General features: G+C 52.8%; 6 protein-coding genes and 1 long non-coding RNA gene across 31 annotated transcripts; 4 read left to right on the top strand and 3 right to left on the bottom strand.

The window, feature by feature from the left end:
* The first annotated feature begins 34,894 nt into the window (after window positions 1-34,894).
* COL2A1 (collagen type II alpha 1 chain) lies at window positions 34,895-66,018 on the top strand. 3 transcript variants are annotated; one of them, XM_032492701.1, is made up of 54 exons: window positions 34,895-35,240; window positions 39,405-39,614; window positions 41,126-41,142; window positions 41,352-41,384; window positions 41,482-41,514; window positions 41,618-41,671; window positions 41,834-41,935; window positions 42,928-43,005; window positions 43,633-43,677; window positions 43,782-43,835; window positions 44,245-44,298; window positions 45,068-45,121; window positions 45,500-45,553; window positions 45,681-45,734; window positions 46,014-46,058; window positions 46,548-46,601; window positions 49,145-49,189; window positions 49,656-49,709; window positions 51,163-51,261; window positions 51,567-51,611; window positions 51,703-51,801; window positions 51,966-52,019; window positions 52,415-52,522; window positions 52,911-52,964; window positions 53,046-53,144; window positions 53,295-53,348; window positions 53,786-53,884; window positions 54,266-54,319; window positions 54,697-54,750; window positions 55,093-55,146; window positions 55,359-55,412; window positions 55,634-55,678; window positions 55,893-55,991; window positions 56,224-56,331; window positions 56,662-56,715; window positions 57,021-57,074; window positions 57,481-57,534; window positions 57,890-57,943; window positions 58,224-58,331; window positions 58,945-58,998; window positions 59,473-59,526; window positions 60,297-60,458; window positions 60,675-60,782; window positions 60,994-61,101; window positions 61,386-61,439; window positions 61,612-61,719; window positions 61,934-61,987; window positions 62,136-62,243; window positions 62,521-62,574; window positions 63,022-63,129; window positions 63,477-63,765; window positions 64,234-64,421; window positions 64,734-64,976; window positions 65,437-66,015. In XM_032492701.1, the coding sequence occupies exons 1-54, from the start codon at window positions 35,156-35,158 to the stop codon at window positions 65,581-65,583; spliced, it is 4,467 nt and encodes a 1,488-aa protein (XP_032348592.1). In that variant the 5' UTR covers window positions 34,895-35,155; the 3' UTR covers window positions 65,584-66,015. The 3 variants fall into 3 exon arrangements, with proteins under 3 accessions (XP_032348592.1, XP_006177715.1, XP_032348593.1); XM_006177653.3 differs by having other exon boundaries at window positions 35,130-35,240; window positions 39,405-39,611; window positions 65,437-66,018; XM_032492702.1 differs by lacking the exon at window positions 39,405-39,614 and having other exon boundaries at window positions 35,130-35,240; window positions 65,437-66,018.
* A 4,825-nt stretch (window positions 66,019-70,843) lies between these two features.
* On the bottom strand, window positions 70,844-76,090 carry TMEM106C (transmembrane protein 106C). Of its 5 annotated transcripts, none has more exons than XM_032492699.1 (8): window positions 76,025-76,090; window positions 75,278-75,489; window positions 74,335-74,398; window positions 73,691-73,850; window positions 73,460-73,600; window positions 72,958-73,007; window positions 72,426-72,479; window positions 70,844-71,561 (listed from the first exon to the last, which is right to left on the bottom strand). In XM_032492699.1, the coding sequence occupies exons 2-8, from the start codon at window positions 75,459-75,461 to the stop codon at window positions 71,465-71,467; spliced, it is 750 nt and encodes a 249-aa protein (XP_032348590.1). In that variant the 5' UTR covers window positions 75,462-75,489; window positions 76,025-76,090; the 3' UTR covers window positions 70,844-71,464. The 5 variants fall into 5 exon arrangements, with proteins under 5 accessions (XP_032348590.1, XP_014408709.1, XP_006177713.1 ...); XM_014553223.2 differs by having other exon boundaries at window positions 76,029-76,062; XM_006177651.3 differs by having other exon boundaries at window positions 75,965-76,025.
* Window positions 76,091-121,611: 45,521 nt separating this feature from the next.
* VDR (vitamin D receptor) lies at window positions 121,612-177,082 on the top strand. The gene is given in 11 exon segments (XM_006177649.3): window positions 121,612-121,718; window positions 141,245-141,327; window positions 144,224-144,336; window positions 144,338-144,372; window positions 155,880-156,010; window positions 162,821-163,005; window positions 163,266-163,386; window positions 165,964-166,135; window positions 172,034-172,185; window positions 172,376-172,492; window positions 173,791-177,082. Coding segments are annotated over 9 exon segments (1,284 nt in total). The 5' UTR covers window positions 121,612-121,718; window positions 141,245-141,327; window positions 144,224-144,225; the 3' UTR covers window positions 174,051-177,082.
* A 19,457-nt stretch (window positions 177,083-196,539) lies between these two features.
* On the top strand, window positions 196,540-231,622 carry HDAC7 (histone deacetylase 7). 19 transcript variants are annotated; one of them, XM_032492690.1, is made up of 27 exons: window positions 196,540-196,955; window positions 204,997-205,052; window positions 212,328-212,378; window positions 215,641-215,828; window positions 215,964-216,054; window positions 216,357-216,468; window positions 217,072-217,187; window positions 217,420-217,560; window positions 217,898-217,989; window positions 218,180-218,275; window positions 218,414-218,594; window positions 218,812-219,008; window positions 219,253-219,426; window positions 220,588-220,807; window positions 221,879-222,012; window positions 222,178-222,298; window positions 222,508-222,557; window positions 223,833-223,940; window positions 224,809-224,864; window positions 225,005-225,092; window positions 225,936-226,055; window positions 226,274-226,371; window positions 227,579-227,697; window positions 228,370-228,503; window positions 228,802-228,886; window positions 230,108-230,246; window positions 230,418-231,622. In XM_032492690.1, the coding sequence occupies exons 4-27, from the start codon at window positions 215,688-215,690 to the stop codon at window positions 230,461-230,463; spliced, it is 2,859 nt and encodes a 952-aa protein (XP_032348581.1). In that variant the 5' UTR covers window positions 196,540-196,955; window positions 204,997-205,052; window positions 212,328-212,378; window positions 215,641-215,687; the 3' UTR covers window positions 230,464-231,622. The 19 variants fall into 19 exon arrangements, with proteins under 19 accessions (XP_032348581.1, XP_032348567.1, XP_032348571.1 ...); XM_032492676.1 differs by having other exon boundaries at window positions 196,777-196,941; XM_032492678.1 differs by having other exon boundaries at window positions 196,780-196,941; window positions 217,420-217,545.
* Window positions 201,722-203,414, bottom strand: LOC116667575. Its single transcript, XR_004324451.1, has 3 exons — window positions 203,333-203,414; window positions 202,293-202,345; window positions 201,722-202,000 (listed from the first exon to the last, which is right to left on the bottom strand). It is a non-coding gene; the product is annotated as an uncharacterized LOC116667575 (long non-coding RNA).
* Window positions 231,623-232,500: 878 nt separating the features above from the next.
* Window positions 232,501-240,126, bottom strand: SLC48A1 (solute carrier family 48 member 1). The gene is made up of 3 exons (XM_032492698.1): window positions 239,839-240,126; window positions 234,330-234,497; window positions 232,501-233,725 (listed from the first exon to the last, which is right to left on the bottom strand). Exons 1-3 carry the CDS (start codon window positions 239,972-239,974, stop codon window positions 233,589-233,591), a joined length of 441 nt encoding a protein of 146 aa, XP_032348589.1. The 5' UTR covers window positions 239,975-240,126; the 3' UTR covers window positions 232,501-233,588.
* Window positions 240,127-252,947: 12,821 nt separating this feature from the next.
* On the top strand, window positions 252,948-274,392 carry RAPGEF3 (Rap guanine nucleotide exchange factor 3). Its single transcript, XM_006190318.3, is given in 30 exon segments — window positions 252,948-253,340; window positions 253,817-254,029; window positions 259,412-259,465; window positions 259,553-259,624; window positions 259,626-259,660; window positions 259,853-259,974; window positions 260,124-260,292; window positions 260,917-261,001; window positions 261,332-261,392; window positions 261,487-261,563; window positions 261,755-261,901; window positions 262,409-262,521; window positions 262,810-262,898; window positions 263,172-263,250; window positions 263,451-263,601; window positions 263,680-263,762; window positions 264,510-264,549; window positions 267,144-267,225; window positions 267,502-267,648; window positions 269,569-269,666; window positions 270,143-270,187; window positions 270,189-270,269; window positions 270,362-270,543; window positions 270,809-270,899; window positions 271,040-271,090; window positions 272,010-272,097; window positions 272,438-272,502; window positions 272,941-272,995; window positions 273,097-273,168; window positions 273,974-274,392. Coding segments are annotated over 30 exon segments (2,772 nt in total). The 5' UTR covers window positions 252,948-253,334; the 3' UTR covers window positions 274,093-274,392.
* Window positions 274,393-275,396: the final 1,004 nt, after the last annotated feature.

Below are 275,396 nucleotides of genomic sequence, written 5' to 3'. Positions count from 1 at the left end.
CTCTTTACATGAGGGGCTTCCTACTTCTCTGTGGTATTTACGTCTCTTCTTTAGCCCCTGTAAGTGTGCTAACATCTAACGCTAGCTGCAAGTTTTAGTGTTTCTGGGTAGTCACAGGTGACCTGGAAAAGCACTGCCAGCAACCATATTCCATAGTCTGTCCATCACCACCTGGCTTTACGTGGCCCATAAAAGGCTCCAGTGGGTAGAGAGGGAGGGTTCACTTAAGAGCCCCAGTGTTTTTAATGTTTCAGCCCCTGGTCCTCCTGTGCCATCCCTCCGGCTCTCAAATATGTCTTGTCCCCGAGTAAGAGAGATGACTGACACTTGGGCTTTGTCATCTCCTGCTCCACCTGGATGGGCCAAGGTGAGGTGCAGTATGATGTCTTCATCCTGGGAGTTCACACATCCAAGAGAGTCAGAAAAAGGCGCATAGGACAGCAGGCCCTGTGGTTGACTCAGGCTACATACTGAGCTCCCAGGAAAGTGGCCCTATTTCCCTGCCAAGGAGCACACTGTCCACAGCTTCAAATTCATCCTAAAATTTGGGAAGGGACAAGTAAGGCTCAGCCCAGCATCTCCCCTTATAGCCCAAGGCCTTATTTCACCTACATTGAATCCTAACATCTCTGCCTTTTAAGAGCCCATAGGTCCCATTCCCAGTTTTGGAGGTGGGGAGGGACATACCATAAGGGTAAGTGGGTTCATGCTGGTCACCACTGGCACACGCATCCCCTGTGGGAGAGAAAAGAGAAACTAGGAGACTCTGAGCTACAAGATATACCTTGAGGAAGCGTTAATGCAGGCTGCCTCTCTGGCCTGTCAGGGAGAGGGTGGGGGTAATTCCAGCTGGGAGTGGTTGGACCAGATGTCCAGGGTCTTGTCAGAGTCTAAGATTCTGCAGTGTTACTGAGGGCCATCGTGCTGCTTGGAATAGAAATCGGTCAAGGTAGAGATTCAAAGTCAAGTTTAAGGCCAGTGTTAATTAACACTGGCTTGATCTTAGAGTTAAGGCCCAGGTCAGTTTTTCCTAATGGAACAGACCATAGTTGCTGACTTCTGCATTCTAAGCTGAGGAGTCACCATCAACTGCTTGACTTGTGGAGGTTGTCCTTCCATCCTTCACAGAACTTGGGTGCTGGGAAGGGGGAGTGTGTGGAGAGAGGAGTGCAAGGAGCCCGGGGTTTTCAGTTTGCTGGGCACCCCTCATCCGATGATTCTTATTCCTTTCACAAATAACACAGAACACACACCCCCTAAGTCTCACCTCCTTGAAGCCTTCCCTATCACATTATCGTAAAATCTCTTATCTGGACATCTGCAGCCCTTAGAATCAGAAAATAATAGAACTCCACATGGCATATGTATCATAATCTGTCCCTCACACCAGGAATGGACCAAGACCTATGTTGCCACTGAGGGCAGGTGAGTAGTTTGGTGCTTTTTTTCCCCAAGCCAGGAGTGCCAGCTGCTTCTCTCTGGCCTGCTGGGGAGGAGGAGGGGTAACTGATGTGAACATTTATTTAGAGAGCCAATGTTGCAGGGGTTGGGGGAAGAAGGTCCACTCACAGCAGTCTGCAGTGAGGCTGCAGCCCCTTTGTGGCCCCACACCTAAAGCCCCAGCCTGCACTCAACAAAAACCCCTTCCTCTGCAGCCCAGCATGTCCTCCAGGGCTCTTCAGTCTCTATCCCAATGAGCTAATTAAGGTATGTTTTTCCAAACCACACATCTTTCTGTGATGTACAGTTGTGTACATCTTCTTTATTTCCAGTGAAATTGTACATCCCTTACAGATTGTGGTTCCCTTCTGTCTGCCTTGTCCTTTAAATGGACTTTCACATGCTGCCTGTGTCTTGTCTGTTGGCCAGAGCTAAGTCCCTGGGGGGCATTCGCCTCATCTAATATTTCTGGGGAGCCCCTTAAGTTAGGTGTTTAATAAGCCTGTGTTTAAGCACTGGGCTTGGGGGCCCTGGAGGGTAGAGTAAAGAGATAGTGTGACCAAGGAAATAAAAGCCACCCATTCTCAAGGACCTTAGAGTTTAACTAATTTAAGAAGCTAGGCAGATACCAAGCAATGGACATTATCAAGAAGGTAGACTCAGGCCTGTGGTCCAGTTTGAAGCTGGGTGTGGATGATGGAGGCGCAGAGGTGGAGATGTCAGGGATGATGTTGCCTTCATCTGACCACGTGTGACTCTCTCCCTGGTGTTTAAAGGTTGATTTATTTAAAATAAATTCTGTGGATTTTGCTTTCTTGCTTTGACTGGAAACTCCCTGGTAAAAAGGACTTGATGGTGTTTGTCCCTCTGACTGTCTCTCTGTCTCTTTGACTGTTTGCTCTGTCTCTGTCTGTGTCTATGTCTCCTGATCCAAGCTGGACCAGTGATTAGATCCTCAGTGTGGTCTGGATTCCTGTGTCCACCCCTTAACCAGGAGTCTGAATACTGTTCATTCATTCATTTCATTCCACATACCTGGAATTGAAGCCTGAAACACAAATAACATGCAAATCCGTGGCTCTCTGGCACTTTTTAAGACCAGACCATGTCTCTGGAGCCGGCCAGAGAAACCTCCAGAGCCAAACACACCAGTCGGGACTTCCAAGCCACTCTGCTAACAGCATCCCTTGTCTCCTAGCCTCTCCCACACCCCTTTCTCCTCAATCTAACCTCAAGGGAGTGATCCCACTGCTCTACCTGTAAAGCTCACACTCCAAAGAATCAAACAAGAGAGCACCAACTTCTGGAAAATCTTCCACTATACTGGTGACATAGTTTTATCTGTGCTGAGTTAGAAGAACCCCTTGTAGTCTCCAGGACATGCTTGTGTGCTAACGTTTCTCTCACATGGTTAAGATTTTTAGCCATTTGAACATGATTGGAGTGAAGAGGGAAATCTTCAAGCTGCTCTTATTTTCTGATTCCCCAGTGTGGTTAAAGACAGCTGACCGTTGCCTGGGTCTGCATGTCTGTCCCCAGGTGCGGAAAAGACTCCCTCAAAGTGGGGTCCTGATTGTGAGTCAGACTCAGCCTCTGCCCGCAGCCCACTGGGTTGGTCTTGGGCACTGCAGAAAGTTACAAAGGGAAGGGGGTGGGGTTCATGTTCCTTAAGGAACTCGTGTTCCAGATGCTCTTCTGAACCCCAGGAAAAGATGTGTTGCTTCTTTGTATCCCTGTGCCCCATTTCCCATCAGCCCATCCCTGGCCAACTCTGCCTACAGGGGCCCGTGAGGCCCTGCAGGGGTGGCTCACCGTCTCTCTGACAGCGTCCCCACCGCTCGGCCTGGGCTCCTGCTCTCGGCCGGCAGCACAGGCCTCCTTGGTGTCTGACAAACCAATCTTGCTTCTGCCTCATGGCCGTTCCACCTGCTGCTTCCTATGTCTGTAGGGCTTTTCCCCAGATGTTGTCCTGACTCACTCCCTCACTTCCTCCGTCATCCCCACGTCCCAGTTCTCATGGTCTCTAACTCCCTTCGTGTTTTCCCCATATCATTTCATATTTGACTATATTATTTACTCATCTGTCTCTCACTAACATGTCTATTCTGTTCTTGCTGCGTCCCAGGTGCCTAAAAGAGTTGAAGGAGAGAATTGCTAAAGGAGTGAACAGCATCTCTGAGCAGTGCTTCCCTCCCGTGTTGACAGCCTCCACCCTACTCAAGGCCTCACTCACTTCCTCGTGTCGGGTCACAGTGCCTCCTCCCCCAGGGTCTCTGGCCTTAAATTCATCATCCACTTAGCACTTAGAGCTATCTTCTTCCAATAATAATGAGTGACCATTTATTGAGGCCCTGGCCCCAGCCTTATGTATCAAATCTTTGCATGCATTATCTCATTTAATCCTCCCAAGTGTATGATGTAGGTACTACTGTCCCCATTTCTCAGACGAGAAAACAAGGCACATGGAGATTGAATAACTGGCCCAAAGTCTCACCACGGATTGTCAGGGATAGAAATAGGAACTCCAAGCCACGGGTGTGTGTCTCTGAAGCCCGCAGCCTGCCACTTCACACAGCCAGCACTGCTCTGTCTCAGCAGGGAAAACACCTGACCTAGACATTGTGGGGCTCCACCAGCGTGAAGCCAAAAAGAGCCTCCCATGAGGTCGGCAAGGGCCAGCCCGCCCCCTTTTCTCTCGTGAGCAGGGTTGAGGCCCTTGCTTGTCTCTTCACCTTAATTTGGAAGGTCAAGGAGAATGGCAGGGTCTCCCTCCTTTTGGAGTCACTTCCTCTTGGCTTGTCTAGAAAGGGGTACTAAGGAATTCCCTCCCTCCTCCTTTGAGAGCCCTTCCTCCAACTACTCTTTTTCTTTTGCTTCCTCTCTTGTCCCCAACCCTAGGTCACCCATATTAGCAACAATTTTCCTTTGAGGCCTCTGGTTCTAACCCCAAAAGGGGAAGGGCTAAGGAAAGGAATGGGGTGAGGAGGGAGACATGAAGCAGACCCGGCGCATCCCCACAGGGTCTGGGGAATTGGGGGTGTGCGTGGAGGGACATTTCGAGAACTTGGGGTGCTCCAGGGTGCTCCATTTCATCTTTTCCTTTCTGTCTGTGTCTCAGGCTCTGTCCCCTCGGTATGGGGTTTCTTCTGCCATTCCGTTCTGACTGGTTTGAGAATCTCAGGAATGCAGAGCCCGGTGCCCTCCTGCTCCCCCTCCCACCTCCGGACACAGAGCCCCTGCAGAGGCCGCCAGGGAGGGGCCCTGCTCCCTTAACTGGAGGAGAAAGGCAACACACTCTCAACCCTCCCTGCCACCCTCTGTCTCCGATTTTTTCCCCAAAATCAGCCTGCCACCTTCAGCTTCCTCTTAAACAGACGGCCTTTCCCACTCTCACCCTCGCCAGGGCCTCTCTTGATGGTAATTACTCCTAATTGTTTTCCCTTGGCTCAGGAGGCCTTGCCTGGCCTGAGCCAACAGTTCTCCTGTGTCTGCTCAGAAAATGGGCTCAGCACAGGCCAGAAGCAGGCCCCCTCGGGCCTCAAAACCCGGGCTTTCTAGGTCTAATGCAGAAGGCAGCTTCGACCATGGATAAATTTGAAGGGAAGGCCCCCACTTGGACTCTCCCAAGGCAAAGTGCGGCAAAGAATAGTGATTAAATTTCAGGAGCGCGTCCCAGCAGCAAGGCCCCCTGAGGAGCTCCTGAGCACTTCCTTCCCTGAAGATCTCAGCACCAGAGAAGGTCTGGTTTGGAGACAGGACCCCTGGATGGGGGTCTCCGAGTCCCACAGCTGTGGCCTTGGTGGTGTGAAGCTGCCTATCTCATCAATCAAGCCCCCTTCCTGCCAGAAGATCAGCCGCCCCCTCCTAAACCCTCAGCCCCAAACACCATCCTTGTGCCCCAGCCAGTGAGGTAAGGAGGACTTTTGCTGGAGCTTGAGATCATCGCAGCCACTCCTGTACGCACACGTGCATGCGTGTGCACACGTGCATGCGTGTGCACACGGCAGCTTTGTGTTCCTCCCTCCTGGTGCCCCCAGCCTCCGGATCAGCACCATGGTAACCAGTGGTGGGGCTGGAGGAGGAGGATGAGGGAGGGGGACCCTGGGTAGTGCAGGTGAGTGAAAAGAGTTTGGATGGGGCTGGAGGTGACACTGTCCCTCTTCCTTCAACAGGGCTGCTGACCCTGATTCATTCTACCCACAGAGGAAGGTCCTCAGTGGTCCAGAGCTCTTGAGAGTTCTATATACCCTTGGAAAAGGATTTGGGGATGTTATCTAGAGAGAAGATGACATAGAAATATTTTATTCATTCATTCATTCAATAAATACTAAGTGCCCACTATGTCACGCCCCAGTTTTAGGTATGGAATTGTTCTCCATCTCCTGGTCCAAGCACGTAACACTTTGCTCTAGCCCCAGACTAACGCATTTTGTCTCCAGCGTCCTATTCCATGGCACCCCCATCAGCCTGAGCCGCTTCCCTTCCCACCCACCTCCTCCCTGCTCAGAGCTACCCTGCCCCGCTGCAGGACACCTTTTCCAATGGGCAGAGAAGCCTGAAGGAAAACATGAGGATGGAGAAAAGGCCGGTTTCACCCAACCCCAGACTCCCAGGGGAGGCTCAAAGACCTACTGCAAAGGGCCCAGGAGAAGAGATTTCCTTTAAACTCAGGGATAAGTTGGATGCACCTGCTAGGCCTCGGTTTCCCCTTCCTTCTTTCCCATGTTTGGACCAAGAAATCAGATTAGGTTTATCAGAATGTCTACTTGAGTCTTTATTTACCCTTCCACTCATTCCCATCTACCCATCTGCTTATCCATCCATCCATCCATCATCCATTCAACCATTATTATTCTTTTAGGACCTACTCTGTGCCCAGCACTGGGGAACGGGATGAATATGGTGTGGTCATTGGTGTCTGTGGGCCTATTTTCTGGTCCCCAGGGTGTCTCTCTCAGCCTCAGCTACCTCCTCAGAGCCCAGATCGTCCTTCTCCCCCCACATAAGAGGCCAGACTCCTACTGAGGAGGTCTCCCAATGGGTAACTAGAAGTCCTGAACCAGAGGCCATTGGGAATCAGGGCCGGTGAGGGGAATGGAGGCCAGGCTAGTGGTTGGAGGGATGAGGGAGGCACCCAGCCAGGCCAACGAGCCCATCACTGTGGTTTGGCTCTTTCGGTGAAAAAATAGCAAGTGTGGACAAGTGTCTCCCTGTGTCCTGAGCTCTGAGTTGCTCCCAGACAGGAGTCACTCCATTAAACAAACCACAGCCAAGGGCAACAGGGGCCCAGAGAGGATCAGAAGTGGGAGCAGGAACATGGGGATCAGGACAGGACTCCGGCTAAGCCGTTCCATCACAGGCATAATGGTGCAAGTGAGGCCTGCTGGCCGGGCTGGAAGTATGAGCGCCCATCGCGGAAGCTGCAGGTGAGGCAGGGGAAAGAGAAGCTGCACCCAGACTCAAAGGCAAGAGGACAGACACACACAGGACAAAACTGAAACAGCCGCAGAAGCAAATAGGGCCAGCTCTCTAGAATCTGTTTTGGGATATTAGCCAAAGATTCTTCCCTCAAAATACCCAGATGGGTAACAGGAGGTTGGCAATAGGGTTGAAAGAGGTTATGATGGCACCAGAGCGCATGCGTGCTCTTTTATTATATGAATTTGGGTTGGTGTAAGTTTCTTCTTTCTGTGTCTTCTACTTCATTCTAAAATCAGAAGGACTCAGTGGCTGGGGCTTCTCCAGGTCTCTCCTCCCCTTTCCACATGTGGCCGTGGGTGAGTTAACGGGACCTGCACACACAGAGGCTCACACAGCCTTGAAGACAGAGGTCCATTCATCCCAGGACACTGTGGCACCTCTCTCCCAGGCTGGCCTGCGGTCCTGGTCCTGCAGCTCCACATGCGCGAGAGAGAGACGTGCGCCTTTGCACACGCTGCCTCGCCCCTGAGCACACGCACAAAGCCACCCTCAGGGCCAGTTAACCCTTCACCATCACGTGCACGGGGCTCCCGGCTCCTTGCCTGGGCTCTGGCTTTGTCTTCCTCCATCCCTTTTACCGAAGCCTGTGCCCACCTGAGTTACCCTCAGGATCCCCAGGGAGCCCCCCATGGGCCTGAAGAGCCCCTGTGTACCCAGGAGGGGAAGTGAACACAGTCTAAGCCAAAGACCTGCACAGAGGCCTTATTCCCACAGAGGAAGGGAGAGGACTGTTAAAGTCTAGGTTCACGTCACAGCTGTGCCTCCTGCAAGCTGCGGGTCCTCAGACAAGTCATTTAACCTCTCTGGGCTTCCGTCTCTGAACGGTGAGCTGAATAGAGGTAAACCTGAGGTCCATAGATAAACCTACTGAAATTGTAGCAAAACATGTAGAATTCTATCTTTTGCTGGAAAAAGGTTTCATAAGTTTAGCCAGCTTCTCACAGGGCCCTTGAACTCCCTCAAAACCTAAGAACCAGTGAATTTCTTGAACACCCAGAACTCTACGGCTATGAGTTATGTGCTTTGTAAGTGATGCAAACGTGGCCATTGAGTCCACTCAATCATCTAAGGTCAGTGGCAAACTCACCTGGCACCTAGTGCCTGAAGTTCTCCCACATGACCCCAATTCCTGTACCCCCCAGCTTGGGGAACTGTACAACCAACATATACCCAGGAAGAGTCCAGCTCAGGCTCAGGCTGAGGTGCTCTCATCTGATGGACCCATTTGCTGGGATGGGGTCAGACAGGTCAAGCTGCAGGGCCAAGCCCAGTAGGTGTGAAGGGCCAAGAGAGAATGGAGGACGAGGTGGATATTAGGAATAATAACTATGGTACTGATGTCTACTGAGTGCTTTCTATGTGCCAGGCATGGTGGAACCAACCAGTGCCATTGTTCCCATTTTACAGGTGAGGAAACTGAGGCTCAGGGAGATTGTCAGTTTCCTGGGATCACTTGACCAGTAAGTCACTGAAAGCAGGCCTGTCTGACTCCAAAGTCTTGACACTTAAAAGAGAAGGACATTGAGGGGATGAGCCCATCCCTGGTGACATTTTAGGTGAACTGGGCACAGCACTGCAGCATTTGGGGTGCAAACCTGCTTAAGGAGTCACCTTCTGGAGAGAAGGGCCAGAGCCAGAAGGCTGCCTGAGCCAGTCCTTGGGTGTGTGAGGCTGCAAGAAGGCTGGGCCAAAGGCACTGGCTCTTCAGACTTTCGCCAAGGCCTGGCTCAAAGGCCTCTTTGTTCACTGCTCTGACTTCTACAGGGTCCTCCATCTCCATCCTCAGGGACCTTGGGCAGCTTCACCAACGTACGGGGGTCTCCAGTGCATCCCACCCTCAGCCAGGGAATAGTCCGCCCCCATTGTGCCACAGGGCCCCTAAGAGGGTGGATGGGGCGGGACTGCTAGGGAGATGGGGTGGTCAGGAGAGAAACAGAGCAGAGGGGCCGTACACCCACTGCTCCCCAAACAAACACGTTTTACTTCTTTTGAGGCAGAGAATCAAAGACGTATTAGCTGTCTATTTTTATATTACTTAAAAGAGTTTTGCAAATTCTTATTAATTTGCTGTTATTAAAGGGCTCAGAATTCCCCCAAACACTTAATACTGCTCCCCTATCCTCTTCTCCCTGTAATCCTTCCTGTTGCCCCCTTCAGCCTCTGCAATAACAAAAAGAGAAGGGAAGATGGGAGAATATGCCAGTTGGATTCTTGACAGATTTCCCAGAACTTAATTCCAGCCTCTTCATCCCCAGACTGGCGTCTAAAAGGAACCAGAGATTGTAGGAAGGAGCTCTAGCCCCAAGGAGTTCTGGAGGATGAGGTCCTCTCCCCTAGGGATGGGAGTCAGGGACTCGCCAGCTCCTCTCCTGGTCCCTTACTGTACATTCCTAAGACTCCATTCTTCTCCCACTTCTGCCTTGGCCCTTCTGGATTCCTGAGGGTAGAGATGGTAGTCATGGTTGAATTTCCCAAGCCTGGGAAGAACATGACTTACAGCTCTGCAGGAGCCTTCATTTCTATGGTCTCATTTCCTTGCCCCCTTTGCCAGGGAGGGCACGAGGCTGTTCCCAGACAGGCTTTGCTCCTCCTGCTTACCTGGCTCCTTCCCTCACAGAGCACCTCCTTCAGGCACCCCTGGTCTCAGCTTAGCCATCATCTCCTGCTCTGGCACAGGCATCTTCCTGCCCTGACAGCCTGGCCCAATTTCACAGACAATTCTAGAGATTTCCTTTTAATGCAGAGCAGTGTGTGGCCTGGGCGACTAGGGACTTGTGACGGTGGGACATCCTCTGGCCTGGTGCTCCAAAGGCGGGCTAGAAGGTGCTTGGGACACCAGTAGGGCAGGGTCACTAAATAAAAAATTAATCATTTAATTTCTGATTTTTTATTTTTTTTAAGCATAAAGTAGTCATGAGGGTAAAGAGCCAAACTTTAATGGACTTCTTTACACTCAGTTAGAATTGCTTCCGTTTTGAATATCAACATTTTCAAAGCTGCCACTTGCGAAGGTTTTAATCCAGCACCAAGAGATCTGCCCTGTCCCTAAGCAAGAGGAAGAGCAGCCTGGGAAAGCCAGCCCTCTGTGGCCCCCAAAAGTGGGGACAGAGGGATGGCAGTGTGCCAGAGAAAGGAGCATGGGATTTGGGGCCAAGGGGCTCAGGGTCAGGTTCCATCATGTGCTGTTTGAGGGACCTTCAGCTTACCCTCTTTGAGCCTGCACTCTCTCCTCTCTGGATGGGCATGGTATTATCTGACTCTACTTCAGTGGATTGTAGAAGGTCAAATCGGATGGCAGATGTTCAAGCGTGTTGAAAATAGTCACTATATCAATATCAGTCATCATTGGAGCCAAGGGTGGAGGGAATGTTCCAGAGAGACCATCAGAAGCTTTATGGGGGCATCTGGTCCACCTCTGGGCCTCTAGTCCAACCCAAAGACACTCAGGGAAGGAGAACCCAGGTCTTCTTGGTCTAATTCTGGCCTCACCGCTTTGTGGTCTCTCTATTGCTGAAACAAACATATGTGCACAAGTTTAATTCAAGGCAGATTTCTAAAAAGACTCCCTTTGCTAATTACGAACACAACCCCACCACGCCTCGAGGGGAAGTAGAACCCGCTTTAAGGAGCCCTGTCCAGGTAGGGCTTCTTGGTCCCTGTGGTGTTGGTGGGGACTGTCAGCTCCAAGCGCACCGTCTTCCTTCCGGCCAGGGCAGAATGCAGCCCCGTGTGCTGTTTCTAAAGTTTGAGCACATTGTCAGAGCCCACTAGTTGAAAATTGGCTCTCCTTGGATGGCCCTCAAGCACTACATTTTTTTCAGCAACTCTCACCAGACCCACAGATGAATTTATCTTCCCTGCGTGCGCCGCTCGGCTGTTTCTGTTTCAGGGAACCGCTAGCTCAATGAACCCCACTGTTCTACCGAGCTGGCCGAACAGCCGTGTCTCTGTTCTCCCAGCCAGATCCTGGAGCCTGAGTCCTGCCTCCGGGAATTCCAGAACTTAAGAATGTTAGAGCTGGAAGACACCTCAGCCCTCACCTAGTCCTGCCCCAACCTCTGTACCAATGGGGTAACTGAGGCCCAGGGCGGGGAAGGCTTTAAGGAGTACAGAACATCAGCCTTTCCTGTAAGCTCAGGGGCTGCCTCGCGCAGATGCCACGTGCTGCTGGGCGGCTGGCCTCTGGGCCATGGAGGCTCGGGCTCTCCCAGGCAGCCCACGCCATGGCTGGCACAATAGGAACGTTCTTCCTAGTACTAGGCTAAACCTGACCTCCTGCCTCCCTCTGTGGCTCAACTTTCTGTGCAGTCTCCATGGAGGCAGAATTCATCCTCAAAGGGAGTGGAGCAGACCGTCCGGGTCTTTTCCAGGCAGCCTCTTCCCACCAGATTGGGCAGAAAGCCTAGCATCCTCATCACTGGCATTTGGATTCAAATCATACTCTATTGCTTGAGAGCCATGTGATGGTGAGCATGTTAACCTCCATCCTCTCACCTATAAAAACAGAGATCTTAGTAGTTTCCACCTCCAAAGGCTGTTGTGAAGATGCAATGAGATAACATGAACAGTGATTAAGCACAGAACAGGCACATGGTCAGAATGCAACCAACACGGTTCTGTTGATGCGGTTGGAAGAGTGTCGGCTCTGGGTTTGTAATGCTCTCGTTTAAGTCCCAGCACCTTCACTTGTGTATATTACTTGACTTTGGACAAGTTACTTAACTTCCCTGGGCCTCATATTCTGCATCAGTCTGAATACTTGCAAGTTACAAAAAAAAAAAAAAAATCCAACTCAACTATCTTAAACAATAATGGCCTTCATTAATTCACATAACTGAAAATCGTACGGTCATGAGGGGTTCAGGAATAGTCTGATCAGGGCTTCAGCTTCTTTGTGATTCTCTTGGCTTTGCTTTCCTGACAGTTGGTTCATCCTCAATGTGGCTCACCTATGATCCTAAGGTGGCTACCAGCAGTTCCAGGCCTCACACCTGCACATATCACAGTCTAACACAAAAAGGAGACATCTTTTCTTTCCTCATCATTATCATGTTTTGCCCTACACTTTTATTTGGGCCAACCTGAAGGAGCCCTCTGGCACAGGTGATAAGATTACCCTGATTGGCTCAGATCTACCAGGTTCTACCCTTGGAACTAGGCCTGGTGTTGACCCTACCAAACTGCAAGTCTGCTCCACAGTGGGGGTGGGGGGTGAGGCATGCTGGGGGAGTAACCCCATGTCCTCTTCAGAGGCCTGTGTAAGGGCTAGAGGAGATTATGCAGGCAGCGAGTTCAGAGCAGCACCTGATGCACAGTGAGTGCCGACCATCTTTTCTGAACTATTACTGTTATTAGCACCCTGGGCACATGCCATGAAACAGTTTTCAGATGCACAGCTGAGGGCCAGTTTGGGCACAGACCCAGCGGCATCCCCAAGCCTACTTCTCTCTATTTCACGGCAGCCATGTGGCCGCTGCCCTACTCTCCCTGCAGTGTCAACAGCCTGCTTTCCATTGTGGCTTCTGTAGCTCCCTAGCCCTCTCCTAGCTTTCGTGGGCAGCTGTGCTATGCAGCTCTTTGTTCCCAAAGTAGAGCTTCCTTTATAGTCCTTCCACGTTTTCATTTCCAACGAAACTCTCTCCAAAAGTTGCTTTAACGCATCCTGGACCCCAGCTCCTTTCTCCCTTTTGATCTGGGTGACTCAGAGCACACCAGCTCCAAGTCCCAGGGAGATAATATGTCTCCTCTGCTGGCCTCAGAGATTATCCCAGAAGAGAGGAACCTTCCCTGCCAGACAAAAATTTCAAGGTGTCTTCAATGGCATGTGTCCTACCAACTTCTGATTCTGAGTGGATCAGTCCCAAGTTTTGGTGATGAAAAACTATGGGAGGTTTCTCTCAGCAAAGGACTTCATGAACATGGTTAAAATTGAAAACCCTTCTCCAAATGGCTGCTGCTGGGGTTCCTCTTTGACCTTCTTGCTGCAGCAGAGAGAGCCTCTCCTGCAGCTTTAGGGGTCATGAGTGGTCTGGTTCCTAAGATTCTGGTGGCTTCTAGGTTCACACCAACCCATTGCCAGTGCCTGGAGAAGTGTCCCAGTGGGTCATCCCCTCTGGTGGTCTTGCTGGTGCTGTACAACTTGGCGAGTCCATCTGGAGACCCTTCTGTGGATCCGCCCAGTGGACCTGGGAGGTGGGGGGAAACTAATTATTATTCTAGTTTACAGATGTGAGGATCAAGCTGGAAGACCACCCAGCTAAAAAGTCAGAGAGCTGGGACTTGAATCTAGGCCTCCTGAATCCAATGCCAGGGCTCTTTTACTCCTGTAGATTCATGTCTTGCGCTTGGACCCGGCTCTTGGGAAGGAACCCCTGAGAAACTTGAATGAGGCTTGTCTGCACGCCTAGCCCAGCCGGAGCCAGAGCAGAAGCCGGCCGTGCAGCTAAGCAGTAATGGGCCCTAGCGCCCAGCTCTGCACCTGCCTGTCCTCCCTGCTAGTGGGGTGGCGGGTAGGAGGCACACACAGGTCCCAGGAACTGGACCAAGTCCTCAGCAGCATCCTTGAATGCGGCCGCCGTCTCTTCTGATCCCTTGAGCTCTGCATCTCTCTGGGTGAACGTTGCTCACTGTTGTCTTTCTCTTTTGACTTCACTCTCCTCCCCATGTCTCTCCTCTCTACTGGACTTGATTTTCTTCTTTGTTTCTTGATATCCAGCATATCTCTGTTGGCTTTCATCTCTGGTTGCTTTCTTCTTTGTCCCCTCTCTTTCTCTCCCTTCTTCTGCAGAACTTCCTGGGTTAAGCAGGCAAGGAGATGCTTCAGCAGTGCTAGGGGAGGGAGGCTGCTGAGCTGCCTTCCCCTCCCCCTCCTCCCTCCTCTCCCCCCCCCCGCCCCCTCCTCCCACCCCCCATGCCCTCCTTGGGCAGCCGCCCATCCGCCCTGCACCCCTCTCACTTGGGCCCTGGCCCTCGTCACCTTAGCCAGCTCCTCCTTGAGGCGGGGGTTGAGACGACGGTACAGGGAGGCTGTCAGAGCCACTTCTCTGGATACAAAAGCCTCTTTCTCCCCCTCGGAGATGAGGTTTCCAGGCAGGTTATTTTTATAGTAGGGCTCAGGCAGGATCCTTCAGAGAAAATAAACAAAGTCACACACACCAGTGCTTCACACCCCTCAGCCCCTTCCCTGGAGAGGGGCCCAGCCTGGCTGTGCCGACACAGGGACGCCCACCGCCCCAGAGAGGTGGCAGAAGCTCTGCCTGGATGGAGAGAGGGTGGGAGGTCCATGCTGGGGGAGGGGTCCTGCGAGGGAGACAAAGGTCCTCTGCGGCTGGTCCCTGAGGGACCAGGAAGGGGGTCTGGGAGGAGAGGGTTGAAACCCTGGGGCCCTGTCTCACCATGTGGGCCAGGGTCTCAGGCTCTGCATCTACAGGGGAGAGTCGGATTCAAATTCAGATTTAACCCAACTTTTCTAAATGAGCTTTCATGTACATTTCATTTACTCCTTGTCATTGTATCCAGTAGAATTCAGTTGGGCAAATTGCTATTTTTGTATCCACTGCTATGCACCCTGTGTCAGCTGCTGGAGAGACAAGACCACACAAGACACACAGAGGGCTGTCCTCAGAGCTCTCTCCTTAACAGTGGTGGCTGTGATGGCCCTACCAAAGCCTGGGGTAAGTATGCCACACTCACTCTGCAGATGAGAAAACCAAGGCTCAGATGAGGGCAAGTGGCTTGTCCAAGGGAAGCCTGGGCCTTGGAAGTCAAGGGCATCAGGGATCTCTCAGGGCAGGTTTCTGCTAAGAGGACGAGGAGGGCAAGAAGCCTGAGCAGGGATGGGGATAAGGTACTGTTCCACATCCAGTTTTCCTGGGGTCCCTGATCCCCACCACTCTAGACCGAGGCAGGGCATGCACAGTTCCCAACACTTGAGGGCAGGCAGGCGGGCAGCCTTGTCTAACAGATCCAGAGAAAGGAAGGCCTTTCATAACTAGGTTCCCTGTAGTCTCCTCAAAGCTCCTTTATGAGGACACCTCAGGTTAAAAAGGCTTCGTAAATCATGCACATTCCACATTGGGCAGGACAGAAATACACAGCCCGAGCATCCCTGCCCAGCGAAGCAAACAGCTCATGACAGCGGCCGCTGTCCTCACCCTCCTGCCACAGAGCCTGCCCCTGCGACAAGGGGCAGCCCTCTCCCCCGCCTTCCCCGGGAACAGAGAATTCCAAATCCCAGCGTTCACACGAATGACCCTTCAGGAGGAGCGAGTTTCAGTGCTGCCTCAGCCACAGTACTCATTCAGCCTTTTCATGACTAACTGTGGAGTGAAGGAATGTGTCCCTGGTGCAGAAGTTTCAAGTATTAGGAGGTAGAGTTCCAGTGAGTTCCTGAAGGGCCGGAGGAGCCCCACATAACACATTCTGGTATCCGTCCTCCCTTATCTCTGCAATGGAGCTAATAGGACGCAGGTGGTGGCGATACTAAGAGCTTCTAGATACGCAGTGTTCAGCACCGTGCCTGCGCAGTGCGCACGCAGGACGCAGGAGGTGGGTGCCTGGGGCCCAGGCTAGATTCATCAGATGGTTGTTGAACTTGTGATGAGAAGGTGCCGGCGCCGGGCACTGGGGATTCAGTGTCCCCTGAGGCCCGGCCTCCATCCTCCAGGCGTTCACGCAATGGAGGCTGCTCAGACCTCGCCTCTGGGACTCCCAGGATCAGGCAAGAGGGGCTGGCGGCCCTCCCAGGGCCCAGGGCCTTCCCTTCCTGGCTTGAGCTCAGGGCATCCCCTTTAAACCCCCTAGTTCGCTCTCCACCCCTCTCCCCGGTGGCAGTTTTTTTATTTTTGTTCGACTAGGGGCTGACCTCAGTACGGTTTAATGGCCTTTTCCTCCTGCGGCCCCTCTCATCTGACACCTGGAATGCCGCTCCGAGCTGCCTTGAGCCTTTCTGTCCCTGCTAATGAGGTTTTCTAACAAAGCCATGTGTCACTGGAGTCTGCTCACAGAGGGACCGCTGGACAGCCGCCTGGGGACCCAGGCTCTGTGGGAGGAAGGGGATGGGGGGAGGGCTGAGGGAACACAGCATTTCTTTCAGAAAAGTCTGACGGCTGGGTGGGGGAGGGAAGGCAGGCTGCTACCTCCAGGCCTACTCCAGGGTGGCCCTGGAGCAGGGCAGGAAAATTCGTCCTAACCCCTGGGCTCTGGAGCTGTCTCTGCAGACAACCTGAGCAAGGGCTGAGGGCACAGACCAAGGAGCAGGGAGTGCACCTGTAGGGCTCCCAGCACAGGGCCTGGCAGGAGGAACCTCTCTCCCCTGTCCACGCAGGTGGGCTTCAGAGATGGCCTTGCGTGTGCCCAGGCGCCATCCTGTCTCCACCCATCTGCTCTGGGGAAGCTTCACGTGACACCTGCACTGGCCTCGCGGGCTCCTGAGAACACTCCTGGCTATTCCGCCACATTTGAAGGATAAGAGGTAGGTAGTTCCACAAAGAGCCATGGAGACTAAAGATAACTCAGTCCAGAGAAGAGAAGGCTATGAGATGGCCTGGGAAAAACGCTCTTCCAGGCTCCAGAGGGTCCTTAGACCCAGGAAGGGAACCTGGCTCTCAGACTCCATGGAGCCTACCATCCAGAGACTGTATGTAGAAAACACATCCCAGCACAGCCATGATCAATCAACAAATATCTATCAAACATCTAGTCCCTGGAAAAGGAGTGCCCAGGGGCTACTCTTGGCAAGAACTAAACCTCAAATCAAGGAAGGTGCAGACACCACAGTTTACTTGCCGTTACTGTGTATTGGGTGCTATGCCAGGAGCATCTCATTCACTTCTCCCAACAAACCTGGGAGGAGGTAGATGTTGCTGTCATTACCGACTCATTAGAGATGAATGGCAGTTGAGGAACAGAGAGGTTTAGTATCTGGCTCAAGGACACACAGCTAGTAAGCAGTAGTGCCAGGATCAGAACTCAAAGTCTGCCCATACGCATTATGCTGTACTAGCTGTCCCACCACAGAGAGGGGAGGTTTGGGGCCTGGGAGAAGGCTGAGGAGGAGCAGGACAGATCAGAGGTGAGTGAGCAGGACACCTCAGTGGATCAGTATGAGCAGAGGGGAGGCCAAAGCAGGAGACCAGCTGTCTGGCATTGAGTACATTGAGCCTGGGGCAGAGACTGGAAAGATGGATTAAGGGCCTCGAGTACCAGGCTGAGGAGTTGGCTTCTATCCTGCAGGCGATGGGGACTGACGGGGCTTCTGAGCAGTTTGAGTGAGACATGGTCAGAGTAGCATTTGAGGACAGCAGGTCAGGCCAGGTGCAGACCACAGGGGACAGACAGAACCACGATCCAGGGAGCTGCGACATGTCCCTGGAGCTCTTTGCACATGGGGCAGTCCCTCTCTCAGCCCAGCCCAGGGTAGGATCCTCCTGTTTAGATCAAAACCTTGTCCATCAAACTGCCACATCCAGGAAGCTTTAGGTGAGGGTTGAGATCAAGCGGGCAGTGTTCCCAGATTGTTTTGTCTGATGTAACGGCCACCTGGACTACTGTTGACTTAATCATTTCCTAAAGTCAACTCTCTCTCTCTCTTTTGCTTTACTCAAACTCACTTGAACAGAAAACTCTCTTTCATGAGATTCTACCTTTTCCTCCAATGCACACTAAAATAAATACATTACAAAAATCTACAGCTATTTTTAAAATGTATAACTATTAAAACGAAACACGTTTACCCATGTTCCACCTAAAATCACCCCTGGTACCTCTGCACTTGGGAAATACTGGTGACCGTCCCCTTGCCACTCCACTTGGGGTGACCTCATTCAAAGATTTCACATTTGGAAAAAGCAAGTCAGAAATCACTCAGAGCCAAGGGAGGGGAGGAGACCAGGCCTGGGGTGGGGGTGGGGCTCTGTAAACCAGGCCCAGCAGGGGATGCTGGTGGGTGTGAGACTGCGGGGCTGGGGGCAGTGGAGCGAGCTGGAGCTGCCCAGAGAAGTGAATGAGGCCTTGTTGAGAGCCCTGGCAGCCAGGCAATGTGCAGAGGCTGTGCTGCAAATGTAAAGTTTCCAATAACTTTTACGGATGGTTTCTTAATAAACATTTGAGCCATCTGTCTGGACTGGGACATGTGCTGTCCCAGATGCCCGGAGATGGCGCTGGTGAGGGGCTGCTGTCCGCAGCATCCGGCCCCTGCACCCCTCCAAGGATGTCCCCCTCTCCCCGCCCTTGTTCTCTTTTCTCCTAATTAGAATAGTTTTCATTTGCTGAGCGCTGGCCGAGCCCAGCACCGTCCATTTTGCTGTGCATTTTGTCTTCTTTAATCCTCACAGCTGCTTTATAAGGCAGGTGTGAGGATCGTGCCACTTTTACATGTCAGGGAGCACGGAAACCCATCAGGTGGCAGAGCTGTGAAGTGGCAGAGCCCGGTGAGCCCTTTGGGGCCAGATCTGTGTGACCCCAAAGCCCACGCTCTGAGCCACCTGCACCCTGGTAACTTCTGCTCTTACTCTTCCCCGCCCACGTCAGCACCCGCCTTCCCTTTCCTCCTCTACGTCTCCTTTCAGAGCCAGTCTCCGTGGTGCCCCTCCTCTCAGACAGCACTAGGGAAATGCCTCCTCCCTGGGTCACCCGCGTGAGAACTGGCACCACTCATGAACACAGCAGGCCGGTCCGTAGGTCAGTTGGCCTTTCCGTGACAGGCTGATTAATCTAGTGCTGAGAAACCGTCTTAGCCATTGAAAGTTACTTGGATTGTTGGCTCTGGCTTCAAATAAGGATAAATAAACTTCAGCCAAAAAGGAAATGGTTTCTGGGGTCTTCCTCTGAGTTTGGTACACCTAAGCCAACCAAGTGCTAGTCGGAAGGCAGGAACTTCTTATAAGCACCTTCCAACGGTGTCCCTTGCTTTGTTTCATTGACTTGTCACAAGACCACATGAAGTGATAACACTTTACAAAAATCGCAGATGTTCAATGGCCTTGTTGGGTCTATCCAAAGATAGAATGTTACAGAAGAGGAAAACATCTCAAGAAGAAAGGTTCTCAGATGTCCAGAGGCAGAAGCGCTGGCCGTGAGGCATTCCTTTAGCCTGAGTAAACCCTCATCAATCAGCATGCTGCATCTAGTCCACTAAAACTAGCCAAACTGACTTTAACTCTGTGTGTCTTGGGTCTGGAGCTTTTATAGGGCCCGTTTGAACTGCAAATATATAGTTTTCCAAAACCCCCATCATCCAGCTGGTAGTTATAACCCATGAATAGGAGGTACTCTGATTCTCAGTGCAGAGAAAGGTCAATTTAGGTTATTCAAAACCCTGGATCGACTGAAGCATATATGTTTGCACACAAACGCTGCCTTATGACCTCTCTTATTTTGTGTTTGCATGCAGATTATTAGCTCCTTCAGGGAAGAGACCAGGGGCCAGGATGGAGACCAGGGCAGAGAGGGTCTCAGGACCCATGGGATGCCGTGTCCACGCTTCATGCTCTGATTTAGCATCTGGCTCGCAAGGCTGTGGGCCTGTGGGATTGGAGCACCCATGTTTGTTCTCCTCTAACACAATCAAGAAAGATGAAAGAGAGAAAGATTATGTGTTAGCTATGGAATCGTCACAGCTGACGCGCCCAAGCACCGGCCACCCACGTGGTGAGGGCGAAGACCTGGCCGGGAGGCGGGCCCGAGAACTGGTCCAGCTCCTCCCTTTGCCCCATCTGCGAAGGCTGCTCAGGGGGAAGAAACGTGGTCCCCAGCTCTGGACAGCTTCACTGCAGGACAGAGAGGGCTTGTTACAAGCAGTTCCTCGGAGTTGAAATTCCACTTCAGGTCTCAGCACCTAAAGTCATTTTTCTTCCTTATTTATGTTTCCTGTGGAAAGTCTGAAGAAAAACCCGTGGAGCATCTTTTGAGTTTGCATTTGGAAGGGAGAAAATATGCTCCCTCTCTGCTGGGCAAACACAGCAAACATTGGTGCTTTCACGACTCAGACACAAGCTGGTTTTCAAAGCCTCCCGCTTGGCGGCCCCATGGAGCTCGTTGGAGGGGTGAGGGGTGCAGCACCTGGGCAGAGGAGGTTTGCTTTGGGAGCAGAGCTTGGAATTTGTGAATTTGCTATTCCAAGAACATCCAAATGGAGCAGCCGAGGCCCATTTCTGCACAAACTCACTCAGGCAACAGGGGCTCCATGTGCCTGGGATAAGGCTGGAGGGCCTCGGGCCTCGGGCCTCGGATGGCCGGCTCCCTGCCCTGAGGAAGCCTGTGCTGGGATGCTGGAGGCTTAGCAAGAGGATGCAGATGAACAGAGATGGCCTCAGGGACTCTGCTCCCTGGCTTGGGTGATGCTGAGGGTAGAGGGTGGAGGTGAGAGGGAAAGGGATGTGCTTCTGCACCCACAGATGTTTCCAGGCTTCCAGATGCTAATCAGGGAAACCACTGGGCAGAAGTTGTTCCTGTAAAGCTGGAACTGGGAGAAGGCAGTTACACAGTGTGGGCTGTCTGGTTCTTTCCATTTGGTCTGTAGCAAGACCTTTCCTTTCCTTCCTCCCTCCCTCCCTTCTTTCCTTCCTTCCTTTCTTCCTTCCTTCCTTCCTTCCTTCCTCCCGCCCTCCTTCCTTCCTTCTCACCCAGCGACAGCACTAACAATTATCAACTCCTGGCCAATCTTTCATCTCTAACTACACCTACCCCACCCACTCCAAGCCCTTCAACCAGAACATTTTGAAGCAAATTCCAAACATCATCTTCTCCACAGATACCTAGTTTTGGGGGGGGGGGTGTTATTTGTTTGTTTTGTTTTGTTTTGCTTGTTTGGTTTTTAAAGTATTGGACTCTGAACACCAAGGACCCCTCCTACCTACGTATACATTTTGCAAATCACTGCAGGGATTCAGGGGACCTCTGAAGCACATTCAAAGGTCTTACATTTAAAACCTCTGTTATAGACAATAGTCTGTATCTCCAAAGGAGAACTTTCCTTTTGATACCTTGGAACTTTCAGCTGTTCCTTCTTTCTTGTTTTACTTGCAGTAGCTGCTTATTGAGTGCACAGGACAGCGCTGGGTGATTGTCAGGGGAGGGGAAAGGAGCCAGAGGCAGGCGGCTGTCATCCCTCATCCCTGAGGTTTCAGTCCAGTTTGGGAGCAGTGGGAAGGAGCCCTCAGGCTGAGGGAGCAAGAACCCAGCCTGGAGAAGAGGAGGAAACTCTTCCACATAATCTCTCCTGGGGGTTGTTTATTGACCGGCATTAGTTAGGCCTCTTAGTGGCTGTTAATGTGTTTGCTTGGGGTCTATAGTAAAGTCTCTAACATAAGGACCAGCTCAGTTTACACTCTACCGTCAAGTACTGGGCTTGGGGTGCAGGGAGCCTGTGAGGGAAGCAAGGCAATGATCAAAGGGCTGCTTCAAGGCCTCCCCGGGCTCCTGAGATTGGAAGGGCAACACCGGAGTGAGGGTCAGCCTAGTGCACTGGGAGAGGGGCTTCCCTCCAGGCTGGACAAGTGGTCAGGTTTTTTAATGAGGAAATGAACTTTTTTGTTCTCCTTTTTGTTTTCTTTTGAGAGGGGGTATGGGAGCAAAGCCATTTTTGATGCAAAGTTCTTTGGAGAGAGCTTAGACATTTTCTGACCTTAACAGCCGAGCCTTTTGCTATTCCCACCCCATCCCACCCCAGTGTCTGCAAACCCAGAGACCTGCAGTCAAGTCCAAGTGGCACCTAAAGAGGAAGAGAGTGCTGGTACTCAGTACCTCGGCCAGTGGGGCAGCAGGGGGAAGAGCTGAGGTGGGCACAGACAGGCCCTGGAGAGATTTCTAAATAAATGTTCTGGAACAATGGGGTAGATGCTTACAGGGATAAACAAACAAACAAACAAACAAAACACGTCAGATTCACACCCCACACCTTAAAAATGAAATAAATTGCGTGTGGATCAAAAATTTTAATGTAAAAATTAAACTCTAAAAGAACTCAAAGAAACCATGAGAAAAAAATTTAAATCTGTAAATTAAGCCAGAAGTCAAAAAATAAAATAATGATAAATTTGACCATAAAAAATAAAAATTTTTGCATGGCAAAAACCAAAAAAAATCACCATATGCGAAAACCAAAAAAATCAGCATAGGCAAAAACCAAAAAAATCTGCATAGGCAAAAACCAAAAAAAATCACCACAGGGAAAGTCAGACAAAATGTCAAACCATGAAGAAGTACTTGCAACTATCACTACAACGTTATTTCAGCAAAAGACTAGGCGTAGTCCCAATGTCCATCAAAAAGGAACTGGTTAAATAAATCGTGGTATATCCACACAATAGAACCCTGAGCAGCCATTAAATAATGAGAACGCTTTTAATGTGCTGATATGGAATCATCTCCAAGATACAAAGAATGAAGTTGCACGTAGACCAATGTGTGGAGCATGTTACCATACGAGCTAAGAGAGAGGAGGGATGATATTTACCATTTGTAAAGGGAGGGGAGCACAGTTGCTTAGCTATGCCTGCAATCTCTCTGGAAAGATACCTGAGAACTAGTCACATTGGTCCCCGCTGGGAGGGGAAGAAGGCGGCTGGGAGGGAGACTTCACTTTTTGCATCCTTGGAACTTTGAATGATGTGAATGAATTAGCTAGTAAAAATAATATTAAAGTTATGATTATTTTCTATTAAAAAGGACAAGAAAAGAAAAAAGGGGGAGAAATGACACAAGAATGGAAGAAGAGAAAGACCAAATGTACTTTTATTTCTTCATAGCCGATGCAAAGCTCGGGTCATGGTAAGATGGTGCCCCACCCACCACCCTCTCCTTCTTCACTGGCTATCCCAGCAGCCATGCTCACAGAGCATTTTAGGGAACAGTTGTCCTGTAAAAGCTCACCACCAAACCACGATTTTCACAAATTTGAGTTTCTAAGCCTTTGCTTTGAGCCGGGCACCGTGGATGTTATGGCTGGGATAAGCAGCCCTGATTCTGGGCAGGGAACGTGTACTCTGAGAAAACTGTGCGTTACATGATTGTGCAATGGAGCACCCTGGAGAAAAAAAAGAGGGGCTTATCCCCAGCCAAAACGTTAGAGGGGAGAGAGAAAGAGAGACTGAGAGAGGCAAGGAGAGAGGAGGGAAAGAGAGAAACAAAAGGAAGCAACTGAGTGTCCATCAACATGTGGCTGGAGTGCCACGGTGCTTGCATACAGGGGAACGCCATGTCACACAGCCATATGACAAAAGAAGAGGTGATTCTTGGTGCCCGGTTGTTGAATATTTTTCACCTCCTCTATGCCTAAGGCTGTGCTGTATGCCATAAGCATGAGGTGAGGAACCTGAGGTGTGGTGAAGCTTGATCAAAGGAAAACTCTTTTGAGAAAGGCCAGCTTGCAAGGAGTTTCCTCACTTCCGAAGTAGAGCAGGTGAGAGAGGGCTGGGCAGGGGAACTGGCCCACATTTTAGCCTATGTTCCTGTACTCTTGTCACTGCAGTATCACTATTTTGATACTGTCATCAACAGCAATCTCTTATCTAGGGAATCACTTTACAGTTTATCAGATTTTCAAGTATCACATCTCTGGCTGGGCAATAACCAACTGAGTGTTATTATCCCATGAGTTCAGCTCCCTACCTGCTGGAACTCTCTACTTATATGGAGAAACAGGATTTTGCACTTGAAGTTGACAGAGAAGAAGGAGGTAGATACAGTCGGAAGCCGCAAGCTCTCCTTTTGCCTCGGGTCAAAACTACTGCTGCCTTGGGCAAGTCCCCACCCTTCCTGCAGGGGCCAGCCGGGCCTCAGGTGAGAGGCAAGTGAGACACTTGCCTTGGGTGCAGACTTTTAGGGACACATGCCAAAAACTCAGCGATCAAGATCAAAAGTATTTTAAGGCAATTTTTAAAAAATGCAAAAAATCCATGATGAACAGAATGTCAACATTTTAAATAAAGATGAGAGCAGCACCGCTGATTTCTCCTTTAGCTTTAGGCTCCGTTACAGCTCACAGCTCTGCTCCCTAGGCCTCATTTCTCCATCTCTAAGTCAAGGGGTTTGGACCATTTGACCTCCCCGTAGCCTGCTGGGCCTTGATGCTTTATGGCTTGGTAATGAAGTGCTGCTGAAGAATTAGGGAGCGTTTAGCAAAGTGCTAATTGTACTGCTCAGACACAGTATGGGTGGGAGACAGGGAGACTTCATCCAGACAGTGGGACAGCAACGGAGCTGAGACAGCTGGAGGAGACAACATCTGGCCAGCTTTCTCTCTTTCCCCGGGGCTCAACCTCACCTATGCCGCCATGGATGGGAGAAAAATCCTCTCCCTGCCTCTTTCTTGATTTTCCCCTGGAAACGGGCTCATATCCAGTCAGAACTGAGAGAGAGCTTCATTCAGACGTGGCTTGTGGCCAGGGGCCTGCTGGCTAACAAAGCCTCCTGAGGATGCCTGGTAACCTACAGGTGAGACGGACGTCAGGGAGACAGACGTGCCTGCTCTGTCTGGCCTGGGACACCCCCAGCGCTGGCCCTCACTCCTCCCTCCCTTGCCCCTAGATGGGCAAAGCATCATAGCTTGTTCTCTTGTAACCTGTCTGAGGGCATCCTTGTGTTGATGGAATCTTCTAAGGTCAGCATGGAATGTGTGAGACGGCCTAATGGACACAAGGCTTGAGAAACTCTATGAACGTGTCAAGACAAAGGAGCTAATAATCATATAGTTGCGGATCCCATTTCCACGGTGAATCACTTGCATCGCTGTATCACCCAAGTCAAGGATGATATTCCTCAGGGAGATGTGAAATTGACAATCCACACAAGGGCTGCATCTCCATCCCCTGGGACAGCCGTACTGTTCGCAGGACCCAGTTTTCTCAGAGCCTGACTTCAGATGTGCTTTCCCCAAGCTGGGAGATGAAGACTCATCTCTGAACATGTCATTCATCACTAGAAAGTGGCCGGGGCCTTTGAGGTCCTGTTCAGATCAACACGATGAGAGAATCCAGCTCTTCAGGAAAACCCACCTTTTCTCTTTGGCCCCAGTGACCCTCGGACGTTTGCTGAGCTGCAGGGAAGGGCAGCTGGAGACAAATGGCATTGGAAAAACCAGCCACCTCTGCCCTGGATGGGAAGAATAGCTCCCTTCATGGAGCTGCTCTGGGGTGCCAGGGTTATCCAGGTCCTAGAGTGAGGAAGTGAATCAGCCCTTCCCAGCCCTTCAGTCATCAGGCATGTTCAGTACCCTCTGGTGGTGTGGCATTTGGATGTGTTTTGTCAAAAACTAATGAACATCTCACTGAGGCGCTGGAAACAAACATACACCGCGGCCAGTTCTTACACTCGCTGAGGGTGAAAAACAACTCCCTTTGGCTTCCCAGCCAGCCGGGCCCAGCAAATGAATTTAGAGGCTGAGAAGTGAATCTCTGGCTCTCACATGGACTCATCCATCAAGAGTTTGACCCCGGCTGGCTGCATGGCCCGGGAGCAGCTGTTCTCAACTTTGGGTGCACACTGGAATCATCTGAGGAGGGGACTTAAAAAAGCACTGATGCCTGGGTTTCACAGCGCACCCCCCCACCAGAAATTCTGATTTAACTTGTCTGGGGTTCCATCACAGCAATGGGAGTTCTTCAAGCTCCCCATATTAAGAGTTCTAATATGCAGTCAAATTTGGGAAACACTGCCCTGGACTAGTGCTTCTCAAACTTAACGTGCAAACACAAGACCTTGGGATTTTGCTAAAAATGCAGATTCTGGCTCAGTTGGTCTGGACGGGGTGGGGGGGCCTGCAATTCTGCATTTCTAACAGGCTCTCTGGCCACGTGATGGTGATTTGCAGACCACACTTTGAGTAGCAAGGATGTGATGGTACAAGATGATAGCTACTAGCCACATATAGCTAATTAATTAAAATTAAAGCCAGTTAAAATTAATTAAACTTAAAAAGTCAGTTCCTCAATTGCATTAGCCATGTTTCAAGTGCTCAGTCATCACGTGGGGCTAGTGGCTTCTGTGGCTAACTGAACCTTCTCCCACCCCAGTGCGTATCTCAGCAACAAAGAGCATCTTTAATGAGTAATTCACTATGTGTAAAGAAAGGTGAAGCGAGGAGCACCATAACCACAGGAAATGTTTCCAAGCTGGTAGAGTAAGTACGGCCACTCCTTTTGTGTGTCTGCAGACACACCACCCTGCACCTTTGCAAGCCGTGCAACCCAAGGCACCAAAGTGGTAAAAAAAAAAAAAAATCTCTTAATTAGTGCATGAACTTAGCCACTGTTTCTCAAAATCTCTCTGCCTCTTCCCTACCCTAGCCCTGATCATACTATTTACCAGCTCTCAGGCTAGAAAACTATCCTAGAGTTATTATTTGTATTAGTGCCACTGAGAATCAGTGAAGACAAAAGCAATCGCTGCCTTTTAGTTTACTGTCAAGGGCAGATACACAAATACACTCACAGGCATTCATATTAGGGGAAACTAACATTTGCTAAGTGCTCTCGTTTTATTAACATCAGTAGGTACAGTCTCACCAAGAGATAGCATATTAACTAAATTCAAGTAGAATGTAGTATTTACAACTCATCTAGAAAAGGGAGTGATGTGACACACTATTAGGCTGCAGTCCTCGAGCCTTTAGCTCCTGGGCACTTTGCCTGCAATTGCCACCCTCTGCCACCAGGTGGATGCTCTGTCTTGTCTGTGGGCAGTAACCTGACATAAGATTTCTATTTGAATACATTGTCCCTGACAAACTGGAACCGTTTATTAATCGAGTTAATTATAAAGATCACAGAGGATCAGTAATTTATAAGTGAAGTTACATGATTCCAAGCCAGATTTAAAGAGACAGAAATGCCTATATACAATCAGGTATCTTTTCCACTCATGAACTATTTCCTGACTGGGAAATACAGTTAAACCTTGAACAATGGTGAGTTTGAACTGTGCGGGTCCACTTATGCATGGATTTTTTTTCAGTAGAAAACATTACATACTACACAATCCACAGTTATTGAATTCGTGGATGCAGAACCAACCGGGTATGTGGAGGAACTGCAGATACCCAGGGCCAACAGTAAATTATACACAGATTTGGATTTTCGACTGCAGGAGGGTCGGCGCCCCTAAAACCCCTTCCCTTCAGGGAAAGGTCAACCGCATAGCGTTGGTGCTGTTGTGACCTGAGCAGAATCAGCTTCTCTCATGTCCTAGAGTTAGATCCTCTGGAGCCTCTCATGCAACTGGATCAAAAAGCCTTGTAGACTACTGTTTAGCACAGGGCTGTATTCAATTTCTTGGAGCTGTAGTGGAAAAGAATCTGGAAAAAAAAAAGATATGTGTATGTATAACCAAATTGCTTTACTTTACACATGAAACTAACATTGTAAATTGACTACACATGAATATAAAAAAGAATTTTTTAAAAAAGCCTTGTAGATAATTTCCCCCCAAATATCACTCTTCCCACAGTTATATCAAAAGTCTTTTTGTGTAAACTGAGGTTAACCACTATCTTAATCTTCCTAGCTTTCATGATAAACTTAGAAGTTCCTGTTCTCCATCCTAGGGAGAAGTTGTGCCCAAGTTTTGTGTCCACTTATCCCCAGTACCAAGGTTCCTTTTCAGGTCATATTGAAGTTTGTGAATCCTGAGTTTGTGTTGCTGATTTCAAAACAATTCAGACACCTTCAATTCTACACTTCAAATCCCAGGATATACATCAATCAACCTAGATCTGTCAGCTGTGATCCAAACTCACGGAAACATAACTAGCAAGGCAACAATGTTAATGGGCCTCACCTACATTAAACACAGAGAAATGAGATTGTTTCTTTGTGGTGTGGTATGGTAGGTCGGTGGGGCAAGGTAAATGAACACGTTGGAGACCACGGAAAGCATACCGAAGATAGTAAGTGACTTTCAGCCTCCCCTGGAAAGCGCGGTGCTGAGGCTCCACAGCTGAAGCTCATTAATCCTCACAGCCTGTGAGTAAATCGCTGTTATCCCTGTTTTATGGATGAAGTTCAGAGAAGCTGAGTAACTCGCCCGAGGGGACAGAGCTGGGAAGTGCAGTTGCCAGATCTCACCTGGGCAACTTCAAGGGCAACAGTAAGGATTTGTGCATTTCTGGGAACTTTTAGGATGAAACCGTACAGGCATCTTGATGGGCTGGCATAGGAGGATATTGTGGGGACCTCGCTGGTACCTGAGTTAATCCACCAGAGGGAAAAACTTACAATCAGGGATGGAGGTGGTGGAGAGAGGGGGATAATGGCAGATCTCTGGGAAGTCTAATGATTAGTAAGTAACACCATGGCACAGATGGGACCAAGCTGCTTTCACTGCCCAAGCTGCGTGTAAAGGGCTGTTCTCAGTGAAACGCTGGAGCGGCGCACTCAGGCGGATGGCCTTTGCACTGTGCTGCATCATACACACCACGTCCCGATACGTCATACTGCAACTGGTTTCCCTTGTATTTTGGCTTTTTATGTGGCTGTCTTCCTTGAGGCGGTGGTGATCTCCTTAAAGACACGATCTATGTCAAATAGACCTTTATTTGTGTCCCCGACACCTACCAAATGCCTGATGCAGAGCTGATGCTCAACCCAGCGCAGTGGATGGAATGCCAGCCGAGGGGTGGGAGGGGGAGAGAACAAGAAGGGAGACAGTCAAAGAGGACACCCTGGCTCTGAGCCCAGGAGTCTGGGGTGGGGTGGTTTCAAGGGCAGTGGCTGGGTGTCAGCGGAGGAGCTGGCCTGCGGGCCAGAGCAGGGTGCGGGCGTGCGGAGTCGGGGTGGTGCCCTGTCTGGCCCTGGACAGGTGCCTTGCTCCACAGGGCAGATGAGGTACCTTCACTGGATTTGCGGATGGGGAAGGGCGCACACACGTCTTTCTGCTCCTTCCCGAGGTTGTTTTTGGCAGAGGAGCCCACTAGAAGTTTACCACAGGTTCCCTTGAGCTTTTCAAGGACTTCCTGGAGGGCAGGTCCACCCCACCCACTGGGGTAGAATAAACTTGGTTTCCAGGCGCCTGGCTTTATAGGGGACGAGTGTGTGTGGCGGGGAGGTTGTACCCTGCTAGGCCCAGAGGCTCCCAGTCTAGCTCCTTGCTTTCCATTAATACATCCCACCCAGGAAGAATTCATGGGTCACGAGTCCCCAAGAGGCAGAGCTGGTGGAAAAAGGTAAGACGTCATTCCCATCCGTGGAGTTCCAGACTCAAGCTCAGAATGGGTCAGTTTCTTCCTAGCACCAATCCCACTTCCTGTCAGAGAAATGGAACGTAAGAAAAGTGACCTCCCACCTATTGCAGAAGGAGGTGGCCTTTGAGAGTTAACACACTCCCACCCCTGGCAGCAGGCTTTCCGAAGTCATGCGTCTGTCCCCTCCTCTGCAACCCTCAGTCCATCCTTCTCCCTCTGCTCACTTTTCCTTTCTGCCCCCGCCCCTTACCTTGGGCCCCTCCTTGCCATGCCTGCCCATGCAGGGCATGTATCATCCCACCGCCTGGAACTGCAGAGGACACCTGCTCTATCAGCTGGGGCCACAAATAACTATCCCCAATCCAATCTTCAGACCAGCACTTCTCCACCCTTAATGGGCACATGAGTTATCTGGAGATCCGGTAAAATGCCAACTCTGATTGAATGGATTCCAGGGACCACTTTTCCAGTAGCAAGAATTTAGAACACTTCCTCTGTAACAGCACTGTGCTAGGTAGATTTTGTGGGGAAAACTGGAAACGTAAAAACTATGGCCCCTGCTCTCAAGGAGGTATGGAAATAGACACGTGGATTTTTCTGCATGGTTGAGGGACAGGTGAATGAATGGATGAATGAATGGGGGCACAACTCCATGATACGGGCTACATATGCGTGCAAAGAGTTCAAGGGAGGGAGAGAGATGAGAGGTACAAGCCAGCCACTTTCACACATCTGGCGGGTTGGCGGCCCCTTGAAGGGTGGCCCCTGGAGCCACCGTCGTGCTGTGTCATTGCCTGGCGAGTGCCCAGAGCACATGCTCCCTGGCTCTTGGAGACAGCTGTGGCTGGACAACCACAGCTGCTTCACGTGTAACCTCTGCTGGGAGGGCTCCAACATCTCTGCCTCGAGGCGCTGGTGTTTTTCCCTTCACCCCAAGAACTGATGAGAGAGACATATGTTCCTTAAAGCCAGAAAACCATGCCCTTCAAGAAAATGCAAGATTTTGCATGAAAGGGTTTTGTTTGGGAAAAAAAAAAAAAAAAAGAGTGAAATGGGAAGGTCATTTCTTTATAAAAATACAGCTATGTCTTCAGAAAGTAAGCCTTTAGAAAACCCAGACATCATTCTCTTTTGCCCCAAAGGCCTATCTAGTAGGAGATAGGGAGAAGAGAGAAAAACGAGAGGTAAGAAAGGCAGGTCTGAGCCAGACCCAGTGACAACCAGTGGCATTCATGGGGTCCTGTCCCTAGTGCTACATCTTATTCCCACTGGCCCCCATGGCTGACTCCACACTGTGCTGGGACCCCTGCCATGTCTTCTGGTTCATCTGCTCTTCTTACTTTCTTATAGATGCCATCCTGTCCTCTCACTATACCTCCACATTTCAAAACCCCACCCATCCTGGGAGACTCACTTCTCCTAGGAAACCTCTCCCAGCTTGCTCTATGCCTTCCAGAATGCTGATCTTTCTGTTTTCATTTGCTCTGATTTTTAGGAGGGAAGATGGTACCTTGCTTGCAGCATTTGTAACAGTCTTTTTTTCTTATTCCCCTGCAGACTAATAGATAGTCTCTTAATCCTCTCTGTATCCCCAATTTATACAGAAACGAGTGTTCAGGATGAGCGCTAAACTGGATTTGTATGGCCCTGGGACAGGACAGAAGAGACGGGGTGGGATTCTTAATGCCGTTTGGGTTGAGAATACATAGTAACACATTTATGCTCCTATGAACCAGAAAGTACACCATAAATCTGGAAACCCTATCCTGGACAGTCCTGATCCTGTTACTCTGCCCCAAAAATGCCAAAGGAAAACATAAACACATCTTGAAAGGATGTCTGAACTGAGCCCAACAGAAACTGAGTGTCACTGAGCGAGCTGGCCCTGCTGTGCCTCCACCGTGGCCATCTGTGTGAAGTGTATGCATTCACCACCTGCCATATTTGGAGAGGGCTCACCTCTGTGGAATGTGACTCCTTCCTCACTTTATCACTATTTTTAAATGCGATTTGTGTAGAGGGAGAGAAAGAGATCTTTTCTTTACAGTCTGCCTACAAATATCTTTCCCAATAAGGCTATGTTTACATTGAGTCTAAATTTAATAACCCCGTAAAAGAGAGAAAAATAGGGAAAGTTATTTTGTCTACACAATGCAAAATGACTGGTTTAATCCACCTGTCTCACTGAGTTGGTCTGGTTTGGGGTAGATGCACTGATTGTGTCTGTTTAATTTCTCCCTGTTCTACCCCCTTTTAGGTCTGCTGTGAACGATGGGACCTTCACCCTCAGCCATCAATGCTCTTCTTCCACTAAGCGGAGGAAACAGCAGTTCTTTAACTCCATTTCTACAGTTCTAGACACCGCAGTGCTTCTTTACCGAGCTAGCACCACTAGGATATAAGATTTTTCACATTAAGGAATGAACATTTATTTTCATCATGTTTAATGGAGACCTTTCTAAAATGGAACACAGATTTCTTTGTTTCCCCCAAGAGATCATCTTAAACTTGAGTTAACACTTTACTGGACACTTAAGTTCATCACTGTGAACCACAGAGACAGCAGCAGATGCCAAAAACCAGAATGGATACTCCCTGGAGCCATCGAAGACTGTAGGGCTACTGACCCCTACCCTATTGGCCCCAGGCTACCGTGTTTTTATTGATTGTTCTTCTGTCTCCTCTCTTATGGTTCCCTCTTGCTGTTCTTACTGTGTTTCATCAACTGCTTTCCTGTCTCACCTCATTTTTCTCCATCTAATTGATGAGGTCAGATGACTGTCAGTTAATATAATATCTAAACTGTGAATTAATAGACACAGAATAAGAGGGACTCGCATATGCATAAAATGCATATGCTTTACTCCATAACACAAATTCTTGCTGTTCAGAATTCTGAATGGTGCTTCTTCCCCAGCTCACCGGTTTATTTTCCCTTCTTTTCAGTTTCTTGGCTATGTTCTGGATAGTGAGATTCCTGGGTAAGTCATCTCCAAATCAGTGATTTTTTTTTCCTCCCACATATGGGTTCAATTCCACTCAGAGTCAAAAATTAGAGGTTTTTAAGCTGTAGTTGTTTGGATTCATGAGTGGGTTGAATATTAATATTGGTATTTAGTTGACTTTAGAATTTAAATAATTTCCATAGTTTATTTTGGCTTTGTTAATTTAAATTTTAAATTTTATTTGGCTTTTGTCAATTCTTATCTCTGATGAAAAAACCTTTTCCCCCATGTGGAGTAAAGAACTAAATTTTGTATTCACAAATGAACCATGATTACTGGAAAGAATCCAGAGTTCTTATATGGCAATATAGTTCACTGGCAAAGATGACTCCTAGCTGCGGGGAAGGTACAGCTCAAGTGGTAGAATGTGGGCTTAGCATGCATGAGGTCCTGGGTTCAATCCCCAGTACCTCCTCTAAAAATCAATAAACCTAGTTACCTCCCCTCCAAAATAAAAAATAAGTAATACAATAATAAATAAGTAAAACATTTTTTAAAAAAAGATGAATCTCAGAATTAGAGGATGAAATCAAGAGCGACTTAGCAACAGAAGTATGTATCATTTTGTTGCCCGTTGATCTAGAGCACTTTGAAATTGGCTTCCATTTTTTCACATATTTTAATGTTTTCACCCCAAATTTTTTTTGGTTGACTTTTTATAGCCACTCGTATTTGAGGTCAATTGTGTGAATGCCTAGCTTTATAGCTGCCTATGTATTGTTTGTATCATAAAATAAATTATATTTTGCATCTAAATGCAATAGTCCACAGGGGTCTACCTACATCCTTCTATGTGCCAAAATTGTGCTAGGCACTGATCTTGTACCCCAGGGAGCTTCTAGGCTCATTGGTAAGATATGACAAATGACTACGGGGGTCGAGGGGGATGAAAATTACACAAGAAAGTATGTAGTTTTCAGTATAGTTGTGGATACAGGCTTCAAATACCAGAGGGATTCAGAAAGGCAGAGAGACATTGCGTTCTAGAGAAATCAGAGAAGGCTTCTCAGAGGGGCTTTAACGTAGACGGTCTTGAGAAATGTGTGTAATTTGACCATTCTACCCTCGGGGTGGAGAAGGAAGGACCCATGGCTCTAAGGAGGATGTGGGACACTGTGGGAGTCAGACCAGTTTTCTCCTCACAGGCTGGGGCTGGGGAAAGGCTCAGAACTTAATGCAAGGCCTTGAACAGAAAGAAGGTTGGGAAAAGAGCCAAAGAAGGCCCACGGCAGGTAGAGGAAAAGTTGGAACTCGTGCTTTAATCCTTCACCCGCCTCCCTCCAGACTGGACACAGCATGGAGGTATTTTTTAAACAATGAAAGTTCCTCGGCTTCCTGACCAGCATGCTTGTACTGAAGTTAAATTCTGCACACTTGGAATTCAGGGGTCTACTCTGAGAAACTTCAAAGCCCGCGGGGATGGAGAGAGGGAGGAGAAGCCCAGAGTCCCCTGTGAAGGCCGAGGCCTGAGCAGCTTCTCCCAAGTGCCTTCTGCTTCAAGGAGGCAAGTGCTGCAGAAACCCCAATGCTGGGAGTTCCAGTTAATCAAATTCCAAAGTCTAAGCTTCATGGAAATTTGCATTTTGCCTAAAGTTCTTTGGGGGACCTGACAATCCTCAGGGACAGAAACCATTTACTCAAGAGGAAGAAGGCCTGTTTGGGGGCTTTTCCTCCCTGATGTAAATGGAGACACTGGGAGCCAAGAGACAGCACAGCTGAGCCCACAGGAGAGAAGGCAGCGTTAGGCCAAGATGCCAGAGAGTGCTTACTGGGGAAGGTGAGGTGAGGTGGGAAGTGAGGGCCAGGGGGCCAACTAGGAAGTTCTGGCTTCTCCCCTGGCTCACAGAACTCCGTCCAGCTGGAGCGGCCTCCTCCCTCCTTGGCCAGGGCTGCAGCAGTGGCCGACCGTCCCTGGCCAGAACGGCTCAACCCGGCCGACAGCGCCCACTCCCCCCGGCGGCTCCCGGACCCCGGCCAGGAAGAGCAGACACCAGGTCTGAGCCTGGACCTAGACATTCCCCCACCTGGGCAGTGTGCACGGTTCAGTCTCCCCTCCTTCCGTCGTCCTCTGTGTCTCCTCGAACCCCCTCCCCAGGGCCTGCCCCGCCCCCCGCACCTTCACACAGGTCTCTCTCTGTGCTCTAACACACCGGCCCCTTTCCTGGCGCTTGGCTCCGGTCAACGTCTGCTGAGGTTCCAGAGGAGGCTCATTCATCGCATAGCTGAATGGGGGAAGGGCTGGGGGGCTGTCGTTCTGAACCTCCAGGTAGGAGCCCAGGGGCCAGGTGCTCCACAAAGGGGCTAGAAGATAGGTCGGGACGACCCACCAAATTTGGCTCTGCCGGCCATTCTCCAGGACTTAGGACTCCAGATACTTCGTGGGCTCTCCCTGCGCCCTTCCCCTCGCCCCCGGCCCATGGTCCCAACGCAGTGCCCCTCTCTCCCTCCCTCGCCGCTCCTTTCTACCGCTTCCCTTCCTCCCTCCCGAGTCTTTTCCGTCCACGGTCTAGGGCTCGCGGCCTGAGCCTCTGCAAACACCCCCCGCCCCTCCAATCCGGGCAGAACTCCGAGGGGAGGGGCCGGAGGCCCCCCTTCCCGCCTGTGGTCGGAGAGGGCAACGCCGCAGCCCCGGGTGGGGGGAGAACAGGGGCCGTCTCTGCGCCCCGCCTGATCAGGCCACTCGGCACACTAGGGGTGGGGGGCGGGAAGCAGGGCTAGCGGAGAGGGGGGGGGGTCTCGCCTGGGCAGGTGCGGGCTCTGGCTGGGCCCAGGCGGGCTCCGGGGGCGGGGTCTCAGGTTACAACCCCGCGGGGGGCCAGGGGCGGCCCGCGGTTTGGGCGAGTTCGCCAGCCTCGAGAGGGGCCGGGCGCATATAACGGACTCCTCCGCGGCGAGAAGACGCAGAGCGCTGCTGGGCTGCCGGGTCTCCTGCCTCCTCCTCCTGCTCCAAGGGCCTCCTGCATGAGGGCGCGGTAGAGACCCGGACCCACGCCGTGCTCCTGCCGCCTCGCTGCGCTCCGCCCGGGCCCGGCTCCGCCAGGCCCCGCGGTGAGCCATGATCCGCCTCGGGGCTCCCCAGACGCTGGTGCTGCTGACGCTGCTGGTCGCCGCTGTCCTTCGGTGTCATGGCCAGGATGTCCGTAAGTCGCCCACCCGCTCCCGCCTGCCACCCTTCTGTGCAGTCCCTCCGCATCCTCTTCCCTGGCCCCCTCCCGCCTGGAATCTGCGGGTCCAGGTTAGAACAGCTCCCGGGGTCAAGGCGCGCCGAGAGGTGGGCGCAGGATGCGCAGAAGCTCACCGAGCGGAGTTCTGAAAGTCAGGGGCTCTGTCCCAGGGTCCTCCGTGCGGGTGGCGGTTGGAGGCATTTGCAGGTCCCTACGTTGCTCAGGAATATTAAACAAGCAAAGTGTTGGGTCGGAGATTTGCGCACGGATTTAAGCGCGCTCTTTTCCACCAGCTTTGATAATTAGGCGTACACGCCACAACTCTTCTCTCCAAAGTACTCAGAATTCCACACAACAGGTTGTGGCCCATCAGTCTTACGAGAAGTAGGAGAGAAAGTGGACGAGCGAAGGAGAGAGCAAACGCCAAGGGACTGACTTCGCAGTCATGTCCAGGAGTTGGTGTCTGGGGGTTCAATGGGGAGTTAGACAAAGGAGATGCTCTGAAACTGGTAAGCTGAAATCCAAGGCCACAAAGAAAGGCTTTGGAGAGACGCTCTGAGACATCAGCGCCTCTAGAAGGAAGATTCCCTCTCCTAACGGCTGGCAAGGTGCAGCCCTCTTCGAATCTCGGCTTTCCCTTTGCCTCTAAGGGGTACATAAACTTCCCGTAGGAGAGGCCATCTGAAAGGCGATAACATTCCAATTAGACCCTGCTTTTCAAACGCCTTGGAAAACAGCTCCCCCTCCACGCCAAATAGCGCCCCCTCCCTGCCGTCTTCCCCTCTAACCACCCCCCTCAAGGTACTACAATGAGTTACTTTTCTAAAAGTTTCTGGAACTAACCCAGCCAGGCTCTGCAAGGGGTGTGTGTGTATGTGTGTGTGTAGCAGAGGAGGCGGACACAGTTGGTCGATTGTTATAACAAATTTCAACAGAATATAGTTAGAGATGGCAGTTTTACAGTCTGGTGCAAAGGCGATTCGAACTGTACCTTTCCATCGCCTCCTTTGGTAGTCCTACTGTCTGGGATTATATTTAGGACAAATGAAGCCTGGAAAGTGTATTAGGTAGAAAAGTTTTTCTTTTTTTCTTCTCTTTTTTCCACGTGTTTGGGCACGTTTCCGACTGCTGGGATTCCAGCCCTGTCTTTGTATGTTACAGATTGTAAATCAATCGCAGGGGAACTTTTTTTTTTTTTTTTTTTTTTTTTGAGGTGGGATATGGGAATCAAAGTTCCTCTGCCGACGAGGTTCTATGCCGTCTAGCCTGCCACCAGGCTATCTCCAGAGACAGTTTGGAAGCCTGCGGGCCCAGAAGGACTTTCCGTTCATTAGAGTGGCTGACCTGGGCAAGACTGGAGCCGGAGGCACAGCCGCAAGGAGCCCCGGGCTTGTGATTTTGGCAGGGGAGGGGGTGGACAGGGGCGGGGTCGAGTCGGATGATGAATTAAATTAGAGGCGCGTTCGCCGGCACTTGTTGGAATACAGTGTGTCTATTAAGTGGTCCTGGCTAGGGCTGGCTATGTATTTGTCCTAAATTTGCATGTACAACTCACAAAGCTGTTTTCTTGGCTGATGTCTGCCTTAGTGTACAGTGGAATTAGCTAGGTGACTCTAAAATAATTCCCAAATTCTCCATCTGGTAATAGAGGAGCTCACTGAAGTGACAAAGCACTCTCAGCGCCTCAACTTTCCTGGGAGGGAGTGAATTCCACAGTTTCTTGGGCCCAGTTCTTCCAGTCGCTCCTCCTCCTCCCCAGGGGGAGTGCACTGGAGCGGCTGATTTTGCGCTCTGGCGCATCCCAGCTCCGTAACCCCCTCCTCTGGGTCAGCGGACCCAAAGACGTGACGTGGAGAAAGACGTAGTCGTCTGCGTGGACGTCAGGAATGTCAGAAACCTAGAGCCCGGGCACGCCCCTCCTCCCCATCTTTCCACGAGTTTGAGAAACTTATTGGCGGTGGCGGCGGCTTTGACCCACATCTGCATTTCACAGCCCTCTCCTCCGAAAGTGCCTCTCGGCTCAGGGGAGAGACCTCAATCCTCCTTTGTGAGGCTTGTTTGCGTTGGGAGATTGGCAGCGATGGCTTCCAGATGGGGCTGAAACGCTGCCCGTATTTATTTAAACTGGTTCCTTGCGGAGACCTGTGAATCGGGCTCTGTGTGCGCTCGAGAAAAGCCCCATTCATGAGAGGAGAGGTCCGGTGGGTTCCCCCGGACTCCCCGACCCCCTCTCCCACAATGCCCCCCTGTGCCCGCCCGCAGCCACCTCCCGGGCTCCAGCCCTGCGCAAAGCCGGGGAAGCAAAACAGTTCTCCGAAAGAGGTGACTTTTTAATTGGTCTGCTACAAAGAATCAGTTATACCGCGCTGCGGTAATGAGGGGAACCCGATCAGGCGCGCCGGGATGCTATCGGCCACCGTTTCGAACAGCAATTATGGTGGTGCTGGGCTCCTCTGTCCACACCTAGAGGATCCGGTTACGGTGCTGGCTCCCTTCTGGGGCAGTCATTTAATCCCACTTTTCACCCTCCCAGTGTCTGTGGGCGAGCTGTATCCAGAGCCGCAGGCACAAAGAGTCACCCAAACGGCTCTCACACCCAGCTCAGCCGGCCCCGCCCCTGCTCCCGCGCATCCCAGGGCCTCCCTTCCGAGGGAAATTCGATCCGCATTCGGGGTGCACCCCCCTCTCTTGGCACTTTCTTCTCTTCCCCCCGGCCCCTTTTGGGTGAGGGTGGGTTCTTCCTTAGTCCGGACGGGAGACCAATAACCTCTCCTCCTTCCCCACCTCTGGCTTTCTACAGCTCCACCTTTTTTGGCGGTGGGTGTGTCCGAGCAGCTTCTGTGTGTACCCTCCGACCCCCCCCCCCACCCCTTGATTATCTTTCCTAAAGGCTGAGTGGATTTTTTCTAGTGGAAAAGAAAAAAGAAAGATTTATCTTTCAGAGTCACCTTAAAGAGCAGGGGGCAGGCCCATTCCTTTCTCCGCCCACCTGGTTTGTGGCCCTTTCCTATTATTCATCCCCTGCATCCTCCAATGCTTTGGGGATTTTGATGAGAAAAACAGCACCGGGCGCTCCCTAGCACGTGGTGCGGGCTCTGCGGCGCTTGGCGCTCTCTGGAGCGCTCTTGTCAGCACAGGTTTCGTCTGCAGGGAGAATTCCAGACGGCAGGGCGCTTGTGGAGAGGGACCAGTCCCTGCCCTTCTTGGGCTGCATTCTTGGAGGAGGCCAGGCCTGGGCTGGCTAATCTTAGCCCAGACCAGGCATTCAAAGCCCCGGTCCCCGCAGTGCCCCCTCCTCAAATTGGGCTGTTGTCTTCAGACAGAAGCAGGGTCTCTCCAGAGAGGGCTACACCCGGAGGTCAGCACCCGCAGCCAGGAGGGGTTCTTTGGCCCTGCTTGTCTCCCAGGGCCTTTTATTAGCACTGCTGATAAGGCGTGTAATGTTTGACTGGGCCTGCCCCCCTCCCCAAATTGGTCCTAATCCTAATATGCTTTAAAGAATGGGGCAAGATCCTAATTCTAACAGCTCCTCCTTTCACACACCCCTCACCCCCATGTGTGCACTTTTGGAGCCTGGTTCTTATAGAGTCTAATTTTTGTGGGCAGAATTTTCTACATGCCTTCTGAATTTTAGCTGTCAGTTGTATTTAGCAAATTCCATAATTCCCAGAGGAAGGCAGAAAAAAGAAGGTCTCTGTTCTTGTGCTGGGGAGGCGGGGCATCTCTCCATTTCCCTCTCCTCTATCTCTACAGTCCCCAAGGTCCCATTCAGAGGCTCATCCCCTCCTGCTACCAGTCAGCTTGCCCCTGACCCCAACATCATCAGGTCTCCCCTGCACTAGATGCATGAAGAGCATACAGCACAGTCTGCTGCCCTTACCTTCACTGCTGGGTCAGGATTTTCACTGGTGAATAGTGGAGTGCAGGGTGCACGGTAAATACTCTTCGACTACATGGAAGAATGAATGATGTCTTAGGAAAATAATGTTCAAGTTCTCTTTGTTCGGGTGGCCTGAGCCCGCATTCTTCAGCATTTGAATTATGTCAAGTTGACTACAACCTCTTTCTCTTTTTCTCTTCTGGCTCCTCACCCCCTCCTTCTCTTGGCTCTCTGCTTCCCCTGCCCCACCCCTGGTGCAGAGAAGGCTGGCAGCTGTGTGCAGGACGGGCAGAGGTATAATGATAAGGATGTGTGGAAGCCCGAGCCCTGCCGGATCTGTGTCTGTGACACTGGGACTGTCCTCTGCGACGACATAATCTGTGAAGACATGAAAGACTGCCTCAGCCCCGAGACCCCCTTCGGAGAATGCTGCCCCATCTGCTCAACTGACCTCCCCACTGCCAGTGGTCGTAATTTATTTATTTCCTGTTCCACATAAATAAATTACTTGCGGGGGCAGCAAATGCCCTGCCACAGATGCTGGTCCTCTCTGAGAAGCAGAGGGGCTGGTTATCCGTGGGACCCCAGCAGCAGCTGAGGCTGGAAGGAAAGGCTGCTTCTCGCTCGCAGGTTGAAACTGAGTGAGCCCGACACGCTAGAGGGGTCCTTCCTCACCTAACACCTCCAGAATATATGCTCCCCAGACGTGGAGGACAGATGTGATTCCACACATGTAGCCTCTCTGGAATCACCTGTGCAAATTACTAAGCGCCACAGTGGAGACTCGATGTTCCTTCCGGCTGAACCGCAGATGAATTCTCCTTCTATTACCCATGCCTGGTCTTCTCTGTCCAAGGCCTCCGAATACACGGTCTTCAGTGTGGAGAAAGCTCTGCTGGCCGGCAGGGAGACAGAGAGGGCAGGCCCCATTTTGGAAAGTGGAATATTGGGGGCAGTTTCCTTTTGTTTTTGCCTCTGTTGGAATTGACTGCCAATCAGGAAGCAAGTTATGGGGAGAAGGAGGAGCTGGGTTCTGGGAGTTCTGGCGGCAAAGATGGGGATGGGCCTGGAATAGAGCCCCGTGTGCTTACACGTTGCTGGGTTGCTATTAACTCCCAGCTAGTCACAGGGCTGGTGGAGGTGCGGGCGCACAGCAGGCCCCTCGCCTGCACTCGAACACGTGCCCTGTCTCCCTGGAGGAGGTGTGGGAACACGCGTCTAGGCCTCTAGGGTGGCCCTCACTGTTCCCTTCCTGCTCAAGCAGAGAAGACAGTGGAAAATGAAGCGAGCAGTTGCCTTTCCTTAACACTTCACTCACCCTGGAAAGCTGTTTGGGGAAGCTGCTTTTATGTCCAGATTCTCAGATCATTTCTGAGGGGCCCTATGGGAGTGAAGTGTTGATTGCCTTTTCAATTTTGCTGCTACAAAGGGGGAAGGGGTTATTGATTTGGGATGGCATTGGCTGCAATGCCCTCTGTAACTCCTCTGCTCTGCTGGTTTTTTTGTTTGTTTGTTTGTTTGGTGCTTGCTTCACGGAGACCCAGCTTGAATGTAAGACCTTTCTAACTACCTAACTCTTCTTCTGGGGTGGTGGTGGGGCGGTGCTTGGGCTACAGGAAGAGAAGAGACTGACTCTCGCAGTTTCTCAGTTTCGGGTGCTTTCTTTCTTGTGGCTGATTAGATCTCCAGTTCATCATTTTCTCTTTGTACGGCCCCTGCTCCATTATTTTGCATGCTGACTCCTTTCTGAATAACAAAATCTGGGTCATCTCTGTTCCTCACGGGACCTCAGCAACTCCAGGACCCCAGTGCCCTTAGCATCCCAACAGAGGGGTTCATGGGAGTAACAGGAAGTCGCCTCCTTCTCTGGTTGTGCCGCTTTCTCTGTTTGATCCCTTAAAGAGTGTTGGAATGACAAGAAGTTGTTCTCATCCACCTCATGAATCTTATATTTTCCTTCTCTATTTTTTCCCATTTGCAGGGCAACCAGGACCAAAGGTGAGGATTTTTGTTGTTTGCTTTTTCTTCCACCTTTACATTTCCTTTTCCGGAAGCAATGCTATGCTTATGCAGCCTGTGGTTCTTAGACACCAGCACTTATCTGTTTCAGAGGCCCCCCCAAGGCACGGGCTATCGGGCAGGGTTTTGTGATTGGGGCTTGGAGGGCTTGCTTGGCTCAATTCTGACAAACTTGTTTTGCGTTTCAGGGACAGAAAGGAGAACCTGGAGACATCAAGGATGTAAGTACAAATTATGTTGCATCTCCTGCTCTCACTGGGTCATTTCCTTGTGGTCCCCTCTAACTTGCCATCCTGTGGATCTCTCTCTCTCTCACAGATTGTAGGACCTAAAGGACCTCCAGGGCCTCAGGTAAGAAAAGGAGAACTCCCTTCCTCCATGCCTTCCTTGAGATCTGATACAGATCTGCAGGCCCCTGGTCTTGCTGTCATCTCAACACTTTCTTCATTTTCAGGGACCTGCAGGTGAACAAGGACCCCGAGGTGATCGTGGTGACAAAGGTGAAAAAGTGAGTAGAGAAACAATGCTGCCTGACCCTTGTGGACTCCCCAGGTTCTCTAAGCCCCCCTGCGCCCAAAATGCCTGACCGCCTCCTCAAGGGCAGCCTGCGGACAGATAGTTCTTGTATAAACACCACTTCACGCTGGGGCCTTTTTCTCTTTCTGCCAAGGGTGCTCCTGGACCTCGTGGCAGAGATGGAGAGCCTGGGACTCCTGGAAATCCTGGCCCCCCCGGTCCTCCTGGCCCCCCTGGCCCCCCTGGCCTTGGTGGAGTAAGTATCCTTATGTCCCCTTCCTTCAGGCTGTCCCTCCAGAAGAATGGCTTCTAAATTGCTATTTGCACTCACCTCACCTGGCTGGCTCCCAGGGCCGCCAGCAGTGTGTACACAGCTTGTCCATGGGCTTCTCCCCCAGGCCTATAATTTAGTGGAATCACATAGTAAGCATGAGACTGTGAAACTAAGGGATGACTTCTCTGGCTCACCGGGCTTCTGCAAAGAAAGTCTTCAATTACCTGACTTCCTGGCATCTGTGCTGTGTGGCTGATTCTTGGGAGTGGGTGGGGGGCTGGAGGAGAGGATGACTGGGCACTTGTAGTTCCCTGGAAGGAGAGTGACCACTGTCCTTGGAAGACATTTAATCCTCGTCTTTGCCAAGTACATTCCAAGCAACTATTTATTCTCATGAAAGAGCCCCACTGATTGAAGGTGTGTGGCTTGAGTCATTTTTGGAATCAAACCAATCAACAAATTATGTTATTGCCCGGTTTTTACAGGTTTGCCATTTTGATGTTTGTTATGTTTAAAATTTTTCAACTTGAAGGCCTCATAGATGCCCGCTACATCCCCTGCTAAAATATTTCAAGTCTGTTGATTTTAGTCTTTTGCTGGGCATTAAAATCTTGGAAAAGGAAAAAAAAACTTTAAGAGTGATATTTTTAGTTATATTTCTCAATTTATGTTAAATAACATATTTAATATTTTAGAATTAAAAAAAACCTGTAAAATGAAGTGTAAGTAACTGATACTCTTCCAAATGATACTTCATCTCCCAGGGAAATTATTATGGTGCTGTCATCTAATAACACATTTCCAAAACTATTTTTCAGGGATCATTCGTAATTCTGATCAATGCTGGTTTAGTCTCCAGACAATTAAGAGTTTATCTAAATAGAATTTTTTTTCTCTCCAGATGTAGCTTACCTAGCCAAGTAGGAAAAACACAGGGCCTCTCAAGCTTTTAATGTTGTTGGGTGTATTTGCAGAACTTTGCTGCCCAAATGGCTGGAGGATTTGATGAGAAGGCTGGTGGTGCCCAGATGGGAGTAATGCAGGGACCAATGGTAAGAAAAGACGCCAATTCTTTGCAGCTGAAATGGCAGGAGGTGGCCCATAGCAAAGCCAGGGACTCTGACAACCTCACTTTACAGATAATTGCTAAGAGCAGCTCTTCCCCGTCAGTTACGTAACCCCCAGTTTAGCTAGCCCAAAGTATTTGGTCTTCAATGGCGATGGATGCCAGTTTTAATGATGTGCTGGAGTGACTGAGAAGAATGAGGATGGAGAGAGGTATATAGGCTGGTCTGTTAGAAGGCCAGTCGTGTTGCTCTTGGAATGAGAACTGAAGAATGCAGACAGCAGCCACTGTTCTCCAGCATCCACAAGACTTCCAGCAGGAAATCTCAGTCCTGCAGCTCCGACTTGGCACATGCTAAATGAAACTCAGACTTTAGTAAACATGGCTGCTGTCCAGGAGAAAGCAAGGCCAGCTACTCTGTCCAAATGGTACCTATAAATAAAAATAGGTTGTGTGGGGAGGGGGAAATGAGAGGGAGCAGCCACTGCAGGCCCCCTGCCCACAGAGTAACTCCTTGTCCTTTGTCTGGGCTGTTGGCTGGGAGGAGGTGGCTCCCTGGAGGCCGTGGGCGAAGCCTTTCCAGTAAATCTCCTTGTGTTCTGTTCCAATGCAGGGCCCCATGGGACCTCGCGGACCTCCAGGCCCTGCTGGTGCTCCCGTAAGTACTGGGTCTTTCCTCTTGGAAACTGGAGATGCAGATGCTTTCACGTTCTCTGATATTAGTTTGTGGGATCAACCTGGTGTCATCACCTTACATTTTAGGGACCTCAAGGATTTCAAGGCAACCCTGGTGAACCTGGGGAACCTGGCGTGTCTGTGAGTACCGGCACGGGCCCTGCCCTCCTCCGGGGGAGCCTCCAATGATGTACCACTCAGACCCCAGTCCTGTCACCTCCTGGGCTCTGCCCAGTGCTTTCCCACAATGGAGGGCCCAAAGGACACCTGCATTTCCCCTCTGAGCTCTGGAGGAACTCTGACAGAGAACCAGATGTGGCAGGGACCACCCGGAACTCTGTTGTGTCAGTCCTGTTTCTGGGTCACCCCTCATCCGCTGTGTCCCACTATGATCTGCTCTGTGCCTCTGCTCAGATGCCAAGTGGGTTCTTCCATCTTTTTTTCCTTACAAGGGAACTAGCTTCCAAAAATTACAGTTTCAAAGTTTTGCCCACTGATGAGGTGTGTTCCCCTTCCAACCATTTCTTAAACTCTCTGATTTTGTTTGTAGGGTCCCATGGGTCCCCGTGGTCCTCCTGGCCCCCCTGGAAAACCTGGTGATGATGTGAGTACACTTGAGTAGTCAAACGAGTGGTCACCTCACTTGAAGGGGTCTGGAAAGGGGCTGCTGGCCTGGGTGGGGCTGCAGACACCGCTCGGCTTGGCCCAGGGTGGGAGTGTGCTGAGGGGCAGAGCTGGTGGAGGGAGACTTACTGCTACATTTCCACTGGCAACTCAGCTTGCAAGTGCCCTGGGGACTGCTTTGGACCCAGTGGGAAGGGAACTAATTAAATTACCATTAGCTCCAGGAAGAGAAATTGAGAAATGAGAGATGGGAAAGGGAAAACACAGGGGAAAGATGTAGAGAAGGAAAAACAAAGAAATGCTCAACAGCCTGCCATTATCTTAATTGCAAATGAGTTGGGAGAAGCTCGGCCTGAGGCAGGATGTCTGCAAGGGATGCCAAGGAAGGGAAGAGACAAGAGGCAGCCCCCCGGGCTATTCTTGGGGATGCAATTAGTTGGTGAAAGTCTCTTGAGGTTAGGGAGCGCTAGGCTGGTCAGCAGGGCCTGAGAGGGGAGAGGACACCCGCTAGGGGAGGCTGGGGGCCGTGGGGACGGAGGAGCTTGCCCAGGCCACAGGCTGCTGTCTGAGAGAATACGTGGTGACCCAGGAAAGGCCTGCAGGGGCGTCTGGGATCTGAAGGAGGCGGGGGAGATGAGGGAGCCCCTGGGCAGCGGCATGCGGGCCAGGAGGGGAGGCACCGCTCCGGACTGTGCCATCTGTGCTAACGTATCTTCTGAGGAAGCTGAGGTCTGTCTGTCTCCCTTCAGGGTGAAGCTGGAAAGCCTGGAAAAGCCGGTGAGAGAGGCCCTCCTGGCCCTCAGGTAAAACCCCACCTTGCCCAGCCTGAAACCTCGTTCCCATAGACCCCCTCCTTGCAGCCAAGGCAGTGGCCGCCCACCCAACTCCTCTAGTCCCATTAGCTCACTCCTAAAATGAAATTCCAACAGTCCCTATGTGCATCATGTCTTCATGCTGATGACCACGTCTCTGATCCTAATGTGGGCCCCGGAGGCTGGCAGTTTATACCCACTTTGCACAAGATGGGGTGAAGCACAGTGAGGGGGATTCTGGGACTGACTGAGAGACTGTCCCAGTGCTGAGCTTCCACTGCTCCCTGGCGGCCTGGGGAGCTGGGTCTGAAGGCTCTCGAGCATCCTGGGGCAGCCTTTACCCAGTTCTGAACATCTCCTCTTTTACAGGGTGCTCGCGGCTTCCCAGGAACCCCAGGCCTTCCTGGTGTCAAAGGTCACCGAGTAAGTATCGTAGGTGAGGGTGCTGGAAAGAAGGGATTGCTCAAGCGAGAGAAAAGCTTTTGGGGACATGAATGTCCCTATTCGGCTTCCCCAGAAGCATGATTGAATGTCTTCTCTTGTCGCATAGGGTTACCCAGGTCTAGATGGTGCTAAGGGAGAAGCTGGTGCTCCAGGTGTAAAGGTAAGAACCAAGAAGCGCACGGGGATGGGGAGCGGATGACAGGGAGGTGCTAGTGAGCTTGCTTAGTGTAGTTAGGACGTCCAAACAGCTTGGGTTGGGAACAACCAACCCTACATCCTAATGGACAAACAGCAGGTCTGGGGAGCTCTCTCCTTCACAGAACTAAAGTTTGGGGGTGTCAGTGCTAGCTGAAACCAGAGCTTTTGGCTTCTTCCCTGGGAGTTATCTGGGGGCTGGCAATGGGGTCCCAGTCACTGACCCTGTGCATCTTTTTTCCAGGGTGAGAGTGGTTCACCAGGAGAGAATGGTTCTCCAGGCCCAATGGTGAGTATGAGCAACACCCCTGGGGCCTCCAGACGCTCCTCAGACACCCTCTAAAGCCTGGTAGATGGCTCTGTTGTAAATGCCACTGCTCCCTTTATGCAAAGTAGATATTCAATTCTGTAGATTTGATCCAATTATGAGCAAAGAGCAAACTGTATCAAATAGATGATTTGTTCAAGGTTTCACCAACATTTCATCGAAAGAGCTTAACAAACTTAAGGTGTGCTTCAATTTTTTAAAAATTCTGTTTATTTTTAACATTTTGGGGAGCTCATTCATTGAAAGAAACAAGATGTACTTGTAACAAAGCTCCCACTACACAGCAGGAGGTTGCGTCAGGAGGGCGGGATCAGGGGTACCCAGAGCTTCGCCTCCTGGGCACTGCTTGCTCCCTCCCCTCCGGTGTCCCAGGAGGGCCTGCAGGTTAAGTGATGCCACAGAGTGTCAGTGAGTCAACTCATGCTTGTGCTGTCCTGGTGTGTGTTCCAGGGTCCCCGCGGCCTTCCTGGTGAGAGAGGACGGACTGGCCCTGCTGGCGCTGCGGTGAGTTAATTGACAAAACCCAGAGCCACCATTTGCCCAGCACTTCAGAGTTTACAAGGCACTTGCCTTTAGGTTTATTTCACTTGACCCTCAGCACAACCCTGCGGGCTGGAGAGAGTAGCATCACCCCGTGGAGATTCATGCTGAGTCACAGGTTCCCAGGCTGGGTCTGCACAGTTGAAGGATGGCGGGTGGGTGGTGGGAGGGCTCATTGGTGAGGGCAGGAGTCTCCTTAACTAGTCTGAATTATTCTGCTAATCCCCGCAGCACCACCCACTCCCCAGTCAATCCCATTTGAATTTATGGACAGACTTCAATTGGCTATAGTACTGTGCCCCTTTTTGTTCTTTCTGGTTGCTCAGATTATGCCCTGGAAAAGTATAACAGTTTAGCATCAACTCACTGACTTGACATTGCCACACTGCTGGTGATACCCCGGTGGCCACCACTTCACGGGCACTTCCTCTGTTTAATACCCGAGGTGCTATGTCTCATCCAATTTTCCCTCAAATCCTGTGAGGTAGATTCTATTGTTCTCCCCATTTTAGGGAAGAAGAAACTAAGGCACGGAAAGGTTAAATAGCTTAAGGCAAACAATGCTTTGCAGCCTCAGACTCTGGTGGCCTCTCGTTAGTGGGGGAAGATAAGAGCAGGAGGATTTGCAGCGATGGAGGGTGCAGGGGTTTAGCTCTGATCCCTTAGCAATAGAGAGCCCCGTGGGCGCCTGGTCAGGCGAGTGATGCGATGAAATCTGCATTTAAGAGAGATTACGCTCTCTGCTGATTTCACACCCAACCACCCAAGCTCTGCAGCCCCTCCTCGTGGGTCCCGGCAGGGCCGGCCAAAGTAAATTAGCTTCACTCAGTTGTACTGCTTTCCAGATAATGTATCTGTTTTGGCAGAGATTTCCCTCAAAAGCAGATCAGTGAAATAACAAGCAGCCTCGACCCCCATTTGTCAGCCAGAGCTGCTGGAGTGGCTTGTCCCAGGGTCACTTTGTGTGAGGGGATTAGAGAGTGCTGGGCTTGCCAAGAAACACCGCGATTTCTGCAGATTATCAAGACCTGGCTTGTGGCTTTTTGGCCAGGTTTGGAGCCACGGTGGCTGCGCCCTGTGAGGGGCGGAGATGAGCTGCATCCCTCATCCCTGTTCTCCTTCCTTCCTGGGCACGGGAGGCCCTGCTTCTGGCTTCTCCTCACTGGTCCCTGTCCTCACAGTAGTCAGGCTAGCAGGGGCTGCACAGGATTTGGCGGAGAACATTGACAACGTCATGTAGTTCCAAGTGCAGGCCTGGTGTCGAGGCCAGCCCGGAAGCTGAGCTGGGTTGGCCTCACCCTGCTGTGGTCATGTGTTCCCACCTCCTCAGGCCAGACCAGATGGTGCCCACTCTCCAGCCTTGCTGCAGGGGGAGCCCCGGATGCCCGCCCAGCTCTGGCCTCTCAGAGCAGCAGCACAGCTCCCCCTCGCTCACCGCAGCCCGGCCTCTCCGCCGGCCAGCTCCTGCAGGGAGGGTGCTCCAGAGCTTCTCCAAGGGGCCAGGCCAGCCCAGAAGGGGCTCTGGCCAATGCTGAGGCTTTATGCTCCCTGTGACTTTTCTTCTGTTATGTCTTCTCTTGCTGCCTTGTTTAATGCCAACCAGGAGAGTCTCAGTCAGGAGAAATGGATCATAGCCAGGAGGAAGATTTAGTCTTATTTAAAACAGGAGCTCCCCCTAAAGCATCCATCTTCAGCTTCAGAGGAGAGGCAGAGGCCGGCAGGCGGGACTCCGCTGAGGGAAAGTCGCCCTCTGGCCTGTTCCAGTTCCCTCCAAGGACCAGGTGGCAGGCCCAGCTCTGCCTACCCTAATGGTTCCCTGGGCCCTGAGGGGCCTTGAGAGAGAGACCAGACAAGCTCAGCACAAACCTGGGGGGAGCCCTCAAAGGGCTTCCTATAGAGGAGGAGCCGGCAGCCTCGCCTTTCTGTGAAAGGAGTCTCGGGATAACGAGCTCAGATGTGGTCCTCGGGCTGTGCCCAGTGCCCTGTCCCCATCACAGAGCTTCTTCCTGGGCTGGTGGCAGAAGTCCTGCAGCTTCTCTGTTTTCCTTAGAAGCAGGTTGTCTTGTGGGTTGGGAGTCGGGGTGCAGATCCTAGAGTTAGCCAAGCCCTAACCAAGGAGGTTAATCGAGCCCTAAAGTGCTTTCCACTGTGACAGGCAGGAGCGACTGAGTCAGGGCCACTGATTGGCTGTTTTATTTTGTTTGGCCCAATCCATCGAGTCTTTAAATGATAACTCAGCCTTGAAGTTGGAGATATTTGGGGTCTAAATGGAAGTTTAAGAAATGATGGAATAGCTGGGAAATTACTCAAGCATATTTAAGCTGAGAAGCAGCCCACTGCTTGCCCAGCCACTGTGGAGAGTTCTGGGGCCTCTTTGTGGATATTTAGCAGCTCACACCTCACCAGCCTCACTCTCAGCCCTGGGGCACCGGCTGGGTGGGCCAGGGCAGGAGGGGGACTGGTTGGGTGGGAGCCTCTCACAATGGCTGCTTCCTTCTCGCTCACAGGGTGCCCGTGGCAACGACGGTCAACCAGGCCCCGCAGGGCCTCCGGTAAGTTCGTTCATCCCCGGCAGGTCTACCTGAGTCCCAGTCAGAAGGCCAGTGAAGTTGGCAGTGTTTACTCAGTACCCACACAGTGCTCTGGCTTCTGCCGAAGGAAGGAGGACTAAATTTTCATTCTGCGCGAGCATGTCGATAACAAGCTTTTGAAGCAATAGTTTATTTTTCTCAGTCACCCTTTTGGCACTTTTTTTGAGGAGGGATAGGGAGGGAGGTGAAAGAATCACCTGCTTCTTGGCGTGTATATAGTCAGAAACTTGCTTTGCCTTGTGAAGCCAGGCTTGGGGACACTAGCAGTGGGGACCCTTTTCATCCAGGGACTTGCAGCCACAGTGGATGCAGAGCAGTATCAGTGCAGAGGTGGGAAGGAGCGTGTGGTGTAGAGGTGGCTCACCTGGGAGGCTGGAGAGATGCTGCCGAGTCAGCCTTCACCTCTCCACCCGTGTCCTTCCTCCAGGGTCCCGTGGGTCCTGCTGGCGGTCCTGGCTTCCCTGGAGCTCCCGGTGCCAAGGTGCGTGCCCTGCTCGTCGAGTCCGGAGACCCCCTTTCCCCATAACCCTTGCTGATTGCCCCCTGGGTGATCCCCCTTCCCTTCGGAGGAGTGTCCCACCCGCTCCCGCCCCCTCACCGCTGCTCTCCGTGGAGGCAAGGAAAAAGTCAGGCATTTCTCAGAGTCACCAGCTGGAAGGGAAAGTAAGATGGAATGATAAAAAGCTGGAGGTAGAGTTACAGCTTCAGAATGGGGAAAGGCAGAAAAAGATGGGGAGACACCCGAGAAGTGGGAGGGACCAGAAGACCAGGAACCGGAGGAAGGAAGGTAAAGCTCATCTGACTTTAGACCTGAAAGGGAGTTGGAAGGAAGTGGGCTGGGAGACGGTTCCATGCTTTCTTCTCACCCCTGCTTCATCTGAGGGGCTTGGCTCTTCCAAGCCATGTTAATAGGGTTCTTCCGAGGATTAGCAGAGGCCAGTGGGAGGCCAGCCAGTTCAGGGAAAGGCCCCCGTGGCCCAGGAGGGATTCCAATGCGCGTGAGTCCCTGGGAATTCTCTCCTGTTGCCGCCAGGACATGAATAAGGAGCCTCCATGTGGTCACTGGCATCAGGTTGCTTTTCCCCTCCTGGGGGTTTCCACGGCAACCAGACAGTGTCTGAGGCCCTGGGAGCCGGGTGAAGGAGACCCATTGTGGAGAGGGACAGCAGAAGGTGAGGGGGCCTGACCTTTAGAAAATAATAATTACAAAAGTGAAGCGAGAATGTTCTGAGAAGAAACCTGAGGAGGCTCTGCCCTCCCTCCAGGTCAGCAGTCCTCCCCAGGGACTCCGCGGTCCAGAGAGCCCAGACCGCAGCCAGTTGTAACTTTCAGGAAAAAAATGAATGTAAAAGCAGAGGCCATTTTGGGAAAAGTAGGGTCAGGGCGCTAGTCCCAGCTTGCTTTTGCCCTGGCTTTCTGGCTCCCTCCAAACAGGCTTGGCCCAGAGCCTGGTTCACACATCAGCCAGATACAGGCTGAGTGGTGCCCTGAGCTGAGATGTTCGAGAGCTTCAATGAAAGAAAAAATAGGTGGGGAGTGGGGGTAGAGGTGCCTGCCCATCTCAGCCATCCTTCCGTCGTCCCAGGTCACTGGGCTGGCAGGATCCTCCGGCTCGGGCTTTTCTGATGGGTGCTGGCAGGACCAGCATGATGTCTAGGCAGTGGCACGAATCCGTGTGTTTGCTTGTGGTGGTCACAGTAGAGAGGGGAGATGGAGAGTGGAGCGGTCGGGTAGGAAGTCATCAGGGCGGCGAGCTCAGCCAGGTGGCCCGTGTGGGAACACGTGTGGGAACCGGAGTGCCACATGCAGGGGGTGCACGTGCATGACTCAGGGTTTTGGTGCGTTCAAACAGCTTGTCCTGAACTGTTGCTGCCCCATGAGAGGTCTCTGTCCCCCTGACTTGTCCTCACACATCCCTCCCTGTCTCTTTCCAGGGTGAAGCTGGTCCTACTGGTGCTAGAGGTCCTGAAGGTGCCCAGGGTCCTCGCGGTGAACCTGGCACTCCTGGGTCCCCCGGGCCGGCTGGTGCCTCTGTAAGTGCAGCTTCTCTTTGGCCTGAAGGGTCTGGGGTCTGTGGCCTTGACACACTTGACTTGTGCTTAAATATGAAGGAAGTAGAGCCCCAGTCATCAAACCTCCATTCTGGCTCAGAGCCTGCCACCCCCCCATGTCTAGAGACCTTTTCCTCTATTGCTCACTCTCACCTTGAGATGTCCAGCAGGGCCATGCCTGGAATGGGCATCTGGTGGCCCAGCCCCTGGTCCTTGGGGGGGAGGGCTGGGACGTGGCTGGGGTTTATTCTTTGCTGCGTATTATATGACACTGTCTCCTTTTTCAGGGTAACCCCGGAGCTGATGGAATTCCTGGAGCTAAAGGATCTGCTGTGAGTGCTGCCCTTGGACTTGGCTCCTCCGGGTGGGGTCACTCTCTTTTTAACCCCGTCCTGATTCCCTTCTCTCTGCTCATGCTGACAGGGTGCTCCTGGCATTGCTGGTGCTCCCGGCTTCCCTGGGCCCCGTGGTCCACCCGGCCCTCAAGGTGCAACTGGTCCTCTGGGCCCAAAAGGTCAAACGGTAAGACCCAGAGTGATCCCCAAGTCCCACCCACGGCCTCGGAGTCAAACTCTTTCCTGTGCTCACACTGTGTCCTTCGGTGGGAGCCTTTAAGGGTTTCGGGAGGTGGAGGCAGGGCCATGGAGAGAACCAAGTGTGAGAAACTGCTTTTCTCTTTTGTCAAGGGTGAGCCCGGTATTGCTGGCTTCAAAGGTGAACAAGGCCCCAAGGGAGAACCGGTGAGTATCTGCTTACAGCCCTTGTCTTTCCAGGCGGCTGCTCCACAAAGTCCAGGGCACCCCTGGCCCACTGCCCACCTCCGCCGTAGCCCCGGCCCCTCATCTGGGCCCTCTCAGGCTGTGCCCAGAGAGAGCTGTGACAGGGCTGAGAAGCTGATGCAGCTTCAGCTCCCATCTTTGGCTTGATCGGCTTGACCAGTTGGAACTTTATACTCTCTCTCTTCCCACTGGGCCACTTCTGCTCCCCCCAGGCTGGTCCTTTGTGACTCCCCTTTCCCAGATGATCCCCCAGCCCTGAAACAATAGCCACAGCCACTTCCTCCACAGGCTGGGCCCGTGCTTGCCCCAGGGCCAGGCCAAGGCTCACCGTGTTTCTCTTTTGTGCTGGTTCTCAGGGCCCTGCTGGTCCCCAAGGAGCCCCCGGTCCTGCTGGTGAAGAAGGCAAAAGAGGTGCCCGTGGAGAGCCTGGTGGTGCTGGGCCCGCTGGTCCCCCTGGAGAAAGAGTAAGTGGGTGGGGAGTCCCATGTTCACTGGGGCGTGGCCTGGGGATGCAAGGCAAGTCCCTGTGGCTCTGGGTCTGTGCCAAGCATGTGGCCTTCTGGACACCATGCTCCTCTCTTCCCCACCTGCACCATAGGGGTAGGGAACCTTCTCCTTCTTCGTGTCCCTCACCCCCTGGGGATGACACGAAATAGAGCTCCTTCCCAAAAAGGTGGGGACAGGCCCCAAAAGTTAATCTCTCAGAATCTTGCAGGCCGTATCTTCTGCTCCACAGAAACTAGTTGGGGGTCTGGTGGGATGGACCCCCTGGGGCCTGGCTAGGCTTTCTGCAGCCACAGTTGGGTGAAGGGCAACTCTAACTCACTGCCTCTCTTCTCCACTTCTGCCTAGGGTGCTCCTGGCAACCGTGGTTTCCCAGGTCAAGATGGTCTGGCAGGTCCCAAGGTGAGTGGAGGGACAGGGACTGGGGTCCCCGCATCACTGGTCAGATGGCTTTCTGCTGACACCCTGCCTCCTCTTGTGTAGGGAGCCCCTGGAGAGCGAGGACCCAGTGGCCTTGCTGGTCCGAAGGGAGCCAATGGTGACCCTGGCCGTCCCGGAGAGCCTGGCCTTCCTGGAGCCAGAGTAAGTACGGAGCTGCTTTAGTTCTTGGCTTCTGACTCTGAACAGACCCCTCCTGCACCGCCCCACCTGGTCCCTCCAACCCTGTGCTGCCAGGATTGGACAGTCCTGGGGCTGCCCTGACACCCATCCTCTTCTCTCCCCTGAACAAAGGGTCTCACTGGTCGCCCTGGTGATGCTGGTCCTCAAGGCAAAGTTGGTCCTTCTGTAAGTCCATCATCTGGGGATGTTGGGAGGGGTTGGGGGATATGCTTGGGGAGGCAGATGGGAAAAGAGACCGGAGTTGGGTGGGGGCGGACTGTGAATTTGAAGTACTGTGGAGGGGGACAGATGGTAGGTCCTGGGGCCAGGTGTGGCCTGTGCAGTGGCTGTGAGTTCTGAAAATGCCACCCTCTTGTGCATTTGGGCTTTTCCTTGTGGGAAGACAAAGCCTGATACACACTTTCAGCAGCAAAACTTCTAAGCTAAGCAGTGCCTTGTCACTGATGGGGCCGGTGTGTGATATGGGCTGCTGGTTGCAACCCTGGCTGTATGTCTGGCCAGTGTCTAGCCCTGTCCCTGCTACACAGTAGGCACTTAGCGGATATTGGATGGATGAATGTGGTCGAGTGTCCATGTCCTGAGAATGGTTTTCTTTTTTTCAGGGAGCCCCTGGTGAAGACGGTCGCCCTGGACCTCCAGGTCCTCAGGGGGCTCGTGGGCAGCCTGGTGTCATGGGTTTCCCTGGTCCCAAAGGTGCCAATGTAAGTAAACACCTGTCCTTGTATTTCCTTCCACATGGTGCTACTGCCTCCCTGCCCCTGGGGAAAGGGCTGGCTCCTGAATAGAGTTAACCCAAGGGCCCTGATGAGCGGGCCCCACTGTGCCCTGGGCAGCTGGGGCCTCCATGCCCCGCAGGAGTGCATGTGATCTGGGGAACCCCAGGGCTCTTTAAAGCCCTCAGGACATCTCAGCTGTGACAGTGTTCCCTGGGGCAGGGCTCTGAGCTTAAGAGAGGTGCTGATAGTCGGCTTTAGCCTTTGCTGTTCATCAGGTCGTGGCCCCAAGCTCATCTCCCCAGCCTAGCGACCTACCCTACTCCCACCAAAACCTTCTGCCTCATGGCCCTGCACTCTTTCTTCCAGGGTGAGCCTGGCAAAGCTGGTGAGAAGGGACTGCCTGGTGCTCCTGGTCTGAGAGTAAGTACCCTCCCTACTGCCATGCCTTGGTGTTTGCTGGGTATCTGCAAAGAGAGGGAAATCTCTGGCCTGCCCCTGGGACCCCTAGTTGACCCTGTGGATTCCTGTGGCTGAGCCCATGCTGGGCCCTTTGGGAGTCCACAGGGGAGACATCTGGCTGCTGACAGCAGCCCAGGGAGATGGAGAAGGCTCCCATGCTGAGAAAGACTGAGGGAGAAGGAGGGGGCTGGGGAAGGATGGGAAGGGAAGGTGTGGAAATGGAGTTCAGGTGGGGGATCATCTGGAAACTCTGGGCCACACAGTGCACCTGCCCCGTCCTGGGGTTTGTAGAACTGAAGAAAAGTGGATCATTACATCACCCCTTTCTCTCTGTCTAGGGTCTTCCTGGCAAAGATGGTGAGACAGGTGCTGCAGGCCCCCCTGGACCCGCTGTAAGTACCTGCCCAGCCTCTCCAGGTGGCCCATGGGCAGGGGCTTGGTGGGCGGAGTAGTGGGGCTGACAGGTGTGGATCTGGGCTGATCTAGGACACCTGACCTAGACTGAGGACGGCAGAATGTCCCTGGGGGCAGTGTGGACCCCACCCTGGTTGTCAGGGATGTGAGTGTCCTCCCAGGGTGGGAGGACAGTGAGGCACACATGCACGCCTTGCTTGGGCAGTGCGGGACGGTGTCTGCCTGCCCTCCTGCAGGCCGCCCCAGACCCTTCTGGGCCCAGCTGAGGCTCCTAGCTTCTCTGGAACACTGGCTCAGCTCACCTTCATCTTCCTCTGCAGGGACCTGCTGGTGAACGAGGCGAGCAGGGTGCTCCTGGGCCATCTGGGTTCCAGGTAGGTGGCTGGACCAGCTTCCTGTTCAGTCCCTGTCCACGCCCAGGGCTCTGGGGGCAGCAGCAGGCACCGCGGGCGGAAGGCCCGCCCTCTAGAGGGGGCCCCGGGGATAAGTCTTCCCTGCACCCCCGGCTGTCGCCCTGTGCCAGCCTCCCTGGAGGGTGGGGCAGCAAACTCATTCCTTTCCTAACCAAAACCACTTTGATTTCTAGGGACTTCCTGGCCCTCCTGGTCCCCCAGGTGAAGGTGGAAAACCAGGTGACCAGGTGAGCATGGGATTCTTTGAACCTGCAGCCTGTTTAGGTGGGAAGTCTATTCTCAGGCCCAGGAGGCAAGGGCAGGAGGGCCCCAGGAGCCCCAGGAGGCCAGCCACCCCTCCCTCTACAGATGACAGTCTGAGCTCAGCCTCCAGCAGGGAGGGACACTCGGCCAAGGCTCTGGGACAGAAAAGCCTCTGCTCTCTCACACGTCCTTCTTTGTTCTTCAGGGTGTTCCTGGTGAAGCTGGAGCTCCCGGCCTCGTGGGCCCCAGGGTGAGTGTCCTGTCGGCCATTTCTGGGTGGCCTCCTTGGGCCTGCTCTCTCGTTCGTTGTGCGGCTCTGCCTGCCGGCGCCTCCTGGCAGCACCGCCCCTGGCGTCCTGGGGCCCGGCCCTGCTCCCCACCTCCCTGCTTCTCCCCGGGTCTCCTCTCTTTGGGCCTCCACCCCATCTCTCTTGACTAACTGCTCCTTGGTGTCTCCATGACAGGGTGAACGAGGCTTCCCAGGGGAACGTGGCTCTCCCGGGTCCCAGGGCCTCCAGGGGCCCCGCGGCCTCCCCGGCACTCCTGGCACTGATGGTCCCAAAGTAAGTGAGGTGGTCCTGCCAGCAGGGCTCCTCTGGGCCCGCCTGGGAGGCCCTGCTGAGGGATGAAGGGGAAGGGGAGGGGGCTCCGGAGGAATGAAGATGGAAGGAGGGAGGGGTGGAGGATAAGACAGAAAAGGGTCTGGGCAGAGGAAGAAAGGAAGGAAAGGGGGCTTGGGGCACGAGAGTCCTGGGGGAGGAGCTGCCCACCACAGGCTCCCTCTCCCCACAACAGGGTGCATCTGGCCCAGCCGGCCCCCCTGGGGCTCAGGGCCCTCCAGGTCTGCAGGGGATGCCCGGTGAGAGGGGAGCAGCTGGCATTGCCGGGCCCAAGGGAGACAGGGTGAGTACCTGGCTGACCATGCCTCCCCCGCAGTGTGCTTCCTCATACTCCCTCAAGCTCCTCACAACCCCTGGGGGTGAGGTTCCCAGTTACCCTCCGAAGGAACTTGGAGACCCGCCTCCAAGGCTCTCTGTCTGACCTGACATTCTCTCCTAACCCTTCCCTCCGTCTCACTCATGTTATTCCTCATCACTCACCCTGAGACCACAACAAATCCCCCCTGCAGGCTCTGAGCTCTGCCCAGAGCCCCATTCTGGGGGAGCTGAGCTGAGCTGACAAAGGGGGTCTTGGAGAGCATGCCTGAGGTGGCCTGTTTTCTCTATCCCACAGGGTGACGTTGGTGAGAAAGGCCCTGAGGGAGCCCCCGGGAAGGACGGCGGACGAGTAAGTGAATGCTGGTTGCAGATTTCCTGGGGTTGGGTGGGGACAGATGCAGGAGACCTCACGGGTCCCCAGCCCTGCACTCAGGGGACAGGGGGGCAGTGTGTGAGTGTGGTCTCCTGTCCTTTTTCAGTTCTGTGGGCTGGACAACCACATGGAGTTGCCTATCAAAACGGGGGCCCAGGATGAGAGGGAGTTCTGGGGGCCATGGGAGGGTGCACCAAGGTCCAGTGGGTGTGGGGTCCCCTCTGGGCTCCCCGTTGCTAGCTGCCTCTCCCCTGCCTCTCACTTCCGCCTTCTCTCCCCAGGGTCTGACTGGCCCCATCGGCCCCCCTGGCCCAGCTGGTGCCAATGGTGAGAAGGTGAGTTTGAGTCGTGGGTCCCTTTTCTTGCTCTGCTTCGCCTCCTCTATCAAGCCTCCTTCGTCTCCTGCCAAAGACTGCCAGTTCTTGCCCTCGCTTAACAACTGTTACCCTCCTGCCCACCAGCGGCTGCAGGGCATTGAGGGTGGGGGTCTTCTTAGGAGCAAACTCATGGCTGTGTGTGCCATTCAGGGGAGCAGTTGGACAGGGGTACAGGTGCCTTCAGCAAAGGCCCCGAGGAGGGTGCAGGTGTGGCTGAAGCAACAAGGAGAAAATAGGCTGCGGGTCGGTGGGGGGACCAGAGCCCCCGTTCACCATCGGGGCTTCCTGGGTGCACTGTGCTCTCGAAAGGCCCACTCAGGCCCCACACCGCTCATCCACGGCTCATCTCCCCTCCCCACCTTAGGGAGAAGTTGGACCTCCTGGTCCTGCAGGAACTGCTGGTGCTCGTGGTGCCCCGGTGAGTATCTGCCCCTGAGCCTGGCCCTGCAAGCCCCCGGCACGCGTTCCCTCCCTGCCCTTTGGGTCTGGGTCTGGGTCTGGGTCTGGGGGTGGAGAGGAGAGATGAGAAAGGAAGGGAGAAGGCACATCACCCCCACGATGTGATCTAGGTGGAGGGTCTTTGGGTCCTCAGCTCCTCTGACCAAGGGAGGCTTTCTGACCTGGGTCCCTCTACGAGGGAGCTTCCTGACCCCTTCTCTCTGGGGTTACTGTGCAGGAGGCCAGGCTGGGCCTGAGGGGGATCTGGGCTCACAGGAGGGAACAGAGCAGGCAGGCAGCTGAGCCTCACTCCTCTTGGGCCTCTTCTCTCACAGGGCGAACGTGGAGAGACTGGACCCCCCGGGCCCGCTGGATTCGCTGGTCCTCCTGTGAGTATCTCTGTCCACCCTCCCTCCTGGGCCCTTCCTCTTCCCAGCTCTGCGTCAGTACCCGAGGGCACCTTCCACCTGCGGGGCAGCGAAGGACAGAGTTTAAAGAAGAGGAATGGGCTCCTCTCATCCCACATTGCCACACTGATGTAACAGTCCTACCTCAGACCCAGTGTTCAGGCCCAGGGTGGACACACACAGTCACACTCAGAGTCTCTGGCCCTTTGGGAAGGACTTTGAATATTTGCCCCCACTCACCGGCTTCCACTTTCCCCGACAGGGTGCTGATGGCCAGCCTGGTGCCAAAGGCGAGCAAGGAGAGGCCGGCCAGAAAGGTGATGCCGGTGCCCCAGGTCCTCAGGGCCCCTCTGGAGCTCCTGGGCCTCAGGTGGGTAATGCTGAGCTCCCCCGGAACTGTCCCCACAGGGCGGGGAGTGCTGGGTGCAGGGTGAGGGGCCTGGGCAGGCGGAGGGTGGCTGGGGGATGCCCGCCTGCATTTAGGGCTCTCCACCTGCAGACTCGGAGCCTGCTGCTGCCGCTGCTGCCATAGGAGGGGGAGGCTGCTGGGAGGAGGCATTTGTATTCAGGGATAAAGGCTCTAGTAGCTGAACTGGCTTTCATTGTCTTGGGTGTGGGTGTGGGCGTGTGGTGGGGGTGCTGGGGGATGACATAGGGTCCCGGCTGTGTCTCCCTGAGGACAGACAGCTGGGGACAGAGCAGCCGGTCTCTTGTGAGCAGCGGGGAGATCTTGGACTGGCTCTGCAGAGCCTGAAAGGCTTCTCCTCCCCGAGGTCTCCTAGAACACGAGTCTCCTGTTGGCCAGGATGGGAGGCCCGCCTGTGACAGCTTCTCCACGCTGGGATTTTAGTGCCGAGAGAGCTGCATCTTTGAGAGCCTAGCCCTTAGGAGTCCTTGTTGGGGCTCAGCCAGGCCCTGTGCCCAGAAGCCCACAGCCCTCCCGGGGAGAACCAGGCCTCACTGTCTCCCTCCTTCCTCCCCAGGGTCCTACTGGCGTGACTGGTCCTAAAGGAGCCCGAGGCGCTCAGGGCCCCCCGGTGAGTGAGGCCCGCATTCCCACTGTCGCCCAGGTGGGGTGGAGGGTACTGTTGGGGCAGCAGCTTTTTCCATGCCCCACCCCCGCTCTCATGAAGAAGGCCTGGCCCCAGAGACTCCACCCCACCTCCCTCCTTCTCAGCCCGGCTTTTGCCCCCAGTCCAAGCCCATCCCAATCCAGGAGGAAAGAGGGCGCCCCTCTCTGCCGGTGTGCAGTGATCCTGGGAGTTCCCTGGCCCCAGGCTCGCCCCTGCTCGGCTCCCTGAGTCTGCCCCCCTGCAGGAGCTGGAGGCAGAGAGCTGCAGCTGCACGAGGTCATGGCCAGACCCCACGGGGCCCTTTCTCCCTCTCTAGCTCCCCTTGCTGCTATGCAGTCCCCGCCCCTTCCCACACCAGCCTCTGAGACCCCCCCAACACTTGGTTCTTGGGCCTCCTGAGGGCCCAAGGTACTCAGGGTCTCTCCTCTCCTCACATAGGGAGCCACCGGATTCCCCGGAGCTGCTGGCCGCGTTGGACCACCCGGCTCTAATGTAAGTGTCACTCCTGGCTAGGTCCCGCCTTACTCCTGGTGTGCGAGGCACAGGCAGGGGCTGAAGAGTCTGGTCCGGTCTCCTGAACCCCTTTGGGCCCATTCCTGCTCCTGGGAGGAGTGATTAATTGACCATGGGGACCTGCTCTCCTTGTAGACAGCTAGGAGCAGGGGTCTTGGTGACCATAGGCTTCTGGCTCGGGGGCAGGATGGGCTGGTACAATTGCTTTCATCATGGACACACATTTCTTGAGCACGCTGCGTGTACCTGGCCCTGTGCTTTATAAGAAAGTCCACGACTTGCCCTTGGGGAGTTTGCAGTAGAGGGAGGAGGGATGCTGAGAAGTCACCCAGCTCAACACCGCCAAGCACAAAGGAAGCAAGTACAGAGGCTTAGGGGTCAGAGGAGCAAGGCTGGAGATGTTCCTTGAGGATCAGTGGTAGGAGTGAGGCCAAAAGGAAGGAGGCAGGAGGGATTCCAAGCAGATCAGAAAAAGGAAAGTGTGCTGGGATTTTCGTGCAAGAAAGCTGCATCTTTGAGAGCCTAACCTTTAGGAGTCCTTGGGGCTGGAGAAGCCAGGCTGGCTGCCCAGAGCTCACATGGGAGAGAAGATGGAAGAGGCAGACTGGGGTCAGGGGTCAAGCTGCCCTTACTGTGAAGGAGGCCCCTAGAAGGGCGCTCGCTGTCCCTGGGGCCACACTGGCTCTGGCAGCCTGGATGGATGGGGAAGGATGTGATGACTTCTCATTACCTGCATTTGCTCCTTCTAGGGCAACCCTGGGCCCCCCGGTCCCCCTGGTCCTTCTGGAAAAGATGGTCCCAAAGGTGCTCGAGGAGACAGCGGTCCCCCTGGCCGAGCTGGTGACCCTGGCCTCCAAGGTCCTGCTGGACCCCCTGGCGAGAAGGGAGAGCCTGGAGATGATGGTCCCTCTGTAAGTCCTGCCCCAGGCTTGTGAGTGCACAGAGCCTGGAGTTGGGGGAGCAGGGCTGTGGGGCTGCCAGGGTGGGAAGCACCTTGGAGAGAAGTGCCCTGCCTGGGCAGGAGGAGCGCTGACTCTGACCCCAGCAGTGCACAGCCGGTTGCTGTGTGGATGGGGGCGGCTCCGTGTCAGTTCTCAAGTTCTTTCCCCCTACCTCTCCTCTCTCAGGGTCCCGATGGTCCTCCAGGTCCTCAGGGTCTGGCAGGTCAGAGGGGCATCGTTGGCCTGCCTGGGCAGCGTGGTGAGCGAGGATTCCCTGGCCTGCCTGGCCCATCGGTGAGTGGGGACGCCCCTTCCTCCAGGACAGCTGGGCCCAGCCTGGCTCAGTGCTGGCTCTTCATCCGGTGCTGTTGGTGGTGGCCTACTCACCCCCTGAGCCTGCTACCCGCCCCACATCCTCAGAACTGACCCCTGGTCAGCCCTCTCCCCAGAAAGGCTCAGAGGGGCCTCGGAGCACACACTTACTCTCCTTGTCACTGTCTCCCAGGGTGAGCCTGGCAAGCAAGGAGCTCCTGGTGCATCTGGAGACCGAGGTCCCCCTGGCCCTGTGGGTCCTCCTGGCCTGACTGGTCCTGCTGGTGAACCTGGACGTGAGGTGAGCAGTGGGACCCACTGTGGGGTGGCTGTTCCTGGGGAGAGGGGAGCCCTGGAGAAGGAGGTGACAGGATGGGCCAAGTCTAAGCCTCTGGGTATGAAGGGAAGGTCATGATAGGGGAGAGAAGGGCACACGGGAGGGAGGCTGGAACCATCTTGGTGAGAAGGCTTTGGCTCCAAAGCTTCAACTGGCCAGAGGGAACAAACCTGAGCTCCCGAGGGGAGGATGGGGTGCAGAGGGGGTTTGGTGGGCAGCTCTGATGGCATCTGTTTCCCTTTGCCCAGGGAAGCCCTGGCGCTGATGGCCCCCCTGGCAGAGATGGTGCGGCTGGAGTCAAGGTGAGTATCTGGGGCTCTACAGGTGGTGGGGCAGGCAGGACATTCCATCCGCCTAACAGGCTGGCCTGGGGTGGTGAGTCAGGGCCCAAGTCGTATCTCAGTCTGGAAGGACCTTCTCTCCTTGCCTCTTCTGGAACACTCCTCTCTGAGCCTAAGACCTCTCTCCTAACAGGGTGATCGTGGTGAGGCTGGCCCCGTGGGTGCTCCCGGAACCCCTGGACCCCCTGGCTCTCCTGGCCCCGCCGGCCCAACTGGCAAGCAGGGAGACCGAGGAGAAGCTGTGAGTATCTTCACGTCAGTAAAAGCTGGAGGTGGAGGGTGAGCAGGGAGCTCTTCCACCACCCCCCTTCCCCCGACCAGGCCCTGGAGGCGTCCCTGGGTCCAGGCGTCTCTGGCCATGGGTGCAGCAGCCTCAGTGCCCAGGCTGGGGGCAGATGCAGAGAGGCCGTCCCTGCCCTGACTGTGCTCTGACGCTTCTCCCACTCTCCTCACAGGGTGCACAAGGCCCCATGGGACCCGCAGGACCGGCTGGAGCCCGAGGAATGCCAGTGAGTATCTCAGCATCCTGTGCTGGGTCCCCAGCAGGCAGGTTGGGGGCTGCAGGGACCCCGGGGCTCCTGTCTTGGGTGAGGCCAGCAGAGGGCTCTTGCTCCAGCCCGAGCTGACCCAACCTGTGTCTGTGTGTCTTGTTCCCAGGGCCCTCAAGGCCCCCGAGGTGACAAAGGAGAAGCTGGAGAGGCTGGCGAGAGGGGACTGAAGGGACACCGTGGCTTCACCGGTCTGCAGGGTCTGCCAGGCCCCCCTGTAAGTGCTGCTGCCTGTGCTTGGCTCCCCAAGGCCTCCCACTGCGCAGAGCCCACCTGAGCTTCCCATGCCCCTAAAATGACTTGGGACCATCCTAAGAAATGTCCAGGACTTCCTCAGGGTCGGAGGGAGGAGCGAGTGGAAGGGACGTGGGGGTGGGACAGGCGTCTGCTCCCCCAACTCCCAGTATCTACACATATTCAAGAAGGCCTCCCAGCCTGGAAGATGGGGCCCTATCTGTGCTGAACTCTGACCTCCGCCTCTTCCTTCTGTACAGGGTCCTTCTGGAGACCAAGGTGCTTCTGGTCCTGCTGGTCCTTCTGGCCCTAGAGTAAGTGAGATGGAGTGAGCCCTTCCTCCGGGGTGGGCCCAGGCCGCTGGCCAGGTGTTTGATGAGGAGGGAAATGTTGCTGCTTCTGGGGAAGCCTTGGGCTCAGCGGCCCTCACTCAGCAGTGGAGGTGGGACTGACTTAGTGAGACCACGGCCAGAAAAGTACCTGAGATCTCAGGACGAACACGAGCAGCTCTTGGCTGTCAGACAGACGTGCAGGAACAGGATTTTACAAAGAGGAGCTTAGGAGGGTAGGCGAGCCGTGAAGCCATGCTGCTGGCTCTTGGCCACACAGACCAGCGTGGGGTTCTACGGCTGAGAAGTGGGAAGAACTGGGAACGGGGCGGCGAGTGCTACCAGGATGGCCACCTAACCAGCCCCGGCTCCTCCCGGACCTGCCCTTTGTTGATGGCTCTTTCCTCACCACTTCTCTCTCTCTGCCTGCAGGGTCCTCCTGGCCCTGTCGGTCCCTCTGGCAAAGATGGTGCTAATGGAATCCCTGGCCCCATCGGACCTCCTGGTCCCCGTGGACGTTCAGGCGAAACCGGCCCCGCTGTAAGTGTCCTGACTCCTTCCTGCTGCCTGGGGTGTCCCCAGCACTGGGAGGCTGGCGCTCTCTGGTGCTGTAAGGGCTTGTTTCGGGGCATCAGCCTGCAGCTAATGTGATGGCATCTCTTTTATCCTGGGATCTCCCTGGAGGTTCAGAGAGTCCATAAGAAACAGAAGAGAGGGGCTGATGAAAGAACGAGGAGTGTACTATGGTTTTCTTGGTCTTGACCTGTGGTGCACCCCCACCCCTCAATGGCACTGGGAAGAAGATACTCTATACATTCTAGCAGGTGGGGATGGACACAGGAGGGGTGTCTCTAATTCCTGGCTGATTTCTCTGTTTCCTGCCACAGGGTCCTCCTGGAAATCCTGGCCCCCCTGGCCCCCCAGGTCCCCCCGGCCCCGGCATCGACATGTCCGCTTTTGCTGGCCTAGGCCAGAGAGAGAAGGGCCCTGACCCCCTGCAGTACATGCGGGCCGACGAGGCAGCCGGCAACCTGAGACAGCATGACGCCGAGGTGGACGCCACACTCAAGTCCCTCAACAACCAGATTGAGAGCCTCCGCAGCCCCGAGGGCTCCCGCAAGAACCCCGCTCGCACCTGCCGGGACCTGAAACTCTGCCACCCTGAATGGAAGAGCGGTGAGCCTGGAGGGCAGGACACCTGGCCCAGGGAGTGGGAAGGCAGCCCACTGGGCACGGCCCCCTCATGCTGAGGGAGCAGATGCCTCTTAGCACAGGGCAGAGCCAGGCCTGGAAGGTTCTGGAATGTGGTGCTTCCCCGTTTCACAGCAGAGAGACTGCAGCCCTGGCCTCGTCCTGCCATGGCTACATGGTGGAAGTGACTTCAGGGTAGAGCTCCAGCCACTGGGCAGCCCTGCCCTTTTGCTTGCACCCCTGTTTAGCCCTGGACATTCCCATCCAGGTCCTCCTACCCTAGATCCCTCCCTCTGCCCTCCCTTTGGCCGCATGTGGCCCTCACACCCTGCTCTTCTTCCCCTGGTGTCCCCGAGGGCCTTTACTGCCTCTCCCAGGCAGGCCTGGCCCTCTCAGGAGCAGGTGTCTGTGCCCGTCTGAGCCCCGATGGGGTGTTGCCTCCCCCCCCGGCAGGAGACTACTGGATCGACCCCAACCAGGGCTGCACCTTGGACGCCATGAAGGTTTTCTGCAACATGGAGACTGGTGAGACCTGCGTCTACCCCAACCCAGCCAGCGTTCCCAAGAAGAACTGGTGGAGCAGCAAGAGCAAGGACAGAAAGCACATCTGGTTCGGAGAAACCATCAACGGCGGCTTCCACGTGAGTCCCTGCTCGCTCCAGGCCAGAGACGGCGCCTCAGAATCTCCCTCTGCTCTCTCCCTGCAAGTTGAGAGCTCGTTGCCCACATTCTCACCAGTTTTCTTTGGGGCTTTAAGAAGAAGGAAAGAGGAGGAATAGTATTTTTTTTCCAATTTAGGGGTGGAGGGAGAGGTCCTTGGAGGGCTTGCTTCACTCCCTAGAAGCAAAAAGTGCTTGCTCCCAGTGACCTGCTGCCCCAGCCCCACTGCACTTTGGTTGGTGGCCCTTGTGGCCCCTGTCCCCGGCCTCATGGCACTGCTCTCTGCCCTGCAGTTCAGCTATGGAGATGACAACCTGGCCCCCAACACTGCCAACGTCCAGATGACCTTCCTACGCCTGCTGTCCACCGAGGGCTCCCAGAACATCACCTACCACTGCAAGAACAGCATCGCCTACCTGGACGAAGCAGCCGGCAACCTCAAGAAGGCCCTGCTCATCCAGGGCTCCAACGACGTGGAGATCCGGGCTGAGGGCAACAGCAGGTTCACGTACACTGTCCTGAAGGATGGCTGCACGGTGAGTCAGGCCGGCTGGGCCGCCAGAGAGATCAGCTTCCTGGGACCCGGGGCTCAGGCTGGAGCAGGCAGAGGGTTGGTCCACAGCAGGTGTCGTCGTCCTAAAGGGGTGTGAGTGTGAGGGGCTATGTGGGGATGGCACACAGAGCGACAGGTGAGGGCGAGGTGTGTGTCCTTCTGTCTCCTCCACTCTACAGTGACTCCTGTAGGAACATCACTCCATGCGTGTGGGTCTGCCCACCCGCCCTGGGCCCGCTGCTGTCTGGGGGGAGTAGGGAAGAAGCAGGGCAGGGCGGAGGAGGCCCTGCTGCTGGGGACTGGAATCGAGGTAGAGGTCAACTCCAAAAGAAGTCGAGGGGGCCCTCAGGGGTGTTCTGCACTGGGATGCTCAGTTTTGGGGTCCTGGGCAGCTGGCACTGGATTGCAAGGCACCCACTGACTCTCCTCTTCTTTTCCCCTAGAAACACACCGGTAAGTGGGGCCAGACTCTGATCGAGTACCGGTCACAGAAGACCTCGCGCCTCCCCATCATTGACATTGCACCCATGGACATAGGAGGGCCTGAGCAGGAATTTGGTGTGGACATAGGGCCTGTCTGCTTCTTGTAAAAACCTGAACCCAGAAACAACACAATCCATTGCGAATCCAAAGGACCCAAGTACTTTCCAATCCCAGTCACTCTAGGACTCTGCACTGAATGGCTGACCTGACCTGATGTCCATTCATCTCACCCTCTCACAGTTTGGACTTTTCTCCCCTCTCTAAGAGACCTGAACTGGGCAGACTGCAAAAATAAAATCTCGGTGTTCTATTTATTTATTGTCTTCCTGTAAGACCTTTGGGTCAAGGCAGAGACAGGAAACTAACTGGTGTGAGTCAAACGCCCCCTGAGTGACTGCCCCCCAGCCCAGGCAAGAGGACCCCTTCAGGTGCCGGGCGCAGGAACTGTGTGTCCTACACAATGGTGCTATTCTGTGTCAAACACCTCTGTATTTTTTAAGACGTCAATTGATATTAAAAACAAAAAAAATTATTGGAAAGTACCTATTGGCTTGTCCTTTGTTCTTTATTTTCCTTTCTGTGGGTTCTGTGGGCACGACCAAACCGCCATCCTCAGGCCTTCCTCTCTTGACTGAAGCCACACTGCCTGGATGAGCAACCTCACATAAACACAAACTGGCCTCTTTTTGTAAACCTTGGCATGGCGTGGAACCCAGGGGTGAACTAGGTTCACCTAAAGATCAAGGTTTGGGAAGGGAGGGGCCAAAGTGGAGTGGCCTTATTCCCGAGAGCAAACCCAGACACAAAGCTCCGATGGGGATGCGTGGGCTGCATCCTGCTACCTGGGGGGATCGGAGTTGCTCCGAGAGAGGACGGGGTGCACGGTGCAGCCGGGGGGGGGGGGCAGGGGAGCACGTCCACAGGGGCCGGGATCAGTGCACACAATCAGACAAGCTTGGTGACCCATTTATCTGGGCCTTTCTCTAAGACTTCAGTTCAGGGAGAAGAGTTAGCGTAAACACTTACCCCAGTCCTTATTCCTTTTTCCTGCCTCCCCTCCCTCTGGCCCCCCTTCCTCACTTCCTGGGCTGGCACTTAAAGCTTCCACGGGAAGTCTTCTCAACACCAGGCTTATGAATGGACAGTCTCCCACCTCTTGCTTTGCAATGTTTCGTGTGACAAAAATAAGGAAGCAGTTGCCTTTTCCCTAGAAGGGGCTAGTTCACAACAAACTAAAAGAATAAAATGCAAACGTGATTAAGAACACATCTTTAGCACAGCTATCTCATAATTCAAAATAAACGACCCTTCCATATACCAAGAGAGCTAATGAGGGCACCGGGGGAGGTACACAGGGGCTTATGAACACTTCCTCAGACCACAGGTGGAGCTGAAGAGTTGAGTTTGGTTCCAACCTGCCAGCCACACTGAGGGAGCCCAGCCTGCCCCCCACCCCGTACACTTCTCGGCCCACAGTGGCATCAGAGCGACTTACTCAAAGGCAGCTCAGCAGATGGCGACCATCAGCTCACACCTTGGTAAGAGGAGTCCCACTTGCACTAGGATATCAAGCTGATCCTTCACAGCCCACTCGTTTCCCGCGTTCCCAGTAAAACCTAGAAATACCAGCAGCTGCTGCGTAGGTAACTGATGGGTGAACCAGAAGGTGGAGCTCGGGGGACGAGAACAGCGGGACAAAAGCCCTGCATGTGCGGTCAGACCACAAAGCTCCGCCCCGGGCGGCAGTGCTGCCCCTCCGCACCGCTGCTGCCCCTTGTCCCGACCTGGCCCAGAGGCTCGTGACTGACTGCTGTGATCCCTGACGCCCCGGGAAAGGCAGAGTAACCTCTCAGATAACATTCTGACCCACCTGGCTTACTAATTATAGGCCTCAGTCCAGTTACTTTTCCTCTCATGAGCTGCCTGGTCTCTACGAGAGCATCCGGTCTCCAAGGGCTTTAGCTTGGAGTCAGTTTGCTGGGTCTGAGCTCCAGCAAAGACTTACTCAAGTCCCTGGATCCCGGGTAAATCGCAGAACAACTTCTGAAATAGTTGCCCCTTCTAAACAAGAGAAGAAACACAGAATGAATCTTTGAAGAGTACATAAGGGGATGAAGACTTTTACTTACAAAGGCAGAGTAAGGAATATTTTGCCCAGAGAAGTACTTGGGACCTCTGAGATTTCTGTAGAGCTTTTACAAATAGGCTGATTCTTTTAATAATTTGTTTCACATTTGGGGCTAAAATCCTTGGAAGGGCAGTTGAGTCAGACCTCAGGGATCCTGCTTTTGGGGTAGATAAATTGTGGCCTGTATAGGGCCTGGTAAGTATCAAAGGCTTGTGATGGAGTTTGAAACTTCTAGCTATGACTCTGGACAAAATGCATAGAAAATGCAATCCTTAGCATATAGCAGGTGCTCAGTAGACACTTCTGGAATGAGTGAATGAACAAGAGAAGGTAAGTACATTGAGAATAAGAGTTCACAAAGGGGAGGGAAATAGCTCAGTGACAGAGCATATGCTTAGAATGCATGAGGTCCTGCCTTCAATCCTCAGTACCCCTATTTAAAAAAAGTATCCTGTTCTAACCTCTTTGGCAAGTGGTGTTGGGAAAGCTGGACAGCTGCATGTAAATCAATGAAGTCAGAACATTCACTCACACCACACACAAAAATAAAATAACTCAAAATAGCTTAAAGACTTAAACGTAAGACACTATAAACCTCCTAGAAGAAAACATAGGCAAAACATTCTCTGACATAAATCTTAGCAATGTTCTCCTAGGGCAGTCTACCCAGGCAATAGAAACAAAAGCAAAAATAAACAAATGGGACCTAATTCAACTTATAAGCTTTTGCACAGCAAAGAAAACTATAAATGAAACAAGAAGACAACCTATAGAATGGGAGAAAATATTTGCAAATGATGCAACTGACAAAAGCTTAATTTCCAGAATATACAAAAAGCTCACACAGCTCAATTACAAAAACAAACAAACAAACAAGCCAATCAAAAAATGGGCAGAAAACCTAAACAAACATTTCTCCACTGAAGACATCCAAATGGCCAACAGGCACATGAAAAAAACGCTTGATATTGCTAATTATCAGAGAAATGCAAATCAAAACTATGATGAGGTATTACCTCACACAAGTCAGAATGGCCATCATTTAAAAGTCCACAAACGGGGAATGTAATTTGGTGCAGCCATTATGGAAAACAGTATGGAGACTCCTCAAAATACTAAAAACAGACTTACTATATGATCCAGCAATCCCACTCCTGGGCATATATCCAGAGGGAACTCTAATTCGAAAAGATACACACACCCCAATGTTCATAGCAGCACTATTTACAACAGCTAAGACATGGAAGCAACCTAAATGTCCATGAACAGATGACTGGATAAAGAAGCTGTGGTGTATTTAAACAATGGGATTCTACTCAGTGATAAAAAAAGAATAAAATAAAGGCATTTGCAGCAACATGGATGGACCTGGAGATTGTCATTCTAAGTAAAGTAAGCCAGAAAGAGAAAGAAAAATACCATATGATATTACTTATATGTGGAATCTATAAAAAAAATGACACAAATGAACTTATTTACAAAACAGAAACAGACTCACAAACATGGAAGACAAACATGGTTACTGGAGGAAGAGGGGGTGGAGGAACAAACTGGGAGTTCAGGATTTGCAGATACTACTAACTACTATATTTAAAATAGATGAACAACAGGGTCCTAGTGTATAGCCCAGAGAACTATATTCAATATCTTGTAACAGCCTATAAGGAAAAAGAATATGGGGGGGAGGGTATATAGGTCAAGGGATAGAGTGCATGCTTAGCATACACAGGGTCCTGGGTTCAATCCCCAGTACCTCCCCTAAAATAAATAAATAAGTAAACCTAATTGTCTTCCCCCCCAAAAGATTAAAATAAATAAGTAAATAAATAATAAAATAAATTTTTAAAAGAAAAAGAATATGAAAAGGAATATATATCTATGTATAACTCACTATGAAATGAACACAACATCGTAAACCAACTATACTTCAATTAAAAAGTACACTAAAAAAAAAGAGGTCACAGCAGAGGCCAACTCAGAAGCTACAGAGAAAAGATATCTCCAATGAAGCTTCATCTCCAAGAAATGCGTTCTTCCCATATCTCAATCCACTAGAAACATGATGGTGATGGCAATGGTATCTGAGCCAACCACTTCCCCTTTCTATTTTGGTGTTGCTGAGAGCAAACTCTATGCATCTGTTCAAGAATTGACAGCATGCTACAACTTCGCAGAGCATCCCAAAGTGCAGCATGGGATGCTGAGAATATAAACAGGCATGAGGGTTCATAGCATCATGAGATCAGACTTACTGCTGTATGTTAAAAAAGTGTAACAGCTCTCATTTGAATATCATAGCTGGATTTAAAGGTAACATTGAGAAGCAAGAAATGCTGCTGAGGTACACGGTCACAAAAAGTATTCAAAACCTTAGTACTAATATGAGTAGCTTTTTCAAAACCACACGAAAAACATGCTACAGGCTGTTTGGAAAATGGTTAAACTAAATAAAGAGTACAGCAATGTGAACACCTTCATGTGTTTAGGGCAGTGTTCTCAGAAATGATGCACATTTGCTTCCATCATTCATACACAGAACAGTCATCACCACCGTGTACAGACCATTAAAGGAGCCAGGTTAACACGGAAACTCATGTTTCAACCCTCCGCTTCTGGGTTACTCAGTCATGGTCAGAATCAGCCAAGTAGTCAAGAAATTAAGCCTTCGTTTGAAGATTCAGAGGGCAAAAACCATTAAATAAATATTGAAAGTCAAGCTATGGGAATGGGGACAAAAATGAATGTAGAGCCCTGCCAGCAGCTGTTGCCCTGTTGGCACCAGCGCCGGGAAAGGAGCTGGAGCCCACCTCAGCACGGCTCTGAAACCTGACTATTCAAGCTTCCACCGAGACTCCCTGCCATCGTGGGGCTGCAGCCTGCTCTTTGGTAGCTGGAAGGGTGGACACAGCTCAAGAAAGTTTCACCTTCACACCAGGTTCTCGTAATCAGCAAGTCATTCCTCCGCAGGGAAGCAGCTTCTCACTCCCTAGACACCGCCGCACTACCTCTCCCAACCTCCAGGGGGCACTAAGTGCTCTGTCCTAGAACCACAAGAGGACAGTCTGTCACCACCAGAGGCAGACGGAGAAAAGTGCGGCTGCTTTCCCTGACAGGAGCTCCCAGGACCGTACAGTAGGGCTTGTCCCCTTCCCTTCCCATCCTGTGCTGACCCACTCCGCAGGCAACCATTCCCCCAGAGGTACCGACTAAGACGTCCAGGCAATCAGAGGAGACTCAGATGAATCAAAAGCAGGGTTTATTTTTCTACCAAATCCCCCAATCCATGTTCCAGCCAATGGATGAAGGGTAAATCAAGCCCCACATGGACTCTTGGTAAAAACAATTGTAATTTTCTACAGGAAAAAAAAGTTTTTTTTTTTTGATAAAGTTCCTAGGCATTTGGGAGCAGATGAAAAAATTTCCCACATGGAACGGTCTGTGCTTCCTTATGTATTCCAGTGTTCCCGCCCTGCCGCCTCTTCTGTGACGAGGCCCTGACAACAGTCCTGCAGATGCACTGACAGCCCTATCTCCATGTCACTCTATTGTCTGATAACCTAGATCCATGGTATGATTTCGATTTATAATGCCCCAAGAACAGCTGAAAAGATCTGAATTAAAAGTCTTCAAACCTTCTTTGAGTGCCTACTACGTGCTGGGCATAGGCGAGGCACTAGGCAGTTATCTGGCTGGTTCTGAGAAATGTAAATGGTGTTACAGAGAGGCGTTTTCCTCCACGTGGCAGGAAGATGTTTGCTGGGGACTGAAAACCAATTTCCCCTCTACTTCTACCACCTGGGGTAGGTATGGAGCTCAAGCCCTGGGAACAGCTGATGCCATGGAAGAACCAAGGGCAGTTTCTAAACAGCTGTGGAATTTGCCCCACAGTCCACATAGTGATGTGTCTCCAAGGAGCTCTGGGTCATGTGGCCAATGTAGGAAATCTTCACTGAAGTTCTAGGGGAAAGAAAACCAAGAATTATTTCTGTTTTGGAGATAAAATAAGTAAGAAAAATTGCCCAAATAATTTACTGCAAGCTCAGACAACAATGGCCACTGGTCTCAGATACATATCATCGTGGTTACACAACCAGGAGGCGAGAGGATCTTTCCACATCACCAGCGACGCTGTGGCCTGAGCTGACCTTCTAAATATGTGGTTCTCATAGGGATGATTCTACCCCACAGGAGACTTCCGGCAACGTCTGGAGACATTTGGGGTTGTTACAACTGTGCGGGGGAGGAGGTGGCGTTACTGGCATCTGCTGCATAGAGGCCAGGGATGCTGCTCAACAGACAGTACGCAGGACAGCCCCTCACACCAAACACTGTCTGGCCCAAAATGGCAAAAGTGCTGAGGCTAAGAAACCCTGCTCTAAACCCTCATATTTCAAATGTCTGCAGCAGACCCTTGTCACCTGCAAAATTTTAAGTCATGGTTCTAGAAATAACCCTACAGGTCCATGACATGTAGTAATTTGTGTGGCTAGAGAGTAAGTCTGGCCAAACGCCCAGTGCTCACACCTTGAGAAAGCTTTTCTTTACTAGTCTCATCAGGATTCTAACGGGATCACACAACTTGACCACATTTCATGGAGAAAATTCCATGCCTAACTGTTCACAGTGATCCCTGATAGGGACTTGGACACTGCCTCTAGAGGACACCAAGGGTCTGCCGTATCTGTGCCTGGGAGGTATCGCCTGTCCCCTCTCTGGTTTGTGGGTCCCCAGGCTCTCCTGAGCAGAGGAGGCCAGCTCACGCAGCCTGACAGGCCAGAATCCAACACAAAGGCCCCGGGCACAGGGAGAGGAGGAACGTACCGCATGAAGACCACTATGTTGTGCACCCGGATATCAGGTAACGTGCAGAAGAAGCTGCCAAACAGCAAATATGGAAATGGTCAGTTTGGTTTAAAAATTAAAAATAAAAAAAAAAAAAAAAGGAGAATCAGAGTGCTGAGTTACACCCCCAAACTGACGAGCAGTCAGTCCTGTGTGGGCACCTCCCCTGCCCCACACCCGCCCTCCTGACCTGAATGCTGCCATGGCTCACTGGTCTGCATCCCCACAAGTGGTCCTTCACCTCCCCGACATCATGATCTTTTGCTTTTTTCATGCCCATCACAAAATGCTGGAGCTTGAAAATGTTTCGAGTGGCCTTACGTTCTCTTTTAGAGATTCCAGCACTGCACTCACAGATCAAACACCACACCCTCCAGAGAAACCTCAAGATAGCCAAAGCGAGGGAACCCATAGGCCAAAGGCTGGAAACTAAGGCAGCATCAGCCCCAATCAATCGAGCTCAACCCTGAATCCCAGTAAAGAGCACGCAAAGAGAGAATGCTGTCCTTACTACACATAGGAAAACGGTCCTCCCATCTCAGCCTTCACGGTAAAATTCACCTGAAAATAAGACGCCAGAGTCAGTCTGTGGCTCAGCAGCCTTGACACAGAACAGTACTATTATTAGCAACCCAGGGACCAGGGGGCATTCCTCCATCACATACAAAATATTTCCCCAAGACTGTCGTTAATCCAGACTATGAGCCTCCAACTCATCTTCCAACTTCTTCCCTTTTGGAGCCCAAAGGACCCCAGACTATCACACCACCTCTTCTTCATTGTGAGAAAACTGCTTTCTCTTACAAATTATTTTGTTCTCGTAACACTTAAATGCTCGTTGATTCTTTTTCCTCTAATTTTTCATAACTACAGAGCCTATCAGGGCTTCCTCATCAATCAGTTTCCACAAGTGGAAGTGAGGAGACGAAAAGGAAAGTAATGCGGGGATGGCATTCCACAGCCCCTATTCTCCTCTCAGGCCCCAGGGGCAGGGACCTAAAAGAACCACATACCAGATGCTCACTCCGAGGCGGAATGAGGGAGACGTTGGTTGTCACGTATGACCCAACCACTGTGTTCATGTACTGGACCTGGCTGGACAGGCTGGTCACGGCCACAGAGTAGAAGTTGGAGTTCCTGATTTTCAGGGTGGCCTGCATCAGGGCAAGTGAGGAAATAAGTGTAAGTGTCCTGGGTCCAAGACCTGCAGGTGCACAACCGAGGAAGGGAGGCCCTACCCTTACCGTGATGGCGAGGATGACAAGGGAGTCCTGCTCATTAAATGTGACTTTCACCACTTTGATGCCGTCATCATCCACAAGGACTGAATGTGGAAACAGGAAGAAAACCACCAAACCAGATGCCAGGAGACAGAGCAGGACAGACAGAAGGACATACTGCTTACTGCAAATGACAAAGCACACGACCCACCCAGGCCATGAGTCAGGTATCAAGGTCCAATCAGTCAAGATTTAGTGTAAAATCTGGAATGAGGAGGGAGGGACAAGAAAGTGCAAAGAGCAAGGAACCACAAACCAGGCAAGGATAAGTGGAGCAGGGGAAGCCTTTTAAACCCATCTGAATGTTGTTCGCAATCTGGGAAGAGAAGCTGAAGAGAGGAGCTGTGTGGACAGAAACATTTCTTCACCCCCCCGGGACACTCTCTTCTCCAACTCCTCCCAGTGCAGTTCCTTCATCTGGCCCTCAGAACATTTCTACCTTCGTGTTTCCTTCCCCAGATTGTGATGGGGGCAGCGATATCTTGCTTGAGCAAACAGTATTAAAGGAAATGGGAAGTTTACAAGAACAGATAGTTTTCAAAAAGTTACATATAAAAAGGGACTAGGGACAGCGGTAGACACTAGCAGGAGAGAGGCAGGTGACTTACGTTCTCTGAGGACGCAATCTCTGGTCACTGTGTGGGATCAAAGCCACCAACTCATTTACTTGCTCTAGAAAAGAACCAAACAATTATTTTGGTAAAATAAATTCCACGTGTTGCAGTACCTTCCTTCACCTACACCGCCGCCTGCCCCAACATATCGCTTGTCTGCAATTAGACGTTTCTAAGATACTAGGTTCACATTTTGGGTGGAATGAACAAGAAACAGTGAATCTGTAGAGAGTGCTACAAGTTACACAACACTTATCAGTGCTGCCAGGATAGTGACACGAAACCTGAGAAATCTCGGATCTTGTTCCAGCTTTACTGTACGGCCTTGGGGAATTCATTACCTCTCGGGGCCACTGTGTCCTCATCTGCAATATGAATGCTTTAATTTAGATGGTTTCTAGGGTTCTTATCAGCTCTAAACCTCTGTGACTCTCCATCTAAACAGTCTGGACTTTCTGAGAGCCAATTTAGTGATAGATGATTCTGCACCCAATCCAGGCTCCACTCCTGTGCGTGCTTTTCTCTCCCCACTTGATTTATTTTTCAGACCTTAAGTTGTTAATGATTTACTATCTGTTTCTTTGAACAGAAGCTTCCAGGATGGTGTCTGCTCTCCCCCACAACACCCATGATAGGTCTTATGAGTGAGAGCAATAAGGAAACGTGCCTGTCAACAATCTCACAATGTAGAGCAAATTACATGTCCCCAACCAAGGAAACAACCAACAGAAGAGTGGAAGTGAAGAAAAACAAGGGCTTCAAATTTAAGGAAACTCAGAGAAGTTGTGGAACCTGCCCAGGTTTACTAAGTCAGCTGAGCTGGCTCCTGCTCGGGGCACGGTCTATAACTAGGTATTGCTGTCTGAGGAAAGCCCTGTGGGTTCCTTGGGATTCTCAGTGGGGAATCATCCTTCCCATGACCACTAAATACTCTCACCTGTTGGAATGTAACCTGTCCCTTGGCAAGTGAGACAAGTGATGCTATCTCGCCCGGTGAATTCCACATATGGGAACTGAGCAATGGCTTCTTCCTGCTCCCATTCAGCCAGCAAATCCTCCCTGTCATCTTTCTTTTGCTTGCAGGAAGTGGGACGAGCAGAGGCGGAATGCTGAGACCCCATGGCCGGGACGTACCACTTGTGTCATGTCCTAGGATGGAAAGAGGCAAGAGAGTGCATGTTAGTGGCCATTCATCTTTCTATGAGTAAAGTGAAAACAAAAATGACCTAACTGGCGTCCCAAGTGTGATCCCGAACACCTGCGTAATTTCTGCCCAGCCCTTCATTTTGTAGCAGTGCTGCCTACTCCGCTCCGACACACACCGCCGCTTTCGCCAACCGCCAAGCGGGGCCGGCTCCTCACCGCCCCGAGATGTGCGGCACCCCAGCAGCCATGTGGTCCAGCCTCACCCCCTCCTGTCCGCTATCTGCAAACTCAGCGCCCTCCTCAAGAAAACCTTCCTGGACAAACAACAGGCACCAAATTAATAACAGGCTTCAGAGATTCCCCATCCCCCTCCACCTTCAGCCCCAGGAGGCGGGCTCCGGCCACACCCCTTGGCAAAAAGCAAGCTCCGAGCCCACCAGAGTCGCCCAAGGGGGAGCCAATGCCGAGGACCCCGGACCTGCAAGGCACGAACTCCGGGCCGCACCTCCCCGCCACCCGCCCGCTTCAGCTGGTTTACCTGCCTCTTGGTTCCTGCGAGCTGCCCGCATTCGTTGCGCATGCGCCGAATGGCAAGCAGGCAGGGGGGGACGCCGGCGTGAGCGCGCGCGTGCGTTCTTCGCGGCCCAGCTGATGGAGCCGGTAGAGGGCGGCAGAGAGCCGGGGAGAGCAGCCCCTCTCTCGGCTTGAGGCGGGTGGACACCTGCTGCTTTGCGGTCTCCCAGAAAAGGTGGCAAAGGGTCGAGTCAAGTTTCCAGAGGAAGGGGGAGGCGGGAAGCGAGGCCAAAACCATCTTCAACTATTCTTTGAGCACAGGGGCTGTGTAGACGCTGAGGGTACAAAGATGCTCAGCATGCACGCAAGGAGTTAGAGGACGCTTATTAAAGGGCGGGTTTCTTTGTGGGGACTGCCTGGTTGAGCTTTACCGGCAGCAGAAGGAAGTGAGGGCAGACATTAAGCAGGTGAAGTTACTAGAGATGATGATGGGGGAGAGGAGAGTCTGAACTGGGTGCATGGGGGCCCTGCCCGGCGAGGGAGAGTGAGGGTGGGGACCTGTGAGTTTGTTACCATCTCCATCTCTCTCCTCCTCCTTTGAGGAGGGCTGCTGCCCCTGCTGCTGTCTAGCCACCAGCCCAACTGCTTGCTGGTCACAATCAGACCCCTGAGCCTTTAGAGTAAGGAGTGTTAAAGAAGAAATATTGAATGACAGTTGTTGAAGACAGCAAAGCACTCTTTATTCAAGAGGGTGCTAGGTGTAGGAACTGCAGCACCAATGGGGTCTTGCAGTGGGGGAGAGAGATTGGGCTCAAGTCTAAATACTGCAGGGCAAGTGAGAATTTATAGCCAAGGAGCAGGGTGAGGGTCAGTGGATGGAAAATTACTAAGGGGAAAGAAACATCAGGGGTGAGGGGAACTCTGGCTATACTGACCCGACAGGATTCTTGCTAAAGACAGGTCATGGTGATCAGACATCACCTGGGGGATGGTGGAGGCTGAGGAATCCCATCAGATATGGAAGGTGATCAGATTCTGAGGGTCAGGGGTTCTTGCTAAGCTGACTAAGCAGGGTTCATACTAAAACTGGATTTTACAATAAGTGCACAGATGGGCCTAGGAGAAGGTTCAGGAGCCTGACTAAAGTTTGGTCAAGGAAAGAATGTTTGTTAGAAGCAACAAGGAGCTGTTGCCCCTCTTTTTCCACCTCCAGCCCACACCTTATCCTTCCTGAAATCATTCTTCAGCTCTCTCCTTGCAAGCTCTATACCAGTTTGCATTCCTTATTTATACAAATCCGATTTTAATGGAGGCACCAATATGCTCAATGAAAAATACATTTCCCGGTCTAACTTGCCATGGCAGAGTATGAGCCAATAAGATGTGTGGGGCTTCCAGGAAAACTCCTTAATAGGGATGGAGACTCAACTTGTGCTTTGACCTTCCTCTTCCTATTTGGAATTTGGACTTGATGTTGGAAATGGGACAGCCATCATGTGCCCATGAGGCAAGAATTACATACTAAGGAAGGCTGGGTAGAGGGATTCAAGGAGCTTACCAGCTTTAGAGGCAGAGGAGGGCAGGGAAAGACTGAGGGCTGTGGGTGTTTTGTAAAGAAAGGAAAACAGGCTGAGGGCTGGGAACTGTGGTGAGGAAAATCAGGGCTCAGGTTGCTGGGGACTATAAGGAGGTCTGGGGGCTTAACCAGCCGAACCCTTGAGGCTTTCTGACAGCCTACTGTCTGGGACAGATAGACTGTACCCTCCGGTGTGTCTCCTGTTCCTCCATGTCTCCCTGGCACCCGGCTCGAAGCCTGGTGGGTAGTGGGCCCTCAGTAAATGCTTGCAGAACGACTCAGCCTGGAGGCTGGCCAGCACTGCCTAGGGGAGCAGTCCAGCATCCGCCACAGCCACCCGGTCTGGAAGGCAGTGTTAATTGGACAGCATATTCCTGCGGAGACACCCATCACTTCTCACCTGTGCCTGGCTTCCAGGGTTGTCTCACCATCCCGGTTATGAGCAGTGAGGTCACTGCAGACGTGAGCTCACTGGGGCTCTCTGGGTGGGCCAGGGTGGAGTGGGGCCAACTGGGGATCCCTGCGCCCCCAGCCTCCTGGGCTTCTCCATGTGTATAATGCACCCCTGGCCCCACAGGCCCAGGGTAGTAGAGGCATCAAGGGGCTGAGGTCCTGAAAGGCCCTGAGGGGCAGGAGGAGGCCGGGGACCAGCTCTGCTCTGGCTCTGTACCGTCTGCCTGAGGCACAGGGTCAGGGCTGTGCGGAGGGTGGGGTGGGGGTGTAGGGCTGTGTTAACCTGCCTCTGCCCTGACGGGGAGACTGAAGCCTGAGTTGGATGTGCTCTTTCTGGTCTTCATTCTGCCCCCTTTTATTTTTTCCACAGTGGAGGAAACTTGCTTGAGGTTAAATGACACCCAGTAAGTGAAAAAATCCAGACCAGGACCAAATCTGCTGTTTCCTTGCTCCGTAGACTTTCCAAAGGGACCTGGGGACTTGTTAGTTTGTGGAGAGTTAGGGGAAGAACCAGGTCTTAGTTGCATTCCTGCAGCCGCTGTGGCAATGGGTGAATTTAAGGGTCAAGCAACCCTCTTTATTCAACAGATTGTGCTTATCCTAACTCGAATCAGAGATCTCTGGCACGTGTGTTGTTCAGATAAAAAGAAAATGGTCCCACCCTCCGAATCTCCAGGTCCAGTTCTCTAAAGAAATGTATAAAAGGAGCAGGGGGAGAAGATATTTAAGAACCTCCTCTCCCAGTGGAGCTTCTGCCACGTGCCTGGCACTTCCTTTGAAGTGAAGCAGCTGTCACTTCCATTTTACACCGAGACACAATCAGGGAAGCCGTCTGCCCCAGCGATAGTGGTGAGCTCAGAACTGGATCACGGGTTTTCTGCTCCCAAGTCCATCTCTCTTAACTTTACTGTGCTATTTCCTAGGAAGAATGGTCAAAGGAAGAAAATTTGCAGGCCTGTTCTAGGAAGAGAAGTGGGACAGAAGGCACTTATATACAGAGGGGGTCTTGGAGGGTGGGTGCTGCCCTGTGTGCTGAGCCCACGGCGGCTGGAGGCAGGGAGCTCTGCCCAGAGAGGTCACCCGTGATGGAGAGTCACAGTGGGGAGGCAGGGACTCGTGTGTTCAAGGAGCTCATGATCCACTACCAGGGGCAAAGGGGACCCCTGGAGCCACAGTCAACCATGGTGTCCACAGGTCAGGGTCTCCCCAGCTCCTTCCCTGAGGGTCAGAGAGGAGACTGATTGTGTTCACCTGGCTCAGGGGGGCACCTGAAACAGCCCGTAAAAGTGTTCTGAGTGATGGCTGCAGTAGGAGGTGTGACTCTTCCTCCACAAACCCAGGGGGACAAAAGATGCCCTATTTAAAAAAAAATGGAAACCCACCCAGATCCAACTCAGAGCCCCATCCCAATGGGCTAGCAGGGAATTTAATCTTGGTTACTGAGGCTGCCTTTCCTTCCCTAAGTCCTAGAGATTTGCTTCTTAGAACCCAGGAAGTGGGGCAGGAAGGACCTCTCACACTCAGCCCAGCGGGTCACGCTCTCTTCTCCTGTCCAACACCCCACAGGGCCTCTGATTTGGGTGATACTACTGTTTGCTTGGGGCCCGGGCATCTTTGCCAGGCTGGCAGAGCTGGTGCCCAGGGTCTGGCATGCCCAGTGCACAGGGCAGACCCAGCCAGGGCAGGAGTCTCAGATCTTCACATCCCCACCAGCGGGCTGGCTCACGGGAGGTCCCTTCCCCGCCTGTCACGGGCTCCATCTCTCCCTGCCCTCTCCATGTTTTCCTTTCTCCCCTCAGAGGCTCCTCAGGGATACCAAGTATCACTCCTCCAATGAGCTGAGCCATCGGTAAAGACTGTTTAAGGGGCAAGCTTTGAGCAATCTTTTAAGAAATGTTCTACTCCGCAGAAGTCAAAGAGACCCAGAGGGCTGTTATCTCCTTGAACCAGGGGACAGAAATACAGGGAAAACCAAACTACAAACTGACATCTTAAAACGAACACCTGAACCAGACTCTCTTGTAGAGGAGCTCGCAGGTGGAGGAGACTAATGGCTGGCCCCTGAACACTATTAACAACTGTCCCCAGGGTCTACGTGATGGCTGTGGGGACCTTGGTCCTTATAATTGCCAGTCTCTCCACTGCCGATGAACTCAGATGAACACACTCTAAGTCACCTCAGCACGTGTGCTATACGCCCATGATGTAAGCTGCCTGGCCCTCCCTCCCCTCTAGGACCCCACCTGCAAGTTCTGGGCCACCTCCTGAGCTGGCACCCTTGGGGCAGGTGTGGGAGGAAGCCTGCCTGAGGAGGAGGCCAGGGGTGGGCTTGCTGGATTTTAGCACTACAGTGATGTTTGATGACACCCAGGCAGTAGCCGGCCAGTCTCCTGGTCGACCTCCCTCAGTACTGCCTTTCTCACCCCTGTGCCAGCTTCAGGGACAAACCTGGTGGCTGAACGGATCCACATCTGATTGTCGTCAGAAACTGCCATTTGACTCCTGTCTGCATCTGCTGTTGGGCTGGGCATCGTGCCCAGGGCCTCAGCCAGCAGAGCCTCTGCCCAGAGGAGGGACCGACACTGAACAACTGGACACCCTGTGCAAAGCAGGCAGTGAGGACCAGCGGGTGATGGGAACGAGGGAGAGCCTGAGGACAGAAGGCAGAGATGAATTCCAGGAGGTGTTTAGAAAAACAAAGGCAGCACCCAACCCCATCCCGAAAGCCAACCGTCTGAAATAGCTCTTGGTGTCTTCCCTCTCCATCCATCCATAGTCGGTGGCTGGATTCAGGCCCCCTACATCCATCACCTAGGCAGCTGTAGCAGCCCGTGTAGTAGACTTTCTGACATCAAAAAAGTAACTGAGTGTCTATCATGTGTCAGGCACTGGGGGAGGCGCTCCCCGTACACTCTGCAGGCGGGGCGTCATTGCCCGCTTTCATGGACGAGGAGCCTTCGGCTCCAAGAGGTGAAGGGCTTGCCCTGTGTCACATGGCTGGGGTACAAATGCCACACCAACCCTGGCCGCTTTCCCTTTTAGCCCTTCCTCCGCACTCCATGCGCCTACTGGTCCTTTTCTAAAACCCAAACGTGGTGGTATCATCCTGTTTCTTCAAACCTTTGGTGGCCCCTCACTGGCTGCAGGAAAAGCCGCAAACCCCTTCCACTGCCTGCAAAGCCCTTTCCACGCTCCTGCTGCCCCCTTCCCACTAACCACACACTCCGACCGCAGGACTATTTGTAGCTCCCTAAACACGCCGGGACTTTATGTACTAGTTCTGTCCTCTCTGGGTAGGATATTCTTTCCTCCCTGCCCCGCCCCACTCCACACCCCATTTCCTATGCCCAGAGGGACCCTATGCTGCCATCCAAGCCCAGCCCGGATGTCACCCTGAAATCTTCTCTGCAAACTCATCGCCGGCTTCTCCCACACACACACTGTTCAGTGTCAGCGCCGCTGTCCTCCCATCTGTCCGTCTCTGTGGGACTCCTCTCTGGTGCCTGTGCTTTCTCCGCTATGTGATACTTGTCTGTTATAACAGGCTGAACGTCCTTTTAGACTGTAAACTCAATAAGGGCAGGGATGGTGTCCCTGGAGCATGGTGAAGAGCCTGGCAGAAAGTAGGAGCTCCATGAATATTTGTTGAATGAGTGAGTGAGTTGAGTGAATGAATGGTGAGCACCTCGGGGCAGGAACAGTGTCACAGTCACAGGACATAGTCTGTGTCCCCATCTCATGGCATGTGCCCAGCACGCAGTGGACGTGCAGTCAAGGGTGAAGGAATGGAGGCGAGAAGAGGGGAGAAGATGGACGGCCGGACAGAAGAGGGAAGGTTGGACTCAGAAGGCAATGCTGACCTGGGCACTGCTTTTTCCCTTCCGCCAGGGGGCGCGGGAGGGCCAGGAGCTGGGGCCCTCAGACTGGTAGTGGCTCCCTGAGGCTCAGCCTTAACGCTTCGGGGGTCTGGGGTTGTTTACCTCCATAGAAGGATTCAAGAGGCAGCCAGGACCCAGGGGGGAGGAGCCTACCCAAAGCTGGGTTATGGCAGCAGCAGACCTGGCACTGGCCTGGCCTGTCCTGCCTGGTGAGACCGGAAGGAGCCAGCTCCCCGTCCCGGGACCTGGGTTCAGGCAAGGCCCACCTTGGGACAGGTGGGTGCTTGCAGCTGGGAGCTGTGGCTGGAGTCCAGCTGTTCCAGAGCTGGGAAAGGGCTCAGAGCCCTTCACATCATGGGCCTGGGGGAGGTAGTTTGCACAAATTCCTGGACACTAAGCAACGCTTCAGAACTCACAGCTTTGTCTTCCCACCCCTCCCCATGCCAGTCAAGGCCAGTTTTCCAGGGAATCGGGGCCTGGGAGACAGTGATGGGTAGGACATGTGATCCCTGCCCTCCAGACACTCTCCCCCTCCTCCTCACCCTCATGGAAGCCCCACACCTGTGTCCTTCCAGTGGCTGGCCACTGGAGCCAGGCTGCCTGTGTGGGAATCCTGGCTCAGCCCCTCAGAAGCTTTGTGACCCTGCGAAAGCATCCTTAACCCTTTCTGCGCCTCTCCTCCTCCTAGGTGTAGCACTGTTAAAATGATGAAATGAGCTAATCCGTGAGAGCCTCTTAGAATAGTGCCTGTCGGGTAATAAGCATTCAATAAACAGCAGCTATTATCGTGATGACGATTCTCAATCAAGGGCCCTTAGGAGCTTGCACTGAAGGCACACAGGAGACCAGCCGGACCCGTGTCCCAGTACTGCTGCCATCTCTGGGTTAGCCTTGTGTACTAGCCAGCTGGTCTTTCTGTGACAAGTCCTTTGGTATGAAGTAGAGGGCTGGGTACTTGTGTTCATGGGGATTTCGGACCTGAAAGGGAGCACACCAAACAGATCCAGAGAGAGAACTGAGGCTCAGAGAGGCTAAGTGACTGGAAGAGGTCACAGAGACACGTGGAGGTGGGGCAGAGAGGAGACAGGTCCAGTCCACGGACCTGCCAACCTATCTCTTGGGGCCTTGGGGGCCACATGGCTTTGTGGCCACCCTCCTGGGCCATTCATCCCAACCTAGACAGCTTGATGATTTTGGTCTAAATTAGATGCCACTAAAAATCTGTACTACAAAGAGTTTTTAGACTGTTGTGGCTTTTGTCTTTCATCCTCCTCTATGAACAGGTGTGCAAAAGGACCAGTACAAACAGGAAGGGTGAGAGGGCAGAGTGGGCAGGGAGGTGTCGGAGGGAGGTGAGAAAGCAGCCCAGGATGCTGGAGAGAGGGAGTGTGTCCACAGTGGCCAGGCCTGGGCTTGGCTGCGAGTTCTTCCCCTCTGGGCACCGAATGGTGGTGAGGATGGCTTCTTGAGTGGTGGGGGCCATGTGATGGGAGCTGGGCCTCTTGGTCTGGTTTTTGTCTCTGCTCCTGCCTTAGCTTTCTCTGCTGTATACCTTCTGTCCCTGCCACTGAGCAAAGGCTCAAAATCCCCACTATCCTTCCAGAAGTAGTGCATGTGTACCTTCCTCCATGAAGCCCTCCTTGATTCTGACCTTTGGCCAGGGACCATTTCTTTGAATTTTCATGTTCACTTGTTCATACTCTCTTACGGGATTTTTGCCTTGCTGCGTGCACGATCATACAGAGGCAGCAGAGTACAGCACTGCGAGCATGGATTCTGGACTCCCTGGGCCGAGATTCCGACTCTACCCTCTACCAGTTGTATGGTGGGGTGAGCATTTCTTAACTTCTGTGTGCCCCAGTTTCCTCCTCGGAGAACAGCAGTATCTTCGTTACAGGGCTGACAGGGCTTTAACTGAGCAATGCATGTAAAGTGTCAAAGCCAGGACCTCGAACACAGGAAACACCCTCGGTGGGTGCTCTCGGTGTCATTGGAGTGTTTGTGTCTGTACCTTACCTTCTCATGAAGCCTGCAGCCCCTGGAGGAGAGGATGGGTCTCGTGTACCTTAGCTGATTTGTGTCCTCACACGGCCCCAGCACAGGGCCTGGCCACCGCGGGTCCTCGATGACCAGGTGTGGGATGACGATGTGACCCGAGGGCCCTCTCCCCCAGGCCCTGCAGAGCGGGGCTGTCTCCGAGGGGGAGGCTCTCCCTCCCACAGCCCTGCCTGAGCTCCGGCAATTTTCCCTGGCAGCTCCCATGTTCTGGACTAACTTTAGGGTTGGTTTCCAGCTGTGGTTGGATTTTTCTGCTTGAAAAATATTTTAAGCAGCTGGTGGGGAAAGGGGTGGGGAGGTGGGAAAAGAATAATAAATACGCCCGTGAAAGGAAGACTGTCTAAATGGCTTGGAGCTGCCACTGCCTACAGCTTGGTCTCTGGGTTACTTGCCAAGGATGGTGGAGCTACCGGCGGGGGGGGGGGGGGGCAACCTGGTGACCTCCCAGGCCCAGGAGGAAGGCTCTCTGCCCCTCACAAGCACCTCTCGTCCTTGCTTTTTGCTTTCACTTTCTGTCCTGCATGGATTCGAGGATGCAAGAAATAAATGGACGGGACAGAGCTGGTTCTGCAGCAGGCAGGATCGAGGTGAGACCCTGAAAAGAATTTAGTATCAGATCCTACCTCAGAAACCCACCTTTATGTCACTCCAGACTGTTTTTCTCTAGAACTCAACTTCCTTCTTAGCTCATATTACACAATACCCCAGACAGCACCCCCGTCAGTGGCCCTTTATTCCCCTAACAAGAGAAGTTCCAGCCTACTGCACCCCAGGTTTCATCAGCTTCCTCTTCCTTTACAGCTCTGCCCTGCCATCGAGGCCCTCGGGCTCTTTCCCGAAATCTTCACCCCAGTCACCTCCCTGGGTGGGGAGACCTCCCGAGAGGAGCAGGCAGCGGCTCCCTCCAGCTGACAGCCAGGAGCGGGGCCCACGGGCCGCCCCACATGCAGGGGGACGGTTCCTGCTGCCCCCGTGCTGGCTGGGGAGGATTGCGGAGACAGAGACCCACAGAAAATCAGGGCTGGGAGAGACACTAATTCACAGAGTCGAACAGAAGCCGAGTCAGAAAGAGACAGGGAGCAAGTCAGATGTGGCGTAGGGAGTTGACAGTCACCAGGCAGTGTCCCATGTCCCAGGCCTGGCCCTGTGGAAATTCCTGCGGCCTCTGATGACAGGGTGGGCTCAGCCCAGACAGCTGTTCGGGTGCTGGGGCCCAGCATGGGGTCTCTGGCCTCCCTGCCCTCCATGCCCCTGTTCTCCCAAGGGCTCCCTTCCCTGGAGTCAGAGCCAATAAAAGTAGTGGGGGAGATGCGGTTGTGCAGACCATGTTCTGGAGCCCTGGGATGCTGAGGGCGGTAGAGGGTGCCTCCCAGTCTAGGGGAGCCAGCAGTTTTATAGGAGAGGCTGGGAAGTAGGGGACAGAGCTTCCAGGCACAAGGTAGGACGCCAGTGGAGCTGGAAAGTGCTGGGCCTGAGGAAGGCGCCATGCTGTTGAGGAATGAGGGGTGGCAGCTGGGTGTGGAAAGGAGCCTGTCTGGGGTTCAGGGAGCTCCATAGGGGCGAGGATTATGCCAGCCAGGAGATCCGGGTGGGCAGACGTGCCTGCAGTTCTCAGCGTTCTGTGGCAGGGGGGGACCATGGGGAAGGTGGGTTCAGTTTTGAGTGGATTGACAGCTTTCCTCAAGGTCTCCCCATGGCGATCCAAATCCCTTAGGCACCTCTGCCCTCCGAGACCTCCCCTAGCAAGGAAAACAACATTGGTCTAAATTTATAACGGAAATTTCTGCTTGCCACCCAGCTAACCCAGAGCAAAATTTAGAGTCCCAGAGGCTTCTCAGAGGGTATGAGAATGGGAACTTGTATTTGCTAATATTATTTTACATTTATGCTGAAGACAAAATTTTCCAAAGCATTTTTTCTCATTATGAAACATAACATACACATATTAAATATACATGTACAGTTTAATAAATAACTATAAATCCAACACCCATGTTTCCATAGCCCAGGTCAAGAAATAGAATATTGCCAACACCTCAGAAGTCCCTCGTCCTTCCCTGATCACAGCCCCATCCCTCTGCCCTGCAGGGAACCAGAATCTTGACTTCTGTGATTGTCATTTCCTTGTTTGTCTTCCAAACTATTTGAGTCTGTTAGATATTATCATCTCTGAGTTTCACAATAACTTTATTATTCCCATTTCACAGATGAGAAAACTGAGGCTCAGAAGGTTTTAATAACTAGTCTAAGGCCATCCAACAAGTAAGTGGCAGCACCAGGGCTGTATCTGGACTGGCTGATGCCCTGGTGATTTCTTAGTCAAACCAGAATCCACAGGAAACCCTGAGACGACCCCGGTTTTGGAGACGGGTACCCCAGTGCCCCAGAGAAGGGGACAGCCATCTTCATAGCCAGGCCAGGTGCTCCCCTCCTGGATTTGTCAACTCTCCTGACTGCCCAGGGTCCTGCTGTGTGAGTACCTGGCAGGAAATGATGGAGGCCCAGGGGAGAGAATTTGCAGGTTGGGGAAGCAGGTGGGAACTGGGATGGGACCGACGCCTAGAGAGAGCTTCGGGCCCTGCCTGACACATGCCAAGGGAGCCTGGGACTGTGGAGATCTGTCTGAGCCAGGCGTGTGCCCACGTTTTTGCCAGATTTACCAGGTGTGCCCTCCTTGGTGGGCCAGGTGTGCTTGGTGCGCGCCTGGCACATCCGTGTGCGCGCCTGGCTCTGCTACACGCTTGGGTTGCTCTGAACCGTCTCCCCCACCTTCGTCTATTTTTTCATTATAAAATTATACATGCTTAGTATGAAAAATCCAAATACAAGAGTCTCTCCTTTTCTCTAATTCTAATCCAAATGGCCCCAGACTTAAATTTGGACACCTATTCTTCTGCACTTCTTTCTAAGCATGTTCAAATGTATAGTTATTTTTTAAAAAATTTCCTTGTAATGAGAGCTCTTAGGATTTAGTCTTAATAACTTTCTTTTTTTTCTATTTCTTTAATTTTGTATCTATATGAGATGGTGGAAGTTAACTAAACTTACTGTGATGACCATTTCAAGCCGTAAGTCATTGTCATGTTTTACACCTTAAACTTACATAGTACTGGATGTCAATTACGCTTCAATAAAACTGGAAGGAAAAAAAACGACAAAAAAAAAAAAAAGAACTAACTCAGAATCAATAAAGTATTTTTTCAACAAATATATAGTTATGTAGATACACATATCCAAATGCAGTGGTTTGAGGTGTAAGTATTTTAACAAAATTCTATCAGAATCTACTTACTGTTTTTCCATTTCTTTTTTCACTTACTATACTTTGGTTATCCTTCCTGTCAGGATGCATGGATTTATCTCACTTTCTTAAAAAAGTTGAAGAGTACTCCAAATAGATGTACTGCCATGTATTTAACTGGGTGGGCCCCTCTGTGCCCCAGATCCCCCAGTCCTCCAGAAGCTGAGAGAGTCGGGTGAGCAGGACACGGAGGACAGCGAGACAGGCCCCTGCCGTGGGAGGTAGCTAGTTTCAGCTGCCCCTTGACCTCCTGCAAGTCAATTCCCCTCAACTCCACCCACCCAAAGTCCACACCTCCCACCTGCCCTATCCTGTCCTCTTCCCCTTCTCTCTCCTGACACTTGACCCTGAGCAGGTGAGGGTTGGGGGTGGGGTGCTGCTGGGTGAGCTCCTGGCCTCCGAGACTGTCTTATCTCCGAGAGAGAGAGAGAGAGAGAGAGAGAGAGAGAGAGAGAGAGAGAGAGAGAGAGAAGAGAGAGAGAGAGAGAGAGAGAGAGAGAGAGAGAGAGAGAGAGGAGAGAGGAATTGGGCTTGGGGGACCCAGAGTTCTGGAGGTGCTGCACAGACACTGCAGGGCATTGAGCTCGCCTCCTGCCCAAGTGGCCCCAGGAGAGGGAGCCATGCTGATGCTGAGGCTGGAGCTGCCCCAGGCCCAGATGGCTGCTCCCTGCTTCCCAGAGGGCACAGGTGATGGGAACTGTGCCAGACGGGCCCAGTGCCCCCACCCCTGCACAAGTGTCATGGAAAATCTGAAGCCTTGATCTTTGTTCTTGATCGCTCCTCCCTGACTTTTACAACTGGAAACTTGCGGCCTCTTTGTTCCCATCAGCTTGGGAGGGAGGAGTGGGGAGGGGAGGGTTGGGGGCTGAGTCAGCAGCTGGGGGCACAGAACTTTCACGACCCCTTCTCTCTCTTACTCACACTTGCAAACACAGTCTACCTACAAGCAGAGGGCGCTTCTGTGGCGGGAGGCAGAGGGAGCCAGGATGGGCACAGCCTCTGTGTCCATCCTGGGTAAGCTGCCTCCCCTCGCCCAGGATCGACCCCCTAGTTGTCCAGGGCCATGGGTCCCTTGCTGTCAACACATCTAATTCCTCTAATGTCCTGGCTGCTTGTGGCTCCCAGCCCTTCTCATTCCTTGGGCAAGTCCTCTGTGTCTGTTTATACCACGGGATCCAATGAGAAGTTTATGGTAAGGAAACCACTTGGCGAGGCCGCTCCCCTACCCTGTGCCTTGCTTGCTCCTGCAGGCCTCTCCCCGCCTCCTCCTGCATGGCCAGAGTTCATGGAAACTTCTCAGGTCAGTGGTTCTCACCTTCCTTTCCTCCTCAGGAGACAGGGACCCGACCCCCCTCCTCTGGAGACTGGCACCTTCCTTCCCTCAAAGCCCTGCTTTCCTCAGGGATGCTGATGGCGTGCTGTGGGGGAGGAGGGGGAGGGCTGGGGGCTGGACCCAGGGCAGAGTCTCAAGCCCAAGGCCTTACCCCGTCTCCCTGCACCTTCTGCTGGATGAGAAGATGTGCCTCTTGCTTCCTGCGATCTTAGAGGTGAGACTGGAGAGCAATAGGTGAAGCTGAGGGAGAAGGGGTCAACTTTGGCTCAAGAGGAAGGAGGACAGTGGTGCTGAAGCAAAAAGGGAGAAGGACCGGATCCTTATTCAGCAGGTTCTGCATCCAAAACCAACACATCACTCGATCAAGTCACAGATGCATCCCCTCTGAGGAACCTGTAATCTGCAGTGTGCATAGAGGTGTGTATTGGGGGGCTGTGTGTAGAAGCTCTTGGAGATCTGAGGGAGGCTGGGGCAGTCAAGGCCTGCCTCCTTGGGGAAGATGGGGAGGCCAGCTAAGACTTGGCCACAGCTGGTATGGTAGATGCTCAGGTCGTGTCTGCCTGGCTGGGGCTTGGCGGGGCTCTGCCCTGCTTATCTACCTGTCTGGGTGGTGTTATCTGGGGTCCGGAGCAGGTGGTGCTGTGGGGCAGAGTGTCCTGAGCTCCTGGCCTGGGCGCTGGTGCATGGCCTTCACTTGAGGATGCTCTGTCTGCCGGGAACCTTTGCTGTTGGCCAGGCCTGAGCAAGACTGAAGAGCAGCGCTCGCCCCTGCAGGCCAGGGAGGGGTGCTGGGGGCTGAGGGACCGCAGCCCAGGCCTTTCCGCCCCTCACATCCGATCTGCCTCACCGCCCAAGCGGCACAGATTATTTTTGTTCCTTCAGACTCTGCCAGGGCCTTTGCCCCATCTCCAGGAGTTACTCAGTTACCAGCATGGGTTTTCTATTTCCAGAGCAAGTCAGGCCCTCCCCTCCCCGCTTCCTTCACCAAGGCCCCGGCTCTTCCTCTCCATCCAGCCCGGGCAGGGGCCGGGGGCTTGGGTCCAGGTCCAGGGGCAGGAGATGTCTCATTGGCATTGGAGAGGCCGGGGTATCTGAGGGAGGACTAACCCCCTCTTCTTTGCACATTTACTCTCTGGCTTCCTCCCAGAAAGTTCCCATCTGCACAGGAACAGGTTTCAAAAAACATCCCTCCCCAGGACCGCCCCCCCCGCCCCGCCCAAAGCCCTAGCGCTCTGCCCCTTGCACAGCCACACTCCTCACCGAGCGGGGATGCTTGCTGCTTCGGCTCCCTTCCCAGCCATTCCCACTTCACCCCACTCCAGTCTGGTTTCTGCCCCAGCACCATTCATATGAAATCTACCAGCCCCCACGACTGCTTCTGGCCTGATGTATCCCACTCCCAGCTGCTATAACTCAGCCGACCCCACCATGGAGCCCCCTGCTCTCCAGGTTCCCCCACAGGGTGCTCTCCTGGTTTTCTTCCTGCCCCACCAGTTGCTTTAAAGTGACTCTAATGCCAGTGTCCATGGACTCAGTCCTGGATGTCTCCATGGCCATAAACACCACCCGTGGGGGGGGCAAGTCCGCGTTTCTAACTGGCCTATTCCTCCTCTTTGAGCTCTGACCTCCAGAAGCAGGTCCCACCTGGCCTTTCTACTTGAGGTCTCCCAGGCCTTTTGAACTTTCGAACTTAACCTGTTACCTCCCCGCCAAGCCTTGCCTCTAGGCACCCCCACCCTCCTAGTGGCTAAACACTGCGGTCCTTGATTCCTCCTCACCTTTCACATCCATTTTCATCAAGTCCAGCAAATCCTACCTCTGAAGTACACTTCTGGTTCCACCCTTTCTCTCAGTTGCCACCTCCTGGTCCCACCTCGGTTTTTTCTTAATTACCATCTTCTCCTTACCCAGACTCCATCTACGGTGGCCTCATAAGTGGTCTCCCTGCTTCTAGCTTGAGGCTCCTCCAGTCCAATCTCCATGAAGCATGAAAAATCGTCATTCAGACCATAGCACGCTTTCCCCACAAGCCTTTCAACGAGCGTGTGTGTGCGTTAGCGTGTGTGCATGCTTGTGCGCGTGTGCATGCATGTAGGCATGTGCTCAGAATGCTACTGTGGCCTATGAGACCCTGAGTGATTCTGGACTTCCCCCGGTTCCCCAGCTTCATCTTCAGCCCTCCACACTGGCCAGGCATTTGGGTCTTTTTCAGTTCCTAACGATGAGAGTTCTTTTCCTGCTCCAGGACCTAGAATTCCCCCTACACCTGTGCTCCCCACACACCCAGCCCCGTTCTCACCCTTCCAGTTGGCCTGAGTGTCATCTCCTCAGGGAGACTTTCCCGTCCCGTTCAGCCCTCTCCTCCTATAATTCCAATGCCAATTCTCTGTTTAGTGTATTTTCATGATAGCACTTCCTACATTTGTAATCATGTCAATTTATTTACTTTTACGTTGTCCTTCACTCCAGAATGTAAGCTCCATGAGGGCAGGGACTATGACGTGTTCACACTGTATCCCCGGTGCTTAGCAGAGGGCTTGGCACTTGGTAGACAGGCAATAAAACCACGTTGAATGAGTGAATGAATAAATGGATGGATGAATGGTCTCAGCTGTTGAAGTCAGTTAGGTTTTGTTGGGGCTGGAAGAAAAGTATGGAGGGAGGAAAGACTATGGTCAGGAGAAAGGTGCTCTACCCCTAGGTACAGCCACAAGGTTTAGCAAACCGAACTACTGGGCACCCAGTTAAATTCAAATTTCACATAGACAACAAATCACTTTTCAGTATAAGTATGTTCGAAATGAAAATATAACTGGCCATCTTGAGTTTTATCTGGCAGACAGGAGGATGGGGTGGGAGTGGGGTTAGGAGCCTGGTGATATAATGGGGTTGAGGGACAGGGTGCAGAGCTGTGGGAGTCAGCTGGAGCTGCCCTGGACCTGACCGGTAAGAGCAGAGCGTGTCAGGGGCCCATGGGTGCAGCACCCTCCGGCAGACGTGAAGAGAAGACTCAGAGACTGACAGCTGGGTGGGGGATGGGGAGCTGCATCTTGGGTGGGGATGCAGGTCCTTGCCCTTCTCAGGTCACAGGCAGAACCTGTCATGACCTTCTGACTTGTTTTCAAATTTTGTCCTTTTCAACCACTCACTGGATACCCTAGGGCGCGCTGGGCGCTGGGCCAGGTATTGAGGGCATGGAGATGAGTAGACTTGTCCTTGCCCTCCAGTATCTGAACACTGGACAGCATGCTCCAGCCCCGGGAGGAAAGCCCTCCCCAGCACCCACTGTTCCCAGATGCAGGGCGGGCCGCCTTCCTGGCTGTATCTCGTCTGATTCTCCAAACACCCCCCCCCAACAAGGGAAGACATCACTACTGCTGTTTCTTAAACAAGGAAATAAACGCAATGGGGCTGGAAGCAAGCTTGGTTTTCTGATCCCTTGGGGAAGAGCTCATCCCTCTTGGCGGGTCTCAGCTGTCAGAGCAGGTCAGCTTGTGGGGCTGGCAGAGGTGAGCAGATGTGGGGGGCTCTCCGGGACAGTGCTGCCTACAAGGGGCAGAGCACAAACTTCCTAGCAGCCTCTTTGCGCCCAGGCCTCATGGAGCTGCCTGGACACACGATGGAACAGGTCATCAGCACACGTCCACGGGTGCCCTGGTCTCGCCAGCCTCTCCCAGTGACGTTAAACATATTCTCTAGTAACCTCCGTCCCGCAGAGGCCTCTAAGCCATCAGGAACACAAGCAGTGTGCGGGCAGGAGCCGGTGAAATGCTTGCCCCACCTGGACCCCTCCCACCCCGAGGGCCTCCCTCCTCCAACTCTGGAGCTACAGCTGAGGTCACATTCTTTTGCTTAGAAACCACATGTCTCATAGCCTCTCAGATCTTGCCCTCCCCACCCCTCCAGGAAGGACAGGCTCTTCCCCTACTCAGGCTCCTGTGGCATCAAAGATCCCCAGGAAGGAGAGGCTGCACAGCTCATCCTGTTCATCCTCCCCAGGGTCTTAAGTGCCTAAGGAGCTGAAACTTCTTCCCAGCTTTGTCCCTCTCAGTGGCATTTGTGTCAAGTTGCTGGACGTAGCCCAGGTCTCTGAGAACCAAGATGACCTTGGTTCAACTAATTCTTTTTCTGTCTTTCTAGTTCCCCATGACTTCATCTATTTTCCTTTGTCTCTACGTTGTTTCCCAATTAATAAATAATTTTCAAGAAGATGTTGCTTACGTGTGGGGAATCCCCTCCTTCAGTCATGGGACGGACACATGGGATTTCCCAGCGTTGGGTCCAATGCTTAATGAATGAGTCTAGACACACACTTCACACATTTTCCTACTCACATTTGGTCTAATTTCTAGGGCTGCTCCCTAAACATGCAAACACACGCATAGTCACCTGTACACACATACATATTCTCTCAGCCACGTTTGCATGTACATTCACACACGTATATTGCACCTGAATGCTGTCCATCCATCCATCCTGTAACCAAAGGCGCTGGTGTGTCGGGAAAGGGCCCACTGCCATGGACATCTGTGGGAGAATTCATCCTCGGGCTCTTTATTGAACAAACGTCATGATTTGGGTCCTGGAAGGCAGTCTTTGAATGGGATAGGCTTGGACTGAGACAAAGAGATCATCAACAGAGGAATCTGTGGGTAAGGGCTGTTTAGCTTAGAAGGTGCTTGGATGAAGAAGGAGCCACACAACATGGTAGGAGGCTTGAGCCCAAGTAGAAGACAATTCCCCAAGGCAGGAATGTGAGGAGAGGGAATCGCTGGAAGACTTTTAAGGACAAAGATGCTAGTAATCAACATTAGGATCTATTCCATGTGCAGCAAAGAACAGCCCCTCAGTTACTTCCACATCCACAGGGAAAGCTGGCTGTGTCCACTGACCTCGGTGAGTGATGTTTCGGAGGAATCAAGGAAAATGGACTGAATTGGATATTTGAATCGATGCAAGTGGAGAGTGGAAATGTCCATGGGAGGCAAGACATAAGAGGGAGAAAAATCTCACAGAAGCATGAACTCAGAGCCAGAAGTGACTGGGGTGGCAGGGGAAGCAGGGGGCATGGGGCCATAAGACCAAGCCCATTCCCATCCCAAACATCCACAGAGATATTGGGAGGGACCCAGGACTTCCCGCCACCTGTGGGATGAACGTTTGAGCTGATATCTCATCTTAAAGAATGAATGACCCAAGCTGAGTTCCATGTAAGTGCACATATTAAAACATGTGTGTTCACACATGAGCATTTCTTTCCCCCAGACAGAGTGTGAGTGAGGCAGTGATTTGGCAAGTATCAGGTTAACTGTATAAATGAAGACAGCCAAACCAGAATATTTAGGTTCAAAACTCTACCACTGGCCTAAATGATCTGGTTTGGCCTTGTGGACTTAGCAAATTAACCAGAAAATTGCCAAAGTCCTGCACTTGTGCTGGACAGACAGTTTTAGCATGGCCTGCTTCCTTATAGATACACAGATATCTCTCCACACATTATTATTAAGTATGTCTGGCCACATGTTATTACATCTAATTTGTATTTGTAACCAACTCAGTGATCATCCCAGATTATCCAGAACCAATCTTTCATACTAGGCTGGCTTTCTACAGCTGCCTATCATGTGACTGAACCATGGGTATAAAACACAAAAAGCAGGACACGTGAAACAGAACAGGTCATTACTGCTTCTGTTCTTCTTGTTGTTTTCAGTCTCTATTCAACTGTGTCAGAAAATGCACTGACATTTACTATTAGCCTAAATTGCACATAATTAGCAAAGAAAGCCTGCTTTTATAGCAGAACCCCAAACAAGAAGCACCAAACAGGAAAATTTTTAAAATTAAAAAATAGGAAGAGGGCAGATACAATGAAAGCCTTTTGAGTCAAAAGAGAGGATATTTGCGTTTTCGCCCTAGTTTTGCTAGGGACTTGCTTTGAGAATTTGTCAGTGTCACCATTTGTACCATGGTGGAGTAGACATAGGTACTTTTGAGAAGTTCCTTCCAGCTCTAAAATACTGAGACTCCCCAAGAATGCATAACCCAAGTGGTTCATCAGGTGCTTATAAGAGTGGCCTGATACAGTGGAAATAGTACGCCTCAAATTTTAATGTTCATGTTAAATGTGAATCACCTGGGGATCTTGCTAATTCTGATTTCACTAGGTCTGGGTTTGAAATTTCTTATTTCAACAAGCTCCCAGAGGAGGCCGCCGCTTGTGGCCCACAGATCACAGTGTGAGAAGCAAAGACATTAAACCTACTGGGTCTGGAGTGAGAAGTCCCAGGTCTGCCAGTAGTTTCTTATCTTCGCAGAGCCTCAGTTTCCTCTTTTGCAAAATCTAAACAGTCTTAAATACATACTCCCAGAGGATGTTGTGAGGCTCATAGGAGATAACGTATTTGGACACCCTCTCTGCATTGTCAAGTGCCTTGCAAATGTTTGTTATTACTGTGTTCGGGTTGCCTGGCTTTACCTTCAAAGGCTCCCGAGTGCTGCTGACCCTGCGGATGGACCGGATGGACCGATGGAGTGATAGCGTTGCGCATCCTCGCGTCTTCGCATCGCATCGTTCCACAGCGCGCTCACGTGAAGCTGTTTTCCTGGAAGCTGTTATTTGCGGAGCCCGATGTTCTGTGTGTCTCCCTCCGCCCTCTGATTGCTGGTCTGCTTGTTCTCCTGGCCCGTGACCCAGAGAGGCCGCAAGGCTTCCAGCTGTAATGGGGCATCCGGAACACATTGCTCCCTCCCCCTCTCCTACCCGCTTGTGAACTCTCCCTTTAGCTCCCTACAGGCTCAGGGCTGGAACTCTGCACCAGGCAGTTTTAACTCCTGGTTTGTCCCTCAGGCGGCCAGTGCCCTCAAGTCCTCCTGCCTTTAGCTCACTCCACCCAACCCGCCCCATCAAATCCCCGTGTCAGGAAAGCATCTGATTCTGAATTCGGGGTTAGCAATGGCTGATAAGACTTAGGGTGACCTCTCCTTAGGGGACAAAGCCAAGATGCGGTTAGAACCACCAAGGAGTCGTTCAGACCTCGGTACCTGGAAAGGGCATTTTTGGAAGGAGTTAGGAGGCCTCTAGACCACCTCTCAACCACCTCTGAAATCCTAGACTTCAGTGTGCTGCACGTCTGCCTTGCAACTTCCCACTTTCTGCCAGAAACATTCCAACCTTGCGATGTTCTTGATTTTGCTCCTGACCCGCATGGCTGCTGGTGGAAGCTGACGCTAACTCCTGTGATTTCATAGCCTGATGTGAAAATCTGGCCGGTCCAGGCTTCTTAGTCACGTAGGAGCTTGGGTACAGACCTCATGAGGGACCAGGGGTTCCCAACCTGCTTCACCCCTCGGCAGCCTTGGCAGTCTGTGCTGATGTACTGACCTGTGGGACACAGTCTCCTCTGAGTGCCCTGGATGATGATTAACACCCTGCCCCCAGCCCGCACCTCAGCTGTAACTACCCCGTTCTCTCTTATCCAGGCCAATCTCATCCAAGTGAGGGAGAAGAATATCATTACAAGGATAACCTTACTTTACTCTAATTTTTTTTTTTAAATTATAGCGTTTCTAAACTTCAGTGCTTTATTTAATAGTAGCAACAAATAGTGACATCTGAGAGTTGTTGAGAACTCTGATCACACGCTCTGTTTGCTCCAATATTGGGGGCGCGGACTGCTTGCTTGAGAAGGCAATTTGATTTCACAGGACAAACGCACTGAATATCTATTTTGTACCAGGCTGCCAGCCTTTGAAGATACAAAGATAAAGAAGCCATGGGCACTGCACAGTCAGCTGGAAAGAGGAAGGAGAGCCGTCTCCACTAAGGACATGCTATTCTCTTAGGCTTTTTTTTTTTTTTTAAATTGAAGTATAGTTGATTAACTCTGAAAGTGTTGTGTTAGTTTCTGGGGTACAGTATAGTGATTTGGTTACACATACATATATGTATTCTGGCTTTTGTCGTAGCTACGCTTCCTCTAGTTGCCATTAAGGCTGTTTCTGCCTCCTCTTTTTCCCCCTTTTTTCTTCCTAGATGAATTTTGCTCTTTTATTTTTCTTTAAGTTTGTCATGTTTACTAAGCTTCTCAGAAACCAGCTTTTGAGTTGGTCAATTATTGTCTCCAATTCTTTAGTTTGTGCTTTTATTTTTATGTTTCTACTTTCTTTGAATGGTCTCTTGATTTTTTTAAATTCAATCTGTAGTTCATTAACATTCAACCTGATGTTATTATCAATATATATATTTTTTTATTATCAATATATTTAAGCTGCACATTTTCCAATAGACTGTTTTCACTGCATCCACAAATTTTGATGTGTTTTGTATTTATGACATAGTTATAATTTTCATAATTATAATTATTTTTCTTTGACCTATAAATTATTTAGGAGAGCATTTGAAGTTTGCCAGATAAACATGTTTATCTTCTTGAAAATGAATTTTTATTTTACTTCATTGTGGTCACAGAACACATAAAAATTTTTCTTGGTCTTTTTTTTTTGAGACTCAGTTTGTGGTTTACTTTTGTGAATATTTTGTCATTTGTTCCTGAAAAGAATGTGTATTTTCCAGCTTGGGGGGTGTAAGATTGTATATATGCCCTTCAGATCAAGACTTAATAATAAGTTCTATTATAACAATTAATGATTTATGCTCTTATTCAATTATTTACTTCTTAAGCTTTGAGTTTCTGAAAAAGGGAAATGGAAATCTCCCACAGAAATCTCCCACTCTTCTTATGGATTTTGTCAATTTTTGCTTCATTATTTCAAGACTACGTTGCTAAATGCATGCAGATTCACTTATTACTATATCTTCCTGGTATAATATCTTTAAGTGATGATCCCCTTTATCCGTTCAATGTTTGTATTTTTTTCTTGCCTTAAATTCTGTTTGATAATAATTGTTATAATGTTATTATTGCTGAAATTAACCTGGCTATACCAACTTTCTTATTCTATCATATCACTTTCAACATTTTTGTGTTATGAATTATGAACAAAATGTAGATTGACTTTTAAAAAGCCAATCTGAGAGTCTCTGTCCTTTAGTAAATACATTATACTTACTGGCATTATACACACTTACTTTCTTGTATCCCTGGCTTTTAAGCAGGAGGTATCCAGAGGAACCGAGGGTGACAGTGTGAATTATTCTCTCTCAATTTTCTGGAGCCCTGGCCCTGGGAGTTACCTTATCCTGCACTTGTTTTATCTTTATCATCTGTTTAAGGGCACAGTCATCTTCACTGCCGCCTGCATCTGTGAGCCCTGGATCTGTCCCGGGTACCTCTGCCCCCCCGCTGCTGGGCTCACACAATCCACAGGAGGGTATTTCACTTGGGGTGTCCATTTCCTTCAGCACCACGCAGGAGGGATGTACGAATGGGTTGACTTGACAGTTCCACACAGTGAGCCCCACTGGCATCTACAAGTCTGAGCCAAACCCTCTGCTCTCCCAGGCTTTGTCCACCTGGATCTTCCTCTGTCCTCCCCTCCCTGTGTCACTGTGGTTTCTCCCATCTCATGGTTCATTGTTTCCTGCACAAACTTCCCTCTGTGCTTGCATAGGGGTGCACACCCCCCCCCTCCCCATGCAGGTTCCTATGCTGGCTCCAGTGTAAACTGGCTAGGGAGAATTTTACCATGATGAGTGTCATTGTCAGGAATGTCTCTGCTTTCCTGTGAATTCAGCAAAGCAGATATTTTTGTTTGGGGGTAGGAGTCAGGGAAAGGAAAGTGCAGGTAGGGACACCGATCTAGTGACCAAGTTGGGGAGATGTAAGAAGCACTTGTATTTACTCAGTTGTGGGTCCCATGCTTCCTGCCCACAACAGGGTTGGGCTTGGTGTCCGGGCTTTCTCCCCTCCCAACCTGAGGTGAGACCTCAAGCTGAGCTTGAGTCGGGAGGTGGTGTCATGTCTGAAAGTCTCACCCTTGTGGCTTAGGGGCTGGACATTGGAGGCTGCAGGAGTGTCTGTGGTCTGAGGAAAGCCCTATAAGGTAGGAGCCAAGGGCCCTGGAGTGCATGCACATACCAGGAGTCTGTAGGATACAATCTGGGCAAGTCAATGAGGCCCCAAGAGACCTTTGAGCAAAAGAACACCTTACCTTTCACAACCCACACTTCCTTCTGCCCTGCAAGGGGGGGCTCTCTTATGGCTCAGTCAGTGCCAGGTGATGCCCAGGCACCCAGGGAGGCAGGGGTGGCCGAGCCTGGGGCTGGGAGTATTAAAGGGAACTTTGTAAATATCGTCAGGGCCATGGCCACCATCCAACATTCCCTAAACAGGCTGTATCTGAAGACCAGTCATCAGAGACCCTACAGGGGCTGGTTTCTGGTTTCCATTGCTTGCAAGGCTCCCTGCTGCTGGGAAACAATTGAAGGGGCCAGGTTTTCTTGGGAACAAGAGGTTTCTCAGAAATTATAACCTGTGTTAGGAACCAAACAACCCCGCTAAAAATATATGTTCACACAAATCAATGACTCAAAGTGATACATTATAACAATTTCAAAACAGTGTCCTGTGGCCAATTATCCAAAGTTTCAGTACTCAAGGATGTACTCCGTGGGGTGGACACGTCAGTACAACATATTCTGCTGATGAAGCTAAGAGAGCAAAGCTTGCACATGTGCTGATCCCCAGCGAGCCCTTTGGCCCTCTCATCTACTACAGGAACAGGACATAGTCTACTTGGGAATTTCTGTCGTTACTTCAGGTCATCCCCAAGCACACCCAGCTGTAACCAAGCCACCTGGCATCAGCTGGTCAAGACTGACCTGGATGGACAGAGCTGGATAAGGATGGCATTCTTGGCCCAGGAGCAGGGCAGCAAGAACACTGGGCTGGGGCAGCAGTGCAAGGGGTAGGGTATGTGTCTCAGGCAGCTGAGCACAAACCCAAATCTTTCAATGGACTCTGCAGACAGCACCCCTGTGTCACTCACTTGCTCAGCTGAGACAGACTCAAGGTTTGTCTGTCGCATCTTGGAAGTGCTCTCTGCCCCCACTGACTCGTCTCTGGCCCTGTTTCCTCTGGTGGGCCTGGGGAGGGGAGTCGTGGGGAGCAGAGGGTACACTGAGTTCCCGGCACCCAGGTGTCAGCCCCACTCAGAGGAGGAAAACAGCTCTGGAAGAAAGGATCTCAGCAGCGGGTGTGTGGGTGGGTCCCTTCCTCCCTGGCACACGGCAATTAGAGTAATTGGCCAGATTACTGATTACCGCCATGGCAGGTGAGGTGTGTAATTGGGCTAGGGTGTGTGTGTGGTGGGGACTGAAACTAACAGAGTGCGTTTAGGAAGTTGAAAGCGGGCTTGTTGACGGGGAGGGTAGCTCTGCACCTGGTGCTCTGCCCCTGGGAACCCTGGGGCCTGGAGTCGGGGGTCAGTGTGAGGATGGAGGTACTGATGGTACCCAGAGGTCCCCAACTTTGGGTTGCTTGCCTACAGTGGGTTTTGCTTGCTTCACTATAAGCTGATAAACTCGAAGTCTCATCTGGCCCTTAGTTGTCTTTTGACATCAAACCAGGGAGGATCTGATGGTGGCTGCCAAACCATCCAGCCCTGGCCACCCCCACCCCATCTTTCCAGCCTGCACTTAATGGGTCCAAATTCTAGCTGAGGGCTTCATGCCAAGCTTATGGGGTCAGGGAGTCCCTGGGGAGCCATGGAGGGCCTGGATGGCAGAGGCTGCATCGCCTCCAAGGACGTCTCGCCTGTGGTCTCAGGCAGGCGGCGGATATCATGGGCCAACGTAGTCCTGGGCTCAGCTTTCGCCCTCCCCACTGGCCACGCTGACCCGGGCCTCCCACCCCCATCTGGGCCTGGTCTCCCTGCGTCTGGGGACCCAGCAAGGAGAGCCTGATTGTGCAAGATTGTGCAGACCCATGCTTTCTCTGGGCTAAGAGGGGATTTGGGCCACAGGGCAGAATAAACAGGCTGTGTTCCTGGGAAGAACTGACCAGCTGCTTGAGGTTGAGGGAAAGGACCCGGTGTCCAGACCCAGAGCCGGGGGCTGGGCCACACAGAATCATCTGCAGGGAGGAGAGACTGCACTTTGCCGAAGGGTGAGTCCTCCCGTGAGCCTAATGTCTTCCCTGGCCCTTCATCTGGGGCTCCGGTCCTCCTCACCTTTGCTCACATTTGCTGACCTGGTCCTCAAAGTCCCACAAACTGGAGAAGCTTGTCCTGAAGTTTGTCGGGGGCTGGGTCAGCAGAGGGATAGGCTACAGAAGAGAAATAACACTCAGCCTTTCTGAGCCAAAAGTTGAGAGGGAGCAGGGGGTTGTTCGAACTGGACGAGGCAGCCTGGTGTGTGCGTGGTGGGATTCGGGTCACTCAAGGGCTCCATCTGTCCTAATAGCACCGACTGTGGCTCTTCCCCAGAACTCATTTTTAGGTCCCTGGATGGTCAGAAACTTTCCTAGGATCATTCTAAGCCCAAGGAGGATATTTTGGGAAAAGAATGTCCTTATTTAAAGCCAAAAAAGAAAAAAACCAGTGTGATTCTTGCTGTTCTAGTAAATTTATCAATCCTCTATAATTTTCTTGACCCAAAAGATAACAAGCTATGCTCTTAAAGAAGGACGTAACCACATCCTTCCCCTGTGCCATCTCTCTGCTGCCGCTCTCCCTCCAAAACACAGCCTTGTAAGAAACGATCAGCCCAGCCCACAACTCTGAGCGTGTTTTCCCACCACTCTGAGTATGTAGACCCTAAATAGTTTAGGCTGCAATATCTGGGAAGCCCCTAATGTCCCTGGGCTAGAGGCTCCCACAATGACATATGATACCCCTGTGTTTATTCCCCCAAACCCTGTCCTATCATGGGAGGTGACTGCACTCACAGAGGGTCCCTGAACTGGAGGACCAAGATGTGAGCTTTCAGAGCTCCCCTCCTCTGGGCCCCGCCAGCAAGAGTACAGCCAAAGCAAGGGTCCCAGGTTTAAGAGTGGTCATGGTTGAACCCATATGAGACCCAGGTCATGGCAAAGTCAACATCATGGTCAGGCCAGTGAGCCTCCTTACCTGTTGATCATTCTCTGTTCTTCACTCCCACCCCTCCTCCAGATCCAATCTCTGCCCTGTTCTGTCACCTCTGGACCACATCTTCCTCAGCAACCTTGCTGATTGGCTTCCTTTTTATTTTTTTTGGGGGGGGGGATTAGGTTTTTATTAATTAATTACTTTTTTAATGGAGGTACTGGGGATTGAACCCAGGACCTTGTGCATTCTAGGCATGCACTTTGCCACTGAGCTATACCCTTCCCCTCTGATTGGCTTCTGATTGGGTCCAGCAAGAGGAGGCACTCTGAGGGGATAAGAAGGAGGAGAGAGAGGTTACGTATTTCTCCCCACTCCTCCTTACTTCAAAATGAATTCTTTGGCCATAATTCCATGCCTCCAGGACTACAGTGTCTTCCAGGTGGCCCATCCTCCCTGGCTCAGCTCTCATTGGGCCCTGGTTACTATTTTTTCTCTTGTCCCTTGGACCATTGAGATTGAGGAGGTAATAATTCCCTGTCACTCCTACACCCCACTTTCCTTCCCTTAACCTTGCCCACACATCTGTCTATTGACATTTTTTTCAAAGTCTCTTCATTTGAACCCTCTGGGGTGAATTATATTTCCTACCAGGGCACTGATTGACACATCTCACCTCTTCCATTTCTCAAACAGACAGCACTTGTCTGGCTGATAAGATCCTTGGGTCAGTCTCAGAGCCTTGCTGCCCATACTGCTTTCATTACTTCCTGAATGAGACACCCAGGCTCTGATCCACTCTGTTCCTTCCATTTGGAAAAGTTGATTCTGCTCCCCTCTCACCATCAGCCAGTCCCTTCATAAGGACATTGGTGGGCATTGTCAAGGCTATGGCCATACAGCTATTTCTTCCTCCTGCTGTCATCAGGCAGGACTCCTGGGCATCTTCCTACCTGAACAGGAACAGGACCAAGAGTGAAGATGCAGGTGGATATTAAGCAGAAAAAAAGAAGAGAAAAAAATACTGTATGGACATCCCAGATATTAGTCAAATAAGAGAAGCACTTCCATGTTGGGCCAGAGATGATGTAGTTGCTGGAGGGGTGGGAGGAGGTAGAACATGGTGCTCAAGATAAAACCCAAACTCCTCGACCTGGATGACATTCAGTGACTGTCCTGGTCTGGCTCAAACTCAGCTGCGTAGACTCCCCATGCCACTGCCTCTGCGCTCATGCACCCCTCGTTTCCCAGCCGCTTGCTCTAATCCCAAAGTCTCTGAGCACCGTAACAACACTGTGTTCATGCTTTTCCCTCCAAATAGAAAATGCTTCTCTTTCAGATGTTTATTGCTGTGTAATAAGTATCATGTAGGTAACAGCTTAAAACAACACTGTTCTCTAGGTCAGAAGTCCAGGTGGGCCCCACTGAGGGCTCCACTTGGGGTCTCACAAAGCCTAAGTCAGGGCGGGCTCTGATCTAGAGGCCCTGGGGAAGAATCTGCTTCCAGGCTCATTCAGGTTTTTGGCAGAATTCACTACCTCATGGCTGCAGGACTGAGGTCCTTGTTCCCTGGTTGGCTGTCAGCCAGGGGTCTCTTTTAGCTCCTTAAATCCATCCTCATCCCTTCTCCTGTGGCTCCTCCAACTGCAAAGCAGCAGTGGCAGGTCAAGCCCTCCTCACGCTTCAGATCTCTTTTCATTACTCTTCTGCCACCAGCTAGACAAAATCCTTTGCTTGTAAAGAGCTCGTGTGATTAGACTAGACCCACATGGATAATTTTTCTTTTGCCGTATAGGAGTAGCACCATCTGTCTTAAAATTCTGCTCATCACACCTTCCATCCTTAGTTCGAATGTTACCACCACTGCACTCAGAATTAACCACTCTCATAGAACTTCACTGGGATCCGTTCAACCTCTTCTCCTGTTGTATTAATGAGCAATATTCATCTTTGTATCTTCTGTTGCACCAATGCCTCCCACTTAGTAGGTGCTCAGTAAACAGTTGTTGAAAGACAGGAGCGAGGGAGGGAAGGAAGGAAGGAAGAAAGGAAGGAAGGATGGAAGGAAGAAAGGAAGGAAGGAAGAGGTAGAGGCTATAAGGATATAATGACAAGCACCTGAAAGTTCACCTAACTTGAAGGGTTACATCTCTATGAAGACATTGAGGATACTAGGACCACTTCATTAAAAAGAAAAAAAAAATCGCCCTCTTCCTCCCGTTCCTGTTCCTCCTCCTCCTCTTCTTTCTCTTCCTTCTCATCCTTCCTCAAACTTGATCTGGAAAAGTTTCAGACTCAGCACTCTTTTACTACCCCAAGGGCCAAGAACTAACGTTTCGTACCTTTGTTTCCCAGCAAAGTGCATAGTCTAGTTATCAAAAGATCCAATTCAAGAAATTCGTCCTAAATTGTGTAAGCCCAGGGGTCACTCCCTCTCTCACAGGGCTGCAATCAAGAGGACAGGCCACAAAGGACAAAGTCTGGGGCGTACGGGAATTTTTTCTAGTTTCAGAAAGATATGAACCAGGCAAGGTCTTTGAGTTTAGCACCAAGGTTTTAAGGAGAATGAGAAAAATCCAATCCTTTTCTATTTGGAGAATCATACATTTCAATAATAGGGCTTCTTGCTTGTATTCAACCATTTGGAGGGTGGAGGCAATGAGATCATTAAGATAATACTTCTCTTTCTTTACCAGTCAGGCACGGCTTGCCACACAACTCAGGTCAGGCAAGTAGCGCCAAACCCAATGGCTTAGCCAGGTCCCTGCTCCTCCTGCGGGAGTTCTAAGCTGGCCTTTTCTGATTCTTCTCACATGTTTCCAAGTTTCCTCTTCCCCCAACTCCAGCCCCCGATACCAGAATGGCGAGAAGCAACCCAATTAAGGAAATGCATTCTTTTAATGCATTGACTTTTAAAAAAATTAATAAATGTAATTATCCAAGCTGAACAGAAAGATTAAAGAAAAAGTAAAAATCTCCCTCTGCACATTCCTCACCCATCCTAAGTTCCAAATCCTAAATTTGGAGAAGAACCTCTCCCCAAAGGTTGTCACTGTTAGTGTTTTTTTTTTTTTTTTTAACATTTTTTTTATTGAGTTATAGTCATTTTACAATGTTGTGTCAAATTCCAGTGTAGTGCACAATTTTTCAGTTTTACATGAACATTCATATATTCATTGTCACATTTTTTTTTTCGCTGTGAGCTACCACAAGATCCTGTATATATTGTTAGAGTTTTTTTATAACTCCTTCCAGAGAAAAAATTTTATGGTACCTGCATTTTAAGCTCAATAATAACACTTCTGCAGCTAGTACACAGTTTAATTGGGGCCTGATTTCCGAAAAGATCATTTTCTCTTCTCTGAACTATTAAGCCAATTTAGAAGCAGTTAGCAAAACTATTTTTCAAGCAAATTAAAGTATTGAACCTGTTTACAGTTCATCCAAGATGAAGATAGGTGTTATTTTCATCCCCCAGATAGAGCTTCCTCTCCTCCTTCCCACTACCGTGCCCTCCCCAACTCCCAGTTCATCCGTCTGCTACCCAGACGAAAACAGGCAAGAAGTTCAGAAAGACGTTTTCAAGGACATTTCAATATTTTCCCTCCAGAAGGTAGAAAGTGAACCAAACCAGCTCCCTGGTACTTTCCCAGGCTGCCCTGACTTCAGCCCTACATGGCTGCAGCAAGAAGGCAATTACTGAGACATTCAAATAAGGAATAGCCATGATGTTGGAGGCACAGGAACCCTTGTCTGTTACAAAATAACATCCTTGCTAGTTACATTCTAATTTACCTGTTAGGATGTAATTTGGTGCATTTATTGATGTTGTGTATGAGGGATGCGTGTGTGTGTGTGTGTGTGTGTGTGTGTGTGTGTGTGTGTGTGTAACTTTGTTTTAACTGAGGTTGGCAATCTTTCTGTTTATAAATAAAGCTTCAGCAGAAGCAAGTGAGGCCAATGCTAGTTACAACCGGGCCGAGCAAAACCTTAATTCAAAGACATATTCTAAGAGGGAATCTAATGATCCAGATGTTGGGGGTCAACCTTGGGCCAAGTTCTTCATGCACTACCGCTGGGATCTTTTCCATCCTCACCCCCATTATCTGCACATCTTTTATCTGTTTATAGCTTCATGGATCATGTAGCAGATTAAAGGGTATTTTCTTTTCTCTCTTGTTTTGATTTTTGTTTTGAATGATAAAACATGCCCTGGTTGTCAAAGGTTATCTCAAAAGTTCATGAAAAGATTATGTATGTAAATTATCACTTTTGTAAGTTTTAAATATGTTAATACCAATGATTCTTGAATGTTGACTTTTTTATTACAGCCTAAGAAGTTCTGAGATGAGTATGGCTGACAGAAAGAGAGAAGGGAGGGATAAATCAATTGAGATTCTTCTGTGTGGATGAAAAGGGGGATGGAGAGTTTTCAGCTATTATCCAAGAGTTAAAGATGAAGGCCAGTTATTCCTCTCCTCATGGAGGGATGAATGAGCCCATGGGCGTGAACCCAGTAAAAGGAACTGAAATCAGAAATCAGGAAGAAACTCAAGGCTAGCAGAAGAAGGCGGCACTGCAAGGAATTACTGAGAAATAATATCGAGTGTTCCGGCCACTCAAGAGCAAGGATGTGGACAGGCATCCCATCTGCCTCGAGAGATTTTAGGTTAACTTCCTGGAATCATTTTTTTTCTAATTTATTTTAATTTTTATTTATTTCTTTTAAATTGACGTATAGTTGATTTACAATGTTTTGTTCATTTCTGGGGTACAGCATAGTGATTCAGTTATACATATATATTTCTTTTCATATTCTTTTTCATTATAGGTTATTGCAAGATATAGACTATATTTCCCTGTGCTATGCAGTAGGATCTTGTTGTTTATCTGTATTATATATAGTAGTTAGCAGCTGCAAATCCCGAACTCCCAATTTTTCCCTCCCCACCCCCTATTCCCCCCCACCCTGCCCCAGTAACCATAAGTTTGTTTTCTAGGTCTGTGAGTCATTCTCTGTTTTGTAAATCTCATTTTGATGCCAAGGCAGGGGGAAGTAACCATAAGAGAGTGAGAAAGTTGGGGAAAGGACTCTTTCAGAGTCTAGGAAAGTTAACAAGAAATAATTTCACCAAGGGGAAGAACTCAGCTTCCAAAGCAAGTCAATAATATTAAGACAAAAGCCAAAGGAATAATAGCTGACATTTATCGGGTGCTCGCCACACCTCTGACAACCTGCTGCGTGCTTTATTCAGTTTAATGTTTGTGACACCCCAGTGAAGTAAGACAAAAATATCATGTCCATTATTTTCACAGTAAGCAGCTTTGCCACAAGCATTTTCACCACAGACATTTCCACTGCATAACCAATTGGCTGTAAGGCAATTTTGCCATAAAAGGTGAAAAAATAAAAAAAAAAATAAAAGAGGGACATTAAAAAGGACATAATGGGAGGGGGAATAGCTCAGTGGAAGAGCACATGCTTAGTATGCACGAGGTCCTGGGTTCAATCTCCGGTATCTCCGTTAAAATTAGGAAAAGGTCATAATGAAACATGAAAAATGAATAACAAAATTAAAAATGCTATCACGAAATACAAAATACATTTAAAGCGTGTGCATACTCGTGGCAATACTGCACACATAACTGATTTTATTTTGTAGGTTGTACCTCAGCACTCGTCTTCCAAGTCTTTTATTCATAGTATTTCATGCATTTTTTTTGCTTGTTGATTCCTCTCCTCATTCAGCATTGCACTTTTTCTTTTTCCATAAAATTTCTTCCTTCATTAAGACAGATATCAGTTTCCAAATACTCGGAAGCGTATTTGTAAGTAAGTTTTGTATTGCCTTGTGAGACCTCCACACTGTTGGTTGTTCTTGGCATATTGTTACATGTCCGTTGATAGATGTTCCAAAGTTCTATGGGAAATGTGGTTCAGAGCTGCGCCTTCAAATCAACAAAGGATTTGCAAAATGATATGTTATCATTTCCTAGTATAGTGTGCAACCTGGCTTTACACTCTCTTATTTCACGCTTCCGGTAAATTTTATCACCGTATTTTCTGTCAAGTCAATACAGTTGTTATCATCCAAGACTTTAAGACTGCCACATCTGCTCATCACTGTATAGACCATTATGAGGTCTGAGATTTACGTAATATAAAAATGTTGTGTTAATGTCGAGCAGTTGAGACCAGTCAAACCAAACTGTCAACCAGTTATTTTATCTTTTATGGCAAAATTGCCTTATGGCCAATTAATTATGCTGTGAAAGTGTTTGCAGCCAAAATGCTTGTGGCAAAGATGTTTATGGCAAGGATGCTTACAGTTAAAGTACCTGGAACAGAGGAAAAAAAAAAGATCCCTGTTATATAAATGAAGAAGGTGGGGAGTCAAGTGGTTAAATAACTAGCTCCAGGTCATGCAGGTATTAAATGGCAGGCCTGAGATTTAAATGTAGGTCAGCTTGAGTCCAGAACCACAATACTTTATCACTATTCTATACCGGCAAATCCTGGAGGCAAAACATCGATCATTAACTTGTTGGATTTGAATGTAAGGTAGTGAAAAGGAATCTTTTTATCCTAGGTCTAGATACAGACCCCCAGACAGAATTTTTTTCTGGTCTTGAGATGAAAAGAACACAAACAATGAGAGGATGACCGGGATGCTGTGAGTGGGAGAGATTCCCACAAAAGAAGGCGACAAGATGATCACAGAGAACAGGGTGATCTTTGGCCTCAGATAACAGGACGGATTTGGGAAGTAGAGCCAGAGGCTGGGGAACTTGGAGGGAGGTCCAGGCATTAGCAAATCTTGTCCCAATGGGAATGGAGCAGAAGCAAATCTGAGGGTGTGGCGTCAAGGATGATGGAAGGGTCAGAAGGCATTCATGAAGAAGATCGCGATGACAGTCGTCTGGAATGACCAAATGGAAAATGAAAAGACTTTGAAACACAAATTTAAAATGAGAAGTTGAAGGGCATAAGAGTATAGCTCAGTGGTAGAATGTGTGCTTAGCATGCACAAGGTCCTGGGTTCAATCCCCAGTACCTCCATCAAAAAAATAATAGTAAATAAATAAACCTAATTACTCCCCCCCAAAACAAACAAAATGTAATTTTAAAAAACTTTTAATTAAAAAAATAAGATGAGAAATTGGATGAACTGGATAACAGAGTCAGCCTTAGTGAGGAGAAGTGGGAAAGGGTTCTACCTATGAAATGCTCCCAACTCACTCTCACCATCAGCAACATGTCTATGTAGTTTGCTCATCAGCACATCTTTCATTGAGCTAGTTAGCTATTGTTGACTAATGGGCACACATGTAATACACAAAAGAACGTACTATTACACCCACAGTTAAATACCAATACTAACGTTACAATTAAATGCCCATATACCTAGATAATACCAGGACATCACTAGCCCCCACATGCTTCTCCCCCACAGCTTACCGTTACCCTAAACTTTGTGTTAATCATTTCCTTGTCTTTACAGTTTGCCACCAGCGCATGTATCCCTAACTGTTAGATCATCTAATTTTGGATATTTAGGACATTAAATAAATGAAACCATTCTGTATATACTTTTCTGTCACTTGCCTCTTTTACTCAATATATTTTTGAGATTCACATGTGTGGATATGTGTTATTGTAGTTCCTTCATTTTTCACCACCATATGGTATTTTTTTTTCAATGTACCACAATTTATCTATTCATTTTACTGTTGATGGATATCTGTTTTTCTCCAGACTATTTTGGTGGGGGGCTATTGTAAATAAATTTTAAGTGAACATTTTGTGCCCATCTCCTGCAACACTTGAACAAGAGTTTCCCTTGAGCACCCACCTAGGAGTGGATTTGTTGGGTTGTGAGATTTGAGCACATTAAACCTCACTAGGGAGTTATAAGCTCTCTATGCTCTCTATGGTGGGTCCAATTTGCCCTGCCTTCTGCAGCGGCTGAGAGTTCTGATTGCCCCACATCTTGAGTTGACTGACTTTTTAATCTGGGAGTCGTGAAGTGGTATTTCATTGTGGTTTTATCTTGCATTTCCAGAATTACTAAAGAAGCTGGACTCTCCTCTCCGCATATGTTTCTGGACCATCTGCATTTCCTCCTACTGTGAAACACCTAAATCTTTTGCTCATCTTTTTACGTGATAATTAGTATTTTGATTATTGACTTGCAGTTGTTCTTTACATATCCTGGACACTGATCCTTTGTTGGTTATCTGTGTAACAAATATCTTGTTCCACTCTTTGACTTACAGTCTTACTCTTTTGGTGGTATCTTTTTGTAAATGGAAGTTCTCTATTTGAATACAGTCTCCCTTTTTAAACATTAAATAAACTTTCAATTTTAGAATAGTTTTGGATTTATAGAAAATTTGCAAGAATCTTATGGACAGTTTATACATCTCATATATCCCAAACCAGTTTCCCCCATTGTTAACATCTTGCATTATTACTATAGCACATTTGTCATGACTAATGAACCAAAATTGATACAGCATTGTTATCTAAAGCCATATTTTATTCAGATTTCCTTAGTTCTTCTGTTCTGGGATCCCATGCAGGATCCCACATCACATTTAGACTCGTCTAGACAGTTTCTGAAATTTTCCTTGTTTTTGATGACTTTGACAGTTTTGAGGAGACTGGTTAAGCATTTTATAGAATGTCCTTCAATTTGGATTTGTCTAATTTCCTTTCATGGTTAGACAGGATTATGGGTTTTCAGGAAGAAGACGACAGAGATAAAGTGCCATTTTCATCATATCATACGAAAGGTATATGCTATTTAACATGACTTATCGCTGATGATGTTAACCTTGATCTCCTGGCTGAGGTAGCGTCTGTCAGGTTTGTCCACTGTAAAGTTACATTCCCCACCCCGTTCCATACTGCACTCTTTAGAAGGAAGTCATACTGCGCATACCACACTTAGTAAGTAGGGAGTTATGCTCCATTTCCTTGAGGAGGGAGTATCTATAAATTAGTTGGAATTCTTCTGTATGGAGAGTTATCTATTCTCCTCTGTTTACTTATTCAATCACAAATTAATATTTATTTATCTATCATGGATATTTACCTATGGAACATGAGTGGTGAAAGCTTAGTTTCTCTTATGGGAGATGGAGGTTACAGATAAGCAAGGGGACAAGGCTGGAATGAACCCTGTGGTTCTGGAGATATTAATATGAACTCATGTTTAGCTTAATATAGAAATAATTATAGATGTATGTATATACATGTATTGAATACATGCCTCTATTTCCTAACTGTCTGCTGAGAGGGTCTACAGTACCCCAGTAGCTCTGAGCAGACCCAGCATCCAGATCTTAATTTCTAACATCATTCTTCAATAAAAAGAACCAGGGATCTTTAGAGAAATGGCTGATTCTAGGATTGGACAGGAAATATACAAGATGAGCCTGGAGCATCCTATAGTGCCATAAATAAACAGGTACTCAAATCCCCCTACAATGATGGGGCTATGCCAAAGGGACATGGAAGTCTTCAGAGCTCCCCAGGGTCAAACAACAAAATAAATGATAGAGTATTGGATTATTACCCAAAGTAGGAAAGCAATCCATTTTTAATGTCAAAGTCCTATTAGTAGCCTTCTGTATTATCTACAAAGTTTTCTAGGTTTGCATTTACCCATCTAAGGCTTCAATCAACTTGTAATGGCTTTGAGTGAACTGTTTGAGGTAGAAATCCAATTTAACCTTTTTCTAAGTGGATAATCATTTGTTCCAGCCTATGCCATAGTCCATCCTTTCCACACTCATATGCAGTACCCACTCTGTTACAAATAAGTCTCCATACATGTGTGGTTCAGTTCTGAGTCTCTGATCCAGTTGTCTTTCAATGCCCTGCTATCCCATGATATTAATTATTAGAGTTTTGTATTATGATGCTATTGGGTAGAGTAAGTTTCCCACTTTGTTCTTTTTTTATCAGGAGTATTTTGTCTGGATTTGGCACTTGATTTTCCAAATAAATCTTAGAACTAGCTTACCCAGTTCCAAGAAAAATTCTGTTGCAGTTTTTTTTTTTTGCAATGCTTTGAATTCATAATTCAATTTGTAAATAATTGACATCTTTATTATATTGAGTCATCTTAGCCAAGAACATTGTGTATCTCTCCATTTATTTGATCTTTCATATATTTCTATAGAATTTTATATTTTTCTCCTTGAAGAACTCAAACAACTTTTGTTGGTTTTTATTCCTAGGAAATTTATATTTTGGCTATTATTGTAACTCGCTTCTTTTCACTCTTTTAATTTTCTCATCAGATAGTTGATGCTATATAGAAATGCAACTGTTTTACATATAAATTTTGTATCCAGCAATTGTGCCAAATTGTTATTAATTCTAAAATTTATTTGTAAATGGTCTTAGGTTTCCCAAACAAATAATCATATCACCTACAAATAATGACAGTTTACTTTCTTCCTTTCTAATCCTCATAGCTTTCATTCCTATTTCTTGACTTACATCAACTGTATTGGACTTTCAGTGTAATGTTGAATAGAACCAGAAATAATGGGCATTCCCATCTTGTTCTAGATCTTAGTAGAAATAGTTCCAATCATCATTGTTAAGTATACTGTTTCATATATGTTTCATCAGGTTAAGGAAGTTCCCATCTATACCAAGTTTGCAATTTTTAAAAAATCAAGAATTAATGTTACATCTTATCGAACACTTTTTTGGTGGGGGGAGCATCTATTTAGATAGTCATGTGGCTCTTCCCCTCTTTAATCTGTTAGTATTTCACACATTGCTGGATTTGGTTTGCTAATATTTTGTCCAAGATTTTTCTCTCTGTGTTTATGGGTGAGATTAGCTTGTAATTTTCCTTTCTTCTACTGCTCTTGTCTGGTTTTAGAATCAGTTATACTAGTCTCCTAAAATGAGTTGAGGAATGTTCTTTCTTGAATGCTTGCTAGAACTTCCTACATGCATCACCTCTTGTGCCCACCTCACATCCTTTTGGCATCCCTTTTACACTGGCTATGGCAGTGACAACCAGCTTGACACAGGTGTCACCTGACAGCATCTTGCCTCAGCTGCTCTACCAGTCTCTCACTTGCTGTCCAAGGGCTTCTCCACTGCCTCTGTGAGGGGAGCCTGGGGACACCCCTAGGTCTTGAGGGTTTGCAAATCTGGAAGTTCAAGAAAGTTAATACCCCATGGCGCGACCCTTGGCCAGTGGAGAATGGAAACTGGTGGATAAATGCTTTCCTCTTCCATCCCTCAGGCAAGCAATCCTAAGGTACATCCCTTGTAGCAAGATTGAGGCTTAGTTGCCTGTAGTGGTGACTCCATTTTGTTGACTGTTCCTCGTTCCCTGTTCCATTTTTCCTGGTTCTCCATTTCCAAAATAAAACATTTCACTTTCCAGAATAAACCATCTACACCCAAGCCCTTGACTCTGACTTTGCTTTCTGGAGGAACCGAGGTTACAACAACTACTTATGATTAAGTTGTGTGGTTTGGTGTTTTCTTTGACGGAACATTTTTAACTGCCAGTTCAATTCCTTTTCTCTAAAGCTTATACATATCTATTCAGGTTTCTATTTATTTAGTCAGTTTTAGCAAAACGTATTTTTCTAGGAATTTATCTACTTCCTTGAAAACTTCAAACTTATTGGCATAAAGTTGTTTACAATATATTTCAACTACTTAATTTCCACAGCATTTCTAGTTAGGCCACACCCCCTTCAATTGCTAATATTGTTTCTTTCCACCTTCCTTCTTTTTGTCTTGACTAATCTTGTGATAGGTTTGTCTATATTATTAGTTTCAAAGAACCAAATTTTAACTTTGTTGATTTTTTCCCCTATAATGTATCTCTTTCAAGTTAATCTGGACTTTATTTTTTTCTTTTCTTATATTTTTGGGGCCATTTTGCTTTTTTCCTCCCTAACTTCCTAAACAAAGTTCTTAGTACATTAATTCTAAACTTTGACCTTTTTATAATGTAAGCATTTGCAACTATAATACTTGACCTTGGAAGCCAGACTGGCTGAGTCCAACTCCTGGCTCTGCCACTGAAGCTGTGTGTCTTCAATTCACTCCCTTGTGCTTCAGTTTCCTCATTTACACCTGCCTCAAGGGTTATTATAAGAATTAATGAGTAAAATATGCAGAGCTCATAAACCAATGCCTGCCACATAGTAAACACTAAGTAAATGTTAGTATTATGTATTTCCCTCTAAGTATTATTTTGCTACTTCCAGAAGTTTGGATACATAGTACTGTTACTATTAAATTCTTAGCATTTTCTCTTTTACATTATAATTGATTCTTCAGAAATATGTTTTCAAAATTCTAGTTGTCAATATTTCTAGTTTTCCTCCCTTCCTGGACCTCTGAGAGGATTATACTTCACAGACACCCCTAAAGTTAGTCATAGTCAAGCGATTTGCTTTGATCAATGAAGTGTGAGCAGAGTATTTAAGAAAGCTGTATGCAATTTTCCATGCTCTTTCCCTTCCTGCAGGGATTGGAAAAACACATGTAGAGATGCGGATGCCACCAGGTCAGAACAGCCTGGAACACAGAGCCACACGTAGTGGGCAGCTGCTCTGGGAGACTGTCAACACCCTGAGCAAAAAAATCAGCAGCATGGTGTCCGGCTGAAATCAAGTCTGGATGTTGTTCCTGCACCATAATCTAGCCTATCCTGCCTGACAGTATTTCTATTGTAATTGAATTAAGGTCCAAGGGTACGCTTTATTGGAAAGCAATCCTTTAAAGTTGTTGAGACTAGCTTTATGGCACACCATGTGTCCAGTTTCCATAAACATTTACCCACTGAGTTTTAAGATTCAACACCCATTAGTTTTTATTTCCAGAAATTCTTCTTGTTTAATTTCCAAGTCTAATTAATTAGTTTATAGTCTCTTATTTACTGCTCACTTTTTTGAGCTTCTCTTTTGTTCTTTAAAACAAACAAACAAAAAACTTTATTCTGTGTCTAAAACCTTAAACATCTAAAGCCTTCGTGGGTGTCTTTCTGCTGCTTCTCACTCAGTATGCTCTATTTCCACTTTGTTACTTTGTTTTGTGACTTTGACCATAAGCTGTAATTTTCCCTGAGTACTAGGATATCCTGTCTTTGGAGTTCCTGCAGACAGAATTACAATCGATTCAGCCAGTTACCTGAGTAATACCAACCTAGGATCACTTTACATTTTCTGTTTGAGTTTTTTTGGATCACACAGCATATGAATTTGGACTGCAGACCCAGCTGAGCACTGACTTGTGGTTGTGAACTCTGAGGAGATATTTATCATTTTTCCTACCATACAGAATGATGCAGGGCAGATTCCTTGCTGTTTCCTTCCATGTGGAGGCTTCTTTCTTATTCTCCTTATACAGAGAGTTCTGGGGTATATCTTATGAGAACCCAACTTTATGCAGGGTAAGCTCTTGGCTGGACCTCTTGTCCCATGCCCTATGAAACCATCAAAGTGAAAGCTCAAAGTACCCAAGGTTCTAAAGACACTCTCAAGGCGAAGACGAGTTTTGATCCTTGTTTTCCAACCTGAGTTCCTGCTTTCACTTCATTGTGAGTTCTGCAGATATCTTTCTTTTGTGCCAGCTTGGTGATACTTTAAGATTAAATATTGTTTAATTAAAATTGTTGTTAAAGTTGTTACTTCAATTGAGAAGGTCATTCAAGGTATCTAATCCATTGTACTGCTAGAAATGAAATATCTTTTTTAGATGGAGGTTGAGATGAAGGTAATGCAACCTTTGACACATACAATTCTTTGTCAATTGTTCTGGTTCCAACACCACTTGTCCTCAAATGCCCTCTACTTAAAGGGTGTGTGCTTTTTGGGAGAAAGAAACATGGCAATAAATCTTTAATGACTGCAGATCAAATGTCAACATATAGTCTAAAGCAGTAAGATAACAAATGATTAGAAAGGAGACTATTATTAATCACAAAGCAGGAGTTGTATCTCCTCACATTCAGGGCTTTGACAAGGAAATAAACTAGCTCTAGGCACCAAATCAGCCTCTCTATCATGCTAGATTGCTTTGTCATAACTGACTCAGTATACAGTATCAGTCCAAAGTTGAAGCCTCATGGAATAGGGGAGAAGATAGGGGAGCGAAAGTGATGCCGAGACGTGTGCTTCTCTAGAGTTCCAGCTCCCAACATGGTGGAAGTGGGTGCATTACTTCAGTCATCTCTAGGAAGCTGCAGTGGAGATTTTTGACATTTGCCATTGGCAAGATCAAGCATAAGTTTCTTAGAAGGAGAAAAGAGTACAGGGAACTGGGGTACCAAGATAACTTCAAGGACATAGAACTCAGTTGCTGTGGTTCACTGTTCTGGGTCCCACACCTCCATCCAACCCTGTGAGGAGCCAGTAGCTGGGGTTTTCAGGATTGGGCACCTGGACTACTACTTGCCTAAATGTTCTCTCTTGACACATCCGGGTTGCACTGGAAGGAAAGGCAGGGAGAATGTGTAGGAGTGTTGGCCTCTGGGGTATTATTCTGCTTTCTGGGCCAAGTCATAGACTCACTGGCCATCAGCTCTGGATGGCCCTCAAACTCCCCATCACTGACAGATGAGGAGCCTGGCGATGAACAGAGAACAGAAGTAAGTGAGGTACATGAGGTAGCGAGAGAGCAGAGGGAGGGCAGGGAAGAAAAGCTCTAGAAAGGAGTAACTGACTTGTCTGGACAGAGAAGATGACTGGGTTAAAAGAAGAGGGTTAAAGGGTAAAGACATAGAAACCCTCCATGGTTCAGATCTCTTCACCACGTTCTTTCTGGGTTTGGCAGCTGGCATTCAGAGGTCAAACAAGATGAACACCACTCCTTCCCAGGTTCCAGAAACCCCAACTGAGCAATACCTCTCCTTGAGGATGTGAGATGAAGGAAGGTCCTTGACGGTGGCCAAGCTAAGAATGTAAGGGCTACTTTCCCACTCCCGATCACCCAGGAGTGGCCAACACACCCTTTCCTGCTGGTTAGCCACTGTTGGGAGAGGCTGTCCTGTTTGCCTCTCTAGTTGAATCTGACTGGGAGCTTGTGGCATGAGACTATTGACAGCTGTGGTCCCAGACACAGACCACATTGAATTCCACCTGGATCTTGCCTCAGGTTCTGCTTAAATAAGCCAAATGAATCAAAGAACTTAGCTTCCCAGCCTTCAAGAGAGTCTCACATACACAAAATGTGCTTCCATTCCTCCACAAAGCAGAGGGAAGAGGAGGTACAGGGTAGTGGAAAGAGCAAGATGTGGGTTTCAAGGAAGTAGGTTTGGCCTCTAGTCTCTGCTTTGCAACTTGCTGATTATACACTTGAATGGGTCACCTGGACTTGCTGAACTCGAGTCTAAGTCCTGCTTCTCTGTTCACTAGAGCAGAGATCTTCAAGGGATGGTATGTGACTTGATCCACTGGGTACAGGAGGACAGTATCAAAGGCTTCCTTTCTTATTTGTTTGTTTTTTAATTTTTTAAAATCAAGCTTTAATATGTTTAACATACAGACTGACACAGCACCCTCACTTGGTCCTCTAATCAGATGGTCCCATGTCAGGTATGTTGGGTGACGTATCCGAGTGCGAAGGAGTGTTAGGAAAGTCAGCAAAAAGCTTCAAAAGTAGCAAGAACATCATCTGAAATATAAATTTACATTCATTAACGTTGATGATGAATTTCACCCTAACTGTGTAGCGTGACTTGAAATACAAGCTAATGACAGAACTTTTAAAGTCATATTCATATATGGGGATTTTTTTTTTTTTTTTGCCAATAAAGTTTTACAATCAGAAATATTTACAGACCGCTTCTTGGCTATAGCACATGTGGAGGATACAAAACAACACAACACCGCTATCATTTGGTCCACAGTCAACCCTGTTGGAAGTGGAGATGGACACCAGAAACACTTGTTTCAACAATAGCGACATCTTTAATTACATAGGCCAATGAGGCAGACACAAAGAGAGGGGTGTCCATGCTCAGTAGTGTTTGTCCCAGGCTAGAGGCCAAAGGCAAAGGAGAAGAGCTGTCAACAGGCACATCTTTCAGGAGTTGAGGCCCCAGGGAAGAGTTGTTTAATGCATTCCTGGGCTGCTTACGGAATGTCCTTCCTCTGATGGAGAAAGAAGCAGGCATGGCCAGGATGAGGCTTGTTAAGGTTTCTGCTCATTGGTATGAAGGAAAGGAGATCATTGCATAATCGCCTTCCATGGAAACTTTCCTTTGGGAAAGGGGGGCTTTTGAAAACAGTCAGCCTTTCCCTATTGACCTCTTCAGCAGTGATGTGAACTAATGGCGCTCTCGCCTGCTCCCAGGATACCTACTCCCATACCACAGAGCATCTCCCTTACCCCTCACTAGGCTCCCCTACAAGATACTCCTCCCTAGAGGAGCAAAATAAGAATTCTCCAAGGACTAGAGGATAGGGTCACTCCATCTTCTACTGGAGAGATCATAGTTGTTGTAAAACTTACAGCCACAGGCCACTGTGGATGGGAAAGGACCCCAAGCCTCTAGTTTATTTCACTGGTCTCTATGGTTGGGGTTGGGGCCTGAAGAGTCATCATCATCTGCCAGGGTTTGGCTGGGAGCCCAGCAAATACCTGGGAGCCTGGGAGAGCTCTTGAGCTGCCTCTACTTGGAGATGCAGGTGGGAGTCTACCCCTTCCTTCGTCCAACCCCTAGGCTCTGCTTTTCCATACCAGCAGACACTGTGTGTGGGCCAGCAGGCTGGCAGGCTAGGACCCAAGGATGTGGGAGCAGATGGGAGAGATAAGTGCCAAAAGCCCCAAGGATGGAGACATGAGCTGGGCTTCTGGGAATGGAGCCCTGGAGCCAGATGGATTTGGACTGAATAAACGATGGTGCCCTACTCTTTCCAGGGCAGGCCGAGTCTCTGGATACTCACTGCTCATGGCCTTGCACACAACTGCCCCACAGCTATCTTGTTCTGGGGAAGTCACGATTTCTGAGATGCCATAAAGCTTCCTGGGACTGAAAGTCTCCCTCCCACAAGAACCCCTCCAAACTGGAAAATGCAGAAACATGGCAGGCTAACAGCTGAGGTAAGGCCACAGAAGCAAATGTTGGGTGGATTCATGCTGCCTCCGTGACCTAACCCTGACAATGTGGCCCTGAAGGTAGAATCCTCCAAAACCTTGTAGCCCCCATGGGGTTTTGGGGGGCTCTGTGTAGCCCAGGCTGGGTTCTCAAAGGCCTTTCTGTGAATCTCATGTTGTAGATTCTGAATGAAGGGATCTCATAATAAGAGGGACTTTTCCACTTTGGGTCACAACCCACTGTGGACTATGAAATCAATTTGGCGGATCTAAGAAAGAAAGAAAGGCAGAAAGATGAAAGGAAGGAAGGAGGGAAGGGGAAAATAATAGAAAACATTGCAGGGCAGCTCTTGTTATATAAAGCATATAGCTGCATGGGTATACTAGATCATGATAAAATAAATTATTTGTTACCAAGGGTTGCAGCTAAAAATTTGATACTGTCCTGGGAAGACCCTTTTGTTTGGATTGTTATCATTGCTTACAGCTTCTTCCATTTATTCATTCCTGTTTTCACCGTAGAACATAACAGAGAGAATGGCCCTAATATGACTTAGAAAAGATAAATAAATTCACTTTTCTGGACTAATTTTTTTTAATCTCTGAAATAAGAGACCTAACTGAGATGGCCTGTTGGCTTCTGTCTCTGTGAACCCATAACTCTGTGTCTCTCAGATGTTCTTTGGGAGTTTGCTGAATGAGAGTCTCCCCTTCATTCCCACCATGCCCAGAACCATAAAATATTTAAGGAGAAAAAAGGGCCCTAAATAAGGGAAAAGCAAACAGTTAGATGGGAGTGCTCTGGAGAGAGCTCAAAGGGCACATTTTTACCTGGAGAGCAGCCTGGAAGAGGACAAGGTCTGGAGAGACAGAAGAGAAAGAGCAGTTCAGGTATTGGGGAAAGACGAAAAGAAATTAGGAATACAGTGATGGGGCTGGTGAAGGCATGTGCTGGGGACTGCGATCACATCTATAATCCTGCAAATCTGCCAAACCCAGAACCTCAAAGTTCTCCAAGACTGGGTTATCTAGGTTGTGGTCCAACAGGTAAAAAGCCTACATATATATATATATATATATATATTTTTTTTTTTTTTAAAGAGGCAGCATGGAACAGTGGAAAGTGCAGAGAGAAGATGTGGGTTCCAGTGGCTCTGTCACTCCCCAGTTCAAAGAGCTTTGGCAACTATACACATGAGTTGTACAATGGGGAGTGTTTTCTAGTCTCCCTGACTCAGAAGGTCATGATGGAGATCAAAGGAAGATCTGTGAAAAGATACTGTCAATTACTATGGAATACTTAGTACTCATCTTCTTCCACTATTTGATAAGGTCTATTTTTAAGATCCAAGGATTCACCTGTCTGGCCAAGTAAGCACTACAAAGCTAACTTCTGAGTGAGCAACCTTTTCCAGAGGCTCATGAAACTTCCTGAGGATGTCCCAGGGTGTTGCTCGTTAGAGATTTCCCCTTATACTTTCTTTCTCGTGAGAATCACTGCTAGCTTTCCCATGATGCTTTGGACAAGGAGATTCTTTTACTTTCATTACAAGCAGAGAATTCATCCATCAGACTGGCAGGACCTCCTAAGGGGGCATTTCCTTTCATTGTTTCTCAAGATAGTCCATCCCCAAGATCAAACAATACCTGTCTCTTCTACTTTTTTAAACTTTTCCAGAGAGAAAGTGTCCATAATACTCCCTTAATGAACTGTTTCAGTGCTTAACAAACATCACTGTTTAAAGGTTCTTTTTTTTCCGTTTAGCTTTAGTCCATTTCTCTTGATTCAATTATTGAGAGTTTAAGAGGGGCTGTTTCAGAAATGGGGCAGACGCTATTGCAGCAGCGGACTTGCTGAGCTCTAGTACTGTCCTTCACTGAATAGCTGTGTGATGTTGGGCGAATCAGTTAACTTTCCTCTACCTCAATTTCCCACCTATTCAACTTGTCCCTCTGAGCCATGGTTTCCTCCTCTGTAGAAGATGAATAGCAGTATCTTCCCTGCTGGATGATTTCGCGGGTATCTCTATTATAGAACATTACATTGTAAGTACTATTCATTTATTCATTCTCCCACCGGACGGTGAGCTCTAAGGAAGGAACTACGTCTTTCTCGGCTCTCCTCTCGCACCAAGAGCCGTGCCTAGCACAAAGCCGAGGAAACGGAATAATTCCTAGCAAAGATTTTCCATGGCGGACTTTCCGCGTCCCCCTACAATTCCAGGTCCCAGGATGGACTCTTTCCCAGCTTCCTTCTCTTCACACCAATGTTAGGTGGGGTGGGTGGGTGGGACTGGGGACCAGAACCCAGGGAAGCCGAGACTAAGCTTGCTTGGATGAGGTTCGAGACTGGCTGAAAACGTGGTCAGCCGTGGTCGCGGCCGAGAGGACACCGAGTGGAGATGACGATGCAACTCCAGGCTCCACTTCGGCCCCGTTTTCGTTTGCTGTTTTGTTTTAGCGCTGGGATAAGACTGAGCTCCCCGACACTCTGCGGGAGTAACACGACCGCAGTTGGCGCCCAGGATTTCCCCAGTGCGCCGAGAGAACCGTTGCTGCCCGCGGCAGGCGCTCCCCAGAGCCCCGCAGACCACGGAGAAGTCCTGGCAGGGTCAGCCCAGGTGGGGGTGACGCACCTGGAAGAGGCATTCGCAGCGGGCTGGGTAGAACCACGCCAGCGAGGGGAGAGGGGATGCATCACGGATTATCGCAGGCAGAACCGTGAATCTACACACACATAACCAGCGAAACCTCTCACGCACCGAGGGCAGAGCTTGCCCCGCCCTGCAGACGCCAGTCGTGGAGGACTACCCCGGGCAGAGTCTCCCAGGCAACGGTGCGGTGTTTGATTCCAAGTCAAGATGGTTGCTGTGCAGTTGGAGCTCTTGGCAGGCGAGGACGGGACCTGTGGGCGGGGCCAGGCCGGGGCGGGGCCTTGTCAGGGGCAGGGCCAGGTGCTGGGCTGTCTCTACTTGTCAAAAGGCAGACGCGGAGCCCCAGGCGCCGGGACCGCGGAGCAGCGTGCCCACCCGCCGGACCAGGTGCGGACTCGGGAGCGGAGGGGAGAGGGGAGTCCCAGGATCAGAATTAGGACCTGGATGGGAGCGTCGGGGGGTCTCGGACCTGAGTGTCCGGGTGCAAGCTCTAGCGTCTGGGCAAACTTGGCGACTGAGATCTGGGCTGTCGTGCCGTGAGGCTGGGGCACTGAAGGGACACTGAGTTCTGAGAAAGAGCCAAAGTTCTTGCCAGGCTGGGGAAGGGAGCACCGGCCTCCTCGGTACTCAGGCAGCCTATCGCAGAAATGCTCTTCCAGCACAGTGCTCAGCACTTGGCCAACAAGAAACATTTGTTTCCTTCCTCCGTCAGGGCGCCTTGGCATGGACTGGAGGAATAAGAAAGGAAGAGATTGGTTGTCGACGGTGCTGAGGTCTTCTGGGGGTGGAGTGTGTGTAGCCTTGTTTTCTTGTGAGGCCCACGTATGTTCACCTGTGATGGTGAAGTTGGATCTTTTAAGTAGAGTTTTTCTTTTCCTGATTTTTTTTTTTGAACCACCAATTATTTTAGACCTGGTTGACTCTAGTGCACTGGACTTATTTTTTCAGGACAGCCTGTCCGTAGATGTCCAGAGGAACTCAGGGACAAGTATCTAATTGAGGAGGGAGCTCAGGGAGTAGTTTCTGTTTGGGGAGTGAGGAGCCCCACATCTGTGGGTGGTGGGTGAGAAGAATTTCAGGGTAAGTACCTAAGAGGGACCAGCACATAGTCTCCAGGGGGCAGTGGACACTGCCCACTTCCCGCCATAGACCGCTGAGATCCAGGCTGCCTGAGCCGGGGGAGTCCTGGGTCTCCGACCCCAGGCCCTTCCCGCATCTCCTCCTCCTTCTCTTCCTCCTCTTCCTCCTTCTCTGTGCGGTGAGTGAGTCAGCCTCCTGTCTGGGCTCAGTTGCAGCCAGAGGGGCCAGGGCCCAGGCAAGCATTTGGGCAGGCATTTTCTGAACATTGCAAAAGCTCTCCTGGGCAGAGTTCAGCTCTGCTCCAACTCCCTGCTGGAAGGCTGACTCCCTCATGGCTGGTGGTAGCCACTCCTGAAGGGGACACTGAACACAGCTATGATTATGGCATGGCTATGGTATGATTCCAGAACGATTGCCTGTGAAAGGATTGTGGCTTTGTGGCAAATCCACATCTCTTGTTCTCCTAGGATCAGGAGGTATATCCAGCACAGCAGACTTTTCCAGCCTCTCATTCCATTTCTGCCTAGTGATCTTGTCAGCTACTCATCTCTGTTGGTGAGGTGGATATGTACAAGAAATCAGAAAAGATTCTGGGACAAGGGAAGCCATGGTGTTGACAAAGGTTTTGTCAGGCTAGGAAGTAGGGGTGATTTGCTGAGGTGGAAGTAGATTATCTGGACACTGGAGTCTCAATTCTATGAACCAGGACTGTTGTATATTGCGGGACCTTCCTTATCCCTTCCCTGTCCAAGTGCTGGAAGGAAGTGTGAGTCCTTCTTGAATAGTGTCAGGCTTGTATACAGCCAGACCAGGAGGTAATAAGACTGCAAATGTCTCTCTGGCTTTTTTGGAGGGAGGGGGGGTCTTCAGATCCTTGAGCAGAAATAGGGGCCCCAGAGCTCATTGCCCCCTGCTTAGCGGCCTCTCTGGACACATTAGAGAATCCACAACCAGTCTATGGGGCTGACTCAAACTGCAGAAAACTGGGGAATTCACAGTCTGAGCTCTGGCTGGGTCCCATGGCTTCAGTTTGGCTGTCCCTCATTAGCCCTGACTTGGACCCTTTCCAGGGTAATGGATAAGAAAGGAAGGAAGAGAATAAGAAAAGAGAAGAGTGGGATGAGGAAGAAGGGAAAGAAGAGGGCTAGGAAGCTTTCCTGGAAGCTTTCCTGACCCTTCACAGCTCTTCAGTCAAGGCCATCACACTTTATTTGTGTAAATATTGTGAAAGATCTTCTGCTGTTTAAGGTACCCTGGTTACTTGTGTTTATGGTTTCTCAGTCTTCTTTCCCTGACCTCCTTTGGGGACTAAGTCCCAGAGGAAGCACTAAGAGGACCTCTTGGACCCCCACCCTCCATTCCCAGAACAAGTAGCTGGTGTCCAAACCCAGTGTCTTCCACCTTTGCAGGGAGGGCTATGGCTTGGTGGGCCAGACCAAATGGTTACCCAAGACAGGAGAAGGACTTGCAGGTGTCCATTTCTTCACCCCACTTCTCAGGGAGGCAGCAGACTTTTTTTTTTCCTTTGATAGAGGTCCTGGGGATCGAACCCAGTACCTCACGCATGCTAAGCATGCACTCCACCACTGAGCTATACCCTTCTCCCTCCAGGGAGGCAGCAGAGACCATCCTGGCTGAGACCTGCCTCTGGAACCTCTGTGAGAGACCTGCAGTTGCCTATGTCCAGCAGGCAGGTTCCAGGGGCCAGAGAGCCGGAGTCAGGAGCACTGGAGTCTGAGCTGGGATGGTGTCCCAGTGTGTTGCTGGATAGCATGAGTTCTAGGACTGCAGCTTTCCGTTCATCACTGCTTAAGTCTGTTTTGGTTGCAGGTAAAGAGAAGTAAGGAAATAATAAGATTTTGCTTAAGAGCCTCTTGTGTGCTTGGCATGGTAGGAGGCCCTCTGAGGGAAGACAGGGAGCAGAGCCCACCAGCCCAGACCCCCACCACCACCACCAGACGGTCTGAGCCTAGGAAGGGTTGTGTTTCTCAGGCTCTCCCTCCACCACTGTTCACTTCGGAGGGGATCCAGCTGGGCAGAGGCCAGCCTGGCTGTCACTCTGGACCACGAGAGTCTTGCTTCTAGTTATGCTTTGCTCCAATTCCCCATTGATCCTCTCTTGTCTCAGCTCCCTCTTGGATGTGCTAGAGAGAGTGACCTGTATCATTTACTGCCCAAACTGGGAGACTTTCGAGAGTGAAAGGGGTGAGATTAATAGTTATGTCAGGACGATCGTAAACAACATAAACCAAAACTGCTCAGGGCAAACCAGAATACAGAGGCGTTCTGGTGCATGCCCCTCCAGACCCAGCGGAGGTCACAGTGATGAGGGGACGATGGGTGGGAGTGGGTTTAATGAGGAGGAGATGGGGGTGGTGCTTAATGATGAGGGGAAGGTGGAGGTGGCTTACTTTTGAGGGCAGTCCCAACACCCCAGCCTACCCTGTGGTCTTGTCGCCAATTCCAGTCACTCCCTGAGGGCAGCCCTGCCCTCTGCCACCCTCTCCCAGTACCAGCCTCCTGCTCATTCTCTTCCTCTTTCCCGTGACTTCCCTTTACCCTTGACTTGTGACTGGCCTCACCTTTGGTTCTCCTGCCCCACCCCTACCTCAAACAGGGACAGGAAGCCTGCCAACTCCCCTTCAGGTGCCCCTGGGGGAACTGGGATTTATACTGGAGCCAATGCTCAGCCTTGTGCTTCCTCTTTCCTCTTCCCCCAAATCTGCAGCCTCTCCGTTCTGTCCATCCAGCTTACCAGACCTCTGGGGGCCACACCATCCTACAGGACAGCTCAGCATTAAAGGAGGTAAACAGCCAGGAAGGGTGGGGAAGTCCAACCTCACCCGTGTGGATAAAGGGCACAGGTGACTTGTTATCAGGTTCCAGAGAAATGGTAGGCAAAGTGGAGGTCAGAGCTGAGAGAAGCTGTGTCGCAGGAGAGGGAGGCAGTTCCCCTGGACACTGGAGTTTGACTCTTGGCCTGTCTGTTGATTGGGGAAATAGTCCAGAGTAAGGATAGACTGATCTTGCTCAACCCAGACTCTGGGCATTGGTGGTGGTGACTGTATCCTGCTGTGGTGACATGTGGAAGAGAAACTCCCTTCCCTTCTGAGTCCCTGGTCCTTATGGTCCAGATGCTCAGGGTGGGTTCCCTGGAGAGTCCCCAGAGGTCCAGCACAAGAGTGACTATGACCTCAGACGAGGGGGCGGAGCCTCCTTGATGACTGTGTCATGACTGTCTACTCTGGCAGGAAGGAAATCACTCTCATCACCAACAAATGAAAAGGGCAGGTGAAGACCTCTTGGGAAGTCCCACCCTTTGAAGCGACTTGTAGGGAGGGGCGAGGAGAGACCGCCCGGGGTGGCAGGGGTGACAGAGGTGGCAGTGAGGTAGGTAGACGGCAGGAGCCAGGGGCAGAAACAGCAGACATTCGGGGAGTCTGAGTGTGTGTCATGCTTTTGCAAACCTGCTTGGCAGGTCCCATACCAAGGAATAGACCAAGCAGTGTTCCCAGAACCAGATGCCACACAAAGTCCCCATTCTGAGCAGGGGACAGTCCTGGTCCTGAGCAGGGTGTGGGCTGCTGCACCAGCGAGAACCTGGAGTTTGGGCAGGACCCAGCAGCCAGTTCCTGGGGCGCTGCTGCCTCTCACTGGCCTTCTGACAACAGGTTTAAGCTTTCAGGGATTAGGCAAGGTGTGACATTCCAGGCACTGTGGGGCACCCACGAGGCCCAAGGCTCTGCTGGTGACACATCCAATGTGTGCCACCTGTTGGCACTGGAGTTGTAGCTCCAGGAACAGCTACTCACTGAGCACTCGCTCAGTGGTACCAGGCACTGTGCCCCATGAACCGCGTGCACGGCCTCCCAGGACATGCCACAGCCTGCGAGGTAGGAACCACCTCCACGTTCCTTTTACAAATGGGAAACTGAGGCTCAGTGAGGTCGAGCGATGTGCCAGGGTGGCACGGCTGGTGAGTGGGAGAGTCAGGACCCACGCTGGGTCTGTCTGAACTTCTGGGCACCGTGCCACCTCTGGCCTCTGGACACAGGCACTCAGGGCCTGCCTCGCACATAATCAGGGTCTGCATAAATGTTCCCCAGCAGCAGGCTTAGATTTGCTAACCAGTTTGAACAAGCTGTCCTGGGAGCAAGTTCAGTTTGTCCAAGGGTTACTCTGGGGACAGTGACCTCTCAGAAGGAGAGGCCTCGGGGCCCCTCCGGCAGTTTTGGGTACCTTACTCAGGTAAAGACATCAGACAAGAACTCGAGAGAGGGAGCTCTGTGCAGAGAGATGGCAGGGATCAAGTAAGGCTTGGATGACCTGGGTGGCAAATAGGCATCACTCTTTCAATTCAAATAACCCGCTTTATTGATGACCTTCTATGTGCTACGTGCACCAAGGAAGAACAGGTCGGGTCCCATTGGCTGACTGGGCGCTATTCTCACCTTGCTTACCTTTTCCCTTCCTGGCTACCCCTTAAGAAACACTCCTGAACTCACCTACCTGAAAGGAGAAGTGGTCCCAGCCTCATCTGGCAGCCTCGGCCAGGCTCTGTGCGGACCACTTGTCTCCTTTAATTTTCCCAGCTTCTCTTTGCAGTAGGTCACTATCATTCTCTCCAGCATGGAGGTGGGAAACCAAGGTTTCAAGAGCTGCAGCAATCTGCCCTAGACCGTGAAGTTATCCCATGTTCACAGCTCTCCACAGCTTGCTGGTGCTGGGCCGGGTGCCTGGAGACAGAGGTAGAAGGAGGAGAAAGTGCTCAGCTACCCCTGGGCTACGGTTCCCCAGGTGCCTTGGTATACGACTGAAATTGTAGGTACTGCCATTAGAAGCTGGGCAAGCAGCCTGGTGGAATGAGAGAAACACCGGGGGTTGAGTGAGACACACTTGGGTTCAGATCCTGGCTCTGACACTTTCTGGTTCGTGACCTTGGACGTGTTTCTTAATCTCTTTGAATCTCAGTTTCCTAATCCATAAACTGGGATAAGAATCACTCCCTTGCAGAGTTGTGTGAGGATTAGGGATGATACAAGTCAAGCGCCAGGCACGAAGTAGGCACTGGAAAATGCGTGCAGACAGTCATTGGGTAGATGTGTGCTGAGGACCTACTGTGTGCCAGGATCTATTCAAGACACTGGGAATTTAATGGTGAAAAAACAAAACAAAACAAAACAAAACAAAACCTCTTGCAATTGTTTTCAAATCTCTTAGACCAGAAACTCATCATTGTGAGAGGTCCCTTTAGAATCTAGGAATGGCTCTCTTGGTGCCCAGCTAAACTCAGACTCAGTAAGTTGGTTTCTTTTTCGGTCCTTTGTTAGCTGATGAGCTCAGAAAAGTTGCTTGGCTTCTCTAGGACTCAGATTCTTAAATCCTTTTTGTTTACTTTTTATACTGTGAAATTGATCATACACAGAAGAGTATACAATAATATAAAATCCTGTACCCTCCACCTAAGTTCGGAGTGGAACATTTACAGAACCTTAAAAGCCCCCTTTCCTCTTCCTATTTGCATCTCCCTCCTCACTCTCCACCTCACTGTAAGGAATATTATGAATTTTAGAACTAATTTCCTTGCTTTTTGGGGGTAAGTTATCATCTCTGTATGTTTTACAAAACAATATATGATTTAGTTTTATGTGTCTTAGTTTACATACAAGCATGTTCCCTTTGATGCACTTTTTTCACTCAGCATCATATTTCTGAGCTTCATCTGTGTTGAAGCACACAGCTGGAGTTGATTCGTTTTCACTGCAGTGTCGTAGTCCATAAGAATATGCCACCGTTGGTACATCCTTCCTCATGTTGATGAACATTTGCGCTGTTTCCAGTTTGGGGCTGTTGTGATAATACTGCTAGGAAGATGTTGTGCTGATCTCCTGGGGGGTGTGTGGGCATTTCTCTGGGGTACATCCCTAGGAATGGAAGTCTTGGGTCACTTGGAATTCCATGTTTGGCATTACCCTACAATGCCAAACTGTTTTCCACAGTGGTTGTACCAAAAACACGCCTACAATTGGGTAAAAGTTCCCATTCTTCCCCGTCCTTTTCAACACTTGGTGTAGACTTCATTTCTAGAATGAAAAAGTTGTACTAGATGAGATTCTAAAGTCTCTTTCAACTGTAAGAACCGAAGAACCTGGTGTCTGGCTCTGCGTGTGCCTGTCTGATGTGTTGTGCCCCGATGGCCCCATAAATGCCACAGCCTGACTCTGAGAGCCCTGGGTAGGGTCCTCGGGTGCAGTTGAAACCCTTCGTCCTTGGGCTTCCACCAATAGTGGGTGAGGGAATCCCATCCTCCCCAACACTTGGCGTTCTGTCCAGTTCAACCAAGAGGCTGATGTCAGGGCTGAGCATGTAACAGGCACTCAATTCATATCTTATGGAATTGCATTTTTTCCAAGTGGGTTGGGAGGAAGGTATATTTTCCCTGAGCATTAATTTCAAGAACAAGACGTGGAAGTATCAGAGTCATGTGTGTGCTAGCTAATGGAAGCACATAGGGCTGGGAAGAGTGATGGGATTTACTTCTGTCCGGGGCATCTTGATCGTTTAAAGGCTCCAGGTGAGTTGAACTGAAGTTAATTGTCTCCACTGTCCAGCTGTTCCAAGTCTGTCCTTGATCTTTGACCCTCTGACTTGTTTGACTGAAGAAGCAGAGGGTGGTTGGAAGGTGAAGTGAAGAGAACAGTGGGTGCTGGGTGGAAAGGAGCAGAATGTCCCACAGAGAGTCCCCTCCCCTTCCCAGGGTTGAACATTCTGCCTGGGGGTGCTGATTTAAAAGGTGTTTGATGTACTCAGAGCCCTGGCCACATAAACAGCCACATAAACAGCCAGCTGCCCACTCACCCAGCCACCCACGGGACAAAAGAATGTGGCTGGCTGGGCAGTTGCATGGGCCACCCCAGCCCACAATCCTGTAATTACCCATCTAGTCTGTGCCTGTCAGCTCCGAGGGTAGGTGAGCGCCTCTGCCTGGAGCCTCTCTTGGCCACCAGGCCCATGCTGGGCTCAGCAGCAGGGCCCCACCTATCCTTCAGTTTCCCCCAACCCCCAACTCTACCCCCGTGTCTCTGTATACCAACCTTTGACCCTTCTGGGGCTAACATATCATATAATAGCTGACAGTCATAATAAACCAACTGGTTATTGTCACTTAATACATTCCAGGCACTGAGTTAAATGTTATTCATACGTCTTCTCCTATATGCTTCTCAATAATCCTATGAAGTAGGAAATATTATTATCCCCTCATTACAGAAGAGGAAAGAAACTGAAGTTCAAAGAAGTTAAAAGGCTAAATTTCTTCCCCAAAGCCATCGAGCTCCCAAGTCAGAGCCAGAACTTAAATTCAGGTCTTTCAAAGACCAAATGTATGGTCCTTCTGCACCTACTCACTACCTTTCCCACACAGTGTCCCTGTCGCTCAGCCCGGTCTTCTCCCCTCCCCGTTCTGTCTGAGGAGGGCTGGAAAAGAGGCTGCAGGTGGTGCCAGTGGAGAGTGAATGGGACAGTTCCAGGCTGGCCGGGATGATGCTGGAAAACACCTTCGGGGCAGAGTTCTTTGTTCCAAAAGGCTCTGAATTTCCGGACTTCTGCCAGAGGCGGGAAGTTACTTCTGCCCAGCCTATATGGCAAGCGCTGCCAACTTCTCGGTTGCCATGATGTTAAGACGTGGGGGATGGGCTGCCTCAGGTTAAATTCCATTATAATGAACACCATCTAAGATCTGAATGGCTTTGTTGAAATGGAATTATGTTAACCTGGGTGCAGTGGGAGCACTCTGGTATGCAGCCCGAGAAATATTCCTCGTGCATGTTAATTCCCTGCAGTGTCTCTTAGTGTGGCTCTGGAAATACTTGGAGACAAGAAGGAGAGTCAGACGCACCCTGGTTCCTCCTTGAATGCCAAGCTCCCCAGTGGTTGGGCGGGGCTGGGAGGGGAGAGCTTTATGCTCAGCTCTACCGACAGAGCCGTGACTGTTCAATTGTTCATTTCCCCTGCTGTGGTGTGTGCCCTTGAGAACAGGTGTGACTTTCATCTCTGAGGTGTCACCACACCACACAACACCTAACTCATCACAGATACACTCAAGAGATGTCTACTGGTTGGAAATATGTTGGTAGGTAGACCAGGTCCCCTAAGCTAGAAAGGTGTTGAAGGGCAATTGCTTCGTATGACTAAAACATCCTTTAAAAGCTGGGCTGCAACTCAGATGAATTCTCCGAGTTATTGAACCAATTGTGCAAATAACAAGCACTAACACTTACTGAGCGGGGACTGTGTGTCGGGCGCTGTACTGAGCATTTTACATGCATTATCTCGTTTAATCCTCCCAGATGAATGAGATACTCTTTTGGTGGGGAAGGGGGGTAATTAAGTTTATTTATTTTATTACTTTTTTGGAGGTACAGGGGATTGAACCCAGGACCTTGCACATGCTAAGCATGCATTCGACCACTGAGCTATACCCTTCCCCTCAGAGTCTCTTCTCTTAACTGTCCCCCTGACCACTGAGCTCCACTGTCACTGAGGCTGGTTCCGAGGACAAGGGCTGGAGGGTAACAGTGAGTGCAGACCCTGGTGGGTTGGACCGGAGGGCACAAGCTTGGGGGGAGCGGCATCCCCGCCTCAGGCCAGCAAGCTGGCCACAGGAACAACAGCACAGTGTAGCCAGATTATCCAGTATTTTTTGTAGAGAGCTGGGCATCCAGATTTTTTTTCAAAAGTGAAATCTCTTTTTTTTTAAAAGCAGTGACAACTAATTTAAAAATGTATAATCCTTGGTGGTGATGGTGGGGCAGAGGAGGGGTGGGAGTCACAAACAGAACTCATCTGTGGTCCAGTTTAGCCTGCAGGCCTCCCATGTGTCCTCTGGTAGTTTCTTTAACCGATGACTGTTGCCTCCAGTGGGGCCAGGAAAGCCCTAGTTTATACAGAATTCCTCATCAAAGGCATGAATGATCGCTCTTCAAGGGTACCCCTCCCGGAGCGTGATAATCCTTTATAATGTGGAGTGCTTCTTTTGGAGAGTTCTAATGAAATCTTTCCATCTGGTGATGGTCCAAGAATGAATCCTCCCTTTTCCTCTTAACCCTCTCCCTCCCGCTTTCCCTCCCACCATCCTTCCTCCGCCCTTCTTCTTCCCCTACTCTGTCTTCCCAGTCAGATATTTTTCCATAGACATTAGAAGGAAAGTTCTGTGGAGAGAAATCAAAAGGAAATTAATAGTCAAAGAAAGGGTCTCTAAGCAAAAAAAAAAAAAAAAAGTGGCATTTTTGGATTGGGCTCCATTCAGAATGAATGATGCTTATCAAGCCAGATATGAAACTCTTTGCACTGTGGGCTCTCCCAGGCTATGAGGACCTCATGGCACTGGAGAGAGGGCTCGTGCTCCATGTAATACTTCAAAATATTTTCTCATGACAGCCTTCTACTTTTTCACTTTAATACCTGAATGTTGTCCTCCTCCCCCTCTTAAATATCTGAGAAATATCTGGAAGAATAATAGTAAACTAATAACTAACATTGTTACGGAGCATAACAATTTTTATAACACACTTTTAAAATCTTATCTTAGCTGATGCAACAATCCTGTGAGACAGGCAAATGGGTGTAGCGTCCCTTTTTTGAGACTTGGTGAAGTAGCGGTGTTTAATTCTTTTCCTTCCACTCCGCAAGAGAGCGGTAGCCATGAGGGATTGAAGCCTGGTATGCAAGGAGCCCCTGGCTCCCCCAGGCCTCCCGTCACCTGTCTCCCTCACTCGTCACCTGATGTCCACAGGTGGGGGTGGGTGAGTCCCGAACCCCTGACTAAGGTCTCCACCTCCCTGGAAACGGTGCCCCAGGGGGAGTGTGGCGAGGGCATGAGGAAGGCCCTAAACCAATGGGTGGCCCGCCGCCAGCCTCCTCTCCATGCCTACCCCTGCTGCCTGTCTCCCTGAGCTATTGTTTCCAAAGTTGGGCAGAAAATAGCTCACTCTGGAGAATTATTTTTGTCTCTGTTAAACTTCAATCCTGGCTGATGAAGAGCCTGGCTGCAGAGTTATTTTTCAGGCCGGGGGCAGTTCTGGGAAGAGTGAGGGGTATGGGAGCAAAGGGGAAGTGGTAGGTGGAGGGACGCCTTCTCTTCCCCAGGGCCGTGATGACCACAAGTGCTGGCCTCCTTCCTTAGAATGCCACTCATTGGGCCGCCTGACTAGTGGCCACTCCAGCTGACCGTGAGGAGCCTGCCCAGCCAACTGAGTTTCCCTCACAGCTCCTTTCATTCAATGCAAGCTCTGAGCTGATCCATCAGATTCCTTCTCCAGGGACATTTGCCTCTGCCTGAAGGTGTGTTGAGTGTAGGGAGTGAAATTCTGTTACCTGGTGCAGAGGCCCAGGTGGGCAGCTCCAAGGGTGCAAACAGCTAACCGCTGGGAGGGAAAGAGGCTGTTGGTCTGGAGACTTCGGTTTCATTCCTCTGGTGCACTGAGGCAGCACTGAATGCTGCTCTGTGCACCAAATCTGTTCCATCTTTGCCTCTGAGAACCAAAGGAAAAACAAGGAAGAGGAAGATGGCTAACGGGCAGGGCTGGGAGAGGGGTGTTTTAGTTTGGAGGGTGTTCGTGGGGAAGACAAAGGCCACTATTTCCTACCACTCTGTGGCCCCAGGGAAGACTCCTCCAATGGTTTGGCCCAAAGTATGGAAACAAGAGGGTTATCTTCAATGATAGCTCTACGGGGGAGGCTGAGCTTGGGTCACATTGGCCAACAGAGTGCATGGACATCTGGACTCAGAGTATGGACTGGCAGTTACCCACCCGTGCAGGGGACTTCCCACACGTGTCCATGGTGCAAGCTGTTTGTGACCATCGTGTGTGTGTGTGTGTGTGTGTGTGTGTGTGTGTGTGTGTGTGTGTCTGATGCTCTCAGAGGGATTCCTGGCAACCGGGAAATGACCTTATTGACTGGGAGAGGGGAGTGAGCCAAGCAAGCTGGTGGAGGCAGGTTTGGGGACCACTCAGCTGTGTGCTAACTCAGCCGTCCCTGTGCCCAGCAACCAGATCTGGCCACCCTGGGCAGATGGATGTGTTAAATGAGGATTGACTGGTGATGTGCAGCTGAATTGTTCACAACTGCCCTTGTTGAACTTTTCTCTCACCAAACATAGGTTTTCCTGTTCCACTGGGCTGAATTTTCCAGAATTCTCTCCTCTACCTCTTCCTTCCAGCTCAGTTACTGGTGGCACCATTCCTGGGGTGAAGCACCCCCAGCCACGGGAGGAGAGGGGTGTGCACCAGCACTGCCGAAGAGGCCTGCGGCCTTGCTGACCTGGGGGGCCCTTGCTCAGGGAGCCATGGGGAAGGAGGCCCATTTCTCCTTCCTTCACGACACTCAAAGTTGATTCAGGTTGGACTGGAAATCTGAATAAAGTGTGAAAGTCTTCTGTTTCAAAATACCATTGTAATATTTTGAAATTCCTGGTATTCAAGACTAACAACACAGAAGAGAGAGAGGATGCCTTTGGGTAAATGGGCTCCTTATGGGACTGGAGCTGCCTGGTAGAACGTTATCCCAGCTCCGCCCATCTCAGAGGACCCTGGGGTCCCTCATGGATTCTGACATGGGCCTCATGATCTATCCTGGGATAAATGAATGGCTTTCCAGGGCTGCCAAGAGCAGGGGGCATCCAGGATTCCAGGCCCACTGAGCAGGCCAGCCCAGTGTCTAGGTTAGGGGCCGCCCTGCTGCTGCCCTCCCTGCCACCTCCCGGCACCAGCCTCGCGGCCTTTGCCGGCCTTTCCCGGCACTGTGTCCTCTGCTGCCCGCAGTGGTGGGTGGGCGTAGGGTGAGGAAGTGCCGCTGCTCTGTGGACAGACAGAGGGCATCACGGGGCTGCTGAGTTTCAGGTCCCACGATGGGGAGAACAGATGCATGATAAGCCGTGGGTGACAGAGGAGATAGGCGAGAGACGCACGAGGTGAGAGAGTGAAAGGAGAGGGGATGGGGGTGGGCAGAAGCGGTTAGTCATCAGTACACCTTGGGAGCCACGGCCGCATCTTCATCGTGGAGGGAAAGTCCAGATGTGTAGCTCAGCTTCTCTGCTTGTTGGGAAGAGATTAGAACAATTCATTTCTTCCCACCTCGAGCAGCCAGATTTTGGGGAGCCACAGCCAGTTGAGGGGGGTCAGTTTTCCCCAGGTCAGCAGAGATGGGGCTTTCGGGGCAATGTTGGTTTGGAGTGGAGCCTTTGGGACCGAGAGCAGGCTGCCTGCCCTCCATGGCACCTCTCTGGGCCCTGAACTCTCCGGTGATTGTACTAACAGCAGAAGCTGTTCTAATAATGAGAGCTAATGTATAAAGCTACGGTGTGGCAGGTGCCATGCTGAGTTCTTTGTAGAGATCTTGGTTCCCACAACAGCCCTGTGACCCAGGCACTATCATGTCCCTGCTTGTAGATGAGGACACGGGGATGAACTTTGGGGGAAGCTGGACAGTAGTCAGGTAGCCAAGGGCATTAGGCTGACCAAGGTGGTTGTGGAAGTGAGCAAGGGGTCTGATGCCAAGGACCCCAAATTTCTTGCTCAAGGCTGACAGGACCTGGGGCTTGGGTACAGCCTTTCCCACATGCAGGAAAAGTCTGAGTGACACAAAGATCACATTAATCCCAGAGGAAAAACGAGGAAAAGAAGGCTGGCTAGGGTGAGAGGTGGGGGGTGGAAGATGGACCTCAAAACCGTCTGCCTGAGCAGGGGTGAACTTGGGCCTACGTGAACTTGGGCTGGGGGGCCAGCAGGAAGAAAGACGCTTAGGCTGGGCTGAGGCCACGAGGTACCAAAAACTGGGCTTAGGAGAAAGAAGCAGCTCTCTCCTGTTGTCGTGGGGCCATGATTGGTTTTGTTTTGTTTTGTTTTGTTTTGTTTTGTTTTGTTTTGTTTTGAAAATCGCATTTAGCCATCAGTTGCATCAGCAACACGAGGGGTTTGCGTGTCCACCAGAGTAGGGCTAGACCCGCTCTCCCTGTATTTTTGGTGCTCTCCTTTTGGGCTGCCTCAGTGTCTATTCCGTGGTCTCCAAGCCACTGGACAAAGAGCCTTCTTGTCCCACCAGCTTCCACCTGGCCCAGGTACCCAAGGGAAGTACTCCCACCCTAGTGTCCCAGGAAAGCCACCTAGAGGAGGGGGAGAGCAGGCCAGGTGTCCGGCTTCCCTCTAAAATATTTCTGGATGGTCTTGAGTCCTCACCCATTTCTTCAGGACACAGGAGCTAGAGTTGGTCAGGCAGGAGCGAGTAGGTACCCTCACCCCACTCTGTTTTTCTGAATTGCTTGTAAGGATGCAGTCATTGATGGGTGGTCCCACTGCAGTCTACATCAGGACCTTCCCCGTGGCTCCCCCGCAATTCTCCTCCTCTGAAGAATGAAATCCGTGCTCCCTTCTGTGACCCTTTGCTCTCCCACGTCACTGTGCCCCTGGGAAGCTGCTCGGGTGGGTGATGAGAGGTCTTGGGACCTGGCCAGGGTGGAGACAGAGAAGCACTCTCCTTCGCCGTGTGGCCTTGGCAAGTCACTTCCCCTCCGGTGGTCTCAGTTTCTTCAGCTGTAAAACCAGAGAGACTGGGCTGTAATTGATGAACGGGCCTCTTCCCTGTGCTTCACCGGCCACTGTCGCTGCCCACGCTTTCCGGCAGTGACAGGGCATGGCCTGCCTGTTACCTGGAGAGCAGTAATCAACTCAGAAATCTTGTTGACAAAGCTGAGGGCTGAGTTTCCACTGGAAAAAAAAGCAGCTTGCAGGAATAATTGTCATTGATAAGAAGTGGAAATGTATCTAAGTAAGCTGTGTGTCTCCTGCCCCACTGCCGGGGCCCCGTGAACTCCTGCCTCTGGGTTCTGCTCAGCTCCAAGAAGCTGCCAGTGCTCCCAAGAGTGACAGGACAACCCACTACGAAAGAGTCTTGATGAATGGCTGGTGGAGTGGGAGCTGGTAGCGTGGTTTCTATGGAGTGACCTACTAACATTTGACCCTGTTTGCGATGCCAGTGGACTGCCATGACCTCTACCAGCTTCTCAAAGGTGAAGTATATTCCCCGAAGCATTAGTTATGAAGCTCCTTTAACGGTCAACTTATTCCTGCAACTGCTGGGTCATCAGCCACTTAATTTCCTGTCCTTTAGTCATGAAATAGTTTCATCCGCCTCATGCATGTTCCTAGAGCTGTGGTGCTGGGGGCTGGCCTCCCCTGGGAACAACTGAGTGGAGGACAGAGATGGCAGACAGGTGTGGCAGAGCCGATGCAGCTACTTACATTTCCACAGCGCCCTTTTCTTGGGCTGGAAACTGTTCCTTCCAGGTGAAGGCCAAGGAGGCAGACGCCATCTGCACTCATCACCTTACTCATGCCCTCGTGGGGCTCAGGATCCTACCTGAGACGTTGATGACATCTACATCAAAATTAAATGGAATCAGGCTAGCTTCCCTCTGCTTCTCCCCTGCAACCTCACAGACGTCATAAACTGTAGATTTTTCTATTTTTTCATAACAATTTCACAGCAGATGAGGAATGGGGCTCTTTTACTAATGTGCATGGTGGCACCATGTGGTGAACCTGCCAACCCTTCCTCCAGAGACCCTGTGGGAAGGGCCCAGTAGGTTCAGTGTAGGTTCACTGTAGACAGCTGCAGGGAGCTAGTCTAGGGCCAGTGATTAAAAACCACGGGGCTATTTCATCTGTGCATAATGAAGAACTTTCTAAGCATAGAGCCATCCAAAGAGGGTGGACTGCCATGGGAGATAGTTCTCCATCAGAAGAGATGTACAGGCTAAAAAACTGGCTAGAATATTATCGAAGGAATTTAAGATGGTTGGACTAAGTGGAGTTAAGTTTCCTTCTAATCCTGAGATATTCTGAGATGACTGGTCTCCAGTGGGTTTTATATGGGACATTGTTGTCTGCAAAACACACTTTCAAAACATTCTCACCCCTATTTAAAATATGCATGTATGTGGAGGAACTGGGGAGCCGGGGGCAGGGGGAATGAAAGAGTGAGAATAATTTCTAATTGTTTAGTACACTTCCCTCTCCCTTTGCCCTCTCCCCTTGCCCTCTCCCCTTGCCCTCATTTTCACTCTATTCTCCCTCATATTCTTCTGGGAGGTAATGCTGAGACTGTTCTGGAAAAAGAATATGGGTCTATATTGGAGACGATGGAGAAGGAAGAAAGGGGCTACCTCAGCTGGCCGTGATACCGCTGTGCCTGCCTTATACTAGAACAAAGACACAGCAAGTAAAAAGTAGGGTAGGTCACTCTGCGTACAGCACTCCGTGGGCAGGGTTGCAAGGATGATGCAATGAAAACAGCAAGAAAAGGGCGTGCACGTGTAAGCGCAGATGCAGCTATGGCTGGTGTGCTCCGGAGAGAGCCCAACGTGTGGGTGACTCTGTGTGCGTCAATTTTAGTAAGAAGAAGAATTTTCTTCCCCTCTGCTGGGAACCACTAGCTTTCCGTTTCTTTCTAGGAGGAGGGGAAGCTTTGAGCTAATATCAAGAATTAGGCGGGAGGATATAGCTCAGTGGTAGATTGCATGCTTAGCATGTACAAGGTCCTGGGTTCAATCCCCAGTCCCTCCATAATACATACATACATACATACATACATACATACCTAATCACCGTCCCTCCCCCACCAAAAGCAACAACAACAACAAAAGGAAAAAAAAAAAAAGAATTAGAAAGCCTTTTTTGATCACTCCTGCCCCAACCCTGCCGAGGGAGGCCCCTCTCCTGGGCTCCCAGTCCCCACGGGACCCAGAGGGGCCACATCCCTCATGCCTGTCCTGCTCCTTAGCGCCTGAGGGTGGGTGGGCCTCACCTGTTACTGCTGGGGGGTCTGAGACAAAGCGCAGTGTGGGAAACTCACTTCCTGAATGGTCTTAAGGCCTTATCATCATGGCCATGGAGTTGCATACCTCCAGAGCTAGAAAAGACCTGAGAAGTCAGACCTCTGTCCACCACTTGGTCCTCCCAGAGTCGCAGCTTACCGCCCTCCGGACTCCAAGGAGGGTCCAGGGAATGCGGGGGAGTTAAACTGAGCCCAGCAGCCCTTCGATTCTCGTCTTGCCAGCGCTCTGCCTGGGACACCCTGCAGCCCCCACCCCACGAGACTGTCTTAGGTGGGACTCTGACTGGGGATGCCCATTCCGCAGAAGCTGCTGGGAGATGGGGTGCCTGTTGTGTGAGCTGATGGGCAGACATGTGGGAGAGGCAGTGGTTGTGGCTTCGATGACTGGAAGGAAACACATTATCTCCTCATTTCTTGCGAAGGCAAGGTCAGGCCCAGGGTCAGTCTCAGGCGGGGGTTCGGGTGTGGGATGCAGACCTGGGAGGAATGGAAGCCAGGGGCTTTCTGCAGAGCTGAGCTCCCCCCCCCCCCCTGCTTCTCCGAGCCTCCATGCTAGGGCTTCCTGGATTTCTAAAGCAGGGGTGGGAGCAGGTGGCGTGAGGGACAGCCCCAGCAAAAGCAGAGGGGTGTTCTTACACTCAGAGCATGACTTGGGGGTGGGGGATTGTATGACGTGGCAAAGGGGGGGGGTCCTTTTAAACTGGGTTTTTTTTCCGCTTGTCTTTTTTTCACCCTGTGTCTTTGCCCCACTTTCCATGCACTTGGACCTATAGGCTAAATCTAGGACAATCTCTCCTCAAAGGGTCCTCCAGTAATGCAAAGTTGCATGGGGTGGAGAGGCCCATCTGCTGAGTGGGGTTTCCCCAGATAAGAGGGGCTGGCTGGCAGAAGAGGGGATCCAGGCTGATTTGGGGAGCCCTGGGAGGAAAAGTGCTACGACATTCTTCCATTATGACCCAGGAATTGCCCTCCTTGTCCCTCCCTGACTTAGTGGAAGTGAAAGGCGTCTGGGGCTTGGGGTGGGGAATGACTGAGACCTTAAGAAATGTGGCAGAGCAGAGACTCGGGGCTAAGCTGCCTCCACTCAAATCTGGGCCCCAAAGACAGTCACCTTCTCTGTGCCTCAGTTTCCCCAGACCTAAAATAGAGATAATAGTACCTGCCCTCGAGGTTGTTGTGAGGATGAAATGAGTGAGTACCGGAAGAGCCTGGAGCAGGGCCGGGGGGGAGTGTCAGTGTCCGTACTGGTGATCACCGCGGCAAGGGGAGGTATTGCAGGCAGCCTATCCCCGTGTGGCTCTTGGCACCACCAGGGGACCTTAGGCAAGTCACTCAAAGTGCCCTGGAGTTTGGTTTTGCCATCTGTAACAAGGGGACTGCTCCTCCCCTCACTGCAGTGTTGGGGGGGTCACCTGTGGGCCGGTTACTGGGCTAGCACTTGGTTAATGCTCATATATTTCCTTCTCAAGGTCAGGGCTTGTGGTCTCCCTGGACCTCAGGTCTGATGTCTGAATGTCTTAGGGGTTGAGGGCAGTAAAGCAGTGATCCCTTCTGTGCCCACTTGCCCCTCACCTCAGCCTTCCTGACGAGCCAGCAGGGAGTCTGGGGAATTGCTAAGGCCACGAGGTAGAACTCAGAGGAGCCTGGTTGGCTGGGGGACCTTGAGCAGTACAGGGGGAGGGAGCCAAGGAGAGCCTGGCTTGGGGACAAGTGGCAACATGTCTGTCCCCAGCAGTTACACCTCCTCTACCCACAGTCCTTGGGAGTGGGTCAGCCCAGCTGACTGTTCCCTCAGGACGGTCCTCCAGTACTTTCCTCAGATGTTCCTAGGAGGCTGGCAGGGCCTGAGGGGGTGGCACATGGGTCAGTGGGCTGACAGTTCTAGGACAGGGCTCAGGTCTTCGTTGCCTCTTGGGCTCTGTCCTTCCCTGCCTAGTCTGGCCACTAGGAGGCAGAGAAACAAAAGCTGGGGGTCTGAGCCTTCCCCAGTTGGGGTTTGCCTTAAAGGCCTTTGCCAGGGCTCAGGGGCAGGGACTTGCATGTCTGTTATCTCCCCAGCCGCCTCCGATTGGTGTCAGCGAAGGGAGAAAACGTATTTGTGTGTGTGTGTGTGTGTGTATCTGTCTGGGTGGACAAGCAGGGCTGGGTGTGGGTGGAAGTGGGAAGGGTGAAATTTCACTAGCCCCACCTTAGTGACCCATCATGCCACTAAGACACAGAGTCTGGGCCCTAAAGTCAGCCCTCCTTCAGCCTTCACCGAGGCCGGGGGTGTTGAGTAGTCTGGGGAAGAGCTAAAAGTGGCAGAAAACATCCTGTTTGAAAGCAGTGCGTTGCTGTATTTAACCCCTGCAGCACCTGCTCCGCCTACAGCAGGTCTCCACAGACAGGAGATCCCAGACACCTGTCTTTGAAGCCACCCCAAGAGGCCAAGCCCTGGGCTGCCATCCTAGCCCACACCATTCCCAGCTCCCTGAGGCTCCTCTGCAGTGGCCCGAGATGCCAGTCCCCTTTCACGCCCTCAGCAGCTGCCAGGCCACCCTCTGGCTCTGCTTCTCCAAGCATCCCTAGTCTGGGGTGGGGGCCATGGGAGCAGTTGAGCTTCCTTAGAAGAAGCCCTTTCTCCCTCCCAACACCCTTTGCAGCAGGGAGGCTGTTTCCTTTTGCCCACATGCTGGATGCCACCTCGCACCCCTTGCTGCTGCTCTTGCTAACCCCGGCCTCAAGGGAGGGCCGTTAGCTCCTGCCCACCTCCGCCCTGCTGGTGATGCATGACACGTCTGCCCCCAACAGATAGATCACTTCTGTCAAGTTATCAGTCCTCCATCTGGGGACTAAAGTCCCTGGGAAGGGCCTCTCATCCCCGCCTGATGGGCTCTCTAGAGCTCTAGCAGGTGAGGGCAGTGCTGAGCTGTAGATAAAATGTTTCCCCTTTTTCATTTCAGAGTCCTTTTGGCTGGAAGTGTCTGTGAGACCTCACAGAAGGGCACTCCTGGGCTCGACTTCCCTGCCCCCCCAGCTCCTTCAGGTGGGTGTTTCCTCATCAGCCAACCTCCTGGCTTTCTGATTCCCAGGGATGAGGGCAGTGGCGGGTGGTGCTTGGGAAAGCCGAGGGCAGAGGGAGGAAGAGATACTCCCCTGCACTTGGCAAATGTGGGTAGGTCCTGGGTCAGCAGGGTCTGCAGCAGCCCGCAGCTGCCTGGATCCAGGACTGGGTGGGGATGGGGGCTCAGAGGGAGGGATTCAGGGAGAGGGGCTTGTGGACCTCCAGGCCAGGACCCCAGGGGGCCCACCAGCTTGGCCACAGACCATTTCCTATCCAGCTCCCATCTCCTTTCTCTCTCTTGCCCTCCAGTCTCTGCTTGTTGTTCCCGGCACTGCCAGCTGTCAGGCCACAGATGCATGCCTGGGCCTCTTCTCAGCCTCTGAACTCTGGTCCTGGGCTCTGGCTTCTTGGTAGCAGCACATAACCCCAAGCAGGGCTGAGTTGTCCCTCAGCTCACCTGCAATGGCCCTCTTTACTGTGGGCCTTCTGTCTGGCCTAACCCAGTGCCTGAGTCCCCACCCCCAGGGCCAGGAGCCTTCCTGACATCACTGTGCTGCAGGAAGGCCCAGCTGTCATGCTGTGGTGTTGTTGTTGTTGCATCTCTCTTGCACCATGACATCTCCAATGAGCCCATATGATGCTGAACACTTGTACTGATTTGACTGAGTTCTCTACACCCCCACATTTCATTTCTCTTTTTTCCACCAAATCTACCGGATGTTTGGTCGCTGGATGACACAGACTCTGCAGCAACATCACGATGACTGGGGGTTGCAACATCTCAGATGACCTGGGGTTAAGCCACAAGCATCCTAGACAGTTTCTCCTCTTGCCTCACAATTGTACTGGGCCTCCGGGATCCCAGCCCATTTCTTGGATGTGTGTGACTCTCCGGAAGTCAGTCTGGACTTGATATGGGCTACAGGGACAATGTTGACAAAGACCACAGGCATTCTTTGATTTTTAATTGTTTTACAGTTATGCAATGTTTTATATATACAGATAAGCATATAAAACATAAAACAGTGTTTTAATAATAATAAAAAGAATAAGATACTATATAACTACCACTCAAAGAAATAGAATATGCCTGCTACATAAAGCCTCTGCATGCCCTCCTCAGTCTCACTCCCTCAAAGGTTTCTGTTCATCGTTTCTTTGTCCTTTTTTTGTTAAGTGTTTCTCTCTCTCTCTCTGCATGTGTATAAATATTATAGTTTAACAAGTATCAACCTAGCTGTGATCAGTGTGGACAACAGGGTCATTACTATTACTTTAAAAGTCCCCAGAAAAGGAAAAACTGACAGAGAAAGTTAGGGGACCTACTACTACATCTCTCTGTGATCAGGGGTCCCTCTACCCCTCCGGGCCTGACAAATATCAGTCCTTATCTGCCCCAATTCCTTTGTTTGGCTTGAGGCTTTTGATGAGATTTTTTTTTTAATTAAGCATTTGTTTTGTGCATTTTGTAATCATAGTTGCTAGAGATAACCGCAGTGTCTGGGCTTCTCTGGACCTTGTTTGTAAAGAGAGTGACAACCACGGCTCTTGCCTCACTGGGGTGATGTGAAGATGGAATGAAATAAGACCCTCCTGGGCTTTGATATGCCAAACCTCGGCTCAGATCCAGGGCCTAGTCATTGGAAAGGAGCCCGACACCCACCTTGGGCCCTCAGAAGCTGCTTCTCCCTTAGTGGGAGGCCACGGCACCCTGGGGTGGGATGGGGGTAGGGTGTTGTCCCCTTACCACTGGCTTTCTCTCTTGTTTCTCTTCTGACCTGAGGGATCCTCCTGCCCTGGGGCCGAGGGGCCACTTAAATACCTGTACTGACCCTTGTGAGGACTCAGATAAAACTGGGAGGCAGCAGAGTCTGAAGCCATTTCAGGGAAGCCTGAGGGATCCCAGAGGCAGCTTGGAGCTGACAGCGGGGTTGGGATCAGAGGCAGCAGGTGAAGCCGAGGTCCTGATTTGCCTAAGGAAGACTTTTCAGCTGCTTCCCAAGAAGGATTTCTCAAAGCAATTGTGTTCCCTCCGTCTCTTGCCCCTCTTTCTTCAAGTATGAAATCCATCTCTAGATGATAATGCCTATTTATAAAAGCCATCTCTGGAGACAAAATTAGTTCATTGTGTATGACTCACATTACTCAGCAGGACGTTCAGAACAATGTGTTGAATTTACATGGAAAAAAAAGAGAAAGAGAAAGAGAAAGACTTTCATGACCTTGGTACCAGGACAGCAGGTGCACAGGCTTGTCCGTCCTAAGCCGTAGGGCTGCAAGAAGGTGGCCCGGCCTGACAAGGTCTGATTTGAGCCTGCAGTCTCTTCTCTTCCCCTCGCCTTCAAGAGAAGAGGAGCTGAGGGTTTCCCTCTGCCAGCGAGCCTGTCGGAGGGCCCCCTTCTCTCTAGGAGGGCACTGGGCAAGAGGGGCCTCTGACCTGCGCAGGTCCGCTGCTGAGGTGGAGCAGAGGCCAGTGGGGGGTGCATGTTCATTCCAATAAACCACCTGGTGAAGTCAAATGCATTCTTCAGAGGAGGACAGTGGGGTGCAGAGGCTATTAGCCCGGCAGGTAGGCAGCGGTGAATACAGGCCCTGCCCTCGGGCACTTTGACTCCAGGCCCTGCTGTGAGCGGTTTCACCGCAACGCCTCGCGACCTCAGGGTTGCTCTGACTTGGGTTGGGGATCCTGGCTTCTGCTGGTGGCCAACAGTGTCAGCAGAGTGACCAGGGGTACGGAGGGCACCAAGGAAATCATGCTCGGGCCTGGGCCCTGGGGAGCTGCCAGGCTTCACTGAGGCTCCTGGCAGGAGGGGGTGGGGGTGACAAGGATGCCAGGCCACCCTGGCACAGCCTCCATCACTGCCTGATGGCCTTGCAGGGATGGAGGCGATGGCAGCCAGCACTTCCTTACCTGACCCCGGCGACTTTGACCGGAACGTGCCCCGCATCTGCGGGGTGTGCGGAGACCGAGCCACCGGCTTCCATTTCAACTGCTATGACCTGCGAAGGCTGCAAAGGCTTCTTCAGGTGAGTCCTCCCCAAGGGCAAGGGGAAGGAGAGGAACCAGATTTGCCAGGAAGAGACCCTGTGTTTTCCGTGCCTCCTTCCTTACCAGGTCCAGGAACGTGCTAGCTCTCACAGTTCCTGGGGGCAACAGGGTCTCAGGGAGCCTGTCTTCTTCCTCCCCTCCCCTCAGCTCCATCTTGTCCTCTGACCCACTCAGAAATTGCTTTCCTGAGGTGGCATATAGATCCCCATCTTCCCATTACCCTTTGACCTGCTGCCTCCTGCACTGACCCAGGTGTTGATCCTTCTGGAGCAAACCTGCCCGTCAATGATCACAGCTCCTAATTCAAGAGACAGGCATGACCTGTCTAAGGGGGGAGAGGCCTAAGAACTTGGCCTCAGAGTTTGCCCCTCCTTCCCCACCCCATCCAAATCAAACCGTTCCTTGCAGCAAGGGAAACTGCATCCCTGATTAGACCTCCACACTCCATCTGGGCCCAGATCTGCCCCCACGGCTTACCTGTCCCAGGTCGGAAAGTCAAGCCCAAAATACCCCAGAATGCCCAGGCATTCCTGTTTGGCCAGGGCCAATTTCTCTACAAGCAGCCTCTTCTCTTCTCATGTGAGTCCAGCATTACCGGTGCAAACAGTGTGGGGAAAGTACTAGAAAGACAAGACAAAGGCTATTCCCACCCAGGGCCAGGGAGGGGGGATGGGGCAGTGATGAATTACAGGATGGGACTGGGAACCATGAAAAGTTAGCATTTGGCATATATTGGAGAGAGAGAGAGAGAAAGACAAAGAGAGAAAGAAAGGCAAAGAGAGAGAGAAAGGCAAAGAGAGTGAGCGAGCGAGTGAGCGAGCGCGAGCCTGGAAGAAGGCAGCCAAAACAGCTTACGTATAAATAGTCTTGACTGGAGGTGAGTAAAGTTAAGGGCAGGGCTTTAGCCTTCAAAAAGACGAAAGAGCGAATCAAGTTCAGAACAAGGACGTGGAGGTTGGCCTGGCTTCCTGAGCTGAAGGGCCCTTTGGCTCTGAGGGCAGAGTGAATCAGAGGCCTCGGGACCTGTGCGGTACCCCCTCCAGCTCAGGGCTCCTGGGCTCTATAAACACAGACTCCCGACTCACCTGCCCTCTGTCCCAGGAAGGACAGGCCTGGAGTTTCATTGCCTTGAGCAATCGCTGTGCCACAGGGTTTCTGTGGGTGCTAATTGCCTGTTTGGCTTGGCGGGAGTTGCCTGCTCCCCCTGCTTCCCGACAGGCTGCTCCCCAGCCAGGGGAACCAGACAGGCAGCATTGCTGGCTCCAGGTCCTGTTGCCACGTCTCTCATTCCCTTGGCCTGAAGCTGGCACTTTCTGTGGAGTGGGCCTTCCTGGGCCCTGGCCTTGTGTCCCAAGTGCCACCTGGACCCTTTGCTACAAGGGCCTGGGGATGTGGGAGCTGCCTTCAGAGTGAAAACGGAGAAGGAGTCTAGGTGCTCACATCAGGGCCTGCTTCCCTTCATAAGACCAAGCAGAAACATGTGCACTGTAGTGCTGGCCATGCCGTTAATTAATTGTATGTCTTTGTTCAAATCTCTTAACTTCTTTATGTTTCAGTTACCTTAAGTAACCACATAGCAGGAGGGTAATAGCTCAGTGGTAGAGTGCGTGCTCAACGTGCACAAGGTCCTGGGTTCAATTCCCAGTACCTCCACTAAAAAATAACAATAATTAAAAAATTAAACAAGCCACATTGGTGTATTAATACTTGACTCCTTTAGCATATAGAATTAATCTGAGAATTAATGAGATAACGTATTTAAAAGTGCTTTGCAAAACATAAAGCATAACAAAAATAAATATATATTTGAGCCTGATGGGTCAATACTGATGTCCTTAGTGGAACACTGCCCTAATAAAAAAAAAATCTCTCCAGCCATCCACCCTCCTTTTGTTTTTTCTTTCATGCACTCCCTCACCAGAGTTTAATGAGCATCTATGATTTGAGCACTGGGCTAGGAGCTGGCGACATGGAGATGCAAATAAAAGTTATATCTCATCAGTCTGCAACCCGAAAGTCTCTAACAGCTCTCAGGGTCGTTTGGTTAATTTGTGGACCCCACCCCCAAATCCTCTTACTTCCCAGACCACAACCTCTTGGGGTTCAGCTCTAGGAAATGGAACTCCTAGGTGGCTGCTTGTTGAATTTTGACATGTGAGAGGTCAGTTCCTCATTAGAGTGGCTTCAACCCCTGTGCTTCTGGGCTTGCTGCCCTCGGACACGCCACCAGGCTGTGACTCCTTGGGAAAGGCCCGGATTAGGCATCCAGGTGGAGGGAAGACAAGTTTCCTCTTGCCCAGGGCCGAGCATAGGAGATGGGAAAATGGACAGGGACGGCAGGTGTGTACATCCACGGACCCACAGTCTGGCTTGTTGTGTGTGGGCATGTTGTGCTGCTGTGACCCATCCTCAGCCCCTCTCTCCAAGACCCCTTAGAGTCCGCTGATGGCTGATGGCCACAACCCCTGCCTGCTAGGGCTAGCACTATGGGCAGCCCCTCTGGTTACCCAGTCCTCTAACTACCTTGTATCTTTACTGTCTCCATCTTGATGACTGAGCCATGCTGTAATTTCTGAAGAGCCACCATCTCTGTTGCTTGGCTTGAATTTTGTTTTATAAGCACACACACACACACACACACACACACACATACACACATATATACACAATTGATCCTCATTATTTGTACATTCTGTATCTGTAAATTTTTTTATTGAAGTATAGTTGTTTTAAGATGTTTTGTTAGTTTCTGGTGTACAGCAAAGTGATTCGATTATATACGCGTATATATTCTTTTTCAGATTCTTTTCCATTATAGATTATTATAAGATATTGAATATAGTTCCCTGTGCTATACAGTAGGTCCTTGTTGTTCATCTGTTTTTATAATAGTGTGTATGTGTTAATCCCAAACTCCTAATATAATCCTTCCCTCCTTCCCCTTTAGTAACTAAAAGTTTGTTTTCTATGCCTGTGAGTCTGTTTCTGGGTTTTGTAAATAAGTTCATTTGGATCATTTTTTTTTTCAGATTCCACGTGTAAGTGATGTTTGTCTTTCTCTGTCTGACATACTTCACTTAGTATGATACTCTCTAGGTCCATCCACGTATCTGCAAATTTGACCACCTGCTGAAATTTACTTGTAATCTCAAAATCAATGCCTGCAGTGCTTCTGTGGTCATTTGTGGACACGTGCAGAGTGGGGAAATGCTCAAGTCTCCCGATGCACACGCTCCCCGCTGGGGCTGAGCAAGATGTTCTGCTCCCTGTCTCAGCTTTCACACTATAAATGTATCCTTCTTGCAGTCTTTTTAGTGCCACCTTTTTTTGCACATTTGTACTTTTTGTTGGTGATTTCATTATTTAAAATGGCCCCCAAGCATGGTGCTGAAATGCTGTCAAGCGTTCCTAAGCCCAAGAAAGCTGCAATGTGCCTTACAGAGAAAAGACCTGTGTTGGACAAGCTTTGTTTAGACATGGGCTATAGTGCTACTGGCTGTGAGTTCAATCTTAATGAGTCAACAATATGTATTAAATGAGATGTCTTTATAAACAGAAAACACACATGAAACAAAGTTATGTACTGATGGATTGGTGAAAATGCTGCGACTGGAGGCTTGCAGGAACCCAGCCCATATTCCCTTAGGAGCAGTGTTTGGTATTTCGCTGATTCAGTGTTCATGATGGCTTTATAGAACGCAATTACCGCAAATAACAGGAACAGACTGTCTACATGTAATTTCTCCTCTTCTTTTCCCCCCTCCCCCTCTGTCTCATTTGCTTCATCCAAATTCTTTTTGGTATTCTTCCACTTCAGTCTAGTTCAAATAGTTGTTTGAGAATTTCATTGTCACTTGTATCTGTGAAATCCTGATCCTGGGAAGGAAGGCCTCTGTCAGTGGAGGGTACTTCTCTGGGGTGGGCACCTTGTCCTCGGGGACACAAAGATAGGTGCACCCGAGTCCTTGCTCTAGGAGCTCACGCAATCCTGCAACAGCAGCTCCCAAGGAAAGAGCATCACTTCATTGGAGTCACTGGCTATTTTCTCAACCCTAGGGACCAGTATGACCATTTAGTGTTTGATTGACTCCAAAGATAGTCAAACTCAACTGCTCTAGAAGCTAGTTGTGGTCATCCCAGCAGGTCCAAGACTCATAGCCAAACTAAAGTGTGATTATGAGGGTTGGTCAGTTGTACTGATCTATGGTCAGGAATTAGAGACCTGCTGGCCAGTTCCTCCTGCAAGCTATTTCGTGCTGTTTCTGCTTCCTGCTTCTCTGGAATACACGGACAGCCTCAGAGAAAGATGACATTCTCCGGTGTGAATAAAACGTGGACATGGGCAGGCTTCTGGATGGTTACATGTTTTGGCAATAATGTTAACAACCAGAGCATAAGCAAGAGCCATAGGAGGAAAATATGCATAGAGTATCTATGTTACTATATATATATATATATATATATATATATAGTGTGTGTGTGTATATATATATAGTGTGTATGTGTATATATATATGTGTGTGTGTGTGCGTGTGTGTATAGTAATGATCTGTGGATGTGGATGAATCTCTGGTCATAGATGGCTTTGCCCAGGCTCTGATACAAAGGGAAATGTGTGAAGGACAGAGAAGAAAATCAGAGGGGCCCTTTTGATGAAGACAGTGAGGAGTATGGTGAAGTTCAATAGAGTATGGTCCTGGAAGGCAAGACTGAGAAAGAGATCACTCTTTGCCTCTGAATCTTGTTTCCTTCCTCCCTGTTGATCCTCCTTAATCAGGGCACCACGAGGCTGTGTGCAGCAAGCACCAAGCTAACAAAGACAGTGTGGAGAAATGCTTTCTGGTTTGCGAGCCCCGAGGTTCTCAGGGATCTTGTTAATTACAGGTCTTGCGGAGTGCAGGCTGGTGAGGATCCAGGAACATGAGGAATGTTTTCTGGCTTTCAGGAAGTTCACCCAAATGATATTTACAGGGGCTATGATGTGAAGGGTAGCAGAGAAGTGGGGCAGATGTCCAGTAACTCAAAGTGCTTAAAGGCAATAGAGTAAATAGAGAGGAGGGGAGGAGCAGGCACTCAGGGCATCCTGTGGGCACAAGTGAATGAGTCATCAAGAAGTCGGTGTTGCTGGAGAGGACTTTGTCCAGGTCAGCTTGGCAGCTGGCCTCCCTCCACAGCTGCTCAAGGACGTGAATGGAAGAGAGTGAGGGGGTCATCCACGGATTGGCCAAGTGTGATGTTCAGATGCTTGGGTAGAGGCCAGAATATTTGGAGAGCCACTGCCTCCTCTCCAAATATTGGCACTGGAGATGTCAAGAATACGGATACGGAGAAGATGGTGCATTTCTTTTTGGTCAGTGTTTTATTTCTTTAAGAACCCAGCACTCTCCTCAGGGCTCCCTGGCATGAATTCCCTCTCAGCACGCCCTGGGAACCCCACACTTCCAAAATGCCCAGCTCAGGTCCTGCCTCTAGCCCTGTGGCTTCTTTGTCCTACAGGAGTCCTTCAAGCTGCCCCTGCTTCATGCTCTTGGACTTGTGGGGACATACTTTTGACTGCTGCTCTGGCTTGGATTGAGATATGGTAGATTCACAATGAGGACCGTATTATGTAAGAAGACCAGAGGCTTTGGAATCAAACAGATCTTGATTCTAATCTCAGCTTTCACATTTTTTAGCTGTGTGACATAAAGCAAATTCTTTAACTTTCCATTGCCTTTTTGTACCACCTGTGAAACAGAGATAATACCTCTTCTGAAACATTGTTGGGAGCGTCAGGGAGAATATGTAAAGTCTGGCAAAGAAGGGTCTCAGTAAGAGGCTCTTATTGTCACTGTCCCTTTGTAGTGTCTTAGTTTCTGAGAACAGACAGTCCTTTTCTCTCCTCCATCATGGAACCTGGGTGTGTGTAACTATGATGTGTCAGCAAGAGGCTCTGATAAAAGGTCCCTGAACAGGGGTTAAATATCAGGTGTGAGAAAGGAAGGGCTGGTCCAGGGGCCCCAGAGAACTTCAGATCTATCAAGGGCTTTGCAGGACCTGGTTGGTGCTCAGAGAAATTGGACATTGGTCGCTGCAGCTCACACAAGGGTGGTGGATCTTCCATCAGGAGCAACAATGTATGAAGCAGCAATATGTTTCGAGCCTCTCTGTCTGCAGAGCCCTGCACCAGACACGCAGAGAGTAGGTGAAAGCTGTGGAGTCTGCTTCCAGGGCCTCGCATTCTCACTGGGATGGGTACACACCCTTTCTTCAGCCACCCTTCAGCACTCCCTCCCACCGCCTCTGCCTGCCAGTGTCTCTCCCTTCCCTTTATTTGTACTGGGTCCTGCTTCCTTTATTTAATCCTTATAACACCCCCTTCTATATTGTGGTTTCCATTTTATAGATGTGGAAACTGAGGTATGGGGGGATTAAGTAACTTGCCCAAGGTGGTGTATTAGAATTTAAACCCAAATAGATCAATCTAAGTCTTTTTTTCATTTAATTTTTTTTTTTAGTTATAGAGGGTGATGGATTTTGTTGTTGTTGTTGTTGTTGTTGTTGTTGTTGTTGTTGTTTTGTCGGGTTAGTAATGTCCATGTATGGTTTAAAAAAAAAAAGATGTAGTTCAAAAGGGGATAAAAGTAAAAAGTAATTCTCCTTCTTAGGACCGAGTCTCAGGTCCCTAACTCCTCCCCAGAATCTGCTGTTACCAAATCGTTGTGTTCACTTCCAGGTTCTTTATAGAGAAGTGTGGATGTGTGCTTGTGTGTGTACGTGCTCAGCTGCACACACATGGGAGTCTAGTATTCACACCGCTCCACATCTCACTTTTTCCTGCCAAAGAACATTCCTTCAAGCCTATCCCCATTTCAGCATTCTTCCGCTGCCCCTTTCACAGTCACGCCATTTGTCTGGATGTCCTGTGACATTGTGAGCCAGTCCCCTATTGGCGGGCACCTAGCTTCTGTCCTCTGCTTCTCCACACAGTCCTATAGTAAACACCCTTGTGCATGTGTCTTTGGGCCCCTGGACTGGTCTACCGGCAGGATAAATTCCTGGAAATGCCTTTACTGTGATAAAGGCTCTGTGCATTTCGTATATTGATAGAGACAGGCAGACCTCCGTTTATTGTGCTTTGCTTTATTGCACTTTGCAGATATTGTGTTTTTTTACAAACGGAAGGTTGGTGGCAACCCTGCATTGTCAGGTGATAATTAGCGTTTTTTTAAGCAATAAAGTATTTTTAAATTAAGGTGCATACATTGTTTTTATAGATGTAATGCTATTGTATACTTAATAGATCACAATGTAGTATAAACATAATTTTTATATGCACTGGGAAACCCAAAAGCTGTGTGGCTCACATTATTGTGATACTGGCTTTATTGTGGTGGTCTGGACCCAGACTCACGATATCTCAACATATGCCTGTGTTTCCAAATTCTCCTCCAAACAAGAGGCCTATGCTCTTTACCAGTGTTAACACATTTTCCTTTAAAGGTGGATTTTTTTTAACCCACCTGCTGAGAACCCCTTGATGTCGCCACACACAAACAGTGCCCTGTACGTCTCACTGTCAGACCACACAGGCCTTTCATATCAGGAGCCCTATCAGGCTCCTGTTTCCAGACCAGGCTCTGGGAACCCTGTGACCCTAGAGCTGCCGTGGAGACAGAGCCCGGAGCTAGTACTTGGCCTCAGGCTTGCGTTTTACAAGGTGTGTCTCTGCTGGCAGTGGTCACCTCCTGGAAAAAGACCCTCGTGTCCCAGGTCTGAGACCCTGGCCCCAGGCGCTTGGTGCTTTTGTGAACTGCTTGTCTCCCAAGCTTTGAGGAATTGGTCTCTGGCACAAGAACCGGTCAATGTCCTCTCTTACCCCTGGCTTTCTAGAAACTGCATCTATATTTAGCCCAGTTGCACCACCCCTACTCCCCCTTCCTGAGCTAGGGTATAATTGCCAACCATCCAGAAGATGACAGGGTCCAGGCTCAGAGTGCTGCTGAGGAAATGGGCTCCCATGGAAACCCAAGGCTCTTGTTTCTCAAAACCAAACCAGCTCACAGGCAATTAGCTTTGGGAGGAAGGCCAGGTGGGGCGTGCATCTTCAGGACAAAGCATGGAGCCAGGGGGCAGAAGCTAGATGACAGCCACATGTGGAAGCACGCTGAGAAGGCGGGAGAAGGGGGAAGGACTCGGAGCCCAGGGAAGCCGCCGCACTGAATTGGACTCACCTGGAGGGCCAGCTCCAGAATCCCTGCTCTGGGAAGGGCCTGGATGTGCCTGTGGGGGTGAGTGAGGGAGCTTCCCACCCCCGAACGGTGACCCCACAAGCCAGAATGTCATGACGCACTCCGTGATGTGCAGCCTCCGTCTCCCCAGCCACTGTTCCAGCCTGTTCTCTGATGCTCTGTGTAGAGGAGCCAGGGAAGAGCTGGTAACTGTATGTTTTAATAACAATCATCTTAGAGCTCCGTAAGTGTGCAGGCTGCTTTCTGCTTTGCTCAATGTGGAGACACACTACAAGGCTGGTGGGCTTCGGGACAAGGTGTGGCAAAGGATAAAAACCACAGGCTGCATTCTGACCCCAGGTCTGAGCTCTGCTGTCAGATCATGTGCCTGGCCTGTAGGATTTTTAATATTTTTAACTATTAAATATTTATTAAACATTAAATATTTTTAACATCTTTCTCCCTTCCTTCCTCCCTTTTTCTCTTCCTTCCTCCCTTCATTCCTCCTTTCCTTCCTTTCTTCCCTCCCTCTCTGTCTCTGACTCTTTCTCTCCCCCTCCCTCTTTCCCTCCCTCCTTCCTCCTGCTCCCCCTCCTCCTTTCTCTCTGTCTCTCCCTCCTTGTCCTCATCGTGGTCCTCTTCCTCCTCCTCTTTCTCTCTCAGTACTCTTGGGCTTCATACTACTAGTGTCAGGCTGAAAGCAAGAACTCTGGTCCCCGTCTTCCCCAGTATGTTCTTTCGCCCAGCTCTACATCCTTTGGACTCCCCCCCCCCCCCGCCTCTGTAGAGCCCACTCCTGCTGTCCGGCCAGGTTGGGCTGATTGGCTATCTCCAACTCGCCCGTGTGTGGAAGCCAAGGATTTGGCTTCAGATTTACAACACGGGAAAGATCAGAGAAAGATGGTGAAGTTTCCAAATCTCTTTCCAAGCAAATTTGCAGTTGGGGGAGGTGCCTGGTGAGGGCCCAAGGCAGCCCCCATAGAGCCTGAGGAAGGAGAGGAGGGCCTCTGAAGGACGCTGGGGCCCCCTCCCTCCGGGGACCTCAGGAAGCTCTCAGCCCCCAGCACAGGGCTGGTGAAGAGGCCTGGGCTCACGTGTCTGGAGGGCATGATGTATGATTTTCTTGTTGACTGTGGCCCTGGAGAATTAACAAGGAGACCTCTGAGCCAGACAAGGCAGTGGGTAGGAGGACGGAGCAGGCCCTCAGCTAAGCCCTCAGCAAAATTCTAGTTGTAAAAGGGGAAGAAAAAAAAAGGCAGTTAGTTTGCTCTAATTAGAAACTTGTGGTGCTTGAATAGGTTTAGAGAATTATGGGCATTCTGGGGCCTGTGCATTTGCGGTAACAGGTGGAGCCTCAAGCACCACCAGGTGAGAAAAAGAGACAGGAGTAAAGGGGGAGCCCGCCCCATGCCCTGGCACACACAGACGTGCCCTGCGGTGATGACAGTATCTCATTTCAGGGCAACCAAGGTGCTTCCATATCCTGTTTCTCTGGGAAGCTGCGGTAAATGTGTTGAGCCCCGAGGAGAAAGGCTTCTCGTTTCCATAGGTGTGCAGTCTCTCCCTGGGGAGTCACTGCAGGGGCTGCACCGGGGGCTAAACCACCTTCATATCCAGCACTCCTCCACCTCCCCGCAGAGCCCAGCCTGCTGGTGGCCCCATCGGGTAATGAGGGTTGTGACGGGAGGGTGCCGGCGGCCAAGGTCCAAAACCAACAGCAGCTACTTCCCAAAGGTGTCCTTTGCCTTGAGCTGTACTCAAGGGCCAGCTGCCTGGGCTGAGCTTCACTGAGTTCCTGGAGTGTCTGGGGATGAAACAGTATGTTCAGTCCAGGAAGCTAAAAGCTGGGCTTCACATTCCTAAGGTCCCAACTTGGGAAACTTCACTTTTTGCTGAATTGCCTCACTGGTAGGTCTCTTCACCTCCAGGGTCCCCTCCATAAAATGAGGGGGTGCATGAATGTCTCTTGGGTCCCCCAAGGCTCTTTGAATCTATCTACCTGTGACCACCTGTTCCTTTGGCTTCTTCTCGCCTCTCCCATGGGTCAAGTTGGTTTGGTCCCCATCTGTCCATGTCGGCAGATGAATGTGTTTGTCCTAAACCCTGTAGGTGTGCTAGGAAACGTGAACAGTAAGTCATTTTCACCAAAAACATAACTAGTGTAGGACATTGGAGAAGACGTTATCAGTAGCTCATCTCCGGGAAAGGGAAAGGGTTGAGCCTATTTTGCTTTCGAGGCTTAGGCATCTCCTCCTTGGAAGATTCTGCTGCTCACAGAGAAAGTTATTCTGCCCCCATCCTTCACCAGCTAAATCCTGTCACCTGTCCTGGGGCAAAAAAGTGGGGCCTCCCTTTACAGGGGCTGGGGAGAGAGAGAGAGAGGAACCTCTAGGACACAGAAGCTGAGAAGTCTTCTAAGGAGATGTCCTTCATGCAGTCTCATAAAAGTCCCATGTGCTGGCAGCAGGGGAGAAGGCCAGAATTAGGAAAATGAACCCGTGTGTGAGCACACACACATGCGTGCGTGCACACACACACAGAGTTTTACATAGGATAGGATACCAGGGGTGCCGGTTTCCTAGCTAAGAGCCCTTTGGTAGTTTTCTGCTCTTACAGAACTCTTATTTCCTCTGCCATTTGGAAAGCCAAGGCCAGACATCAGGGCACCCACCTGCTTGTCTGGTGGCTTCTCTTTCTGGGCAGGTTGTCTGGATGTCTGAAGCTATGATTTGGGCCTTTCTCCCTTCTCCATGCACCTGTGCACTCTCTGTCCCTGGAACAGGAATGCTCCAGTCACCAGCCTCTGAACTCTAGGAAACTTAAAGCTGAGACCAGCATCCTTGCCTCTCATGATGACACTAAAGGCAGTGAGGGCTACTCGGCAGATTTCAGTATTTAAAAAAAAAAATTGCTAGATAAATTCACTCGTATATTTCCTGTGTAATAAAAAAGAAAGTGGGTGCGGGTAGAGTACTGTGAAGTAAGTAAAAGCAATGATGGGGACAGAGTAGGCAATGAAAGAGAAGGGCCCCTTTGCAAACACAGCAAGTCCGAGGGTTGGGCAGCAGTGACCACTGAGAGGGGCCAAGGGCGGGGCTGGGCCCCCATCCTCAGCGGGAGACATGGAAGGAACCGCTGCGGAGGCAGGTAGATCTCGTGGTCACAGCCCCCCACCCCCACCCCCACCCTCCTCTCCCGCTAGCGGCTTTCCAGTAGGCTGGGCTGAGAGACTGGGAGGTGGGTGACCTAGCGGAGGGTCTATGCTCTCTCGGCAGGCGGAGCATGAAACGGAAGGCGCTGTTCACCTGTCCCTTCAATGGAGACTGCCGCATCACCAAGGACAACCGCCGCCACTGCCAGGCCTGCCGGCTCAAGCGCTGTGTGGACATCGGCATGATGAAAGAGTGTGAGTTTCAGGGGCGGGGCCCGGGCGGGGTCAGGGGAAGGCGCTGGCTGTTGTTTATACAGGCTTGGTTAAAGAGGTCTGCTTGCCCTTCCTCCGTAGCTGCCTGCATTTGGGGTTCAACCAGGGGTGTGAGTGGGCGGGGAGGCTGGAACTCCAAGGTCAAAGGCCCCCAGGGGGTCCTGCCAGCCTTTCTGGGATCTGCGTATGTGTCTCTGAGGCCTGGGAAGGGCTCTCAGCTCCAGTGCGAGGCCGGTGAGTAAGAACAAGCAGGGCACCGCCTTCATGAACCCCCGAGTTAGTCTTCCTAGAAGACATCACTGCTGTTCTTACAGCATCCTCTTCCCAGGACCTTCAGGGAAAGGATGAGGCTCAAGGACCCCAGGGTTCTTTGGACTTTGGAAGAGAGGGCTGCTGTGGGTGAAGAGGGGCAGGAGTGATGGGGAAGAGAAATATTCAGAGCCTGGCTGTCAGAGGGGTTCCTGCCCTACCCTAGCCTTCCAGTCACTCTGGCTCAGTGAGCGGGTTCAAGGGTTGATTCCCAGGGGAGACCAGATGGAAGGATCCTGAAAGGGGAAGGACTGGACTCTGGGAGGACCCCCAGATCCAGATGGAGAAAGAAGAGCAATCCTCTAGGACTTCCTGTCCAGCTCTGGGGTTGCAGGAGAGGACCCACCATTAAAACCAACCTCTGGACTTTGCATCTGAGCTCTGGTACCAGTTACTTGGTAACCAGAGTAGCCATTGAATTCAGCAGACCTTGGGAGGGGCTGGCCACGCCCTCCCTGGGCTAGAGGCAAAGGCACAGGGCCCGCCTGGGCATGGGTGCCCTCTGCACACTCTGCCCCTGCCCTGCCTCTTGCTTTGTCCCTGTCTTTGGTCTGTACTCTGACCCCTCTTGGCCCTGGGACTAGGCCTGTGCCCTGCTAAGCTGTGGGCCTGGGGAGGCCAGTGGGGATATTCAGAAGCAGTCACCTCCTGGCTATGGGGCCAGTTCTCTGCGGGCATGGAAAGAGGCCCAATACAGGAAAGATGTGTCTGCTACAAAGAAAAAGCCACAGGACAGGGCTGAGGGGATGGGAAATTTCTTCCTTGATAGGAAAAAACATTCTGTGTTTTTGGGAAACAGAGGCAGAGTGGAGGCCCCAGGGAGGCCTCCTCCGGCCTTGACAGGCTCCTTTCTGGTGGGCCACAGCTCTTCATTCCTGATCCCGGCTCCCCAGCCAACACTGGCAGCTCTGGAAGAAGTTTCCAGGCCGTCGTGCCTCCTCGCCCCCACAGGAGGGTGCAGGCCTGGGCACGCCATCACTCCCAGCCCTGTCCCCTGCCCCGCCCGGCTCCTGTTTATCCTGGAGCAGTGGAGGCTCAAGACCTGGGTGCCTCATGGGGCTTCTCACACGTTGGCTTAGTGCAGCTTGCCCTGCGCGAGGTGCTAAGCGGAACATAAATAGGATGCTGCATGCATGGCCCCTGCCCCTGCTGAGCACGCAGCCTCCACAGGGCAGGGAGTCGTGGTTCTAAGGCTCCAGCCAACCAAGAACGGCCCGGAGTTACACCGCTAGGATTCAGTAAGGCTCTGCCACAGGCGTTCCAGTCGGGTCCAGCCTCCCTGATGTGCCCAAGGTGCCTCTCCTATGTCCCAGGAGAAAGGAGATGTTCCATCAACTCAGGACAGAAAGAACACTTAGCAATCATCTGAGACCCAGAAAGGCAAATATGCCACGATTGGAGTCAGAAGGCAAGTTGGGACTAGACTCCAACTCCTTGTCTCTCCTACATCCCTCCTGGTCCCCAGAGGGAGCACTGCATCCCCCGTGATGAGCCAGGCCTTGAGGGTCTCAGGGTGCCCCTGCCCCAGGAGCACCACATGGTGGGAGGTCAGCCATCCAGAAGTGGAGGCCCACCCCCGGCCCCCACAGCTTTGTGCCTCAGCCACCCCAACCCAAGCCTCTGTCCCTCTGATGGAGTCCCGAGCCCCCATCCTGCTCTCTGCCCTGGGTAGCCCTGTGCTCAGCACTCTGGCCACACTAGTGCAGAGAGCTGTGCTGAGTTAGGAATGGACTGGCAGAGCTGAGCGCTTGGGGTCAGGGCCCCAGAGCTCCAGTTAAACCGAAAGTTGGACCAGCACTAGGTTCACTCTTTCCACTGCCCCAAAGGGAAGGTCCTCCAGGAAGAACTACAGTTCCCTGTCTCAGGTTAGCCCAGCTCTGGGAGGCCTGTCTATATGTCTGGGCCTGGAGCTCCCCAGCTCAGATCTCTAGGAGAGCTGCTTATGTACCACCTGGGCTTGCCTAGCCTCCTGGAGACAACTGTCAACATTAGTAAAACCACAGGACACCCCAGGGCTCCCTTCGAAGGGAGCTGCAAACCCAGGCTCCTTTCTGTCAAGGCAGGGAGGTGGCCCTTCCCTAGAGAAGGCCTAGGAAGAGGGGGAGGGGGAGGGGGATGAGTGTGGGAACCAGGGTTTGCTGACCACTGACTGTACCAGTGTCAGGCACTAGGGCTTTCTTTAGTTAAAGTCTGACAACTATCCCTAAATATGTAAATACTTCTATTTTTATTTTTTTGTGATAAATAAGCAAAGTCAGAGGAATTAAAATATCATGCCTCCAAGCTAAAACCTAGGTCTGTGTGCTTCCAGAGGCCAGACCTGTGGGCTCCACCCCAGCACCACCCTCAGGCACCGCCAGGGGGCCAGAGCTCCTCCACTGTGCATTTCCAGGCACTGCCTGGGGCCCTAAGGGATGGGCTGAAGAGAGTTTGTTCCCACTGAAAACTCTCTTTCTCTCTCTTCAAGTCCGGGTCGATGCCCTTGGAGCCCAAGAAATTTCAGAGTTGAGTTCTGGCCTCTTGTAGACCTGGCCTGCCCAGAACCACCTTTCATGTGTACTTGTTCAATGTCTGTATACACGTACATCTTTTCTGTGCAGCATGAACACAGCCCCTGGCACGTAGTAGGTGCTCAGTAAATACATGTTGAATGAATATTAGCTCCCTGTGATGTTTCTTTGTATCTCTACATCTCCCGCTGATTTATGGATCAGGAAGCTCTCCCAAACCTGGTATTATCTGTCATTCTTTTGGAAAAATTTTATGTCTGCTTCCCCGAGGTTGTCTTTTGGCCACCAGTGGCAACCTGAAATGTTTTTAAGTTGTTCATGCTTTCAGATCTCGACTCCCCAACTCTAGGCTTCATGGAACAGGGACCATCTTGCACGGGATTCACTTGAGCAAAGCCATTTACACACTCGGCAAGGCATTGAGAAGTTCCTAAGCCACCACACGGATTTCACAAAGTCCGTGTCCACAGCTCATGGCCTTTAGTCATTGGAGAGCCCATCAGTGGGCTTCTAACTTCAGTGGCTTTTAACTTCAAAACTACTACATGATAGTTATGGTATTTTTAAGTAGCAATTCATTGAGAAAATGATTTTTAAATCTTTTGTGAAGTTAATAACCCCTTTAAACAAATGACTTATTTCATAAATCACAAAGACATCTGCATATGTGAGAGACTTATGATTTACTTAGTCCCCAGACAGTGTTGCCTGGAGGGAGGACCGTGGATTGGCAGCCTCCATTTGAAACCAGCAGATTTCAGCGTTTCTTCCTCTAGTACCACACACAGGATGGTGGTTGCTACTGACAGATGTGATGGAAAGGAGCAATGTCATAAGGTTAACCTCAAATCTCTGAACTTTATCACATACAAGTTTTGCTACTTTAACTTTCCACACTTTTTGGGTGGATTGGAACACCTTGTGTGTCCGAACTCCACGGCTGAGGACCAGGGTCCTACTGAGCATTCATAGCTGATTACAGTCATGGGCAGTGTAGGGTAGTGGACACTAAAAAGCAAACTTCCCAGGCCTACAATTTGTTAGCTGTGTGGCTTTGAGCAAGGTGTATAGCCTCTCTGGGCCTCGGTTCCCTTTTCTGCAAAATGAAGATAGTAGCATCTGCCTTAGGGGTTATTACAAGGACTAAATAATGTGAGTTAATATATAAGAAGCACTTAGAGTATGAAAATGAATATATGTCTGTATATGTACAACTGAAACATTTTGCTCTACAGCAGAAATTGACACAACATTGTAAACTGACTGTACTTCAATAAAAAAGAATACAAATTTTTAAAAAAAAACACTTAAAATAGTGCCCAGTACATTAAAAACTCTATTTTTTCCCTTTTTCATAAAAACTCTATTTTTATTAACAGTATTTTTTGAGGGGGATTATATAGCTCAAGTGGTAGAGTGCACGCTTAGCATGCACGAGGTCCTGGGATTCAATCCCCAGTACCTCCTCTGAAAATAAAGAAATAAACTTAATTACCTCCCCCCCAAAAAAAACAACTAAATAAATCACTCTTCAAAAAGTATTTCTAAAAAAAACAGTATTTTTTGTTACATAAAACTTGATCACCAGGATTTCTAGCTCCCAACAGATTAGAACTCTGAAGGGGGATAAAGACACACACCAAGAAGAAGAGATAAGTACGTAGGTTAACAGAGCACAGCAGATGGGTATGAAAAGTAGCACAAGAGCTCAAAACCACAGCAGGCTGAGTCACACAGTGCAGGGAACAGCCCTGTGCAGTTCTGAGTTCATAACCTTGTTCCTGCAAAGTCCTATAATTATTCAGAATGGGATGTCTCTGAATCATCAAGAAAAGGTTACATGATGTCACAGGTGTTCCGTTACAAGGTGTTCTGTCTTGAAAAAACTTCAATCACAATCATTTAAATTAAAAATGTAAGCTTCACTCAGTGATCCGGTGGACTGGCCTGTGCTATGCCGACATTGGAGGGTACGTGTGGCATTGGTGCACATCCCACCATCGTTTCCTGAGCCCAGACGATGACCAGCACATAGTAGGTTCAGTCGGTGTTGACATGTTGGGTGTCCTAATCTACCAGACTATTGGGCGAGGACCATGGTGGCCAGGAAGCCCCACTGTGCCAGCCTTGGTGGGAGAGACAACAGGCATTTTACGATGTGGCCCCTGCCCTTAGGGAGCCTGCAGTTTCCATGAAGGCTCTTTCTATGCACAAGGGGAAATGCGTGGTGGCAAGAGTGAGCAGGTCATGTTCTCAGGTCAGCAGTCCCAGCATGTCCAGAGGCCCTTAGAAATAAGGTTGGAAAGTTAGGAAGTGAAATCAGTGGAGAATCTTGATTTTAGTTTGGACATGGTTAGCAGGAAGGGTCCAGAGAAAGTTTCTGAGCAGGAGAGTGACATCACAGAATCACAGGGGGTTATCAGAGCCCCGTCAGGCTGCAGACACGCCTGTGGGCACACAGGGCCAGCCCCCTAGCCAGCCCCCCCCCCACTCGTCTCATTGCCTCCTCTGCCCGCCCCTCAGGTGCGCAGGTAAGAGCAGACACTGGAATCTTGGCTTCCCCAGGCTAGGGCCTTGCACCCTCCCTTGGATGGGATGCCCCCTGCTCCTTCCTCTCCCATCCAGCTTGACCTCTTGGGGTCTGAGCAGACACCCTCTGTGGGAGGAGGGCTGGCAGCTCTTTGGGTAGGTGAGTCAGTAACCTGGGCGTGGCCTCCTCCCTGTCTTCCTCTAGGTATGGTTTACCTCAGCTGTGGAGGGAAAGCGCCATCTTTTGCTGCCGGCTTCCTTTTCCTGCTGTGCCCACTCCCACCCCCCGCAGGCTCTCCCCCTGCCAACTTCCCCTGTCCTCCCCCCACCAGAGGAACCTGGGCCAGTGGGCCTTTCTCAAAGCCTGGAACCCACCCACTCTGAGGTTGTGGTTCCTTTCCCTGCTCTTGTGAAACTCCGTTCTGTGGGCAGATGCCCTGGCAACACCAGCACAGAGCAAGCAGCTACAGGCTGCCAGCCCCTCTGCCCACTCCTGCCGTCAGCACTCTGCAAGCCCTGGCCGGGAGGGCTGTGTGCCGGGCACCCCTGCTCGCAGCCCCACCCTCCCAGCAGCTGCCCCAGGACAGCGAGGCCCCAAGACCCTGCGCAGCCTGCAGGAGGCTGGGGCTCCCGTGGTCAGACCCCCTGGGTGGCCGCTGGAGAGAGCTCCCCAGATTAAGGCTGTGAGCTGTTATCCTCCGGGACTTCCAGAGGACTTGGAAACTTGAGCAGAAATTTCAAGACTGAACAGTGGAAGGATGGGTTGTCTTGCAGGGAACCAATGAGGTAGTCTTTCTACATTGGTCAAAGTAGATCACGGGCCTGGAAACTTGGATGTGGGAATGGCCGTGTAGTGGGGTCTTCTCAGCATCTCCCAGCTTCCAGCACTGTGACTGTGCAGACAGTGACTCTTCCTCCACCCAGTGTATCCCTCAGGACCAGGGAACCTAGGGAGCAGGGAGGAGGGACGAGATCAAAAGTTTAGTGAGCGTCTGCTCTGTGCTAGGCCAGCATTCAGGTCTCAGAACACTCGGTCCTTTGAGGTAGGATCCCCATATACACACACTTTATGGAGGAAGGAACAAAAAAGGGACTTAGAAGAGATCAGATGGTCCAAAATTTTCATTTTTAGAAACAAGCAAACAAAAGCCAGGAGAGTTCAGTTTGCCCAGAGTCAGACACCTTGTTCTTGAGATCCTAGCCTCCCGCAATAATGCCCAAACATCCCACCTCTCAAATCCCATTTCCTCCTCTCTCACACACACCTGCCTTCTCAGCATAGAACACGTGTATAGTGTGGGCTCGGAGTCCCTCTGGTGGGATGCCCCGTGAGCTCCGAGTGTGAGGGCACAGCCCCTCCCATCCTGTGCCTTTACACCTGGAGGAAGGTTTCTTGGAGGCGCTGCAGGCCCAGCCCTCCTGACCACCCGCTCCCACTCTACAGTCATCCTGACGGATGAGGAGGTGCAGCGGAAGCGGGAGATGATCCTCAAGCGGAAGGAGGAGGAGGCCTTGAAGGACAGCCTGCGGCCCAAGCTGTCCGAGGAGCAGCAGCGCATCATCACTGTCCTGCTGGACGCCCACCACAAGACCTACGACCCCACCTACACCGACTTCATCCACTTCCGGGTACGCCACCCGCTGGCCTGAGGCATGAGCCCACCTCATGGAGAACCACCAGCAGAGCCTGGGCTCAGGAGTGGGACGGAGGGTGAGGGGGATCTGGGCACAGAACCCAGGAAGGGATGGAGGCTGCTCTGCCCCTCTGGCACAGGGGAGGGCTCCCCCTCCCATAGACCATCCTTGAAACCACTCCAGCCAGAGATCAGGCCAGGGTAGGAAGATGCCCTCCAAATACGAGATTCTGATACTCCACCTTTCTCTTCCAGCCTCCAGTTCGTATGGGTGAGGGTGCAGGGAACCATCCTTTGAGGTCTTCCTGCATACACATGCCCAGCTTCTTTGGAAACTCGTCCTCCTCCTGCTCAGATCACTACACTTTCTCTCCAGGTAAGCAGGACTACACGCCTCCTCCCCGAGAGCCCAGAGCTTCTGCAGCCCACCTGTCCTTGCTGCAGATGGAAGGAGAGTACTTCCCTGCAGAACAACCCCGTTTTTAGAGAAGAGGCATCACTCGCCCGCGGGCCCATGCTGAGGACGCTGAGGAAGAGGCCAGGCTGGACTCCGGCGAGCAGGGTCAGCCCGCCGAGCCTCTGTTCCTCGCTGTGAGCCAGGCTTCTGCCCCTGGCTCCCTCCCAGCTCACTCCCTGGTTCCTTGAAATGATATTTTGAGCCTGGGCCCTTGGGGTTTTTTGTTTGTTTGGTTGGTTGGTTTTTTCCTTTTCAGTTTTATTGAGATATAATTGACATATAACATTGTATAAGTTTAAAGTACACAATATGATTTGATATATGTATATTTTGCAAAATGATTGCCACAATAAGTTTAGTTAACCTCACAGGTTTACAAAGATTTTTGTCCCCTGTGATAGTCTTTAAGATCTACTCTCTTAGCAATTTTCAAATATAGTGTTGTTAGCTACAGTCATCAGGGTCTGAGTCTTTGGAAGGTGAATTTTGACATAGAAGGAGAAGATGGGGGTCCCACTACAGCCCACCTTACCCTCAAGCCCAGGGGATGGGGACACTATGGCCCCAGAGGGCCTGTGTCGTCCAGTTCATCCTTCTTCTTCTTCTTCTTTTTTTTTTTTTTTTTTTTTGAGGGAAGTAATTAGTTTTGTTTATTTACTTACCTGATGGAGGTACTGTGGATTGAACCCAGAACCTTGTGCATGCTAAGCATGAGCTCTACCAATTGAGCTATACCCTCCCCCCAATCCTTACTTTCTTCTTATGGTTCTTTTCTATCTTTCTCTTCATCCTCCTGCCTCATCATCCCCCTGGCCTTGCCTTCATCCCTCTACCTCTCACCCAACCTGGTGCCCTCTGCTTGGAACCTGTAGAATAGGGATGGAAAAGCCCCCTTCTCTCTAGGGAACTAGAACCCTCAGATATGGTACTTCCAGACTTATTGAGGGATCTGTGTCCAGATCCAGAGTAGATGGGAGGGGTCCTTGTGCCAACTAGACCAAGATAACAGTGGAGCTGGTTGTTGTGTCCACCCACCAGCACTGACCACTGCACGGATAATGGATCCTCTGAGCCCCTCTCATAGTTACCCTTTCAGGAACCACCCCTGCCCCCCCAGGTTAACTTACTCTGCTCCCTGTCCTCCTCTTTTTTCTTGATGCTATGCTTATTTGTATCAATGAGGGTCAATCTGCATGTTATACATTGGTCTGTACTTCAACTTTTAATAATAATTTTATATTATTTAGCAGTTTTGATTCCCTCTCATGGGTTAATTAATTTCGAGTGCTCAACACCCCCCCATGGTATGTTCAGTATAGCATACATTTATTTAAAAATTCAAACCAGCTGGGGGGAGAGTATAGCTCAAGTGGTAGAGTGCATGCCTGGCATGCACAAGGTCCTGGGTTCAATCCCCAGTACCTCCTCCAAAAAAAATAAATAAATGAATAAACCTAATTACCTCCCTCCCCCCCACCAAAAAAAAATTCAAACGAGTTATGTTTAATTTTTTTAAATTATTATACAAAAGTAATACATATTCATTGTATACATTCAGACAATATAAACAAAATTATATATAATACATAATCTTTAATCCTACCATCCAAAGATAATCACTGTCAACACTCTGATGTATCTTTTCCCCAATTTTTTTAAACACATATATACATTCAGAAGTGGAATTGTGCCATATGCAGTCTGTAACTTGCTTTTTTCCCTTAATAGTATGTTGTATCATATTTTCATGCCATTCAGTACACACCTAGAACATCATTTTTAAAGGCTTCTTAGTATTCTGGGGTATCATGTCCAATAACATGTCCAAATTCCCTGTCACTGGATATCCAGATTTCCCCCCAGCTTTTTATTAAGGTAACAGTATGCTTGTGGTTAAATATTTGCACTTATTCTGAATTTTTCCTTATGCTGAATTCATGGCGGTAGGATCACTGGTCATAGAGTGTATATAACTGTAGGGTTTTGACCCTCATGGTCAAATATCTTTCTAGATTGCTTGCACAAATGTATGCCTCCCTTAGCACCCCAGCACTGCACAATGATTGCCTAATTCTCTGCATCTTTACAAATACTGGTGTCAACATTTGAATGTACTTGTTTCTAGTTTGTGGGTGAAAAGCAGATGTTCTACTTGATTGGCAGTTCTTTGATAATCAATGAGGTTGAACATTGTTTTCCACAAGTTTATTGGTTCCGAATTCATCTTTAATTTGAGATCATGAGGAACAACATGTAAAATCACAGTTTGAAGAAGTCTCGTATCTCGGTGTGCCTCTAAGCTTTGCTTTTCCTGCCCTACTCTGCTGGGGGAAGACACGGGGAACCATCAAGGGAAGGCTGAAGTGACCTTGGAGGGAGGGGGTCACTGTGGGATTCCCAGCTGGCCCTGCTGCCAGGGTGCAGGGGGTCCTCACAGGACCCAGCAGGAGCAAACCTGGCTCAAGTCATTCCTTCTCTTCCCTCATCCTTCCCCAGAGATGATGGAGCCAGCCAGCTTCTCCAACCTGGATCTGAATGAAGATGACTCCAATGACCCTTCCATGACCCTGGACCTATCCCAGCTCTCCATGCTGCCCCACTTGGCTGATCTGGTCAGTTACAGCATCCAAAAGGTCATTGGCTTTGCCAAGATGATCCCAGGGTTCAGGTAAGGAGCTTCTGGGGCACCCCCGGGGCAGAGGCAGAACCCTAGACTGAGCCGGAAGACGGGTCAGAGATCACCAATCCCTGCTTCCCAAATACAGCTTCAAACCCTACCCTTCACCTCCCAAGTCAGAGTCTCTGGGCTAGGTCCAGGAATCTGTATTTAAGAAGGGCAGCCCATGCATGAGGTCCTGGGTTCAATCCCCAGCACCTCCTCTAAAAATAAATAAATAAATAGACCTAATTACCTCCCACCACAAAAAAAAAAAATTATCTTTTTTAATTAAAAAAACAAAAAACAAGAAGGGCAGCCCGTCCAGTGTTACTTGGCAGGCCAGCACCGGAGAGCTATCCATCCCTTTCTCTCCCTAGAAGATGGAACAGAAGCCCATTGGGGTTCAGTGGCCAACACCAGGATTTCTAGTGTTGGAGCCAGTGTGTTGGACCCAGGTCTAGAACTCACTGCTGTGTCCACTCCAGCAGGCTTGGTTGTCACCCTCCTGTTATCCCTGTGAGTCAAACCTACATGAATCCTCCACACCCGATTCTGAAACCAGGATGAAGTGATAAGAGAGATGAGAGGGTTGGGCACGAAGACTTGTGCAGTAATTTAGGAATTCTAGAAGGAGGCAGACTCACTGGCACCCATAACATGGGCATCCTTCACCCAATTTACCCTTCACTCAAAGCAATTTCCTACTCATACTGAGATCTTTCTGCCAACGTAGATAAGTATAAGGAGTTCTACTGGAGTAGAGAGCTTCCCTTACGGATTCATTCATACAAACTTCATTCATTTATTCAAATGTTTTACTGTTTTGGTAATAATGGCATTAAATAGCCATGCAGTGTTAAATATTCTTAAAAATACCTAAACATTGACACCTTTAGTAGATATGCTGGGAGGCAGTTATACCTATATTTACGTATATTTATATCCTCATTTTTTCTAAAAGTGCATTTGGAACATTGTCATAAAATACATATACAATGTGATTGAGAAATGGAAAGAAACTAATATCAAGCAATATTCTCATCATTTCAAGTAGTAGCAATAGTTGCAGTTGCAGCAGAAGGGGCTTCCTCCATACTGATGCTCAGAGTCAGAGCTAGAATACTGGGAGCTGGAAAATGACCAGATTTTGGCCAACTCTGGATGGAAACTAATACAAGGTGCCATTTATTGTTTTGTGAATCTTTCCTGTGTTGGGAAGCCAACAGCTACTGTCTAAATTGCTGCATTGCCAGCAAGATAATGGTAATTCACAGAGCTAACACTAGCACTTCCCAGTTTGTTTCTATCCTGAAACAACCTACTCTGTGTTATTTCATGCCTTGCACCAACTCAAATCTCAGGAGTCTGCCAATGCTCTTTCCTGGAATTAATGTGAAAATTGTAGAGAAAAGAGAAAAACATCAAACGGCACTGAAGCAGTCTTACGGCATCGCACATTTTGGTTGCAGCAAAAGCAGTAAAGGCCACTCCAGCAGGCAGAACAGGTGTTACCTGTGAGGGCAGCATCACACTGGGCCTGGGATTTACCCTCCAGAGCCTTTCCTTGGAACTGATGACACATTCCGCTTAGCACAAGTTCCAACTCCCTCCTCCACTCTTCATGGTTTGCAGATTACATGCTTTCCAAAGTCTTGTTGTGTATAAACAGCTAGAGGAAAAAAACACTTCAAGGTGCCGGTGGATATACTGGAGCAGGCGGCTCCCACCATAATTCCAGGAGGAGCAGTCCTCGTCTACACAGGGTCCATGCTTCCTTGCCTAGTGAGGAGTTGCACCAGAGGACACCCAAAGCCTTGTCTAGAGGCTAAGGTTTGGTGCTTCTAAGTGGTGGCTGGGATGGCAGATGTGGGAAAACTGTCCTAAAAAGAAAGGTAGTCATTTAACCAGACTACCCCAATGCAGCCCCCTCTGCTAAGCAACCTGAGCGCCAGCTTTTCTCTTGGTCCCCATCCCCGGGCACAGTGAGCACTACCTGTCTTTGATTCCTCTCCCCAAGGATGAGCTGAAGTCTCCCCGATCCCTTCCCTTTCAAACCTCATTCTCCAGAGTCCCCTGGTCTAGCCCTGTAGTCATGGCCAAAATGAGCTGTAGATGAGCAGGTCCCGGAGCCTCCCAGCTACTGAGGCAAAATCGATCCCGATTTAATCAGGACTTCTCTCTTTGGCGTGACTTGAGAAGTCCCAAGGTGGAATGTTTTCCAGTAAAAATGGAGCGGATGCTCCCTGTGACCGGATGGAGCTGACGCCGTGCCTGTGCCAGAGCCTGGGCTCCCAGAGGACCCAGGCAGGGTCAGCCCAGCAGCTCCCTGGTTCTGCCAGTTTCTGCACTTAGAGGTTCTGTTTTTCCAAGAAGTGAAAGAACAGTGGCTGCGTCCCTGGTGGCTTTGAACTCGGGGCCCGTAGGGAGGGGTGGAGGGTGTGGGGAGGGCAGGATGAGACTTCCGTGTGGGTGAGCTGGGGGGAGTGTACAGGATGAGACTCCAGGGCGGGCACCAGGCCGAAGTGGGGCGGGACTGGGAGGGCTGTGCTGGGTGTGAACTGCCCTGTGGTGTGGCCCTGGCCCTGCTCCTGCCTCCCGCCTGCCCTCCCTCCGCCTCTCAGTCTGTACCCTACACATCTCCCGCCCTCAGCCCTGCAAAAGAAGTGCATGGGAGAAGCGGTGTCAGGAGCAGCAACTAAGTGGCCAGGAGCAGTGTTGGATCTGAGCGCCAAGGACCACAGGTTTCACCGCCCAGAGAGGTGCATGAGGGACCAGGCCCAGTCAGTTGGAGCCCAGCCCTCTGGGCTACATGCCTTCAACCTCACTGCTGTTTCCATCCCAGGGGCTCCTTCCTGGTCAAAGACCTGGGGTCATAGTGCCCCTTCCTCCTATGTCCTTCCTTCTATCTTTGCGTGTTCATCAATCCAGCAATCAGCTTTCTTATATAAACTATGAGGGATAAAAGATGCCTAGAACACAGTCCCTGGCCTCCAGAGGTTCCGTGTCTGATGGAAGAGATAGAAGTGTGAACAGCTGTGGTGAAGATGCAGGGCCGTGGGAGAGACCTTTTAAAGGCACTTTGGGAATGCAGGCAGGGAGGGGCTGGACCCTGCGTTGGTGGGGGAGGGGCGTGGCAGGCAAGGCAGCAACACATTTCCAGGGCACATCGCAAGTGCCCAGAAGTGGCCGCAGGGGTGGAATCTGACCAGGGTGTAAATATTGCCCAGGTCCATGGAGGAGGCCCAGGGCCCAAGCTGGTGCCCATCACAGCAGGAACGAGGTCTCTTACTGGTTTCCCCTTTATCTCCACCTCTACCCCCACCCACCACCACTCCCAGTTCTGGCTGGCTGAGAGCTGCACTTAGAAAGTCCCTGTATTTCCAAGCTGTGGGTGGTAATTTGAGGTCATTCTGGGTTTGCTTTCATAGAAGTAGTATGTGTGCATCATAATAGGCAGTGGTCCTGCAGAAATCTCTCTGGCCAGGTACCTATGGGATGTTGGTTCACTCCTGGACATCATTTTGAGTGGGCCATTGAGCACAAGGTTATGTACAAAGATATGCCTCACAGAATTACTTGTAATAGTAAACTTAGAAGCAACCAAAATACCCAAAAAATAGGTGGGTGGGAGACTGATTAATTAACTTATAGTACATTGATATAACATGATGCAACCCCAATGAACTGACCTAGGAAGTGGGACACAGAATTACTATGACCTGGTGTGTGTTGAAAAAAGAGATATTTGCATAGAAAACAAAGAGGGAGGAAGTAAACCAAAATATCCATTGTGGTTATGAGCCATTTTTATTTGCTTTTATATTTTTTGCTGTATTTTCCAAAGATCTACTAATGAACATGTCTTACTTAGATAATGAATTAAAACTCAAATGAAGGTGGTGTTCATTTTTATTTTCTAAATATGGATTGAACAGCCAGAGAAAGGTGACAAAGATGGTCTAGATGCCATGACCTCAGGGCTATTTATTCCAGAGAAGACACAAGGGAGACATGGTAGCTTTCTTTAAATGGTTAAAGGGATGTCCCGTGGCTAATGGAGAAGTCTGGTTCTGTGTTCCTTGAGAGCACAGACTACAAGGATTGGATGAGTGTGTCATCATGTGGGTGACAGCTCAATGGAAGAAGAGGTGAATAACCCAAGAGCCAAGCACCTCATGGCTGTATCCGGAGGCTGGGAGCTCCCTGGCACTGGGGGAGTCCTGCAGAGGCTGTGTGAGAGCCATCTGTCAGGAATGCTGAGGAAGGAAATGGACCACATTACCTCTAAGAGGGGCCTTCCAACTCCAGCACTTTGTGTTTTTCCTTCGGTGCAGGTCCTTTGGTGGCCATCCTTATCATGCAAGCTTTTTCACGCCTCCTCATCCATCACCTGTTGATACAGGACTCTCATCAGTTAATTCCATTTCCTACCTCTTTACATTCCAAAGTGCAGCCACAGAGGGGGGAGGGTATAGCTCAGCGGGAGAGTGCGTGCTTAGCACGCACAAGGTCCTAGGTTCAGTCCCCAGTACCTCCATTAAAATAAATAAATAAATAAACCTCCCACCCCCAAAAAATTTTTTTTAAAGAAAACAAACAAAAAAACCCCCAAAGTATAGCCAGAGAGGATGATAGCCCATCGACAGGATATCCAGGAGGAAATGTGCATACAGTCAGAAAGAGAAAGGGAGGAAAACCTGGGAGCAATTTGTTCTGTGAGCCCTGCTTTTCCCTTGTCATTGTTCAGACAAGCCCAGCTCGTGACTCAGAATAGTGGAACTAGGCATTAGCCTCTTGACTAATCAGCACATAATTAGTGGCCCTCTTCTCGTGCTCAGGGCTCAATGATCAGTGTGAGGGTGACACTAAAGTACTTAAGGGGTGGTGCTGGCCCTTGAGCAGCTTACAGTTAAGGGCCAGAGACAAGCATATAAAGGACAGAGGTGAAGGGGACAGGGCCAGATAGGAGCACAAGCAATGTGCCGCAGGTCGTCAAGGACTGGCTCCAAGTCTAGGAAGAGAATCTGAGGGCGGAGGGATCCCAGGGAGACCTCACTGGATTCAGGACCAGAAAGACGAAGTGGGGCAGAAGAAGGTGGGTGCTCTAAGTTGGAGCTGTCCCCTGTTCAAAGGCAGGCAGGCGTGAGAACACACAGCATCTGACTGCAGAGTGTTACAAGGGAGGGTGGGTGGAGTCTGCGATGGAGAGGCGGCCGGATGGACGGGCTGGGGCCAAGTTATGGAGGCTGGGCTTGAGCCTGGGATGTTGGATAGTCAGTAAGGATTTCCCATCACAGGAATGACACTTCCCTGCAGCAGCAGTAAGAAAGGTGAAAGAGAGACCTGAGAGACTTGACTCTGGGGTTCTAGTGAGAGGCACCTGAAATGGATGCTCTGAACCAGAGCAGCCCGGTGGGAGGGGAGATGGGGTTCAGAGATGTCCCGGAGAGACAGCTGGCTGAGCTCCACCACCGGAAAGGACTGGAGGACAGGAGGAGGGAGAGGGAAAGAAAGCAGGGGGGCCATTGAGGATGACCCTGGCCATGCCTTTTGCAGACAGCCATACTCATGCCTTGACCCTGCAAGCTTCCTCAGGCTTTGTTTTCCTGACCCTAGAAGAGCCATGGCTTCTTAGACCTGGGAGACCCTGGCAAGTCACTGGGTTTTCCCTGTCTTAGGAGCTGAGCTACTCCAGTTGGCATTTGGTCAGTCCTGAGTTGTCAAGTTGTTCTCCCTCCAGAAACACTCTGGTTCTTTCCAACCAGGCTGCTAGCTCCTCGGAGGAGGAGGACTCAGGGCACATGCTGGTCCCCTGGCAGGTGCATCCCTGTCAAAACACTGCACTGACTTGCACGGCATGACGGTCTTGACCAGTCACCTGACCTCTGCCCCTTCCCTCTCTGACAGAGACCTCACCCCCGAGGACCAGATCGTGCTGCTGAAGTCAAGTGCCATTGAGGTCATCATGCTGCGCTCCAACCAGTCCTTCACCATGGACGACATGACCTGGACCTGCGGCAGCCAAGACTACAAGTACCACGTCAGTGACGTGACAAGGGGTACGTCTGCTCTCTGCCCCTATCCGCCCCAGCTCCACCCCTCCTGGGGTCACAGCCCCGTAGGGCACATCAGAGGGAGCCAAGCAGCAACAGGGACAGACGGGCAGGCGGGCGAGGGTCGGGCTGGACGTGGGGTGGGATGGGTGGCTCCTCGGTCCTGCCCTCAGCAGCTGGCCATTCCTTCCCACAGCTGGACACAGCCTGGAGCTGATCGAGCCCCTCATCAAGTTCCAGGTGGGGCTGAAGAAGCTGAACTTGCACGAGGAGGAGCACGTCCTGCTCATGGCCATCTGCATTGTCTCCCCAGGTACCTAGCAGTGAGGAGCTCGGGGACCAGGAAGGGTGAAGCCCCAGAGGGCCAGCGGGGAAACACCCACCTTGCTGGGTCTGCACCGCCTGTGCGGTGTGTGGATGTTGAGGGTTCCCTCACTGCCCTTGGCCTTGTCCTGGCGAGACCCTTGGTGATTCCTGGGTGGAATTCTGAGAAAGCAGATGAGTGGGGTTTCCCAGGCCACAAGCGTGGCCACCACCGGCATTACCCCTCCTCCCAGCGTGCCTGGCCCGATCCTGATACTCAGGCTCTGCTCTTATGTGAGCTGGACTGACCTCTCCTGACATTTGAGATTCCCTGGGGACAGGGCACAAAACCCTGGGGCCTGACATGGTTCTGTGGCCTGACATCTGGCCTGCTAGACAGTTTAGCTGAGTGATTCTGGAGCCAGGGTGCTGTGACCCTTAAGCTCTGCTGTCTATTTGGGGTGGGAAGAGGGAGAGAGGCTGAGGAGGAAGTTCTTGCAGTCCTTGGGGATGTGAGATTGCTGATGAGTCTCAAAGAGGGTGGTACCAGTGGCCTCTATCCAGGGATACTTTCTTGAGCTGGGGGCCCAGCGAAAGCACATGGGCACCCCTACCACTGCCCAGTGGGCATTCACTCACTCATTCACTCGTCAGTGATTTATTGGGCTCCTGGCAGGTCCCAGGCCCTGTGCTGGGCATAGAGACTGAGCAGCAAGCAGGACAGACTTCTCCCCCAACAAGTGTAGAAGGAGACATTAAACACATGCTATTTAACAACCAACTCCTAGTGTGATGAGAGTTTTAAAAATAAAGAAGCACGTGAGGCTACAGAGGGTGAAACAGACACTAGGACCCTGATGTGGTCTGGGGCATGGAGGTACGGGCATCAGGAGTGGTCGTCTTGAGGAAGGTCCTTTAAGCTGTTACCCAAAGGCTCAGTAAGAGTCAAGTAAGAGTGGAAGAGCTGAGTTCTGGGCAGAGGGAACACAACTGTGAAGGCCAGAGGGCATGGGTCACTGGGACCCTGATGAAAGATGGTGCATAGAGATGGAAGGAGACGAGGGGGAACAGGGCCAGATGGCCCGAGAGTGGACTGAGACTAGCTCCTAAATGCAATGGGAAGTGGCTGAGGGGTTGGGGAGGACTGTGGTGTCATGGGTCAGCAGCTGTCCAGGGGTGACCTAGGAGGATGCTAATGCTGGGTGTCTGTGTGTGTGGTCCAAGAGGTCAGGGGAGATTGGACGGTTGGACAGGAAGGGACCTGGCTCCAAGCCCCTGTGCCTCCTTCCCCCGCCTCTCTGCCTACAGACCGTCCCGGGGTGCAGGATGCTGCACTGGTCGAGGCCATCCAGGACCGCCTATCGAATACGCTGCAGACCTACATCCGCTGCCGCCACCCGCCCCCGGGCAGCCACCTGCTCTATGCCAAGATGATCCAGAAGCTAGCTGACCTGCGCAGCCTGAACGAGGAGCACTCCAAGCAGTACCGCTGCCTCTCCTTCCAGCCTGAGTCCAGCATGAAGCTCACGCCCCTTGTGCTCGAGGTGTTCGGGAACGAGATCTCTTGACTAGGGTAGCCCGCAGTGACGCCTGGGTGGGGCTGCCTCTCCAGTGCTGCGTGCCCAGGCCTGGGCCAGCAGCCCCTCCCACCCCTTCTGGAGCTCAGCCCCTCCTCTCCAGACTCCCCTCCCCGCCCGGCCCATCCTCTCTCCTGCCCGACCTAACACCAGGTCCCCCGTACCTGCAGGCCACAGGCTGCTCCCAGTCCCTTGAGACCTCAGTCCTGATGAGTTGCTGTTTATTTGACAAAGAAACTCAAGTGGGAGCAGAGGGCAGAGGCTGAAGGCGGGTCCTTGCCCAGGGATGCCCCCACCACTCCAGAAGTGGCCGCTGGCTGGTGCTGAGGGAACAGGCAGGCAGGAGAAACATACCCATTCCTCAGGGACAGAGATACCTGTACCTCCCCTCTGCTCCAGGCCCACATGTCTGGAACCTGGTGGGCTCGCCCTTCCTCCACCCCACCCACGTTGAATACTGACCCGCAACCCCTATCTGACTCTGCTGCCGGTCCGTGCTGCTCTGTCCTGGGTCAGTGTGCCACGATGGGGCGGGCCTTCTCGCTCTGCCTCCCTGCCCTGGCCTGTCTAGGACTGTCACTGCCAAGGGTGACCAAAACCAAGGTGACTCAGGTCACAACTCCCCCTCATCCACCTCTGCTGGCCAAAAGGCACTTGGTGCCCATCTTCATCCCATCACCATGGTAACATTCTCCCCGGAAGTAGCTATGGTAAGATGGGCTTTCTCCCCATGGCTGGGGCCACTGGCCAGAACCCAGCCATTGAGAAGCTGAGGGGGGAAGAAGTCAAGGCCCAGGCAGTAGGGGGACAGGAAAACCCAGAGCTTCACAGCAGAGTAGCAGATGGAGGCCACACCTGACCTGTCACCAAGCCTGTGGCTCCTCAGCCTGGATTAAAGGGGTTGACCGACCTCCAATCATCCATGTAGCACGATTGAATGGCCCCCAGGTTTCAGAGAATCCCAGGCACCATCCTCATCCTCACCCTGCCAGTGCCTTACCTCCAACCCCTAAGAGGGAACCAGCTGCAGGCTCCAGAGCCCGTGTCCTTGTGCAGAGGCTGTGGGCACTGGAGAGGCCTCACCCTGGGATGGCCATGGATGGTGACCCAGAGATCAGCCCCCTGTCCCACCCCCCACCCCCCACAACTGTCTGGAAAAGCAGTGTTGCTCTGCTTACCAGCAGGGGCCTCATCTTTCCCATCGGGTAGGGTGGGATGGGGGAGAGGAATTTCCAGACTCCAGCAGCCCAAGCCACGCCCTCCCTGCTCACCTCAGTCTGCTTCCAAGACTGCTGTCCCCCGAGGGAAGCAGGAGCCAGTGCCCCAGCACCTTGGGAGTGAGTGGAGGGAGTGGGTTGGCCTGGTGACTAGTCAGCGAGACGACAGAAAGGGCCTGGGAGGCAGAGCAGGGTGGGAGCACAGAGCTTCAAACTCCATATTCTCCCTGTATCCAGAGCATCTCAGGAGGTGGAGACTCATGGCCCATTTACCCAGCTGGGGTTCCTTGGAGGGGTGGGTTGCAGGCATGTGGGAGCGGAGGAGAGCTGGTTCTTCCAGGAGTCACAGAGGGTCCTTCAGATTGTGACTAGAGTCAGGGGAGCACGGCCACATGTGCTGTCTCAGCAGGGAGGAGCTGATGTCAGTAGGCACCCCTCCACCTGCACCTGCTGTTCTCTGAAAACCCGGCAGCAAACCGACTTACCCCTGCAGCCAGTGTCTGCCTGGCCAGTGTTTCTTCTGGGGACAGACACTGACAGCTGCGTTCCCTGTGGCAGAACACCGTCCTCAGACTCCGGCTTACGTCTCTTACACAGGAGTCGTCTTCAGAATCAGACTCTGTTTGGTACCACATTCTAACATAGCGGGTAATAAGCACCACTGATTAAGAGATATTTATGGGAGGGGGAACTTCCATGGTGAAATTCTACACATTAATTGTAGTTGTTTTGCAAATGAGGGAGAGTCCTTTGTGACTTGACTGGCTGCAGAACATGCTGGTCCAGCTGCTAGTCAGCAGAAGAAAAGGCTTGAAAATTGCTAGCCTAGTTCAACTCCCTCATTAAAGAAAACTGATGCTGAGAGGAGGGTGTGACCCCCCCCCCCAAGCTCGTGTAATGAGTCAGAAGCAGCACCAGGACTGGGCTGGACTTCGGACCTACAGTCCAGTGTTCTTTTCACTACACCATGCTTGAGCTCAGACCCCACGTCCCGTTCCCCTGGGGGCTGACCTCGTCCCTTGGGGGAAACCCTGGGTGTTAGACAGAGCAGGTCTAGATCCCAGACCCCTGCCTTGCTTCCCTGAGTTGTCACACCACTGACCCATCAGGAGGAGGAGAAAGGACACCTCAGCCCGTGTCTCAATGTGAATTAGACCCCCACCCCGATGTGGCCCTGGCTGGACGGGCTCTCTGCCTCAGCCCTGTATAATGCTGTTGCCTTACCAATAAAGTGCATCTGTCTTTGTAACGTCTCCTCCTCCCTGGCTCTCCTCTGGCCCCGCCTTCTCCAGGGAACCCGAGAGAACCCCTGAGAATACCAGTTCCTCAGCCCTGGGGCCCACAACAGCCCAGTCCAGTCCCAAAAGGAAGTCTAGAAGCTGGGAGGAAGAGAAAAGAGAAAAAGTGAGGTTTCATGGGGCTGAACTGGGAGAAAATGTTACCATCTATTCTGCTTTAGAATAAGGGAATATGAAAGTGGACTTTTATAAATCCCAAACTTTTGAAGTATATTATTGGAAACCCAGGAAAGCGTGCACCCAAAGGCCAAAGAAACAAGATTCCAGGAGCTAGGAAGCCCTTCTCTGGCTAACTGGAGCCAGTAAGAGAATCCAAGTGGGGCCAACGGGGAGGCTTAGAACACACAACAGAGCTGGTGAAAGCTGGGGATAAAACAGCCAAGACGGCTTTGAAGAGTGCCTCCTGAGTGATTTCCAAAGAGAAAAAACGTTTGCCAGAAATTTGTCAAATAAACCAATGAAGAAAGCTTTGCTGATGGTAATAAAGATGGCTCCCACTTACACAGCACTTACTTTGTGGCACGTACTGCTGTAAATAAATGCTTTATGCAAACCAACTGCCTTAGCCTTATGAGGACCCGAGGGGAGATGGACTACTATTACCCCCATTTAACAGAGGGGAGAGCTTGCCCAAAGCCACACTGCTGGTAAGTGAGAGATGGGGTTTGAACCCTGGGCAGCTGGCTGCAGAAGCCATTAGTTAATTGCTACACGACACCACTCCCTGCAGATAATCATGCCAGCTCCCTATTAAAGGGGATGCAAGGGAGATTCCATTCTGAAAGGAGGCCTTGGGGACAGAGAGATTGGACGTGCTAGATTCAACAGTGCTCTTCTCTCAGGAAGCATTCAGTCACACATGTGGGGTCCAATTCATGGTGGCTCTTTCCAGAGAAGCTCAAGAATAGAGACCAGGTAACCACTGACAGAAATGTGTCTTGTATTTTGAAATGCTGTGCCCATGACTTGGAGAATTACAAATCACTTCTGTGGATATACAGGACTCCCAAATGGCCCAGAGGAGTCTACGTACCTGCTCCATTTCCCAAAGAAATGGGATTTATGGCAAAAAGCAGCTTCGCTAAACACACAAGCAAAAATAACTAACTAAAGACACAACACGGTCATCTGTAAGGGAAATCACTCAGGGAAAACCTATCTAGTGTAGTAACTTAGGATAAATTGGTCCAGGAACCTCTGGATGGGATTTACTTTTAATTTCCAGAAGCATCTGAAAAGATTTCAAACCAAATGTGTCACTGGGGGATGGGATGGGAACAGAAGAATTGGGGATGGGGCTTGAGGGCTATTTTGTCAAGGAAAATTAATGGACTTAGAGAAAGGAACTCAACGGGCATGTCTCTGGCAGGAGAATTAGAAACTCTTGCTTAGCATTTTTACAGATGATCCGGAGGAACAACGCATCTCCAAGGCTGTGTGTGACAATACACATTTCCAGGTAAACAGAGAGGAATGCACACAGTCAGAAGAAAGTGATTTGAGTTTTCACGTTCCAAGCCTTGGGTCTACATCTGGGCTGTTCAATAAGGTAGCTGGATGTGGATTTCAATTACAATTCATTAAAATTAAACAAAAGTAAGTATTTCGCTCTTCAGCTGCACGAGCCACATTTTCAGTGCTCACCATCCCAGGGGCTACAGTAATGGACGGTTTGGGAACATTCCCCTCACTGCAGAAAGTGTTGTTGGACAGTGTCGGTCTACACCATGCGTTCCCACCTGGCACTAATCGTGGACGATGCACGTCTGTTGCTGTATTGGGTAGACAGCCGCTGAGCGTTTGACATCATATAGAAGATATTCAGGGAACATCCTCCCTTTTACATCAAGTAATGTTGCAGCCAACTGCTGTGAACAGGTCTGCTTCCCAACAGAGGCATACAGAAGAAACATCTCCCGGGTCACGGGGTTGACAGGCCCAGAGCTTTATGTGGTATAAACAGGTCGGCACTGTGCTGGGAAATAACTGACTCCTCCAGCCCTGGGACAAGCAGACAGGGCCTGCCTGGAGCGGCCAGAGCCCTCAGGTCAGGGTCTCCAGCTTCTACTGGGGATCCCTGGAGGTTATCTAGGAACCTTGGGTCTGTCCACCTGCCCCATGGCCCTGCAGGGGACAAGAGTGATGAGTGACATCTGGCACTCCCAGTATGGCCAAGGGGATGCCTCTTCATGCCAGCTAGCCCTCACTGTGGGCAAGAAGCCGTGAGGCTCCTGGCCGGGTCTGTGCTCCAGCTGACCAGGAAGCACAGCAGCGTGTGGAGCGGGGGCTGGGGGCGGGGGCAGGGGGCTGGGGGGGTGGGCGCTGCTGCAGACAGCTGCCCTGAATCTCAGCACTCAGACTGGCACACATGATACAGAAGATAGTGTTGCAAGTCCGGTTCGGGGGGAAGCCAAATCTGAAACGTAGATTGAAGTGCAGGGAGTTTACTGGGGAGAGGTCTCGAGATCACCAGCTTTGGCGGCAGGGAAGAAAGTGGGATTGGGTAGAGGGAGAATCTGGGCTGCAAAGCTGAGGCGGAGCAGCCAGCTTTTCCATCCCTGCATCAGCTAGTCATTGGATGCAGGCTGTCACCAGGAAAAGAGTGTGACGGCCAAGGGCAGGTAGGACTAGGGGTGTTTCTTCACATCTTGTACAACTTTGACCCCTTCGGGAGGGACCAGAGGCTTCCAGGCCCTTCTCTTTGACTCAAAGGAGGGGGAAATACCCTAACACCCGGGGTGCGGTATTCCAGCCTCTCCCCAGCTATGGACTATCTGATGTTTTCTTTCCAAAATCATCCTGAGCTTCACCACTAGGTGGTGCTACTGCCCCACAGGGACTGGTTTGAGCTAGTTGCCTGGCGGCTCTCTCCCCCTCTCCCTCCATCTCCCACTCCTGCCTTTCCCTGTCTCTCTGGAGGTGCCCAGGGTCCTGCAAGGCTGAGTCCCTGCTACTGCAGGCACCTGGTGGTGATGATCTCTCCTGATGCCAGGGACCCAAAAGGATGGAGAGGAATCTGCCCTCTGGCTTTCCGCTGCCTCTGGAGTCACAGCCAGGGGAGAATCTGACACTCACACCTTAGCCAAAGGTCCCCATGGCTGAGCCACTGTGCCTGGGGCCTCTGAGCATCTTCCATGTGGACCCAGGTTCCCTCTGAGGTCCAGCCTGATTGTACAGTCCTTGTAGTGTCTCCAAGCACAAACACTGGGCTCAGGACTGAGGACGCAGTGATGACTAGGACAGTCACTAACCCCAAGGAAGACACAGTCCAGTGGGAGAAGACAGACTTGCAGACAGATCATCACCAAGCAGCACAAGTGGAAGCCACAAAGTAGAAGAGGTGGGTCCCTGTCCTGGCTCTGCCGCTTGCTACCTGCATAACCTTAGGCAAGTGATTTAATGTTTTTGAGCCTCAGAATCTTCATCTGTACAATGGCAACAATACTAGTGCCTGCTTCTAGGTGTGTTGTGATATAATCCGTGCAAAGCCCTTACTGCAGTACCTGGACGTAGCCATGACTCATAAATGCTGGCCAGCATCATTATTAGGTTACAGAGTGGAGGAATGGTCAAGTAAATTTTCATTGGAACTTGACACCGCTCTCATCCTCTGACCGCTGATCCTTGCTGGGCTCTTGGGACTGGCTCCAGGGTGATCTCTTTGGCCCAGATCTCATACTGTGGAGCTAGGCTCCTGCTCCATGAGTAGCTGCTGGAGCAGGTCCAAGGTGTCATTGTGCCATGCAGGCCACCAGGGGGCAGGTGTGCAACTTAATAAGCCAAAAAGGCCCCAGTTGAAAGGCCGCTGGAATCAAAAGTGTGGGAAAGAGATGGGAAGGCAATCACAGAAATCTGAAACACGTGGAACTCTAGTTAAAATTGTCCTCAGCTTCTTCCAGTTATGGTCGTTCTCTGTCAATTTCGCTTCCCCAATGACCACCACCACCACCATCATGGCACACAGATTACTGACCCGTAATTAAAGTCAGTATTCTCTGGAAGGAAGTGGCTCCTGTCCAGAGAGGCAGAAATCAACATGAGTGGCAAGAAGCAGGTTTGCTCCATGTATGTGTTGTATTGTGGTTTCTGTTCATTTGCCCCAGCGTTTACTGGACCCGTCCTCCCTTGGCGAGGTACAAAACCGACCAGGATGCGGCCTGTCGGCCTCTCCGGGATTGCGTGTCACTGTCCAGACTGTGGGACTCAAGCCACGCTGTGTCCGACCGCTTGCAGCTCTGATGGTGCTCTTGGCCACCTTCCTCCACGCCAGCCGTTCCCAAATGTGCTGGCCTTTGGACCCGTTAACACCATTCAAAATAAATACACCCTCCTACAAAGAGCTTTTGTTTATGTGGGTTATATCCATCAATATTTACTATGTTAGAAATTTATTTTATGTGTGTATATATATACATTTTTAGTTGAAGTATAGTCAGTTTACAATGTTGCGTCCATTTCTGGTGTACAGCATGATGCTTCAGTCATACATGAACATACATGTATTCGTTTTTATATTCTTTTTCACCATAAGTTACTACAAGATATTGAATATAGTTCCCTGTGCTATACAGTATGAACTTGTTGTCTATCAGATTTTGTGAGAATCCTCCTGTATTTTGAAGTGAGAGGCACTCTGCCAGAGTTCAGTAGGTGTGTTGTGCGATTCAGTGGGTTTGTAGATGTAATTCTTGGGGTATTTGTGGGAGAGGGTGAGCTGGGAGTCTCTCTACTCTGCCATCTTGGCACCTCCCCCCGTTAGCAATTTAAACTCAGAAATTTTTAAAATCCTTGAATTTAAAAAGTAGCAATCATGAACCTATTGTAAGTTAACATAAATAACAACTTTTATTAAAAATAACAAAACAAATTTCCTGATGAGAGGGTATTGTCTGGCAGCTTGGCAAATTTCTTTCATGCCTGGCTTCATAGAAGGCAGCTAGATTCTCACAACTGGTCCTGCGCTCCGTCTGTGAGGGTATCACACACCCTGGAAACTTGGAAAGACGCTTCTGTGCCCAAGTGAGAGAATGAGGGTTAAAAAGGCAGCCAGTGTCTTAGTATTATTATGAGAGTAGTTTCAACCTTGCAGATCCCCTAACTGGGGCTCAGGGACCCACAGGGGTCCCCAGCCAACACTCTAAGACCCACACTACACACCTTTCTAGGCCTTGTTTCCTCGGCCTGATCTGTCCCACCCTGCAAACTCCTACTGCTCCTTCAATTTCCAGCTCAGGCTTCACGTCATGCACAAATTCTTCCCCTGAACTTCACCAGGCTGTACCCTCCCTTGTCCCATCTGGGTGGAACGGTGCACCTACTCTGTTGTAGAACGATGTGAACATTATAGTGTATTTTAAATTTCTGTTTTGCCTTTGGGGTTCCCTGGTAGATGGGAACAAAGGAGGGGTTCCACAAATGCAGCTGAATAAACGCATGAATGAACGAACAAGTACCAGGCAATGTGCTGCCCACTTCTGTTAGCATCTAAAAGAGCCGATCTTCACAATAGATGTCCAGCTAAAAAAAGTTCTGCTCGGTCCCGGCTGGAAGGTGAAACGCAAACAGACTTATGCAAATTTCAACACCTTCCTTTGAACTTTGGAAACTGAGAAATTAAGTTCCTGTGGCTTCAGAACCCACATGCTAACTACCTCTCCCTAAAGCATCTGCCACATCTCCCTCATTCTGTATGTGGACGGTTGGGTTTTTGGACCAAAATGCAGAATTTAACATTTATCCCTATTCATGTTTATCTGATTTGATTTCTCCCACATCTTAGCCTGCTCAAATCTTTTGAGTCCTCGTTTTGCTCCCCAACATTCTGACCATCCTTCCTGACCTTGCAGCTCCCAAAATTTAGGTCTGCAGACCATGTGCAGAGTCAAAACAATGCCTTCCTGCAGGCTGACATTAGCGCACTGACCAGAGTACTTTGGTTCTATTGTTCACGACCTGACCTCACCGGGAGCAAGGGCAGGGGTGGGTAATGAGAGTGAGTATCTGGGACGGGAGTGGTTGGAAAGACCCGGCATCCACAGGAATTTGGGGGACTTGTCAATGCTTCCACAGCTACGCTCTCCCTGGGACCCAACAGTCTCACCCCAAGTCTGAACAGATTCTTAAAGAATTTGACCAGATCTGAGCCAAGGCTCAGGGATCCAGGGATATCTAACATAGGGGATGTAGGAAAGGGGTGTCTCAAGTATCAAATTCCGAGCTGGACTGTTCTGCAAATTCTGCGTTGGACTCAGGGAAGAAAGGCATACTCTCCTAGATTCTGGTTGCTGAGAGCGAAAGGCAGGGGCAGAACTCTCCTTAGGCATCCGCACTTTGGTGAGGGACGGAGAAGTCACCTGCAGCCCAGCCTGGGAGAACTTATTCAGCTCTGAGGGGCCTCCCCACGGCCCTCTTCACTTGCACGCAGAATCATGCAGGGCGTCTGGAAAGGCATGTGCTACCCTGACCCAACCCCATCTAATTTCAAGCCCTGGGAACACCTCTGGCAGCCAGTATAGGGCAAGGGTGAGGCGAGGCGAGGCAAGGGCAGGGGACCGTAGCCATGCCTGCCCCTGGCTCCTGTTTCTCCATCTGCCTACCAGGACGGCCAGGTAGGGCGAGCAGCCCATCAGAAAAAGCTTGGCCAGCAAGGCAGGGGCACGGAGTGCCAGGGAAACCCCTTCCTGCCATCCCCTCAGTTTCCCCCAGCCCCACCTCAGCTCCCACTGATTTATATTTCTTCCCCTCTCCACCCCGGAGCCTCAACGAGTGGCAGGCAGAGGGTGGTGGAACAGCCCTGGGTGATAAAGCGGGGATGGGAACAAGTGATAAAGGGGTGGGAGAGAAGCCAGCCCCACTTCCTCTCTGATAGGGACCCCGCCCCAAGGGGCTCCTGCCTCTGCTGTGTTGACAGGAAGGCCTTGGGGTGGTGGAGGAGTGGGTGGGCGGGGAGGGAGGACGGTCGGTGGGCAGGATATCAGTGGCCTGGGAAGATGACCGTTCAGTTCGTTGTTGGTCTATTTGGTTGTCAGTTCATTCAGATGCCAGCCAGCAGGGGCTAGGCTGTGGGAGCCACAAAGGCACGGGCCGCCCAGGTGCTCCCCACAACCCATGCCGCCCCCAACCTGGAGGGGAGCAGGCACGGCAGTGAAGGAGAGCACATTGTCCTGGATGCTGGGTGTCTCCACAATCTGTGACCTTGAGGGAATGACTTGAGCCCTCTGGGCCTGGGTTTCCCCGCCCACGAATGGGACACAGAGTCTTCGTGATGACAGCACAAAGGCCGGCCTACAGCACTGCGCAGGCAGGGCCCCATCTCTGGCGGCAGGCGGGAACAGCCGAAGCAGCATGGAGGGGCAGCGGGATCCAAACCAGCTGCGGGGCTGCTGGCGATCTGTCCTGGTTCTGTCTCTCTTCCGTAAGGCAAAGACCGCAGTGGTACTGATGTCACAGATGCTGTGAAAACTAAGTTAGCAGGCAGCATTTAGACTCGTGCTGGGCATGCAGCAAGTGCTTGACAACTACTAGCCTCATCATTATCACTCTCATCACCCTCTGGGGGAATCCTCCCCTCTCACCGGTCACCCTCCCCTCAACATACACACATCCCAGGTCAGGACGGGAGGAGGTGGACGTTGGAACTCATGGTGGATACCTCATAGGAAGGACCCGGCTGGTGCCCCAAAGGTGCTCACAGGCCTGCTCAAGCCACCCAAAGCAGGGGGAGTTGGAGGGGGAAGGCTGGCCCCGCAGCACCCTGTTCCAGGCCAGGGCTCTGCTCTGCCACATTATCTCCTCTTGCAAAGCAGCCTCCACCCGTCAACCCCCAACCGAGATTACAGACCCTCAACTGTCTCCAACTGCCCTGATTCGGATGAGGCTGGACCCTCACCCACTCCACACAACCCCTGGCCACCCCACTTCTGTCCTGTGGTGGATGGAAGCCTGCCTGCTTCTCTGGGAGCAGGGGGAGCTGGGAGACCAAGGATGGGGTGGCCAGGAGGACACTGTCCCCCACCCCAGACTGCCTCCAGAGCTGGAGAAGCAAGCTGGTGTCTGACGGGGAGAGTTCTCCAAGGCCCCCTCAGTCTTCCTCTTGATTCAGTGCCACCGTGTCTTTCTTGTTTCGGCCTCTCTGCATCTCTGGCCGCGTCTGCAGTTTCTGCCTCACTCAGGCGGCTCTTCCCCCACCCCCAGAGCACACCTGGCTCCTCACATCAGATAACCCGACCACAGCAGCTCCCCCACCCCAGCCCGGTGCCCAGCAGCCCCCTCCTAGCCCCTCACCCTCTTCCTCCCCGGCCTTGTAGCTCCCCCACTTACCTAGATTTCCTGGGGTGGGGGGCTGGGGGAGGGGTCCCCAAAACTGGGTAATGAGGGTATGAGAACACACGCGCACACACACACACACACAGCATGGTGGAAACTCTACACCTAGGCCCTGTCGGAAACAGAATGAGGGGGAGGGAGGGACCCTCAACGTATGAGGAAAATCCAGCCTGAGGAAGTGGGGGGTGGGGGTCGCAGAGAGGGGTTCCATAGCTTCCTGCTTCTACAGGAAGCTTCTTCCCTCTTCCTGGGGTGTGAGGTCATCTGGGGTCTCAGCAGGGCTGGCATCAGGCCAGGGTCTGGGCTGGGGATGTAGGTGGGCCATCTTAGCCCCTGTCTCCCTCAGAAACTGCCAAATAGGGAGGAACCAGGGGTGGGGGGGCTTGTGGAGGAAGAGGCCCTGGGACTGGGGGGTGCCAGGGTGGGGGTGAGAGCTGGGCAAGAGGCTGTGGGAAGGGGAGGGGTGGGACAGGGACTGGTGGGCGCCTGGGAACTGAGGCTGGAGGCTTTAATGCCTCTTAACAACAGATGAATCATAGGCAAATTATGTGGAAATGATGGCATAAATAAAGATGTGTTATTTCAAGGCCCTAGTGTGTCGGTGTTGCGGCAGAGCTGAGGGGAGGAGCAGGAGGCTGCCCAGGCCGGATGGTGCCTGTAGGTGGGGGCCCAGGTAGAGTTCCTGTGGGGGGCAGTGGAGGTGATGGCCCACTCACATCTCTTGTCGCCTTCAGGGCTCTGTGAAACAGCAGGTGGCCGACCACAGCCTGCCAACCCCTCCCCCTGGGGCAGAGCTGCACTCACACACTCTAAGCTCTGCTGTGACCCCCTCAGCCCTCCCCTAACCCCACGGGGGCCACCGCTCCCCACACACGCCGCTCCCTTTCCCCGGTGCCTGCTCTTGACTCCGGTCCTCGGGGGTGGGGCGGGGCGGGGGTGCTGGCCCTCCAGGCCCAGCCCAGGGCACGGGAGCCAATGGAGCTCCAGGAGCCTCCAGTGGACAGAGCCCCCTGGAACCCAGACAGGGAATCTGGGCTTTTTCCATCTGGAGAGTGCTAAGCTAATACCTGCTATGGCCTGGCACATGGAAGGCGCCCAGGAAATACACCTGCTGGAGGAATGAACTCCAGACCTCCGCCAGTACCCTCCCTGCAGCCCTGTCTAGACTTCTGGTCAACCCTCATCCTCACTTCGCTCTTCACGATGTTGACAGTTATATTAAACGACTGAAAAAACGTGTATACTCACAGCACTGGACACAATCATTACCTGTTACACGTATTTCCTCTCTGCTTAGGTTGTTTTGTTTTTTTTAAAAAATACAGTTGCCATCAAAGAGCATGCACCAATCTTTATTCTCCTATGATGCATTCATAAACATTTTTAACAGTTTCATAATTTTCTATTCAGTGGAAAGATAATTTGCTTCACAATTTTCCAATTGTAGGTGTTCAAATTATTTCTAATTTTCCATATGGTAAAGAACGTGGTGGTGAATATTATTACACATATATTCCACTCCCGTTCCTTGAATTTTGATTACCGAATTCTAGTTGAGGGTACATTGGGTGGGGTTATTCAGCCAAAGGGTAAAAACATTTTCTAGCTCTTACTATATATTGCCAAGTTGACCTCAAAAAAGGTGACACCACCAAAAACAACACATACACGTCACCACATTCTCCCTAATGTTTGAAAACTACGCCGCCTTCATCTTGTTTTAACTGGTATTACTTGGACGACGATCAGGTCGAACATTCCTCTACCTTTGCTTACTGGCTGTTTTCCTCTTTCCCTGAAGAGTCGTTTCTGGGCTTTGAACTTTATTTCACTGCTGTTTCAGTGTTTGCTACCAGTTTATGTAAGCTCTTACCTATAAGACGGGCTTTAAAACATCATCAGTTGCAATCGAGTGCAAATCTCTCCTTCATGACGTTCTCCCCACCTTGGATTCTGAGGTGGCACTTCCTCTTGCTTCATTTAAACCTCTGGACTGCTCCCTCTCAGCTCCCTTCACCGCGGCCACCCCTCTGCCCACTCAAAACCTTTGTTCTCTCAAGTGTATTTAGCCATCGTCCTAGTTTCCTCCTCTTCCCCTTTCTCCTCTCTTCTCTCCTGCTCTTGTGGTCTCATGCACTCCTACTAGCAACTCCATGTCTCACCGATGGTCCCAGCTCTTTATTTGTCCTTTCCTCCTCTTCTGAGCTCCAGAGAGCAAGTGTCCACTCAACAACCCAATGTCCCACCAGCACTTCAACTCCACGTGTCCACAGCTTGACTCTATTTCCCTCCAACTTTGCGTCTCCTCCCATAGTCCCTAACCCTGCTGCCTGAGGACCTCTGGGTTTGGAGTGGTGTTTGGAAGGAGAGAGAGGAGCGCAGAGGCTAGCACACCTGAGAAGGAAATGAGATGCTACCATCTTTCAGCTCAGGGGATGAGGGCTGGGAAGAGAAGGAGGAGGCCAGTTGTATAGGGAGATGTGACTCAGTTTCCCTGCTTGTCTAGATACTAGGACTGGTTCCAGGTCTAGAGACAGATGCTTGAAAGCCAAAGTGGGTGGCCTTCCTCCTAGAGCAAATAAGCCCTTGACATTGACCTCACTGGCCTCCTCCTCCAGCTGGCACTAGATGGGCTGAAGAGGAGGTTAAGCTACAGTCCTCTAAACCTGTGCTGTTCACACAGGTGCTGTGGAGCACCTGAAACGTGGCTAGTCAGTACTGAATTGCACCACGAGTGTAAAAGACACACTGGATGTCAAAGACTTAGTATGAAAACAGGATGTAAAATGTCTCATTAACAATTTTTTGTTTTGATTGCATGCTGGAAGGATGTTTTACATATATTAGGTTAAATAAATATACTCTTACAGTGAAATTCACCTATTTAGTTTTACCTTTTTTTTTAGGAAATTTAAAGTGACATACATGGCGCACATTCTGTTTCTCTCGGGTGGTGCTGGTCCAGCCCCTCCCAGCTCCAGGGTGAGAGGCTCCAGTGATGGAGATACAGATATAGACCCACTGTAGATATGCACCAGCCAAAGTTCCAACCAGACGTCACCAACTACCAGACAGCACAGGGCAGACGCTCAGTGGCCAGCATCCCCCAGCCAAGGCAAAGCAAAGCAACACTCTCTGGACAGCCCCTTTCATCCTGGACTCCATGAGGCCCTCTGAACTAGCACGTGGCTCTGCGGAGCTTGTTCCTGTGAACAAGGTACTCCTGGAAAAGAGTCCCCCAGAGCCACCCAGAGCTTTGGATCTCCTCCCTCAATAGTTCATGGGGGAAGTTCTCCATCATTCCATGGGCCAGCCCTGGGCCCCTCTGCAGAAGCCCAGAGGCATCCTTCCTCCTGTCTAGGGCCCTCTCTCCCATCCATCCACTGGGGCTTAGGCTCAGCCCACCTGTGGGCTGGTGGGGGATGAGAGTGGAAGATGGGCCTCTGGGTGTACAGGCTGGGCTGCATATCTATTTTATGCTCCATTTCTAGGTCTGTCCTTCTTGTTGTCCCTCTGATAGGGGCACAGAAAGGGAAGAGGTGGGGGTGCGGGTAGCATAACCCACTGGGCTGCACTCTGTCTTATCCCCCCTTGCCTAGGCCCCAGCGGAGCCATAGGAGGGCACCAGGAGCCTTGGGGCCAGTCCGTGTGGGTATGCCCCTCCCTTCCCCCCAGCTTAGAGGCCTCCACCTCTCCCAGGTCCTGGCTGGGATCCGAAGGCCCCAGGCGAATGGGGGAAGGGGAGCCACTCCTACTTTCCCAGCAGCTGCTGCTGCCTCTTCCTGTTTTGCTAAAACTTTGGCGCTGGACCCAAGGGGGTGGGGGAAGTCGCCAGCCGCTCCCGCCCCCTCAAAGGTCAACCTCGTCCCCCTGGTCCTCTTAGCTAGTTATTTATAGCCCCCCTAGGCCCTGACTGAGGAGCTAGAGCTCTCCTCCCTCAAATGTCAGCAGCTGTGGCCATTGCCCCAGGGATGCCACCAGATGTGCAGATCACTCCAGATGTGCAGTGCCAGGATTCTGGAGAGCAGGCAAGGCCTTTTCTTAGTTGGCTTGGGCATTCCCTGCAGCCCGGTTCAGGCTCCCCTCAACTCTGAGTCAGCTCTGAGAGAACACCTGAGTACCTGGGGGGAACAGGGGGCATCAGAAAAGGTCCCACATGTTTTCCCCACTCCCATTGCTGGGCTCCAGGAGGGGACAGCTCAAGCTATAGACCCGACTGGGTTTCTTTGCATAAATTAGGTCAGTACTTGTTGAGACTGAAGTTGTCAGGGACAACTTGGTTTAGAGGGACAGAAGTGATAGGACTCTGTCTTCCATCACGAATGCTAGCATTGAGCCCCACAGCCTGGCACAGCCCAGTGGACAGCAGGCTCTGCGCTAAGCACTTCACGTTCCGACCTTGTCAGTCCTCACAACAACCCTCATGGGGCAGGCATTTCACATCCCAGTTTGCAGATGAGGAAATCGAGCCTCCGAGAGGCCAAATAACAAGCTTAAGATCAAATAGTCAGAGAGACCAATGCCAGCCCAAGCAGCCTGACTCCAGATTCTTGCTTTTAGCCATAGGACAACACAGCCTCCCGCCAGCCAGTCCTCGAGGGGTTTGACATGGTTCCTTGAAAGCTCCGTGCAGAGCAGCCTGCAGCCAGCCTCAGGGTCTGCCCAAGGGGAGAGCGGCTATCTGTCTCCCTGCCTGTGTGCCCTCCTGCCCCTCCCCACTCAGGCCAAGTTGGAGTGAGGGTTGCAAGGACATGGCAGAGACTTCTAAAACCGCCGTTCCTGGCACAGAAGTGGGGCAGGTCAGAGCAGGACCCCTGCTCTCGCCCACAAGGACCCTATGGTCCAGCAGGTCCCTTCCAGGGTGGAGCTTCTGTGACTCTCTGGACCCAGCGTCGGTTTTGTGGCACTGGTGCTGGAGTCCCTCATCCGACTGTTTTCTCCACTCCAGGCTCTTTTCTTTGGCTGTATGCTGCTCTCCAGGTGGTGAGCCTCTCAAGGACAGCGACTGTGGCTTCCTTTGCCTCTGTGCCCACGAACCTAGCACAGAGTAGATGCTCAATAAATAAGAAATTATATTCAATGAAAAAGAGTACAGCGGTGCCTGCATGTGGGTGGCTACTTCCCACTCATCCTCTGTGAAGCTACCCTCACCCCATTTCACCCTCACCTCAGCTTGTAGCAGCTTTGCTGCACAGAGGGGCATAGTCCGAACTCATCCCTAAAAGACACTCCTGGGAAGAGAGGTCAGTGTCCTTAGGCCACGACTTCCTCAAGGTCTTCCTTGGAGAATCCTGGGCCAGAGAGGTAAGTGCCTCCAAAGAGGAACCATTAAGATTGGTAAGCAGGTGAGATCCTGCCCTCCAGCCACTACAGCAGCTGGGGCTACCGGGGTCTTGCTGGGGGCATGTATCAAGGCTGAACTCCCCCGAGCCCACCAGTGGGCAGGCCACAGAGTCCCTGCAGGGGCCACTGGAGCGAGTAATTGCGAGCTGGCTGCAGAAAGGCATTTTTGCAACTCAGACGAATTTCTTCTCACTCATGATTAGAGTATGGCCCAGTGGCTGCCTCCCTGACCGTAATCTCTGCTGGCACAGGCATCTCTGGGGTGGGCAGTGCGGGCTGTGGAAGGAACGCTGACCTAGAAGCTGGGACGCCTGAGTTCTCCGCCTGCACCGGGTCACAGATTAACCATGACATCTCCCTCCGGTGGGGAGACTGGGTCCTCACTCTCCTCATCTGTAGAAGGAGTGGTTTGATTAGAGCCGAGCGTCCCAAACCTAACCACACCTTAGAATTACCTGGGGAGCTGCAGATTGCTGGGTATCCCCACCCCTCACACCCCGAAGTGTCTGACGGGGACTGTGAGAGGGCCCAGGAGTCTGTTTTTCACAGGTTCTGCTACATGACTTTGATATAATGTCAGGTTTAGGGGATCCAACAGACTAGATAATCTTGTAGATCACTTGCAGCTCTTAGGAGCAAAGATTCTAGTAAGTGGAAGGGCCACAACAAGAGATTTTGGTGCTGTGGGCTTTGATCAGAGGGCAAAAGTGATGCGTAGTTTATTTCATCATCATCATCAGTTACTATTTTTTCCCAGTTTTATTGAGGTGTAGTTGACACACAGCACTGTAGAAGATGTGTGGCGTAATGATTTGATTTACGTCATGAAATGATTGTCACAAGTTTAGTGAACTTGCTTCATCCCATATAGACAGAAAATTAAAGAAATAGAAAAAAAATTTTTTCCTGCGATAAGAACTCAGGATTCATTCACTTAACAATTTCGTTTACAACATACAGCAGTGCTCATTATATTTATCATGGACATTCTCATTACATCTCAGTACTTACTTATCTCATTACTGGAAGTTTGTACCTTTTGACTGACTTCCTCCAATTCCCCCTCCCCCCACACATCTGATCTCTTTTTCTAGGAGTTTGTTTGCCTGTTTGCTTTTGAATTATAATTGACCTACGACACTCTGTTAGTTCCTGTTACACAACTTTCCCAATTTTCAACATTTCAATCAGCATCATTACTGTTATTATTTCGCCACTGGCATTATTGTCACGGAGGGTCGGAGGGACAGGGCAGTGCCATCCGTTTGTTTCCCTCACTAACAAGGCTCTGGCTTCGGGGGCCCTCGCTTACCTCGAGGCTGGAGCAGGGCTGTGGAGAAAGGAAGGGAGGAATGGGCCAGACCCATAGGTGGGGCCTCTTGGCAAGGGGACCTATCTTTCTCTCTCTCCTGGGTGGAGTTTGGCTGGCTGGGCTTTGGCACCCGCCTCTGGAGCTGAGAGAGTGTCTTCCCATCCTCCTACTTTCAGTCTCAGCGGCCTCAGCCCTGGGGACTGCCCCTTTCTTCTCCTCAGGTCCCGACTTCCTCCCCAGGATCCCCCAGTGCTCACCAGCCTCATTCCTAAGCCTCACTAATCTGTTCGCCACCCTCTGCTTCCTTGCCTCACCATTGCACATGCCATTCTCTCTACCTGGAATGTCACCCCCTCTCCCCACCTCAACTGACTGACATTTCTGGGCTTCTCCGAAACCCAGCTTAAAACCCGCTGGCTTCATTTAGGCTGTGATCTGCCTGGGTCTTTCCTCTTTGCCAGGTCCTCAAGTGCCTGAATCAGGCACTTGAAACAACAGAATCAGAAAACTGCTCTGGACTCAGAAAAATAAGGAGAGATGACCTAAACCAGCTCTCATTTAACAGGTGAGACACCTGAGGCCCAGAGAGGTCTCAACTTGGCCGAGATCACACAGCAGGGAGGTTTTTTAAATAGTTGGCTTCACAAGAGGCTTTCAAGTATTTTACGTATTTGTTCTATTTCCTACTGAACACCTTGTGATCAATATGAGGGTAGAGGCTGTGTTTTTGTTTTTATTTTTGTTTTTGTTCTTTATCGCCACTGTGGAGTATATGTGTGTGAGAGAGCAACTGTAATAGTTCAAAAACTCACAATGGTCCAAACTTTTGCGTATATTATTCATATGACCTCAGACCAGCCCTGTGAGGCAGGTAACTGAGGCACTGCTCGTTTACAGAGCAAGAAACTGAGACTTAGAAAGGTGTGGCCCAGGAAGTTAACGGCAGAACTGGGCCTAGCACTCAAGATCCCTGACTCCCAGCCCCAGCCCAGGGCCCTGACACCCACGACACCCCTCTTGGAGCATCCTCCTGAGGTTCCTGGAAGAGTCAAGGGGGTGGCCTCTGCCATCTTTTCTCACTCATTTGTGACTTCTTCATCTTGGGGTTGAGGAGACCTTATCTTTGGCTTCCTGCCCCTCCCCATCCTGTCCCACTGCTTTCTCCTTGTGTCCTGCCGCGGCATGGTTGGCACCTAGACACATACACATATACTCACAACTGCAGGTGTCTAGGGCAACAGACCACAGGGGAAACCACATCACCTTTGTTGACACTGGAGGGAGGTAGGGGGACGGGGAAGGAACTTGCTTAGTTCTCTCCACCTGCCTCTGTCCCCACAGTCATCTCACCTCCCAACCCAGGCCATCTGGACTGGTAGCCATGCCCCAGCTTCTTCTTGATTTATCCATTCAATTGTGGCCCAGGAGGATGTATCGCCTCTTCTCTCAGATCCTGAAATCCTGGATGGGGGTCTGCCCAGATGCACCCCAAAGCCACACCCCCAACCCTAGCCAGAATACTTACATAGCTCCTCTGATCCCACCTGTGCAATGCAACAGACAAAGGTGGGACCCAGGGATGAGAGGCCACAGCTGGGGTCAACAAGGAGGGAAACTTGGCATGTCGAATGTCACGCGAAGATCAGCGAGGACCTTGAGTAACCAGGCTGCACTGGGACGGGAGTCCTGGTTGCAGCTTCTGCATTGTTCTGACCTGCTAGAAGAGTCTGCACAGCTCTGAATCAGGCACGTTTGAGATGAAGTCACTTACTGGCTCTACAGCCTTGGGCAAATCATTCTGTCTTTCTGAGCTTCAGTTTGCTAATTAAAACAATGGGGATAATAGCGAGATACAAGTGAAAAGGCCTTGAACAGCACATAATACAAAGGAGATGCTCAATGAAAACAAATTACCTTCCCTCCCTCCCTCCCTTCCTTCATTCCTTCATTCCTTCCACTTGTTATACTTGGCCCCATGAAACCCTTTATTTAGAGACTGGGATCTACCTTCCCTATTTGTATCCAAGTCCAAACCCTGTGCATTGGCATCTGATTGCAGGTTCAGAAGCTGGACTGCAAGACCCAGCTCACCCAATGAAGCTGTCCCTCCGAGATCTCACCCAGGATGGGGATGAGCACTTTCTGATTAGCTTGTGGAGAGTGTGGGGGAAGTGCGGGTTAGGGGAGGGACTGTGGCTTCAGCTACCACATCTAGAAAGCTGGGTCAGGAGTGGTCTCAGAAGCCTGAGGTTTAGACCAGATGACTTTGGATGGAGCTTTGAACCCTGGCACAAGGTGGGCTCCCAGTAACACGTGTTGAATGCCTGAATGGCCTCATCACGTACTAGGTGTGTAACCTTTTTGAGCCATACTTTAATCACAAGCATAGCAGGTATCACTGTTAAGAATAAATGATCTGGGAGGAAGGTATAGTTCAAGTCATAGAACACATGCTTAGTGTGCAGAAAGTCCTGGGTTCAATCCCCAGTACCTCCTCTGAAAATAAATAAACCTAATTCCCCCATCCCGCCAAAATAAAACAATTAAATAATACAAAAATAAATTAAAAAAATAATAAATGATCTAATGTCTACCAGGGGGATGCCAGAGGGCTGCTACATGGCAAATAGTAAAAGCTAGTTGAGTAAGGAGAAGAGAAGGAGAAAGAGAAAGAAGAGGTCAAGTAGGCCCAGAATCCCAAAGAAAGCAGAAGGTGGGGGCCCTCAGGCTTGAGCCAGAGACCCCAGAAAAACTCGAAGTTGCCAAGGCAGGTCCTATGGGGCTAATCTCTTCTGCAAGGTGCTTAGCTGAGCAGTCTGTGATAGGCCTGGACTCAAGAGCCTTAAAACAAAACAAAACAAAACAAAACAAAACAAAACAAAACAAAACTTCCCATGGTAAACAGGGTGGAGGACAGAGAGGCAGCCTGCACTTTTCTGCCTCATGTCTCTTAGGGTTCCTGGAGGCTCTCTAACATATCCCAGCAAGGGACGTGTGACTTAGAAACTGGCTTAAGACTCAACCATGGGGTGGGGGTGGGCTGATGGGAAATAAAGCAGGAAAGAGAGGGAAAGGCCCAGTCCAGCTTCCCTGATGCAGGGCTCACCTGCAGAGGGCTGCTCTTTCTCTCTGCCTAGACCTCGGGGGTGGGGGCTGGGGTGGGCCGTGTGTCCTGGTGTGGGTAGAAAGCCACGTGCTGGGTGCTGTGGGGACAGGCAAAGGTAGGGGGAGATACCCTTTGGCTCAATCTCTTAGAACTCAGTGATTAGGTCAAAAAGAAAAAAGAAAGCTCACAAACAAATCCATGAATGATGCACATGGTAGAAATGAGCAAACAAGGGCCTGATTTCAGTCCAGAAATAACTCCGGGAGTCCTGGGGGATGGGTATCAGGAGGGGATGTCCTGGGGCTCAAGGAGAAAGACAGCAGGGGAGAGGCTGGGAGTTTGAAGCAACCAAGCAAGTTTTCTGGAGGCTTAGGGCACGGAGAGGGATTTGGAAGGAGGGTGGTCTGATTGGCAAGGGAGGGCTGGGAAAACACACCTGAGGGGGGAGAGCATGTGTCTTTGTGTTTTTCAGAGTCAGTATGAGGAGTCCTAGGGAAAAAGGGTATGTGGGGGTGTCCATCTGAGGGATGGTCCTTGAAGGCCATGAACATCTGTTGCAATTCAACAAATAACCCATAGGGAGCTTGAATTTTATGCAAGGAACTTAGCCAGACACTCAGAGAAATGCACTCGTAACGAAGACAAGTAGCTGGGCTCAGAGAGTGTCCACTCTTGAATATTCTTGGGAAGGAAGAGAGAGTTGAGACAAGTAGACAAGTGGATGAAGGTCACAGTCCAGAGGAAGACTGACAATGTGCTGGACTGGGGTCCTTGGAAAGAAGGAAAGAATCTCTCTGGCTATAGGAATCAGGGGAAGTCTCCTGGAGAAGGTGGCATAGACCTTCAGGATTGGAAAGATTTCAACAGGAGGAGGAAGGGGCTGAGAGGACATTCATTTTTGGAGGGAACATGATGAGCCAAGGGAGAGAGCATGAAGACATGGCGAGGAGCAGCCAGCAGCCCAGTTTGGCTGAAAAAAAAAATAATAATAATAACAGCAACTAACATCAGTGAGCACTAAGTACCAGGAGGCAGAAAGGCACGAGGCAGAGGGGAGAAGAGAGATGTGTGTAGCCTGGTGCCTTGTTGGAGGAGGGCTTGATTGCCAGGAAAGGAGTTTGTGAGGATAAATTAACAAGTCCAGAGGGGTTGGCTCTGCCTGCTGAGTAAGTGCTGGGACAAGGAAAAGGCCCCAAGTAGGAAGCAGTAGCAACAGGTGGTGAGGCCAGAGCTGTGCTTGCAAGAACAAGGAGTCTATGGTCAGGAGCTGGACCTCCGCGTGGCCAAGCCCTTCCAGGCCACTGTGGATGCTTACTTCAGATCTGACATGGCTCTGCCTCTGGCGCAGCCTCAATGTCTTCTTCTGCAGAATGCTGGGACTCTGGGGTTCCCAGGATTGAGGAGGATAAGATCGGGTCAGAGGAAAACTGTGCTCTGCCTTTGGGTGGTGAGCCTCACACTACAGGAAAGCCTAGTGTTTCCGGGTGCAGACCTCTCCCCTTCCCGGGAGCCGCTGTGTCTCTGACCCAGCAGATTGCCTGAGGCGACAGGGCTGATAGGCCAGGCCCGGAAGCACAATGGCGAGGTCCTCAGCCCCGACCCCTGACTCTGACCTTCCCGTCCGCTTAAAGGGAGGCGGGCAGGGAGGGCCGCTGCGCAAAGCCAGCCCGGAGCTGAGTTTATTAGCTGAGGGAGGGCTGGAGGCGGCTGCATTCCGACTCACAGACTGGAACATTTCTGTGATCCGCTGTAATGCACTGGGAGACACTGGGCACATTGCTGAAGTTTGACTCATAGGGACCGGGAGGGGGAAAGTAGGGGGGGTGGTAGGGGGAGAGGATTGAGAGGAAGAGAGGAAGAGGAGAGGAGGGAAGGAAATCCCTTGAGAAATTTCTTTAAAAAAAGAAAACTTTCAAAATCCGCACCACCCCCACCCCTTTTTCTTTTAATAGGAACAGGCTGGACCCTTCGATTCCCCCTCAGCAGGCGTGGGGGGGGGGGGAGTGGCAGAGGGGGAGGGCTGGGCAGTGATTCAAATCAGATCCTGGAACTTTCCTCAGGCAAGTCGCGCTCTGGGCTGGGGGCAGGGGTTTCCGTCTGGGATTCCTCGCCGGGACCGGGGACTCCACGCGTGTCCCGCTGTCCCACCGTGCAACTGCTTGCCAGGGGACCGTACGTGTGTGCTTGTGAGCGCGGGGGCCCTTCCCTGAAGCGTGTCTGTGTAAACGACTCTGCCCGTGGTAAACATGGATGTGTGCTCGCGTACGTGGTGTCTGCGAGGGTGCGTGCGCTCAGGTATCTGGGTTTCCGGGAATTGTGCGCGGGTCGCGGCGCCGCGCGGCGGCCGGGACTGGGCGGCAGCGCGGCGGCCGCGCGCGGGTCGGGGCCGCGTCCCGCGTTCAGAATTCGGCGCTGCCTCCCCGCGATCCAGCCGCGCTGGGTGTCCGCCGCCCGCCCGGGCGCCGCGCCGTGTCTGCGGGGTGGTGTGTCCCAGGGCCGCGAGCGCCTGCCTCCTCCCTCCCCTCCCCCTTGGCCCGCTCTCAGACTCAGATAAAGCATTTCCTTCCATTGTCATCCTACCCGGCCGGCCGGGCTGCCAGGGCCCTCCCCCTCCCGGCCCCCTCCCTTCCTCTCGCCGTCTCACAGTCGCTCCGCAGCCTCCGGCGACCGGGGGGATGTGAGGCCGGCGCCCCAGCCCCCCGCCCCGCCATGAGCCCCCCGCTCTGAGGGCCCCGGCCCCTGGATGCACAGCCCCGGCGCTGGTGAGTACTGGGCTCCCGCCCCGCCCTGCGCGCGGCAACCAGCGCCGCCCGCCCGGGCTCGGGCTCCGGCTCCAGCTCCGGCTCGAGCTCCGGGCGGCCCCGCGGGCCCGGCCCGGCGTGCGTCCCCCCGACCGTGCCCGCTCCACCCGGCTCCGCGGGGCTCTGGCAGGCTCCGGGCCGGGGCTGGTTCCGGGGCCGGAGGGCTCGGGCCTCCCGCGGGGCGCCCACATCCGCTCGCCCTGGGGCTAGCGACAGGCCCGAGGGAGGGAGTTGGAGGCCCCGGGCCGCCAGTGCTCGGGCCCGGGGTCGCATCACCCCCATTAGTGGGGAGGACGAACCGGGGGACCCGGGAGGGAGGGACGGCCGCCGTGGCCCCGGGAGGGGGCGGTGCTCCGGGGCGGAAGATTTGGAAGCGCGAGGGCAAAGGGCAGGACCCACTGAGTTGGGGCCGGGCTCTTGGCGCTGGACATCAGCGCCCCCATCCCGCGGATCCCGGCCGAACCGTCCTCCGACTCCTGCGCTGAGGAAAGTGATCCCTGGGAGGGAGGGTCTCTGACAGCGAGCTTTCTCTGAGCACCGCCCCCCACCCTTGCTCACCCATCAGGGTGAAGAGACACCTGTGCCCGAGTGAGCTGCGGAGGTGCTGGCGGGGCGCGGGAAGACAGGGACCGCGGGCTGTGTAGTGAGTGGTAGGGGACAGGATGAGCGCCCCCCAGGCCTGGGGTCTCTTGGTGCTGGGAAGTGCAAGCAGGGGGCAAATCTGGCAGCTCAGCTGGGCTGTAGCTGGGCCCAGAGTTTCTAGGCCTGTGGATTGGGAGACAGCCCTCTGGGGCTTGCAGGCCACCCAGCTACCCTCACCCCCATTTCCTTCCCTCTGGCTGTCCAGGCTGCCCATTCTGACCTCCCCAGCCTTCAGTGCTCCTCCCACCAAGTCCAGGCCATTCCCTTGTCCCTGATGGCTGTCCTGCATACCCCAGAGGCCTCCCCCTGCATCTGGACACTGTCTTCCTGCTGCCCATCCCTCCCCACATCCCCATTCAACATCTGCTTGAGGCCCAGCTCTGCCTGCCAGTTTCAGTGGCCCTGCTGGGGACTCAACATCTGGACTCATCAGTCTGTTTCTGGACTTGCACCTGGACCCATGGGGACCTTCCTCAAGACCCCTGCCTAGACATTGGGCTGAAAGAAAGGAGAATGTGACTCTGTTCCCTACCCCCTAATGCACCACCTTGGTGGCCCATTTCTCCCCAACAGGACCCCATAGGCCAGGTCTTCCAAGGCTTAGGCTGCCACACACACTGCTCACACCAATCCTCTTGGAAGCTACTTCAACGGCTTCTGCAAGACATCTCTTAGCTCCTCATTGCTCAACATATCATTCTTCCTGTTCTCCGCTCTCTGTTCCCTCTGCCCACCTGAATCAATAAGTAATCTTCCTCTTCTCTGCAGTCATTTCTGGGGGAAACTAAGGCACAAAGCAGTCTCACTCTGTTGTACCCTGGGAACCTGGGCTGGAACCAGGTCTGAGACCCCTTCCCTGCCTTTAGTCCCCTGATGTTTTTCATCCCCAGCATGGCCAGGCTCAAAAGCAGGCTCAGAGTTACTTCTCTTGGTGTTCCATCTGGAATGGCCCCAGGGCAGTGTTCTCCTGAGGTCTCTGTTCCTGAGCTTGAGCCCAGAGGGTGTCCACCAAGTCTCAAGCTGTGATCCTGAGGCTGGGAAGGCTGCATCAGGTCTTGGCACCGACTGTTCCAAGCATCTAAGTGGGTCACTTTGCTTTGACCCTGAAGCTCAGTTTCCCTATGAACAAAATGACCACAGAGGAGAGGCTGACCGTAAGGAGATGGATCGCTGTCCAGTGTGGCAGTTATTACCCCCCTGACTTCCTTCAGGGATAATGGACTCCAGCGTTTATCCTTGTCTGAAAATGGTAGCTGGAACTTTCTCTTCCTCCATCCCCTCCTCAATCCGGATATAAAACCCTTGGAAGTGAGAAACTCCTGTGTGATGGGGTGGGGAGCGGGACCCTCCCATAGCTGCAGGTGCTTGCCCAGGGGCCCAGAAGGCAGAAGCCTGCGGGACCCCACCATCTTTTTGTCTTCTTTCTCCTGGCCTTTCATAAAGAAGTGATACTTTCAGAGTTGTCAGGGGCCTGAGAGAAGATGAGCTAATGTAAGGCCCAGGGTCACCCAGCCAGGGAATGGCATTCTGAGCGGGGCCTGGACCAGACCACTGCCCATTCTCCTGGCCTCCTCCTCCCCTCGCCTGACTCAGATCCTGCCCACACCCCCATCCCACCTTGGCCCTGACCTGTCCTCAGTCAGATTCGAGGCTGGGACCTGTGGTGGGATGTGGGGTATTGCTGGAAGCAGGGCCAGAGTTGAGGCGTGGGAGCCGGCAGGGAGGGCCTGTGTCCTCCCCACAGCTCCAGGACTGCTTTTGTGTGTTGGATTTGTTCACTAGATGGGGCACTTCCTCTGGGGCAGGAAGCTTTGATTTCCTGTGGTGGGGGCGCTGGTAGGATTAGGAGTGGGGGGCTCAGCTCTGGGCCATCCCTGATGTTGTTGTTTGGAACCAAAAGGGGCAGGGTTTCTGCATAAGGCTGCTTCCCCTAACCCAGGGGAGGCAGGAAGGAGAGCATGGGTGAGGAGGCCCAGGCTAAGGCCAGAGAAGGAGGCCGAGAGGGCAGTGAGATGGGGAGGTGGGGGTGGTGGTGGGCAATGCAGCAGGAAGCCTGGTCAGCAGGTGACCCTGCCGGGTATTGTGTTTCCCTGTGATATTTCCCCCTGTTTCTGTGGCAACCTTCCCCGGGGAACCCAGGCCTTCGCGCTGCAGGAAAGTGCCCCCAGACAGCCCTTTCCTTAGAGGCCTGAGTATTAGGAGGAGTCCCTAAATCTGGCCACCTCCCTTACCATTTTGGCTCCCTGGAACCAGTGCTTGGGAGTCTAGGCCAGCCAGCTGAGCAAGCACTGGGGAGGCGGTGGCACTGGGTGGAGGCCCTTTTGCATCTCCTGGGTTCGGGGAGGGGAAGAGAGGGCCTGCTGGGCTTTGGGGAGGGCTCTGTTCCTCCCCTCATCTCATCTCTCCACTGTCCTCCTCCAGCAGCCCTCCCTCTACAAGAAGGAGGTGGACAGCATGTTGCCTGGGGCAAGGGGGGCGGTGGCCGAGGCAGGAGGGATGTTTTCATCAGCAGAGCATAGCTCCTTTGGTCCTGGACCAGTTCCCAGAGGCAAAATAAATTCAAGATAGTGTCTGTTTAGTGTGGGTCAACATGTGATGGGTGTGTGTGCTCACTGCGTGTGTGGTGGGGGGCCTGTGTGTGTGCCCCTGGGCTGTGTACGTAGAGGTGGTAGTCCCGCAGTTTGTAACCCATGTGATGGCTCTTTGTTGGGTGTCTGTGGTGTATGCACATGTGTGGTCCAGACCTGTGTCGCCTGTCGAGTTGTGCACCTTTGCAGTTAATGGCTCTGTGTGGGGTATATGGACACGTTCTGGGGAGATGTATGCCTGTGCAGAAGTGGCTTTTTCAACAGAAGTCCAGGTATTTGCTAGAAAGCACCCTCATCCCTCCTCAAATGCCAGTTCCTGTACCATTTGCTGTAGAGTCACCTGAAAATGTGTTAAAAATAAAGATCCTCGGCCCCATTCCAGACAGACTCAGAATCTGCAAGGGTGGGGGCCTGGGAGTCTGTATTTTGACACGTGCTTCAGGTAATTTGGTGCAAAGCCATGTCTGAGGACCAGTAATCTGGGCCAACCTCTTTAGTTTTTCTTCTGAGGACACTGAGACCCATAGAAGTTACATGGTTTGTCCAAGAACACAGGGATATTAAGGGAAAGAACCAGGACAAAATTCAAGCCTTTCAAGACCAGTCCGAGACTTACCCATGCATTCCCCTGTGTGTGCTTGTGTGTACGTGTCCACGCTCAGTGTGATGTTGTGGACCAGGTGGGGCTGGTGTGGACGCTTACTGGGCCTTGACCTTTTCCCTGGGGTTCCTGACCTGGCTCTTCCTTTACATCCTGCTTCTTCCTCCCTGGGGACATCCTGGAACTCTTGTTGGTCAACCCTAAAGGTGATGTTGGGAAGCAGAAGGCCCCCTTTACTGAACCAGGCACTCAGCTATTTATCCACTGACTGGATGCTTACTGAGCCTTGCTCTGGGCCAGGCCCGTGAACACATAGGCAGAGCGTCTGGCTACAGGGAACTTCCACTCTAGTGAAGGAGACAGACAGTAACAAGTAAGCAAGTAAAGAAATGAGTATATATATCTAGTTACACATTGTGATGTGCCCTAAGAAGGAAATGAACCGGGTGCAGCAATAGAGAATAACAAGGTGGGACTTCCTTAGATCAGGCAGCCAGGGGAGGCCTGCCCGAGAAGTGACATCGATGCCTGCTCCCGCCTCGCCAGACGAGAAGTAAGCCCTCAGAGCTTCTGAGCCATGCTTGGCATCTGCCTGGATCCAGGTGGGGGACCTGGGCTGAGTGCTGGCCCAGGATTGGAGCCCGGCTGCCAGCCTTTTGCCCGCATGGAAGGCAGCAGGGTCTCGGCTCCTCAGGTAGTCCCCAGAAGCTGGCAGAAGGGGAGAGGAGGTGGGGGAGCTGCGCAAGGCTGAACTCCAGGCTGCTTCACTGCTTGGAGGAGCAGCCTCTTTGCCTTCATGGGGCTGAGTCCAGCGCCCTGGACGTGAGTGTTGGGAAGGCGGCAACCTCTCTCAAGTGCCACCCCATTCCTGACCCTCCCGCCTCACCTTCCTCCCACCTCATTCCCTTCCTCGCCATCTCCCCACCCTGGAACTCTCATGCCAAGTCCCTCCCCTCTTGGTCTAGCCTGGCTGCCTCTGTGGCCACTGGGATTTCTTTACCTGGCTCAGGACTCACTGAGAGAGGGGATCAAGGCTTAGAGAGGACCTGGGCCCTGGAAGAGAGGACACACCAGAAAGAAGGTCTGGGGCAGGGACCAGAGAGGACAGGGCAAAGTGAGGGCAGAGGGTGGCTGAGCAGGGAGCCAGGCAAGGGAGAGGGAGAGCAGGAGACCTTTGGCTGGGCGCTCCAGAGCCTCTCCTGGGCCCTTGGAATCTGCTCCTCAAGCTGGGTGAGCCTCTGGGCCCGTGAAGGGGAGCCTGGGGGGTGGGGCTGGGGCAGCAAACAATAGCTAGAAGGTGGTGCCCCCCCATCCCCCTGCAGTGTCACCCCTTCACCCCCTTCTCCGGAGGTTAACTTTAACATCAGCAAGCAGCCTTCAGACCCTCTCACCTCCAACTTCTGGTAGGTCTTCCCTCGGGACCCAGAGCTGTGGGCTGCAGGAAGGTAGGGCCCTTTCGTCAGAGAGCTAAGTATCAGGATCCCTCATGTAAGAGAAGAGGCCGAGCCCCTCACTCCTCCACCCCTTGCCTGGCTGTCATTCCACCCCCCGCCCCTGGCCTTCTTTAGGCTGCTCTGTGCACTCGCCCCCTGGACTCCTGTGTATCCCTGGACTCCTGTGTCTCCTGGGCCTTCTGCCCAGGATGGGGAGGGGACTACTCATGAGGAGGGCACTGGGCTACACTCACCATCCCCACCCTGTCACCAGCCACTTCCTTTTTTTCCCATGTCGCCACCTCCGGCAGGGATTGGAAACCCTGGTGGTCAGAGACCCTGGGCCTTCCGGGAGCCTGGTGCCCTGGAGGGAAGGGCGGGGATCCCATTCCCCTTCTGGAGTCCGGCTCAGCTCCCTCCCATCCCAAGGAGACCAGCCTGTCTCCTGCAGTCACCCCCAGCACTTGAAGTCCCATTCTTCCCTCCCCCGCCCCTAGGATGACAGGGAGCAGCAGGGCAGGCTGGGAGCCACAGGTTCGGAAAGAGTCGGGGTGGGGGAATTCGGCAACCGGGGCTGTAACCGTCTTGTTTTGCTTGCCCCACAAACCTGCACGGGCATCCGCTGCGCCCTCCTGGGTGCTCAGGTTGTGGAACGGCTCTCAGAATGACAGGCGGGTGGCACCCGGTTGGGGCAGGGGGTGGGGGTGGGGTGAAGGGGGGAGCCCCAGGCAAGGGGGAGCTGGAGGGTTAAAAATAGCAGCAGCCCGGTTTCGGTTAGCAAATGTGGAGGCGGGGAGCTGGAGGCGGGGCAGGCGGCAGGCCGTGTTTGCCCGCAGCTCAGGGCTGTGTTTCCCCTGGGTCCCAGGAGTGAGTCACGGCAGAGCCGCTGATGAGGTGCTGGCACAGCACCCCCACCCCCACCGGGTGAGGAGCTGGGCGCAGGCTTCATCGCTGTGGTTCTGGAGGGGGTGCATCTCCCTTCCAGGCCTGCAGAGCCGTCCTGAGAGCTGGGCCAAGGGGATTGTGCCATAGAGGGGAAGAAACGCACCATTCTGAGACCAGAAGACCTGGGTTTGAATCCCAGTCGAATGGCTGGGGGAACCTCATGCAAGTCTGCCAAGGGCCCTGAGACCCTGTTTCCTAGTCGTTCAAGTGGGGGTTTTCTCATGCATGTGTGAACACCTGGTGGGTTCTAGTGCGCCCTGCAGAGGTGAATGATCACCTTTGACTCTGCTGTGCCTGCTGCAAAGCTGGGCAGAAGGGCCTTCAGTGAGGACACAGAGGGAGGAATAGGATGACCTTGACAGCCTCCCTATTTCCCTGGCAAACAACCAAGTACAACCTTGGGCACAGGGCTCTCTGTGACTCAGTTTCCCTGTCTCTGCAATATGAAAAGAATAATAGTTTCGAGCTCCTGGAGTCACTATAGAGATTAAAGTAAGTAAGGTTAGCACCATGCCTCGTATGAAGCTGGTGCACACAGAATATTATCACTATTGTTAATGTTATTGTTCATATTTTTGAAGGTCAGGGATAGGGAATGTCAAAGACATGAAGAACAGAAACTGGGCTCAGCCCCAGTTCACAGGGAAAACCAGGCCAAATTCACTGTTCCAGATTCCTCCACCCATAAGGGCCTGGAACAGCAGGAGTCTGTAGCCAGAAGTCACAGGGTGGACCCCTTCTCTCTTTCACTCTCCCACCCCCGCCCTCTCCCAGTGAGGCAAGATGCGGGGACCTGAGGGCCTCACAGCCAGCTGGCACGGGGGGGGGGGGGGGGGTGTCTGGGATGGGACCGCCCCTGATGGCCCTGTTGTGAAGTACCTTGCCAGCATCTGCTGGGGTGACCTTTATTTTAGCCCCTCCCTGGCAGCTTTTAAGAGGAGCATGAGGCAGAGGAGAGGTGAGAAGGTCAATGATGTCAGCAGTGAGTATTCCCAGCACAGCGGCCCTGGAAGAGGCAGGAGGCATTTCTTTCAGGAAATGATCATTATTCAGCCTACAGGCATTCATTAAGTCAGTCCTGACTTTGTGCCCAGCCCCGAGCTGGGCCCTCTGCGTGATTCGGAAGAGGCCAAGGATGCAGGGATGTAGATAACGCAGAACCCCAGAGGATATGGGGTCCAAGAATATAATACAGGGAATCAGTGAAGGCCCTGGGTCCTAGTTCTCACGGGAACCAGAGGTCACATCCTGGCTGCTGCCCATTGGCTGGGCCATCTTTATATTGTATATGTGCACATACATATAGATTCTGTTCTATTATTGCAGAGGCAGTTTGCGTGCATCGTTGATAAGAAGACGAGCAAAATATGAAAGAATAAGAGGTATCCCAGTCCCAGCAAGCGGAGCTCACTGCCTCAGTACCTCAGTGTGTACCTCCCCATTTCCTGATAATGCCTTCGTATGTCATACTATTCTACCAAAATGAGACCACACCGTGCATGGCATTTTTTCATTGATCTCCCACCCTCCACTACAGTAAATTTTCATCTCATCGAATTCTCAGTTGGCTAGAAACTGTCCTTCACAGCTGGTTTGTCCAAATCAGTACCCAGGACCATGCATCTGGCTTTTGAGTTCCCTGAAAGCTGTGTATGCACCCTGGCTGGATCCGTGGTCTGGAAAAACCCCAGCCTAGCAAGTCTCAAGGGCAGCCCTGGCCGCAAAAGGGGCTCATGTCACCTGGAGTATCTACCCGACAGGGCTCTGCCATCTTGCAAAAATAACAGGCAAAGTGAGAGGGATACCAGGGTACAACTGGGATGGGGATGCGCTGTTCACTGTCATGAATATTAATGCGGCATTCCCCGTGAGTGCCAGCATTCATAGCTTGTTGCTATTCACGGACTCATACCCGTGATGCCCCAGGCTGGGGTCTCCGCTGTGGCCTCTGCCTTCCCCTGCCCCAGGTCCAAGGGTGCCCATGGCCCATGGTTGTGTTCTTCGTCTCTGGGAGCCTGCTGGAAGGCGGGTGCTCCATCCTGCACCTGTGGTGCCTCCATTCCTGCCCACAGCCTGCCCGAGTGTGTGAGACCTGGGCAGGAGAGAGAGAGAGAGAGAGAGAGAGTGCGCACGCTTGCCCGAGAGCCCCCCCCCCCCTTCCCCGGGGGATTCACTCCCAAGTAGCCACACGGTGGATGTCTTGCTTTGGTTATGCAACCTGCATTTTAGACAAGGCCTGACAGCTTCCAGAGTGCTTTCACATGGCGCAGCCCTGGGCGGGGGGTTGCTTGTTTAGTTATACGCTGCTGGGAGCCGCTTACAGGAAATGATAAAATGGTAGCATGTACATTTAAAAAGCAGGGAAAATGTAAGATGAAGAAGGAAGTGAAGATGGGGTCGGGGAGTGCCTTCTGGACACAAGAAGCAAGTGAGGGACACAGGCAGAGATTATCCTGTTTTTATTTTTGTTGTTGATGTTTTCTGGATGGAGTACCGGCACACTGGGAACATGCCGGTCCTGGGAGTCACGCCCAGGCCTTCAGATGCTGGGACCACACTGTGTCCTGTGGCCCCTCGGGGACCTCGCCTCACCCCCTGAGGAGAGGTGGGTGGGACTAGAACACATCAGCGTAGTGATTATGAGCTTAGGTTCCGGAGTCCCAGAAGCCCCACTTACCATCTGTGTGACCTCTGCAAGTGTATTTACCTCTCTGAGCCTCAGTTTCCCCCTTTGTAAAGTGAGGATAGTAACAGTATGGACCATATAGGGTTGTTGTGGGGACCAAATGAGATAGCGCAGTACCCAGTAAGCATTCAGTACATGGTGGTTGGTCATTACTAATATTACTGATTAATGATTATCATAGGAACATTACCGTCACTGATATTATGACTTAAGCTTTTCCCTGGCAGTCTCTGGAGGGGGCTGAGTGGGCGGCACGTCTGGGAGAGGCAGGACCAGTGGGCAGGGGAGTGGAGCGCACAGGGAGGCAGAGTCTGGCCAAGGCAGGCCCAGAAGCTGAGGGAGCGACAAGGAGGGCGAGGGAATGAACGTGAGAGCTCAGAGGGGAGAAAGGAGTGGCTCTGAGAGACAGCCCCAGGGCGGTGACCGTGCTTCCTGTTGGGGCAAGTGCTGGCCCTTGAGAAAGACGGGCTGGGGCTGGCGGCTAAGAGGGAGCAGCTGGTCTAAGTGGGGCACCAGGGGGTGGGGGAGGGGGAGAGACAAAGGCAGAAACTGATAGAAACGCAGCTCTTCTCACCACATTACCGATGGGGCCCCCATCTTGACTGCTCAGGCTGTTTTGCCTATGGTAGGAAAGACGGTGGTTGGACATCATGGTGAACTTCCTATCTCAGGGATTGGTGCTCCTGGAGCAGGGGAGTGAGGGTAAGGGAGAACTTAGGTTTGTGATACCTCTCAGGACCTGAGAAACCCTAGAGCAGCCTGGACCCGGGGCTGGGTCTGCCTCCTCAGGGATGCTTTAAGTGGGCCAGCCAGCCACCCTGAACAAATGTATGTGCCCTCGCCTTCCTGCCTTCACACAGGGCAGCCAGGGAAGGCTGAGGGGTGGTCTGAGAGGCCCTGGGAGCTGGCCAGACTTGTTTTCCTTTGCAGTGAGGCTCTCCAGAAAGCACCAGTCCCAGGAACCGACAGCCGCTCACAACTCAGAATGGCCCAGCTGCCCCTGCTTCAGGGTCCAGTGGGTCTCCATCTGGGAGGAGAGGCTGGGAGGAGACGCCATGGAGTAGATGGACCTGGGGCCAGGGGCAAGGAGCCAGGGACGATGCTTTCCCACCCCCAGGGACCTCAAGTTGCCACTGCCATGGTTACGTCTGCTTCCTGTTTGATTCATCTCAAACAGTCGAAAGGGGGGTGCCGGCTCCCAGCTTGGGCCACCGCTGCGTGGGGCTGTTTACAACAGCCGCGTGTGGGATTCCCAGAAAGAGACTCCAAACCGGACATCCTGCGGCTGCAAAATACCCAGGTGTCAAGAGCTAAAAATAGCTGCCCCAGGGCCCCAGGCGCGGGGAAAGGGGCATGCTTGCTGCGGAGGCGGGAGGCGGGAGGCGGGAGGCGGGAGGCGGGAGGGCCGGCCTTGCAGCCCTCACATCCAGCCTCCTGCTCGGTGCACAGCTGCTGAGCGGGCAGAGCATCAGCCCCCTGCCTTGGACTGACCGGAGGCCTTTGTCAGGGCCGGCCCGCATCCCGGGCCACTCACCTGGGAGCTGAGCCCCTGCCCCTGCGGGCAGCTGGCCCCTCTGCCCATCCAGTGGCGCTTGCTTTGGGACACTAATGAGCGAGCCTCAGAGGGACTCGGGAGCTTCTGAAGAAAGGATATAGCAGGGCCCCTGAGAGCCTGGATGATGAAGCCGATGCTCCTCTAAGACCTCATCCTGTTAGTCTCCAGCCCCTGTTCCCACATATACTTCAAAATCGTTGCTTGGAAACTGCAAAGCCAACAGTCCCTATCTACAAGTGATTTGGGGGATTGTCTGCCCTGGGGGCCCAGAGACGGAAGAGGCAACTTCTGCCTTCTAACTCGCATGAGGGTTGGAGTTTACCACTAGCACAGGCCTCTGGGGGACTATGTGATTTTTTCAGTCTTCCCCTCTGCCCAGCCAGGTCCTGCTTTTGCTCTCCACCCACTGGCCTGTGGGGAGTGGAATTGCTAGGGAGGTGCAGTGAGGAGTACTGTTTGAAAGCATGGATTCTGGAGCCCAATTGCCTGGCTCAAGTCCCAGCTCAGCCACTTCCATGTTATGTGACTTCAGACAAGTTATTTAATATTGCTGGGCCTCAGTTGACTGATCTCTATAATGGGTGATAGGTGCCTCACACACAGTGCTGCTAATCTCAGATGACCTCTTCCAAGTCGATCTTCTTATCCTCTTATTACAGGTGGCACAGCCAATTCTTGATCAGGCTGCAGCGTGTCCCTGGCTCTCCCTGCCACTCACTGAGGGAGTCACAGTTTGAATCCAGGTCCATCTGACCTCAAAGCCAATGTCCTCTATGCCATGGACCCTCACTCCTATCATGTCTCATGGCGGGGATTTCCAGCCAGCTTGCAGCCCACTGGGTTCCGGATAAATCTGAGTAATAAACAGCTTGGTGCCAACATAATGAGCAATAGAATTAACAAATAGCAAGAGAATTTCTGGAAGAGGGACACGAGAAACTGTTGAAAGGGACTGAGTCTAGGGAAGTTCTAGGGAGTTGGAAGAGTGAGAAACTTCTGGTTTTATACTTTTGGGGGCTCTTTGAATTTTTTTAGTGTCTGCAAGTAATAGACTTTTCAGCTTTAAAAAAACACTGTAGGCTGTACCTTAAACTCCCTAAAGTGATAACCAGGTTTCCATCTCTTCAAGCCCTGGACCAGTAACCTCACACGGAGGCATGGAGTATCTGCTTTCGGGACTGAGCCCTTGGGGTTCCCCTGCACTGGTCTGGCCTGGCCTGGCCTGGCCGTAGCGACCTGCTGGGTGACCGTGACCTAGCCCCTTGCCCTCTCTGTTTCCCTCCCTGCGAAGTGACAGTGTTGGCCCACACAGTCTCTCTAAAGCCCCATCAGCTCCTAGTGAGTGAATTCGGGTGCTGTGACCCGAACGTCTTTGAGAAGCACTTTCCACTGCTCAGTCCTCACTCTGTGTCAGAGAGGCCACGCAACCACACTGTTCTCTCTTGTGCTTGTTTGTTCTTGGACCTTCCTGAAGCCCTTTCACCCCCAGCTTTCGTCTTCTCTGCCTGCCCCTACTCAGAATCCAGCTTTGTCCCACATGCATCAAGGGAAGCAGACCCGAGTGGACGGGGGCGTGGAGGGAGTCAGCCCTGGACCCGGGGCTTGGCCGCACCCCGGCCTGCTTTCGTCTGCCTGCTTCTCTTTTACCAGCTACTCAGGAGACCAGGGAGGGGGACACAGCCTCCACAAAGATGTTGGAGGCGTTGGGAGGGGGCTTGGTGGCGGTGCTCCTAGGAAATCCCTACCCTCTGACGCAGGGCCCACAGCGCCCGGAGAGCAGGTGGTCAGGCCAGGCTCGGGTTTCCAGTCACATCTGCTGGGCAGGTGAGGGCCTGGGGCAACAAGGGCGGAGTGGGTGATGGAGGCAGGCAGCTTGTACAGGTCCTTAGGGGACAGAAAAGTGGCGATTGTGTCTGCCCTGGAGGTTGCTGCGGGCTGGGGTGAATCCGCTGGGGGCAGGCTTTCTGGGCAAGATCAGGTGTCTGGCTGGGGAAGGTAACCTGGTAGGCCATGGGACATCAGCACCAGGTAAACTGCCTCTTCAGCCTGACTGCAGTTGCTTCCAAAGAAGATAGAAATAGGGGGTAGCCAGGATTCCAGAAAGGAGAGCTCTCTACCCCGGCCGCAAGCTGTGTGGAAAATGGTCCAGCCCTATGCCGTGTTCTCTGTCCCCAGGATCCATTCACTCCTGATTTTATTTCAGTCTGACCCCAAATGAGTGGTAACAGCACTCGGAGAGGGGCTTATGGGAAGAAAGGTCACCAAATTCATGCCAATGTCTGGGATGCCGGATGGTCAATTTCTGGCTTCAGTTCAGCCACTGACTGGGTGCCTTTAGGTAGCTTCCTCTCTCTGGGACACAGGAGAGCTGTTCCCCAGGTCTTATCTCTGTTGCTCTAGGTTCTTATGAACCCAAAGGCTCTCAGCACGAGCCCAGGTGGGTGGAGGAGAAGCAGAACATTTTCCCAGGCATGGCTTTTGGAAGCTGCCCCTGTCAGCAATACACACACACACACACACACACAGCTTTTCTGAACAGAGTTTATATCATAGATCATCATCACAGAACATCCCTTTGGGGCCCTGTAATAAGCACTACAGAGTTCAGGGCCATTAGGTTTTAGCCCCCCTGGAGGGTGCATGGTGTCCAGAACTGGTGGTTACCAGGGGAGCAGGGTGCAGAGAACCTAGTTCTGCTCCCATGCCTGAATGCTGCTGACCAGCCCGCAGGCGGGGTCCAAGGGAGGTAGGGAGCAGTCCCAGCAGGCCGGGACTAGAAGCTTGGGACTCTAGGCTGGACATGGTCTCTGGGAGCGCACCTAGAAGCTGAGTTCAGAAACCTCTTCTGGAGGAATAGATGCTGCAGAAGAAAGAGGAGGGCCTAAGAGAGCCCGGGTTGGGGGCTACCACATCCTGGGGAGGGGAGGCTGCCTCCCACACTACTGTTCTTGGGGCTTACGAACCTTGAGAAATATTCATGCCGTGTTCTCAGGGCCCAGGAGAGCATCACTGTGTTCGATTCCCCAGTTCCTCACAGAGCTTGCTGTGTGCCCAGCAAGGTGTTAGGTGCAGATGCTCCTGGCTGACCAGTGACCCCACAGAGACCGTGATGGACTGTCGAGGGGGTGGACACAGAATGGGTGCTGTGGGAGGTCAGGGTGTGCTTCATGAGGAGATGGGCCTGGGCTGGACTTCAGCAGATGGGCAGCATTTTAATAGGTAGATCAGCATTTCCCTACCAAATGTTGTCATCCAAAGCGCGGGCACTAGGGTGTGAGGGCAGTTGGTGGGAGTCTCTCTGTGCCGAGAGTTGCCCCCTCCCACGGAAGCGCCTGCCTGCAGGCAGTTCTCCCTTTCCAGCTTCTGGAAGAGGAACTGGGGCTGTCCCTTAGGCATAGACCCAACAGAGCAGTACCTGCCAGTTGTCCGTCAGAAAAGACCCCTTCTGCCCCACGTCTGGCCTGAAGAGGGCCTCTGTGTGTCCACCACATGTCCCTCCAGGAGGCCCCCCAGTCTCCTGGCTCCTGTTCCCTTGGCCCTGAGCTGCGATAGCAGGAAGGAAGGTAGCTTCAGGACTCACCTCTGTCTTTCCACCTGCCAGCCTCTGGGCCTCTCTCCTGCTGACCGGCGCAGGCCCTACTGTGGGGTTCCATGGTTTCTGAAGTGATGAAGGGGGCCCTGGCTGAGCCTAGGATCCTGGGAACCATGGCCATTTCCAGAAGGAAAGACTTCTTTTTCGGGTTATCCATAAAAAAGGCTGCATGGTTCTCTTTGGGGGCACAGAAGCTGCAGGACCTGAATGGGGCAGTAGGAGAAAAGGGGTTCCTACAGTGGGGTCCTTGACCTATGTGTTCTAGACCTGCCACTTCGAAGCTCCCACCAGATCTGACTTGATCTCCAAGCCATGACCCAGTCCCTCCCCCAACTGTGGAAGCCTCTGAGCAGGTGCCCACTCCCCTTCCAGGCCTGCTCCCCCACCATCTCCCTCCTGGCATCCTTAGCACAGTCTCGCCAGCCATGCTCTCCCACCTCACCTCCAGCCCTCTTCTTTCCCTTCGGGCTGTGGGAGCCTGGCTTGGCCACCCAGGGAAGATTGTATCTGAACACATCAGGGAGGGCTGAGGGCACTGTTGGGTAAACCTGGGCCTCCTTAGTTTCTTGCTGTGCACTGAGCTCCAACAGAGCGAGATATCTGAGCCGCTTGATAGATCTGATGAGAAAGACGGAGCTGGGGATTGCTCTCAACCAGCATCGTAGTCTGAGGAAAGGAATGGGGTGGGGTCTTGTCTTTTTGGTTAGCCTGCAGCAGAGGTGCCAGATTTGGAGCGCTCGGGCTGGAGTGGGGCCTCCTCGGGTGGTCCTCTCTCCTTCCCTCCTCCTGGCAGCCCCTTCACTCCATCTCTCTTCTCTCTACAGATGGGACCCAGGTGAGCCCGGGTGCCCACTGTCTCAGCCCCCCTGGCACAGGTAAGAGCAGGTCTGAGGGAAAGAGGGGGGGAGTGGAAGATGAGGCTAGATGGGACAGAAGGAGGACGAGGAGCTGAAGAGGGTGGTTCAGCAGGATAGCTGGCTGATCATCCAGAGAGTTGAGAGGCTGAGGTTCGGGGGAAGGGGGTGAAGTTGAGGTTTTATGGGGAAGGGGTGAGGAGGGGAGCGAGTGGTGAGAGAGGCAACTCTAGATCCAGGCTGGCCCCAGAGCTGGGAAGCACAGCAGGAAAAGGACAGGCAGGATGCTCTTCTTGTCCTTGCTCAGCACAGGGAAACAGGAAGGCAAGTAGGAAGCTGATATTTACACTCAGACCCCGGCCCTACATCAGGCTCTGGGCAAGGTGACATGTTCTTATGTATAAGTCCTGCGGTCCTCACACCGGCCCTGTGGGGTGGGCACGGCAGCCCTTGCAGGATGGCGAGATCCCTCGTGCTGCTCAGGTGGGAGGGGGCAGACCCCTCTGTGGTTCTCTCATCCTTCCTTATCTCCTCTGCTGTTGGGCTGTGCTGGGCGAGGAGGGAGTGGACTTCCTCAGTTTAGGATGTGCTTGTGGGGTCAGGGCTGGGGCTGGACTGGATGAGGGCTGCCCTCTCCTTAACTTCAATCAGATGCACTGAGGGCCTATGGGGTGCAAAGTACACCTGATGCGTAACAGTTAGCTATGGCAGGGAGAAAGGAAGGCCTGTATCCTCTCTGCTTCAGTCCTAGCTGTCAAAAGCTTACAGACAGGTGGGGATACAGGGTACACAAGTAAAAAGGGAAATAATAACAGAAGGCAATATGTGACCAGTGCTGAAGGAGGAGGTAACCGATGAAGGAGTTTCTTCATCCATTCAAGAAACATCAAGTTCACCACCTACTGTCACTGAGTCCTCCTGGGTGTATAATTTTCTAAAACTTAAAGACAGAAATTGGAAAAAGGAAAAGAAACATTAATGAACCCCATCTGTGTTCCGGGGCACAGAGGATATAGAGATTTATGCATCGGTTCAGTGTTTATTGCCTCTCATGTGCTGGATAGCGAGCAATAGGTAAAGCCAAGGCCCTGCCCTTGGAGCTTAACTCAGTCGTGGTACCTACCTCAGCGGTGCTGACAGGGCCCAGACTCACCAGCATGATGGAGACCCAGAGGAGGGGGGGATGCAGGGCGCTGCGCTGGGTCTGGCAAGAGGCAAGACTCCAGCTGGGCCTGGAAGTAAGGGCTGGATCTGAAAAAGTAGAATCGAGGGGTGAGGATGGCACCAGGAGGGGAATGTTGTGAAGAGAAAGTATGTGGGCTATGATGGGACAGGAGCTGATGGTGATGGGTGAGGTGGAAGGTCCGGGTTCAGATGCAGAAGACAAAGCTGAGAGAAACTAGGTTAGCATCAGATTGTGCAGACCCCCAAATGTTAAATCACCCCGAGAGGGCTTCCCAGGGTGGCAGGCAGAGCCCCCCCCCACGTTCCCAGCAGCCTTCTGTTTGGAGGCCATGGCAGTGCTGGGAGAGAGGGATGGGGCCGCCCGCAGTTTGTGTGGCTGAAGCTGCAAGTCCAGGTAGCTTGCCCTGGGGGCCCTGGGGGCCCTCTCACATCATCGGTGGCTGGGGGGATGTGTCACCCAGGAAGCCAGGATACCTGATGTGGTAGTGATGAGACCCGTCCTGGGGCTGGAGGGCAGTGACATCAGAGGCCCAGACTCAACCAGAACGAGAATTTGGGGTCCCTAGGTGGACACATGAACAAGGGGTGGGGGCATCAAAGCAGCGCATTGCCTGCTGTTGGCGCATCTGGGTGCCCAGCACCTCCTCTGGTCTCTTGACATCCAGAGAGTTGTGTGGGTACCTCCCTGCTCTACTCCTCTCTTGCCTCCATCTCATGGTCAGAACGTTAGAGCAGATACTGCTTTAGTGACAACCCACTGCAAGCCCCTCTTCCTTTGCCCAGTGAGAAACTCCCCAGGACGGGGAGGCGACTTCCTGAAAGTCAATGGGAAAATGGAGCCGGAGCGCTGGCCTCAGCAGGATCGGAACCTGAGCTCCCTCCACCCAAGCTGGATGGCCTTAGCCCGGTCCCTTCATTGGAGCCTCAGTTTCCTCGTTTGGGAACTGTTATAACTACCTCCCAGGGCCTACAGGAGTGATGAGGTGAAAGGGATTTGCAGCGCGTGTGCACGTCTGCTATGGCTGTTGAGATAATGGTTGAGTTGGGTCTGGAGGCTGGTTCCTGACATCCTGGAGGGTGCTTTGCCACAGTGCCTTCCAGTCCCCCCTCCACTCAGGCCCAGGGGACAGCCTGTAGCTGCCCCGATGGGGGACGCGCAGTGTTGGACCAGCTGAAGGGAGCCTCTCCAGAAAGCTTTCCCTGCTTGTGTGCTCTGTCCGAGGGCACTTGCTCCCAGCCCCACCGGCTCCCCGTTTCCTGCAGCAGCTCCACCTCTGAGCACCTCGGGATGTCTCTGGCTGCTGAGCCCGGCCTGGCCCAGCTGGCAGTGCTGGCAGAGAACCTGGTCTGGCAGCTAGTTATAAATAGCCCCTGCATCCACAGGCTTGGCAGGGTGCTCCTGGCGTGGGTGCAGGGGACACTGGAGAAGAGGCAGCTGAGCCTGCCGTCCTCAGCGTGCCAGGCCCAGAGCTGGTGTGAGGGTGCCCAGGAGCAGGCCCCTAGGGCATGGGGGCCGTGCAGGCCCACGGTGCGGACTAGGGCTGGCTGCAGGTTTGAGGCACTTCTTTACCGTGTGGCCTGGGATGGAGTAGGGAGGGTGGCGATTGTAGGGCCTATGATGCCCTTTGGGGTTGGAGGCTGAACAAAGGGGATTGTCTGTCCCATCGCTGTGTATCTGGGCACAGCTCATCAGGGGGCAGCTGGGCCAAATCCTCTTTCCAGGGCAGAAGAAGGGAAGAAGAGGGCAGGGCCCAGAAGGTACCACCAAAGGGCCCTCAGCTGATCTCGAAATCCTCACAGCCCCCAACACTGGCCTGGAGAGGCAACCTATTTGGTGGAAAAGCACTGTGCTTGGAGTCAGAAGGCTCCACTGAAATGCCACCAGCGGTGGACTGTGTAGTTTATGTGACCTCCTTTCTCGTGGGTGAAATGGAATTGAAAATACCTACCTTGCAGGACCGTGGTGAGGATGCGGTGAGGCAAAGGCCCCTGGAGGGTGTTTTGCCAACGTCAAGTGAATCTGAAGGAGGCTGATTAGGTAACCGTGCACCTACAGACAACCTTTCCGGCTGACCCCGCCCTCTCTCTGTGTCCTCAGGCTGCCCCGGACCCCGTGCAGACACACCAGGCCCCCAGCCCCAGCCCATGGACCTGCGGGTGGGCCAGCGGCCCCCGGTGGAGCCCCCGCCGGAGCCCACGCTGCTGGCCCTGCAGCACCCCCAGCGCCTGCACCACCACCTCTTCCTGGCAGGCCTGCAGCCCCAGCACTCAGTGGAGCCCATGAGGGTAAAGACACAGTGCCCCATACCCGCTGCGGCCTGTCCTCGAGCTCAGACCCAGCCCCCCTCCCTCCCTTCCGCCTCCCCAGACCTTGTCTCTGTCCTCAATCTTTGCCCCTTCCCGGGCGCCCTGCCCCCACAGCTCTCAATGGACACGCCGATGCCTGAGCTGCAGGTGGGGCAGCAGGAGCAAGAGCTGCGGCAGCTCCTCAATAAGGACAAGAGCAAGCGAAGTAAGGACGGAGGCTGCCCCAGCTCAGTGTCAATGCCCCCGCTGTGTGGGCGTGGGGGGGTCTGGAGCCACTCCAGCCCTGGTCTCCCTTTGCTTGCCTGGCTCTGCCTGTGAATATGGGTGGGGGTGAGGGGAGAGTCTGGAGACTTCACAGAAGGGGTGGGGCCTCAGGCTTGGCTCTTACCTCAGGAGTCCCTGGGGCACCTCATCCTGGGGGTGTGGATGGGGCAATGGGCAGAGAATGTTCCAGGGAGGCCACCTGTCCACTCACCTCCAGCCCACTCATGACTTCTGCCCCTGCAGGTGCCGTAGCCAGCAGTGTGGTCAAGCAGAAGCTGGCAGAGGTGATTCTGAAGAAACAGCAGGCAGCCTTAGAGAGAACAGTCCACCCCAATAGCCCCAGCATTCCTTACAGGTACTCCCTCCCTCTCCCACCTGCTCCCTGTGTCCCTGCCTGGCCATGCCTCCCCGTATGTCAGCCTGTGAGCACACACATACTTGCCCCTTCCTCCTTGGGCTGCCTGTCACCTGATCCTCACCCCTAATCATGCCTCTCCTGAACCCCTCTCCTACTGACACCGGCCCTCTTGTGTCCTGTAATTACCTCTCCCTACCCAACCTGAGGCCCTGCCTCTCTGCAAGGTACCCCTCCACCACCACCACCACCGCCACACACACGCACACCATACTGGCTTTCTTCTCTCTTTATGTCTTCCCTTGAGCACAAAATTATCCGGATTCCTAGAGCAGGTTCCTCCCATTGAGTTTGGCCCTCACCCAAGCCCTGCGACTCTGGCTCCTATGCCTAGATTGGAGGTCGGCATTACCAGGGGACCGCTGGTAGGATGGGTGGCCCAGTGCTGCCCCCTGGAGGTGGCCCTTGTTCCTGCCGGCCACGCATTGCCCAGCCCTGCTGGCCGCTGCCTGCCCTAGCAGGTCCCAAATGGTGGAATGAGGTGGCTGCCAGGCCTCTAGGCATCCCTGCTCCTCTGAGGCAGCCTTGGCGCTCACTCCACAGAACTCTCGAGCCCTTGGAGACGGAAGGAGCTGCCCGTTCTGTGCTCAGCAGCTTTCTGCCTCCTGTTCCCAGCCTTCCCAGTGACCCCCCAGAACACTTCCCTCTGCGCAAGACAGGTGTGTAGCACAGGCCGGGACCTTCCAGGGGAGCAAGGGGGTGGACCTTGGACGCTGGTCAGGAGTGTGGCGGGGAGGGGACCTGGCTGGGCGGGGGGTGGGGGGTTCTGCACACGGAGGTCTCTCTGGCACTGTCTTCTCTTGCCTGACTCAGAGATGACTGGGAAGGGGTAAGGAGGGGCAGAGACGGGGAGGGTAGGCTTGGGGCTAAGTAACGCCGCTGCCCTCGCAGTCTCTGAGCCCAACCTGAAGCTGCGCTACAAGCCCAAGAAGTCCCTGGAGCGGAGGAAGAACCCGCTGCTCCGGAAGGAGAGCGCCCCGCCCAGCCTCCGCCGTCGGCCGGCAGAGACCCTAGGGGGTGAGGCCCAGCAGGGTAGGCTGCTGGCAGGGGTCAGGCCCCGCCCAGGCAGGGGTGCCCTCCTCGGGGCTGCGGTGGGTGGTTGTTGGAGGGTGTGTCCTCCACACTCGCCAGAGGGGAGTTGAACGCCAGCCCTTGCTTTGTTGGCTACGCTGAAGTCCGCCTGGAAGGGCCACCTTAAAAATAACGTGTCCCCCTGGAGACCCGCGGGGACCTGCCTTCTTCCTGCCCTTTTGGGAAGAAAGCAAGAAGCAGAGCTCGCCCACTGGGGAAGGGGTTTGTTCCTGGCCCACCCTCCTGACCACGCCCCTGGCCACGCCCCTGACGATTTCTTCCCCTCCCCGACCCTCAGACTCCTCCCCCAGTAGTAGCAGCACGCCAGCCTCAGGGTGCAGCTCCCCCAATGACAGCGAGCACGGCCCCAACCCGGTCCTGGGCTCTGAGGTAAGGCCTTGCCCGGCTGGGCTCCCTTGGGGGCAGTTCTGAGGCTCAGCCGTCCTGTCAGCAAGCGGCCCGACCAGGCTGGGGCCGCAGCGTCTGGGCAGCCCCGACCTGAGCCTCCGGGGTGTCGGGGAAGGCGTACCCCGGGGTAGAGGTCTGGGACCAGTGACCCCTGCCCTGCTCCCCATGGCAGGCGCTCTTGGGCCAGCGGCTGCGGCTGCAGGAGACCTCTCTGGCCCCGTTCGCCTTGCTGCCCACAATCACGCTGGGGCTGCCCGCCCCTGCCAGGGTGAGTGGCTGAGGCGCCCTCCCCCATTCCACGCTCCCGAGATCGCTCACTCCCTTCTCCTGCTCCTCACCCGATGGCCTTCACTGTTCTCCCTGTGGGAATCTTCTCCCCTGTGACTGCGCCTTCTCTCTCCCCCAGACTGATGGTGACCGCAGGACCCATCCTACTATGGGCCCTCGGGGGCCGGTCCTGGGGAGCCCCCATGCTCCCCTCTTCTTGCCCCATGCCTTGGAGTCGGACGCTGGGGGCCCCCTGCCCTCTCGCCTGCAGCCCATTCTCCTCCTGGATCCCTCAGTCTCTCACACCCCTCTACTGACTGGTGAGTCCCACGGCTTCTCCAGGAGAGGGCCTGGATCCCTGCACCCTTCTAAGGGCCAAGCATGGGAAGGGTCCCATCCTCCTGCCCCCTTGGCAGCCCCCCATCCTCCTGTGCATCTCCCTGCGGAGTCCCTTCCCCCCAACCCTCTGCCCTTGCTTCTTTCCCTTCCTCCCTGCAGTTGGTTCCCTCCTTATGCCCCCTACCCCGTTCTTTCCAGTGCCCGGGCTTGGGCCCCTGCCCTTCCACTTTGCCCAGTCCTTACTGACCACCGAGCGGCTCTCTGGGTCAGGCCTCCACCGGCCTCTGAGCCGGACCCGCTCAGAGCCCCTGCCCCCAAGCGCCACCGCCCCTCCACCGCTGGGCCCCCTGCAGCCCCGCCTGGAGCGGCTCAAACCTCACGTCCAGCTGATCAAGGTGAGGGGAACTGGGTAGGGGAAGTGGTGAGGGGTTGCTTAAGTGGGCCCCTGGGGGCTGAAAGAAGGGACACTTAGGAGGGCAGAGACCTGAGGGCCAGAGGGGGCATGTCGCTCCTGGTGGCCCAGAGCTGTGTGGCCACTGGAGTCCCAGCAAGATGAGGGGCTGCCTCGCCCAGCCCACCACGTCCTGCCCTGCACTCTGCGCCCCAGCACGTTCCTCAGCAGGCATCTCCCCTCCCCAGAGGCCAGCCAAGCCGAGTGAGAAGCCCCGACTGCGGCAGATACCCTCAGCTGAGGACCTCGAGACGGACAGTGGGGCAGTGGGGCCAGTGGGGGATGACGGCCTGGACCACAGGGAGTCCAGCCATGGGCAGCATGAGGCCAGAGGCCCTGTTTCTCTCCAGCAGCACCAGCAGGTATGGTAGTGCCCAGGTGCCCCTTGGAAGGTGTAGTCAGGAGACTGGGGCCTAGTGATGATGGAAGGGAGGGACATAGGATATCCGTGCAGGCAGCAGCTCTGGGAGCCACAGTGGCTCTGCCAAATCCACACTGATGTACAGGCAGACAGACACATATGTGCAACCACGTACACATACACATGCGTGCACCACCCAGCAGCCTTCCAGTCTCCGGGTAAAGCCATGTCCCTTGTCCAGCAGCGAGACTGGCCTTTCACAGAGCCCTACACATTCCTGCCCTAGGACTTCTCTCCTGCGACCTGCAGTACCGTTTCCAGGAAGGTGCTAGGGCAGGAAGTGGGGTACAGCGGGGCCCGGGGCACTCCATCCAGAGGGTTCTCACCATGCGAGTCGAGCCAGGATATTTGTTTGCTGGGGCTGTTGTAACAAGCACTACAAACCAAGTGACTTAAACAACAGAAGTTTATTTTCCCACAATTCCAGACGCTAGAGATCTGAAATACAGGTGTTGACAGGGCGGGTTCCTTCTGAGGGCTGTGAGGGAAGGTGTTCGGGCCTCTCTCCTTGGTCTGTAGATGGCTGTTTTCTCCTGTGTCTTCATATGGGCTCCCTTCTGTCCATGTCTGTGTCCAGCTTCCCCTTGCATAAGGACAGGAGTCCTATTGGAGCTCACCCTAATGACTTCATTGTAACTTGATTACCTCTATAAAGACCCTTTTTCCAAATCAGGTCACATTCTGAGGTACTGGGGGTTAGGAGTTCCTTCATAAATATGAGGTGGGAGGGGGACGCCGCTCAGCCCGTAACACGAGGTAACAGTACACACACGTGTGTGGTCACGCAGGGCCCCGAGTCCTTGGGTTGTTGGCAGTCCTTGGAGACAAGGAGATCCTGGACAGGGCTGGGCCCAAGGCCTCTCACCCATTTTGGCTTTGGAGTCCTGAGGGCCCAGGGAGCTCTGGTGGAATAGGGTGCTGATCTTTATGGGGGTTAATGGGGGCAGGGAGCTGAGAGAGTCAAAGGCCAGAGCCCAGTGGGAGGCAGAGTCAGAGGATTATCCAAAAAAGAAGCCTGCCTGGAGGTTTCCAAGGCCATAGGCAAAGGCAGATGGAGCAGGACCCTGAGACCCGGGAGACTGAGGCCCCCTGTGTCCCTCAGGTGTTCCTCTGGGAGCAGCAGCGACTGGCCGGGCGGCTCCCCCGGGGAGGCACTGGGGACTCTATGCTGCTTCCCCTGGCCCAGGGCGGTCACCGGCCCCTGTCCAGGGCTCAGTCATCCCCAGCCGCGCCCGCCTCACTGCCTACCCCGGAGCCCGCCAGCCAGGCCCGTGTCCTGCCCAGCTCAGAGACCCCCACCAGGACTCTGCCCTTCACCACAGGTGAGGCCCGGATTAGAGGGGCAGGAGGAAGGGGCTAGGGGCACACAGGGGTTTGGGGCATGAGTCCACGTCTGTGTCATGGTTCACTCAAGACATTTTTTGAGGCCACGTTCTTAGTCTTGGGAGATCCACCCAGCATCCCATGGAGCAGATGGATCAGGTGGCTGTTCTTATTTGACAACTGAGGAGACCCAGGCTCAGGAAAGTGACGGGGACAGGCTCGTGGTCACAAGCAAGCTGGCAACCTGGCCAGGCTAAGAATTCGGGCCTCCTGACAACTAGTTCAGGGCATTCAAAAATTATATTTATTATTGTTGCTTTGCCCGTGAAAAGAACTCAAAAGCATTTTAGAGACTTTGAAAAACAGAAAAAGCATAAGAGTAGAATAAAAATCACCAACCAGTATCTCACCACCCAGGGGCAACCGCTCCCCCCCATAAACGTGGCCATATTTCAGGCCAGTCTTTGGCCACATGTATAATGCATATCATATATACTGTTCATTGTGGCTACGTTTTATACCCCGCTTTATTCAGTTTATACGTTATGAACACTGTGAAATAATCTTTAAAAATAGTATTTTATAGTATGTCATCACAGTATTTTATTTTTGTTTAAGTGTTTTTTATTGGTTGGGCAGTTAGGTGGCTACTCATTTTTCCTCACTTGAATTTCCTTGAACATAAGTCTTCCCTCATCCCTGGGCTTGTCACTGAGGGTCGCTCTCCAGGAGTGGCGTCCCTGGGTCAAGTGGTGTGAGCATTCTGACGATCACTGATGTCCTGAGATGTGCGGAAAGTGACTTCGCACTGGCGGTGTGCAGGGCCCTCTGAGCATCTGGCTAGTCAGGCTGGAATGGTCACTTCCCCAGAACTGCATCTGTCTTGTCACACGGCCCAGTGTCACCATGGGCTTCCCAGCTACCAGGATGGCGCAGGAGGGACTGTGTGGGTGTGTGTGGCGTGTGCCTGGCCTGGCTCCAAGTGGGTGCCATCTGCCCTCACCGGGGTGGGGGTGTGGGTGGCGGCGGGGACTCCCTGGGGTCCTGGCCCTGACCCCGGCTCCCCCCAGGGCTGGTCTATGACTCGGTCATGCTGAAGCACCAGTGCTCCTGTGGGGACAACAGCAGGCACCCAGAGCACGCGGGCCGGATCCAGAGCATCTGGTCCCGGCTGCTGGAGCGGGGGCTCCGCAGCCAGTGTGAGGTGAGGAGGCAGGTGGGGGCTGCGGGATAGGAAGAGGTGCGGGTCCTGGAAGGCAAGGGGCTGGGAGGCCCTGGAGCTGGGGTGAAATGAGGGGCCGGCAGGGTGGTGGGAACCGCAGGGGACGGGCTGAGCAGGGACTCAGGAGCTCTGTGGGTCCCTCCTCAGTCTCTCCGGGGCCGGAAGGCCTCCCTGGAGGAGCTGCAGTCGGTGCACTCCGAGCGGCACGTGCTACTCTATGGCACCAACCCGCTCAGCCGCCTCAAACTGGACAATGGGAAGCTGGCAGGTAGGGGCCTGACGGTGCTGGGGCCCCCGACTCCCCTGGCTCACCCAGCCCACGTCTCCCCTGTGCTCTGGACTCGCTCTGCCCAGCCTGCCCCTCCAGCATCCTGGACGTCCCAGGCCACCCCTTGTCCCTCTGCTGCCCACCTGCACGCCCCACCGCGAGCCCTGTCTGCCCTCCTCTCAGCCCCTGCCCTGGGCCTCTCCCCGCAGGGCTCCTGGCTCAGAGGATGTTCGTGATGCTGCCCTGTGGCGGGGTTGGGGTAAGTGTGCCGGGCTCTCGTGCGTGCGCAAGGCCACGGGCTCTCAGTCTCCTCCCTTCCGTTCTCCCAGGCCCAGCCCCTGCCTGCTTGTTCCTGTGGTTCTGCCTGACCCAGCGGGCCGGGGGCTTTCCCCCACTGTCCCTCTGCCAGCTGGAAGCTCCTGGTGGTGGGGCTGTCCTCCTGAGCGTGGAGCCCGTGCCTTGCACTTAGAAGGCCTCGAGTAAATGTCAAAGAGGCTCAAAGAGCGGGGCCCAGCCTGGGGTTTGGGGTTGTCTCCCTTCACGAGACCCCGGTAGTCAGGATGGGCCACTCTGCACCGGCCTCCTGGCCAATTTGCCTCCCTGGAGTGGGCCTCCAGGCAGAGTCCGGGGTGTCTGGCCTGGGGGGTGGGGGTGCCTTCAGCGTCCTTTGCGACCCAAGCACATACCTCCCATGCCCCAGCTTTCCCCACTTCCTCTTACCTGCCTGCAGACTTCGGCCCCTCTGGCAGTGCTCTCCTCTCCTAGAATGGTCCCTGCGATGGTTTCCCCGGCCGGGTGCGTGGAGGCAGGGGATGGAAGCCCAGTTCTGGAGGGACGTGGGAGCTGTAGCTGGGGGGCTGTTTGGGAGCCAGTCAGCGCCCTGTTCACAACTTCCCATTTCTTGCCACTTTCTGATTTTTCCAACTGTTGTTACTTCTGTTTTCTCCTCCCTCCTCTCCCTCTCTGTCTCTGTCTCTCTCTCTTTCTCCAGCCTCTTGCGACTCTCTCTGCCTTCCTCGCCTCTCTCGGTCCGCCTCGCCCTCCCCATCTCCCCATCACGCCCCCCGGCCCCTCCCTAGCCTTGAGGCCCAGGGACTGGGTTTGGGGGGCCTCCCAGCCTGGGCTAGGGGCCCCGAGTGGAAGACAGTGGTGCAGACGGCCCCTCGAGCTCCGACCGTCCCGAGGGCCTGAGCAGAGTCAGCTGGGGCTTAAAACCCTCTCCAGGCCCAAACCCCAAGTCCCGCCCAGGTAACGCCATGCCCCCTTCTCTGACTGGGGAGGCAGGCGCCATGTTGCCGGCAGAGTGCTGGCCAGATGCGGGCTGGTGATATGGTCTAAAGCTGGGAAGGAGAAGCCATGCTGGGATTGGGGGACACAGGAGGCCTTGCCTTTGGGCGGTGGGGCCCTGGGGAGGCAGCGCTGTCTGCCCAGCTCCCTGCCCTGGGGTCCTGGCCATGGGGTGGGCACTGCCCCACGGGCCCTGGCTCTTGTGGGAAGCCTTGGATGATGCGGGCCCTGACTCTGGCCCCCGCAGGTGGACACTGACACCATCTGGAACGAGCTGCACTCCTCCAACGCGGCCCGCTGGGCTGCCGGCAGTGTCACTGACCTCGCCTTCAAAGTGGCCTCCCGCGAGCTAAAGGTGGGAGGTTCAAGTGGAGGGTGGGCCAGCCACGGAGGAGGGAGGCGCAGGATGGGGCAGCGGGAAGGACCCAACACCCCAGATGTCACACCCCTCTTGGACATCACTGTAGGGTTTTAGAAGGGAAATTGAGAGCTCAGGGGACCACGATGAGATCTGAACCCTAGGCTCATGTTCCTCGATGGAGACTCAAGCTACTGTGACCCTGGCCCTGTGGTCTCTAAGAGACACAGGGTCATGAGCATCCAGGATCGGTTGACACAGACCCACTGTGTGACCGCGGGCGAGTTGCAGAGCCTCTCGGGAGCCCCGTGTGTTGGCAGATTAGTTCTCTGCGGTGCTGGGGTTTTACAGACTGGGTTAGCCCCCGTGCTCATTTGCTCTGGGCCGGGCACCTCACGGGGGCCTGTGCTGAGGTCCACACCCCCTGCTGTTCAGGAGCTCATAGCCGAGTCCTGGCTCTACCACAACCAGGCAACTTCACATGTGTTGTTTAACCTGCCTCAGCACCAGGTTTCTTCTGTCTGCAAACTAGAGATAATAATAATGTTTATCTTACCGAGGTGTTATGAGGATTAGGTAACGTTTACCTCAGAGCCGTTGTGAGGATGAAATCCAGGGCTGAGCACAGTGCCAGGCACAGAGATTTTGCCCAAGAAAAAAGCTGTGGTTATTACAAAGTGTTAACAGCCAGGACCCACTGGGGTGGGAGGCTATGTGTTCACGGTCTGGGGCCGAGGACAGGGGAGGGCAGGGCACTTTCAGTCCCCGGTCAGTCATGCAGGCAGCTGTTTGCCATGTGGTCCTTTCATGGAGATGTGGGTTGGGGGCTGGCCGTTTGGTTGACAAGCATTCCTTCTGTTTCCAGAACGGTTTTGCGGTGGTTCGGCCCCCAGGACACCATGCAGACCATTCCACAGCCATGTAAGGCCCCAGGGAGGCTGGGGTGGGCTGAGGTGGGGGGCAGGCCCCCAGGGCCTTCCTATCAGGCCGGGCCAGGGGCAGGTGGAGAGAGGAGGCTGGAGTGGGAATGGGCTGGCACCACCACTCTCGTCTCCTCCCAGGGGCTTCTGCTTCTTCAACTCAGTGGCCATTGCCTGCCGGCAGCTGCAACAACACGGCAAGGCCGGGAAGATCCTCATCGTGGACTGGGTAGGTCCCGGCTCCTGGCCCCTGTGGGTCGGAGAGCCCTGTGGAAAGAGCGCTGAGCCGGGCGTCAGAAGACGTGGCTCCACGTCCTAGTTCTACATAGCCTCCCTGAGCCTCAGTGTCCCCCTGTGTAAAATGCAGGCGAGGGAAATGCCCACTTCACGGGGCCACTGTGGGGCCTGGAGGAGACTGTGTGGGAAGGCCTCAGCCATAACCAGCTCCCACAAGGAGCCATTTGAATGCTGTCTTTTGGCCTCTTGGCTTCTTTCTGCAGATCTGATCATCTCTGCGTTTCCCCTACAGGTAGGGACAGTAAGAATAAAAGCAGATAACATCGGCATACCACTAATCACATCTAGACACTGCCGGTTTCATGCATCATTTGTTTCATCCTGTCTATGACCGGTTTACAGATAGGGGAGTGAGCACAGAGATGTTAGGTAACCTGCACACAGCCGCACACCTCGGAAGCCAGAGACCACGATTTGAACCGAGGCCTGTTACCTCTAGAAGACCTGCGTCTAACTAACCACTCTGCCCAGACATCTGCACAGAATGGAGGAGGGTGGAGGAACTTTCCACACTTGCACCCATGCACGGTCCTGTGAGCTACCATGGCTCTCCTGGTCCTGCCCCTCTGTAATGGAGCATGGTTTCTGATCACCTGCATCACTCTTGTGACCTCGGACAAGACGCAGTGGCATGGGTTCCCAACATGTCCTCACCACCATTTTGGACTCCTGACTCTGAGGATGGTCACTGATCTCGAAACCTTTCCAACCTGTCCCAGTCTCCATCTGTCTGCTTTCAGACCTGCCCTAATCCACTGCCCATCTCCCTGCACAGGACGTTCACCACGGCAACGGCACCCAGCAGACCTTCTACCAGGACCCCAGTGTGCTCTACATCTCCCTTCATCGCCATGATGACGGCAACTTCTTCCCGGGCAGTGGGGCTGTGGATGAGGTAACCACACCTTCCACCGACTCTCCCTTGTGGCCCTTACTCTGCCTCTGTCACAACTAGCTGTGTGATCCTGGGCAGACTGTTTAGCCTCTCTGATCCTCAGTTTCTCCACCTGGAAGTGAACAGGCTGGACGAGCTGGTGGAGCAGCAGTGATACCCTGGGGTTCCTCTCCTGGGACTCTGCTCTCCTCACGTCTCTCGTGCCTCCTGTTTTCCAGGTGGGAGCTGGCAGCGGTGAGGGCTTCAATGTCAACGTGGCCTGGGCTGGAGGTCTCGACCCCCCAATGGGGGATCCTGAGTACCTGGCTGCCTTCAGGTAAGTGCTCCGGGGGCCCAGAGGAGGCCCAACCCAAGAAGACCACCCTCTCCTACCCCTTTTCCCAATAGCACCAGGTTGGAGGTGACCAGGAGGCTTATCAGCTTGTCCTCATCCAGTTACTAGGCATTATAAACCAACCTCAGAGTGGGCCTATGGACTGAGACAAACAAAGGGAAAGGTACCATTACACTGGCCTCTTGGGGCCACCAGTCCCTGTGGGAAGACAGGAAAGAGAATGAAAAGGTCAAAGGGTGCTTTATAATTCACATGTTACCAGGAGCCAATGTGAACTGAGCACGAGGAGACAGGCAGGGTGGAGTGAACAGAGCTACTACATTCAGTCAAAGAAGGCTGCCTGGAGGAGGTGGGCTTTGTGCACGAGATGAGAAACTTAAATTGTAGAGAAAGAGGGAAAGCAGACAGATGGAGTCCTTATTGGGGGAGTTGCTTAAGAAAAGCCATTCTAGAAAAGGCGGCTTTGGGCTCAGGTGCCCTTGTATCTTTCCCTCTGGGGTCCCTGGACTCTAGTTGGAAAACAGAGAACCCTGGAAATAGGCCTTCAAATATCTTTCTGAGGTATTCTCCATGAGACTTAATTCTGTAGGAGCCCTGGGCTGGGGTCCCTGGCATCTGTGTGCCCAGAGACCAGGGACCTGAAAGACATCAAAATGGACCCCAGAGTTGGGTGAGGGATGGAGGGAGGCAGCTGTGAGGGGCCAGCAGGGGCAGAGGACGAGTGTGGATCTGGTGGCCCAGGACCTCCTAGGGTCTCCCCACAGGTTAACTCTCAAGTGGCAAGTGGTGAAGTGTGGCCAACTCAGTCCTGAGTGCGTAGCAGCTAAGTGCTGAGTGTCTGCAGTCCCTGAGGCTTAGTGACCTGTCCCTTCCCCATAGTCCTGCCCACTGCACCCCCCCCACACACACACACTCCTCTTTCATCCCCTCGGTGCCCCATCCTTGGCTCATTCCAGCCTCTTGGCCCTTAAGACCCCTGGGAGGCTGAGTCCTTAGGCTGTGCCAGGGACATGGGTGGGCAGGCAAGGTCAAGGAAGTCAGAGGGATCCCCTCATCTTGCTGGGAGACTGGGTGTCTGGGACTTCTAAGAGCGGGGTGCCCCACAGGAGAGTTGGGAGAGGACTGGCACCAGGCAGGGCCCCCGGCCTCTGTGGTGAGCCCCCTTCTCCTCACACCCTCTGTCACTCAGGAGAGTCGTGATGCCCATCGCCCGAGAGTTCTCTCCGGACCTGGTCCTGGTGTCAGCCGGGTTTGATGCTGCCGAGGGTCACCCGCCCCCACTGGGTGGCTACCGCGTCTCCGCCAAATGTAAGGAGGACCCAGCCCAGGGGAGGTGCGGGGAATGAAGGCTAGGCGGGAGGGCTAGCACTGCCCAAGTCCCGGGGGAGGTGGCAGTGGCCCACCCAGGGCTGGGAGTGTGAGGATTGGGATTTGCAGCTGGCCGGGAATTCGCTGAGCTCTCCTGGCCCTAGCACAGCCCAGGGCCCCAGCACAGACTTAGGCCCCAGGAAGGCCTAAGTCACACCCTGGGGACTGAAGTCCCATAGATAGGAAGTTCAGCCACAGGATGCCCCTCCTCCCCATCCCAACTGTGTCCTTCCCAGGCTGGGCCGGCAGCTTCTCTGGGAGGGTGTGAAGGAGCTGTGTTCTCAGGTTGTGGGGAGCCCACTCCACCTGCGGGGCCATGGGGCCTGGAGGACAGAGACGAGTATGGTGTGTCTTAGTGAAAAAGACACAGGCTGGTGTCCATGCCCTGGGTTCAAGTCCTAGCCCTGCCACTTACTGGCTGCCCTTTACCTCTCTGAGCCTTCAGTGAGGCATACTAATAAGATTTACAGGGGATTCCACATGAAAGCACTCAGGGAAAATAGAGATTTACACATCTGAGTCACTCTTTATAAGGGAGGGGTCAAGCAGGGAAATAACAGAGGTCGAGAGGGTCCACCTCTCCTCCACTCACCCCCCTCCACCAACCTCCAGGTTTTGGGTACATGACGCAGCAGCTGATGAGCCTGGCGGGAGGGGCGGTGGTGCTGGCCCTGGAGGGTGGCCACGACCTCACAGCCATCTGTGACGCCTCCGAGGCCTGTGTGGCTGCTCTTCTAGGCAACAAGGTGAGGTGCATGTGGGCAGGGAGTCTAGCTCTCCCAGGACCGCCCTGAGGAGCACATAGACAGGGGGGCCTCCCCAAGGGCTCACCGATGAGGTGGGGTGGGGTGGCCAGGCCTGGAATGAGGGGAATAGGGTGGGCACCTCTTCCCCAGGTCAGACCTTGGGCCAGTGTCTCTTGCCCTAGGCAGAGCCAGGAGCACATGCCCGTGGTGCCTGGAAAGCCAGGGCCCTGGGGTGGGAGCGATCTGGGCCTGTGGGGCCCTGAGAGATGGGTGACTGATGTACTGTTGTCTTCTGTAGGTGGATCCCCTCTCAGAAGAAGGCTGGAAACAGAAACCCAACCTCAACGCCATCCGCTCTCTGGAAGCTGTCATCCGGGTGCACAGTGAGTGGGGGGAGAGGACACTGCTGACCCCAGACTTGGGAGAACCTCACGGGTCTGCTGCCCCCAGTGACCAGGGCCTCAGGGCTTCCAGTGCCAGCCAGGCCAGGAGCTCTGCTGCTGCTCCAATAAAGTGCCCCGGGGGAATGATGGGGCCGCCCCCTACCCATGAGTGGATACCCCTAGAGCTCTCCAGATGGACCCAGTGGGGACAGGCAGATAGTGGCCTCCTCCAGGCAGGACTGGCCTCCCATCTCCAGCTACAGCCCTAGGCTGGGGCCTCACCCGCAACAACACTCAGGCCTTGTTTGCTGGAAGTTTGCTGGTTTCCCTCTTGACCCTGAATCCTGGCCACAGGCTTTCAGGAGCTCTGCCTGCTTTGGGGGGTGGGTCTTAGAATAACCCCACATTTGTAAAGCACTTTAAGTTTTCAACTTCACCTTAGTATCTGTGGAGTGCTTTATGTAAAGACCCATGACATATGCTAGGGATACAGACATGGACAAAATTTATTTCCCCACATCTGGGCTCAGCAGGGGCACACGTGACAGTGAGGATGCTGCTGGCACTACGTACAGAGCCCTACCCCGGGCCAGGGCTGGGCGGGCCATGCTCCATGGACATTCCTGCTCACAGCAGTAGGCAGGATGGTCACGTCTGTGGTCTAGATGGGGTGGGGAGCCCAGGGCAGGTAAGTGGCTTGCCAACGGCCACACAGAGCGGCCATGGTCCACTCTGCTGGCACTGTGTCCTTCCCACCGCCCACACCCTGTCCTGTGTGCTGGGCTGAGCCTTGCTGGAGGCTGGGGGTGAGTGGGACCCTGGGCTCCAGGAGGCCAGGACCTGGGGCTCTATCAGGTCACTGTGACACAGCCCCATCTAAGGGCAAGGGACCCTACTGGTGCCCTCAGGATCCCCACACCCATGGGAATGGGTCAGTGGTGGCCTTTCAGCCAAGGGGTGGGTGAATGCCTTGGGCCCCTGCAAGCACTCCTCACAGCCACGTTGGATCTGCTCTACTCACCCCATCAGGGTTGCAGGGATGAAGTCGGGGAAGGTGCCATGTTGAGGGTAGAGGCAGGTGAGAGCTGGCACTGAGGACATGCCTGCTACTCTCAGGCCCTTGGCCTGAGACATGCAGCCTCGTTGTCAGTCTGCGAGGCGTGGCGTGGCAGGTATAGGGCTGGTGTCCCCCACCCTTCTCTGACTCAGCTTCTTGTCCAGGTGAATACTGGAGTTGCATGCAGCGCCTGGCCTCCTGTCCGGACTCCTGGGTGCCCAGGGTGCCAGGGGCCGACACAGAGGAAGTAGAGGCGGTGACCGCACTGGCATCCCTCTCCGTGGGCATCCTGGCGGAAGAGCGGTAATGCCAGACCCCTGGCTGACAGCCCCTCCCCGCCCAGACCCTCCCAACCCGAGGACCCCAGATCCTGGCACAGCCACTTCAGCCTCCTCGGGCTTCCTGGGAAGCTGGGCTAAGGCCCTTCCCGCAGCCCCTGGCCCTCCAGCATCCCCACCCCTGTCCCTCCCCCAGGACCTCAGAGCAGCTGGTGGAGGAGGAAGAACCTATGACTCTCTAAGGCTTCAGAGCAGATCTGCTGCCCGCCCCGCCCACCCTGCCCTTCGGACCTGGTTCTCTTCAAACCTCTGGCAACAGTACCTGTTCCCGGGGTCTTCAGAGATCCTTTGGGCAGGTAGTCGGGGCCAAAGAACAGCCCCTGAACAGTCACCCCAAGGAGCCTGAGAAGGCCCCTGGGTCTAGGATAGGGACCAAAGAGGACCCTGGGAGGATGCAGGCTGGGTAGCCAGCCAGGCCCCAGTAGGGCTCTACCGGAAGCAGAGTCTATCCCCTGGGGTCCAGGCCCCGGGCTGGGCCCCCGTTCCTCAGGACTGCACAGATGAGGACTGGCTCAGCCGGGCCCACCCATAACCACTATTCTTGGCTCTGTAGACCCCAGACTTTGCACACAGCCCCAGGCTCCACACAGAAATGTGAACTTGGCCTCAGCCAGAGTGGCCCTTCTGAGGCTCTGGGGGCTGGAATTGGGGGAGTAAGGGAGAGTAGGAGGAGCCCAGGGGCCCCATATCTCTGAGTGCAGGGGGAGGTCCCCTCTCACCTGCTTCCTCAGATGCCTCTGGAAGCCTCCTCCCCAGCACTGGGCAGTGAGACAAAGCTCCCTCTGAGAGCGGTCATCGGCAGGCCTCCCATCTGGTCCCCTGCCCCCTGCCAGAGGCCACTCTGCGTTGACCATCTCAGTGCCCTGGTGGAGCAGACAGGTGCTCTTGGAGTTCTGTGCTTCCCGATCCAATGGTGCCAAACCCTTCATCTCCCCTCAGAAGCACAGCATGACCCCCAGGGACCCCCCAGTCACTGCCCCCTCCATGAGCCTTCTCTGTTTCTGGGGTCTCCCCCACCCCAGCTGACTCCTGCCCTACATAGGACTAGCCTGACTGAGGGGGAAAGGGGCGGGAGAGTGGATGTAAGACATGGGGGAGGGAGGCTGCCCTGGCAAAGTCTTAAAGGCTTCTGGGGTCCAGGCCTGGGGCCAAGAAGGAAAGTATTGGTGTGTGTGTGTGTGTGTGTGTGCGCGCGCGAGTGTGAGGGAGTGTGTGTGCACGCGTGCACGTCTTCCCCAGGACCACCATACCCTTTGTAGGTATGCATGTTTTTGTAAAAAAGGAAAAAGAAAAAAAAAAAGGAAAAAAAATCTGAAGAATAAATGTTTTATTTGCTTTAAAGGTGCATGTGAAAGGGCCTCCTGGGGCTGAGGGGTGGGCAGCGGGCACACAGCCACACAGCACAGCCTGTGCCTGATTCAGTGTGGAGGAGCAGGGACCAGGATGGGCTGGGAGGCAGCACCCCTCCAGCTCCTTGGCCTTCTGTGACAGCTGCCCACAGGAAGGATCCATTCTGAACACACCCTAGCTGCCCTCACCTGCCCCAGCTCCAGGTAATAAAGAGGCGGCCGCTCTGGGCTGAGTCTGTAGGCAGAAGGCAGGTGAGGGGGTGGGGGGCGGAGTCACCTGCAGACCCAGCTCACCAAGGCTTCCCTAGAGTTGTGAATCTGACTCATCTGGGTTCAGGTCAGTCACCTCCTGGGGCCTCTGTGTATCAGTTAAAGGTTCCAGAAATAGACACTGGTTCCTTCCTGCTCTAGTGCACCATGACTTCTTAAGCATCTACTGAGCCTAGAAGAGAGACTGGGTGGGGCAGCGGGCCTGGGCACGCTCATCCAGTCTAAGCAGAGAGGATGGTGCCCGGCTGCCAGCACTTGTCTTTATGGTTCTGAGGTGGCCAGGCTCCTTCAGCCAGCAGGAGCCGGAGCCTCAATACCTCCCACCTGCCCCAAGCCCTCACAGCCTGGAGAATATGGGGGCAAGCTGGTTCACAGCCTGCCCATCTGTCCTGGCCCCTTGGGCGACAGGCGCTCCATCCCACAGCCATTGCCGAGGCTGTGCCTGAGGGTGTCCTCGCCCCGCTGGGGGTGTGCTGAGGGAGCTGGAGGAGGAGAGCTGAGCTGTGGGTTCTCCCATGCCAAGCGGGACCAGAGACCCAACATCACCACCTTTCCTGCCCACTGCTCCCACGGTCCACCCCACAAGAAACCACCAGAGGCTGGCTGATACAAATGGCTGCTGTATTTCTGCTAAAGTGACAGTGACACAGATAAGGCAAAGAGCTGAGGGGCAGGACACATCAGGCGGGAAAGGGGTAGACCGTGCAAAATGGCAACCTAAGAGGAAAAGACGTACATAGCCCCTTCCCTCCCGAGTTAGGTAAGCCCTTGGGCCAGTGTATAGGCAGTAAAGTGAATTCCGTCCTTCGGAAGGGAGATTTTTCAAGATGAAAGCTCTAGGTGGTGGGCAGGGGCAGGGGAGGCGTCTCACGGGCGGGGGTGATCTGGGCACGGCAAGGGGCGGGCGGGAGAAGTCAGTGGAAACGTAGGGCTGGAGGCGCCGGGCGCAGGTTCGCCCACCCCATGCTGCCCCCTTCCCCAAAGCCCTTCCAGGGGCAGAAGCACTTGCCCTAAGATCCTTAATCTGGCTCGTTTGGGGCCTCCTACTCTGGGGCATGTGAAGGGGAGGATAGTTCTAGCACACTCGTGGGAACCAGCTCTGCGTGGAACAGGGTGGAAAGAGGGACGTCTCCCTGCAAGTCCCCGGGCCTTAGGAAACAAGAGCCAACTGTCACCATCCCTGGGACCAAGGAGTTCAGCTGCCTGACCCTCGAGGGAAAACAGGAGGTGGGTGCTGGGATGGGGGTTGAGAAGTCTCTACCAGAGATCCCTTCCTTGACCTGACCTCCCCAGGTTCTCAGCCTGGTGAGGAGAATGCATGGGGCAGCACGGACCAAACCACATGCCCCCTGCCCCCAAGCCCAGGTCAGAGCCTCACTGCCCTACCCTTTGTTGCTCTGGCCCTGCTTACAAAGACTGCCCACTGAGTGCTAAGAAAATAGATCCATTTGAAAAGGTCTAAAGCTCCCCTCCAGCCAGGCTGATGAGCAACATGGCAGGACCCCTTTCCACAGCACCCAGGGCTCCGAGAATAGGGACAGGACAGCTCCCAGGGAGACCGCCAGCTTCCTGCTGTGTTTTCTGCCATGGTTCTGGGGTTCCGAGGTGGGGGACAGGCCCACCCGATGTCTCAGAGACTGAGTCCAGGTCCTGGGGACCGCCAGGGCACAAAGACCTCATCCCTTGGGTCAGAAATCACTGAGGATGCTGATGTCGGCAAAGTCAGCTCGGTAGCGGTGGGAGTAGAGGCTGAGCAGGAAGGCCCACTTGAAGGAAATGAAGCTCCAGACAGAGGAGAGGTAGTAGCTGTTGGGGTCTGTGAGGCCTGCAGGGGAGAGGAATCCAACTGTGACTCCAGAAGACCTTGCCCTTGACCCTAGCCACCATGCCACAAGCCCAGGACCACCCTTCCCTACAACCTCCAACAGAGGCTGACCCAATCTAAAGGGGAGATTTAGTGTGATAGAGGTTTAAGTGCATTCAGAGTTTGCAGGCAGGAGGCAGTGGATGAGGGAAAGTCCGAAAAATCACAGGTCTGTAACATCTAGTCTGCTTTTGTGACATTTACTCTGGGCCACTTCTAATCGGCTTCAGCATCAGAAGGGCCTTTGGCTATTTGCTGGTTGCAGCCACCAGGGGGCGCAGCCACCAGGGGGCGCGCCCACCCCAGAGCTGGGCCAAAGGCCCTAGCGTTAACCACACACCTGGGAGCTAACTGCAGTGCGTTATTTCACAGACCCTTTCCAACCTAAGGACGTGTAGGCCCGTTCTCCCCACCTTTTACATGAGAAAACTCGGGCACAGGGAGGTTAAGTGATCTGTCCAGTCCCTTGGACATAAGCTTGGAACCCAGGACCAGAATTTGGGGTTTCCCCCTGAGCGCCCCACCCACCAGCCCTGCCCCGCCCTCCCCCGGCCCAGGCCCTTACTCTGGTGCCCGGTGATGGCCAGCACCAGGAAGGTGCAGAAGGTGGCGACGGAGACGGCCGAGAAGAGGACGCCCACGAAGAAGAAGCCGCGCAGCCCCTTGAGCCACGTCCGCCAGTAATCCTGCATGTACATCACGTGCGTCACCAGGACCCACAGCGCCAGCACACCTGCCGGGACAGACGGCTCAGGCAGCGCCCCTCCTTCCTCCCTGAAGCTCCCCAGAGCAGACTGCTCGCGCACTAACACGAAGATCACGGTGGCCTTTTCAGTGTCCCTGCAGAGTGGACTTCTTCGCAGGCTACGTGGGCTGGGATATCACGAGGGCCTGAATGGAAAAGCAGCTAAGAGAATCTAGCTGCCTTCCGCTAAGCCAGACGTTAAAGGGATTTGCAAAACTAGAAAACTATGCAGTTCTCCTCCCTACATTTTTTTGTTTTGGGAAATCTGAGTACTTCTTACATACACAAAAAATGTTACTTATGTTAACAATGTTATTTTTAATATTACTTTAAAACTAAAAACGTTCTGTTTTAATTTTTAGTACAGGACATAAATATAACCCATGGAAACAAAATCTCCTTGGGGTTTCACTACTTTTCAAGACTGTAAAGGGGTCCTGCAGTCAGAAAGTTTGAGGACTACCATAGCCCAGCCTGGTTTCCCGGGACTCCCTGCTACCTGCCCTGGGGACCACACATGTGGGGAGCAGCCCTCCCACCTGATGCTCCCACTCCACCTGGCCTTCAGAGGCCACTGCCTCAACGTGGCAAGGCTGGTGGTTGAGTTCTTGGGGGGTGGGGTTCCTCCCAAACGCCATGTATTGGTTTTATGGGATGAGGAGGTGCAGTGGTAAAATCACCAGGGCCACCAGTGCCCAGGGTTCTTCTTGCTCTTGGCCAGACTCCATGTCACTACTTGTTTGCTGAAAGGGCAGGCCAGATGCCCCTAGCTGGTCCTGGGCCTGCCCTCTGGGCCTGGCCGGGCACTCCCCCTACGATGCCAGCTGCCACCCAGCCAATACAATGAGTGTCTTCTGTGCCAGGCTGTGCCTGCCGCCGCAGCCCAAAGAGAGGAGCAAATATCAGTTCCGCTGGCCAGGGTCTGGGGCAGGGCTGCAGGGTCCCAACCAGGGAGGAATGAGGAACGAGGTAGAGCCAGCTACAAGCTCGCCACCTGTGCGTAGGCTGCTGGATCCGGGGAGTCAGAGGGCCTTTCAAAAAGGGAGCCGCACACGTGCATGCAGAGTGGCCCACGTGCACAGGAAGGAGGGGCGCCTGGTTGGGGACAGTGGGCAGCTTTGGCAAGGAAGGGAAGGAAGGGCCGCTGGCAGGGCGGTTGGGGTGGGAGAGTGCTTTGACTGAATCTATGATCGTTCATTTCTTAGGCTGAGTGGTAGGCATAAGGGAGTCTGTTACATTGTCTATCCTTTTTTACGTGCCTGAAATATTTCATCATTATTTTTTTAAGTTTGGGGGGAAAAAAGAAGGGGGGAGCATATTCACAGAGCTCTGCTCTGGTTACCAGCTCAGAGGCTGTCACAATTCAGGCAGCCTGGCCAGGGACAGAAAACCACGAGGCCACGAGCCAGGAAGCCTGGGGACGGGCACTGCTCTCGTGACTCTGAGAGCCTCAGGGTTTCCACATCGGAAAGCAGGGGGGCCCAAAGTCCCACCAGCCTAGAAAGTTGGGGACCCCAGGGTTTCCCCCAGTGAAGACTCAGCCCCGCCAATGCCTGCAGCTTCCCCTCCCGGGCTGTCTGACTCACGCTGTCCTTGCTCTGCCCTGCCCACCCCCAACCTTCCTCGGGGGTTGTGGGCCGGGAATGTGAGTCCCTCCAGCCCTGAGATCAGGCTGAGCCGGGACAGCATGTCTCTATCCCTGCCCCTGCAGGAAGCGGGAGCAGGCCAGAGGTGAACAGAATGACCATCCCACGGCTTCAGCTTATGTCTTCCGTGATCTGGATGGATGGTGTGCCAGCCACCCTTCCCAGAAGTCTTTCCTAAGCCTCTCACGTGCATCCTAAGTGTTCACCAGGGGAGCTGTTTGTTTTCTTAAAGGGCCCCAGGAAGGAAGCTGATGGTCACCGGGCCCATCAAGGAACAGTCAGGTGGGCCCCTTGTGACCGCTCCACCTGCCGTGTCTTCTCACTGTACCACAGAGGGGCTGAAATAGATGGCTCTCAGATCCTTTACCCCTCAAAGATTCTGGAAGCCAGCTTAGGAGACAAATAAGGTCAGAGCAATTCCCCCATGACTCAGCAATTTTGGGGTTAAGAAATGCTGAAATAGGGGCCTGTGGAGATGCCCTTTCTTAGTCCACTGGCCACGCTCCAAACACCAGCCCTCACATACACCCACGCACCAGAAAGGGCTAGCAGGAGGAAAAGGAGGGCGACCATTTTGGGTGTGCCAGGTCCCAGCTCTTTGTTAATAGGCAGGCACAATGTGTCCCACCTCTCACTTCCTCTGCACACAGGCCTTGCCTCCAGATAAACACAAGCTGCATCTGGAAGCATGCCCCTTCTCACCCACCCTGCCTTCCGCCACTGTCCTTGCAAGAGGGATCTCCCCCGACTCCACCCAGGTGCTCAGTGAAGGAGCAGGAGCCCTCACTGGTCCCCTCCCACATCTCAGCCCTGCTCCCTTCCCTACAACAGTCTGGACTCCAGGAAGCCTGGTCTGCACAATTCAAGGCCGAAAGGATAGTTCCCCAGGCCTACCCGGCTCACATCCACGCCACACCTCACCCCTCGCTCCACCCCACCTGCTTCAGGGAGCAGGGCCCGGCTCCACTCGAGGCTCAGAGCTGATGGGCCCAGGGCAGGGGCGGCGCACGGCTGAGCAGGGGACGTATCCCCAGCAGCTGGGTTGGAGGTGAGGAGCCAGGAGGAGCCCAGGGGAGCCCACAGGACAATGCAGATGAGCGGGACATTGGGCCCAGGCCGCACTCTGTTCTCACACCCCTGCCCTCCACCCCTGCTCTTCTTGCTCTGCTCCCTGCTCACCGGGAAGAACACAGAGCCCGTGAGACTCCTGAGGCAACTTTTCTATTCTTACTGTCTTTCCTTTGTCTACTAGACCTAAAGCCAGTCTGTTTCCCCAGGGTTCCTGCAACAAAACCATTTCTGCTGCCTTTCCTCCAAGCCCCTCCTTCCCAAACACCTGCCAGGATGGGAGAGAATGGGTCTCCACCCATGAATATTCTTCTCAGAGCTCCAGGGGGGACCCTGCCCCGGGACCAGCACCCCCAGCAGCTCCCTCCTGGCACATAGGGGAAGAAGCATGCTGGGGCTGACCTCTCGTGACTCGGCAGTTTCTGGAAAATGCCAAGTCAGAAGTGAGGGTGCTCACAAGTCAGTAAACTGCTAATGCCTCATCCCCACCAAAGAGGAAGAGGCTGACTGGTTGCAGGGACCCACTCGGGGTGGAGAGGGCACGTGGCCCTGGCCTGGACATCCCTCTTCCCACCTGCCACACTGCTACCACCACCACGGTCACCATCAGGGTCACTGGGCAGCTCTGGCTTTGTCATCGTTGTCAAAGGCTGTCAAGGTTGTCAGGGAGTGCCAGGACTGCTCCCTAGCCCCTCTCCCAGCAGGCAACTCCACAGCCCGCCTGCCTCAGAGGCAGAGGGAAGTCTTTGGGGAGGAAGAAAGGGCAGGGTTCGGGTCAGAGGGAAACCTTGGGACTCCCTGGAGCACAAGCCAGAGGGCCTTTGCCACAGCCCTCCATCAGGCAGCTGTAAGATGGATGATTCGGGGAGGACGCAATTGCAAAATTCAGGACCTGAATGGGGGTCTCAAACATCACCCCTGTCAGTGGTACCTCCCCCCCATTTCTTACAGACAAGGAAGCTGAGGCCCAGGAGGCATCAATGTGCCCACTGTCACAGGGCTCTGTGGGGCTCACCAGGCCAGCCTCCAAACTACCCAGCTCTGATCCCGGGGACGGCCCTCCCTCCTCACCCCACAGCCAGCCCCTTCATCTCCAGTCTCATCACTAGGCCTCACCTGAAGAGTCACCCCACGTTCCTGGGGAGGGAAAGCAGCAGGGCTGACAAGAAACAGGAAAATACAGCAAGGAGAAGAGAGCCATGAGGAACAGCGGGGGCAGTGGGGTGCAGAGGGGAAAGGAGCCAGGGGTCTGCAGATAACTGAGCAGAGGTGGGCAGGCTCCGCCAGGGAGGACAGGAATCCACAGGCGGTGGGGCCTCTAGGGAGGCATGAGAGCAGCCCAGCTGGGCACTCACCCACCCCTCCTTGGAGATCCCCAGTGCTGTGCTCTGCTTGGCACTGCTTGGGTTGTGGTTACCTGTGCCCCTCTTATAAGGCAGAAACCCCGCCTCTCGTTCCTTCTCTACCCAGGGTACCCAGGGAAGGCACTCAGTAAGCTCCAGGCCAGTGACCAAATCTAGTTATTTTTAGTTAGTCCATCTAGGGCGCTTTTGGCAGAAGAGTTTAGTAATGGAATAAGATCTCCCGATGTGAAAGTATTAGCCTTACATGTATTCTTTCCCGAAGTGCTTTGCCCACACATATTATTTCATGTAGCAATGCAACCCTAGGTAAGCTGCTTATTTACACTAAGCCTCAGTTAAAGCCTAACCTGTAAAATGGGCACAGTGCCTGACACAGAGAAAGCATTAAAAAAAAAACGTCAGCAAGTAGAAATAATATGTTTTGTCTTCACACTAATTCTGCAACACAGAGACGTTAAAAACACGCCCAAAGGTACACAGCGAGCACAGAGCGCGGGCGAGCACCGGACCTCCACTGGTGCACTGATACTCTCAACTTTGGTACAGGCCTCCCCTGCCCTCCTGGAGGCACAGAAAGGGCGGTCGGCGGGGTTTAGCAGACCTTGGCCCAGGAGCCACAGCAGAAGGGTGGCAAAGAGACACCAACGTGGTGGAAAGAAAACCGTCCAGTTCCCATTAGATCCCTAGCGTGGTTGTCTAGACCCCCGCTGAGGACTCTGCTGCGGGTGGTTTCCACACTGGAAGGAGGCAGATGGGCTTCCCCGGGAACCCCCAGCCCTCCTTTCCACTTACACCTTCTCTGCCCAGGGGAGGGGCGCTGCTGGGGCGGGAATCCCCCGGAATGTGTGTGTGTGTGTGTTTGAGGGGGGTCTTCACACCTAGTCGCGCGAAGCGGGTAGCGAGAGCAGCGGGCGCGCAGGGAGGACGCTGTCACGGGGCACAGGGTGGAGGGTGGCCGAGCTCACCCGGGGGCGGCGGGGCCGGCGAGGCAGACTGGTGCCAACGGCAGACACAGGACGTTGGCGCCCCGGGCCTTGAGCGGGCGTGGAGTCCCCGAGGCCCCCGGAGGATCCCCAGGAGCCCGGGACCGCGCGGGGCCTGCGCTGCCCACGGGCAGTTTGGGGTAAACACCCCACCTGCTCCCCGGGGAAGCGCCGCCCGCAAGGAACCTCCCTGAAGCCGCGCGCCCGCGCCCCGTGCCCGCGCCGCCGGAGCCGGGACCCAGTGCCCCCCACCGCGCCCCCGGGGTACCTGCAAGCCCCCCCATGGCCGCGGTCCCCGGCTGTCGGTAGACCACCGTCCAGACGAGGAAGATGGAGAAGCCGGCCACGGAGCTGAGGCCCGAATAGGCGGCGCGGAGGCCGAGCTGCAGGCGGGACGGGGCCATGGGGCTGCAGACGCCGGGCGAGGCCGACAATCACAGGTGCAGGGCCGGGAGCCGGGAGCCGGGAGCCGGGAGCCGGGAGCCGGGAGCCGGGAGCCGAGCCGGAGCTGCCGGCAGCCCCGCGCTCCGCCCCCGGCCCGCCCCCCGCGCCGCCCGCACAGCGCCCTCTCCGGCCGGAGGCCGCCCGCGCCTGGAACCACAGACTCCAGCGCGTCCTGGGCTTTGGGGAGTGAGTCCTTGGGCCTCTGATCACTTGGGGATGCCGCCTAAAATTTAGGCAGGTTCCGGGCCTCGTCCTCTGCGCTACCGTAGCAGGATATTTCGACCTCGGAGGGACCCGGAAATACGCATTCCTACAAGCCAGCTGCGGTGATTACTTTTAAAATTTAACTTCCAAATAGGAGGCACGTTCTCGTTTAAAATTTAAGATTTAAATGTCTCTTAACTTTCTCGTTAAAAAATAAGTTTATAAAAATTAAGAAATACGGAGGGGAGGATATAGTTCAGTGGTAGAGCGCATGCTTAGCATGCACGAGGTCCTGGGTTCAGTCCCCAGTACCTTCATTAATAAAAAACCGACCAACCAACCAACCAAACAAACAAACAAATGAATAAATACAAACCTAATTACCTTCCCTCCTCCTCAAAACCCCCACCCCAAAATTAAGAAATATATATATATGTATGTATATGCATGACTGGAACATTGTGCTGTACATCAGAAATTGACACATAGTAACTGACTGTACCTCAATTTAAAAATAATAATAAAAAATAAATTTTAAAAAATGAAATATGAAAGTAGCCGGTGAGTATGAGTCCTTCCGCCAGGATCCACCAGGTTCCCCCTCTCAGGCATTAAGCGATTCTCATAAGAGTCTTCTCACAGGAATTTGAGAACCCCTGCCCCATCATCTCCTAACCTCAAACACCTCACCTTCAGGGACAGCTCCCCTCTCCTTTCACCTCCACAAGCCTCATCCTCCCACCCTAAATCTACCAAACATCACTCCCATCAGAATGAGACAATTCTGATAGCGTAGACTAGAGAGTAGAAACTGGACGGAGTAGAGACTGTGATATTGATACTCGACTGATAGCCCTGAATCTACAGCAGGTGTCCATTGCGCTCCCACCGTGGACCGGGAATCTTGCTGGGAACCTGCCGGGAAAATCCAAACATAACATAATGAGCCCTTAAACACTCATCGTCTAGTTGGGGAGGCCCAGCACACACTGGCACAAAGTAAGTAGCCAATATGCTTGTTTGTTTTGTTTTTTTGCTGCTGTAACAAGCTACCACAGATCTAGTAGCTTAAAACAACACACATTTATTACCTTATGGTTCTGTAGGTCAGGTGTCCAAAAATGGAACTCAGTGGGCTAAAATCAGGAGGCTGGCAGGATGGCCTTCCTTTTGGAGGCTCGAGGGGGAAATCTGTTTCCTTGCCTTTTCCAGCTTCTAGAGCAACCCACATCCCTTGACTCCTGAGTGTCTTCCTTCTTCTTCAAAGCCAACAATCACATCACTCAGACCTCTGCCTCTGTTATGACATCTCCTCCTCTCTCACTAACTCTGCTGTGTTAACCTTCTTGTCCCTTAAAAGGACCCTTGTGATTAAGAACCTGGATAGTTTGAAATAATTTCCCCATCGCAAGTTCTTTAACTTAATCACATTGGCAAAATTCCTTTTTGCCATGTAAAGTAACATAGTCACAATTCTGGGCATCAAGACACTGACGTCTTGGGGGGGCCGTTATTCTGCTACTACATCCCTCCACAGTGTAAACTCCATGAACAGAGACTGCCTCTTTCATTCACACCAACACATAGAAAAGTTCCTGGCACATAATATTCCTCAATAACCATTTGTCAAATAGTTTGTGAGTGAATGAAGGTAAGGATTAAATAACAATGAAGGGGATCACACACAAGAAATATAGGGGGCATAGTTGATTGCCCGGTGAGGGACGCAGACCACGTTTGCTTCACTTCAGAATAGTCTGGGGAGCTTCTTTTAAACAAAGACCCCCCCCCCCCAGACTCCACCCTTGGCTTATTAAATTTAAATCTTGGGAGTATATTTTTTAATGAGAAGTGATTTTAATGTAGTGAGCTCAGCATCCAGCCCTCCTTTGGGAGCCGCTGATGGAGAGACTTAGTGCTGGCCATTCAGGGGAGGGAGCGAGCCCTTTGGTCCAGAGTGTACTGCCATGGATGGCTTCAGAGCTGTCTGGTTCAGATGATACTCCAGGCAGTGGGAACAGTATGTGTGACAGCCCAGAAGGAAGAAATAACACGGCAGGTTTGGGAAACTGTAAGTAGTTTGTGGTCTGTCGGTGGAGTGATGGGTTTTGAGGTTTGTAATACTCTCAACATAACAGGCCTCACATGCTCTACTGAGAAACCTTTTCCCCTCTCTGTGGAGCCAGGGGAGGGAAGTAGCAGTTCTGTGTCTTAGAAACGTGGCCAGGGTATTAGGGTGAGGGTGAACCTCCTAAGAAAAGATTAGAAAGCAGAGGAGTCATTTGGGCAAACCCTTCACCCAGTCTGTAGAACTGGGCAGCAGTGATGTCTACTTCAAAGTGTTGCGAGGAGGAGTCAGTGCTTAGAAGAGTGGCTTGTACATAGTAGGCGCTTACTAAATGTTGGCAAGGATGGTTAGTAGCAACAGAACAGCTGCCACGGCAAGAGATGATGAGGGGTGTCTGGAAGGTGGCTGAGGCAGTGAGAATGGGAGAAGGGGGAACTGAGTCAAGAGTTATTTAAGCCATTTGAATCTTAACTCCAGGTAGCAATTAATTAGCTGGGCTGACAGAAAGGACGAGAGCAAGAATATTATGAGCGGACCTGTCAAGAGCACTGGAGAGGAGTGAACAAACTTGTTACGCTGAAGAATGAGGTTGTGCAAGAAAATAACGAGAGAGGATTATGTAACAGTCGCCTGGGCCCAGGCTCTACATGAAGGTTAAGAGCCAGCTGACACTTCTTCTGAGTCATGGAAGCAACATAGAACTGTTGGAGGGTTTTACACTCCGATGGGGTTACCACGTACTGTGTGACCCGGGCAGGTTTCCCCTAGCTCAGCAGAACTTTCTGCCAAGAGGAAAATATTCTGTATCTGCCCTCTCCAGAATGGCAGCTACCAGACACACGTGGCTATTGCATATTTGATATGCACCTAGTATGACTGAAGAACTGAATTTTTGATTGATTTTAATTTAAATAGCCACACGTGGCTAGTGGCTACCATATTAGACAGGGCAGGAACCGCTCAGAACCCCTGTTGTTCCACATACATAGCCCAAATGATGATAGAGCGTCTGCTTGTTGAGATATATTGAGATACTGCAGTTAGAGCACTCAATACAGTAATTCAACAAATTATTATTGCTGCTGTGGAAGTTACTGTTATTGTTATTGTTGAACAGTAGTAGCATGACATAAACTGTGTCTTAGGAGGATTATTTAGACTTCGGCCTTCAGATTAAATTTGATGGAAAAAGAAAATTGCAGAAGAGAAAGCATTCACAAGGGTATTTCAGTGGGGAGGTGGGGGATAATTAAGATCTTATCTGGAGAAAGGCCATGAGACGGGGAAAGAATGGAAGAGTTATGAAGCTGCAAAGCACACGAGTGTGGACCACACATGCTCGTCTTCCCCCATCAGCTTCCTTTGCAAGGTACTTTCAGAGGGAGCACTTTCATCCCAACCCAAGACAGACACTACTTTGCCCCCATCCCTAAGTCAGACAGCCGCCCTGCCTGCCTGTGGCAGAGACCACCAGTGCTCACCATTAGCATCTCTTCTGGCATATGACCTACTAAATTGGAACTTTGAACACTTCCCAGCTTCCTTGAAGTTAAACTGACACCATGAGATCGAGTTCTGAGCAACAGAATCAAAGCAGAAGCAATGTGTTCCAGTTCCTGACTGGACCCATAAAATCTCCTTTGCATCCTCCATTCCCTGTTCCCATTGTGTGATGACTGTAGAGGCCACAGGTTGAAGATGGCTGCACCACATGATGGAAAGAACCTGGGACCCTTGAATGAATGAATGAACAGACCCTCATAGGACTGTCATATGAATGAAAAATACGAGGGGAGGGTATAGCTCAGTGGTAGAGCAGATGCCTAGCATGCCTGAGGTCATGGGTTCGATCTCTAGTACATCAGTTAAATTAAAAATAACAATAATAAATAAATAAACTTAATCACCCCCCCCCAAAAAAACCCCTTCAAAAACAAACAAACAAAAAAATGAAGAATACCTTTTATGCTAAGCCATTGAGATTTCAGGGTTGTTGCAGCTAACTCATTACCCTAATACACCATCCCTCATTCCATTTCAGGTCACGTAAACATGCCTTATATGGATAAACTGAACTACCAACCTCTCTCAAGTCACTTTTAAATTGGGCCCCATCAATATCAAGACAGACTCCTAACTCCCACCCATGGACATCTTGCCTCCTAAGACATTTCTTTCTCACTCCCGCAAAGTGGACACATTCCAGACTTACATCTCCTCCCACAATGTTACATCAAGGATACATACCCCTTCTGAGCTGTATGCCAACTGAGTGAATTTATTAGATGTGTCAGGGCTTCCACCTCTCTGCTTCTTAATCCCCCCACAGATGTCCTTTGGGGTATATCCTTGCTGACTCCGGCTCCAGCCCCAAACCTAGGCACCATTTCTGATTCCTCCCCTCCCTTCACCCTCTACCTGCAATTCACCAGCGAGCACAGCTGGGTCTGCCCTGTTCCTTTGTCTCCATCCCCTGCCACCACCTGCGTCCATCCAGCCACCATCATCACCACCTGCCCACTTGCAACAGCTTCCTAACTGGTCTTCCTCTTCTCAGTCCTTCCCCTCCAATCCATTCTCCAGTCAGCAGCTGGAATGATCTCTTAAAAATAACAACCAGAATTCGGTACTCTCTTGCTTAAATCCCTCCAGTAGCTTCCACAGCAATTCGGGTAAATAAATCAGAGCCTTGCCAAATCCAACTAGTCTCACCTCTGCCCATTTCACTCCAGGCACTCTGGCCTTCTTTCTGTCCCTCGAAAGTGCCAAGCTTGTTCTTGCCTTGGTGTCTTAGTAACTTGGTGCCTGGAAAGCTCTTCTCTGAGTGCTCACAAGATTGGTGCCTCATCCTTTCAGTCTCAGCTCAAATGTTACCTCTTCAGAGAGACAATCCTATCCTCCCTATCTAAAGCACAATCCCCCACTCTGGCTTCTGCCTTTCATAGCACTTATCACTATATGCAATTGTCTTACGTACCGTTTATCCTTTCCACCCGCTCCGTTGCCATCCCATCGGGAGTATAACCTCCACGAGGGCAGGGGCTTTATCTGTATGGGACCAACTCCTCTCAGTTTGCCTGGGACTGTCCTGGTTTTACACTACAGGTCCAACGTTCCAGAAAAACCCTTAGTCTAAGGAAAACTCTGATGGTTGGTCACCCTATTGCCTGCCTTGATCACTTCTGTATTCTCAGTACCTAGTCTCATGCCAGGGGCATAGGTAGGAACTCAATAGGTATCTGTGTAGTAAATAAATAAATGGCTGGCTGTCCTAAAGAATTCTTCAATCCTGACTCTAGGGGGCAGCCTTCTCCAACCTTGTGCCTTGAGACCCAGCTCTGCCAGGTTGGACTAAAAATCTTGTGTGCACGAATTTAGGTGGTGAGTTCCGCGAGATTTCCGCTAGACTTTACGTGGTCCCTTGCCCACCCTCAGCCCTTGTGGAGTTCAAGGCAGCCCGAGGCTGTGTTTGACATGGAGCAGGATCCCTTGGCCCCAACTCACCTCAGCTTGCTCTCCTGCAGCTTCGTCTTCCTCTTGAGGTCAGGCTTAGAGACCACAGAGCAGAAAGGACTGTGCTAGAGACGAGGAGCAGGAGCAGGTGGCTCACTGTGGGGAGAAGCTGGCCCCACCATGAGCATCCCAGCTGCCCAGGCTGCAGGAAGTAATCCCAAGTTGAGGATCCAGAAACAGGGGGTCACCTTGGCCCCCCCAGTGCTGCTCCCTAGGACTGTGGCTGCCTTCTGCTCCTAGAAGGGGACATCTTCACTCCTTACAGCTAGAGTGAAACCACTCACAGTCTGGTTTCTCACCGAGACCTCACTTCCTCTGCCTGCCCACTGACAACCTGGAGGTCCACACAGAGGGCAGGATGCTGAGTGAGAAGATGCTGAGCGGAAGCAACAGGTCTTTGAACTCCAGGGCTAGATGAGCAGAGACAGCCAAGGGGGAGCGAGGGGAATGAGTGTGCACTCGCAGCTGCAGCAGCATTTAGAAGGGCACCAACAAGGGGCCTGCTCACCTCTTCCAGTCCTCCGGCGACCTCCACCTCCTGATCTGAACCCTGACCACAGGTACTTATTCCAACTCTCTTTTCCTTCCCCTTTCACTGGGGGGTGGTTGCCGGGTGAGGGGAGAGAGAGGGAGACAGAGACAGAGAAAGACAAAGCCAGGGAGTTAACCCTGCATGGACTGGAGCCTGGAGCTGTGGGGAGTGAGAACACCAGGGCTGAGAGGGCAGGAGGGAGGGCATTAAGTCTCCCTAAAGGACACAGCCTGCCACAGGGATTAATACACATTTGTCCTTTAGATTTGGGTTTGGAGCTTGAATTTACCAAATGAGAAAGTCACTATGGAGACCTGATCAGTACACGTGGGTGCCCCTCTAGCCCAGCTGTAAGGGAGCAGAGTGAAGTCAAGGGACCGGAAATAACACTGTCACCTGAGCTTAGTCCAGAGCGTGGGACCCACGCATAGCACCCTACAGAGGTGTCACATCTGAGGGCACTTCCTGGAGGAGGAAGAAGATGGACTAGAGACAGACTGAGGCTGGGTGAGGAATGGAGGTGGGTCAAGAGCTGGGTGGAAAGGTGTCAGAAGCAAAGACAGACCTGGGGAAGCCCCGAGGGAGGTGAAAGGACCCAGGGCAGGAGAAAGGGAGATGACTTTGCCTATTTAACTCAAGAAGCCTCTCCTGAGGGCCTTTGGTGCCCATGGCCCTGGCTGTGCCAGGCATGCAGCCTAGAGCAAAGCAGGGCCACGTCTGCCTGCTGGGGGCCCACCTTCTTCCAGAGGAGGAATCACTACTAAGAAACAGGCAATGTCAGTGAAATTTCTCATTTCTGGTGCAGTGAGTACCAGGGGTGTGGCAGGGAAATGGGGCCCTGCAGGAGGAACGGACACGGGCTGGGCTCTGTGGTGGGGAGAGGAACGGGGCTGGGGTCCCCGTCTGCTGAGGCCTGAGGAGCTGGGGCCTGGGGGGAAACAGAGATCAAGTCAGGATCCAGGCCAGACAAATCCTCCGTGGAATGAGAAGGGAAAGGCTGAGGTGGGCTCCATGCCTGCCCCTGCCTGCAGCAGGTTCAAGGGGAGTCTGCAGTCTTTCCATTTCTCTGGCAGTAAAGCTCCTTGAGGAGGCGGAGGAGGAGACGCAGAGGCCAAGAGCAGGAAGGACTTCCTGAGGCCCAGGTGGGAAGTCTGGGCAGCTGGGGGCTGCCTCTCCATCCTGGAGCCAAGGACTGATCCCAGGAGGGGAGGGCGTGGCCCGCCGCCCTCTCTGTCAGCCCTGCAGACTCCCCTCTCTTCTCTGTTACCCTCTCTGGACTCCATCTTGGCAACCTCCCCCAGGCTTTCACTGTGTCCTGTGTGGAGTAAGGAAATGGGCAGTGGGGCTGGTGCCAAGTCTTTGAGCTGTTGAGCTTCCTGTGGCCCCAGAACTTCCTCAGGGGGATTTGGGGGCAGGATTGGGGTCTGCTCTGATGCTGGGAAGGGGGTTCTCTGCCTGGCCTGCTTGCCTGATAACTCACAGCCTTGCCCTCTCCTCAGCCAGGGCTCTGGATCCAGACAGATCCCTCCCTCAGGCTCCTGCAGCCGCCCCTGCCAAGTCTCTAAAACATGAGGGCCAAATGGGTGCAGAGTTGGAGTCCTGAGCCCAAGCCAAGGGGCTGGGGTGGGTTGGAAGATGGGGGCCCTTGAGAGGAGGGTTGGGGGCAGGCTGGGAACATTGGGAGGAGGGATCATGAGTGGTGAGCCCCAGGGAGAGGCTGGGGAGCGGTGTAGGGTGGGGTGAAGGCAAGTGCAAGCTAGAGGTTCCAACAAGGGTGCAGGAGTGAGGGCAAAAGAGAGGTGCTCTGAGCCTGAGGGAAAGTGGGCACAAGGGGGCTGGGGCCACCATTTCAGAGCATCGACCACTCAAGGACAGATGCAGTGTCTCCTGGGTATTTGGAACACACACACACACACACACACACACACACACACACACACACACACCCCTCCTTGAGAAGCAGAAGCTGGAGGGAGGGAGCACCTCCTGCACGTTCACATGACACCAAACTTGCCTGGTAGGCAGGCCTGTTCCCCTCCCTTCAGCGCAGCTCCAGACCTGCCCCCGCCTTCCCTCCTGCTCTCCCTGACTCTCCTCCCCCTCTGGTCATCACCATCAGCACCACAGGCCTGTTCAGCGACCGTTTCCTTGCCCCTGACACACATGGGTAGCTTGACCACCAGCCAGAAGATTTTGCCTCCAGGAAAGTGTGGGGTCCACGCTCTGGCCTCAGTCAGCTGCCCGCTGGTCCCCAGCCCTGGCGAGCCTTCACGAACCGAACCTCCCTCCAGCTTGCCCGGCTCCCCTGGAGCCCATTTCTCTTCTGCCTCCCAGCTTTCTCGCTGTCAAGTGGCCCATGAGTGACTGGCTGTGACCTGCTGGTCTCAGGAAGGTTTGGCTTTGTGCCCATCAGTGTTCCAGCTCCCTTCCTCGCCCCCCACCCCAGGAATGGGCAGGGGAGGGGATGGGGGAACTGGATTGGAACCATCACCCTTGGGGCAAGGAGACTGGACAAGTGCCAGAGGACCTTAAACCTTCCAGAGCCAGGAGGCATAGCCCAGATGAAGGTACCTGGGCTCTCTTCTCAGCCCCTCTCTATTGTTGATAAAGCATCTCCATGGCCAATCTCAGGGATGCTGAGGGAGCCTGCCGCGGGCCAAGGTACCCAGACCCAGCACGTACCTCCTCTGGCCTCCAAGCTGGCCCTTTTCTGCAGTCCCATTGGAGCTGTTAGCTAAAATGTCCTCCAACCTCTCACTCCCATCCCACCAACCAACCTCAAAGGACATAGCTAAGCCTCGTGAGCAGGAAAAGGAGAAAAGAGTAGGAGACAAGGAAGCAGCCAGGACAGAGGGAGGGAGGGAGATGAAGCAAACTGTCCCAAAAATGAGCTGGAAAAGCAGCCCCTCTCCCTTCCACCCCGCCCTGGGTAAAGGCCCACAGCAGGCCCCAGCGGACTCCCCAGTGTCCCCATCCACCTCATTTCCACCCAGAATCATTAAGCACCTACTTCATGGCACGCACCGTGCTGGGCAGGGAGACCTGACCAGATTAGTGTGTTAGGGCGATAACAGAAAATTCCAGTAGGCTCTATGGCCCTGGAGCCCAGTATCTGCCCAGTTTTAGATCTCCAGTTTCCAGCAGAATTCCTGGCAATTACAATAAATGCTGTGAAAAGAATTAAAGATTCTTGTGGCACTGCATAGGAAGGATGGAGGGACGCAAGGTTGAGAGTAGTGATCAGGGAGGCAGCACAAAATAGCAATTAAGGGTGTGAACTCTGTGCTCAGACTGCCTGAGTCTGGCATTACTACTTACTGGCTGTGTGACCTTGGTCAAGTTACTTCACCTCTCTGTTCTTCAGTGTCCTCACTTGTAAACAGTGATTGTTCTGAGGATGAAAAGCAGATGTCTACAAAGTAGTAAACAAAGTACCCTGCACATAGTAAGTGCCAGAAGAGACCACCATTGGGCTAGAGCGGTTTCGGTGGGGATGGGGCATAACGGGTGCATGCAAGAGGATTATCCATTGGTTGAATCGACCAGAATGGAGGCTGATTGGATGTGGGAGAAGGAGGGTTCTTGCTTAGGCAGTAGTGGGGCTCCTGGAGCTGAGAGAGGCAGGGCTGGAGGGGCAGCTGGGGTGGGAAGAGAGTTCCAGAGGTGCCCAGTGAGAGGCATCTGTAAAGGTCCAGGAAGCTGCGGGCACCACAAGCATAGAGCTCAGCAAAGAGGCCTAGGTGGGGGGAGTACAGCCCAGGGTCCCAGCTGGCCAGCCGAAAAGCCTGCCTTCCCCACGGACCCGCCTGGACTATTCCCTGGGGGCTTCTGTAGTCCCCTGCCACTTGCCTGAAGGGACTGGGGCAGGATTCCAGGAGGTTTAGGCCCTGGCAGAGTGCTCATTGTGTGTCACAGGGCCTGCGATTCAGCCTCCATCAATCTGTCCCTCCCCCTACCTCTGGAGCCTGTGCACCCAGGTGTGGGGGAGAAGACTCTGGATGGGGGCTTCTCCCCCTTTGCCCAGCATATTTGAGAGGCAGGATTGAAGAGCAATAAGGCACATAGATTTGTAAGCACCCTGGGAGAATCACTCACTGCTCCACACCTTCTTAGTTGTGGGACCTTGGGCATGTCAGTTAACCTTTCCATGTCTCCGCTTCCTCCTCTGCAAAATGGGATAACAATAATACCTATCTCATAGGATTGTTGTGATGATTAAGTCAGTGAATAGTGTAACAAGTGTCAGAACAGGGCCTGCTGCATGTCAACTATTGTTATTATTTATCTGTTCTAACACACCTTTCAGGCATCTAAAGATAGTCAGGGGAGGGAAGAGGCTGCGCCAGGCCATGGCACAATTGTCCCTATGATGACTCACCAGCTGGCTTAAAGCATCTTCCTCCGACACACTGACACACTCCCCTAGTCCCCTGCCTGCTTCAGGCCTCAGCCTCCATCACATATCTACTGAGTGAGTAGTCATTCCACTGGCCAGTCCCTACCCAGGAATCCTCAGAAGGGAACACCTGCTCCATCATCTGCCTTGGTTGGAGGTGGGAGGCTTTGCCTCCAGTGATAAGAATGAGGTCAGTGGAAGGTCTAATCCCTATGGTCTCCCTTGGCTATGAGTGAACAGGTAATCACCCCAGGGCCTCTTCTCAGTCTCCCAGGAGAGGTGGAATGAGAAAGAGATGTGAAAAAAGAAAGGCAAGGAAAAGGTAGCGTTGAGGGGGGAACAGAGATGGGGGAATGTGGGTTTGGGACATTTTCATTTACACCAATTTGAATGACTTTCTTTGGATCCCTGCACCTCCCCACCCCCCACCAATTTCTCTTTCTGTAGCCCCCTCTCTTAGGCATATAGTCCAGATTAGAAAAATGAATATGATGTACACACAGTGCAGTGTAGCCTGGGGGTTAAGTGGAGCCAGGCAACCTGGGTTCCAGCCCCAGCTCTGTCATGGATGAGCTGTGTGACCTTGGCAAGCTACCTGATAACTCTGAGCCTCATTTTCACCATCTGTAAAATGGGAATGACAATAGGATTGCTTCATAGGGTAGCAGCAGAGATGAAATACCTGTGAAGCACTTGGAACAGTGCAAAGCACTTGCAGGTTATTGTGGCCTCTGGAAGGTCTACAGGGACATAGATGTCCTGCCTCACTCACTGGCTTCTTTTCCATCTGCCCAAAGTAGGGGCAGTATGACTAGGAAATGGGGGACCACTCTTTGACTCCACTGCCAATCTCTGGAAATTCCTCTGCAAGAAGTTCTAGATCAGGTCACTGGCACCAGGAACCTGAAATTTCAACTCACTCCCTACCCTTACTCCGACTCCCCTTCAACTCTCTTCCCGGAGGACACCTGTGACCCCAGCCCTTTATCCCTTCTTCCGAATGCCCAGAACTTGAGTGGGTGGGTTTTGTCCTGGGGCCAAATACATTTTCAGCAACCCCACCCCCTCCCTAAGGGGGCATTTAAAACTCCATCATTGTTTCTCAAAGTGTGAAGCCAACAGGTAACCTTGGGACATTTGTTCAAAATGCAGATTTTCCAGTTCATGCCAATAGAACTGAATCTGAATGGTGGGGGGGAGATAGAACTTGCAATTTGATAAGCTCTGGGGAGGATTTTTTAAATACACATTAAAGTGGAGATTTTAATCAATTGAAAGTCTCCCCAAGAAAATAATCATCGGTGGAAAATGGGAGCTGGCGTCCCAGAGCAGGCAGGATGGATTGGTGTAAATATATTTTCCTCGGTCCAGGCAGCCTCAGCCACAGAAGGGAAAGCGACACAGATGGGGCAGAAAGGGAGTGAGTCCTAGAAAGCCAGAGGAGGGGCGTGAGACTCCTTCCAAAACCCTCAGTGACGTCCTGAGCAATTAAGAGGTGCCAGGGGAGTTGCTCTCCAGGAGCTAAGGTCTCTCCGCCCTCTCAGAAGTGGGAGTGGGGCGACGACGGCGGCGCCGGGGTAACAGCGCGGTGGTGGGAACTGAGGCCCTGGAGGGCGATGGCCCTTTGAACAGAGCCTGCCTAGGATTCTGGAATCCCGGCTCGTCCGTCACCCGCCGGGGGCGTGGTCCTTCAACCCTCCTCCTCTGGAAGTTCTGCCACAACCCCAGCCCCCAGCATCCCGGGTCACCATCCTTCCTCTCCAGCCTCAATTTCCCCACCCGCGCTCAGTGTGTGTCGGGCGGGGAGAAGGGGCAGATGGGATGTGTGTCTGGGAGCACAGCGGTGGGAGGCTCGGCAGCGGGATTCCCCACGGGAAAGCAACCCAATCCCTGCCCCCGCCTTTTCAAGACCCTGAACCGAAACAGGAGGCAGGACGCCCCCAGCCGGGAAGCGGCCCCAGCCCGGATTTCCCTCCCGGGTGGGGCCGCAATGACTCACCCCCTTCCCCCTTCCCCTGGTTTCCTTGTTTGCATTTCTCCTGCCCGGCCACGTGGCGACTGGTGCAGCCGCTCACCGCCCCTACCCCAATGCCCCTGCCGCCGCGGCCCCGGCACACACCCCAGGGCGGCTCCTGCCTGCCCATCTCACCCCGGGCCCGACTCCGCCCCCTGCCCGTGCCCGCCCCTTCCCTACCTTACAGCCCGGCGCCTCCTCCCCGCCCCCTCTGTGCGTCCCGGGAGGGGAAGGGGACGGGCCGCGCAGGGGGTGTGACAGCTCCCGCCCGGACCAGTGCCAGCTGCAGCCTCGCTTCAGAGCCCGGTGCCAGCTGGCTCTTTCGTCTGGGACGGAGGGGAGGCTCGGGGCGCCTTGTGGCTTGGGAGGGGGACGCCCCCAACCCCCCCAGCTCTCCCCTCACCCAAGAGGAGCCTCTGCATCCAGCCTGGCTCTGGCTGCCCTGGCAGCGGGTCCAGTTGGGAATTGGCCTGTTCATTTAGCCTGAGACTTGCAGCCCAGAAGCAGACGGGGGCTTGTTGGGGGGAAGGGAGTCCCCCCCACCCCCAGCCTTTTGCTAGAGCCTGCTCGGCTGTGCAAGCTGGAGAAGGAACATGAAGGTGGGTATGGTGGGGTCAAGGGGGAGGAGGAGCAGGGGAGGAAGCTGACACGCTGGGGGAGATGGGGTGGGAGAGAGAGGGTTGGTTGGTCAGGGATGAGGAAGGAAGGGGAAAGAAGGGTTTGAGCTGAAGCTGCATTTCTGGGTCATCCAGTGAGTCCCCAGCCTCATACTGGGAGTTGGTGGAGACTCCTGCAGGGACATGGGTGGTGGGGTGGGGCAGAGTTCCAAAGAAGTCCAGGAAGAAGGGCCTGATCTCTGGTGCACGAACCAGCCGGAGACCCCTGAGTGCGCCAGACCGGCAGGCCCCGGTGAAGGTCTTCCTGTCCCTCCCCCGGCTCCTGGCAGGGTTGCAGCACCTCCTCCTGACCAGTCCGGAGGACTCTAAGGAAGTGATTCTGCCTGGGGCAGTTGTGCCTTGGTCCAGCTGCCCCCGCCCCAGCCTCATGGCTGTCTGCTTTTCTCCTCACGTCATAGGTGGGCTGGCCAGGTGAGAGCCGCTGGCAGGTGGGCCTGGCTGTGGAGGACGGCTCAGCTCTGGGAGCACCGCCGGTGGGAGGCCTTCCGGACGTGGTGCCAGAGGGGACGCTGCTCAACATGGTCCTGAGGAGGATGCACCTGCCCCGAAGCTGCTCCTACCAGCTGCTGCTTGAGCACCAGCGTCCCAGCCGCATCCAGGGGCTTCGCTGGGTGAGTGTCTCTCCCCCGCCTGGGCCAGGGTCAGGCACTAGGGCTGGAGGGTGCCCTGGATGGGGAGAACGCGCATGCTGCTGGAGGCCCAGCTGCTCCGGGAGCATAGGGGATGCTGCTGGGGTGGACAGTGGGTCAGGCAGCGTGGCTGCAGTGTGTGGGTGGCTCACACAGCTGCACTATGTGTGCGTGTGGTGCCCAAGTCCCCCCATTTGGGCACAGCGGAGAAGAAGAGAGGGATTTGTCATTTATCTGTTGCCTCTGTGTTCCTTGAGTTAGGTGCTTGTGTGTCCTCTAGGTCGGGGTGGGAGGCATGTATGAAATGCTGGGGGCCTGGTCAAGTGGGGGTTGGGGTAAGCTAGGTTACCGTTCTTTAAACATCACCGTGGCAACATTCCTCCTTACTAAGGACTGAACTGCGTGGGGTCTGCTTTTTGATCTTGAGGTGAGGTGGTCATGTGAACATTGCTTGGCATCTGGGTTTGGGGGCTCAGGGGAAGATTCTGAGAAGTTTGGAGACAGATGAATGAAGCTCCCTTTGACAGTGAAGAATCTCTCTGGAGCTGGAGGAATGAAGGAGAGAGAAAAGGGGAAAGGATGGTGGACGGGGGGGGGAGGAGAATTGTTGCAGGATCCCATCTGCGGAGAAGCTGTCCCCAACCACCCAGAATTAATAGGGTTTCTTCATCTGAGATTCAGTGTTGTCTATTAAGTGTGCTCACCTGGAGGGTGTGGGTAGGGGGCGGGCACTTGGACAAAGCAGTGGAGGGAAAGCAGGAGCAGGTGACAGACTTGGGAGAGCTCCTCTCTCATTGGCAAGTCCCTCTTTTTTAATTGAAGTACAGTCGGTTTACAATGTTGTGTCAGTTTCTGGTGTACAGCATAATGTTTCAGTCATCCATATACATACATATGTTCCTTTTCATATTCTTTTTCATTACGGGTTACCACAGGAGTTGAATATAGTTCCCTGCACTATATGGTAGAATCTTGTTTCAACAAGTCCCTTTAGGTAGAATGACCACCACCTTCTGTCTCCTTCCTCTTACCTCACCCAACCACCATTTATATTTACCAAAATACGAAGCTGAGTTGAAAAAACTGAAATGATTGGGTCCTACTTGCAGTCGGGATTGAGGGGGAAAATCTTGGTGTCAGTCCCCAGCTCTCCCTTAACCCCTCCCTCCCTAGGCCTTCCTGACAAGGGGCCTTGTGGGCCTGGGTCCTGCTCCAGATGGCACTCTGGAGGGGACAGGGGAGCCACGTCCTTTCTGGACTTAGCTGTTGGCCCCCCCAGGTCACTGGCAGTAGCTACCACTTGGAGCCAGTGGGCTGGAACCCTCCCTCCCTCCTTCCCTCTCAGGCTATAATTACTTGTGCATTTCCTGTCCCCTTCCCAGCTCCTACAGGCAAGGTGGGGAGTGGGGGGAAGGTCAGGTGCCAGGACAATGAGGTCACTGGAGGATCCCCTGGGACCCAAAGTCTGGGAAGGGTGGAGGAGGCCGCCAGGCTGTCTCCTGACTCCCTCATTCCCCCAGAATTGAAGGGCTGGTATGCATGGGGAGGCCCGAAGGGTGGGGGTGAGGGTTAGTGGAGTGCAAATGGGGCCAAAGGCACAGAAACAAGGCCCCTCCCTGCCAGGTATGTATGAGTAGGGGGCAAGCAAGGGATTGATGATTAGAGGGAGCTTAGATTTTTAGGGCTAGAGGCAGAGGCCACACCCTCTGCTGAGGACCATCTCTGGGGAGTGGGGTTGGGGTAGCTTCAGCCCATTGCATCTGGGTTTAAGAGACCCTGGGAACCTGAGAAGCTATACTTCTTATCCCTGGATGAAGCCTTTGGCCCAGGAGGGGCTTACACGAGGGAACAAGTGCCTGGCACAGTGTGTACACACAGGTTGAAGGGTGGATATTGTAAGGAGGTGAAGCCCAGGGTCCTCAGAGGACAGTGCTGGTAGTTATTCAGGCTATGCCCACTTCTTAGAAACCTGAGGGGAGAATCCATCCACCCTTCTGAGGTGTAACGAGAGCACCGTCTGTTCCTGCTGGACCAGGACAAGAGAAAATGAAAGCAGCTTACAGCAGGAAGGCCTGAGGTTAGATCCATAAAGGACTTACCAACCATGGCAAAGGTGTCGCAGGAATAGGATGGAAGAACATCTTTGGAAAACATGAGGGGGAGATGAAATCTTGTCTGGTGTCTGGGAGCCAACAGAGGGACCACTCTGTCTAGAGGCAGGTGCAAGATCAGGATGACCCCTGGTGGGTCCCACGAGCTCAGAGAAGCCTGGGATGCTTCTCTTGGAGCGATTGATTTTGGAGAGATGGCTCTATTCTCTAACTCAGAAAATGCTTTCATCCAACCTGTTCAAATAGTGGTGGTAGCTAATAGTTGTGCAGTTCTTATGTCCCAGGCACTATCATTACCTTTGTCATATCAGATAATCTCATCATCTCATTTTGTAGATGCAAAAGCAGTTGCACAGAGAGGCTGTGACAGGTCCAGGGTTACACAGCTGCTAAGGGAAAAGCTGGGCTTTGGTTCAAGTTCAAGAGTTCAAGTTCCTGGTGTACTTTCTCTTGCTGCAGATGGTAACACTGACACCCCAAAGCATCATCGCCACTCACTCAACCTTTCCCCATCTCACCACACACAGCCCTGGCCTGAGACCCTAGCTGTGGCCTAAGGGAACTGGTCTGACGGGTCCCCACGTGGCTATCTGGCTCTGTGCCTGCCCCTCCAGTGCGACTCTGACACTCAGTGACACGGAGGGGTTGGGGCAGGCCATGGCACTGGTGCCAGGGAAGCTAGCTAGCTCCTCCTCTTCCACCCTGAGTACTTCCTGTCCAGGCATGAGAGGAGGCGGTGGGCGAGGGCCTTCTCCTGCCCATACCAGCCCCTTCTTTCCAATCAAGAACCCCTCAGCTGACACTCGGGGTCATCAGATCAGGGACAGGGTCAGCTGGTAATGAGGAACTAAGATTTGAACCCCAGCATTTGGCTCTGGAGTTCACACACGTGACCACTGCCCCTGAATAGCACCTCCACCCAGATCCTGGGAGGTCCTGTGCACAGGAACATGGTAGGCACCCAGAGGGACTATGATAACAAACCTATGGAACTTTGTCTAACTCAATATTTTCGAAACTTCCTTGCCCATGGAACATTCCTAAGGGCAGAATCCGCTTCAACTATCTCTCCTTCCATGGCACACAGTGGGGGAAACAAGAGGCCATGGGGGATGGTAGGGCGAAGTGGCTAAGAGCATGGCTTTGGAATCAGACAGGCAGTGTGAATTCTGCTGTCCCTATTTACCCGCTCTCGAGGCAGGTTACATAACCTCTGAGCCTCCTTTTCTCTAGCTGTGAAATAAGAGACAAACGCCTACTTCAGGGGCAGCGTTGGTAGCAGGGTTATGCAGTAGGATCTTAACTTCCTAGCAGTTGTGTGCCCCTGGGCAAATTCATCGCTTGGGGCTCCCGTTTTCCTTGGCAAAATCAGAGGGATGCCTTTAGGTCCCTGCCTCAGCTCTGACGGGCCAGAGCCCCCAGCCTCTGGTCCTCGTGTACATCCCCTGGGGCAGGACAGGAAATGGTTTGAGCGAGGCCTGCGGATCTGAGATCTGGGTCGTGACCAGCCTGGCCACGTGACCGGGCACCTCCCCCTCCTGGTGTGCCCTCCGGGTCAGAATAATACCAGGAAGGGAGTGTGTGCTGGAGCCTGGGTCTTGGGCACCAGAGGGAGTTGGGGCAGGGACTGGGGCCACTTGGGCATGCTGACATGAACAACAACAAGTCATTAGCACTCGGCACTGTTTGTTCCAACACAGGAGGCTGGCTGGGTAGCATTCCTGCCCTTCCTTCTTCCTTGGCTCCTCCTCCTCCTCCTCATTTCCTGTCGCTAAGTCTCCAGGGCTGTGCGTCTGGCATCAGGATGGGCCCCATGACCGGGGCAGGGATACCCTTGGGACACCTAGGGACTTCCGCCTGTGCTAGGCCGGGCGCCTACACACGCCAGACCTCAGGCCTCTGCGGGCACACAGTGGGAAAATGCTGAGACCAGGGCAGGGGGCTCTGGCCCCAGGCCTGGTCATACCCTAACCTCCCTGCCAGGTCCTCTTCAGAGTCCTGAGTGCAGGTGGGAAAGCAGCAGAGAGAGCGCAGTGACAAGGGGAAGGGAGAGGAACCGGGCAGGTGCGGTCAGTGGAGGGAGACCAGGAACATGAGCGCTTCTGGTAGGAACTTGAGCTTATCCGTGGCTGTCTGGCTGTCCCAGGCAGGTGTGTGACATGGGCATGTTGCCTCCGGACTTTCGTCTCCTCCTGAGTCAGAGAGAACAGGACAGTGCCCGCTTTGCCTACTTCCCGTCCCAATCAGGTGAAATCACGGAGGTAGACACACTTTGTAGACTGTGAAGTGCCTGCCTTTGGGCGGGCCAGGAGAGGGTAGGGCACACAGGCCCCGGAGTCCTGGACGGCGCCATTGATGCCAAGGACAAGGAGACCTCATTAACCAGTGATTCTACATAAAGCCTGTCTTCCGGAGCCGTCCTGTGTGCTGCCAAGCCTGACTCACTCCTGCAGGGTGAGGGACTTGCGGCAGCGTCTCTGGGAGGAAAGGGGCCTTCCAGCAGGCAGCCTGCCCCCTGCTTCACGTTGAGTAAGGACAGCTAACGTGTACACACAACTCCATGCATGCGCCAGGCGGTGCTTTAAACATTCCATATCTATTAACTCACGTAATCCTTCCCAAAGCCTGACTTGGTATCATGAGCGTTTATAGATTTTCTAGCCATGTGTGAGAAGTTCAATCACACATTCAGGGTCACACTGTTAGTAAACAAAGGAGCAGGGATTTGAATCCAGGAGTCAGCTCTGGGGTTTGTGTTTTTAACTACCAGGCTGCACTGAGGCCCACAGAGGGAAGATTTGCCTGCAGTCCTGTGACTGGGGACAGAACCTGGCTTGGGAATCAGGCCTTGCGACCCCAGTCCTCCCTAGCCACTGGCTTCCTGACCTCTCACTGGCCTTATCCCATGTCCTTGTGCCCCTCAGCTCCGTCGTGCCCCTCCCCTGCACAGGGCGTTTACCTAGGGGCATGGGCACACCTGGCCCCTGAGTAGGAGGAGTGGGGAATCTCATCTGTGGGGGTGCAGCACTTGGGTCGGGAAGACAAGGGGCTGGTGATAGGGTGGCCAGGTGGGGATGGCGGGTGCCTGGTGTATGGGGGTCTGCTCAGTAGGTGAGTATTTGCTTGCTGAAAGAGTAGCTACCTGGATGCCTGGAGTCAGGGACTGGGCAGGGGGTGAGAGAGGTGGGGAGGGGGCGCAAGGGCTGGGTTTGAAGGCCTAGCACTAACGTGCAGACCCTCCCACTGTCCTCAGACGCCGCTCACCAGCAGCGAGGAGTCCCTGGATTTCAGCGTGAGCCTGGAGCAGGTACAGGCCGTGAGGGGTGGAGTCGGGAGCGGGCAGTGCAGCCAGGGGTTCAAGGGCCCGAGCCAGCTGTGCCGCTCGCCGTCCTAGGCCTCCACGGAGCGGGTGCTCAGGGCTGGGAAGCAGCTGCATCGACATCTCCTGGCCAACTGCCCCAACCTTCATCCGCGACCGGAAGTACCACCTCAGGCTCCACCGGTGAGTGGCGGCCTTGGCTGCTGCCTCGCCCACCCCCGCTGTTTTCTCCCCCTCTCGCTCTGTCCAGGCACATGGGCCCAGCCCTGCTTCTAGCCTAGGAAGGTGCCTTTCCGTTGGAGAGTTCCTCTCTCTTCCCTCCACCCTCCTGCCGTTTGATTCTCCTTCCTCTTCCCTGTCCCCTTCACCTCCCAGGCAGTGCTGCTCAGGCCGGGAGCTGGTGGATGGGATCTTGGCCCTGGGGCTGGGGGTCCATTCCCGGAGCCAAGCCGTGGGAATCTGCCAGGTGCTGCTGGATGAAGGTGCCCTGTGTCATGGTGAGCCCGAGCCCTGGGTGGGTGCCCGGGGCTGGGCAGTCCTGGGGAGCAGGCTTCCAGGGATGGAGAGGGGGTGGGCATTGCAGGCCTCATACCCACATGGCCTCAATTTCCTCTCCTCCCCCCTCATCTGGGCCTCTGCCCCCCAGTGAAACACGACTGGGCCTTCCAGGACCGAGATACCCAATTCTACCGTTTCCCCGGGCCGGAGCCAGAGCCCGCGGGCACCCATGAGCTGGAGGAGGAGTTGGTCGAGGCTCTGGCCCTGCTCTCCCAGCGGGGGCCTGATGCCCTGCTCACCGTGGCACTTCGAAAGCCGTAAGTCGGGAGCCCTGCATCCCGCAACCCCGCTCTCAGACTCCGTGCTTTCTCAGCTTCACCTCTGAGGGGATGATCCCTTACGTCTTGGTGGGGCGGGGTTAAGGACCCTGACTGGACCAGAAGAGGCCTGAGCGCTGGTCTGCATTCTGCCACAGACTTGCCGTGTGATCGTGAGCCTTCCTTCCCCTCCGAGCCTGGTCCTTCTACTGTGACTGAGGCTGGGGGGGCACACGGCCAGCGGAGACCCTGCCCACTCTGAGATGCAACATGTGGCTGAGAGACGGTGGGATTTGAACTCTGCCAGCAGGCCTGGGTTCACATTCTAGTTCCATTGGCTAGTAGCTCAGTGACCTTGGGCTACTCTGTGCCAGCTTCGTCTTCTGTCAAAAGATAGCAATACCCACGTCATGGGGTTGTCGTGAGGGCGGAATGAAGTCATACATGTAAAGCACTTAAGCACATGCCTGGCCCGCAGTGTGCACTCAGTAAAGGCTGGCCCGTTATTGAAAACAGTTGTTAGTGGGGCACCGGCAGGCCCAGGCCCAAGCTTGGTGTGTGCAGTGTGCGTTAGGCTGGGGCCCACAATTCATTATTTGCTTCCTGGCCCTCCTATACCCACAGCCCAGGTCAGCGCACAGATGAGGAGCTGGACCTCATCTTTGAGGAGCTGCTGCACATCAAGGCCGTGGCCCACCTCTCCAACTCGGTCAGTCCTCCTGCCCAGCCTTGCCCTCCCACTGCCCCCAGCCTCCCTTCCCTGTGACCCCTCCTGTGACCAGAAAACATTCCCCTCTCCTTCTGCTGTGGCTTGGAAACTTCAGTCTAGTTTCTTGCTGCCAGCCTCCTTGTCTGAAAATCCTTCTGCCTCTCTTTGTCCATTTCTTCCCCTTGCTTTGTCTCCTGCTGAATCCTAGGTCACCAGACCTGGCCACATCGCTGTCTCCTGAGCACTCGTGGCTTTGGACCTAACCTCACCCCTCACCTGGCCCCCTGTCCCTGGACTCGCCTCACTGACCCTCTGCTCCCTGCCCTGCAGGTGAAGCGGGAATTAGCCGCAGTTCTGCTCTTTGAACCGCACAACAAGGCAGGGACCGTGTGTAAGTCAGGCGGGAGAGGAAGCTGGACATGGCGGAGGCCACAGGGGAGGAGTGGTGGGTGCCTGGGGGCATGTCTCATCTGTGCTTCTTTCAGTGTTCAGCCAAGGGGACAAGGGCACCTCGTGGTACATTATCTGGAAGGGATCTGTCAATGTGGTGACCCATGGCAAGGTCAGTCTTCCCTTACTCCCCAGCCCCCGGGCTGTGACTATTCTCTGGTCCTTGTCCTCACGGGCAGTGCCTTTAATGGACCCAAGGTCCATCTCCCAGGTCTCCTCCTGCCTTGGTGGTTCTACCCACCATGGGTCTGTCCCAGCGAGGGCTGGAGGCTGGGCTGGGCTGTGACTCAGGCCTGGGTGCAGGGGCTGGTGACCACACTGCACGAGGGAGATGACTTTGGACAGCTGGCTCTGGTGAATGACGCACCCCGGGCAGCCACCATCATCCTGCGAGAAGACAACTGTCATTTTCTCCGCGTGGACAAGCAGGACTTCAACCGTATCATCAAGGTGCTGTTGCCGGGGGTGGGGATGTGCAGGGGACATGGCAGGGACATGTCCCTGGAGAAATGGTGTGGGGCAAGGAGTAGGGACCAGGGAGAGCCTTTAAGGAGCAGGGAGAGGCTGGAGATGGAGAAGCTCAGGGATAGTGGCTGGAGGTGGGAGCCCAGCCCTGGGTGTGTGAGATGGTGCATAACGTGCTGAGGAGGTTCAGTGAGACTGGGAACCCCGGCTCTGGTGGGAGGCTGGGGATGGGGTTATAGAGGGGCGGGGGTCTAGGGTGTGAGGAGAGGCAGTGTAATGGAGAGTGGGCTCCATGGAGGGAGCCCTGGAGGAATGGGAGTGGAGGGCAAATCCAAGGTCATGGGCATTGAATGGGGAGGGAGAAGGGCTGAGGGTCCTTGTGGGAACCTTGTGGAACTCAGGGTCTGGAATGGGGGAGGGAGAGGGAGAGACCCTAGAATGGAGAAAGGAGTGGTGGTGTGTGTTGAACACTGGCTGTGGCTTGTTCTCCAGGATGTGGAAGCAAAGACCATGAGGCTGGAAGAACATGGCAAAGTGGTGCTGGTGCTAGAGAGAAACTCTCAGGGTGCTGGCCCTTCTCGTCCCCCAACCCCAGGCAGGAACCGGTAACACACCCACCATGCTCCCTCTCCACACTGTCTCTCTCGCCCACATTCTCTTCTTCTGTTTCCCAGACTTTACTCTCTTCTCCGTGTCATACCCCTGCCCTCTGGCCACCTGGGGGTGGAGAGGCATCAGGCACTAAAATGCATCCCCTGAGTTGGTCCCCACTCTACACCAAGATGGAATAGGGCTGGCAAATAGGGAAGAGTGATATGATTGATTAGTGATGTCTGCCCCGGCTGTGTGAGGGCGAGTAGTGGCACAAGTGCTATGGATTGACTTTTTGCTAGGTATACGGTGATGTCTGGCACCCCAGAGAAGATCTTAGAACTGCTACTGGAGGCCATGCGGCCTGATTCCAGTGCTCATGATCCAACAGGTAGGGGCAGGAGACACCCTGCCTGTTCTCTGACTCATTGGGTGGTCAGTGCAGCCTGGAAGAGGGCCAGGCACCCCGCATCTGACCTCACTAGGGGCTGGATTGGTCTGTTTGGTCAGTTGGCAGGAAGTCCTCATTCCTGTGTTCTTGGCTTGGGTGGGGAGTGCTGTCACAGCTGGACTTCACTGGTCCTTTGCCCTGGGTTGTGCATAATCTGGTGCTCAGGAGACTTGACCACTGAAGCCCCTGCCTGTCCCCATCCCTGCCCTACAGAGACATTCCTCAGCGACTTCCTCCTGACCCACACCGTCTTCATGCCCAGCACTCAGCTCTGCGCTGCCCTCCTGCACCAATATCCTTCCAGCTGTGGGGGTTAGAATGATGTGTGGAGTGGGGAGAAGGAACCCCTCGTAGCCTGGCTGAGTGAACCCTCCAGAGTACCTGCGTCATGCCAGGCCCAGCTTGTCTGTGGGCCCTGGGCATCCTGCCCCTTTGCCTGAGCCATGATGGGTGGTCCAGTTGGATGCTGCGTTTCCCTTAACTGGTGCCCACCTTCCACGCGGAGCCCGCGGGAGGCAATGAGCAGGAGTGCAGCACCTATGTCTGCAACAAGAGGCAGCAGATCCTGCGGCTGGTCAGCCAGTGGGTGGCCCTGTACGGCCCCATGCTCCACACTGACCCTGTGGCCACCAGCTTTCTCCAGGTACCTGGAGGTGAGGCAGGGCTGGACTGGGCTGCCCGGGATGGACAGGAAGTCTCAGTGAATCTTGGCTCCTCCCAGAAACTGTCAGAGCTGGTGAGCAGGGACGCCCGGCTTAGCAACCTGCTGCGGGAGCAGTGGCCCGAGAGGCGGCGACACCACAGGTGATGCTTTGGCTCAAATTAACTAGTCACCTGCGGGACAGGCAGTGCAGCGGGGATGGAGAGCACTGACTGGGGTCAAGCACGTGGCTTAAATCCAGGCTGCACCCCTATAGCGGTGCCGCCCTGAGCCCGTTACCCCTTCAGGGCTTGGGCTCTAGTCTGTAAGGCTGGGAGCACACCTACCCGCCACAGCACCCGACGAGCGCAGGGCAGGGTGTGCCGTGCTCAGCTGCCTCGTCCTGCTCGCTGCAGTTAGTGTCCTCACCAGTCCCCAGCCACTCGCCCTCCAGTCACGCGTGCATCCAGGCTCAGGCAGCACAGTCATCCGTGTGTCATCCTTCTATCCCGGCACACCTGCCCTTCTCACTTCCGCCTGTTTGCTACGGAGCACCCTTGGCTCCTGCTAGCCCCCGGCCGGTTAGTTTCCTAGCGTTTACCTGGCCTCCCCAGGCCTTCCCGCCTTCCCAGGCTTCCCAGGGGGCAGCTGAGGTCCAGGCAGGGCTCACCTGCAGCCCGCCCGACCCGACACCGGGTCCCTGTCTCCCTGGAGCTCTTTTCCCTTTCCTGCTGGTCTGGGAGAATCAGAGAATCCAGGGGCCAGGTTTCAGGTTTAGCCGGTCTCTGGGACTCTGGTGAGGGCTGATGGGACCCATACCCTGGCACCTCTCTGCTCCTGACCCCAAATGTCATCCTGCCCGCAGGCGGCCCTGCCCTCCAATCTCACCTCCCTTCTCACTTACTCCACAGGTTGGAAAACGGCTGTGGGAACGCATCTCCTCAGATGAAGGTGTCCGCCCCAACGGGCTCCTCTCCCCTCTGCCGGGCCCTAGCTTCCCTGTCCGCAACTGCTCCTCCAGGGACTGCCTGGCCCCTCCTTTGGCCCCCACCCGAGGGGCTCTGCCTTGGAAGGCTCCCCACGCACAGGCACACCTTTGGGTCTGGGATAGGGGTTCACGGAGCAGGGGCTGCATGTGGTGCTGGGGCCAGGCCCTGCAGGGGAGACACAGACGACGTTGAAGGTCATTCCTCCACCCCTCCCCTCTACCCCACCCCAAGGGGCTTTGATTCCATCTGGGAGGTAATTCTTGCTCACAGGTAGAGCCAGCTAGCAGTTACCACCTAGTGGGAGGGGTGGTGCCTGGAGGCAGCCTCTGAAAGACCAGGGTTCCCAGAGTCCAGTGCAGGGCGCCCAGGGGAAGGCAGGCCCCCTCAGGAGTTGGGGGAGTCGGGGAAGAGTGCCACTCCCAGCAGTGGGGGAGGAGACGGAGATGTGACTGGAGCTGAGATCTGAGGAATGGTGGGGAAAGGACTGGGAAAACAGGTTGGGGCCGGTTGTGGGGAGTGCTGTGCTGGGCATAAAATTCCAATGCCTCACCTGGGCTTACTGGGTTCTCCGCGCCCAGCTGCCTCTCCCAGCTCGCTCTGCCCCCCTCCTCTGTGCAGCCCCCTTTTCTGCGGTAGGTGAAGCATGTTCCCTCATCTCTTGCTCTTAACTGTTGGCCCCTCCTATCTCCCTGTGAGAGTTCCTACCCTACCAGCTCCCCTCCAAGGTGTCCTCTCTGGTTTTCCTCCAAGCATTTTCCCAGTGGAATTATTTTCTTTGCTTATTTGTCTACTTGCTTATTGTCTGCTAGTGTCTGTCACGTCCCAGTAGAATGCCGGCTCCACCCATGGGGGGCCTTGACCTCCCCTGGCCTTTGGCTGACACTCAGGGACCAGAGTGGAAACACCCTCGCAGGCAGCACAGTCCTGGGTGCCAAGGATGTGGTGGGGGGCCGGACAGCCACCCTGGCCTTGAGGGGCTCGCAGTGAAGCGAGGGACGGAGCTGCGGAACAATCTCTTGCTGTAGAGGGGCAAAGACAGATGGGTTTCTGGAGGCAGGAAGGGAAGGGCTGATGCAGGGTCAGGGTCGGAGAGGGAGAGCATCTTGGGGAGGTGACCGCTGATGCTGAGAGCACAGGGTGCGAGGGGGAGGGGCAGGTGTCGGGGGAAGGGAGCCTGCCCTCTTCACGGAGCCCTGGAGCAGCGGGGAGGTGGCAGGGGCCAGAGCGTGCAGGGCCCTGTGGGCCATGGTCAGGGCCTGGCCTTCGTCCTCAGAGTCCTGAAAGCCAGTGGAGGTGTTTGAGCTGAGGATTGACAGGATCGGATTTGTGTTTTGAATGGGTCGGCTGAGGATCCTGCCTGCACTTTGTCCAAAAGACAATGATGGCCTTGAAGCCGTGATAGGAAGCTTAATCTAGCTTTGGTCAGGCAGACTGGAGTGGGAGGGAGGGCGGCACCCAAGTGGTGAGGGTGGTGGAGAGTGGGGCCTTGTATGCTGATAAGGAGTGAGCTGACAGGGCAGGTGGACCTGGGGTTGGCCTGGGCTGGGGAAGGGGGCGCAAGGAGACCCCAGAACTAGAAGACAAGCTGTGGGGACACGGATGAGGTCGGGGGAGGCAGGAACCTTGAGCCCAGAATGACCGGAAGAGTCACCTGGGAGGTGGGCTGAGGAGAGCGGAGGGATGTGTCGAGTTTTCAGATGATGGAGGACAGGTATGGGAGGATCCAGGAGGCATTTGAGACCAGGGCTTGGAAGAGTTCAGTGCTGGTGATACGGTTTTGAGAGTCTTCCATATGCGGGGGGTGTGTGAGGCTGGGAGGAACTCTGAGAGGAGCTGAGAGATCTGGAAATCCCTGGAAGAACCGTGGAGCGGGAGTAGGAAGTAGGCTGGGGGAGTAGGAGGGAACAGGCGGTAGTCAGAGGAGCTGTGTGAAGGAGGCCTTCTGCCAGCAGAGGCTCCCCATCAGCCCTCTGGTGGGGCCACGGAGGAAGGGTTGTGGGGCGACAGGCAGCTGACACCACTGAGTGTTGGTGGACAAGAGTACAGGGTGGAGGGGCATGTTAGGATGCCCCTTAGGCCACTTAGCAGCTGTGTTGCTTTGGGCATGTTACTTAACTTCTCTGAGCCTCACTGATTTCATCTATAAAATGGGGATAATTATAACATTTTTGTCAAAGGGTTTTTGTGAATATTTAAATACTTAAAGTAAACATGCACTTAGTCTTACATGTAGCAAACAGCAAATGATAGCCGGAGGAAAGAGGAAGAAAAAACCGGGGTCAACAGCTGAGGTGTGTTCTTATTAGAACAGCTGGGGACCTACTTGGCAGAGAGGGTGACACCCACGTAGAAGGGCACGGACTCAGGCCCTGCTCTGTCTCTTCTTCAGGAGCCCGGTCCCCAGCGCCTTACCTGGCCCAGGTTCCCATGGCAAGCAGAGCCTGTGGGTGGCATGTGTGCTGTGTGGGTCCCCTGTTCCTGCTGACAGAAGCCCCTCTCCGCCCCTGTGTGCTCTCTTCTGTGTCTCCTCTGGGCCTTACTTTCTCTTCCCCTCAGGCCCGGAACATGCCTGTTTGGCTCCCCAGCCAGGACGAACCCCTCCCCAGCAGCAACTGTGCCATTCGCGTTGGGGACAAAGGTTGGTGGTCCGAGCCAGCCTGGGCATAACTCGAACCGTGCTGTGCCTGGTCGAGGATGCCATGCTGGACTCCTTGGGGTCCCTGTTCCAGGCTTCCCCTCCCCTCGGCCCAGGGCCTCGCACCTGCTCTGGGCAGCAGACCCACCCAGGCTTCTCCTTAGTGCCCTTGCCTGCCTCCTTGGGACCCTCCCGCTGCTGCGGTCACTGCTGTGTCCCTCCGGGGGTGGGGAGACCAAGAAGCCCCTTCCCACGGCTCAGCCCAGTCTTCCTTTCCAGTCTCCTATGACATCTGCCGGCCAGACCACTCGGTGTTGACCCTGCAGCTGCCTGTGACGGCCTCGGTGAGAGAGGTGATGGCGGCGTTGGCCCAGGAGGATGGCTGGACCAAGGGACAGGTGCTGGTGAAGGTCAACTCTGCAGGTGGTGAGTTGTGTCTCTGGGTCAGGGGGTCCCCAGGGATGGGCTCCCCTCAGAGCCATGCTCATCCCCCAAATTAAGATCATCATCATATTTATCAACATTGATGATGGTTAGTACTTATGTGAGGTTTATTACATCTCTTCAGAGTGCTTTGCATGTCCTGCTTAAGAGCATGAACTCTGCAGGCTGCTGCCTGCATTAGACCCCAGCCTTTCAGTTCCCTATCTCTGTATCCTTGGGCAGGATGTTTAATCTCTCCATGCTCTGTTTCGTCATCTATAACATTGGTATGAAAAGGGTGCCTGCTTCGTAGAAGAACTGAGGATTCAGTGAATGAGTCTATTAACATGCTTAGAATGATGTCTGGCCCATGGTCAGCACTTCATAGGTGTTAGCTTCTGCTATTTTTACCCTGCTTATGTATTCAGTTAATCCTAACAGCAATCTTATGAGGTAGGTGCTTTTATCCTTTTCGGACAAGGAAACTGAAGCTCAAAGAGATTCAGCGATTTCCCCAAGCTCACACAGTGAAAGCGTTGCTAGCCTTTGAATTTAGGTAGTCTTTGTTCATTTAGTCTGTAGACATCTTTGAGGGTCAGCTGGGGGCCAGCGGTGTGTTGGGAGCTAGAGGTACCGTGGCAGGTAAGATAGAGCAGCTTGATGGTTAAGAGCCCAGACTGTGGACTCCCAGACCTGAGTTGGAATCCTGGACCCACTGCTTACTAACTGTGTGATCCCAGGTGAAGTGTTTAACCTCTCTGAGCCTCTGTTTCCTCGTCTGTTGAATGAGCCCTATAACCCTACCTATCACACAGGGCTGCTGTGGCTGTTAAATGACACACTATGTGTAAAGCTCTGAGCATGGGACTTGACACAAAGTTGGTGCTCAGAATATGGCAGCCTAAGGATTAAGACCCACCTTTAGAGAACTTGGGATATTAAAATCCACAGTTGTCCATGGAGGTCACAGCCCAGGTCTGACAGCTGGAGCCCCGCGTAGACAAGAATTAGGGGCATCCAGAGAATAATGGCAAGGAGTGGCAGCCAGGAAAGCGAAGCCTCCTTCAGGAAGTGGGAAGAGAGGATGAGGTCACCTGCACCTATGTACTGCTCCGGGAAACACTGCCCCCTCGTGGTCACTTGGCAAATTGCAGTTGCCGGAAGCCAGTGTTATATTGAGACCCTGTGTGCCAGGGACTGTTTAGAGCGCTGATGGTTTTGATCAACACCCATGTCGGTGAACAATATTTTATTACAAATTCCCTAATATGTGTATATTTGCTTATAGATCACATACATATATTCTTACCCGAATGTTATGTAATCATAAGCAACACAAAACAGAAATGCAAAATAGGTGAGAAAAATCAATATAAATAGAAGAGCTAATATTTTTTCCTGGACACATGGATGGTCTTGTATACCTTACTTTGGAGGCTATGGGTTAGGGACTGGGGACTCAAACATGACTGAAAACACAGTCCCAATCCACCAGAGCTGATGAAAATCCACACAGAGACTTCTGTAGGGCACTTTCCAATGTTCAGATGGCTTGTGTATGTATCCTATGCTGTTAGCCCCTATTTCTATAAATTATTTCTTTTGACTTATGAGTAGTCCAGGAAAATCTTCGGTCTCCACTTGACAAAGGCGGAAGCTGAGGCACAGGGTCCAGCCTTGCCCAGGGTCAGCCTGTCTCACTATGATCTATGATCCCCCTTTCATCGTCCTTGGGGTGCAGCTGTGTGTTTGTGGATTTGTGGGCATGTGCACCTGTGCATCTAGAACACCTGCCCAGGACTCCAACCCTGCTATTGGGAAAAAGGACCTTCCAGCCTCCCAAACAGTTCCTTCGCTCTGTCCCCAGTTGCTCCCTGGCCTCCCTTCCTTCCCCACCCAGTGCAGCCTGTGCTCTCTTTGCAGATGCCATTGGCCTGCAGCCAGATGCCCGTGGTGTGGCCACATCCCTGGGGCTCAACGAGCGGCTCTTTGTTGTCAACCCACAGGAAGTGCACAAGCTGGTAGGGACAGGCAGGGCGCCAGGGCTGGGGAGGAGCTGTGTTTTGGGAGCCGTAGGGGTGGGTGCTAGGGGAGGGTCACACAGAGAACAGATGGGGGCCTTGCTCTGGCTGCTGCTAGGCCTTAAGGGGGAAGAGGAAGGAGTGGGCCTCAGTTGATGGGGAGTCTCAAGGTGGGAATGAGGAGGGGAGAGCTGGTTGGGAGCTCTCAAGGGGGAAGAGGAAGACCTGCCCTCAGCAGGGGCTCCCCAGAGGACAGGAACCCTACAAGGAGGGGCCCCAGCCTTGGGGAGCTGTCAGGACCATGCCTCCTTGGGAAGCCCTGTCCTTCAGAGGCTGCTGCACTCCCTGCAGGTCCCCAGCCCAACCTGACACTCCTCCGACCAAGGACCCTGGGTCTTTGCCCGAAACTCTCTCCTCCCATCCTGTCCCTTTTCCTGGGATTCCCAGGCCTGCTCTGAGCACTCTCCCACCTGCAGACCCCACACCCTGAGCAGCTGGGGCCCACTGTGGGCTCTGCTGAAGGGGCTGGACCTGGTGAGCACCAAGGACCTGGCGGGCCAGCTGACGGACCACGACTGGAACCTCTTCAACAGCATCCACCAGGTGCAGGGCAGGGCGGGGAGGGAGCAGGCGGGCGGGCGGGGTGGGGGACGCCCAGCCAGCACATGCTGACCTTGCGTGCTGCCCCTGCCCAGGTGGAGCTGATCCACTACGTGCTGGGCCCCCAGCACCTGCGGGACGTCACCACTGCCAACCTGGAACGCTTCATGCGCCGCTTCAATGAGCTGCAGTACTGGGTGGCCACGGAGCTGTGTCTCTGCCCTGTGCCAGGCCTGCGGGCCCAGCTGCTCAGGAAGTTCATCAAGCTGGCGGCCCAGTGAGTGCCGGTGGGGTGGGTGGGGTGGGTGGCCCTCTGGAGGTCACCTTTGCTTAAACCCTGAGCCGTGCTCAGTATGTTGCTAAGTCTGCCATCCCCTTGCTTCCCTGGGTCCCCTGGAGCCTCCCCACCCTCTCCAGCCCCAGTCCCTGCAGGGGCAGTGCTGGCCTGGCCGGCTCCTGGGCCCCAGGCCTGGCTGTTGTCTGGGTGTGGGGCTCTGTGTGCAGCTGCTTCCTCTGAGGGTCTCTGGGTCTTCTGTTCACAGCCTCAAGGAGCAAAAGAATCTCAATTCCTTCTTTGCCATCATGTTTGGCCTCAGCAACTCGGCCATCAGCCGCCTGGCCCATACCTGGGAGGTGGGTGCGATCTATAGGGGCAGGCCAGGGCCTCCCCCAACCCAGTCCTGAATGAGGCCCCTGCCCATCCTGGGAGTCCTGGCTGGGGATGGGGCTCCCACCCCAGAGCAGTGACAGCCCCATCTGCCTCTCCTTCACAGCGGCTGCCCCACAAGGTCCGGAAGCTGTACTCGGCCCTGGAGAGGCTGCTGGTGAGTGCCCTGGCTCCTCCCTCCAGAAACCCTGATTCTGGAATTCCCAGCAGCCCCTCTACCTGTCCTTGGCCACTTCTGAGCTCTCTAACCTTGGGTCAGGGCCTGACTCCCTTTGGCCTATGAGTTTGGGCAGCTGGCAGAGGAACAAGATGTTTAGCACTATAGGGGGCGGTGCAGAGTATTATATCTCTCAGTGTGTGTGTATGTCGGGGGTGGGGGGGTGGCATCTGCTGTGACTCTGAGGTCCTGTGTGAGGGGCAGTGTCCGGCCCTGGGGGCTGAGATGTCAGGGGACCACCAGGGGGATGCTGGTTTCCAGCTGACCTGCCTCAGGGCTCAGGACGCAGGTGTTAACAGCAGCTCCCATGTGCACCAGGGCCTGTCTTGGCCCCTCAGGAAACTCAAGGAGCCGTGGCCCAGCCTAGGACCAAAGCTGAGGAGTTAAGGAGCTGAACCCTCCACTCCCAGGAATCACTGTGGGGTTGGAAGGCTTGCGGTATTCGGGAGAGAGCAGTGCGGGTGGGCCTTTACCAGCAAGAGCTCTTGAGAAAACAGTTCTCCTTGTGGGGCTCAAGAGATTCAAAGGGATTTGCCCACTAGGGAGAGAGAGACAGAAACAGGGGTAGGGACAGAAAAGAGAGTTTTCCATGAAACCTCAGGGCCCTGTGGTCATGGCTGTGAAGCGTCCTTGGGGGCCAACCGGAGGCTGGGAAGCCACGTCGTGCAGACTGGCAGTCACAGCTCCGGGCCCATCCGCTTGCCCCTGAGCCTGCGGTGATGGGATCTGGGGCCGAGAGGAAGCTGAGCCCCAGGGGATGGGTGCAGGGCCTCTCCTCGGTGGGGTGGGGTGTGACGGCTCATGGTGGGTGAGGGTGTGCGGGACCCTCCCTCTCTCACTGTGGCTTCTTCCCTCTCAGGACCCCTCATGGAACCACCGAGTGTACCGACTGGCCCTCACCAAGCTGTCCCCTCCTGTCATCCCCTTCATGCCCCTTCTTCTCAAAGGTAAGAGCACCGGCACCCACCTCCTGCCTGCATCCCATCCATGCCCTGTGTGTCCCCCCAGCCCCACCGTCCCGACACCCAGGGGGCACGGAGATGGGTGAGGAGTGCGCAGGATAGAAGCAGAGTGAAGACATGCAGAAAGATGGTGGTGATGTTAGGTGGTCTGTGATACGAGGCCTAAGACAGACAAGGAAGTTGTTCCAGGAGGTTAGCGGGGAGGAAGAGGGCCACGTGGGTAGGGCCAGGCCCACGCCTCCCTGCTATTGGCCCTTCCCCTTCCCTGGGCTCCTGGAAGGAGAAGGAGTTCGGGGACCTACAGGCCAAGCCCATCTCTCTGCAGACATGACCTTCATCCATGAGGGAAACCACACCCTGGTGGAGAATCTCATCAACTTTGAGAAGATGGTGAGTCCAAGGAGAGGAGGCGTCGGACACTGGAATGGGCTGGAGGGTAGGACTTTGGCCTTGGAAGGGGCAGAGGCTGGGAGATGCTCTGAAGTTGTTGTCAATAATATAAGTATGGATGATTCCTTTGAAGAAGGCCCTGCCTTACTGCACTGCCTGCCCTCGGAGGGCCTGGTCTCCACTGGGCAGTGTAGGGTGATGGCCTCAACGACCTCACCCTTCAACAGAGCCCCCTCTGGGCCTGTTCCCCTCTAAGCCCTCCCTGTCCTCTGTTCTTCCCACTGCCTGGTCCCCGCTGGGTCTGTGGGTGTGCTGGGGTGCAGCAGACATGACCCCGTGCCCTACAGCCAGCAGTCCCTAGGTGCATTTAGCCGCCCCACGGGCCACACCAGGGTCCCTTCCCTCGCCCCAGCTCTCACATCCTTGTGATGCCCGCAGAGAATGATGGCCAGAGCTGCGCGGATGCTGCACCACTGCCGAAGCCACAGCAATGGTGAGAGGGCGGGATCCCTGGGTAGGAGCCCCCGACCGATGTCCCCTCCGAGGCACCAGCTTGGCCCTGTCTCCCTGACTCCCACCTCTCACCCTACCCAGTGCCTCTGTCACCACTCAGAAGCCGAGTCTCCCACCTGCACGAGGACAGCCAGGCGACGAGGATTTCCACGTGTAAGTGCTGGCAAGTTAGTCACGGCTGGCATTTACAGGCACGTGCACACACACTGTGAGGCCGGCGGAATGTCAGCCCGACTGACAGATGGGCAGGCAGGCTGGAGCCTGGAGGGAACGTGCGGAGGCCTCACAGTTGGACAGAGCTGGGACCCAGGCGCTTTTAGTGCGGACCTGCGTTTTTTAATTGGCCTTCAGTTGCATGAAATGGAATTACTCATAATCCACAGTTCATATCACACTGTCGTCATTGGCTCTTTATTTTAATCTATGTTTGTCTCTATTCTGATAGTGCGATGAACGCCCCTAGACTCAAGCCAAATATGCACACTGATAATAACTAAATTTCCCTGGTGGTATCCCCTCTCCTGTCCCCGTGCCCTTCCCTGCCCAGGGTAACCGCCACCCTGAATTTTGAGTTACTCATTTTCTTGTTTTTTAAAATAGCTTTATCATATATACACATATGTGATAAAATACATACACACACCTACATACATATATATCTTTAAAATACCTCATCTATATCATGACAGTGAAATATTCTTTTGTTCTGGTTGTTTTTGAACTTAGTCAAAGGGGTGTTACGCTGTACATGATCTTGGGGACCTGTTTTCTTCAGTCTGTGCTCTTAACCACTCTGCTGATCTGCCCCAGAGCGGGTGTCTTCTAGGCTGGCCGTGGGTGATGGCCGGTGGTGGCAGGCGGGGTGGCGGAGGATTGGAAGGCTGATGTCCTTCTGGAGGGGGAAGGGATGGGCTCTCCAAAGTGCACGGCACCCTCCTGACCGCTCTCCCCCCGCCAGGCTCGGAGCAGTCCCTGATCACCCGGAGTCCAGGCAGCACCTGGGCTTCCATCCAGCAGCTGAAGGTCATCGACAACCAGCGGGAACTGTCCCGCCTGTCCCGGGAGCTGGAGCCGTGAGGAGGGGCCGGGCTGGAGCAGGCACTTGCCGCCAGGAAAGCCAAGGCGTGCCGGGCCGGGAGGCCCCCAGGCTGGCCAAGCCGGGCAGGGCGGTCCGCGGAGAGGACTTGAGGCCCTGGAGTGGGTGGCGTGGAGGCAGCTGTCCCCCGTGATGACTGGTGGCCAAGGAGGACCTCGGAATGGAAGGAGCCGGGGCCCAAGGCCAAGGAATGGGAGACAGAGGAGCCCTGGAGTGGGTGGGAGAGTGGGGCGCTCTCTCTGCATTCAATAGAGAGCTCTCCACAGCAGGCTTTTTCCAGATTCCGTGCCTGGTGGCTTTGTTGTCCTGCATCTCCGGGCCCCTGGGGTGTGTTTCCGGGGTGGACTGAGCGTCTGCATGTGTGTGGCCTGTGGGTGGCAGGGGCAGGCCGGCTGCCTGGGGAGGCGTGGGGGCCGCTCTGCTTTGCTCTGCACAGCTGTGAGATCAACAGCTGGGTGTGGTCCGGGCTGTTTGTCCGGGAGTTGTGGTCCCGGAGGAGCCTTCTTGTGACCCTAAGTGAGCAGAGGGGCTGTGTTCTCTGGCCAGCCCCGCGGGGTGTGGCAGGGAAGGTGAGCCCTGCCCCCCGCCCCATGTCCTTGGAGTCCCCTGACTAGCCTGATCTGAGCCCCCTGGTCCCAGGAGCTGCGGGAGCCTGGAGGCCCTGTGTGGGGCAGACCCAGTAGCCCTCAGCTCTCCATGGTGGTCTAAGAGGTCTCTCCTCCCACTCCCCCCACCCCACTCCACCTCCTGCCCCTCTGCCTGCAGCCTGAGTGGTGCTCTGAGAGGTGGCCAGTGATGGAGACACTGAGACAAAGGCTTTTGAGGGGAGCCCATCCATAGCTGAGGCCTGGCGGGCCTCCAGGAGTCAGATTTCTTCCTGGTGATGAAAACAGTCCCAGCAAACTCTGTCAGCATTGAGTCCTCTCTCCCCCACCCCCTGGGAAGGGGCTGCTTTGAGGACCCCTCCTGCCTAGGGACCTCACTGGAGCAAGCTCCAGGTGGGGCCCACCCTCCTCTCCACTGCCTGTGGCCCGGAGCCTGCCTGGGGGAGGGCTACTCACTGTCTGAGCTCAGGCGGGACCTCTGGGCCTTGGGGATGACCCAGAGTGGGTACTAAGCAGCAGGGCCCTGGGGCACGGGGAGGAAGTAGGCTCCCACCTGGCGGGGAGGAGGCAGCTGGTACATCTGCCGGGACTCAGGCTGAACAACCCCCGCCTCCCCTCCCCGCTGCACTGCCAGACCTCTCATCCCTGTGGTCGTGGACACGCATGCAGACTGCTTCTAG

This window comes from Camelus ferus, chromosome 12 (genome assembly GCF_009834535.1).
Source record: "Camelus ferus isolate YT-003-E chromosome 12, BCGSAC_Cfer_1.0, whole genome shotgun sequence".
Lineage (NCBI taxonomy): Eukaryota > Metazoa > Chordata > Mammalia > Artiodactyla > Camelidae > Camelus > Camelus ferus.
This window is presented reverse-complemented; position numbering and strand designations above follow the sequence as displayed.

What these genes read in the sequence shown, in the direction of transcription:
- COL2A1 (XM_032492701.1), top strand. Translation starts at nt 35,156, where the DNA reads ATGATCCGCCTCGGGGCTCCCCAGACGCTGGTGCTGCTGACGCTGCTG. An exon ending in TGGGCCCAAAAGGTCAAACG is followed by an intron (nt 51,802 to 51,965) that starts GTAAGACCCAGA and finishes TCTTTTGTCAAG; the next exon opens with GGTGAGCCCGGTATTGCTGG. An exon ending in CTGGTGAACCTGGACGTGAG is followed by an intron (nt 61,102 to 61,385) that starts GTGAGCAGTGGG and finishes CCCTTTGCCCAG; the next exon opens with GGAAGCCCTGGCGCTGATGG.
- TMEM106C (XM_032492699.1), bottom strand. Translation starts at nt 75,461, where the DNA reads ATGGGGTCTCAGCATTCCGCCTCTGCTCGTCCCACTTCCTGCAAGCAA. An exon ending in AGATTGCGTCCTCAGAGAAC is followed by an intron (nt 73,851 to 74,334) that starts GTAAGTCACCTG and finishes TGTCATTTGCAG; the next exon opens with TAAGCAGTATGTCCTTCTGT. An exon ending in CGCCTCGGAGTGAGCATCTG is followed by an intron (nt 73,008 to 73,459) that starts GTATGTGGTTCT and finishes TCTTATTTTCAG; the next exon opens with GTGAATTTTACCGTGAAGGC.
- HDAC7 (XM_032492676.1), top strand. Translation starts at nt 196,907, where the DNA reads ATGGATGTGTGCTCGCGTACGTGGTGTCTGCGAGG. An exon ending in CGTACGTGGTGTCTGCGAGG is followed by an intron (nt 196,942 to 204,996) that starts GTGCGTGCGCTC and finishes CTATTATTGCAG; the next exon opens with AGGCAGTTTGCGTGCATCGT. An exon ending in CTGCTCTTCTAGGCAACAAG is followed by an intron (nt 228,504 to 228,801) that starts GTGAGGTGCATG and finishes TGTCTTCTGTAG; the next exon opens with GTGGATCCCCTCTCAGAAGA.
- SLC48A1 (XM_032492698.1), bottom strand. Translation starts at nt 239,974, where the DNA reads ATGGCCCCGTCCCGCCTGCAGCTCGGCCTCCGCGCCGCCTATTCGGGC. An exon ending in GGCCATGGGGGGGCTTGCAG is followed by an intron (nt 234,498 to 239,838) that starts GTACCCCGGGGG and finishes CTGTCCCGGCAG; the next exon opens with GTGTGCTGGCGCTGTGGGTC. An exon ending in GGCCATCACCGGGCACCAGA is followed by an intron (nt 233,726 to 234,329) that starts GTAAGGGCCTGG and finishes TCTCCCCTGCAG; the next exon opens with GCCTCACAGACCCCAACAGC.